At 44.5% G+C, this 288,358-nt stretch overlaps 4 protein-coding genes and 1 pseudogene across 11 annotated transcripts in view; 1 reads left to right on the top strand and 4 right to left on the bottom strand.

Annotated features, from left to right (window-relative positions):
- Nell1 (neural EGFL like 1) overlaps positions 1–61,460 on the bottom strand; it is a 951,197-nt gene extending 889,737 nt beyond the window's left edge. Inside the window, exons 1-2 of one of the 3 annotated variants that reach the window (XM_060367221.1) lie at positions 60,897–61,460; positions 51,663–51,791 (exon numbers count right to left, since the gene is read on the bottom strand). In XM_060367221.1, coding sequence (XP_060223204.1) covers positions 51,663–51,791; positions 60,897–60,951 — 184 coding nt within the window. In that variant the 5' untranslated portion in view covers positions 60,952–61,460. The remainder of the gene's footprint in view (positions 1–51,662; positions 51,792–60,896) is intronic. The other 2 variants (XM_060367220.1, XM_060367223.1) reach the window with 2 other exon arrangements.
- Positions 61,461–72,086: 10,626 nt separating this feature from the next.
- On the bottom strand, positions 72,087–121,090 carry Slc6a5 (solute carrier family 6 member 5). 2 transcript variants are annotated; one of them, XM_021642236.2, is made up of 16 exons: positions 120,813–121,090; positions 118,912–119,457; positions 116,377–116,515; positions 113,896–114,027; positions 113,468–113,641; positions 105,922–106,063; positions 103,227–103,359; positions 98,367–98,501; positions 96,392–96,495; positions 93,483–93,607; positions 89,585–89,697; positions 88,587–88,718; positions 86,823–86,922; positions 83,833–83,933; positions 79,342–79,509; positions 72,087–76,618 (listed from the first exon to the last, which is right to left on the bottom strand). In XM_021642236.2, exons 1-16 carry the CDS (start codon positions 120,813–120,815, stop codon positions 76,463–76,465), a joined length of 2,403 nt encoding a protein of 800 aa, XP_021497911.1. In that variant the 5' UTR covers positions 120,816–121,090; the 3' UTR covers positions 72,087–76,462. The 2 variants fall into 2 exon arrangements, with proteins under 2 accessions (XP_021497911.1, XP_060223201.1); XM_060367218.1 differs by lacking the exon at positions 120,813–121,090 and adding an exon at positions 120,420–120,659.
- A 49,884-nt stretch (positions 121,091–170,974) lies between these two features.
- On the bottom strand, positions 170,975–256,211 carry Prmt3 (protein arginine methyltransferase 3). The gene is made up of 16 exons (XM_021642238.2): positions 256,068–256,211; positions 255,855–255,981; positions 254,527–254,609; positions 253,575–253,624; positions 252,676–252,778; positions 248,677–248,836; positions 247,802–247,943; positions 243,964–244,029; positions 236,242–236,363; positions 228,236–228,335; positions 215,496–215,574; positions 207,231–207,418; positions 205,365–205,451; positions 182,832–182,882; positions 182,557–182,644; positions 170,975–171,844 (listed from the first exon to the last, which is right to left on the bottom strand). Exons 1-16 carry the CDS (start codon positions 256,090–256,092, stop codon positions 171,735–171,737), a joined length of 1,581 nt encoding a protein of 526 aa, XP_021497913.1. The 5' UTR covers positions 256,093–256,211; the 3' UTR covers positions 170,975–171,734.
- Positions 199,233–199,294, top strand: LOC132647575 (small nucleolar RNA SNORA17; annotated as a pseudogene).
- A 3,556-nt stretch (positions 256,212–259,767) lies between the features above and the next one.
- On the bottom strand, positions 259,768–272,583 carry Htatip2 (HIV-1 Tat interactive protein 2). 5 transcript variants are annotated; one of them, XM_021642225.2, is made up of 6 exons: positions 272,453–272,583; positions 271,806–272,056; positions 269,490–269,597; positions 262,913–263,050; positions 261,219–261,280; positions 259,768–260,461 (listed from the first exon to the last, which is right to left on the bottom strand). In XM_021642225.2, the coding sequence occupies exons 2-6, from the start codon at positions 271,998–272,000 to the stop codon at positions 260,236–260,238; spliced, it is 729 nt and encodes a 242-aa protein (XP_021497900.1). In that variant the 5' UTR covers positions 272,001–272,056; positions 272,453–272,583; the 3' UTR covers positions 259,768–260,235. The 5 variants fall into 5 exon arrangements, with proteins under 5 accessions (XP_021497900.1, XP_021497901.1, XP_021497899.1 ...); XM_021642226.2 differs by having other exon boundaries at positions 271,806–272,001; positions 272,453–272,563; XM_021642224.2 differs by lacking the exon at positions 272,453–272,583 and adding an exon at positions 272,283–272,446 and having other exon boundaries at positions 271,806–272,001.
- Between the last annotated feature and the right edge of the window lie 15,775 nt (positions 272,584–288,358).

The following is a 288,358-nucleotide window of genomic DNA, read 5'->3' as shown; positions in this document are numbered from 1 at the left end:
AGGTTCCATGGCTTTTCTCCTGCCCTCTAGAGAAAGGGAACAGGAATGGCTCAGGTGTGTCAGGCCAAAGTGCACATTTATGATTTGGGTAGGGTAAGTGTTTTTCAACCACTCTTGGTACACTGGAAAATAATCTGAATTGAATGACAAATCATAAAGAGTATCATTCTTCTGTAACTGTCAGCAGAGCTATATAATCCTGAACTTTCTAAGAAGTCAGAAAAGCAATCAAGTCCACAAGCTGGCGCCAAGGTTTCATGCTATGATGCACTGTCAAGTACAGATCTCTAAAGTAACAAATTTATACAGAGGAAATTACAGAAATTAGATTAGTTTGTAATTTTGAAAACCGAAATGTGTTGCAATTGTTTGTGCAATATCTGTTATGTTATTTTAATGTCAGTATAAGGCAGCCAATTATCCCTTCTTGGGGAGAGCTGTCTTCTAGTGTGACATTGTGGCCCTCTCTTATGAAACCGAGATCTCACCACAGTAAAATGTTGGTTAAATGAATAGATGGCAGCTATCATAATATGTGTGTACTTCTAGACAAAAAATAAAAAGTTAGAAATCATATATCATTCCTACTTTTTTCTATAAGTTAGCTAAACTGAACAATCCAAGATTCCAGAAGCAGTTTATCTAAAACTCTTATAAAAATGACTGCTATAGCTTTATCCAAGTTGCTGAGAAGAAATGCCAGCCTAAAATTGATTATTTACAAAACCAGAGAGCATGGCCTTGGGGGCCATCTTCCAGGTCAACATCAATTCATGAGTCAACACCCTTAAGGTATATTTGCTCAGCCCACTATAAATCCAATGAACTATACTATCAACAAATACTCAGTTAACCGACTTACCCACAGAGCACCCAAAGAGACTGCTAAAGGCCAGCCCCACTGAAATTGGCGTCTATTTCTTGCTATACACCAAAAGATAAACTGGCCAAGAAAGAAGCTAGAAGTACTTGTGTGGTTGTTTTTGAGTGTTTGGGGGTTTGTCTTGGCTTGTTCTTGTCTTGCTTTATATTTCTGATCAGTTCCAGGCAATCAGCATCACTCTTCAGACCACTGCTTAGTACTGACTTAAAGCTTGATAAGCACCTATTAATGGGCCAATGAGACACAGCTTCACATTTTTGTTCAAGGTTAGGGATTGAGCATATGGCCTCACACATGCAGGCCACATGCTCTACCACTGAGATCATCCTCAGCTTCAAAATTTTTATTTTATTTGTTGACAGAAAGAAGGGAGGCATCTTTTGACTGGAGTTTCTGAGAGAAAACAATAAAACTATACCAGGTTGTTCCCAGAAGCACCACTGCCCTAAGTATGAACAGCCCCAACACAGCACAGCAAGAGACATCTAAACTCACAAGCCTAAAATGATGGACAGTCAGAACAAATATGGCTAACGTAGGCCCATGGGGATCAATCATACCTGATTCCACCTTCCAAAGCCTAAGAAGCCATGACAGAAGATGAATTTGAGGACTTTCTTGGACCAGATCAAGAAGGGCTCTGTTTAACTATTTGCAGATGATTGATTTTAAAAAATTATCTAGAATTCCTTCCTTTGTAAGTTCATGGGGCACTGCTCTCCAGAATGTGGAAGTTTTCCATTAAAAAAAAAATGATGCTGTTGGGGGCCAGAGAGATGACTCAATGGCTAGAGGAATTTTGTAGCACCCAGGTTTGATTCCTGGCACCCACATGTTAGCTCACCACTGTGTTGTCACCCCACTCTCAGGGGAGCAAACAATTTCTCCTGGCCTCCACAGACACTGAGCACACATGCTGATGATGCACAGACAAACATGCAAACACAGAAAACTATTTTGTAAAAAAAATTAAAACTTCAGAAAAAAAATATTTTTTTTGGTTGGTTGGTTGGTTTGTGTTTGTGTTTGTTTGTTTGTTTGTTTGTTTTTTCTCAAGACAGGGCTTCTCTGTAGACCTGGCTGTCCTATACTCCTTCTGTATACCAAGGCTGGCCTTGAACTCACAGTGATCCACCTGCCTCTGCTTCCCTAATTATGAAGATTAAAGGCATGTACGACCACACCCAACAGAAAAAGTCAGTTTTAACCACCATCTTTATCAAAAAACGTTATGAACTTTTGCCTTTGAACACTTCCTGCTAGTGAGGAGGCTATTCTCAAAGCTCACTGAACCTAGGGGTACCCCTAGGCCTTCTCAATAGATGCAGAAAGAGTCCTCAATAAAATGATAATCTGTAATATTTTTAACATAACTCTGAGAAAATGTGGATCAGATGACAAGTTTTCACTCTAATAGAGCGAATCAATAAGAGAGCCCACCAGTAGCATCATAATGATGAAGCACTGGATGTTTTCCCATTAGAATTGGAGCAAGAATGCTCAGCCCTGCACTAGATGCCATAATCAGTGCAATAAATCAAGACAAGAAATAATGCAAACTATTGAAAAGACTGAGATCAGATGTCACCATTCTGAGATGACACACTTGCAGAAAAGGACACCTTACAGAAACTGTCCACAAAGAGCTCTCAGGCCAAATAAGCAGGTTTAACAAAGCTCACAAAACAAATGGTCAGTGTATACAAACCAGTTCTAACTGTACAAAATAGTAACAAATAATTAAAGATTAAAATTAATTGCCGTACCATTTTGTATGTAAGGATATATATGTATTATATATTATATATTATGTATGTGCATTTAGTATAAGGTTTTACATGAATGAATAAACTGGATAAAGAAGTGTGGCTCATTGGTAGGAAGATTTCCTAAACTACAAGAGGACTTGAGTTTTATCCCCAGGATTACAATGATGATGATGATGATGATGGTGAACCCAAGGAAAGATGTTCACCTATATGCTAACAACTACAAAACAATTACAAGAATTTTAAACTTAAATTGATGGAAACATATATACTGTTTATATCCTAGGACATGGAAAAATTATGTTTTTATATGTTCATGATCTCAGATTGACACGTCAATTTGACGGACTCAAAAATCAAAATTTCTTGCAGGATTTTTTCTAAACACATTCGCAATTAATTCTAAAATTACAATTAAAATGCAAAGTCTCCAGCATAAGCAAGCAGTCATAAACACCAAGAAGAGAGTTAGCTTTCTTCTACAGCCTGATTTTAAGACTATCCTAACACTGAAAAAACTGACAGTGAAGAGACTATGAATAAAGATACGGATCGCTGAGCAGAATAGAGAGCACAGGATAGACTCAGACATGACACACACAAATGAATGTTGACAAAAGCACCAGGTCAACGATATAAGACAAGGAAGATCTCTATTGCTTTTAATATTTGTTTACTTGGATCTCACGTGTGTGGGTTTTGCCTGCAAGTATTCATGTGCACTGTGTGCATGCAATACCTCCAGAGGCCAAAGAGAACATTACATTCCCCTAGAGCCTGACTTACAGATGACCGTGAGCTGCTCTGGGGTTCTGGGAACTTAACCCAAACCCTCTACAAGAGCAGTGAGTGCTCTTTTTTAATTTTTTTTATTTTAATTTTTATTAATTACACTTTATTCACTTTGTATCCCCCCGTAGCCTCCTCCTTTCTCCCCTCCCAATCTCACTCTACCACCCCTTCTCCACCCATGCCCTTCCCCAAACCCACTGATAGGGGAGGTCTTCCTCTCCTTCCTTCTGATCCTAATCTATCAGGTCTCATCAGGACTGGCTGCATTGTCTTCCTCTGTACCCTGGTAAGGCTGCTCCCCCTTTGGGGGAGGTGATCAAAGAGCAGGCCAATCAGTTCATGTCAGAGACAGTCCCTGTTCCTATTACTATGGAACCCACTTGGACAAAGAACTGCCATGGGCTACATCTGTGCAGGGGTTCTAGGTTATCTCCATCAATGTTCATTAGTTGGAGTATCAGTCTCAGAAAAGACCCCTGTGCCCAGACTTTTTGGATCTGTTGCTCTCCTTGTGGAGCTCCTGTCTTCTCCAGGTCTTACTATCTCCCACTTCTTTCATAAGATTCCCTGCACTCTGCCCAAAGGTTGGCCATAAGTCTCAGCATCTGCTTTGTTACCCTGTAGGGTAGACCCTTTCAGAGGCCCTCTGTGGCAGGCTCCTGTCCTGTTCCCTGTTTTCTCCTTCTTCTGATGTCCATCCTCTTTGCTTTTCTGAATAGGGATTAAGCATTTTAGCCAGAGTCCTCCTTGATTAGTTTCTTTAGGTGTAAAGATTTTAGTAGACTTATCCTGTATTATATGTCTAATATCCACTTATGAGTGAGTATATACCCTGTGTGTCTGTCTGCTTCTGGGATACCTCACTCAGGATGAGCTTTTCCAGTTCCCACGATTTACCTGCAAATTTCATTATTTTCTTGTTTTTTGTTGCTGATTAATATTCCATTGTGTATCCACCTTACACCCATCAGAATGGCCGAGATGAAAAACTCAAGTGACAACACATGCTGGAGAGGTTGTGGAGAAAGGGGAACCCTCCTCCACTGCTGGTGGGAATGTAAACTTGTACAACCACTCTGGAAACCAATCTGGTACTTTCTCAGACAATTAGAAATAGTGCTTCCTCAAAATCCAGCTATACCACTCATAAGCATATATCCAAAAGATGCTCAAGTACACAATAAGGACATTTGCTCAACCGTGTTTGTAGCAGCTTTATTTGTAATAGCCAGAAGCTGGAAACAGCCCAGATGCCCCTCAGTGGAGGAATGGATGCAGAAACTGTGGTACATCTACACAGTGAGTGCTCTTAGCCATCTCTCTAGCTGAAGATGTGTGCTTTTAAAACTCAGTTTCAACTTCAGTCTCATACCATGCAAGATAATTAATTCAAGATGCATCACAGAACAAACATAAAAGCTGGAAACATAAATTCCTAGTAGATAACATTTCTTCAAGTTTAGAATAAGCAATGATTTATTTTTAAATACAGAAAGCTAACTTACAAAAGAAAATAATATATTGGACTTCATCAACATTCAAATTTTCAGCTCACGAAAAGCACCAGCAACAATATGAATGGGTAAGTCAGAGACCGTGAGGAGCACATGAAATCAGTCTGTCTGACAAAATGAAGACAGAATGAAAAAAAAGCACCCCCACAATTGAGTGATTTAAAAGTAATAACATTAGGACCTGCAATGCAGCTCAGCAGGAAAAGGTACTTGCCACCAAACCCAATGACTAGAGCTTGATCCCCAATCCCCACATGGCAGAAGGTGCGAAGCGACTCCTAAAGTAGTTGTCTCACCTCACAGGCACACCATGACATACATGTGCCCACGCACACACACATGCACACAACATAAAATAAACAAAAATAATTTAAATGAAAAGAATGCAAATAAATAGTGTTTAACAGATACAGGAATAAAGGGAAACATACAAAAAGAGATGCAAAATACCAGCAGAGAAATGCTTCAGAAAACTCAGTGATTCAACCACTTTATTGAATGATGATCAAAGGTGAAAAGTATCAAGTGTTGGCAGGGATGGAAGACAGCTGGGACTCTAACATTTTGCAATAGGATGGTTATATCCACCTTCTGACCTGACAGTTTTACTTGTAAGTACTTACTGTCTGTGTTCACATGTGGGAAGACTACTTGGTAATAAAAATGGATCAACAGCAACAAAAAACATGAATAAATCTAAGAACATTGTACTAAACAAAATGGAACCAGATACAAAAGTACAGTGAACAGTACACTCTCCATCTGAAGTCCAAGCCATAAGAAGGTATGGAGAAAGGAGTGAGGGAAAGACTTCTTTTTGCTTTATACCCATCAATCCAGACAGATAACATCTTTTTACCTTATTGTGTTTTGATTAGCCTTAATTTTTTTCAGATTTATTTATTTTTATTTTATGTGTATGAGTGTTTTGTCTACATGTACAGCTGTGCATTATGCTTGTACAATGCCCACAGAGGTCAGAAGAAGGCATCAGATCTCCTGGAACTGGAGTTACAGACAGTTGTGGGCCACCACATGGGTACTGGACCAGCAAGACCAGCAAGTGCTTATAACCACTGAAACATCAATTTTCCAGCCCCTACTCCTTAATTTTAGAGAAAAAAAAGAATGAAACTAACATGGAACACTGAATTTCCTTTGCTTCTTTCCCAGAGATAATAGAAATGTCTTGCCCACCCCAGTATGAGCCGTGAGATAGTACTGGACTTCAGCTTCTCCTATGCCTTCACTCCCATAGCCAACAATACTGTATGAACTTCTCTTGGGAGAAAAACAAACATTCATCCGCCCCAGACATGGCACCAACAGCAGGCCAGCATACCAACTGTACTCCATGCTAGTTTATTTCACCAGTGAGTTTAATTAGAATGACTTATAGAAGCTTGGGCAGCTTAGGAGTGACTACACCATTGAAGAAAATTTCTTTCTCCCAGAAACTCTTAACTGTCTATATAATCTCAAGAAGAAGTAGAGCCCTATGAGGCTCCCTCCTCCATGACTGAATATTAATGGGCTCAACCTTGTATGAGTCTAATGCAAATCATAGTTTCTGAGAGTTCCAGGGGACAATTACACCATACTCAGAGGACAGTGTTCCACAACAATGAGTAGCTGTCACTTTCCAAAGTCAGATAGCCCTGGAATAGCCCATTAGTTGTGATTATTTCATCTGTCTCTCTCACCAGACTATAACTCTTGTGAGTGTAGAAACACCACATCTCTTGTTCCTCATTAAAACTGTATGACCTACCACAATCCCTGGAGCATAATAGCCCTTCAGTAAATATAAGTCAAGTAAAAGATGAATGCATAGAGAGAAGGAGAGGGGGCTTGGATGGATGGATGGATGGATGGATGGATGGATGGATGGATGGATGGATGGGTGGGTGGGTGGATGGATGGATGGATGGGTGGGTGGATGGATGGGGAACTGAACAGATGAGCCGTGAGTGGACAGATGGCAGGACTGTATTGTACTAAGTGGTTATTTAGTCCAATCATTTCAATGATGAGGGATCTCAAGAGAATAAAACCATATATTCAATGGCAGAACACAGAGTAGGATACCAGTTTCTCAGAACTTCATTCAATGCTAATTTCACTTTGATGCAACTATGGTAATTTTCTGAAAACAAGAAAACTGGTACCTGGTTTCCTTTGAAGGTCTCCTTGTTCATAGCAAAACATACACAATAGGAATGTCCCCCCTCTGCTTCTGCTACTGCACACTAGTGTTGACATGTAATATCTGGGAATATGGCTGCCATCATCTTGCATGTGTGATAATGGCCATAGAAGGTGCTAAGATGACAAAACACAAAGATGTGGAGGCTTGACTTTTGGTGACACCATTGAGCTGCTAAATGAACTAGCCTATAGGTTCCTTTTGAAATCTTTGTCACATAGGATAAAGGGTAAACCTTACCACTGATGCTATTGGAGCAGTCATTCTATAGGCAGAACACCCACAATTTACTCAAGAGACACAAGGGATTATAAGACATTTAAAGAGCAAGAAGAACAGCAATGTGCTGCAAAGAGCAACAAGGTGTTAAGACCCTGTGGGAGACACAGACAAGGACCACACCACAAAGACCAACTACGAATTGTGATTTTTATCCTCGGGGCAATAAGAAGCCACCTGGGAACACTCAGTCTTCTAATTTCACTAAAGATGGAATAGAAAAGTGAAATCTTTAATCACACAGTGAAGGTTCTGAGCTGAACTGCCTTGTTGAGGATTAATTGTGAGCACAAGTGCACCCCCCCTTTAGCTATGGCAAGAGTAAGAGAAACAACTGGAATTGGTGAACTAACTGATTAGAAGTACTGCAAGTATAAATTCTTATGTCTCCCCAGCCAGGCTTCCTCCATGCAGAGAGGCCAACACAGGCAAAGCTAAGGTCACAGGGCCCGCTGGCATAGATTCCCCCCACTCCCAATACAAGCAAATGGACCATACCAAGTGGCCATATTCCAGAGAGTCTGATGCTCACACCCAGGCTGGACTCTAACATCCACACCTATGTCCTCTCTATAGCCTCATATGACCTCAGGCATCATTCACTGTAAAAGCCTTCCAATGACCACCCACATTTTTTCTCTGGCCTCTGAAAGGAAAGATGTTGGACTGAATGGTTGTGCTCTTATTGTTCCAACACTGCCTGGTACTGCTGATCAGGACATGCTCTTGAAATCGCACTTGTGCTTAGTTCAAAAGATCTAGCACATCTTCTTCCTACTAATAAAACATGTCATCCAAAATACACCCAAGCATGTGTGGCCATGTATGTCAGCTCTGTGTACACAGATCTTCAAAGTAGGTACACTGTCCATAGACAACTTAATAACTTCTCGCTGCCTACTATATTCAATTACCTTCCTAGTCAGAACCACCCATCATCCTGAGGTAGTATTCAACTGTTCCAATTTTACTATAGGCATCAGGTGTTTTCAAAGAAGCAAGCCAGGCATGTAATTGTGAACAAGACATCTCTCAGCAGAAGGGAGCAGGCACACAGTCAGTTGGCTGCAGAGCAGTCTCTGGAGACTACTTCTGAAGGACAAGGCAAATGAGGGTTGGATTTTCCAGGCTGTAAAGGTATGATCAAGGTGTCAACTTTAGTCATGGGTACTGGCATTAAGTCTTCTCATAGTTCTTTTCAACCTCCAGAGTAGAAAGATCTAGAACCAGGAATGAGCTTCACAAGAGCTGTAAGTCTTGCCCAGCCTGGATTCATCTACAAAGCTGCCAAAGAGAAATATGTAGGGTAAAATCTGATGGGTGCGGGGGGGGGGGGGTACAGATGCATCTCGGGGAATAAATACTTAGCCATACAAGGACAAGGACCTGAGTTTAATCCTAGAAGTTGTGTTTTTAAAAGCAATGGGGACAGCAAGATACCTTAGCAGGAAAGTCACTTCCCTCCAAGCCTGTTAACTGAGTTCTATCACCAGAACCCATACGATGGGAATGGAAGCAAGAGTCAGCTCCTCCAAATTGTCCTCAGAACTCTACTTGCTCTACTTTGGCGTACATTGGTGCACATACACACGCATGTACATACACAGATAAATGTAATCTTTTTAAAGGTCCTGGTGGTGTACTCTTATAACGCCAGAGCTAGGGAAGCAGAGAGGGCTGGATTCCTGGGGCTTGCTGGCCACCCAGCTTTGCATACTTAATGAGTCGAGATGCTAACTGTAACATATGTTACTCATTTCTGCGCTTCAAAGAATCAATATGGACTAGAAATACTATATATGTCGATACTATATAGATAATATTTAAGCCATGAGAACAGAAGTGATCATCTGGAAAGGTAGATAAGCTATCTGACAGTGGTCCACACAACATTTGGAGTTCTGCAGCTAAGGACAAGCCAGAAAAGGGTAGAAAGATACATTCATCTGTGCCCAAAGGATGAAACAGTCAAAGATGGAATTAGAATCCCAGAAAGAAACCATGGCTCAGAAGTGAGTCACTGCTCATCACCCATGACTAATCACAAAAGAAAATCCAGGTAAGCCTTTGAGCGCTGACACCTCATGTTATGACAACTCATGTGTAAGAAGCCTGGCTAAGTTTAGCAGGTGAGTCATGGTTCACAAAGGTACCCGAGGCCTGACTCTGCATGAGGACATGCAGAACGCTAACAGCTACGGGGGAGAGGGGACTCTTCTTGGGCTGTGTAGCTGTCTATAAGCAGCCTGTGTTCCTGAAGGTAGCCCCTCACCCATGCTCCTCTCACAGCTGAGTGAAACCATTTTTTTTTTATTTTTTAAAATGTATTTATATTTTTATAAATTACAGCTTATTCACTTGTTATCGACACTATAGCCCCCTCCCTCATCCTCTCCCAGTCCCACCCTACCACACTCATCTCATCCCATGCCCCTTCCCAAGTCCACTGTTAAGGGAGGTCCTCCTCCTCTTCCCTCTGACCCTAGCCTATCAGATCTCATCAGAACTGACTGCATTGTCTTCCTCTGTGGCCTGGAAAGCGGATCCCCCAACAGGGGGAGGTGATCAAAGAGCCAGCCACTGAGTTCATGTCAGAGACAGTTCAATTCCCCTTAATAGGGAACCCACTTGGATATTGAGCTGCCATGGGCTACATCTGTGCAGGGGTTCTAGGAAGTCTATCATGAATAGACATGTGTTCACACTCCATAGCAAACATTACACAACATGGGGAAACTCAGGCCCTACAGAGTTAAGTCTGTCAGTGGTGGGGATGGAACTGAAGAAACAAGCAGAAGCCATTTCTTGAAAAGTTTATCCTGCCAAACTGCCACTTGGGGCACCCAAACCACTTCACAGTTTCTTTTCTTTCTCTACCTCCACTCTCCTTCAACCACCTCCTACAGTCGGCCATGTGGAAAGTGAAGAGGGCTTACTTCCTGTCTGTACCCAGGGAATGGCTGGGCTGTGGGAAGGACATCCATTAACAAATCCTACTACACTCAGTGGAGCAAGTGTCTCAGCACTTGTCTGTCCCAAGCTCAGTCGAGGGAATAGGGGATATGGCACGGCTGGCTTCTCCCACCACAGGAAGCATAAACACAGGCAGACAGGCAACCATTTGGTGACCATAGGCTTAAAGGGGCCAAAGCCTATAAAACACAGCAGGAAGCCTTGAGACAAGCATGCGTGTTCCATTTACACTGAGCGTTTGGTCACCTGACAATGTAACCTGTGTCCTGCTCATCCCAAATACAGTATGGAGAACACAGTGGCATTACTGGTCCAAAGGTTCAATTTCCCCCAAGGTCTTCTCTGTAGTGGTCACCACCTACATTAATGGGCACTAGAAAGAGCTCCTAGGACAAACAGTTTTACCAGGGCTCTGCTCACGGATGAACCTTGATCCCTCCTCTTTGCCAGGCAGCAAATACAACAGAACTGCCTACATAGACAGCTGTGCCAAGCAGTGCAATAGCCAGCACGGTGTGGCTGCTGAGCACTTGAAAAATGCTTAATGTTAGTGAGGGGTATTCTTTGTTTTAGGTATTTTCACTCTAATTTAAATGTAACTGGAGCATGTGGCTTGTGGTGAGTATACTGGTTAACATAGCTCAAAGGTACTGCCAGGGCCCTGCTGGCTTCCTGGCCTCACTTCACTGGGCAAAGGTGGCCCGCCCCACCCTCTGTGAGGCAGAGAGCAGTGATGAGCATGCGTACAGCATCACCCTATTTTCTTGTTTCACACTTTGTTCTCTCACTCCAACTTTCCTCTTTGCTGTTAGTTCACGACCTCACATTTTATTACACTGAAAATGGCCAAAGACTAGCCCATCTTTACAACGTGGGCCTTCCTTACCTTGTAGATCTGCATTCATTATCCTCCACTTCCCCTCTTGGCACCAAGGCTTTCTCATCCTTCTCTTCTTCATTCTCATCACTCGGAACCTCAGGAGCCAGTCTGCATGCCCTCCCCAGCACTCAGTTTGAGCTACACCATACCAGCCACCAACACTTTCATTCAGCTGATTTAGGGAAAAGCCTGCCAATCAGCTCTAGCAAGCCTCCAGGTGATGCTGCTGATTCTGGTGGATCAAGAACCATGTGGAGAGATGCTGCCTCAGATGAGCTCATAAGTCCCTTGAGTTCACACTGATGGTTCCAAGTGCCTGAGGAAACAGTGTTGAGTCCACTAGATCTCCAGTACCCTGCACCCAATCCATCACAAATCCTGTAGTCCAAGTGGGTTCCACAGTAATGGGAACAGGGACTGTCCCTGACATGAACTGATTGGCCTGCTCTTTAATCACCTCTCCCTGAAGGGGAAGCAGCTTTACCAGGCCACAGAAGGAGATAATGCAGCCACTCCTGATGAGGCCTAATAGACTAGCATCAGAAGGAAGGAAAAGAAGACCTCCCCTATCAGCGGACTTGGGGAGGGGCATTTGTGCAGAAGGGGGAGAAAGGGGGGATTGGGAGGGGAGGAGGAGGGAACCACAGGGGGGATACAAAGTGAATAAAGTGTAATTAATAAAGAATCTTTAAAAAAAAAACGTAAATAAAAGTTTGGCTGTGAGTCTCATCATCTGCTTCTATCCCCTGTTGGGTAGAGCCATTCAGAGGACCCTCTATAGTAGGCTCCAATCCTGTTCCTTCTCTTTCATCGCCTCCAGTGCCTATCCTGTTTGCCATTCCGAATGAGATTTAAGCATCTCCCTAGAGTCCTCCATGTTGTTTAGCTTCTTTAGGTCTGTAGCTGATGATACTTCATAAGCTATGGGCAGATGGCAGAGGAGGTGAACTCCCCCTCTCAGTGGACTAAAGGAAGTGGATAAGGAGAAAGAGAGAGGAAGGGTATGACTGGGAGCAGTTGTGGGAGGGGGCTTCAGTCAAGATATATAATGAATAAATTGTAATAAATATAAAAATTAATTAATTAAGAAGTAAATAAAAGAAATAAAAATCCTTGGTCACTTTGCCACTTTGGTGTGAGGGCCTCTGCATCACCAGAGGCTTGCACACATCCCCGCAGTTGCCATCTGAGCTCTGGATGATCTTACACAAAACAACCAGCCATGTTTCAAAATATAAATCACATGAGCTAGAGAGATGGCTCAGTGGCTAAGAGCGTTTCCTGCTCTTTCAGAAGACCCAGATTCAGTTCCCAGCACCCACATGAAGGATTACAATTGTCAGTTAACGCAAGTTCCAGGAGATTGGGCACTCTCTTCTGGTCTGTGCAAGCACTGCACTAGGTATGATTGTTGTGTACACACACATACATACATACATACATACAGCAAAACATTCATACATACTATATATACATACACACACACTATATATATATATATCATTATATTGTGTGTATGTGTGTAATTTATGTGTATGAGTGTTTTGACTGCATATATATGTGTATGAGAAAACTTTGGACAGAATCCTCTAATACACATATACATTATATATGTATATATATACATTATATATACATATATGTAATGTATATATACATTATATATACATATATGTAATGTATATATACATTATATATACATATATGTAATGTATATATACATTATATATACATATATAATGTATATGTGTATAATGATATATATGATGTATACATATAATCATATGTATATACTGTTGCCCTCTCCAAAATTCTCTAATCACTTCCCAGATATCAAAAATGAAGACTTAACTCCTTTGAATACTCTCAAGGTTCTGTTTACCTCTCAGACCCAAACTGCTACTCCCATCTTCATGCTCCCCACCTCAATACCCCTGACCTTTCACTCAGCCTTAACCTGCTGCACCCACTGCTGAGTGTCCTTTCCCTGTTTAGGACTATGGCTTCTTCTACATTCTCAATCTAAAGCACACACACAATCACCTCCACTTTGTTACTTCCCTTGATTTTTCTGCATAGGACTAACTAAGCCTTATTATATATTTATTGGTCTACTGGTCTACTGGGTAACTGACTATCTCATCTGAAATGCGAAGTTCATGAAGGTGAAGATTATCCTCTTTGGTGCAGTACTCTCAGGAGCTAGATCAATAACTAGCAAATAATAGATACTCAAAATTGTGCTGATTAACTAAGTAAATGGGTGGCCTATTCTCTAGCCACCTTTCTCCATTCAGAATCATCTTGTAATGTATCTGTTCGTGTATTACCTTTCTCTTCTACTCCTATACAAGCATAAGGAGAAAGCTTCCTTCTTCCTGTTGTAGCCCCCAAAAACAGATGGTGGCAGATACATCATGGTAAGCACTCAACAATAGAAGGGGAAAAATAAGCACCTAGCAGAGCCCACACATTCCCATCAGCGCCTCCCCCACCGAGGCTTGGGCTCTTCACCTTTTTGTCTGCTGTCCTCCTCCCCTCTGACTCTGGTTCCTGTGTCCGCCTGTGCTTTCCTCCCTGACCTGAGCTCCTAACTGGGTTCTCTGTAGGTGTGGTCCAACTGGAAGGTAGACTAGGCAACCAGGCTGGAGAACCTCACAGGATCCCACAGGCAGAAACTACCTTGATCTGGATGAGATTTCCATCACTTCCTCAGGGAAAATACGCCAGGCCAGGTGCCCATGGGCACTAAATTAAAACTAGCAGTTCCACGGTGTTAGAAGGAATATTCTCTTCCAACAGTAAATCCAGTGTCTGATGCCTCCAGAAGGAAGTGGAGCAAAAAGAAATGGTAAGGAGGAAGCCAACCCATTTTGATGCTAACTCTGCTGTGTCAGACACGTTGAGTTTCACAATTTCACTGACATATGACTTTCCTTTTTTAAAGGATTTTGCTTATTTTTATTTAATGCATATGCAATCTTTGTTTGCATATATGTATGTGTCCCATGTGTATCTCAGCCTCCTATAGAAGGGAGAAGAGTACACCAGATTCCCTTGAACTGACGTAAGATGCCATGTGGGTTCTGAGAGCCAAATCCAGGTCTCTGGAAGAACATCCAAAGTACAACTACTCTTAATTTACAGAAAAAGAAGCTGAGGCCTGGGACATTAAAATAACTTGAGTTTACCCAGCTGGGAAATAATAAACCTGAGATTCAGATCCAAAATAATGTCAAGTCTGCAAATGTGTAGACTGGTCTCTGGGTGACCAACTATACTCCAAAAAAATGTGCCCTGTGGAAAGAGTTAATGGGTAAAGCCATGAATAAATAATGTCCAGGTACATATTTTCTCTACAAGCCCCTAAGCCATTGTCCAAAGCTTCGCAGAGCCAGCCTGTCTGTCCTTCTAGACTCCACCTCCACCCATTGTCCAACAGGAGCTGTCCTCTATAGTGCTTCTCAACAGTACTCTTCCTTATAGCCTTTGCTACCCCACCACTGAGTCCAACCTGACCCTACTCACCCTCCCACATGATCTTCCCAGACCATGCCAGCCTTAAAAAAATGGCCAGATGTCAAGACTGAGCACCTGAAGTCAGTTGGGAACACCAAAAATGCCCACAAACTCACAATCTTTACACACACTTGACTTTCCTCCTCAGTTACTTTTCCCAGCAACAAAACTTTAATCAGACCTTTATAATATTGGATCAGAAATAGGAAAATATAAGTAAAGAAGAATGCAAATGAGGCCCACTGGACCCCTTTAGAGAAGAGCCACACTCATTCAAACCAGCCTGCACACGTCACCTAAGGCACAGCTCACACTGCTTCGAAGCCAGGTATGGCTTTTTTCACCCTGGAATTGCTCCCAAGTTAGTTGCAGAAACAACCATAGATAAGGATCATCAAAACGCAAGGTTGTAAATACTGAGAAATCTAATAAGGCTTCTGTCCCGACCCACACCTTCAGAGGTAAGAAATTCTGTCTTCAGGGACTGCATTATGTTGACTATGATACAATGAATTAAGCCCCACCATCCACTGAACTGATTAGAACCTCAAAGATTGTCAAGAGATTGGGATGTTGCAGGATCAGAGCCTAATTACAATTCCTCTCATGCTATCTTTAGCCCCATTCTTTGGCCACCTTTGTGTCTGATCTAACATCCTTATGAGTAATAGGGGAAAAAAAAAAAACCTTGAGGATGGACCACAGCTCCTACCAACCAAAAGGCTAAGAGTCACATCAGAAAGCCAATATCAGATTTCCCTGCTTCACTTTAACCTGCCTAGCCCTTGTTTCCACCAGTGTATTTGAAAAATACCTTAACTTATTACTTCCCTGGTTCTGTTACAATAAAAACTGCATCAAACTGTTGTCACATTAAAACATGAAATCTGACTTAAATATGTGTTCCTAGGCCATGGTCATTTACATGTGGCAACAGAATAAACTCTCTTTAAGCCTCTTTGAGGTCGGAGGTGTGGTTTTGCTTCAACAAGACACATGATGTTGAAAAGCAGAATCCACATTTCAGAACTGAGATGAAGTGATAGACATTTTGAAGGGCTAAAGTGAGGACCAAGAGAGGGACTTAAAGCAAGGGGACCTCAAAAACCCTCTTCCATTTATCCTGATCCACAGAGCACAGGAACCAAGCATGGGGAGGAAATGGCAAGCCTTTATCCAAGGCTCAGATAGCAGCAGGTACGCCTGTCATGAAGCAAACCACCCACTCTTCCAGAATACATCCCCTGCCACCAAAGACACAGAATCAGAGAAAACAAAAGGAGACTCCACAAGTCAGTACACATCCTAGAAAGAATGAGTCCCCGAAGAGGGTCCTGCAGTAGAGAGGCCCCCCTGGAGAATGTCTCTGGGGAGGCTGATTGGAAAGCCTGCCACTGCTTATGCACTGTGAGGATCTGATAAGACAGCTGGTGGGCGGAGCCGACCTGTGTGAGCAGGTACACGCCTACTCTCGCTAGGATCCGCAATAGTTGTAGCTGCAACTGCTCAACACTGGCGAATACTGGCCATGGTCCATGATGACCATGTAAAGCATTTATTGTTATATGTCTTTGACAGATGAGAAAATGTACAAAGGAGTAAATTTAACTTACCTTGTGAATGATGAGTGTAGAATTCAAAGCCAGCTCCTAATTTACTACACACATCCCTAACAGCACCACACCCAGACATACCACCCTCACCCCCAAGCCCACATTCACACTCGTAAAACCTATGCATGCACACTCACCCCCTGAAGACTATGTCACAGTGATTTCCCCTCTGCACACAAACCTGACCTAGCTCCAGTTTCCTAATGCCAGAAATTGCCTTGGGCCATAAGGTCCATTAGAGCCCTGCTTTCTCCCCTTCTCTCATTGAGCTGTAGCCCTCAGTCAAGCAAACACAACATAATGATTTCCCATGAGGTCTCAATTTGTGTAACAGAACCCTCACTAGGTCATCTTCAAAGTGCTTCAAGCCCATTAAAACCTTGCAGCTTGTCAAGGTGTGAAGACATTCACTGAGCAAGCAAAGCCCTGGGTGTCTTGAGAAGATGCAGGCTTCCTCTGGTGTCTGAAGAACTGCATTTCTCAAGGTGAGCAGCAAAGTTAAGTGGTGTTGGTGTCAAAGGCCCAGCTGAGACTGTGTCTGAGGATACCAGAGAGTCTACAACTAGACACACTGATTAACCCTCCGCTTACCTCTAAGCATAGGAGGAAACCGTATACTTAGAACCACAGAGGAAACATGGCAACAAAAGGAAGCCATCTGAGATTTAGATACCTGCCCCCTGTTTAAGACAGATCTAATGTGAATGCCCTAGAGACCTCATCCTCTTTCAGGAAGTCACTTGGAAGTCAAGAAGCTCTTTTTTTAAGTTTCTTAAACGATGTGAAGTCAGGGACAGCTGCCACCACCTGTCTCATCTTGCACATACAGGTACCCAGCAGAAAATACGCACCTAGGTCTCTCTGGCTTTCCCCTGAAGCACAGACTTTGTTCAAAGTAACAGTGACATCCCATTTCTTCACACAAATCAAAGCTAGAGAAATAAACCAGCCACTATGAGCCTTGGTTTGCCCTTCATAATGCAATAACACTGTCCCAGAGCAAGTTGGGTAAAGCCCAGAGTTTAAAACAAATAGGTTTGAGCTCAAGTATTGATCCTGCCACCTAACCTCTCTGTGTTAACTTTCCTATCTGAAAAACAAGAATGTGCTGAAGATTAAAGTTCTGAATGATTGCATATGTATTCTGCCCTGTATTCTCCTAGAGAGGAGATCAAACAGACACAAAAGCCTCTACTCAGAAAAGTATACATGTAAAATTTCCATGCAATTTCAGTATCCACAGGTTGACTAAAGCATTTCCATAGACTTCACACTAAAATCTCTGAGATGTCTTTAATTCCAGCACAATACTGATAGCTATTCATCTCAATGATGTAGTATTAACAGTCTCTTATGTGTTTACTTATTTCCCTCTACATGTTTATTTCGTAAAAGACAGAAATCACAAATTGAATCTGCCAGCAGTTCATCACAGTTTCTACCACAAGCCTCACTGATGATTTATCTATCAGTAAGGATGCTGCACCTAAGGGCTTCAGGGCTCAGAAAAGCCAGGTGCCCTCCATGGGAATCCATCTTCTCCTTCTATTTCAGAGTTTCTGCCAATACATTAGAGCTTAAACTAGAGATGAAACAGCTGCTATCCTTTACATTTGGCCTAGACAACTTCAGCCATTCCATCTGTTGGGCATCCTGAGTGCTTCTGGTTTCCCCTACCTGTTGGTTAGAGCTACAGACAAGCTTATCTTCCTAACCAAAGCAGCAGAAAAAGAGCAAAAGCTTAGTAAAGATACAATTCAGATTCTCCACCTACTGTTTGCAGAAAATGACCAGCCCAGCATGGCACCAGATGTAATGTAGCACAGAAATAGATGGATGGCTGGATGGCTGGATGGCTGGATGGGATGGATGGATGGATGGATGGATGGATGGATGGATGGGATGGATGGATGGATGGATGGATGGATGGATGGATGGATGGATGGAATGGATGGATGGATGGATGGCTGGATGGATGGATGGATGGATGGATGGATGGATGGATGGATGGATGGATGGGATGGATGGGATGGATGGATGGATGGATGGATGGATGGATGGATGGGATGGATGGATGGATGGGATGGATGGATGGATGGATGGATGGATGGGATGGATGGATGGATGGATGGATGGATGGGATGGATGGATGGATGGATGGATGGATGGATGGATGGAAACACATGGATAAATGGATGGATAGAGGGGAGGGAGGCTGGGCGGGTGGATGGGTTGGTTTCTTTTACCATGTACAGCATTGTCATCCATTCATCTCAATGATGTAGTGAATGGATGGATGAATAGGTAGACAAGTGAATTGATTGATTGATGAATGGGTAGATGGGTGGATAAACAAATGAATGAGTGAGTGGGTATGAGAATAAGTGTATAGTTAAGTGAGTGGATGGATGGATGAGTGGATAAATAAATGGATGGATGGATGGATGGATGGATGGATGGATGGATAAATAGGCAGGCATGAACTAGAATTGAGCTAATAACATGAGTTTAAAAATGTCAAAACTGAGACACACAGAGCCCTCCCAACTGTGACAAACACACCATAGGAGAAGAAAGACATCAAGGACCCATGTACTGCCATGCCATGTAGCATGGGCAGGAAAAGACACCCAGAGAACTGCCTACCGCTACATGGCTTGGGCAGGCCATCCACACACAGAGGCTTACCTGCCATCACACCATAAGGTGCAGGAGAGGAAAGGCAGCCATAGCTTTCGTAGACCTGCCTACCACAGAGGCGGCTGTAGACACCCAGAAGCCCGCTTGCTACCAAGCCACAAGGCATGGACAGAGGAGATCACCCAGAGGCCTACCAGCCACACAGCCTGCCTGTAGCAGGAGCCACTACAATGTGGTAGACAGATGGGAGAGAAAGAGAAGTGGAACAGTTGGAGCATTATGAAGAGAGATGGAACTGGAGGTACGAGGGTGGAAAGGAATAGCCTTGGGAGAACAGACCCAGAGCCTCAACTGGGCAGCACAGTGGGGTTGGCTCTGGTGGCATGGGTGTTAGTGAGACAGCCCTAGGAGCAGAGGAGCAAAAGAGCTGGCCCTGCCTCATGCCAATGATAGCATTGGGTGGCCTAGCCGAAACAGTGCTGAAGAGCTTGCCCTGGTGCTGTGGACAAGGGAGAGGCAGCTTATTGACCAGCTGCCACCCAGGCTCAGATCCAGTGCTCTGAGTTGGCCCATCCCAAAATCTGTATCATCTGGGAACTACTGGGGCTAGTGAAAAGTCCCCTCCTGCTGGTCCAAAGCTGTAGGATCTTCACAAGATAAGGCAACAACAGGGTAGCCAGGAAGAGTCCTGGTGAGACAATATTCATGATGTCACAGAAGCCAGAGACCTCGCACCAGACCAATGACTCATTGCAATGAACATCTGCAAGTGAAGATGTGTTGACAGAGGGATAGACTGTGGGACACACTGTGATGCGCTGCATCTTCCAGGATGAGAGGTTTTTAATGCTTTGTTTTGTTTACTCTCTCTCTCTCTCTCTCTCTCTCTCTCTCTCTCTGTGTGTGTGTGTGTGTGTGTGTGTGTGTGTGTGTGTTTATTTTGGGATGAGGTTGCAAGGGCAGAGGGTGGACACAAGGAGAAAGGGAGATGAGTGGGACTGGGGTGTGTGGTGTGAATCTCAAAGAATTAACAAAAAGTTAAAGGAAAATGAAATGTCAAAACTGGCTCCTCTATGAAATGCAGATCCTAATTCTGATTACGGAACTGACAAGGTTTATAATGTTAAATGAATTCCATGCTATTCTAAGCACTAGTTTTCTCATCTGTGAAGTGGAAAACTAAAGAGGTGGCCATGTCTTGCTTTCACAGAGGGTCCCAGAATCAGCTTACATGATCTGCAAGCTGAACAGCCTCCTTGCTGCTGCCAACATCACTATAGACTAGGGCTACTGTTATATACAATATCCTCCCCACTGAAACACTTCCATCCTACAGGAAGACTCCTTAGGACTCAGGAAGTGAACAACTCAAGTGTCAGAACATCATTTAAACATACATGGTTCTTCCCTCCCCAAGGCTGGGAGCAGAGAAGACTGACATGTCGAACTGCTTGAAGTCCTAGAAGTAGACATAATAATGAAAGGAAGATGTGGTTGGATGAGGAGGAAAATAAGACAGGGTGGAATGGTGATCTAGCCAGAATATATTATATATGCATATAAAATCAATCAAAGGACAAACTAATTTTATAAATTAAAAACTGAGCCAGGTGTGGAAGCACAAACCTTTAATGCCAATACTTGAAAGGTAGGGACAAGTAGATCTCCTTGAAGCCAGCCTGGTTTGCAAAGCAAATTCTAGGCCATCCGAGGCTACCTAGTGAGGCCCTGCCTCAAAAAAGTAACTAATAATTAATTAATTAGTTGATTGAGCCATCTGGGTTCAACCCATCGCTTCCACTAGCCACAAACTGGAAGTATTCCAGAAAAGAAGTTTTCATTTGCACTGAATACATACAGATATTTCTCATTATTATTCATGATTCTCTAACTCAGTGGTTCTCAACATGTGAGTAGCTACCCCTTTGAGGTGGAGTGACCCTTTCCCAGGGGTTGCACATCAGATAGCCTACATATCAGCGACTTACTAACGATTCATAAACAGTGGCAAAGTGAGAGCTGTGCAGAAACAGTGAAATAATTTTGTAGTTGGGTTCACTACCACATGAAGAGTATCAAAAGGCTGCAGCGTTAGGAAGGTTGAGAATCCCTCCTCTAAACAATATAACATAACATTTGTTTGCATAGACTTTTCATTATAAAGTAATATGAAATAGCAATCTGAGATATGAACAGGTTGTTAGATTATAAGCAGATTCTATGCCTTTTCACGTAAGGACCTAGCGTATCCAGGTTCTTGTATTTCGGGGAGAGGAATTCCAGAATCTAAAGCCTCCAACACTGGGGAGCACTGCGTAACTTTCGAAAAGTCACACAACACAACTGCATGAATGGATGAAACACTGAAAGAAATCCAGAGACAGAGATGATTGGACAGGTGAGGAACAGAGTCTCAGAGATGTCACATACTCTGACAAAAGTCACATAGCCAGGGGTAGAACTGCAGTATAAAACTATGGCTAAACAGCCTACTACATCAACTATGCCTCCTCTACAGACTCTGACAGCCCTAATATTACTATGTAAGGTCTCTGATAAAAAAATACATTCCTCTAGGTTCAATTCCAGTCAGATTCTAGTACCAAAACCATGATCTTTCTCTTCTTTTATCTCGGAAGAAAAAAAAAAAGAACTCTGTCACTCACTGTGCTGACAGACATGTGCAGACCCTCCCTGGAGGGAAGTGCAGTGTCTGTCTCCTTTAACCTAGGGCTTGGCCATATGGCTTCTTTAGACAATGAAATGGACAGAGAAATGACATGTATTACTTAGAAACAGTGGCTTTAAGAGCCGACATTGTTTAAAACTGAGGACACTTTTCATGTGTTCCCAGCCTCCTAACAGCAATCACACTGAGAGATCAGTGGTTCTGAACATATGGATTGTGAGCCCTTTGGGGGTCAAATGACCGCTTCACAGGGCTCACCTAAGACCATCAGAAAACATAGATATTTACATTATATTATGATTACAGCAGCAAAATTACAAACTAGCAATAAAAATAATTTTATGGTCGGGGGTCACCATAACATGAGGAACTATATTAAGGGGTCACAGCATTAGGAAGGTTGAGAACCACTGATCCAGAAAGAGGAAAATGTGAACAAAAAAGGTAGTGAATTCATGGTGAACACGTCATGGGCAAAAATAGGCTTTTGACACTGTGTGCCGCTGAGACTTAAGAACTGCTTACGCAGCCTCTGTGCTAACACAGAAACTGGCACAAGTGTGGTGTCACAGCATGTAACAAACTAAAGATATTCAGCCTCTGAGGGCAGGCAAGGAACAGAAAAGAAACTATCATTGAAAGCTGTATTGCTATTAATTCATATTTTATAAATGTAGAACACTTGGTAAAGCTGTCATCTGAAATAAATTGGAAGAGAAAAACATATCTGATAAACTTGGAAAACAGAAAGTCGGCAGTGATGATTACCATTAGCTGTATCTGACAAGGACAAGTATAAACAACACATAAAAAGATGTGCTGTTTGCTGAACTGTGCCTTCTCTTTCCCTACTTGTACTTTATGTTGAGGAATTAACCCCTTACTTCTTCAGAGTATTGGCTTATTGGGAAATAAGATCTTCACTGTATTAATGAAACTAAAATTAGGTCATTAAGGAAAGTTGTAACCCAATGTGACTAGTTTTCTAGTAAAAACCAAATTTGGTAGAGGAAATGTGGGCTGTCAGATCAGTGTGAGGGACAGACTAGTACAACAGACTATTTTCATAGTTTTCAGAAAGTTCAGGAAGATTGTGTTACAGCTCATAGGATGATAGGTGAGAAAACTAGAGCAAATGAAGGGACTTTGGTTTTGGCCTTGGGGTCCACTCTCCCTACACAGAGGGAGGAGGGATATTTAAAAACATGGAAGAGGACAGCTGTTTACATAGCAGTAAGAGAGAGCCACTTCCTTCCCTGCCCTTTGAAGGAATTTACCCTACGGACACTCTGATTTTAGACTTCTATTGTCTAGAACTGGAAATAATTTCTGTGGCTTAAGCCACCCAGTCTGCAGTGTTTTGTCATGGACTCCTTCATATACTGATGCAAGATGGGAGCAGAAGAGCATTGGCTTCCTTGTAAATGGAAATGAAAGAGAATAAAGAGCCGTGAAATTCCAGGACTTGCAGGGTTGAAAGAGACAAGTCTTTCTCATCTTCAACAATAAACGATAAAATTGAGATGGGCTCTGAACAAACCAATTAAAAGCCAGCCTCCAGGCGAGGATTAAGTCAAGAGGTCAGAAGACCTAACCATTGTTGAAACATCTGAGCACATTTGTAAAGCACATGTGAATCCTTTCAGCTGAAAACAAGAGAAAGAAAAAGAGGGTTCTGAGTCTTCGTGAACCCCCACAGATTCAAGGTAGTCCATACAAAATATGAGAATGGCTCTCGGCATAAAAACTGAATTTTCTTCAGTTCTTAAAGAGTTGAATTCTTTTAAATGATAAAAAAAATTTACTCTTTTTTTATTTTGAAAAAAAAAATAATCATAGTTATCTTTTATTGCAAATAAGCATGACTTAGAACAAAATGACTCCTGAGCTCTGCGGAAAGTGGAGGAAGGCCGGGGGAGTGAAGTCCAGGGTAAATGTGTATTGTAGAAATGGGCATGGCTGTGACAAAGACCGAAACCTCAGACCAGTGGGAAAGTGGCAAAGCTGCTCCCCACAGGGGCCAGGCTTTCCTCCAGGTCTGAGTGCAAGCGAGTGGCCAGTGTGTGAACAGCTAACCCTAACCCCCATCCCTGCTGTACATAATGTACATGCTGAGGTTCCAGAGTGCAAGGATAGAACGAATCCTCCTTTAGAGAACACACCTCCCACCTGACCCTTTTCTTTTATATATATACAATTTATTCATTTTGTATACCCACTGCACTTGTCTCCTCCTAGTCCCAGCAACCCTCCCTCTTCTCCCCCTATGCCCTTCCCCTAGTTCACTGAAGGGGTCCTCCTCCCCTTCTATCTGATCCTAGCCTATCAGGTCTCAACAGGGCTGGCTGCATCATCTTCCCCTGTGCCCTGGTAAGGCTGCACCCCCAGAGGGAGGTGATCAAAGAACCAGCCATTGAGTTCATGTCAGAGACAGCCCTTGCCCCCCCACCCCCGCGCCACTTACTAGAAACCCTCTTGGAAACTGAGCAGCCTATGGGCTTCTTCTGAGCAAGGCATCTAGGTTCTCTCCATGCATGGTCCTTGGTTGGAGTATCAGACTCTCAGGCCCCCCTGAGCCCAGGTTTTGGTGCTCTGTTGGTCTCCTGTGGAGTTCCTGTTCCCTCCAGGTCTTTCCATCTCCATCTTCTTCCATAAAGTTTCCTGCACTCTGCCCAAAGTTTGGCTATGAGTCTCAACATCTCCTTCAATACCCTAGTGGGTATCTTTGCATCTCCTGTTGGATGACCCCAGCTTTTCCTGTGTCTGTCCTTTCTTCATTTCTTTACCACTCTTATTCAGAGAGCTGTAAGACCCAAGTCTCACAGGTTGAGGAACAGTTCTAAGTAAAAAGTGGATTAACAGCTGGGCATGGCAGAGCATGCTTTTCAGTCCAGCGCTCAGTGGGCAGAGGCTGGTGGACCACTGTGACTTTGAGGCCAGCCTGGTTAACAAAGGAGTCCAAGACATCCAGGGCTGAAACACTGTCTCAAAAAAAAAAAATGGCCAAATGGATTAACAATATTTTCAGCTAGAACACAGTATTATGGGGAAAGGAAAATCTGTTTCTGGGAAGTGAAAGGATGTGTGCTCCCTAGTAGATCTTAGAGCAGTGGTTTCAACTTTACCAGTGCTGCCACCCTTTAATGCAGTTCCTCCTGTTGCGGTGACACCCAACCATAAAATTATTTTTATGGTTACATCATAACTATAATTTTGCTATTGTTATTAATCATGATGTAAATACCTGATATAAAGGATATCTGATATGCAACCCCAAAGGAGTCACAACCCACAGGTTAAGAAACTCTGTCTTAGATCCTGACTGACCCCAAAAGTCCTACATCAAAGGTTTGGACCCTAGTGTGGTGCTATTTAGAAAGGGTAGGTCCCTTAGGAGATATGGACTCACAGACTCATGGCAGGTCTTTAAATCACTGAGAAAGTATCCTTGAAGAACACTATGTACCTGAACACATCCTCTTCCCTTTCCCTCTCCCTCTATATACCCCTTCTCTGCTTCTGGGTCATATGTCTGCTGGCATACTCTCCCTTCATCATTGCCTGACTCATCACAGGCCCTGAATGGTAACTCCATCTGATCATGGACTGCAACTTCCAGTACTAAGCAGAAACAAACCTTTATATATCTGTTTTCTCAGGTACTTCCTAAAATAATCAAAAGCTGACTAGCCACTAAGGTAAGGTACTTTACAACATCTGTCCCATTGGATCTCTAAACTCCACCAGAACTAATAGATAACTTCAATCCTTCTTCCTTTCCAAAATAGAAAAGATAATTTTTCATGTTAGTTGATAGCTATCTGAGTACCCAAAGTAAGAAAAGTCAAGTACACCTCACACTAGCCCATCACTGGATCTCAGGTTTTGGTCCTGCCACCATGATTAATAAGGCTTTTGTATAGTGTCTCTAGACAGAAACAGAGAAAGAGTTAATTTTAGGTTGAAAAAAGAGAGAATAAATTCTTTGCATGGAAAAGAGAAGATAATAATAAGATGTGTCATTCATAAATCTTTCCTTCATCATCCTGGGGGAGACTGCCTCTTTGGCTGGCCACTGAACTTCCTTCGCATAAATGCAGTGTGCTTCTAGACAACGGTTTTGAGGTCCCTGATGCTTTGCCACAGTAACAAGCTACACAAAGGATATCCACCAGTTTGTTCCAGGACCTCAGATGCCTCATGAACATACAGAAGTCAGCTCTTGTTATTAGTCACAATAAAAGTCCACTCTATATTGAATGGCATAGTCACCATCCTCCTTCTCATTGAAGGATGCAAGTCAGTACTCCTTGAACCTCACAAATGTCCAGATCTTAATTATTCTCATGCCATTGGGGCTGAGTTCTAGAGTCACAAGAATCTAGACTGGTTAGAATGATCAATGAAAAAATGCTGGGGACAAAAATCCCATCTGAAGACTCATCATGCATTTTTGCCAGGAGGAAACGCTCATAGCTTATCTTGATTAAATGTTTGCTGGTTTCACATCATTACACAACAAATAAGGCCATGATAGATTTCATGGTTCACCAAGTTCCAGGCCATTTGTCTTCCCTTGAGGATAGATGATGATGCTACACTTGGCTATCAAGTGGAATATTTTATAATATGCAGAAAATTTCCCCCTCAAAATAGAACTCCGAATGTTATTCTCCCCAGCTGTTTACCAAGAAAGAGCCTCTCTTCCCTAGAAGAAAAGACTTCTTCCTGTCTGTTGATTGGGCTCACAAGTGGGGCTTTCCCAAGACTATAAAAATTCACATCAGATAATAGCAAGGATGGTCTTTGGTACAGAGACAAAGCATCCAAACGTAGGGACTAGAGAAGTACTGTATATCAAACCCAGGGCCTTGCGCATGAGAAGCAAGGCCTCTACCACTGAACTCTACCCCCACTGCTATCACCGGAATTCTTTGAAGTTTCCCAGTTGATGCAAATATACAGCCAGGGCTGAGGGCCACATAGCTGACAAGGAGTCCGGAGAGGGCATCAACTGATACTTCTTCAAAGCTTTATCCCCAGCAGTTAGAACTATAGATAACACATATCTGCTCAATAAAAGAATATAAGGAGAAAAATCTGTAAAATAAAAAAGTACCAAATAAATTATTCCTAACCCAAAACAGCCCATTATTTCTGCTTTGTAGGTCTCTCCTGTGTTCTATACAGGCCTCACCAGCACTTGAACATTTAATAATTTTATTTGGAATGGTACTGTCTAGTTCAGTAACTATATCCCCATGATGGGTACCTAAATTTAGCCTCAACATAATTAAGGTAGCATAAAGTTTAAAATTCAGCTCCTTTGTTTTACTGGCCATCTGAAAGGCTCAGTGACCACATGTAACTTGAGCCACAGGGCTAGAGAGTGAACAGCCCTCCTATCATCACAAAGTTCCAGTGCAATAACTGATTTTATTTTGAAAAGCAGCAAGTGACCTTGGTGATTTAATCCTACCCTCTCCCTTTATGGCTGGCAATGAAATTTAATGGTAATGAACATAAGGACATAAACATGGCTCAAAAACAACAGCATAATATTGAGAAGGGAGAAGGGGGAGCTCAGTGAAAGCAGAGAAACAAACAAAGCTCTGTAGGGCTTTGGTCCACCATGAGTTCAGCAGCAGCAGTGAGCTGACTGTGCAAACAGGAACCAGGGAACTCAAACAAGGAGAGGGTTGTCGGCCATGTCCTGGCCAGACCACAGTGGATATATCACATTCAGTTCATAACAGCAAAAACCATCAGGGACATAAACTACCATCCTCTAAGAGACAGTGATGGGGAGCAAAAGAGAAAACTCTTGGCAGGACCCACCTAAGTAACCAGGGGAAGGAAGGAGGAGACACAGAAAGCTGTCTCCTCAAAAGACTTGAGACTTCTTCACCAAGATCCCAAGTTGTGTCAATCTGACACAAAATATAGTCATTTGGGAAGAGAGACTCAGAATGGAGAAATGCCTCCATGAGATTGGCCTGTAGGCAAAGGTATAGGTATTAATGACTGATGTAGGAGGGTCCAACTCACTGTGCATGGTTCCATCTCTCGATAGTTGGTCCAGAATTATGTAAGAAAATTGGATGAGCAAGCCAGTATGGAACACTCCTCCATGGCCTCTGCCTCCAAGTTCCTGCCTTGAGTGCCTGTCCTGACTTCCCTTAATAATGGAGTCCTAACCTGAGAGTTGTAGGTAAAGTAAACCCTTTCCTCCTCATGCTTTTGGTCATGGTGTTTTATCACAGCAATAGAAATCTAACTAAGACACAGGAAATTGAAACTTTATTGATTATCTGAACAAATTTCCTTACCAATCAACTACATGGGCTAAGCAATGGTCTGGAAATAGATATATAGACTCTTTGTAATGGCTAATCTTGGTTGTCAACTTGACTGCATCTGGAATCAAGTAAACCCCAAGCTGCTAGATGTAGCCTGTGCAGGATTTTCTGTCTGGATCATGAGAGGTGCAAGACCCTCGATACATCTGGGCCATGTCTCCTGGTGATAGTCCACATAAAAGGACATGGGAGAACAAAACTTGCTTTGCTATCCCTCACTCTCTCTGAAAGTCCATCTATCCTGTTGCTGAGCATTCCTTTGTGGGTGTTAGAATCTACTTCTTTCAGATTCCAAATAGACTGAAGACTGGAAGCTCCCTAGGAATTCTGGGAGATTCCAGCACAAGATTGGGACTGCTGAGACATACAGTCTCATGAACTGAACAAATATGAGATCCCTGGGTTTGCTGTCAGGACACAGCCATCATTGGACTACTCAGGCCACAGGCCTTATAAGCCGCTCAAATAAATACCATATATATAATATTATATAAATCTTACCAACTGTTTCCTTATACAACCCTAAATAATACAGACTTATCCATGATTTCCTAGAAAAAAATGAAAGTAAAAACAGAGAAATTTGTAGTTTCAGCTCATGATGAGTTCTGGGACAAGGACTGGGAAGAGAGGATGGAGGCAAAACTGAAGGCAGGATGTAAAGTTAATTAATTAATTAACTAACTAATTAATTAAAATGTGTAAAAAGAATTCTGAGGGTCCAAACAAGTGACTTCCAACAAAGCAGAAGCCCCTCAAAGTTAAATTGTCCTGGAGGGCCTCTGTGAGGAAGTGACATTTGTGCCTACAGCAAAGTGTGAGAAGGAGACAAGAATAGAAAATGAAGAGACAAGATGAAGTGATGGCATGAGCTACGAAAAGTCTTTAAGTATCCAAGGACAAAAAACAGGGTCAGTGAAATTGGAGTTCTGGGTAGGAATAGAGGAGCAATGCATCCAATCACAATTAACCTTCAAGATCAACATGTTGGAGTCCCGCAAGGGCAGCCTTTGATCTCTCCATCTCTGGGGCTGATAAGGCATAGGACCTGTTTTCTCATGGGCTGTTGGGCAATTGAGGATTCCTTTAAAGAATGTTCTCTACAGTGAGATATGTTTCTTAAAATTATAATAAGCATCAGTATCCTTGGCCATTGGGACAATTCAAAGTAAAACATCTTCAAGATTCGACCTTACCCCAGTCAGAACACCAAACATCAATACAACAAACAACAAACACTGGTGAGAATGTGGAAAAGAAGAGTCTTTATTTGATGCTTGTGGGAGCACAATCTGGCATAGACTATGAAGATCAAAATGGAGGTTCTTCACACCACTAAAAATGGCACTACTGTACCAAGTATAAAATCCCTGGGCATGTGTATAAAGGAATCTGCGTCCTGCCACCAAAAGACCTGCCCATCCTGCCATTACTCTCTTCACAATAGCTACGAAATGGAACCAGCCTAAATGTCCAACAACAGATGAGGTGGATGAGTGGATTAAGAAAATATATTACATATACATGATGGAATTTTATTCACCCATGAAGAAAACTAAAATTATAACCTTTGCAGGAAAATGGATGGGTCAATAAGTCACTTTATTAAATGAAATATAGCAGATTCAGAAACACAAATACTTCATTTTCTCTCATATGCACATTCTAGATTTCAGCTTTTATGTGCGTGGAGAGGCGGTATATAGGTCATGGATCCAGAGACTATAAGAGAAGGGGAAAAGAGGTCTTAAGGGAGGGCTGGAGATGAGATCAAGAGGACAACAGAATTCAGGTGACATGACGGCAGGAGAGGGGCTGTTGGGATGAGGAACCCAACAGCAGGAAGGGAGGGGTTGTGCTGTGGAAGGGTGGAGGATCAACAAGAACCACCTTTTCTGAAAAGGTCATGAGAGCCTGGAAGGGAGGCCCAGGGAGTAAGAACTCCAGTGTTTGGAGACAGCATTTCTCTACTGTGTTGCCCTGGCTGCCCTGAGCAATGCAGAGGAGGCTGACCTTGAACTTGCAGAGATTCCCTGCTTCTGCCCCCTGAGTGTTGGAATTAAAGGTGTGTGCCACCAGGCAGCATGAGCACTTTTACTCTTGCAGAGGACTGGTGTTCATTTTCCATATGACAGGTCACAACCACCTGTAAGTCCAGTTCCAGGGGCTCTGATGCCCTCTTCTGGCTTGGAGAACACAGTTGCAGAGTGCACAGATATATACTCAGGTGTGCATACATAAATTTTTAAGGAAGAAAGGAAAGAAAGAAGAAAGGAGTGAGGGAGGGATGGAGGGAGGAAAATTAAGGAAGGAGAGAGAGAGGCACAGGAGGAGAGTGAGAAAGAGAGAGAAGATGAAAGAAGGAGCCATTATGAAACATAGTATTCTGTATAATAATTTTTAAAAACCAATTTAAAGTGAAAAAGGAAAAGAAAGTAAAAAACTATAAATGATGGGTATATCCAAAGATGCACATTGCAAAGCTGTCAGACATCTGATCCAAGCCAATTTTCCATCAATAAAAAGTGGGTAAATGCCTTGCAGTGCCATGCAGCAGTTCAATAAACCAGATCTGCCTGCTAGAAAGAGAGTGTGAGCTAGGTGAGTTTCAGAAGCACCGAACTATACTACCATTTACGGAATTCCATAGTCCATTCAGTGCAGCTACTGATATCCACTGAGGGTCCTTCTGCAGGAAACCTAGTAAAGTATAATGTTATGGGGGCCAGCCAGCTTCACCCACAGAGCAGCACTGTGAGGCAGGCGTCTTACTCACACGTGTGAAAATGAAAAAGCAAAATTAAAAAACTTTCCAGTACTCCACAGCTAGCAAGAGTCAGAGTAGGCACTGAAACCCAGCAACACAGCAATACGGGCTAGACAGTTTAGTTAGCCATGCTACATGTGTCCTCTCCTCAAACACAGACAAGTATACAAACGTGATAACAGATAGATGCACATGCGTACACAAAGTGAGCTTGGTGTTCAGGTGCATGGCCTGCGTGTGAGGAGGGGTGTGGGGTGTGCAGGCATGCTGGCCCATGCGGATCTCTGTAGATGCCCCAGGCTGACTTCAGTAAGCTTTCTTCAATTACCTGCCACCTTTCTCTCTTCTGTTTATTTTCTGGATGTGAGCTTGGGGGTTTGGGCGGGGGGGAGGGGGTAGAGGTGGCAGCAGACTAGGTCTCACTAGTTGTTTAGACTAGCTGGCCTCTGAGCCCCAAGAATCTCCTATCTCTGCGTCCCCAGTGCCTGGCGCTTACCCCCTGATGTATCTCCCCAGTCCCAAAGTGAGCTGTGAATACTCAGCAGCAGCGGTGCCCTCTAAGTAGGCTGAGGGAACTGAGAATCCTCGTGCAGACTCGATTACTACTGTCTGAAAGCCAAGCTCCTTGTGCCCAGGCTGGCCTCACCTTCAAGGTGTGACTGAGCAACTCCCAGGCCCCCACTCCTCCCAGATCCACCCTTCTTTCCTTCCCATGCAACTTTGTGTCTTTTTTTTTAACCCATAATATCCAATTTGTGCTGCTCTTGGATGCAGTTTCTACTGGAACATGGCCAAATACGGCCAGGTTTTGATACATGTTGGCAATCAAAGTCAAGCAAGAGCCAGTTGTTTAATATCATCCTACTCCTTTGCAAAATCATCCCCTGTGAAACTAAAAACTTTAAAGACTGACATCAGGAGAAGTTAAGTGACAGCCCCAGGAGTCAGCACTGAAAGGGTCCAGGCTTCAGCACAAAGCCTGCTGCACTGCTATTCCGCCCTATCACACTACTTGTTCAGTGGGCTGTGAGGATGGAGCCAGCCTTGTAATCACTACATCTTGGCTTTATTTCATGTATTGGCTTCAGCCAGGAAAAGTTGCATTTAAATAAAATATTTGCATATAAAATAATATTTTCTTACTGATTTACATTGTAATTCTAGAAATGTGTTTCCACAGAAAAGAATGCAGTCCCAATATGTTAGAAAGAAATCCCAATTAAGAATCAGATCATTGCCAGGCACGGTGGTGCATGCCTGTAAACCCAGCACTCAGGGAGGCAGAGGCAGGCCGATCTCTGTTTGAGGCCAGTCAGGTCTACAAAGTGAGTCTAGGACAGCCAAGGCTACACAGAAAAACCCTATCAAAAAACTAAAAATAAAAAATAAAAATAAAAAAAGAATCAACTCATTTAGAGCTTATGAGATAGCTCTTCAGTTAAGAGCCCTGGCCATATTGAAAAGGACTGGGTGTGATTCCCAGTACCCACATGGTGGGTCACAACCCTCTGTAACTCTAAATCTAAAGAATCCAACCCCCTTCTCTGGTCAGTCCATTGAACAAGCAGGTACACACATGCAGACAAACACTCATACATATAAAAGGGTTGGAGTTTTTGGAGGAAGAGGAAGAGGAGGAAGAGAAAGAAGAGCAGGAGAAAGAAGCAGAGGGAAAAGAGCAAGAAAGGAAGGAAGGAAGGAGGAAATTGCAAAGCTGAAGGGTGACTGTAATTAGAGCAGTGGCGCTCTTGGCGAGGACCTAAGTTCCCAGCACCAACATGCAGCTGCTCACAACCATGTGTAACTCCAGTTTCAGGAAGCCCCAACACTTCTAGCTCAACAGACACCTGCACTCATGCACAAATACCCACATACTGACACATGCACATACACATAATTAAAAAATAAAAAAGAATGATTTTAAAGTCCTTTAACTTATATGGAATCAAGGTTTTAAAAAAAAAAAAAAAAAGAAGGATTACAGCATCCATCAAAAAGCACTATGGCTACATTAGATCCAGCTCACAACACTCTCCCCCAGTTAAGTGGCCATATAGAATACATTTTTAACCTATGAAAATTAGGATTCCTGGTTAGCTCTGCCTTTCTTGTATCCACCCTTTAATCAGCCAAACCATTTGCCAAACCTTCATCGCCAAGCATTGCCAAGTAGGAAACACATGAAAATTCTATTAAGTAGAATTCACTAACTGACATGACCACCATCTGTCCTGGTTGACTTAAAGTACCTATCAGCTGGGATCTTGGCAGAAGTTCTTTGGAGTCTCGTCAGAAAAGCTGTATCTCCATCATGTTAAACATGTATTCATTTCCAGCCTCATGGCACACCAGAAAACAGCTATGAATGGAATGGTCGAGGGAACTTTCCTCTTCTCGTCTATACCATGCCTATCAGCTCCCTACTAAAATAATTATGCACCTACGTTCTAAAACTGCAAGCAAGCCCCCAATTAAATGTCTGCTTTTATAAGCGTTGCCTCAGCCATGGTTCCTCTTCACAGAAATATAACAGCAACTAAAACAGAACCTAATGGTTAAGATTATGAACAGTAATGTAGATTAGAAGCAATAGTTGAAATTATTTATTTAAAAAAATCTAGCCCAGTGCCAGGTATGGTGGTGCACAGCTTTAATCCTGGCACTAGGGGGGCAGAGGCAGGCAGATCTCTATAAGTTCTAGACCAATCTAGATCTTACAGATCTCTGTAAGTTACAGATCTCTGTAAGTTCTAGACCAATAGAGAGTTCCAGGCCAACTAGGACTATACAGTGAAAGCCTTCTCAAAAGAATAAAAAGCTTAGTCCAGATGACACAATCTGATTTTACAAAGAATTAAATAGATTGAGATTATTAAATTGAAACCAGAGAGATGGCTCAGCAGTTAAAAGCACTTTCTGCCCTTGCAGAAGACATGCGGGGTTCGATTCCCAGCCTACACATGATGGCTTACAATTGACCAAGACAGGGTCTGATGCCTTCTCAGACAATGTATGCAGGTATACAAATACATGAGCACATGTGAACACAAAAACATTTTTAATTAAAAAAAACATAACAGATCAGTATAAATATGTATTCCTTGAGATAAAACAAAGTATATTTTCCTGAATTTAAATACATGAACTTGAAGTTATCTAAAAGAAATATACTTTACAGCTACTTATTTGCGTCTTTTCTCTGACCCACTTTTTCATTTCTTGACTGTGTATATGCACAATAGTGTGGGATGTTGGGGGCGGGGAGCACGTATGTACATGGGCAGACCAGAAGTTGATGCCCGGCGTCTTCTCTGGTTGCCTTCTACTTTGTTTACTGGGACCAGGTCTCTCAGTGATCCTGGAGCTGATCAGTGTGGCTCACCTAGCTTACCAGGGATCATCTGTCTCTGCCTCCTGCGCGCCCGGATTACAGGCTGACCACCATGCTCACCCAGATTTTAGCAGTTCTCAGAAGGGGAATCCTAGTCCTCATGGCTCACAGGACGTTCTTGTCGCCTGAGTATCATCCCAGTTCCTTTTTTCTGGTTTATTCACTACAATATCCCTGTTTCAAAGAGTACTTAGCACATAGTAGACGTTTGCTGTGTATCTTCTTAGTGGGAAATTGTGTATTTTCTAGTAAATACTCCTGATGGTGAGACCAATTAATATTAATATTACTTTTCTCATCTAAACAGGTTGGTTATCTAAATCAGTCATTAAAGTGCCTTAACCATTACCCAATACCCCAAGAGGATGCAAATTTCATGTGGTCTTAACTGATGGTCCTACCTCACTTTGTTCGCTGGCACTTAGCGCCTTCAACCAAAGGCTCCCAAAAGATCCTATTTTGTTTGTTTATTTTATTTTTTGAGACAGTGTTTCTTTGGGTAGCCTCAGCTATACTGAACTTTCTTTGTAGACCAGGCTGATGGCAAACTCACAGAGATCTGCCCTCCACTGCTTCCCTTAGTGCTGGGATTATAAGCATGAAACACTGTGCCCACATTTTTAAAGGATTTTTAATCATTTTTCATTCACTCTCCCTGTCTCTGATTTCCTCGTGCTATTTGATGGGAAAAGAAGCATGATAGAGAGAACAAATTTTAATGTGGATGTGGGGACTGCCGATCTAAGGAACAAACACAGAGTTTATCTGCTCTGTTACATACATCTACTCACATGGCCATTTAGCTGTTTTCTAAAACAATACAATACAGGTGCTAATTTGGCCCAAAGATGGACTTGAAACCCTGCTCACAGCCTGTCTGACTTTTTATCTGGCAAAAGCAAAAACACCTATATTTGGGAGACACTCTGCATGTGAATTGAATCACTCCACTAATTGATTAAATGCAAAGTTATACTAAATCACTCCACTCAAAGTGAGGTTGGCTTGTAAATGTTCCCTGAGGTAATTAGTGACTAGGCATATTCAATCAACAGGAAAAAAAACAATTCAGACTTGGGCAACAGTGAATGTCGGGGAATCTGGAAGATCGACATTAAACAAACCCTTTGGGTAGCTCCATTTTCCACGGATTTTTCTAAGCATTAAGAGCTATGGTTCAGCCTTCAGCACCACTTTGTGAAAGCAATTGCTATGCAAGGAATTCTGCAAAGAGAAATTGGATGTTTGATTCTTGTCAGATACCACCTCCCTCTTCCTCTTCCTTGGGTCACCCAAGAAGAAGAAAATATTTCTTGAACATTCTCTAGATTTTATCCACTCACAACCACAAGCTGGTTTTATCCCCTGCCTTACAGCATCAGAGGTCATGTCATGTTTGTCTTTCTGCACTGTCATCTCTGCTCCTGTGTCTTTCGACAGGGCCAAGCTCAGAGCCTAGCATACAAAAAGGAGACAAATACGCACAAGCCCCCCTTGGAAGGAACCTGCATTGGTCTGTGTTCTATCTTATTTTACACAGCAAGTTGCATGGAAATCCTGTCTCTTCTTTCCTAAAATCCCTCCTGAAACAACTGCTAAGGTGTAATACTTTTGTAGCAGGGAGCACAATATCCTAAAGAATTTGCACTCATGCATCTTCTAATTCACTCCTGTCTGCAGTCATACCTGAATGTGCCGATATCATTTAGTGTAGCTTAATAAATTTAGCGCCAACAGGCACATCCTCTGAACTGTGTAGCAGTGAGACATTGCTTGGAAAGCCACTTCTCTCACATGTCCTCTTAGTCCTGCACAAAGCAAAGCAGGGGTACTCCAAAGTAAGTTGTGAAAATCTAAGCTAGAATAGTAATAAAAACTGCATGATACTGGCATAGAAATGGTCTGATTGATCAACAGAATCAAATCAAAGACCAAGAAATAAACCTACACATTTATGAACACCTGATATTTGACAAAAAAAAAAGTCAAAACCATACAGTGGAAAAAAGATAGCATCTTCAACAAGTGGCGCTGGTCTAACTGGATGTCCACATGTTAAAAAATGCAAATAGATCCAATTCCTAGTGGATCAAAGACCTCAACATAAAACCAGATACACTAAATCTATTAGAAGAGAAAGTAGGGATCAGCCTTGAACTCATTGGCACAGGAGACAACTTCCTGAGCAGACCACCAACAGATCAGGCTCTAAGATCAACAATCAATACAAGGAACCTCTTGAAAATGAAAAGCTTCTGTAAGGCAAAGGACACTGTCAACAGAATGAAATGACAGTCTACAGATTGAGAAAAGATCTTCACCAACCCTACATCTGACAAAGGGCTAGTATCCAAAATATACAAAGAAGTCAACACCAACAAACCAAGTAATCCAATTTAAAAATGGGGGTTAGAGCTAAGCAGAGAATTTTCAACAAAGAAGTCTCAAATGACTGAGAAACACTTCAAGAAATTCTCAATTTCATTAGGTTTTTTTTATTAATTACAGTTTATTTTCTTTGTATCCCCCCTGTAGCTCCCTACCTCCCTCCTCCCAATCTTACCCTCCCTCCCCCTTCTCCACCAATGCCCCTCCCCAAGTCCACTGATAGGGGAGATCTTCCTCTCCTTCCTTCTGATCTTAGTCTATCAGGTCTCATCAGGAGGGGCTGCATTGTCTTCCTCTGTGGCCCATTAAGGCTGCTCCCCCTTTGGGGGGAGGTGATCAAAGAGCAGGCCAATCAGATAGGACTGGCTTCTTTGTCATCCTCTGTGGACTGTTAAGGCTGCTCCCCCCTCAGGTGGAGGTGATCAAAGAGCCAGCTCATGAGTTCATGTCAGAGATGGTCCCTGGTCCTATTATTGGGGAACCCTCTTAGATACTGAGCTGCCTTGGGCTACTTCTGTACAGGGGTTTAAAGTTATCTCCGTGCATGGTCCTTGTTTGGAGTACTCAATTTCATTAGTCGTCAGGGAAATGCAAAGCAAAGAAACTTTGAGATTCCATCTTACACCCATAAGAATGGATAAGATAAAAACTCAAGCGACGGCACATGCTAGTGAGGATGTGGAGAAAGAGGAACACTCCTTTATTGCTGGTGGGAGTGCAAACTTGTACAACTATTTTGAAAGTGAATCTAGCACTTTCTCAGAAAATTTGGAATAGCTCTACCTCAAGACCCAGCTATACCACTCCCAGGAATATACCCAAAAAGATGTTCTACCATACAATAAGAACATCTGCTCAACTATGCTCATAGCAGCTTTATTCATAATAGATAGACTCTGAAAACAACTTAGATGTCCCTCAACTGAAGAATGGTTAAAGAAATTGTGGAACATTTACACAATGGAATGCTATTCAGCTATTAAAAGCAAGGAAATCATGAAATTTGTAGGCAAATGGATGGAACTAGAAAATATCACCCTGAGTGAGGTAACATAGACCCAGAAAAAACACACATGGTATGTACTCACTTATAAGTAGATTTTAGCCATGTAGTACAGGATAAACATACTACAATTCACAGACCCAAAGAAGATAAGCAACAAAAAGGACCCAAGGGAGGATGCTTAAATCTCACTCAGAAAGAGACATAAAAAAGATAACAGAAGTTGTTGAAGAGAGTGAACAAGGTAGGAGAGGGAACACAGAAAGAAATATGGATAGATATCAGACCTGGGGAGAGTGGGAGGTAGGCAGAGGGCCTGCAAAGAGAAGAGAAACCATGGGCAGGGGAATCTCTGCGACAAGCTAGAGATCTACAACAGGGTAGGCTTCTGGGAGGATAAGGGGGGTGACGCTAGCTAAGACTCTAGACTGAAGAAGCCACTACCCAAATATACAAGATTCCTGGTAGTGGGAGGGGAACACCAACCCACCCACAAAAACTTTGACCCAAAATTTACCCTGCCTACAAGGTGCAAGGATAAAGATAGAGCAGAAATTGAGAGAATGTCCAACCAATAACCTGGCCCAACCTGAGACCCACCACATGGGAGAGAGCCAGTCCCTGACACTATTAATGATATTCTGCTATGCTCATAGACAGGAGGCTAGCATAACTGTCTTCTGAGAGGCTCCACCCAGCAGCAGATCAAAACAGATGCTGTGACTCACAGCCAAACATGGGGTGGGGTGAAGTTCAGGGAGTCTCATGGAAAAGTGGAGGGGAGGATAGAAGGACCAGGACAGGACAGGAGCTCCACAAGAAGACAAACAAAACCAACTAACCAGGCTCAAAGCACTTGTGGAGACTGAAGTACCAACCAAAGACCATGCATGGACTGGACCGAGGCCCCCTACACAGTTACAGCCGATGAGCAGATTGGGCTTTATGCAGTTTCTCCAGTAAGGGTAGCAGGGGCTATATCTGACATGGACTCTTCACTGCCAGCTCTTGATCACTTCCCCCTGGCAGGGCTGCCTTGCCAGGCCACAGGGGAAGATGATGTGCTCAATCCTGATGTGACATGATGTGGTGGGATAGGTTGGGAGGATGCTCCCTTTTTCTGAGAAGTAAGGGGTAAGGGGAAGAGGGAGGTAGGATGGGACTGAGAAGAGAGGAGGGAAGGGACTACAATGGAGATGTAAAGTGAATAAGTCAATAAATAAATAAAAATTATATTTTTTAAATGCCACTAAGAAAAAAAAGAACAGAAAATCTAAGTTGGTAATCAGGACTTCCTTTAGCTTAGACATATGCTGGTATTACCCATTAGCACCCATTCTTCTCACAGTAGACCTAATAAAATATCTAATAATGTCTAATTTTAGTAGATCTAAAATATCTAATATTTTCAGATAAGAAAATAAAACTTTTGCTAATTTAGTTCATTGCACAAAGACAATGGCGATTAAGGGGCTCAGAAAGCAAATCTTATCAGGCTCCAAAGCAGCAATAGAAGGGCCAACAGCTCATGAGCTTTCTACTGAACTCTCTCAACACTACTAACAGGCTGGCACTGACACAAATGCCTTCTCTCCCTGAATTCACACTCACTCATAGCTGTGCCCAGGATGGTGAAAGGTGAGAAACAAAGGGCAGAGTGATGAGCTGTGTTTCGCACTCCAGTCTCTTTGAACTACTGTCCCACGGTGTTTAATTTGCACATGTTGTCTAAGTAGTCCTTCCCTTTCCAGTCATAGAAACTAAAGTGATGACTTTGAAAGAAGACACACTTGCTGGCACACTGAAGAACAGCCCCAGTAGCACAGCCCTAACCCAGTCAAGATGAAAATATCTTCTCTAATTTGCAAAACCCTCAACTATGTTTATATCACAGTAATCCAAACTAAGAATGAGAAACACTTCCTTTTTGATAAAAGCTTTCCCATGAGGAATAAATGATGTCTCCTGGACATGACGGGACCAATGAACTGCTGAGCTCACAGCGGCTGTGGTTGCCTGCACAAGACATGAACAAGATTAAGCCAGTCAGCATTCCAGCATGGAGGAGGAGCTCACAATCCCAACTCCCAATTGAGGAGCTACTGACCACTGATGGATTCTTGGGGAGGGAGAGTCAGTTTTCTTTAGGGGTGTGGTCCTGAGTGGGTGGACCATACTCTAGAAGAAGACACCACTCCTGTGAATGTATGAGCAGCACAAATCAGACACAATGGGTTATAAAAAAATTTTTTGAAAAAGACATGAAAATGGGAGGCAGGTAGGGGGTCTAAGTGGATCTGGAATGAATTAGGGTAAAAGGTGGGAGAATAAATATGATCAAAACATATTGCATACATGTATGAGATCCTCAAAAATTAATAAAATACATTGTAACAAAAAAAAAGAAGAACCACCATGAAGTACTTCTGGTAAGAGCAGCACCATCCTGATAGTTAAAGCAAAGATGAAGTTAGTTAAATGTGAAGGGCCAACCTTGTCCTCTGCCCCTTCACAATCTTGTTTTCCTACTTCCCTGATCTACATCTGCAGATTAAGATCTGACGTTAGTAATGAACAAGACTGATGATGCACACACATGGTATATACTCACTTATATAGACCTATAAGATATGATAAACATACTGAAATCTATACACCTAAAGAAGATAAACAAGAAAGAGGACCCAGAGTAAGATGATCAATCCTCACTTAGAAACAGAATGGACATTGGATGTAGGAGAAAACAAGCAACAGGACAGGAGCCTACCACAGAGGGCCTCTGAAAGACTCTACCTAGCAGTTTATCAAAGCAGATACTGAGACTCATAATGAAATCTTCAGCAGAGTGCAGAGAATCATATGAAAGAAGGGGGAGTTAGTAGGACCTGGAGAGGACAGGAACTACACAAGGATCAAATATATCTGGGCACAGGGGTCTTTTATGAGACTGTTTGTCCAACTAAGGACCAGGTGTGGATATAACCTAGAACCTCTGCTCAGATGTAGCCCATGATAGCTCAGTATACAAGTGGGTACTCTAGTAAGGGGAACAGGGACTATTTATGACATGAACTCAATGGTGGGTTCTTTGACCTCCCCCCCCCAAGGGAGGAGCAGCCCTTCTAGGCCACAGAGGAGGACTTTGCAGCCAGTCCTGAAGATACCTGAAAAACCAGGGTCAGATGAAAGGGGAGAAGATCCTCCCCTATCAGTGGACTTGGAAAGGGGCAGGGAAGAGATGAAGGAGGGAGGGTGGGATTAGGAGGGAATGAGGGAGTGGGATACAGCTAGGATAGAAAGTTAATAAACTGTAACTAATATTAAAAAACTTAAAAATAAAAATAAAAAAGATCATTTTTGAAAAAAAAGACACACAAACACACACACACATATAAGCATATATGCACACATACACATGTATACACACATATACACACACATGCATACACCCACATAAAATTCACAATCATGAACACACACACTAGATCTATCACCTTAAAAGATAAGGACCCAGTAACAAGAGCTCACTGTGTACCGAGTTCAGTTCCAGCACTTTGTAACTATTGATTTATTCCCACCTCACTGCAACTGAACATCATAGGAACAATTTTCACTCCTGCTTTATCAATGAGTACATGGAGAAGCTTAGAGGAAGAACATATAGGTGGCTTCCTAATTAGTATGGTGCACTGACCTTGAATGATAAGATCTTACAGTCTAGTGTGTTAACTGGGTGCTGATGAAATGGGAAACCCTAAGGAAAACTAGACACCTGCTTTGGCTGGTCATGTAAGCTCTAGTCACATGCGACTAAATAGATGAAATGGGGCTGGTGAGGATAAAAAGTGAATTTTGATTTATCATTTCAATTCATTTGAAGTTGAACATTGGTGAAATGGGAGGTTTGTGACATTGGATACCAATCAGTGAAAGGTGGTACAATCTTTGAGATAAAGAGGAGATGAGCTGATGACTGAGAAGGCACTCAGGCCTCGGGAAATGAATTGTTTTAATGTTCCTATTCCTATTGACTTTTTAATTTTTTAAATTTTTTATTTTTTTTAAATTTATTCATTGTACATCCTAATTGGTGTCCCCTCCCTCAACTCCTCCCAGTCCCACCCTCCCTCTCTCTTTCCCCCTATCGCCTTCCCCTAGTCCACTGATAGGGGAGTCCTCCTCCCCTGCCATCTGCCCCTAGCTTATCAAGTCTCATCAGGACTGCCTGGACCCTCTTTCTCTATGGCCTCCCTTAGGGAGAATGAAGGTCTCCCTTAAGGTCTGCAGCCAGCTGGGTACTAACAATGTGAGAATACTGCCCAAAGATAGAGCAGAGGAGCCAATACACAGGAACAGCGTGTGCTTCCAGCAGTCCAGGGAGGACCACTGCTCCTTGGGCTGTGGTGGAATATGCCAGAGGATTTGCCTCAGAAATGGGAAGAGGTCGATCCAGAATGAGCACCCCTCTGGGCCATTCTGAGCAGCCTCAAAAGTGGGATCCAAAAGTCTGTTTCCCAATAATTCAACTGCATTCAAGACCACAACTCAAGAAATGTATAAGAAAATAACAAAAACCAGTATCAAAAAGCAAACTTCACAGTGACTAACACTCAATCAAAAGTAGTTTAAGCATGCAAGGCACAAGCAATAAAGAGAAAACCCAGCCAGTCTAAACTGATCCAGGATCTAGGGATATTACTCAGTAAGCACAGTGTTTGCTCTGCAAGCTTGGGTACTGAAGATTGGACTACCAGCCCCAAGCTAAAGACTGGCATGGAAGTGTGTGCTGCTATACCTCCCTGGTCACTGGAGGGAGGGGCAAATAGACAGAGATGGGTGGAGCTCATGTGCTCACTGGACCTGTGCAGGCTCAAGAGAGACAAACCCCCAGCACAAAGAGGAGGGGGGCACAAAGTCCTACTCCACAGATGTTGGGGGGTCAGTTCAGCCCCTGGTTGCTTGACCACATGCCAATGGATGTATGGGCACACAGCCAGAAATATATGGGCAGCACAAGTCTTGCTTGATGGGGGGAAAAAAGAAGAAAAAGACACAAAGTTAGGTAAGTAGGCAAGTAGGGGTGGGCATGGGGGAAGGTGAAAGAAAAAGGCAGTAAAGATATCTGAAGACAAATGGTCATGTATTTTTAGATTTAATGAAAATCAATTTCATTACAATTAGATTTAATCAGATCAGTCCCATACAGAAGAAATATGGTAACAATACAGTGCTGTATATCGTAAACAAAATATTTAAAATCAGTAGTAAAGAGAGACCTTTAGGAAGCACTTGGAAGATAGGTACATTATCTCTAGGGAAAGCACTGTGACACAGCAGACTTTATGCTGGGAACAGCGTGAATAAGAATGAGAGAAAATCGCCTGTCAACCCAGTGGCTTATGCTCAGCAACAACGTATTTCAACACTGTGAGAAACATAAAGACTGTCTCAGATATATAAAATCCAGAGGAACCCAGCACCAGGAGCCCCACATTCTAAGAAATGTTAAAAGAAATACAAATTTACATAGGGATTTAAGATACAGAAAACAGTAACCACATGGACAAAAATAAAAAGAAGATAGATCTTTTTACTTAAATTGATTTAAATAATAATTGGCTAGTTAAATAAAAATAGTAAGAAAGTTAGTAAAAAAATAAAAATAAAAAAAGCCTGGAAAGTTGGTGCAGTGGTTAGAAGCCCTGGCTGCTCTTCCAAAGGACCAAGTTCAGGTCTGAACACCCATATGGCAGCTCATAACCATTTGTAACTCAAATTCTAGCTTATCTGATGCCCTCTTCTGGGTTCTGTGAGCTCAAAGCATGAACGTGGTCACATACCTGCAGGCAAAACACCCATACACACACACACATGCATGCATACACACACACACATGCATGCATACACACACACATTCACACATGCATATATATGTACACACACATGAATATACACCACACACACACAGTAAGAACAGATCCTAGCCTTGGATGAAGAGTGCTTGTCCAGCATATGTGAGGCCCTGGTCCTACTCAAGCACTCAAGCACTGCAAATGAAAGCAGTGCTAACAGGTGCAGCCTGCAGCCCAGCATGCAAATAAGAAGGGAAATATGCTGCAACGGCAATGCAAGGGTCAGAAAGACAGAAACGGACTATTGAAACATTCTTACATATAACATGACAAAGTGTCACTGGAAGGTAGATAGTGATAGCATAAAGACAGATTTTGAGTACCCCAGAGCAAACACTAAAGTCACAAAACAGAAGATTACAGGAGACCAGAAAAGAACATAAAATGGAATCATAAAAAAAGCTATCCACTTAATCCATAAGACAGAAAAGGAAAAGAGAGGTGAAAGAATAGAAGAAGGGAGAAGAAGGAAAGGAAAAGGAGGGGCAGAAGGGAAGAAGAGATGGGAAAAGAGAGGGAGGGAGGGAAGGGGAGGGGAAGGAAAGGTAAGGAGGGAAGGAGAAACGGACAGGTAGAAAACAAACAGAAAAAGACAAGTTTAAACAGCCGCATCAACAGTCACACTAAATATAGACTAAATGATGTAATGAAAACATTTAGGCTGTCCTGCTTATTTAAGAGAGGGAACAGGATGGGAGCCTACTACAGAGGATCCTCTGAAAGGCTCCACCCAACAGGGGATGGAAGCAGATGGTGAGACTCACAGCCAAACTTTGGGCAGAGTGCAGGGAAACTTATAGAAGAAGGGGGCATAAAAGGACATGGAGGGGACAGGAGCTCCACAAGGTGACCAACAGAGCCAAAAATACCTGGGCACAGGTGGTCCTGCAGAGACTGATGAATCAACCAAGGATCAAGTGTGGAGAGGACATGGACCCCTGCTCTGATGTAGCCCAAAGGCAGCTCAGTCTCCATGTGGGTCTCCGAATGAGGGGAGCAGGGATTGCCTCTGTCATGAACTTGGTTGCCTGTTCTTTGATCACTTGCCCCTGGCGATGTGACCTTGCCAGGCCACAGAAGAAGAGGATCCAGGCAGTCTTGATAAGACTTGATAACTAGGGGCAGATGCCAGGGGAGGATAACTCCTCCTTTCAGTGGACTAGGGGAAGGGGATGTGGGAAAGAGGGAGGGAGGGATGGAGGGAGGGACTGTGGGACGGGAGGAATTGAAGGAGGGGGCTGCAATCAGGATATGAATTAATAAATTGTGAAAACATAGGATAAAATAAAAGGTTAAAAGGAAGGCTGAATAGGTGTCTCAGCAACGAAGAGCACTGACTGCTGTCCCAGAGGCTGTGGGTCAGCTCCCAGCATTGCTGGGATGTCTCACAACCACCTGTAACTCCAGGGAATCCAACATTCCCTTCCGGTCTCCAGAGGCACCACAAGAAGGTGGCACACAGACGCACGTCGGTAAATATTCATACACATAAAATAAAAGTAAGTCTGTACAGAATAAATGAATCAATAAATAATGTGTCTTATTTCCTTTTCTATTACTATGAAGAAGACCGTGCCCAAAAGCGACTTGAGGAGAAAGGGGGTTTTATTTCATATTAAGCATGTAGTCTACCATCCAGAGAAGTCAGCATAGGAGGCAAGAGCTGATGCAGAGCTCATGCGGAAGTGCGGCTTACTGGTTTGTTCCCCGTGGCTTGCACTGCTTTCTTATACCACCCAGCACATAGGTGCCAGCACCCCTAGTGAGCTGGGCCACAAACACACGCGCACACGCACGCACACGCACACACACACACACACACACACACACACATCAACCGTTAATCAAGAAATGCACTTCAGACTGGCCCACAGGCAAATCTTATGGAGGCATTTCTCAACTGAGAGTCTCTCTTCCCAAATGACTCTAATTTGTGTCAAGCTGACAGGAAGCTAACCAACACATGATGAAAGGGCAAGCCCCAGCTATATGTGTACTCTTGGGAAAGCACCTTAAGACTAAACCTCAAAATACCTACAAGGAGTGGGAGAAATTCGGTCCAGAAATCTCCATAGCATAAGATTCTGTCTGTAGAAAGTTCTAGAGAGTATAAATTAATCTATAGTGATAGCAGAATAGCCGTTTTGGAGAGAGATGGGGAGAAATGGGGAGAGGATAAATAGTTGATGGCCAAAGTGGCAACTATATTCTTATCATAATTCTGAGATAGTTCCACAGGTATATTTGTATGTCAGAATCACACATCATACTGTTTGAACATGCACAGTGTATCATATGAATCATACCTCAGTAGAGATGATTAAGTTCTATCTGATATTTGAATGAAATAAGTTATTGAATCTGGTTTTGGCTTTAAGTTTTATAAAGTCTAATATATATTTATTACAGGTGAAATCTTAGCTTCCAAAGGTAGTGTTTTAATTTTGAAGACTTTGTTAACAAGTCTTGACTTTTTGTGTCAACCACATGTTGAAATGAGAATATTCCACAATGAAACACCAGCTTCCTTTTCCTTTTCAGCATGGCTCTCCTAAAGCATGACATGTGCTCATTGCACATTTCCACTGGACAGTTCTACAGCACAGAGCACATCAGTGTTCACATTGCTCTCCAGTAACGGGTAGTCAGAATAACATCCTTTGCAAAAAATGCCCACGCTTTAATCACTGCATAAACAAGTCATCTCACTTGGAAGAAGAAACTTTAAACATGTGATTACTTTATGGATCTTGAGATGAGGTCGTTGGTTGTTATAGGTAATTCACTTTAGTGAGTCCAGTGTGACCACAAAAGTCCTGACAGAGGAGAGAGGGGGACGGCACATCAGTACCGAAGAAGACAGTCTGATGAAAGAGGCAGTGGCAGAAGGCGATGTGACGGCAGATGCACACACTGGAGCAGTGCGCAGTGTCCAGGAGGCTGGTGGTTACTGAGTGGGAGGAAGGCTTAGTTATCCAAGAAGAGCATCCTTTTTCAGTCTCCCAGCACCAGCCCGTAGAGCTCACTTTTAAATTATGACCTCCAGAATTCTAAGATAATTACATTTTGAAGTAACTAAATTTGTGGTCATTTGCTATAACGACAGAAAATAAATAACATAGATTATGTGCGTCTGAAGTTGGGGTGCTGCTACAACCAATACCTAAGAATTTGGGAAAGGCTTTGACCTGGGTAACAGATACAGCCTGAAAAACAAAAAACAAAAAACAAAAAAAAAAAAAAAAAAAAAAAACCTGAAGGGTGTGGTGGGAAAATGCCTTCCACCAACTTGTAAGAAACTCTGACGAGTGGAGAACACAGAGAGAGCCTGGACTGCCTCAGAGGATATTTAATTGTTGTTAAGTATGTCCAACTGTGAATGCTCAAAGGCTTAGAAGAAAATGAGGAGCACATTGCAGACCAGAAAACAGGGAATCTTCAGATAGCGGCAGAAAGACAGGCTGAGGTTGGCCCTGCAGTGACCTGAAAAAGACACCTGCCAACGGTGACTGTGCGTGAGTAACTGAAGGGATTTCAGAGGTGGCCTAACTTCCTGCTGCTTGTGTAAAATGTCAGAAGCAAGAAGGAGATTAAGGCAAAAACTGCTAAGCAAAACGCAATGAAGACCTGATGATCCGAGGAAGTCTCAGACCGTCTCTGTCACAAAAGATAACAAAATGAGATTGACTTTGGGGGAAGCCCACTCTAAAGAGGAGGCCAAGTACTATGGAACCGTTTTTTGTAGTGTCTTAAAAGACCGGAAAAGTTCATTACCCAGACGTCTCTTTGAAGAGATCAAGTGTGATTCACAACTCACCTCAGCTATCCAGGTGATGGAAATAGAAGTAGAAAGATGTGTGGAAGAGTCTCCTGTCTTGAAGACAAAGGATTCAAGAATCCTGAGACTGTTAGACATAGTAAGAATCTACATTAACTAAAACAGCATGACATTTGACATAAAAGCAGACACATGGACCGATGAAACCCAGTAAAGCACTCAGAAATAAGCCCCGGTTTCTACAGCCAACTGATTCTCAAGGCAGGAAGAGCACACATTAGAGAAAGGAATATTTGTTCAGTACCAAAAAGACAAATACAGCAAGCTCAGCATTTTATGTAAAAACTAAGAAATTGATCCTACACAGTCGAGCACAATAGTGCATCCCCAGAGCCAAGAAAGGAGAGAAAGGGGATGAGGAAGAGCCTAAGAGTGAATGCAGAACGTTAGGCGGAGTGGCTTCTGACGTTCTGCACCAAGCAGAATAGCTAGGACTGACAGTAATTAAATACTTCAAAGTAACTAGTAGAAAAGATTTCTGAATGTTCCAAAACAGCAATAAACGACTGAGGTGACGCTATCCAACGAGCCTGACCCAATCTTCGCACACTGGCTACGAGACACTGAAATTTGGCTCTGCACCCCACTACTATGTACAACTACTGTACGGCAATCAAGAATAAAATACAGTTTTTAAATATTCCCCAAGCTGTGTGTGGTAGCACATTTCTGTGATCACAGCGCTCGGGACTGAGGCAGGAAGAGTTCAAAGTTCTAGGCCTGCCTCAACTACATAGTAGAACCTTGTTTCACAATTTAAAATAGGGAGTGGCTCAGTCAGTAAAGCATCTGCCAGGCAAGCATGAGGACCTGAGTTCAGATCCCCAGCATCACTGTAAAAAGCCAGGTGAGCCATGTGTTTCTGTAACCACAGAGCCAAAGGAAGGCAGGGCAAGGATGAGTAGATCTCTGAAGTTTATGGGTCAGCCAGTATAGCCAATCAGTGAGCTCTGGGCTCAGGGAGAAACTCAGTCTCAAAAAAGGAAAGAAGGAAAGAAAGAAGGAAAGAAAAGAAAGAAGGAAGGAAAGAAAGGCCACCAAGGTGGAGAGCCATAGAAAAGACACTGGACATTGGCCTCTGGCTTCCATGTGCATGTTCATATGAACACACTCATGCATATACTATATATACGCAAGCACTCTACCAATGAGCTAAATCCTCAACCCCTGTATACTATGTGCACATATAAACACACAGAGAAGATGAAGTTAAAGATAATGAAAATATTGCTGAGAACTTTATACTGGCAGAAACCCCACCATCTTGATCTAAAAAGAAAATAAGAGGACAAAATGAGTAAGAGCTCACAAGACCCCCAAACTCTACTGAGAGGGAACAGGCAGACAAACTCATTCTGCTGCAAAAACATATTCTCCTTCATGAAAAAGGAAAGCTAGCTCAAAGAGCTGTGCCAGAGACAGGTAGCCAAGGCTATTCCCAAGCTTTGAGACTCAGTGGCATTGGTGCTGCTGGGTTCCCAAATTATTGGGGTGAGTGGCACCCCCTTTCTTTTTTCCACTCCTTTCCATTTTAAGCAGGAGTGTCTGTAACTGCTATTCCATTTCTGCCTCCCTTATCTTTTGGAAACAGATTACTTTTTTTCCAGTTCCATGGACCTACAGCTGGAGAAAAATTCTGTCCCAAGTGTGTCTCATCACCCTGATTTAAATTAAAATCAAGTTTAAAATTCTTCAACAGGAAAGATTAAAGAGATTCGGAACTTTGAGCTGAAGCTTTAAGAATTAAGACTGTTGGAGGATAGGAATGAGATGGTTGTATTATGCATGTAGGACAGACATGAATCTTTGGGAGCAAAGTATGCCATTTGCAGAATAACGGTTCCCCAAAGAAGTCCATAATCATCAGAACCTGTGAATATGCCGCCTTCAGTAATAAAGAAGCCTTTGCAGCTATAATAAGACACTGGTGGGAGATAAGGGGGCATCCTGGGCTATCCAGGTAAGTATGGTATAATCAATCACAAGAGACCAGAATATAGGGAAATGCCTCATCCAGTGCCCAAAATTGAGTGTCTCTTCCACCAATAAAACTGAAAACCCCCAGCTGGAAGACATCCCATAAGCAAATGCCAACACAGAGAACAATCGTGTCTGAGAGAAAGACACTGCCCCCAGCCCAGGGTCTCAGTGGTGGAATAAATGAGCAGCAGACCAAGCAAAGCCTCTTCTAAGGCACACTGGAAAAAGGAATTTTAATCCATTTAATCACTACATACTACAAACAACAGAGAGCTCTAAGGACCTAGAGCTAGATAGGCAGGAGTGCTGCCCTCGTGAAGCTCACAGGGCGCCCAGGTTTCCTTAGCAGACAAAGAATGGTGGGGACTCTTGATTCCCACAAAACAAAGAGCAAAGGATGATCCGACCTTTGTTCTTTTGGCCACACCCGCTTAAATAGCTCACCAAATGTCTAATAATTAAGTAAAATTCACATACCTGTAGTTTTGCTACAAGTCATTATACAACATCTATAGGTTTGCTCTCTTGCTGCTTATCACTAACAATTGTTAGTCATCCACACTGTGAATATCTTAAATCACATCTGATAATATCATGGATTCTAAAGTAACCCTTTTGTTATTTGTTCCCTGTAGACTCTAGTTTTAAACCCATGCTCCCCATCTGGAGGTATAATTTAGGGAAGCTGTAAGAACTTTAGGAACTGGACCCTGGCTAGAAGAAGTTGTTCACTAGGTACCTTGGAGCATACTAACCCCCGCTCCTCCCTGGCTTGCTGCCTGCCATAGATTTCATTAGATTTGCTGGTTTTCTTGTGTTGTTGTCCTGAAGTATGTGATAACTTGGGAGTGTTCTGAGACTGAGAGGAGGTGCCTTGGAAAGACTCTTGATTTGAGAGTGAAATGTCCGCTGAGGACTGTGGTGGGGATCCATAGTGGAATGAAGTTGCAAAACTCAGCCAATGAAAATCTAACCAATGCCCTTTTCAAAGAAGGATGAGTTGAAAGAACCTCCACGGGTATCTTCACGGGCAGATACCAAGCCACAGTCCTCACATAGCTGATCTGTACTCCTGTGCTTTAACCTTTGCAGAGGTCCCCAGTGTTGTGAGAGTAAAGTACAACAGCTAGCAAGCACACAGCCTCACCCCTACCACAACGAGCCCTGCAGAAGCCACCAGAATACTCAGACCTCTGTGCCACCGTGAAATGTCGCCTCTGACTGTTAGTCCAAGGTAGTAGAAGTCAGTGCCCACTTCTCCAGCCACCCACCACCCTCCAGCTATTCTGTACATCTTTATGTTGGCTTCTGTCAAAGGCCTTTCTACATATAACTCCCTCTGTCCATAGTGGCCAGGCTTTCACCTCCTTCCAACTCAAGCTTTCCTTTCAGCTTTCTGACCTGCCATGATTTCCGGGTGATCTTTCTCTGGTGACTACTGTCTCCCACCCAAACTGAATCAGATTTGCCTCCATTACTCTTGATTGACAGTCTATGCATACCCTTTATGGCTCAGTATAGCCACTTTGGTTCAGCAACAACTTGTGACATTTGCTGTTTTCTACAATATATTTTAGGACATGGGCTGAATGCATCTTCCTTACTCTTGTTGTATGTACACAAGAGAATTCTAAAACAACGCCAGTGTTCACTAAACAAGAACTATATATCAGACATTGTTACAGAGGCCCCATTAGGGGATTGTGCTGGGACCTGTCATCTAAATGAGGGTACCAAGGCACAGAGAAGCTAACTCCCACAGGCAATCATGGTAAAGCCAGAAGGCAATTCCAGTCAGTGAGGCTCCAGAGCCCATGCTTTGAAGCACTGTTCTATCTTGGCTTCAGAAAGGCTTGTTAGATGGTGATTAGTCAGATATATAGTTGGCAGAGTGGAGGAAGTTGGGCCCAAATAGAATGTAGCCACGGCATGCTCTTCCCACATATAAGACAAAGGTGCAGGTACAAGAAAAGATAGAAACAACCATGAGATAGGAGATCTGTAAGCAAAGCTTGGCTGAGTTTTGCAACTTCATTCCACTATGGATCCCCACCACAGTCCTCAGCGGACATTTCACTCTCAAATCAAGAGTCTTTCCAAGGCACCTCCTCTCAGTCTCAGAACACTCCCAAGTTATCACATACTTCAGGACAACAACACAAGAAAACCAGCAAAGGTGATCCCAAAACACGGGAAGCTGAGCACACCCCAGGCAGACTCCTCCTCGCCCAGCCCCACCCCATGCAAAAAAAGAACATGCTTTTTACCTTGAAATAGAAATGCTTTGCTGGCATTATGTAGTCCGGCCACCTGTGTGACTCCCAGGGTGGTGTTCACAAGGTCAAGTTCTGTGATGATGTCCATCTGCAGGTCAGGGTCCATCCCAAAGCCCAACACTGGGAAGAAACACATCCGTGTTGGTCTAGCAGACAGAGTACAGGCAGCAATACATATATAGCAGATTATAGAGGAGAGGTTTGGTCAGGATTCAACCAAGGGAGTTAGAAGTGCTGGGGGATGCCTGGGGAAAAACAAGAGAGCAACTCTACCCTACACCCCTCCCAAAGCTCAGTTTCTTTGTACCCTCCCCCAACCCTCTCCACTATAGATGGTTAATCCTATGCCCAAACTCCCTGGAGTCAAATCTAATTTTCAGAATTCAGAATGTACCACAGCTTGAAAAGGAAATATGGCCTACATGGTGTGTTTTGTGTAACACCTCCGCAAAGCCTGGGTCAGTGGCCTATAATCAAATTCTACGGCATTTCTGGATTGAAAGAGTGTGATGTTTTCTCCTAATTGAAATAATGACTTAAATAGCCTAATATCCCTTCAGGTCACATTTTGTCACCAAATGAATTCAACTCAGGACAGTTTTGCTGTCGGATGAATTACAAAGAAAATTTGGGTCTCCAGACATTTTGGGTGTGAGGATGGGGGTAGTGTGTGCCAGACTGTGGTGCTGATCTACCTGCCTCAGACACAGAGGCAACAGCAAGCCCTGCACAGAGAGATCCCCGTCAACCAAGAACCACGGCCTGCAACGCACAGGAAGAGGAGAGGGGTGCTGCCCCTACTGGAGAATGGCGGTTGGAGAGGTTGATGTGCAGTTGTCCCTCCAAAGGACTCCTGAATAGAAACTTACATGCTAGACACCTCTCACTGGGACAGAAATGTGGCTGAATCCCCTTGTCTGGGAACGACAGATCCCTGACGGTGTCTCTTACCCAGAGAGTGTTTTGCGGAATGACTCATTCATGACTGCAAAGTGATTTCCAATTACATATATTAATAAGGCTACAGATCACTGTGAGGGACGTTGTTTGAAGCCATTCATGAAGGCTCTGCTTAGCTCCACTTAGCATCTCAATAGTAGGTTCTGATTGCGTGGCTGGAAATGTTTTAATCAGCAACAGCTGTCAGCTTCCCTCTGCCGGCAATGCAGTCACCCAGACGAGATTCAGAGAGCAAGCCCCCAATTTGTCCCACCAAGATTCAGTGAATATTCATCAGGACTTCCTAAGCTCCCACAGCCTCACCTGTCCCTCTCCCACCCCTCCTGCTTATACAGATAAGGGGAGGGAAATGCACCCTTCCCATCCTCTTTCCTGTTAGGAAACAAACCCTGCAGCCACATCAGAAGGCTGGTCAGAACGGGTGCTTTGGAGTTGAACCCAGTCATTGTCAAGGCAGAACCTCCATTAAATTGAAGGTGCATTTAACTGCCTTCTTGGCCTTTGTTTGTCAGGCTCCTTCTAACACACACACATACATATTCATCTTCTGAGCTGCGAGAGAGAATTTTCTCCTTGAAACGCAACCATTACAAGGCCCGATGACCCAAAGATAGCACCCACATCCATTGTTCTCATTCATTCATCAGCAGTTTGGGGCATAGGGTAGCATGCAGTACATACTTGGTACCATACATGTTGTGGGTACTGACATAAAGTTTTCGTTCCTGAGAGAAGCAAAGAGGATGCTTTGGTTGGCAATAAATACCATGAAGAAGATGGAAGAAAGTACTGGACTAGAAAACAAGTTAGCAGGGGCAAGGAGACCTGGCTAGGTTGTTTTGAGCTGCAGACCAAAATGAGCAGAGCCAGGCCCTGAGGAAAAGCATGCCCACGTGTGGAGAATCGTGAGTGCAAGCCAGGAATACCATGGAGTATTCTAGAAACAGAAGAGGGATGGGTAGGCTGGGCTGTAGCAGAGTGGGTACTGGGGGCTGGAGCAGGTACAGAAAGAGCTCAAATGCAGGTGTTCTCCTTGCCTTTCACTGATGAGGTGGAACAACCTTCACCATCCACCACTGAGGGGAGTCAAGGCAGAAACTCAGAGCAGAAACCACAGAGGCCCCTGCTTGCTGGCTTGCTCACTGGCGCTCATGCAAGCTCATGCATAGCTAGGTGTCTTAAATAGCCAAGACCTCCTGCCCAGGGTGGGCTGGGCCCTCTACAGCAATTAACAATCATGACAATCACTCTAAGAAAGACCCACAGACCAAGCTGATAAAGAAAATTCCTCAACGAGTCTCTCTCTTCAAGGTCTGTGAGCTGGCTCAGAGGATGAGGACACCTGCCTGACTAGCTAAGTCTGGTCCTCATGACCACATGGTGGAGAGAACCAGCTCCCACAAGTGGAGATCTGTAACGTCCTCTGACCTCCAAACTTGTGCCATGGCCACATCTCCCCACAACCTTGCCCCTACATACACAATAAGTAAATATGTCATTTAAAAAATAATTAAAGACTGTTTGAAGATGACTTTCAGTTGACAGTGCTAATAAGGGACTGCAAGGGCCAGGTTATAAAAAGCCTCAGGAGCTTGGTTTTTCTGTTTCTAATGGGTGGTCGTTGGGGCACTGTGTAGTTTGTGCCTAAGGAGAAGATGGGAGGGCTATGCTCAGATTTGCATTCCAAATATGGTTTATCTGCAAGCAAACCCAGTTCACAGTGCCTGCTTTCAGCAAAGCAAAACTGGGCAAGATTACCTTCTCTCTTCCCAAGTCCCAGCCCACCCATGAGCCTGCTGTTAGGACTCATGAGCTAGTATGCCAGCAGCTCCGTGATCACCTTGAACAGACAGGAAAGGAACTAATATTTCAATTTGATCTATAGTGTTCTGAACCTATGCAGCACAAATTAAATCAAAGGTGATCTCAAAGGACCTCCAAGCTGGTGTTTTTCTGGCCAGGAACTTGGTAGTGGCTGGTGCATGTTTTCTTAGCCAGACATGAAGGAAATGAAGCCTCCTTCAGGACCTGACAGTTGATAGGCTCTTAATTCAGAATGGGGTTATTTACCTGGTGTGGGACTACATAGTCCTCACTGTGGTAGCTATGACCTCAGAGCAATAAGAAAGACCATGAAAGGACAAGCAGGCAGGGGAGTCAACTGACTATGGTGATCCTAGTTAGGTTACTCTTGCTGTGATGAAATACCGTGACTAAAACCAACATGGGGAGGAAAGGGTTTGTTTAGCTTACACTTCACTGAAGCAAGTCAGGGGAGGAACCTGGATGCAGGAGCTGATACAGAGTCCGTTTTGAGATCCTACTTCCTGGCCTGCTCCACGTGGCTTGCTCAGCCTGATGTTCGCACCCACAGTGTGATTAACCCTCCCCCATCGATCACTAATTAAGAAAATGTCCTGCAGGCTGACCTGCTTACAGGCTGATCTTACGGAGGCATTTTCTCAACTGAGGGTCCCTCTTTTCAAACAACTACAGTTTGTGTCAAGCTGGCACAATGGTTGGCTGAACTATTGGTCTCAAATTTTTACCCAGCCCACATCCACCCTCTATGTTATGTGGCTTCACAGCTATTCCTGCTGGAGGAAATGAAGGCCACCTCTTCCCCTGTCCTGGACTCAGCTCTGTCTTGGCTACTGGTACATGGATGTCACTGCTTACAAAAGCAGTCATGAACGTGCCCACAAGGTAGGGCTTCTTCGTTAAGATGAGCTCATAGCCCTAGGAATGGACCTCTGGTCCACGGGGACAGTACAGACACACAGTGACGATAACGTGCCTAATGTGGTATTCGGCTGGACCCCGCCTGGAACACCAGACCAACCTACATGCATTCAAACACAATAAATATAGGTGGCTTGTTTCATGACTTGGGGTAGCCTGCTGTGCAACTGTATTGAGGCAACAAGTAATCAGTGCAGAAACTGAAGACCCACTAAGATGGTCAATTTAAAAATACACATCTCTCTGCCTCAGAAGTCTGCAATGCAATAAACCTAAAAGGGGCCCAAACACACCCTGTGGAACTGATAAAACACCATAATAATGTCTGCAAGGCCCCATCCGCAAATGAGAAAACAGTGTCCTCAGTCCAGAACATATTGTGGAAACATGCTGGGAAGTTCATTCCTGACAACCTCAATTTCCTCATCCATAGAAAGGACAATGCTGCCTCCCTGACACATGAGGTCTGGGTGGTGACCATACAGACCAGGTCAGTCTACATACAGTAGCTACTCAATCAGGGTTTGGTTCACATGCCTTTCATAAGACTAACTCTCCAGACCATGCCAACCTTGATCCTGTACTCTACAGAAAGAACTCCAGTGGCCCTCCTCCTAGCTGCAAATCATTTTGCTCTTTATATGATGACTCCCCATACAAACAGAAAAAAAAAGGAACCAATTAGGCTTCCAGATGTAGTTTTGTTCTCTCCCTTTAATTAGTCCCTTTCAGGATGATGCCCAATGATGATAGAATAACACATTGCACATGGCATAGGGAATCAGGAAACACATTAATAAAGAGCATTTACGTGGCCTCTCCTGAACCCTGCATCATGTGAGATGCTGGCTCACTAAACATGTTTTATTTCCAAGCTTCTGTCTCTTGTCTGTGATGCCAGCTCCTGTCATTTCCTAGGAAACTCTATTAAAGTTTTCTACTTTTGACATAACAGCTCTACAAATGGCTAAAAGTGGGCATTAGAATTAAGCACAATAAAAAGCTCCAGGGGAGGAGATATTTTCAGAACCTGGAAAGTAGCAGTCAATATGACAAAGGCACTTGAGGTCTGGATCTGATATTCAGAACTCACTTGAGCTGATACCTGCTACTGCCCACACCACTGCTGACTGGTCCTTAGCCCTGGCCAGGGAGAGATCTAGCCCAAAGCCCTTCAGTTTGCCTTTTATACCCAGGACCAAATCATCCAAGCACAGCTTCCTGCTCAGTCCCACTTCAAACCTAATCCCCTTCATGGTAGCAGCCGCTTTTCTGGCCCATGCAGGGCAAAGTGACACTAGAAAGAGACTCTATGACCTCCTTTAATAACAGGACTGTATGGCCACTTGATCTCTTTTTAATACCTTGAAAAGCAATGTTCTCAAAGAATATACTTTATGCTTCTACAAGTTGGCATATGCTTGATAGGGTTGGGGCAGGCAAGGCTCCTGATGAAGCACCTGGGAATTGTTTCAAATAGAAAAATCTCTTACCCATGGTCCTCCTACTTGCTTAGATTCTTTAGGTGTACAGATTTTAATATGTTTATTCTATCTTATATGTCTAATATCCACTTGTAAGTGAGTATATACCATGTGTGTCTTTCTGTTTCTGGGATACCTCACTCAGGATGATCTTTCTAGTTCACACCATTTGCCTGCAAATTCCATGATTTCTTTGTTTTTAATTACTGAGTATTATTCCATTGTGTAAATGTACCACAATTTTTGTATCCATTCCTCAAATGAGGGACATCTGGGTTATTTCCAGATTCTGGCTATTATGAATAAAGATGCTACAAACATGGTTGAGCAAATGTCCTTGTTGTATACTTGAACATATTTTGGATATATGCCTAGGAGTGGTATGGCTGGATCTTGAAGTAGCACTATTCCTAATTGTCTGAGAAAGCGCCAGATTGATTTCCAAAGGCAAATGGGATAAACATTGGAAGAGAGAGAAAACAGGGAACAGGACAGGAACCTACCACATAAGATCTCTGAAAGACTCTACCCAGCAGGGTATCAAAGCAGATGCTGAGACTCAGCCAAACTTTGGGCAGAATGCAGGGAATCTTATGAAAGAAGGGGGAGATAGAAAGACCTGGAGGGGACAGGAGCTCCACAAGAAGAGCAACAGAACCAGAAAAATCTGGGTACAGGGGTCTTTTCTGAGACTGATACTCCAACAAAGGACCATTCATGGATTAACCTAGAATCCCTCCACAGATGTAGGGATCCCATGGTAGCCCAGTCTCCAACCCATTTGGAGACTGAGCTGCCATGGGATCCCTAGTAATAGGAACAGGGACTGTCTCTGACATAAACTCAGTGGCTGGCTCTTTGATCACCTCCCCCTGATGGGAGAGCAGCCTTACCAGGCCACAGAGGAAGACAATGCAGCCAGTCCTGATGAGACCTGATAGACTAGGGTCAGATGGAAGGGGAGGAGGACCTCCCCTATCAGTGGACTAGGGAAGGGGCATGGGAGGAGAAGAGGGAGGGAAGGTGGAATTGGGAGGGGATAAGGGAGGGGGCTACAACTGGGATACAAAGTGAATAAATTGTAATAAATAAAAAAATCAATTAATTAAATTTAAAAAGAATAGGAAGTTCTCTTCTTTCCAGCAGGTGGCAGCAAGAGGCACTGAGTGGGCACCTGGGGGTATTGATGTTTTGGGTTCCCCCTTCATGCTCTACCCTAGTGATGCCCCACCAAAACAAAAAACAAAAACTGGAAAGCAAGGAAGGCTTAAGCACTGAGCTCATATGAGTAGCATTTCTAAGCTGCAGGAGAAAACTTGTAGATGCAGGGTGCTCTTACTGCTCTTATTCTGCCCGTCCATCTACTCCAATGTACCTGGGAATCACAGAACTGGAGAAGAGCACACACATTCCCCAGCCCCTTCTCCACTCTGTGCTCCAAAGGTTCTCTGGGCCAGAGTGGTATGAGCAGCTACCTCACAACACCTGCCATTAGATGGCTGCCTGTGAAGCTGCCTCTCCTCTGCAGTCCTGCATTAATTAAAATGTGTCTGATATCACCTATTCATTTCCATTAAAAGCCAGTGATATCTGAGCAGCCAAGTGGGCCACATGCTTATTTTATCTAGGACTGATAACATCCCAGACAACAGTTGTCTCACTTGACAAATAAACTCTCCAAGCAGCTGTTTGGGTCCTGATACAGTAATCACCCATCAGCCTTTGCAACCTAAAGATGGATGTGGGTGTAGGGATGGGGGCTTCCTGTGCAAAACTAAAGAGGCCACTTCAAGAAACCCACCACAGTGCCCCCTCTGACTACAAGAAACTGCAAACATACAAGGGATCATTTTTTCCATTTCCTTAATTTCTCCAACAACTTACGTAGGAAAAATATGTGGCCTCAGGCAATCAAGTAGTTATTACTAAGAAGCACAAGAGTTGGCCTGGAACCCTGTTTGGGGAGAGACTGGGGGGCTGTAACACCCTTAGGTCCTTCCTGTCTGCTCTGTGCTTCATTAGGCCTGGATTGCATTCTACCATATCCCTCCAAAGCCCTCAAGACACAACTCACCCGCCTCACTGCCTGGGCACAACCTCACAGGTGAACGAACAGCCACCTCTCTCTACCATGTAGCCAGATCTTCCCTCCCTCCCGTGTGTGTCCTGAACACCAGCTTCTCACAGCCCACCTCTCCCTGCACATCACACTGTGTAACAACCATGCTTTCCAGCTTCTACCAAGATTCTCAGCTGTAAGTTCCCCAGTCATCAAGAACAGGGTCCTCTCTCTTCCCTGTGCAGCACCTAATAAGCCACCCACTGTTGAATCAAACCACCTAGTTTTCTCAGACCTAAAGTGGCCTGGAGGTGGCAAGTACAGCGGAAGACCTCACATCAGGATCTCTGCAACTGAAGTATAATGGAAACTCAGCCTGGTACTGCGTGAGCACAGTTTTGGGCAACTTTTCAAACGATGTAGGCATTTGGGTCATAATATGGAATAATATGGACCGACCATCAGACTGCTCCTTCACCATCTCTTCTCCTGGCCTTCCCTTCCTCTATAGGATGTCCACAGCTCTACCCTCCTCCTCCTCCTCCCAGTGGCTAGCAGGCCTTACGCTCATCTTCCTGAGGCTAGTTCTAGTTGCAAGAAGCAGCTGTGGTAAGCCCCACTTAGCCTTGGGTCTGGCGGCTGCAGAGGGAGATCTGGAAAGATACTGAGGTTCTTTTCCCTAGAGAAATGTTTCCTTGTCGCTCTGGGATTAAGCAAAGGAAAGCCTTAGTCCACGTCAGTCCTGGGTAGTAAGGGAGGGCGTCCAGAAGCTCCTGGCCTCCTAACTGCCCAAGAAGGGCACATGGGGCGCAAGCAGAGGGAACTTTTTAAGTCAACTAAGTGAGGGGGGCGGTGGGAGGGGGATGTTTCTCAGTCCTCTCAAGGTAAACCAACTATCTGGGCTGGAAAGAAGCCTGAACCTCTAGAGGGGAAATGAAGGTAGTAAAGGGACGCGACACGGGGACAGGGAATGAAATGTGTCCATTCTAGGGATAGAAGTCTGTGGGCAATGAGTCTGGTGTCCTGCCAGCAAGAACTACGTCTCCCGCTCTGGGCTCTGTTGGTCCACTTCCTGCCCCACCTAACCCCGCCCCTGCCTCTTGACAGCTACCACAAGCTTGGTGAAGTAGGCTACACATCCTCAAACCCCAGGGGACTTGGGGTCTGGGAAGCCTGTGGGAGAGAAAAGAAGGAAGTGCGCTTTAGAGTCCTCTCAACTGCTCGCCCAGCAAGCATACCGTGGTGGGGACTTGGCCTTCGGGCCGGTTCCCTCGGCTCCCGGTCGCACCCCGCACGCAATCTCTCGTGATAGCGGGAGAAACCGGGTTTCCAGGGTTGAGAAAATCTTGGGTTGTCTCCACTACTCCAATTTTCCTCCTAATAATTGTTCGCCCAGTCCTTTGGACAGGGAGCGGGTAGAGGAGAACACTCCTGGAGTTCCCCTCTGGGAGACGTGGGGGTCCACGGAAGAGCTGGCCGGCGCCGCTTTCCGCCTGTCCCCACGCCTGCCCGCAGCCTTCTCCCGCGGCGTCTGGCTCCCGGGCCCTAGCCGCGCCTGCTCGCCGCACGCGCTCCCTCTGCGGGTGGAACCCCCACAGCTCAGGGGCAGCCCTGTCCACCGCACCCTGCAAGTTGAAGGATGTAAGGCTCGCTGGCCGCGCTGCAGCGGGTTCTGACTCCCCAGAACCCGGAAGGTGCTAGCACACGGGGGCGACCGCTCGGCCGCACCCCTCACACTGAACGCCCGCAGCCGCGTCCCCAGGGAAGAGGACGCTAGCGGAAGCATCTTTTCTAGCGCTCTTACCCCGAGCTGTGCGGGGCGATCGGAGACCCAAGCACGCTGCCGCCCTTCCCTGGCAGGTCAGAGCTGGGTTCCGGATCTCTCCATGCCAGAGTCACCTGAGGTTACAGCCGCCGAGAACAGCGCTACCGTCAGGACCACCTTCCCCCATATCCCTCCTAACGCCCAGCCTTGCTTACCTGCCCTGGCGGTGCACACACAGAACCACAAAACTAAAATCACGTCCATCGGCATCGCTCCGGAGGCTCCCCGCCAAGCAGGGCGCACCAGTGCCAGCAAGAACCAGTGCTTCAGAAAGCCTGGACTCTCTGGGCTCGGAGCCGCCAAACTTGCCGGCGGGCGGCAGGGGAGGAGGCTCGGCGGCGCCGGGTGCTGCGCTCGCTCGGGGATCGCGCCCAGGAAGGCAACCCCGGCCGCCCCGCCCCCGGCCCACCCCCACCGCGGGTGGCGGCGGCGCGGGGCTGGGGCCGGAACCCCGCCGCGAAGGAGCTCCCCTGAGCTCGGCCGGGAGCGCGGGGCTCCGCCACTCCCTCAGGTTGCCCTGGACGCCGGTGCAGATCCCGCTCGCCTCCTGGGCTCGGGAGCTGCGAGGATCCGGCTCCCAGCGCCACGCGGCTTCACGCCCCCGCCTCTGCCACTGCGCCGCGCTGCGGGCTGCCCAACTTGCCACAGTTCACCCGGCGGGTCCGAAGCCGCCCAGCCCACGTGCGTGGGTTTTGCCCCCAAGGGGAACCAGACCTAGGCGGTGTCACTGAGTGCTCCCAGCTCCTCGGAAAACAACTACTAGCGTTCGCTCCAGCAAGTGGGTGGGGAGGAGCAGGTGGGGAGTGAAGGCGGGGGGTGGGTCCTGAGTCCCCGATGGCTACCTGTACTTTATGTCTTTTATGTCTATCCCGGCCAGGGGCCCTGTGACTGAATGCTGGCTTTTAGGAGTGTTGGTGGAGGGTGCTGAGTCGGAAGGTACTGAACAAGTCCCTGAGTTTGGAGCATTCTATGGCTGGAATTTAAGAGTGTTTGCAAGCTTCGTTCTACAGGCCAAATGCTGCCACATAGGGGAAGTTCTAAACCATTTTTTTTGTGTTTCTTGTGTGACTTTCTGGATGGTTTTCTCCAAAACTGTCTCTCGGGATCTCTCCACCACCTTTCTTTGGCGACTCCGACCGGGAACACCATTCTATAGAGAGGAAAGCCGTGCTTTGCTGGCGACCAGTGGACAGGCAGAGGAGTCTCCTGTCTAGAGTACCCTCTGTTACTGGAACCGCCCTGGCAGGGTCCCTGTGCGCCCCAATCTATCTAGGGGTGATGCAGTCACAGAATCTGAATCAGAGCCTCTGGCTTACACATTGCTCTCGTGTGAGTGACTGGAGTTCCCTGAACCTCAGCTTGCCCTGCGCCTCCATCTGGGGTCCCAGCTTCCCCCAACACCCAGCACTACCCTGAGATACATAAATCTATACATCCTCCCTCCGGGAACTGGAAGAAAAAAAAAAAAAACGAATTTCTCCAAAGAGCCCTGCTTCGTCTCCAGGGTTTCTCTGTGGCATTTGCACACCCTCCGTTGCGGGGCGGGGCGGGGGTCGCCAGCTTAGCTTAGGAAGAGGAGCGGTCCTACCTGCACTTTCCCCTGACTTTGTCCTATTTTTCAGGACATGCTGTATAGACACCATTGTCTGCTTTCTCCACATACGACCTTCCCGGGCAGGTGAAGAAAGGAACCGTGAAAGTTAAGTTCGCTGGAGCGGTGCCCACTGCAATGCAGTTAACTAGACTGTTAGGGAGTGGATGATGTCAAGGATCAGCTTACCCACCAGCTGTGTGTGTGTGTGTGTGTGTGTGTGTGTGTGTGTGTGTGTGTGTGTGTGTGTGTGTGTCTGTGTGTCTGTGTGTCTGTGTGTGTCTGTGCGTGTGTCTATGTGTGCCCTTGGAGGTCAGAAGAGGATGCTTGATGCCCTGCTGCTGGAATTACAGGCTGTTGTGACCTGTGTGCTGGATCCTCCGGTCCTCTGAAAGAGCAACATGGACTTTTAACCACTGAGCCACATCTCCACACCCAACGTTTTTATTTGCTGTGTAGCTGAGGATAACCTTGAGCCTCGATCCTCCTGTCCCTTCACCTCCTCAGTGCTAGGATGTTAGGTCGGAGCCAGCACTCTTAGTTTATGTGGTGCTTCCTATGGACCCACAGCCGTGTAAATTCTGAGCAAGCACTCTACAAACTAAATTACCTCCTCAGACCTCTTACTCTCCAACTCTCTCAAATTCAACTTGGCGGGGGAGCGGACTCTTATTCCAGTGTCTTCATTACAGACTCGGGGCTTTCCCTTCTTCCTGGAGCATGTTGCACTTAATGCCAATGTTAAAACCACACACTCTGAGGAAAATAAGATTTCCCATGTTTGACGGGGCGTGCAGAGTAAGGACCCCATGCACCAAGCTGTACTGTGAACCATGCCTCCCTCCAACTCTCCTTCACTCATAAATGCACTTCCATCGCCGCTAAGTGCTTTGAACTGGTTTTCCCAAGACTCCTTTAATGATCTCACACATTCCAGAAGCCCTGAAAGGCACAGTGGTCCCAGCAAGGGGAAACTAAGGCATGGGTTATAGCATTTGAGCCTTAATCGTCCAGGCTGATCCTTGTGAGCTGATCCTGGGGGCTGAGGACTTCAGCGTGTTCCATTTAAAAAACTAAGTGAGGCGCATGTTCTGTCAGAGCTCTGCAGCTTCGAATCCATTAGTACTAACAAGAGTTAATCTCAACAAGCTCACAGATCTTCCCTAGATAACCAAGTGCCTCAGTCTCCTCAGGTAAGCGCACTCTTGACTGGAGTCCTGGGGTGTTTAGCCCTATTGGGCCATCAGAGAATCGCCTGGTGTGTTTTTCCCGTGTGGTGAAGGGTCCACACAGCTCTATCCAGGCCCAGTGGTGGGATGCCACGTGATGGTGCTCTGGGCGGCAACAAGGCTTACACCCTGAACCCAGGTCTAAATCTGCTGGAGATAAAATTCCACAATAAGTAGGTGCTTGGTGGCTGGAGACTGGACTTTCCCGTGATCGAACTTCTGTGAGTGAGCCCCACGCCTCTTCAAGTAACACTAAGAAATTCATTCATTTCACCAGTTTAGATTTAGAAACTCTCCTTGGTCTGTCTGCACCCTCCTCAGGGTGGGGTGGAAAGATGTTTCCTTCACATCTCCTCAGAAAAGTCGACCAACATCATGGCATATATTCCCATTTCTGTAAAATCTCCAGAAAAGCAGCTTTACAGAAGCAGGAAGTTGATGGGGAGTGAGGAGGAGGATCAGGGGAATGATGGCTGGAGGCTGGAGGACTTACTTTGGTGGTGATAACATGCTCTAAAGTTGATGGGGGTGTGACTCTCATAGACTTTACAGCATACTAAAAACCACTGAATTATATGCTTTGGCCAAATCAAATGGTATGTGAATTACCTCTTTAGCTGGTTCTGGAAATTCCTTTAATGATACCTGTAATATGACCAAGTAGAACTCTTGGTTTCTGGTCTCTACCTCTGCCCAAACTTGCTTCCTGCCAGCTTCTAAGGGAAAGCACTAGTCTTCACTACATGATGCAATCACATAACCAACAGTTACTCTCAACTACCCTCTTTTCTACATGCAAGCCATAACACCCTGCCAGAATCTATGAGAAAGGAGATATTCCTCTTCAGTGTTCCCAACCCCTCTGGTGCATCCTTATCTCTTTCTGGCTGTTCTTTCCATCTCCGTGCTTGCCCCTTACAAGTTAGTCACGCCCACAAACATCACAGTCTGCTTCCCAAACTGTGCTGTGAAGACACAGCATGCTTTGGTTGGAGGACAGAGGGAAGGTACCCTGTAGGCTATTGGAAGAGCATTGTCATCAACAGTCTTACACAACTGTGAACTCTCCATGCCAGACAAGAGGTGTGTGTTGGTACATAGTCACATGACTGCTAAGGGGGTAACCAACCATTTTTAAAAGGTAATTATCAAATCATAGTCCCTTGCTCCCAAATCCTGTTGTGTTTTATAACAATCCTACTATCTTTCAAAGCCCTCACTCAGCTTCCCACCTCGCTCTTCCCATAACCCCTCACCCAATCTATATGGGCTTTCTTGCTGTTCCTCCAACAGATGTGTATCTTTCCTGTGCTTGGTTTTCTTCCTACCATGAATGTTGCCTTCATAAACCTTGTGTAGTTCGTTTTGAATATGACTCTAGGATAGCTGCTGAAAAGCTGGCTCCCTGGGAAGATGCTACCGACAGCAGTAACTCATCAACCCCCCAGCACTCTCAGCTTCATCTTCTCTCCATGTGTGTGATTATCAGAAATACTATTATTTACACATTTGCTTTTGTGTTCTCTGTCTCTCCAGTGATAATACAAGTGCCCTGAGAATAGGTGGTTTGTCCATCTGGTTCAGTTTCTTTCTACCAGAGCAGTGCCTGGCACATTTTAAAGGTCTGATCATTGCTTATTTAATGAATGAAGCAACACATTTGCCACAAGAACCAGCATGGAGAACCTGGCTGATTTGATTGACAGTCATCAAAACAACAACCAAACTGCCTTGTCCCACTGGCCTCTAGCGATACTCCAAGCTGTCTTCCTTTGAGACAGTGGCTCCACAGAGTGAGGAGACGTAAGACGTCCTTGTTGGTATCCAAATTCAGTCCACAGATGGGGGAGATCCAAGAATGAGAAATTATGCACCTCTTTTGTTGCTTTCCGAGTTCCTCTTTGTTCGACAGCCTTAGAATGTCTTTACACTAGAAATAGGTAATAAATTTCCTCTAAAGAGATGGCTCAGTTGTGAAGTGCACATACTGCTCTGGCAAAGGACCTGAGTTCAAGTCCCAGGACCCATAGCAGATGGCTCACAGCTGCCTATAACTCCAGCTCCAGAAGCTCTGGCACTCTCTTCTGCCCTCCACAAGCACCCATCGACACAAACCCACACAGACACACATGCATTCACAGTCACATAATTAAACTTTTTAAATTTAAAAAATTAAATAATAATATAATTAATATTTAAAATTGGAGAAATATCCAAGGTTGGTATTATCACACACTGGATTGTGTCTCCCGCTTTTCCCTAAGATATGTTTACTTCTTAGCCCTTGGTGTCTGAGAATGTGATCTTATTTAGAAATGAAGTCTTTGTGCATGGGGTTAATTTACAGTGAGGTCATCAGAGGAAACCCAATCTAATATGACTGCCATGCCCCATGTTTCTGGAAAGCAGACAAGAGGAGTCAACAGGAAGCACAAGGGGAGATAGAATCCACTGCAGACTACAAAAAAACAGGGCTGCTGGGGGCAGGAAGGGGTGGGACAAGAGGAATTCAAAAAAAGCTTGACTTCATAGTCAAAGCTTCAGAGCTGGGAGTGACTAGATTCCTGTGATTCAAAGTTCTGGGATTTGAACTGTTCAGTTAGCATAGTCCTGGCAGTGGGGGGATAAAGTACCAGCTTGCTGGTGGAGCTAAGAAGGCTTAACAACTCTCCAGCTTCCTTCACAGGTATGGCACCAAGTGTCCTATGAAACCTGGAGGGCTGGTTAGAGAAGGTGTTTTCAGTTCTGGAAATGCATGTGGATTCAAAGAGGACTTGTGTGGATGTACCTTCCTCTGCGCCACTGTTTCTATGTGAATATTTAGGCTGGGGCAATGAAAAGTTTTACCTTTTCTCTACTGACTACAATCAACTTCAATCACATCCAAATTAGAGGGACCTTTCTTTGTTCTTCTGACTTAACTATTGTGCCCCATCTTAAACCTTCAAACACTTTCAAAATAGAGCCTGATATAGGTTCGTGGGGAAAATAGGTAGAAAAACCTACAGATAGACGTGTGAATAAAGACAAGTCATGATGTTTATAATGAAACTGTTCTAATCCATCACACTGACCCCCTCAGACGTAGGTCGGGTTTCTGAGGACACAATCAAGGTGCACACAGTTTTGGGTGTTGGCAAGTGATCAGTTAGCAGGTGTCATCCAGTCCAACAAATCAGAGACAAGCCATTCCTCAGCCAAGTGTTGGATCCATGATCCAGGGGGACCATGTTCAAAGTGCTTGCAATGGATAACTCATGCATTCCCCCAAAACTACCCAATTAGCAGATGAAATTATTATCCCTATTTTATAGACATAGAAGCAGCCATTTTCCAGATAAATCGCTGAGCTAAGCTTCAAGCTCAGGGAGGATGACTACACTGGCACGCATGGCACTATTAAACTCTACCAAGTGTCCTTGGATAAAGCTCATGAATTCAGTCTCCTTGTTGAGGTCTTTAGGGACCTCAAACAAGCCAAAACCACAACACTACTCCCTGTCTGAGATTTGAACCAATTGAGAAATAATAAAATTCAACAGGAGGGTAAAGCATCCCCTCATTAATACAAGGGGCAGTTCTGAGAGAGCACAGCCTTCTGTGAGAGCCTGGATGGACTGGCCATCTGCCCTCCCTCCAGGCTGGACCTTGCCACAGCCATCTGCCCACTGAGCTGGATGAGAACAGAAAACAAAGTGAACTCATCAAGAAAGAAAGGCCAAGGGTTTGCCTTCTTGCTCTGCATGGGATGGGAGAGTCGGAAGTGGGATTAAAGGCCAGCAGTGTTCAAGGAAAATCACTCACCATGGGAACCAAGAGTGTAGAAAAGAGGTGATCCAGGGGAGATGGCCCAGTGCCATTTAAACTGTATCCATAAAGGCTCTGCCTGTCATCCAGGGCCGTGCACAAAGCATTCACCCAGACCTTCTTTCCAGGGTCTTAAACAATTCTTTATCTGTGTTAGAAGCACATTTATCACTCTTCAGCAGAAAAACTAGGAGGAAATCATACTTTTCAACTCACACTGAGTTAGGAAAGATGCTGCCTCAGGTGTGGACTTGAAGCTGGGTGGAGCTCAGTGGCCGAGCTATTGTCCAGGATACGTGAGGCTCTGGGTTAGGCTCCAGCACCACAGATAAGATTAGGGTCAAATACAGCGCTCATTAATATGTCTGCCCACCAAAAGCAAGGGATAGCTACTGCAGTGGGGGAGCAGGGTATCAAACCATGGGATGGGCAGTGAGAGACATGTTTTTGATCAAGAAGATCAAAAACATGCAAAGCCCTGGCACAGCAGCTCATGGAGCTGGTTCTGCCATCTCCAATGCCTTAAGACTCTTACCTATAGTCAAAAGCCAAACAACATTTTAGTGTAGACAAAATGGCAATGAGCTCTGCCGCATTTACGGGTGGTTCTCTGATCCCTCTTCTTCACCTCAGTACATCCTATTTCTATATTCTGGCATCAGATAACAGGAAAACCTTCAGTAAATTAACCACTGTTCTTAAGAGAATACAGAGCGGGACAGTCCACAGCAAATTATGAAGCCCTCAGGGACCCAGGTCCTTTCAGATCTTTTCTCCATCATCTTTAACATGTAATTGTTGTCCCTGTTGCTCTGTTTGGTTTCCAGCACTCCACCTATAGAACCGGCATTTCAGAAAGCAGACTAGATGAGAAAGAGAGCATGCTTGCCTGCCGGCCACATGGATCGCTTCCCTTACCTTTTGACAGAATCTATTCTCGTACCTACTCCATGCACATCTGCTGCTTACTGCTGCATAATGGCCACAAAACACACTGCTGGCTTTTTTTTTTTTTTTTTACTTATAGTATTCAGAAAATTTAATACTGTTCAACTCCCCATACTGTTAGCAACATTAAGCATGAGTCTTGCATAGCTGCAGGTTGGCTAAGGTCCAGCTCCACCAGGCTGACCACTGAACGGCCATTCTGATGCACACTGCAGGAGATGGGCTGGCTTCCCCTCAGTGCAGGTCTGTGATGTTATCCCAATTGCTCTTCCTCTGTGGTGGCCGTGGTATAGGCAGGACATGTTCTTCTCAAAGTCCAGAGGAACTGGAAAGGAAACACCTGGGGCCTTAAAGTTCTAGACACAGACCTAGCACGCCATCTCCTCTGCCCACAGGCCACTGAGCAAAGCGTAAGTGCGTAGCTGAGGTCAACACCCAAGACACATAACACATGCATGATGAGGATGTCACAAGAATGTGATCTGGAGGAAGTAAAGAAAGAGAGCCAGGGTAATAACACACATGGCTAGAATCGAACAATCCTGAAGAAGAAAAGACAGGTATCCAGAAACAGTGCTCAGGCTCGTGGACAACTAGCTGAGTGAGTGTGGACAACTAGCTGAGTGAGCGTGTGACTTGTGCAACCACTGTGATTCTCACTCTTGTCTCAAGACACCATGTGGATTAAGAGTACAAGGAGCCAGGGAGAGAGGCCTTGGTCAGCAAGGTGGCCATGGCACTTTCCACTGTTGAGAAGATGAAGCAAAGACTTCATTAAATCCTTTAATATCATGTCTCTAAAACCCATAAGCCAAGAAAGAACAAATCGTTATCCAAGATGTCTCTGCCAGGAAACACCAACCCACGAGCCCACAGATTTCTGTACTCTGTGCTCTGCAGAGGGCTTTTGTGCTCCGTGTTGCACGGAAAGCACTGCACTATCAAGTCCTGACTTGCCTTTCAGCCTTAGTTCCCACTTTCTGCCAACATATATGACACTTTCAAGATTCATCCATCATTCATTCATGTGCGGGAGCTACACAGGTGTGTATTATATGTGCGTGCGTGTGTGTGTATGTGTGTGTGTGTGTGTGTGTGTGTGTGTGTGTGTGTGTCTGTAGAGGCCAGAGAACTACCTCAACTGTCCTTCCTTGAATCCTATCCATCCTGTTTTTTGACACAGGTAGTGTCACTGGCCTGAAGTTTGCTCAGTAGGCTAGGCCAGCTGGCCAGTTGGGGGCACTACTGCTTTCATCTTCCCAGTGCTGGGATTACAAGCAGGCACCACTATGCCCAGCTCTTCTCATATGAGTTCTGGGGAATCAAAGTCAGACTATCATGCTTTCATGGAAAGCATTGTCCTGAATGAGACATCCCCAAGCCCCACTATCCAGTCTTAAAATACTCAGCTGCACCTTGGTACTGTCATTGTGTTTGCTTTCATCTCCCTGTAAGCCCATCCCGGCACCCACTGACGCTTATATCTACCCCACATGCCACTGTCCCATTTCAAGAAGCCCTAACCAATCCTCTCAGCCAGAGGGAATGCCTCCTGCTGCTCTCTTTTAGTTTGGTCTTGTCCTAAATCCTTCTGAGACTCCCACTTCTCCTCAGTGTATGCTGCGGTTTGTGCTGGTTTGAGCCACCCTGGAGAGAGGCCTGGCTTTCCTTCTGGTCCTTTGTTCTTTGTAACTCTGAGTTCTGTTCCATATCCAGAGCCAATACTCAATATTTGCTTATTTGATTTTAAGATGCATTTTTTTTAGTATCTATGAAGTGCCAGAACCTGTTATGCACTAGAAACACATAAACAGCACACTGAGAACAGCAGGGAAATGAGTCAACAAATCAATGACAGGTGAAAATGTAACCTGGTGCCCCTGTCACCTTCTCTCCTAACTTACTAATATCCGTAGGAAAAGGTCTGGAAAAGAAGGAGATAGGTTAATGAGTTATAATATCAGAAGTCCTCGTAACATTACAAATCAGACTGCAAGCCACATCACACCTGGGCTGGGCTTTTCTGGTAGAAAGTGTGATCAGAGAAGTAAACCCAACTTTTGTAAAATTTGTCTGTTTCACGGGCATTTACAGGAGGATCTTTCTGTTGTGAAGAGCCCTACTGTGGACCTATAAAATGCAACCAATCCACACAAAAGCATCTCTTTGCAATCCCAGCTCCCGGTGAACAGAGCTTTGTGTCTCAAGGCCAGCCTCGGAATGAGTGAGCCGGGAGTCCTGCGCCACCGCGTCATTCTGTGGCTCTGGAGCAGACATGGAGGCAAAGTGGAGAAGTGTATTAAAAGAAAGAAGATTGAGACGAGTTCAAGAGGCAGTTGAGCTGGATGAGTACATAGTAACTTCGAACAAACATGAAGGCGGAAGACAGAGGGGGTGCAGCCGGCTCTCAGCACGCGTCACAGGAGCGCTTCCACCAGGGACTGGCTCTGCAGAGAGCCGGGCTCCCACACTCACCCTCAACCCTTTCAGGAAATGGTATTTCCAACCAAATTCCACCTTGCCTGTGTCTGCTTTGGAAGTCCCTCCACGGAACACCATTGCTTGGGTGGTGAGAATGAAAATGATGTAAACTTGGGTGTGGCTTATAGTTATGGAAATGAGGAAATGAACACAGGAGTCTATCATGTTGTTCTCTCTTGTCTTCTACCTACCTGGATTTTTTATTTTAATTAAAAGCTTAAAAAATAAGTAAAGCAATCTCAGGAAGAGGCCAGGTTATAGGCCCAGCACCAAGCTCTGATCCCTTGGCATTTTCTAGCAAAAGCACCCTGGATGAGAGGTAAGACACAGCTGTGCACTTTCTGACTGCAGTTCTGTGGCTAGTCCTGAACGTGTGTGAACTTCAAGACCACAGACTTCCTCCAGGTGTGTGACCCTCACAGCCTCAGCCCTCCCCCAGGTGTGTGACCCTCACAGCCTCAGCCCTCCCCCAGGTGTGTGACCCTCACAGCTATAGGCCTCTTCCAGGTGTGTGACCCTCACAGTCATAGGACTTTCCCAGGTGTGAATGTGAACCTCCATCACAAGCCTTTCCTAGGCCAAGACCTGATCACAGGGTGTACTCCATACTCAGTGTGTGGATCCCAGTATCTGCTTTGAGCACCGGTGTCTTCCCACCGAGATGAGCCCGGGCCGTCCTGCAGCCATCTAACACTGAAGCAGAAGATGGAGACAGGAAGTGAGCACCTTGCTCGCTAGAAGACAGCCTTGCTTCCAGGTTAATGCAATCAGATGGGACAGCATAGATCAGAACCTCCTCTGCATGGTTTTAGACATAAAGCCAGGGCTCCACATACTCAAATAGAGAGAGGGAGGACATTTGTTTGTTTGCCTAACATGGATGGGTTCTCACCAGGCTCGTTTGGACTGGAGCCTAGCATACCCCAAGAACTATCTAGATGCTGATGAAGTTAAATAAATTGAAAGCTGACAAAATAATACCTTTACTACATGCAAAGATTTATCTAGCTCAGTCTTTATTCAGATCTACTCCAGTTCTCTCCCCCCCACTTCCCTACAAGGGCTAATTAATAATACAGAGTACAATGGTGTGTTCTGATGGTAGCAATTTAATTGGTATTTGTTTCTGCACAACACAGTGATGCCTTATTTTCCCAGGAGAACCATTTTTCACAGCTGTGCCAGGCCTTGCACAATGAAACAGACCCACCATGGGCACACCTGAAGCCCATTTGTTACAGAAGAAGCCATGGCAGTCATGGGTTTGTGACAGACACAATGCAAGCAGCATGTTTTAAACACTGACATTTATTTGGGGGTTTGGGAGGACTCATACATTGTTAGGATAAACTCTAATTTATATCAGTATGTAATAAGCAAATATATAATACAATAAATTGCATTTGTACACATAAATACAAAATTTGAGGTAGGGCCTCAAGAGTAATGACTTCTTAAATGAATAATGCACAATATATAATAAGCACTCTATAAGATAGATAGATATATATGACACATCATTTTGTAACATAATATATTTTCTTCATGTACAGTCGATGGAAAAATATAAGGACCTGACTAGGAAACATCTTTATTCATGAACAATAGTGCCCACATGAGATGCTTGCATTTAGGACATTATCCAAGCACACATTTTAAGAATCAACCTATTCCTCGATAGGTCCATAATAAAGTGCAAAAGAACACGGACAAATGAGAGACACAGCAGTTCCCAGTTTACATGACTTCTAAACATCATCCCAATGGTCAAACCCACCTGTAAGGCAGCTGGGTACCTGGAGGTGTCATCCTCAGAAGCTAATCAAGCCTGAGCTTGCTTTTCAGGGGCAATGAACACCCATCTGAAATCCTTTCTCTGCAGGCAGTTTACGGCAACCTATGCCAAGACCATATTTCACAGAGGTCCTTCTAGACAAGCACAGCTAAACGAGAGAAAGACAAGAAGTCCCGCTCCAAAACTCCAGGCTATCTTTGCATAACACACATGGTGAGACAGAAAGAGCTGACTTGCTGGCCTTTGTCTCCATGCCTTGCATGTCAGCCTACTCTGCAGAACACCCTTACCCATGTCAATTCCCTGGAGAAGCAAGTCACAGACCCAAATCCCAACACCACTGGCAGGATGACCTTGCTGTCACACATCCAGCAACAGTTGCTGTGCTAGCCTCTGGGAAGAGGACAATGACCCATGGCCAAGGATATGAAAAGTTAAGAGATGTGTCGGTTTAAGGCATGGGAAGCCCATGCTGACAGAAAGGAACTGAGAAGCGTTGAGGCACATGTGGACAACAGAAGAGAAGCAAAACCCTGACCCCCTCAGTGCTGTGCCAGAGTAGAGACAATCTGAGTCTCATCCAACCAAAGTTCCATGTGTTCAACTCGTTCTAAAGTGCCGTTCCCTGAAGTACACATCAATTACAGCCCTCACACATTAAAATCACATCAAAAATTCCAAAGATGTCAAGGTTATTAGGATTTTGCGTTGACCACAGATATCATGCAATAAAGAAATAGACAAGGACAGATAAAACAACTATCACAAAAGACCAGAACTGAACACACTTGTTCACAACAAACATAGCCTGAAGGAGATTAGAAGTTTCTAGTGAGCAAGACAATTAGACAAAGGTTTGCATAAGAAACCACAACACCAATAGTTAATAAATACATGATGCTTTCTGTTTTAAGGATATTACAGGGTTACTATTTTTCACATATGGCTTGTTTTTCTCTGAATGGGTATATTGGTTTGTGATATGAAATCATCTCACAGATGGAAAACTCCCCACCACTCCACACAGAAAACTAAAATCTTTCCTAAGTAACATTGCTTCTCTTTCAGTGTCAAAGGAGAAATCTCAGGTGGCAGTTATGACAGCGCTTTCATTTCCTATTGATTCATTCATTTTTTTTTTCTTCAAATTGATTGTGCATTTTAGTAGCATGGAAACAATCCATCTAGTGGTATACATATCAGTTCTCAGCATCCCAACCAAACCCTCAGGAGGCGAACCACTGAGATACACAGTGAATGCAGGCAATTCAGACACCACTCCTGCCCGTCAAGGAGAGCCTTGAACTTGAACATGGCAATGAATGTAGACAAAACTAAACTTCAAAGGCAGCTGTTTCCAGGTAAGCCTGGACCCTTTTGTCTGCCTTTGTCCTTCTAAACAGTCTAACCAGGAAAGGAAAAGCAAAGCAACAACAACAAAATGGATGAGTTCTCAGGGGCAGACTCTAGGTCTTTCCTAAACATCCTCTTAGACACAGCTGCAGCTGCTCCGGTTACAAACCCACTAGCAGATGTGGTCTCCATCCTTACAGTTCACATCTGGCAGAGTCCATGGCCTCTCCACACCCTGCTTTTAATTACCGAGAAAAAAATTAGCAACAATTGGGTTGGCATCCAGCACCAATCTCAGTTCCAGCCCAGAGAAAAGAGGAGGCCAGAAGCCATTCATACCAACACCAACACAAATGTGTGCCGAGATGGGCTTTGTGCTCTTCTTCAACCTGCAAACTGGCAAGGCTCTGAGGAGTGTCCAGACTGACCTCATCATTCACACTCACACCCAAAGCCTTGGTGCCACCTCTCATGCTGATGCAAGAATGAGGCCTCTCTTCTGTGTGGCTTTCTTGGAGAAACAGATGATGACAGCAGAGAGTGGACATCTGAGCCCACAGCTCATCTTTCTAAAAGAGGGGAAGCCTGAGGCTCCATCTCTGTGATAGCCTAGCAAGACCTACCTTTGAGCAACTAGAAGGAAAGAGAATGTGGAAGAGAGAAAGCACATCCTGCTAGCAAAGACATGAAAGCCAGGGGTTCAAAACCCACCTTGTTCCCTTTCCTAACACCTGTCATGCCTGCTCTGGGAAACACAAGTTCCCATCATTGTTGGCAGGTGATACGAGCACTTACACAGGAAAGGGAGAGTTCAATACGATGACTTCAGACACTTTACACAAACGGAATCACCTTTTTAAAAAGATACATTAAAGTCTGCTATTGGAGCATCATCGCCATTGTGCAGGATGAAAATGTCATATCAATATACAAGATATGAACTGAAAACTTCGCTTGAGACCCTGTTATATGAAGACAGGCTAATACAAAAATGATTGAACCCCATCTCTGCTAAAGAAAGCAATTTTAGGTTGAGATATTAAGACTGTAAGGGGAAAAAATTAAAAAGCCCCAACTATGCTACTCTAAACTTGCCATCTCTGTGGTAATTCGTAAGATATTTATAAGGTCAGAAAACACCACTCCACGCAGCGTGTACACACTGCGTGAGCACACAGTGCCATTAAAGAGTTGTGTATATGCCTGTTCAAGAGACAGCAGACTATAGGGCGTGGCCTGGCCAGGCTCTGCAGATGGTGCTCTGAGCAGTGGCATTGAGCACAGTGGATAGGGAGTTCTGGAAACTGAACTGGCTAAGTGCAGTCTTACAAGCTATAGTGTTGACTGGCTTACTCCTAAACTAAGCTGTATTTATCAGAAAGTTCTGGAAATACAGTGACCTAAGATGCACAGCCACAGGGATGAGTAGTAACATAGTTGCTTTTTACCAACCTCTTCATTTCTCTGGTTTCCCTATGGCCACAATTGGCATTTACTGTTACTGAGAAAGGAGCAAAAATTGAGGAAGTATCTTTCAAGAGTTTGTGTCCCACATATATATAATATATAGACAGAACTGGGGTAAGTCTTGTTTCCAATAGGTTGAAAGACAACATATCTACAGCTTATAGAAAGTGATTTGGAGGCAAAGAGACAGGAGGCATGTCATGATCCTGAACCGTGGTGCTAAAGACATCATGGCAAATAGAACAGTGGTACAAAAGTTGACATGCAAAAGTCAAAGCATGGCTTTTTGTGCAGAGAGTAAAAGAAAACACCCAAAGAATTAACTCTCAAATGTCATTATTACAGAAGGAGGAAGAAAAAGAAAGGAAGAAGGAACAAAGGGAGGGAGAAAGACTGAGGTAAGAGAATGGAGTTCCTTCATTCAGATCCACAGCATAGAGAGATGAAGCATCTAAATGCCTGGTATATTTGGTCAAAATAAAAAAAAATGGATATGCGAACCAAACCACCCAGCGTGGTTTGGTAGGTGCCCAAATCTACCTACCAGCCCTGTCTGCCTCCAGAACAGTCTCCAGCTCTGCCATTCCCCTAAATGCACCTGACCTGAACTTTCAGCTTCTGAATGAGATCACTGCATTCCCCAGCTCAGCAATGAATACAAATCAACAGTCCTCAAAGTCTGCATTCTCCTCACGCCCTACTGCTCCCCGCAATCAGATCACACAATGAAATTTCTCGACTGCTAAAGCATGTACCTGCCAGCACGCTTCTGTCCAACCCACCCCTGCAGGATCAATGAAGCAGCCTGATGGGGGACCAATCCTTCCAGAGACTGATAGCACAGACACAGGCAGACAGCACCTCTAGTGGTCTGTGTGACTTTCACTACAGCATGCTACACTATGTCCTACTTTTTCTATGGAACACTCTCATGCACTTGTGAACCGAGGTGTGGGGAGAAAGAAGAAAACTGGGAATAAATCTGGGGAAAGTGTGAAGGCGGGCAGACAGGAAGACCAGGAATAATACAGGACCATCCACACTGCTGGACTAGCACTGGGTGCCCAGTTCCAAATCCTTCACTGGCAGCTTGAGTCCCAGGGACGAGGTCCCCAGGGGGTCGATCATATTCTTGTAGCGCTCCCCACGGTGCTGAGCTAAGAACGGGCCCCAGTCTGGCTGTGGTGAGCATACCAACTTCAGCCTCTGCAAAGAAGTCAAAGACATGTGTAGTTAAAATGAGAATGTACCTTTCTCCCCATGGCAACCCCAGCCATCTCCAAAAGGCAAGATACCACTGCTCCAGATTCCTCCCTGGACCCTGGAGCCCCACCACCACCACCAATGAGGGAGAAAGTCAGGAAGACTAGCCCTCATTTATTAACCAGGCCAAGGACAGAAAAGCAAGTGTCAGTTTGGTTTGCTTGAAATTACTTACATCACCCTGAAAGCAACTTCACGATTGTCCCATGTTTGCCTTGCACAAGATTAGTAGAGGACAAAGGGCCAAGATTTTAATTATACATCTCCCCACACCACCATGGAGAGACCTCACAAGCTTCTACCTCTGCTCCAGAAGAGCAAAAGCCATGGGCTCAATGATGTTTGTTGTGCAGTCTCAACGATGGGTTGCTACATCAAAATCATTGGATTTTGTATAGCGTGTTTCTTTAAAGTATACAAGCAGCCAAAAAAAAAAAAAAAAAAAAGCCAACCCCAAAGATACAGCACCAAGCATAAACAAAGATTTTAATTATCTGTTTAAAAAAATAAATATTTCTGACTCAGGTCAGCAATGCTGTTTCTTCCGGGTTAGCTTAAAAATAATGGAGGTGTCTCTAGTCCTTCAACTGAAATTTTTATAGAAAACAAGATCTGATAGAAACACGTTAAAAAAAATGGAAAGAAAACTTATTTCTGACTATATAAGAGGGGACAATTACCTGTTTATTACCTATTAAAGGGAAATCCAGTTCTTATGGCTGTTAGTTTAATGGCCCCTTAATCACCAGCTTGCAACCTTGGTGTCCCAAAGTAATCATAATAAATCTGCACAGCCAACCCATCAGTCTAGAGACTCTCAGGCTACAACAGCAGTAGCAGAAGTTACAACAGGCTCTGTTTGGGAAAAGAGATTTCTGGTCCTGTGCTGGGAAGGTGGCTATGAGGGCTAGCACCCTGAGGGTGGCTGGGGCCAGAGTTAATTTACACCACCGGATAATGAACGAAAATTTCTGGGAATGCAAACCAGAGCACAACTTCAGCACAAAGACTTATCTACATCTGGAGGTCAGTGAAAACAAACAAACAAACAAACAAAAACACCGGCTACTTGCTGACCCACAACCAAGTGGCCACACCCTCACCCCCACTGCACTTCTCCCCTCCAGCTTCTTCCTCCTGGCAGACCTCACACAACCTTTCTCCACCCCAGGGAACAGGTATTTCTTTGCCTTGCTCTAGGTGCCTCCCAAACTCGAGAATGCATCTGAACCACTGGAAGATGAGCAGGACAATTTCTGTTTCCCTGAGCTCCATGCCGTTGTGAAAACCTGACTGTCTGCATTTATGACAGACTCCAGGGAGCCTCTACATCAGACCTAGGCAGCATTGATAAGGTCAAAATACCTTCAGGAGGCAGGCAGAGTTTATTAATTCTCAGACCGCCTGAGAAAAAAAAAATTTTCATTTGTGATGGAGTCTCCTATAGCCCAGGCTAGCCTAAAGTTCACTACGGCGCTAAGGATGGCTTTAAATTCCTGATCCTCCCACTTCTACTTCCCAAATGCTACAATTACAGGTGTGCTTGAATAGTGACTTTCCATAAGTAACCAAAGCTCGTTCTTCAGTGGTGGCTGAAACAAATAGCAGTCCCATTCACTCTGGAAAAGGTAGGGGTTATTTTTGTGACAAGAGTGAAATGGGTTCACATAGGAATTGATTAATGTGTTAGTTATCTCGGCCAGCTACAGTCATCTAGAAAGGGGCAATGTCAACTGAGGAATTGCTTCCATCAGACTGGCCTGTAGGAAAGTCTGTGGGGCACTGTCTTGATTAATGACGGATGTGGGAGGGCCCAGCCTCCAGCCCTCTGGCTGTGCCACTCCTGGGCAGATGGTCTTGAGTTATATAAGAAAACAAACTGAGCAAGCCACAAAGAACAGGATGGTAAGCAGCACTCTTCCATGGCCTCTGCTTCAGTTCCTGTCTCTAAATTCCCCCCTTGAGTTCTTACCCTGACTTCCCTTGGTGATGGATTATGACCGGGGAATATTGAAACGAAATAAATCCTTTCCTCCTCCAAGCTGCCTTTGGTCATGGTTTTATTGCAGCAACAGAAAACTATTAGAGTTGGTAAGGACATGCAAGCCTGCCCTCACTTTAACCATGTCCTGGGATGCATATGACACTCTGAGAGTCACATATGACACTCTGAGAGTCCTAAACTTTAATTAGCATGGCTCATCAGGCATACTAAGCCCAGGAACAATAGGCAGCAGGGGTGACTTTAAGTTTAATGGCAACAAACATTTCAGAAGGAGGAGGCTTGGATAGAAAGGGACACCACAAAAAAAGCGAATCCTATGTGTGGTTAAAAGACAAACTCCAAGATGTAAATAGCAGCTGAGGAGGAGGGGACATGGAAGCTCTAGGAAAGAGGAGACATTTCAGATCATCCATCCCAGGGCTGCCAGCACAGTGAGGAATAGCACAATAATATCTCAACCTGACGATTGGCTGGGCTCCTGCATTACAGGAATAATACATAATAAAAATGGGTTTAATAGAATCAGCGCCAACCGTAATCATTTACTCACCCAGTATCCTTCTTGAATACATTTACCGAATGTTTTGTTTCTAATGCATAGAGCTTTTAGAAACTCTCCCTTGGGAGAGGCTAGCAGGGGGAAAGGGGCCATAAGAATTACCTCAATAAATCTGCCAGGAGCCAGATACATTTTTATCACAAACATAATCGGGATCCAGATAACAGAGCAAGCGAGCATCAGCCATCCGAGCACCATGGACCAGTTAGGGTAGCGGTAAGAGCCATAGGTCATGGGCTCCCACTGGTAGAAGCTGAAGCAAAGAATAAACTGGGAGAGAAGACAAAGGTACATTAGGGTGATGGTGTGAGTCACTCATTCATTCAACACGAACATGCGGAACCCCACCACATGCTCACGCTTTCATTTCGACTACCTCATCTTGTGTGTACCCTTGTCATTCTGAAAAGGGATTTTCCAGGTCAAGAAAGTAAATGCCCACGGCGATGAAGGTGGCAAACCTGCACTCAGCTATTGTTCCTGTGTTTGTCCTCCCATAGGAAGTCAGTGGGTGTGGGCATGTACAAGGAACCCCACCCTCTCCCCAAGAGAACACAGCACGGTAACTGACTGGGGCAGGTGGCAGCTGGGAATTCCTAAGAGACTGTGTGCACTATCACCGATAAGAAAGCTCTTGTTATAATGGGGGAAGGTGTGTTTAACTTATATTTCCAGTCTCTTTCATTGAATCCACTCGGCTTCCTCCTTGAACAAGGAACAGCCAACATGTTGAAGCTGCCTCTGAAGTTGGCTGTGTGAGACCCTAAGTGGTACCCAGAGGTGACTGATCTAGAGGTGCAGTCCTATAATAAGCCACTTTAGAAAGATGTGGGGGTGCAGCCCTCCCCACTGACTGAAGGTGAACAGCATCGACCCAGTGAGTCCGGAGACCTGGCTCTACTGCTCATGAGCTGTGGGACCTCTCAGACTTCTCAGCTACAAAATGGCCTTATTTCACACCATGTACATAGTGCTGGGTTTTCTGGGAACAGATGTCTGGCATTTACTTCAGACTACTTCCTCAGTTTTAAAAGGTCACAATTTGGGGTTTGCCCATTATCTACTATCACATCATGCTGTGACTGGCAACAGCTCTGAGATCCATCCAAAGGCTTGGCTTAAGGGGCACGAGCTAAAGATACAGGCCCCTGTATAGGGAGCCAGGCTCTGACTCTCCAGCTCAGCCTGTAGGGACCATTTCCCAAGAACATGTGTATTTTTTCCTGCCTGTGGCAGCATAAGCTTAGAATTATCCACGTAAGTCCTTTCCCCATCTCTATGTTTCTCTTCCTACATTAAGCTGTAGAATAACAATATGATTAGAGGAAATTGCATTAAAGAAAAGAGCAGGAAGGAGTGTTTTTGAAGAAGTATAAAACCCTGCGCAAACCCGAGACATCCGCACCACTCCTGCAGCCCCCAGGCTGCCGGGGCCAGGGTCTCTTTCAACACAACAATAATTCATATGTTGATCCAAAGCAATGTGAGCCTGAAGACAAGGCTCCCATGGAGAGTGAGGTCTATGTTAGTCCCCTTTCCAACTTTTGCTCCTGGAATCATAAGATTTATTAGCCAGTCTATTGGAAGTATGGTCCAATGTCATTACAGCATGCTGCTCTGTTTCATTTACTATATAAATAGCAATACATCTGCTTAAGTGTGTGCTTTCCTCAGTAACTTGATCAGACTATGCATATGATAATTGCATGAGGATATTTATGGCTCCATAAATCCATGATGGCACATAGTAAAATGGTGGGTTTTATTTCAGAGGCCCTAAAGTAATTTAAACCCATAATCTTACCCTAGACCAGGACCTCAAAGATAGCTATGGTACGAAGGTAAATGGCAAAATATAGGGAGGGCTGAGACCTTTGACACCCATTTTCACTCCTGCAAATATCATATCAAACCTTTAGGCACAAGCTGATTGCTTGCCATGAACTTCCCCCTGCCAAGTCAGCTTTGATGAACACCTGCTCTAGAGTGGGCTCAAGAGACAGTAATTGAGCCACCGAGTCATGCCCACCCTGCATTTGACTGACAGATACCAAATCAGACACAGAGACCCACTGGTTGGTGGTAATGGTGGAACTGATGGCATTCCTGGCTCCAAACACAGACACAGAGAATCTGCTCAAGACCATCCTAGGGCATCTCCATGGCTTCTGACATGAAATCTAGTCAACCACAGCAAACTGAGAACTTCTCCAAGAATGAAAATTAAAAAAAAATAAAATAAAAAAAAAAAACAAGTTCCTGTAATTCCTTCTCCCTGAGTCTGAAGACGGGACTATTTTAACCCAAACTGGCCATGCTGTACCCAGGGATGAGAACCTAGACTGTCAGAATGCAAAGGATGGGCTTGAAGGCCATCCCCACCTCAGAGGCAAAGTTTTGGCTCTGTGGCCTTGTGGCCTAGAGAAGGTTCTTACCCTCTATAAGCCTCAAAGCACACAACTGGAAGGTGGGGAAGCAGCACAACTGTGAACTTCCATGACACGGCTGGTGAAGGGTCTACCTCGGAACATACCTCCACACACGCAGCAGCAGCAGCAGGAGGAAGATGCCAGTGCCCTGTGTTACCTCAGAACATGGCAAAATTCTGACCCTCTTCAGGGGTGAAAGGGAACGGGGGGGGCAGAATTTAAAACAAATTCTAACATCAACTCAGCGATAATTAGCCTCGAGGAGTGGAAATAGGGGATGGTCAAAAGTCATTAGAGTCAGGATTTGCTAACACATCGGTCTTCAGGCAACAGGCAGCAGCATCTTCACACCCACAAGCTAAGTCTGGCTCCACACACACTTCATCTCTGAACATCTGTCTTTAATACTTTTCCGTTCTCATGCTCCAACTCCAGTGGGACTTTTCAGACCACGGACAGGTATAGATGTGAGTAAGCTGTCAGTGTCCACGCAGAAGACTACAGAATGGATTTTCTGTCTAAACCTCTAGCTCTTCAGAAAGATATGGTTTGACAGGGAATAAAAAAGGCAAGCAAATGAAGAAAACATGTATTTTCATTGCACCTGCTTTTATCCATTCTGCAACTTAAGCAAAGCTGGTGCCTGGTAGTGAAAAGCTGTCTCTTTGTCTGGTTTCTAGGGCCACCTACTGGGCTAAATGGAAACTACAGACAACTTCCTCTAGGCTTGCTTAAAAAGGACTCCCCTCCGGCCAGAGGGAGAAAAAGGTAAGCCTCAGAGGAGGGGAAAGACCAAATCTCTGATAATTAATTGGCTTGGGGAATAAAGCAAGGCCACACTGACAGTTTCTGTCACGATGACGAGGGTAACAGGTGTGAGCTGAAGTCCTTGTACAGACCATGGGCACGTGAACCGCTAAGTTCATTAGGAAGGGCAATGTCGGTTGATCTCAAAACAGGCATCCTCACACTTGAGGATGACAAATGACTCTCCAAAGCAATAGAATCAACAATAAAAGCCTTATTAAAGCTACATTAATTGTAGATATGTTGCGTAATGGTTAGGAGACAGAACATGTGGGTTTGAGCCCAGGTTGTTGCTAACTATTAAACGTTCAATGCTAGGTTAGTCTCAGCTCTAAGCTTCTGTTTCCTGTGATAATCAGCTTTAGTCGTCAATCTGACACATCCTAGAATTACCTGGAAAAGAGGCTCAGTGAAGGATTGCCTAGATCAGGCTGGTCCGTGGGCATGCCTGCGGGGTATTGTGGTGCTTGTGTGAATGGATGTGAGGAGATGCAGTCCACTGTGGAAACTTCATTCCCTAGGCAGAGGGATCTGTACTATAGAGATCTGGGCTGGAGAGACAGCTCACAGGGTTAAGAGCACTTGCTGCTCTTCTACAGAATTGGAGCTTGGTTCCCAGCTCACAGCCACCTTAACTGCAGCTCCAGGGTATCCAATGCCATCTTCTGGACTCTACAGGCACCCACACACACCTGCACATACACGCACACGGACATACGTACACACGTGTAAGGAAATAGCAGACTCAATCCTTTTCTGAAGAGTGAAACGCTGGCCTGGCACTGACTAAACGCTGCGTTCATCTCTCCCTGCTCTTCACTGTGGTTGTAGCTACCTCCTCTGAGCTCCTGCCACTGTGACTTCCCAGATAGGATGAACTACAACCTGGAACTATAAGCAGAAATAAATCCTTTTGTCCTTTGAGTTGTTTTGGTCAGCATATCTTACCATGGCAACTGAAAAAGAAATTAGGACCTTCCCCTTCTGCAATACAGAGACAATTATGGCAGCCTGGCAGGGCTACTGAGAGAGGAGGCTCTATACGTAAATCACCTAGAACAGAAACTGAGCCACAGTAGGTGTGTGGTCTACATGGCCGCTGTCTGCTGTCTGCTAGCACATAAGGCAGATAGATATAAAGGGCATGTTCTCCACAGAATCAATTCCAGCTCAGCCTCTGACCAGGTAGGTGCCTGGAGGGAAGTCGCTTGACCTTTCTGAATTTCCATTTACTCAGGTGGAAGGCAAGGCCAATACCCATCCCACCAGCTCCCCAGGGAGGTGCACATAAGTTCAAAGGTAAAACACTGGCGTGCATGCTAGGCAGTGTCTGTGAGAGAAAGCATTCAGCCCTTACGGTTAAAATGGTTGGTGTGACAAACGCCCAGCAGACTTTCCAGAAAATGTTGGGCTGGAATCCAATCATCATCTCAATGTCTTCACAGAACCTCTGCAAACCTGCAAAGAGACAGCAAAACCATGTGCGAGGTGCAGTGGGCGGGGCAGGAAGGGGAAGTCACCAGGCAGGGCCCCTTCCTTAAGAACCTTGGCTAAGGAAGAACCCAGCTGAGGTCAAAGTAACCCTCATTGCACAGGAAACCGTCAGGCAGGTGACTCCCTGCCAGGAACACTGGGCTAACTGAAGCTGAAATAAATACTAAACCTTCTCTGCTGTGAGGTTCAAAGCTGCCATGGCAACGTCCCAGACCTTAGTTCAGGTGTTGGCAGCGGCATGTGCATGCATATGGCTTGGTATCCTGCTGACAAGTCTGGCAGGGAAAAAGATTTTGGTAAACCAAGAAACCATACTACAGATGGCCCAGCACTTAGCAAGAGTCTCTGTGAGCTGGATTTGTGTCTTTCATCCTCCTCAGAGCACTTCCATTGCATCCGCTTAGTTCTGCCTGGTGTGTGTGTGTTGATGCATACAGGTGAAACCAATGTAAACTCCAAGTGCCCATCACACACTCAGCTGGAACTGAATGGCCGTGTCTTCCTGGCCTCTCAGAAACTTCACTAATGTAAAATGTAAGGAGGCGACCCTTCACCCAGCCCAGCACAGCCGCCTCCCGGCAACCTTAGTTTAGGAGGAGCTTGGAACACTGCTTTGGAGGAAAGGCACTGACATCAGAAGTGGAACCCCCTCAGAACTTTGGGTTCAAACAACAGCTCCCTGAGTGCAGGTTTCTGTATTGGAGGGGTTCCCGACTTCCTAGTGCCGCAACCGCTGTATAATACAGCTCCTCGTGTTGCGGTGACTCCCAACCATAACATTTTTTGTTGCTACTCCATAACTGTAATGTTTGCTAATGCTATGAATTGTAATGTAGATATCTGCGTTTTCTGAAGGTCTTGGGTGACTCCTGTGAAAAGGTTATTTGACCCCTCAAGGTCTCGAAACCCACAGGTTGATAACCACTGCTGTATTGGGAATGTCTAAAAACTCATCCAGGTATATTCAAGATGCGGTCCTCACAGAGAGGGGGAGCCCCGATATGCTGGTCACAGAACCACAAATTAGTATGACCATAAAAAAGTTAAATAGCAGTTAACGGAGGCCCAGGAAAATTAGCATAGCCCAAAGACTGAAGTGTTTCCAGTTTTCTTATATCTTCTCAACCAGATTTGCTTAAGGTTTGGGGGAGAAGACAATTAACTTCTAAAATTAGACATGTTAAAAAGTGTCTGGTTAATTGCTTTCAAGCCTGGATGAACAGGCCTGTTTTACAAGAAAGCACATTTGCAAATGTGCCTTTTGTGGCAATTAGCACCCAGGAAACAGGTAAAAGGAATATCCTTCACCCCGTAGGCCTGGTTGCAGATGGGCTGCAAAGAAAGCCCCTCCTCTTTCCAGGAACTAAATTCTCCCTACAGTGAGAAGATGATCTCTAGTCTTATAAAAATTTCTCTTCAACTTCCATCTGAAAGTAATTGTGGGCCTGGAGTGCTGGCTCTGTGCTTAAGAGCAGACAGCTTTTAGAGAGAAGCAGCGATTGACTCCCAGCACCCGCACCAGGTGGCTCATCTGTAACTCCAGATCCAGGGGACCCAGCGTCCTCTTCTGACCGCTATGGGCACTGCACTGGTGCTCACACCAGTCTCAGACCCACATATACACTATACTACACATGATTTGTTTGGATGGTTGGTTTCTATGGGTAGTCCTCCCGCTGCCCTGGAACTCACTTTGTAGACAAGGCTGGCCACCTGCCTCAGCCTCTCAAGTGCTGGAATTAAAGGTGTGTGCCACCACGCCTGGCAATTCTTTTTAATTAACGATTGTAGCCTCTTCCTGTTTTTAGGGCACCCACGTTTTACATGAAAGAATTCCATTTCCTACCCTGATTTTCTGCTCTATTTTTTTCTCTTTTATTTTAATGAGATTTCCAGGAAAGCCAGTAACTGCTGCATACCTCTCAGTACTCTAACAATCACTTGAGAACCGAGACACTTGTCCACAGGACACACAGAAGTTGGGAGTGTGTTGTCCTCGATTTGAAGGACAGAACTCTGCAGACACTTCTGGTCTCCTCGAATGATGGTCTGTATCCTCGATTTCAAGCAATTCGTGTCACTTACTTTTCTCTTATAACAAGTTACTATCTCTTTTGGGGATTGCAATACAATTAGATCATTGAACCTTGAACCTTGAAAGTTTTATCCCCCTGCTAAGAGGCCTCTTAATCCAGTGACCATTCTAAGATGTCTAGGCACAAAGGACTCACAGTTACCTGAGCCAAACTGGGCAGACTGACCAGGAGGCCTGTGATGTGACCTCCAGGACAAACACTTATGCACAAAGGGCAGACATGACATCTGGTGGCTGCCATCCTGTATCCTTGATGATAGCTCCAGTGGATGGGATGCATGTTGCTATGGTGATGGCAGAACAAGTAAACCATTAAGGAACTGAGAATTTGCAGGGAAAACCTGGGACTTGGACACTCTATGGCAAGTTCCGCATGGGCTTATTGTGGTTGGAAGGCTCTGCGATCCAGTGGCCTTTGGTACCCTGGGACTAGCAGGAGCCACCTTCAAGCACATGGGCACTGACATCACCAACACTAAGAATAACATTACATCAACAAAGGAGCCCTCCTTCTTTATCTGGTCACTGGACACAGGCATTAACCATACCCAAGGTCAAGTCCTGCGATTTTTCTGGCACACACTGCTAAGATTCGCCACCAGTCACCTTTGATTTCTCATTCAATTTCACCGAAGTGATCCTGAGGCAAGCTCAGAAAGAGAGGCATTGAAATCCTTTAAATATGGTGAACATACTTTCCAGGAAGGCCTACCGTACACTCTGGTTCTTTTTTGGCAATAGGCACAGCATTTCCTTACCATACACATAGGAGATGCCAACAAGCTCAAATATGGCAATGATGACAAGGGCATAGGAGGCAGCATAAGTGTCCACAAGCTGAAACATGTAGATTCCACCCTAGCAGGAGAGAAAAAAGCCACCATCAAATTAGGACCCCTTGGCCAGGCTCCTCTTCTCCCTCCAGAGGAGCAGCAGTTTCAGAATCCTCCCTGCCCCATAGCAGGAATGTACACCTGGACTAGTCATGTAAAATAGAGACTTGGCAGGACATCCCTCAATGGCCTGTGCAGTAATCAGTAAAGCAAGCACAAACAGCTGGCTTAATATCTTATTTTTTTCTAAGGCAAAGGTCAACGTCTAAGAAAGCTATGAGCAGCTGCCTGGCTACTTGTTTGCTGTAAGCTGTCAATGACCACTTCTACCCATGTAGATGCGCTTGACTGACCCTCAGGTGACCTTTAGCTATGGCTGTGAATTGACTTTAGAATCATTGAGCAGGAGCCTCACTGAGGAACTTTCCTGAAACCTTACTTTGCCTGGGAAGACCCACCCTTTCACATGCAGTGCCCAGATGTAAAAGGTCACAGAAGGAGGAAGAGTATTCGAGCTCTTGGCCTTCCCTCTCACCCCAGAGTAATGTACCTGTTGCCTCCAACTCCTTCGCTGATTTCATAAGCAGCCTTTCCGGACTCCCAGGGTGAACCCAGCTCTCCGGGAAGCTTCCAGGTCTTCAGCACCAGACTGAGACTGCTTGAGGCACCAAGCCTCATGGACCAAGCAACTACTGGATTCTCAGGCCCTCAAGTACGAGACCACTTGTGTGGACCACTCTGAACAGATGGCATAAGCTGATACCTCTCAGTTCTGTTTCTCTAGAGAACTCTAATACAATGGGCCTTCTTCACACATTCTGCGCTCTCTCTCTCTCTCTCTCTCTCTCTCTCTCTCTCTCTCTCTGCCTTGCTCTTTAAGTTTCCCTGTGACAGATGAGGCTTGGAGAGCATCTCATTCCTCCATCACTTTATAGATTCAAGAACGAAGGCCCAGAGGAGTGGGTTGTTCATAGTCACAGAGAGAACAAGTACTCTGTATGCCCGAAGTATCAACATGCAATTTGCTAACACTTTCAGGACTAGGAAAAAACTCAAGTGACATTAGTGCTTATATATAGCAATTAATATACTGGTGGATAAATCTAGATGTTCCCACTTCTGGTTTGGTTTTGTTTTTTTTTTTTTGTTTTTGTTTTTGTTTTTGAGACAGGGTTTCTCTGTATAGACTTGGCTATCCTGGACTTGTTCTGTAGACCAGGCTGCCCTCGAATTCACAGAGAACCCACATGCCTTTGCCTCCCTGAGTGCTGGGATTCCAAGCATGCGCTACCGCACCGGCTGGTTCTGTTACCATTAAGTAGGACACACCTGTCTTGTTGGCTCAAGAAGACTACATCTCAATTATGAAGATTCTAGGGGCGTTGCTAGAAGCCAAGATGACATATTTCCCTGTGTGGTCAGAATCATTATTGAATCCGCCATCAATGGAAATGGCAATGATTTGGCTCTGTGTGTGAAGTCTGAGAAATAAGAACACACCAATAGAAAGCCAGCACAGGACGACAGCCTATGGCTGCAGGCTCCCAACTGACTGAATACAGACAGCCATCGCACGTCTCCCACCAGACCCATGATCACCTGCGCACAATAGGCTCCTACCCTCAAGCGATCACTGGGCAGTCATCATGCATCCCCCACCACGTCTGGCCACACACAGAGGGCGCTCACCTGTGTGATCATCGGAAAGCCCATAATGAAGAAACAGATGCAGCAGCCCAGGGTGAACACAGGCTTGTGTGTGCGCAGGTACTTGGGGAACTCATCCGAGATGGAGGTCACGATGGTCTCAATGGTGGCAAACTGAAACAGTACCAGGAAAAAAGCATTCAAGCTCAGCTGTCCCCCCTCAAAACCACCCTCCAGAGTCCTTTGTGTGTGTCGCTAGAGAGGGCTGTGCTTGGGTTAGGGCTGGGTTTTATGGTGCCATTCCTTTGATGGGTCTAAATGACCTTACTGGATGCCAACACACAAAGTCAGGAGAACTCCAGCAATGCATGAGCTTCAGAAGCTTTACCTCCAGCCCCTGGAGGAAGGCACTACAATCATCCATCAGGACATTTTAGCTTCGTTTTGTATTCATGAGATGCAAATTCCTCTCCTCTAGTTCTCCACCATTTGATCTCCTACTTGAGGAAGAGCCCTCTTTGCACCCAGTGACTAAACTCTGAGCACCTGTCAGCATGATTTGTAGTAGGTTCAGCCTCGAAGCAATTTTCCTAAAATTGACTTCATATTATCATCCCTTATGCTGCCCTACAAAATTTGCTTTGGCAAAATGATGCCAAGGAGGGGATGGTGCAGGCTAAACTTGGCACAGAGATCAAAGAGAGGGAATGGAGGAGAGAGGAATGCTCCTCCACACCATCACATGATCACCAAACGTGTGAGGTTAAATTGGGTGTGGTGGTACACATGTGTAATTCAGGAGGCTGAGGAAATGGGCTAAGGAGTTCAAGGCTATCTTAGGCTACATATTAAGATCTTGTCTTAAACACACACACACAAAGTTACCATGACTCTAGACAAATGCCTCACCATCCTGACATTACTCAAGAAAAGCCTCAATAAACTGTGAGCCTAAGTCTTGCCTGCAGGCTGGACCTGGGATCATGGAAAGTGGAGTCTTTAAAGGGGGAGGGGCAGAGGTGGGAGGGACAGGAACTCACCATAGTGTCAAGTCCAAGAGTGAGAAGCATCAGGAAAAAGATGATGGCCCAGAATGGAGAGAGAGGCAGCCTGGTTAAGGCTTCTGGGTAAACCACAAATGCAATGCCTGGCCCTAGAAAAAAACAAGATAGATAGTGACAGAGAGGCCCAGCTCAAAGCCCCTCTCCCAGAGCCCACAAGCCTTCTCTCCACTGAGATCCTGAACTATTACATGTCTGAGATTCTTTCCACTGTCTGTTATTTGTGCCCATCTCTGCTAATTAGACCATGCTGCCTCCCATGCAAATATTAAGAAACTGCATCCTATTATTTGAACTGGAGGCAAAGATAATTGTTACCCTCTAGTAGAATTGCTGACAATTGAGCCCTGAGGGGTACCTGGCAGTGTCTGAAGACAGCTTTGTTTCTCACAACTGGGATGAAATGGGATAATTTGGAGATCAGTTTTTTCATCGTGACAGGATCTAAAGTCACCTAGGGACCAATCCTCTGAGCATGTCTGTGAGACAGTCTCTATGTTGGGCCAACTGGCATGAGTGCCACTATCCATGAGCTGGGGTCCCAGTCTAAATAAGGAGGAGAAAGTGAGATGAGCACAAGCCTCTCTCTCTCTCTCTCTCTCTCTCTCTCTCTCTCTCTCTCTCTCTCTCTCCCTCTTTCTCTCTCTCCTCTGCTTCTTGACTGCAGAGGCAAAGTGACCAGATGCAGCAAGTAGCTGTCATCATACCTTCCCCACCATGAGGAATGCATCCCCTCAAACCATGAACCAGAAAAACCCTCCCTCCTTTAAGTTGCATTTGTCAGGTATTATTTTGTCATAGTGAGGAGGAAGATAACTCATACAGAAAACTACTGAAATTAGAGAGCAGAGCCCTTGGACGATGGCTTTCTAAGAGTACCACAGGCTGTCGGAAAGGGGGTGGGGACTGAGCTTGAGTTTTCTTAGCACACAGGTGCCCAGTGTCCAGAAGAGGGCATCAGCTCCCCTGGGGCTGGGTTACAGGCAGTTGTGAGCTGCAGGACATAAGCACTGGGAATTGAACTCTGGTCCTCTGAAAGAACAACAAGTGTTCTTAACTGCTGAGCCATTTCTCCAGGCTGCATAACAGCACTTTCTTAAATTGGAATTTATTGGGTTGTTGGTTCCTAATGTTCCATTAGGCCTCCGGGCATTTAAAATATAAAATTGTGAAGGCCTAAGATATCCCGTGTCCTATACATTTATTGAACAGACTGAAGAGCCAGCTTTCTACAGGCTCCTAATGTGAACCATAAAAGAAAAGTCTATATTAAACTACAGTTGAAAATAGGTCTCCAACACAGCCCTAGAATGCCAGCCCGGGAAGCTGACACAAAAGCCCTGGGATGGTTGCCACCACATAACTTAACTGTGATGTTTGACCTCCATCTATCCTTTGGGTGTTACTGCTTTGAAGGGGGGTCAATAACCTTGGCTCTCCTCTGTGCCTACACAGAACCACAGGGAGCCACATTAAGGAGAGCTGCCAGACAAGCCCCCACCTTCTGGAGGGCCTGGGGCTCATGGTCACGCCTCATAGAGACACTGAAGGAACCTCCCTGAGGAAGAAGTAGTCACTGCAACCAATTAGCCTAACTAGGAAGCTGCCTCTTCTGAGTGACAATCCTAACACAGTGGCCAGTGTTTGGATCAGCAGCTGTCCTGCACGTGGATAGCTGATACTGCTCAGCAAGGCTGGAGTGAAGCTGACCCCACTCATCAGACCTGCACACATCCTCCTTGGGGTAAGGGGAGACACACTTAGGAAGAACAGATAAAAATGTGTGTGAGCTGCACCCCTAAAGGCTCAGCAACATGACTGCCTAAACACGAGCTGAACAAGGACAACAACAGACATTCCGAAGAAGACAGGGAAGAGCTCATGAGGCTCCAACCAGACTAAAAAAAGAAAAACTACAAGCAACCGAGGAATGCTGAGAGCAGGAGAAATAGTCTTCCCCAGGAAAGAGCACATCAACTGGTTATCCAATACCAATGGTCTTTCTTCCCTGGAAACATACATACAAGTAACATTATGCAGACCAAACAGGTTACCTATGTACATGTGTAAACATGAACATATCAGCAAGCAAAAGCAATTACTAAAAAGGGACCATAAATTTGAAAGAGAGCAAGGAGCGGTATATTGAAAAGAGGGGGGGGATTGTGTAATTATGTTATAATCTCAAAAATAAAAAGCAATTAAAAATATATAATAAAAAAATGTTTAAAAGATCATATGTGAGCCTCACTAGGGGTTTGGGACCAGGTCTCAGTACTCATTGATACCCTCCTGGGGAATGAGCCCCACCGTTCCCTGGCCTGAGTTAGGTGAGATCATCTTCCTGTGGAACGGACAAGCGAAGTGAGCAACTGCAGAAAAGGGAATTTGAGAGGGGCATGCTGGGATTTCTGCTGCTTTGCACATGGAAGATATACAAATTTCTATCTGGGTGTTAATGCTACCTCCCTCACCCTGCTGGGACAGGAGACAGCTCAGGGCAGCTAGCCTAAGTGGCCTGTGTGTCTCCAGTTGTCAGTTCATATACTGATTTTCAACAAGATAGTTTTTTGTTTTATTTTTTTAAGTGAAATGTCTCAGATAGTCTAGAAAGTAGGGCAGAAACTATTGGCCTCGATGACTCTGCTGCAAGAAATTGAGGTTACAGAACAGCTGGGGGTGGCTCTGTGCCTGAGGAAAAGAAGGCCTTCTCGGCATCTCCTGCCTCACATCAAGTTGGAGAATTCTCAATCAGGAGAAAGCACTGCACAGCTCACTGATACCATGTCACCCCTGGGGGCTCTCACTGTCTCTGGGGAAAGTTAATGACACCCCTGAGACATGCTGGAACCGTCACTCTTTGAGGCTCTGTGGGCACAAACGGAAGCAGTGATCTATACCTGGTGAGCAGGAAGAGACTGGGACAGCCCTCCCAAAAGGTGACCATGGCTCTCCTCTGTGTCTACTCAGAACCACAGGGAGCCACTGCAGGACAGCTGCCAGACAAGCCCCCCACCTTCTGGAGGGTCTGGGGCTCATGGTCATGCCTCATAGAGACACTGAAGTCTCTATGCTGGTCAGAATCTGACCAGAATCATCAGCAATCTCCGAAATGAAGGCCCCCAGTGGCCACAGACTTTCAATATCCTAATCCTCTGTAGAACCAGGTGGAGTAGAAATAAAGTTAATAAAAATCTTAAATGCTTCCTCTGCAAATGCCGCCCTGGAACTACAAGTTAAATGTGCTGAAATGAAAGCTCCTTACAAACTCAAAAGCACTATGCAAATGTTAGCATTGTTTGGGAGCAGTGTAAACATTCCAGCTCCCCCACCATCACCACCACCCAACTTTCCACTCACTCTGGAGAAGACTGCAGGTCTGCAATGCTATCTAAGCAGAGAGCCTTAAGAACAGACTTGACCTAACAATTAGGAAAGTGCTTCGTAAGGACAAGCGTCCCTGAAGTCTGAGCTCATTAAGCGTCAGCACTCAGTTTCTACAGCCCTGTGGTCTGCCGAGGACACCAGTGCAGCTGTGGGCTGCCTAATGAACTGCTTGTGTCTAACAGTTATCACAGACACAGCCCTAACCAACACAGGCTGGAGCAGGTTTAGAGAGCAAGGAACACAAAAGAAAAACAAAAAAATAAAAACAGAAGAAGAAGAAACAGACAAAAAACAACCCCTGGCTTATGAAGGCCAGCTCTAAGTCTGAAGAGCTTCCCACTGGAGCATGTCTTGGTCACTCTGTCAAGTGACCAGCACACACTTGAGCACCCCATTTCCATCCATCCCAGTTCCTGGCAAGCGTAAATCAGGAGTTCGTGAGGCGGGTCAGGAGCCTGTTCTGAACCAGGAGGTGACAGTTGCCCTGTACCTTGGTCAGCCACATTCTCAATGTTGACTTTGCGTTCGTTGGCCATGAAGCCGATGACAGAGAAGATGACGAACCCAGCAAAGATGCTAGTGGCACTGTTGGTGCAGGTTACAATTAACGTGTCCCTGGAAGGAAGAGATCAGAGTTTGACATTAGGTGAACTCTGTGAGTGCGAGAGGACAGAGAAGGACAAACGTGAGCCATGTGTACCCATGTGCATGTGTGTCCACCTATGGACACATAGTCTGCATACATATATACAGCCAAAGAAAGAAGCAAGCAGTTCTGAGCACAGATGCCCTTCTGTCAACCCAAAACACCCCAAAAGACTCAAATGCCACTTTTCTAAGCCAGTATAATTTCTAACTGTATTCTAAATACTCATCCTTGTTTCCACAGATAAATGTGTAGCCCTCACCTCTCCTCAAAGACTGTTCTGTTTTCAACAGAGGAGCCCACTGGAGAAAACCACAACTGGGCAAGATGCAGAGAACAATTGTGAAGTGTCGGTCTCCAGTTTCCCAGCTGATACATCTACAACATAATCTCTAGACCCAAGATTCAGAGACCATCACAGAAGAAGGAGAAAGACTGTCACAGCCAGAGAACCAGGATGTCTGCTATGAGATAATCTCCTCTAGCAATAAAAAGACACAAAGTGGAGGGAGGTTGGAAGGAGCAGGTGGGCTTGAGAGGAGGGGGGAAAAGGGATCAAAATACACTGTATAACATTCTCATAGAATTAAGAAAAATATTATACATTATATAACAGCTCCACCCAAGACCCCTGTGGGGAAGCTCTAGTTCCTTATGCTTGGAACAGGGGCATAGCTAAATCACAGTGGCTAAATGCTCATGTCGCCCTAAAATTAGTATGATGAAGCTCAGTCCTCAGTGTGGTCAGGTCACAAGGCAGGGCCTTGGAAGAATGGTTCACCCCATGAATAGGACGCCTTTGAGAGAGAGGCTGTGAGAGGTGTGCTGCCCTGATACCCGCTGGTGTGTGAAGCTCGGAGGGAGATTCTTCCAGCACCTTGGCCTTGGAGTCCCAATCTCTACAAATATGAGCAATAATTTCCCATTGTTTATAAATTAACGAGTATAAAGTATTTTTGTAATGATTGCTCGAAATGACTAGATCATGATAGGAGATAATCCAGCCGTCACAGTAAAAAAGGAGGTAACGGGATCTTGGAGATCTCTGAGACAGGAACCCAGTATGCAGTGGGACACTGAAATGACATCAGGATTATGAGGGCAGGCTGGGGTTAGGGGGTCACAGGGCTAAGAAGGGCACGAGAAACAATAGGAAAACAACAGAGACAGGCATCACTGACTCCATTCTAGAGCAGTGGTTCTCAATCTGTGGGTCATGACCCCTTTGACAAAAAAAACTGTATCTCCAAAAATATTTACATTATGATTCATAACAGTAGCAAAAGTACAGTTAATAAGTAGCAACTAAAGCAATTTTATGGTTGGGGGTCACCACAAGTGAGGAACTGTATTAAAGGATCACAGCAATAGGAAGGTTGAGAGCCGCTGCTCTAGAGCCTTCTGCTGGTGACATGGCCAGGGGTTCTCAGCCTGCCCCAGACTCAAATGTGAGGCCACAGACAGATGGAGCATTGGGCCTGCCTTGAAATCTTAGTCTTCCTCTTCCTCCTCCTCTCTCTCCTCCTTTCGCTCCTCCTCCTTTCTCTTTCTGTCTCTCTGTGTGTGTGTCCCTCTCTCTGTCTCTGTCTGTCTCTGTCTCTGTCTCTTTCTCTGTTGTGGCAACCACTTGCAATTTTGAGTGAAAGCATATTTCCCATGGTAGCTCCTGTGACCCAATTACTCATCCAAGCATGGCCCTATGATCACCACACCTGGCTGCTAGTAAGCTTTGTGCAGAACTTAAAATGACCCTGAGCAGCTCACCCCCCCCCTTCCACTCTGACTACAGTGGTAACAATGACTTCCCCTCTCTCTTTCAGGGGCTGTGACCACAGTACAAGGTGATGTCTGCAGCTCCCTCTGCCTGGTACAAAGCAAGTGTGAAGAAACATCTGCCCTACAAACCCCTGCGCTCCCTAAAGAGCAAACTGAATCAAGGGAGGGCTGTGGACTAGTTGGTAGTGGAAGAGCATTTGAGTCAACTTTCTCACTCTCTGTCCAGGTCCTTGCTGCAGTGCCGTGAAGCCCATGTCCTTTGAGGCACATGCAATGCTTTACCCTTGATGGAGTCCAGATCAGTTGGCCTCGGCAGCTGTTGAGCCGTGTGACCAAAACTGTTCAAATGCCTGAGTCTGGCACCTGTCCTTCAAGGCATTATGGGCTGAATTGTGCATCCTGATTCTTGCATCTTGATCTCCAATGATGACAGTGACTGCTGCTGCCTGCTGAATACCTACTATGTGAAAAATACCCCTCTGGTAACAGCATGCATCACTTCCCACCCACAAAACTACACTCTGTGCTCTATAGATGAGAAACCAGATGGCCAGAAGGGTCACATCCTGCCTGTACCTTGCATTAGTAGTACATGGCAAAGCTGTCCTCGGGTGCTTCCTAGCTCCATGCTGTCTGTTCCTCTCTATCAGGCAGTCTTTCCCATGAAACCCCTTGAAAAGCATTTATCAAGTGATCACCTTCCGACATACATGACTACTCCATGACTGTATACATGGACTTTCCCCAGGACACAGCCAGCCATAATGACCCTCTTCAGGGACACACTGATTCCTGTAGTTAAACTCTGAGCCCCCAATCAGGGCCATGGTCAGTGGGGTCTGCTGAGACAGAGTTACTGAGCAGCCTTTGCCAGCGGTTCCCCCTGAGCCCACGGTGAATCTATAGCACTGCACTGGGTGTGTGCTGAGGCTTCAGTTTGCTGGCCTGCACCCTCTGGATCACATGTCCCCATGTACCTGTAGCAGTTGTTATGGAATTTGTTGTAAGAAGAAAGAGTGATGAGTCCTCCCCAGGCCGCAGACAGGGAGAAGAAAATCTGAGTGGCAGCATCCTTCCACACCTGAAAAGGAGGAGGAGAGTCAGATCACCGAGGAGTGCAGCCTCCAGTGACATGCTTGACTCCATGGAATTGAAGTAAGGACCAGGACAGTCCCCGAGCAGGCTTTCTGAGCGGACAAAGCGACTAGTGCAGGGCAGATGTGGGCTCTGCCAGCCTCGAGCTTAATATCTACCGTTGCAATATTTTAAGTGCTACACATTTACTGTGTGTGTGTCTGTCAGAGTACAAGTTTTGGGAGTCTGTTCTCTCTTTCTGCCATCTTGGTCCAGGTCCAAATTACATGTCTCACCAGATTAATGCCAGACAGAAAACAACAGCCCTCTTACAAAGTACTCAACCCACCTACACACACTCACACACACACACACACACACACACACACACACACCAGTCTATGACAACAAAACATAGTCATTAACACAAAATAAAAACCCATTTTAACTGACAGTCCTATGTGCTATGACAACCACCACTCAAGGCCTGAAATTCCACAGTCCCTACTCTTTAGAAGAGTAGCAACAGAGCGAACAGACTCCATGAGGCCACCTCCCTCCTCAGCTTGGCTCTAGAGAGTGATCCATAAATCTCAGGTCACTCAGGCCTTTGTACACTGTGTGTATATGGTCTCTACAATGGACCTATCTTCATCAATTAATTATGTCTTAAAATTGTCCTTCGGGGGGCTGGTGAGAAAGTTTAGTGCTCAAAGTCAGCTTCCACAACAACTGAGGGCCAGAACAGAGCAGAAAGAGAGAATAGAGTCCCAAAACATGTGCTCTGACCTAGAGAGAGAGAGAGAGATTCAAACAAACAAATAAATAAATGCATAATAAATGTTTTAATGTGCTTAAAATAATGGAAAATTTCAAGTGTGAGGCCGCCTCTACCCAGCACCCATTCTTGTCCTCTCAGAAACAACCTTTGGTTGAAAATCAGTCCCATGTCCAGCTTCTCCATCAGGGAGGCTCGGTGGGGAGGGAGAGCAGAAGACCTGCGTGTCACTTAGTCTCCAGCCAATGCGATGAAAAGAAATTGCTATGTGGAACCTCTGCAGGCTCTCCTCTTTGAAAGAGAGGGACTCCCCTTCTCTGCCTCTCCTCTCACACCTGTGCTATCTGGAATGATGATGTGATGGCGGGCGCACCAGCAGTTCTAGGTCATCTACTCACTAAGAATGGTGACGAGGAAAGAACAGACCCTCGTGATATCACAGAAGACTGAGCTGGCCCTTGACCAGCTTCCTCAAGAGTGACATCAACTGTTAACTTATTTATGCTACCATTACCTGGAAACTTTGTGGTATGTGCAGTCAAGCTCAATCCTTGCCATGAAGTTTTTAATGTACTTTTGAAAAAGCAGAGTTTTCACAAAGGTGAGAAAATTCATCTACAGTTGCACAATTACCCCTCACAGGGAGGGGTGTGGGTGAGGGCGAATTTTTTAGAGTGTGATGTACATACACCTGACAAACAGAAAGTTCAAGTATGTGCTGGTCCCACATCCATGTGCAGAAAGTATTCAAGTGTGTCTGGGACCTTTAAAATCAAAGGCCTGCTCTGATTTTCCAGCCAGCAAAGCTCTGCTTCTACTCTATAATTAGTAACAAGTGGTGTGAGGTGGCCCCCACATCATTAAGGCCTGTACTGCCATTGCAGCTCAAAAGCCACTGCTCTAAAATCTGAAAGTCCTTAGCATCACCCTAGCACACTGAAGTCTCTCTCACAGACATGAAGAAGTAGGCATGGGGATCCCCAGTGGGGGGCAGGGAAGAGCGGCCCCCTCTGCTCCACACCCATAAGCGTGGCCCACCCTGAGGGCGCCTCCCCATCGCCCCCACTTCCAGTCCACTATAAATGGAGTAATAAGCCCACCGTGGCATCCGTGAGTTTCTCCCACTTGGGCGTGATGAAGTACCAGATGCCAGCTCCAGCTCCAGGCAGAGTGACCCCTCGAATGAGGAGGATGACCAGCACAACATAAGGGAACGTGGCTGTGAAGTACACCACCTGGAAGAGTGGAGGGATGGAGAGGATAGTGAGCAGGTGTCTCTGAGGACATCACTAAGGTGAGGTGAGGGGGACCTGCCATCCAGGCACATACGTCCAACACCGAGGTCTTCCCAAGCTCTGACAGCACTGAGATCAGATGGAAGAGAACAGAGGGCACTTCCTTTTCTGTCAGCCAAGCATTATGGTGAAGAAAGCATCAAGAGGGGCAACCCAAGGCTTTGGAGTGAGGAAGCCAGGACACAGGAGACTGGGAGAAGGTGTCACCCTGTCTAGCTACCAAGTGATCAAGATAAGCCACAGGTGGGGAGGGAGGCTTTGTGCTACAATCCCCAAAATTTCTACCTCATGTCTGCTGGAGGGCCCAAATTTCACCATTAGATAAATCCTTTTGGCTTAGACCTTCTATCCTGGCTTACACAGATACCCTGGGTAATACTCTCCCTGTGTGAAGAGATTGTGATTCTAAAATTAGACATGTTTCTACTCAAATGGTATCCAATCTCTGACAGTGAGGTGTGACCTTGGGCAGGCTCCTAAGGCCTCTGAACTTCAGTTGGTGTACCTGTAATGTGGTACAAAGCACTGTCCTAAAACAACACTGAGAAGCACACAAGCTGCTATATGGAAGCAGGCACAGGGCCTGACCCTGAGAGGGCCATTAAATACAGTTAAGTTTCACAGGCATCCATGCAGGGCTTGGCGTGAACTGGCTGCTATGACAGACACAGCTAGAGAGAGAGGATACGAAACGGAGAAGACCCTGTATCTGAATAGGGGCTGAAGAGACACGTGGAACTCAAGGGGAGTATCCAATGCCCAGCCTGGGAGGAAGGATGCATGGAAATGTCGCTCAAGCTGGTCTTAGAGTAGGAAGGCAAATGGGAAGGTGAAGGAGGAGAGAGGGTGGGTGGCCAAGGCAGAAACACAAAAGTGATGCTCTGACCACTCACTGCTAGCATGGAAGAAGGCCAAGGCCAAAGGTGAAAAGAGGGGTAACTAGAGGTGCCGGAGGAGGTCAAAGCATGGGAGGCCTGACATGCAAACAGTAGTTGTGACTTCTGGCAGAGAGGGAGGGACTGTGTCAAAGAACATCTGGAGGAAGCATTAACAGCTCTGAGGGATGTGTTGAATGAGGATAACTTAGGGGTACTTTCTTACCTGCCAATCAAGCCTCAGGGTGAAGGAAGGCTTGAGCTGGAGACTTGGTAGATGGGGGTGGGGCAGGTGGAGTGAACTGTGCCAGCTCAGCCTCATAGTCACAGGGGCTGGAGTTCAAATCCCAACTCCTCCACTTATGAGCTGAGTCAATTTGGGAAGTGGCTAGACCTGGCTGGACATGTGTCAGCCACTGCAGGCTCCTCACACAGTGCCAGAGGGGCATGATGGGTAATCAAAGAGGACCAGGACCAGGAGCTGCCTAGGACCACAAGGTGAACTGCCAATCACTGAAACATGCAGCCACTCAGAGCCAAGCTCTCACCTCCTAGCTGCAGACCCAGAGGAGCTGGCCATCTCTTCCCTCTGCTACTACGATGCTGACCGTAACACCTCTCCTCCAACCACAGAACATTAGTCACTTCTCCCTTCTGGTCCCAGAAATGAGGTAGTGACATCAGTCAGCCCTACAACTCTAAACTTGCTTCTCTCCTCTCCCTTAAAGTCTGAAGGAAAGGAAAGGCCCTACAGACAGACATTCCAAAACCCAAGGACATATGACACCTTGGTAGAAAAATCACTCTACCCCAGGCTGGTCAGACTAGCAGCCTTGCCATCAGCTGTGAGATGAGACCTGATGAGGAACTGTCACAAGGCAAGGCCTGGTCACAGCCAGGCTCATTTCTTTCCTCCACCAGGGAGGACACCTGACCCGGGTCTGCTGGGAAGGAAAGACTACAGGAGGACCACAGGGGAGAAGAGACTCCCTAGTCCACAGAGGCCGACAGGAAGGACCGTTAAGACCCCTACTTCTCACTTGGCATCAGGGTAGCCAGCTGATCCAGCTCTTCCTGTGTGACTGTTGTGACATGAGTCCTGTTCTGCAGAGAAAGATGCTGAGAACCAGGCTAAACATCTCATAGGGGATTAACTGTCTCACTCATGGACTTCCAGCTTGAACCAAGATCCAAACCTGAAGCCACTCCGAAATCACTATTTTCATTAGTGTCATTCTGTGAGCTGCCAGACCAGAAACAGGGGCTGAGTGCTGACAGTGGGAAAGTGAGATGAATAGGCTGCCACTTGCAGAGACCTCACCCTGTTCATGGTCCCAGTGTGTAGATGGCCCAGCCCCTTTGCTCTTGGTGAACTGAGAGGGTAACATTTGGCTTACAGCTTGGATGTGAGTGACGAGCAGGTGGAGGGTTTCTGCATGCTGCTTGCCTGGGTCAGGTGGCCTTCAGCATGTCCCTGTTTCATACCTACTGTCAGAACTAACGGTGAGCAGTAATGAATCACACTTGGCAGGAGGGACAATGACTGGCTGGCCTGGCCCTTGCAGGCACCCTCCTCCTCACAGCAGGGACCCCACACAGACAGCTAATTAGGTTAGCTTTACTTTGCTGTGAGTAGCCTCAGGGGCCAGGCTGTCTGCCTGTGACATTCAGGCCCTTCAGGCCGCCTGCTGATCACCTGTGGAGCTCTCCCAGGTCAAAGGCCATGTCTCCAAAAGCCAACTGTGTCCCCTCAGGTCCTGCACTACAGGAACTGAGCTCACATCACTGCAGGGAAAGAGACATCTCAGTTGGGGAATCTCCACTGTAAAGGAGCTGGCCACAAAGGGGCAACTCCATCCTGCATTCTCTCTGGCTCTCAGATAACTATCCTTGATTTATATCAGCACAACCCAGGGCAGGATAGAAAAGTGCAGTTCATTATTTCTGGTAGCAGCCCTCATTTGGAGAGGGAGAGAAGTCTTCACTGGTATTTGATTGGAAACTTCCTTAGTGAGACAGGGTTAGTGTGGCAGTTGTCAGTAACAAGCTTACATGCTCCAGACTGCTTTCAACTTCCTATTCCCTAAAGCCCACGAATCCAGCCCCAAAGATTAAATTCTAATCTTTTGAAAGAGCTGGCCACAATGCCACTCCAACAAAAACACAGATGAGCAGAGCTTAAACGAAGCTTAGAGGTCAGGTGTGATGGTGCATGCTCATAGGCAGCACTTAGGAGGTAGAGGTAGGCAGGTCTCTGTGAGTTCAAGGCTCGCCTGGTCTATACAGCAAATTCCAGGGCAGTCAGGACTGCACAGTGATGCCCTGACTCAGAAAACAAACAAGCAACCATACAGAATATTTATTTCAGTCCTGGAGTTTGCAAATGAGCACAATAAGGCCCTGATGCACCCTGGGGCTTTCCAAAGTCTCAATGATAAATAGAGCTGAGGCAGGCTAAGCAACCTGGCATCCTCACACTTCATGCAAATGGAGACTCACGGTTCTCCTTTCCTTACAGCGAAAGAAAAGGCCACGTAGATTCCAGGCTTTGCAGTGAGCTAGGCCCATGTTCATATGGCCCTGCTGCTGCTTTCAGGCTGCGTGACAGTGGCAGCCAAGCCAGACTGTAGATGGCAGTCAGCGGACCCCCACAGCAGGTGCTGGGAAACAACTGATGCACTGTTGCAGGTGGAACAATCAACAGTGGCCCAGGCAGAGCCCTCCACAAGATGTCTACTCTCTCTGCTTCCCCAGTGATCGGCGATGCTGAGATGCCAACAGGGATGACCACCAGGCACTTATAACGAAATGAAAGGAACTAGCATTCAGGAAGACCTGCCCTACACCAGGTATTTTATGTGCATTCTTACACTCTTCTGGTCACGTTACAGGGTGTGGGCTACCATCCCCAGGGTAGGGGGTTGGGGATTCAGAAACAGGTTCCCACGGTTGACTGGCTTGTCCATACTTGCACAGCTAGGAAGTGATTGCATCCTTTCCGCTGAACCATGGTCAGGGCACATCATCTCCATCTCTAGCCTATGGGACTGTGGCTGAGCAGATGCTTGGCCGGTTGTGCTAAGCATCCTTAGAAGATTGGAGCTGCCATTCATCTAAGGTCCAAGCCATGGGAGGCAAGGACATGAGGAAGCCACAGGCCACCCTGGACATGGCTGAGTGGCTCCTTCAGCATTTTGCATCTTCTTACAGCCACCCCCACCCCCCACCACAGTACTCATCCTGAGCCAGTGGGGTCCTTGGGCCTCAATGCCAGCTCTCATTTTACAAATAGGAAAAGTGGTCTTAGAGAATACATGGGCCCTGATAGCTCCTTCAGCAAGTGCTCAGACAGAACATGCTGGAACTAGAGGACTTTAAACACCTCCCAGACCGACAGTTTTCTCCTTCAAACTGAGAAAAAAACAGAAGTCCTCTGAAATACACAAAGGGGCAACACAAAGGGGAGTTTGCAAATGAGCACAATAAGGCCCTGATGCACCCTGGGGCTTTGAGATGAGAAAATTGGCTTTTTATTTGTTGGAGGAAATAAGTAAAAAAAAAAAAAAAAAAAAAAAAAAAAAAAAAAAAAAAAAAAAAAAAAGAAAAGTTAAGAGTAAATCAAAAGGTCTGCCAGGTTTCATGTCTCAAGCAGAGACGATCTTACACAACAAGCACCATGGGAAGGCCGCAGGGGATTGGAAGGTTTCGGAAAGAATGACTGTCTCAGAAGAGGCAAAAGAGGAGGAGGGGAAGGGGAGAAAAGATAGCTGAGATAAAGCCAAGTTCTTACTTTTCCTGATGTCTTAATTCCTTTTGCCAGCGAAGCATACACAATCACCCACGCCAAGAAGAGGCAGAAGGCCAAGGGCCACCTGATCTCGCCTGGATATTCAATCCCTGCAGAAATCTTCAGCACAAAGTACCTAAGGACCAGACAGAGATGGAAGAAGAGGAAAGGGAGGGAGGGGAAAAGAAGTGAAGATCTGCAAGCTTCAACCTCCCATTAGAGCATGAGAGCCATGTTTAAACCTAAACACACCCAGTGCCTCCCTCAATCTCTGAGCTCAGAACGCCATCACTTAGCTTGAGGGACTGGCGGCCTGGCTCTTACCCACAGCTGTTGTGAGCACTCGCTGTTCTCTTTAACTGTTAGCTGGGAGGTCATTTGTGACCAGCAGATGGATTCTGTGCTAGTCAGTTGGCACCATCATCTGGAGTTGCCATCCAAAAAGCACAACAGACAGGCTAGGCATGTGGCTCAGTTGGCAGAGTGCATGCCTAGCATGCACAAAGCCCTGGGTTTGGCCCTGCAGTCTCAGCACTCAGGAGGCAGAGGCAGGAGGATCAGAAATTTAAAGTCATTGTCAGCTAAACATTAAGTTCAAGCCCATCCTGGGCTACATGAGACCTTCTGTCAAAAAAACAAAAACAAACAAACAAACAAATAAATAAATAAATAAATAAATAAATGAAAGGCACACAATAGAAATTCTGCAGTGGGCTCTGGGGGAATGGCTCAATGTTTCAGAGTACTAACTCCATAGTCCTAAGGGCAAAGGTTCGAATCCCAGCACCCAGGTGAGGAGTACAGAGCCCACAGACATTCATAACTCCAGCTCTGAGGGATGTGATGACCCTCCTAGCCTCCACCCAGGTATCTATATCTACATGTGCACACACATATACACAATTAAATAAATCTTGTTTTTTTAAAAAAAGGAAGGAAGGAAGGGAAAGGAAGGAAGGAAGGAAGGAAGGAAGGAAGGAAGGAAGGGAAAGAAAGAAAGAAAGAAAGAAAGAAAGAAAGAAAGAAAGAAAGGAAGGAAGGAAGGAAGGAAGGAAGGAAGGAAGGAAGGAAGGAAGAAAGAAAGAAAGAAAGAAAGAAAGAAAGAAAGAAAGAAAGAAAGAAAGAAAGAAAGAAAGAAAAGGAGGGAGGGAGGGAGGGAGGGAAGGAGGGAGGGAGGGAGGGAGGAAGGAAGGAAGGAAGGAAGGAAGGAAGGGAGGAAGGAAAGAAGTGGGGAAGAAGGAAAGAGAACGTGTGAATTGTCAAGAATGGAGTCAGGCATTTCTGTACCCTACCACTCTTCGTTAGTGAGTATTCAGGCAGTCTTGTACTTTTCCACTTCAGAAAGTAGGAATGGCAGAAAGCAGTGACTCCAGGTTGTACTAGGCATGTTCCAAGGCTGACATTGGTTAAAAAGTATTCACTGCAGAGTGCTTGCCTGGTATACGTGCAAATCTGGTTTCTATCCCTAGCACTGCAGGAACAGGGCATGAAGGTGCAGGCACAGTCCCAGCACTCGGGAGATGGGTGTGGTGTGGGAGAGTTTAGATGGCTAGGTTATCTTTAGTGGACTACATACAGAGCTCAAGACTGGACCATGTGAGACTCCAAAAGCACTGGCTCATATCACCTCAAGACAGATCAGGAGAAGCTGAGAACCCAGACCTCCCTGAAGGCCCCCCTTCAGTTTGCCTTGGCCCACCATTCTCCACCTTCTTGTTACCACACTCACAGTCCTGCCCACACCAGTGTGCATATAAGCTTAGGAGCTAGGCTTGGCTAGAGGGCACTGTACTCCCCTCCATGAAGTGCCTTCACTCCCCGCCCCCACAAACATTTCAGCAATAACACCTCCCAGCTGAGGGTCTCTGAGCAACCCCAAACTCTGTTTTCAGCACTCAACAACACAGACAGAAAAAAAGGATGAAACTCAGCCAGGCGTGGGGCCTCATGTCTATGATCCCAGCCCCAGAAAGACTGAGGTAAGAAAATACTAGAGTTCAAAGTCAGCCTGGAGTACATGGTGAGTCCAAACCAGCCAGGGCGACAGAGGGAGTCCACTTCTGGAAAGCAGAGAAATTAAAAAAAAAAAAAAAAAAGTGAGAAAGGAAGGAAAGAAAGGATGGGGAAAGGAAGGAAGAAAGGAAGGAAGGAAGGAAGGAAGGAAGGAAGGAAGGAAGGAAGGAAGGAAAAGAGGAAGGGAAAAAGGGAGAGAGGGAAGAAAGGAAGAAAGGAGAGAGAGAAGAAGGAAAGGAAGGGTGGGAGGAGGGAGGAAGGAAGGGAGGGGTGGAAGGAGAGAGAAAGGAAAGGAGGGATGGATGAAGGAAGGAAGGAAGGCTGCTTCCTCATATAAACTAAATGCCTGAAACTGACTGTTTTCTTTTGGCTTCTCTTCCCTGGAGGTCAAGTGTGAGTGGACACAAATGACGTGGCTGCCAGATGTCTGCTTGGATCACATGAGTCAAGGTTAGAACCTTTTCCTCATCAGCAGGATGGATTGCCTGCCGCAACACCAAGCTTATCCTTACCTGCTGCCGTTTGGCCATCCCTCATGTACAGGCCCACAGGGCCCAGCAAATGGCTTTTGGAAGCCCAACCAGACACAGTCTTCCTCTCCGACATTGGCAAGGCGAGTACAGAGTAAGGCCACCCGCCCCTCCCACCTCACAGTTCTGGTCTGTAAATCATCCTCTGGGCTTACTTGAAGTACTCTTCGCTCCCACTGACGAACGTCTTATTGGCCTGGCTGGTGAAGTTAACCATTGTCAAGTTTGGATAGGCAGTCATGCAAAAAGTGGAGTTCTTGATCTGTATCTTGGGATGGTCAGTGACGACACAGGAATCTGTTCAGAAGAGGAGGGAAGAGAAACAATGAGGTATGTATGGAGGATAGACGGGAGTCTCTGCCTGCCCATCTGAGGTCGAAAGCCGAGCACTAAGCATTGGGGAGTAATGGGGGAATATCAGCAGAGCATATTTCTCACCCCACATCCCCCAGCCCCTCAATACCTTGTACTAATAACAAAAACCTACATTTACATGGCACTGGAAAGAAAAAAAAAAAATGGGACTGGTGGCTTTAAACCCAGTACTCAGAAGCAGAAGCAGGAGGATCTCTGTGAGTTCAGAGCCAGCCTGGTTTATGTAGTAAGTTCCAAGCCATCCAGGACAATACAGTAAGACCCTGTCTCAAAAATAATAATTAATATCTGATTTTTTAGTAAAGAAATGGGCATTAAAAAGGTCAGTAACTCTGCTGACGTCCCATAAGTAATGAGAAAGAGATCAAAATTCAGACCCAGATCTATAGGACACTACAGAAGACACTTGAATTAGAGAAATCAGTTTAAGCAGAGGTGAACTGGTAAGACACAGCTCCTTTAAGTCCTGTTGCTACAGAGGGCTTGCCAGAAAGTGCTCCCTCTGGCTGGGGCAGGAGCTCTAGCCTGTAATCCCAGCATGTGTCACACAGGCAAGAAGGATCAAATGGGCTAGGGCATAGCTCAGTTGGTAGATTGCGAAGCATGCAGGAAACCCCAGGTTCAAGTCCCAGCACCATCTAAAACCAGGTGTGGTGGCTCACATCAGCAGTCCCAACACTGGGGAGGCGGATACAGAGGAGTCAGGAGTTTAAAATCATACTCGGCTCGGCAGCACCTTCTAAGACACCCTAGACTAAATTCTGTGTCAAACAAATAACAACTTCTAAGCCCTGCTTTGAAGCCCCACGTCGTACGTACTACAGAAAATACACAGTAGGCGCTCTTAGTGCTCTTCCCACACTGTCTGCTATGTGGGTTAGCAGACATGGCGACCACAGTGTGTGCTAAAGAGCCTCCAACAAGGCTCCAGCACTGTGTTTCAGTGAATTCGATCATCATGGGACATAAAGTGATATCCAAAAGTATTTTTAATTGTATCTGAGAAGCTTGGCACTATCGATATCAAGTGCATAGAGACGCGGATGCTCTAACGCTACAACGTACAAGTCATCCCACAGGGGGAAAAAAATCTGGTCCAAAATGTCAGTAGTGTGGAGGCTGAGAAGGCCTGGGATAAGGAGAGAAAATCAACTAAGCAAGTGTTAGCATGTCAGGTGCCAGGCTGGGCTCAGCTCAGGAAGTCTCTCTTAGACCCAGCAAGCGCAGCTTATTTTACTTCACTCTCGATAGGAAGAAGCTAGGATCTTTCTGACCACTTCACAACGTGTTTCCAACAGCATTATAAATAGACATGCAGCTGGGGGTTAGTTCAGTGGTGAAGCACTAGCCTCGCGAGCCCTCGGCTCCAGGTTCTATTTCCAGCACCACAAAAAGGAATGCAGTAAATATAAATGGACAGATATTTGAACTAACCAGCCCACAGAGACTCCTGAAAGAATCAAGCATCAAGGAGTAATAAACTGGCTCTGTGCAGACTACGTCTGGTGGGTGTCTGAAATGCTCCATGTCCACAGCCCTAAACCTTACATCCCTCTCTCTGGAATCAGCTGCTACCCTGGAGCTGCATCCACTCTTTGGAATCCTCACTGTGATCTACCCCACTCGGGAGTACACAGCAGGGCTCATGACCGCAGATACTTAAGAGAGTTGAGGATGGAGGCCGAGGGAGAAAGCTCTACATGGGGAGTGACGGAGCAGGGAACCGGGCATTCTCAGCAATCCGCATTAACCTTAGATGTTGGGGAGCAGAGGCAGAAAGTGAACCTGTGAGCCACCCTCCCTGTCGAAGCTGTGGAGGATGAGCCACCGTGACGAAATGTGCGGTGAAGATGCAGTGTGTCCCGAGCAGTCAGGGTCCGGGCTTCCACCGTGCCGACAGCACCTCCAACTGCTCGAAATGGACGGACCTCTTTCACAGGGCTATTGCTGGGATCAAGTAAGTGAGATGAGGGCTTAAAAGCTCATTCTCTATAAACCCTGGCAGTAACGGAATCCCCACCACGACATTGCCCGTGGAGTGGATAGTGCTCAGCGTCACTTCCCGTGAGCACGCTGGCCTGAGTCGGTTACCTGCTGCTCCTCCCCACCCTGGAGTAGCTCAGTATCTGGGATCCTGGTGACCTTGCTCAGTTGGCAGCACAAAGCGCGGGCTCTGTCTTCAGCATGAAACCATGTGTGGTGGTGCACACCTGTAATCCCAGCGCTCGGCAGGCGGAGACAGGAAGACTGCCAGGAGTGTGACCCCAACCTTACCTCAAACAAGCAAGATTCAAAGGGTCGCAAACCCCTTCCCTTCAGACTGCTTCCTCAGACTAGGGTTTCTGTGCAGGAGTGCTACTGACTTTCCAGGCCAGATCATTCTTTTGTTGGTAGGAAGCTGTCCTGTGTGGTAATAGCCACCGGCCGCTGCTCACCAAATGGCAGTAGCACTTCCCTTCCCAGATGCAAAATCAAAACTGGCACTGCTAAATCTCGGGCTGAGAATCTGTCTCCTAGCGTTTGCCTTTTCAATATTAATATCAAGATTCTTCTTCCCCAGCAGCAACCTGAACCAGGAGATTAAAGTATTGTTCTAATCCTTTTGGCGTTAATAATCACAGGACTTAATTCCGACTTTTCCTGCTGAAAAGCAACCTATCCGCTAAGAGCGCAGGGTACCGCCCTCCTCCCCTTGTTTCCAAAATTGTCCTAAAAAAAAAAAAAAACAACTAGATAGGTGGATGTCCGGAGGATCGCCACAGCCCATAAGGTGAGGTTCCTGGTTCCCTCAGCAAGGCTGCTGAGCCTCCCGCAGCCTCGAGCTTCCTGCAACGTTCCTTCCCGCCACTAGGCGGCAGGAGCGTGCTTCCCAGCGTTCAGCGCTCAGTCCGCCGGAGAAGCAGTGACAGGCCACCTCATCAGAGCTCCTCGGCCCAGCAACCCCGAACAAAGAACAGCGATAATGATCGGCTAAATTGGAAAGCTGTTGGAATGGGATTCTCTTTACTCGGGCAATTATTAATAAATGAAAGCACAGGAAAGACCGGGGAGAAAAGGGATCATTTAATTAAAGTTCTAATGAAAATTAAGCCATTCCAGAAATAGAAATGTTGTTTATACTGTTCCCATTTGAACTGACCCAGCGAAGGCCCTGTTTGAACAAAACAGTGGCTGGACTCATTCCTCAGGGCATGGGCAAACCGTCCTCCATTGCGGCTCCTTGGCAGGCTGCGTCAGCCTGAGCACTGCCTCTGCTCCCAGCTGCACCGAGTGGCGCAGGGAGCTGAAACAGGAGGATTGCCCAAACTGCAGAGCAAGGCCGCCCTGTCTTAAAAAACGGGGAGGAAGGGGAAAGAAGATGAAACGACTGGTCATAAGCTACCTCGATTGGAGGCTGGTTTCGGGCTAGAGCGGGCACGGTGCTTGGCACATGGTGACGTCAGCCATCAAACAGCATGGGACAAACCTCACCCGCTGTGTGTGAAGGTCACAGTGTGAAGCCATTTATACACTCATCTTCTGGGTGGATGCCAGGCTGGCTTTGAAAAGGAGGGGTTACGGGGCTGAAGGGGTGCCTGGGAGGTCATCCGGGAAATACTGCTGGAAGGAAGGGACAAACAGGTCCATTTCCCAAAGAAGCCTAGCTTGGTGTGTCCATCTTAGAGATGGCATTGTAGAGAACGCTATTGTCTGGACTCCCAAGAGCTGGGCCAAGTAGGAGGGCTCTAAGGCCACTTGTGTCTCTGTAGTTCAGGCCATTGACACCTTTTCTAGGTCACCTCAAAAACCCCAACATAATTGACACCCTAGCAAGGAGAACCTAACCCCACACACGTGCACGTCATGCAGAGGCTGAAACTTGGGGCCTGGGGAAAACGGATACTTAGTTTTTGTTTAACAAAAAAAAAATTAGAACACTGGCTAAGAATGCAGTGGCCTCTGACTCACTCACGGGCTCCTGGGAATAATCAGGAAAAGCTGCCCGTTGTCTGTGTCTGGGCTGCTTTAATGGTGTGTAGCTGGTGAGTAGATGCCTACCCACGCCAAGCCTTCATCTCTCCTCCTTTCAGGTTTCCTTCAAGCCACGTGGAGAGAGACATGAAGCTAAACCAGGGAAGGCTCATGTCTGTCTCTTGAGGCATTGTTCATGTGCCTGCCCCAGGCTCTAACACCCAGGTAGCTTTGAAAAGAATAAATACCACACATAACAGACACAGTAAATGCATGTCTATGACAAAAAGTGGAGCAACGTGGCCTCAAAGTGCTAACATTCTTGTTCTTACATCCACATAAGGATTTGCTAATAAAGATAAAATCCCACTATAAACATACCATGCTTTTACATTTAATATGAGGTGGTGAGGGCTTTTCCATGCTTTTTTTAATATTTGTTTTTAATGATTATAAAATACCTTACCATATAGATGAGCCATAATTAATTGCTCATCTAATGCACTTTGTGGATCTTGCTCACATACTAAGACTCTACTGTTTTCCAACACTGGGAATATGGTTGCAGTTAACCATTTTGTGCAGTGCTTACCTGCCTCTAATTTCCCTTTGCACAGATGCCCAGATGTAGAATCATCACAATAATAGCTTAACTATTGTGCACATAATCTTTTTTTTTTTTATCAGACAGAATATCAACCATAGACATCACTTAGGAAACAACTGGGACTTGATAGAATAGAATACAAAAATCTGGGGTCATATGGCCCAAAGTCCAGACCTGGGGCTACCTTGAAAATGACAGTGTAGGCTTAAAAATCCACTTAGCCACCTGAAAAAATAATAATAATAATGTCATCACCTGACACCTGCAATTCCTAGGTTCTCTTCAGGAGGGATGGAAACACCGCTTATGATGCAGCCTTGCAGACTGGGAAGTATTTAGCACTGATATGAGTCCATGGCCTGGAAAGGCATGTATATTAGCCTCCAGTGCCCACATCAGAGCAGACACCTAATTCAGAGCTTATGCCCAACGTTCTTCGCCTTTAAAATGGAAATAATAAAGGAGTGCCTATGTAGGCTTGTTGTCCGTAATAGCATTGGCAAATCAATGAGAGCTGTGGTGGTGCCTGTTTCTGTACGTGCTAAGATGCTGCACTGATAATGGTGGACCTCACTGGGAGCAGCTTGTATACTTCTAAGTGACCCCCACCGGGGGGACAGCTGCGGGACACTGATCACTGTGTCACACAGTCCCGGAGGCAAGCTCCAGGAAGCATCCTGAATCAAAGCAACAGCTTGGTCCAGCCCTTACTCTTGGAATGGAACTTCCTTTCCAGTCATGGTCTGGCAAGGACAAGCAGGGCTCTGCGATGGGTTATGACCTGAGGCGTTTCTCCACTCTAGACAGCAGCTCCTGGAAAGTGTGCTTGGTCTAAACTTGGCAGTTATTTCCAAGAAGATATTTGGCAACTGATTGCTGGTTGTGATTCTGTGAAGAGCTATAAAGTCGGTCTCTCCAAGATCACAGATTTTTAGAGGTAACCACTGTATGGGGCAAAGAGGGCGGACCACTCCATTCCAAAACTGAGTGTGGCCCACATTGTCAAAAGCTGTTATGGGGGGGGATGATTCAATGATGGCTGACATGTCTGGGTTCAGCTCCCATCCCAACAGGAAAAAAAGCAAGTGAGCAACTTCTGGCATAATAGTTTCTACCTTGGCTTGAATCTGAGCAAAAAAAAATATTGTATATTATTTTGAGACCAGATCTCATGTTTGAATTGGCCTCAAACTTGCTTTGCAATCAAAGATGACTTTGAATTTCCAGTCCTCCTGCCTCCACATCCAGGGTGCTGGCATCATAGGCATGTGCTATCACGCCAAGTTTATGCCATGCTGGGGATCAAACTCAGGGTTCTATGCATGGTAGGCAAACTCTGTATCAACTGAGGTACGCTCTAAGTCCAGATCTGAGAAATTTTTGAAATACTGTTTCCTAGGGCCATTGCCACAGCCTGATCTTTAATTCATCAAGCCTGTTCTTTAAGTGGCATTGCTCATTCCCAGGTGATTCTGATATGCAACTACTAGGTTTAGATGCCGATAGTCTACCCGGAGGAAGCCAGCAACAGAACAGTAGTGATGAAGACACTGAGTCTTCCAGATACTGAGGGACACTATGCCTTAGTCACACCTCCAGAGAGTGAAATCTTGTACTTGGGAACCTGTGCAAGGCCCCATGCCCCTCTTCTGAACACCACCATGAGCTCAGAGTTTAGACTGAAGGGAAGCATCTCTACGGTTCCTCTGTTTTGCTATTATTCAAAATTTCTCCAGGTGGAGGCTGTGTGTGTGTGTGTGTGTGTGTGTGTGTGTGTGTGTGTTACGTTCATGGGTGTGTAAAAGCACTACAGTGTACACTGTATACTTAGATATGGGATGTTGAGACTACATGGCATGTGTTGATTTCAATGAGAGTTGTCCCCATAGATTCATGTATTTGAACACTTGGTCCCCAGTTAATGGTGCTCTTTGGGGAGGCTTAGGAGGCCTTGCTGGTAAGAAGTACATCACTGGGAGCAGGCTTGAGAGCTTATAGCCTCACCTCATGTAGTGGTGTGAATAAGAATGACCCATGTGGGCTCGTATATTTAAATGCTTAGTCACCAAGGAGTGGCACTACTGGAGAAGGATTAAGAGGTGTGGCCTTGTTGGAGTAGGTGTGGCCTCAGTGAAGGAACTGTGTCACTGGGGTGGGCTTTGAGGTTTCAAAAGCCCACACAAGGCCAATGTCTCTTTTTCTGCCTGCTGCCTACTGTGTGGTCCCAAGATATCGGCCCATATCTATACAGTTTACACTGTAGTACTTTGACACACACAGGCATGGAACACACACCACACCCAGCCTCCACATGGAGTAGTTTCAAATAAGAGCAAAAGAGAAAAACAATAGAGATGCCTTCCTTCAATGCAAACTCTGCATGTCTGCAGGCTCTGGATGTAAAATCCTCAGCTCCTTCTGGAGCACCAAGCCTGCCTGCATGCTGCCATGCTCCCCACCCTGATGAGAATGGACTAAGCCTCTGAAACGATAAGCCAGCTGCAACTAAACCCTTTCTTTGACAAGAGCTGGCGTGATCATGGTGTCTCTTCATAGCAGTAGAACACGGACTATGGCACCCCATTTCCAGTTTGTTCCGCTTCCTGATGTGATCCTTCAGTGTCCACACTCCTTCAACCCCTGCCTACCAACAGTCACCACACTGTCCCTCACAATGAACTATTCTAAAAGTCATCTGTGGCCATGGTGCTTTATCATAGCAACTATTGAGCAGGACACATATAGCGCTAAAGCATGTCCACACTTACCTAGCAAAAGTCTGGTTTTGTCTTTGCATTCTGGTGTGTTCCATGGGTTGTTGCAGGAGCCCCAGGGCAGCACAGATACAAAGGAGGCAAACAGGTAGAAGAGTGTGTAGCAAATGATCACGTTGTAGTAAATGGCTATGAGGACAGAGATGATGAGCATCGCAATGCCGCAGCCTGCAAAGGAAAGTGTCTGTGTTGGTGTCATTCCAAACCCTGTGCAAGACTCACCCCCACACAGACGCTCCACAGTGGAGGTGCACAGAGAGTGGAGTAGACTCTGTCTATCAGGAAAGTGAAGACAATCTGCCAACGACCCCCACAATGGCAGAAATGATCAAGGGGAGGGGAGAAAGAGTAGGCCTCCCTCCCTAAGACTGGAAGGTGGCAGGGAGGCAGAGCCAGGAGTTGGAATGGGGAACTGGACTCACCCTGCAGAGCTGGGATGGCCTTCCACACAGACACAGGGCCCTGGCTGGCAAACTGGCCCAGTGACACCTCTAGGAAGAAGATAGGCAAGCCAGCCAGCGCTAGCATCATCAGGTAGGGGATGAGGAAAGCACCTTGGAAAAAAAAAAGTGGGAGGAAAGAGTCAGGAGGCTAGGCAAGGCTCTGCCCCTAACCCTCTGGGCTGGTGCTGGGCTCCTTAAGCAAACTGAAGAAGCTTTTGATGTCCCACCTCAACAGAAGGCGCCTTCTTCCAAAACCAAACGTGGGACTACAGCACTTGCCTCAATTTTCCACCAAGCAGAAGTTGTATGCTAATAGTCTTGTGTTCTTTACAAGGCTTTGATTCCTACCTCCACCCCCAAAGTAAGTCCTTCCACATTGTCACAAATCCATGCCTTTCATTGGAGGCAGATTTGGTGAATTCCCATCAATACAGGCTCTCTAAGTATCTACACTCAGCTGTACTGGATTTGGGGGCCTCCAGTACAATAATCCAAAGAAAGCATCAACCTTCACCCCACCGAAGCTTGCCTGTGGGCAACTGGATGTCCTCTCTGCTCATCCAAGTCCCCACCCACACCATCACCCACAGGCAGCAGCATCTTCACACACTTCTCAACTTCCTTCTCTCACAACTTACTCCTCAGAGGTCAGCCCTCCTTCTGGGTTTGCCCCAAGCACCCTTCTCTTCAGAATGTTTATGTGGATGTTTTGTCTAGACTGTGAGCCTCCCAAAGCGTTTCTCTTTCAATTCTCTTCCTCAGAGGCCTGGGGAAGGCTGCAGAAGCTGGTAGTCTCTGCTGCCTTACTGGGTTCTGGGGCGTTCTTTCTTTGCAAGGATTCTCAGGTCTAGAGGGAATTACCAGGGAATACCCTCTCATGAGTCAAGGTCAATTTAAAGACTAGAGATAACAGAGTCCAGACGGCAGCGCTCGGCTGAAGAAACTACTTTCCTCCTCCTTCCCCTGACTTCTTCCGGGTTGGTCAGGCAGAAGGGCGTTTCCTGCCAGAGCCTCCAGCCGAGAAGGTCCCAACAGAAGCCAGGTACTATTGGGATGTAGGCTTGGGCTTCTTTTCTACTCTCTCTGGGTAGAAAAAAGGAAAGTTCACTGTGTGACCCTTCCTGTCTTGAGGAGGTGGAGCGGGCTGTGAGGCGTCTGGGCTGCACTGCAGACAAAGCCTCCACGTTACTTCACTGCCCCCTTAATTCCTCAGGGTCGGGTGAATCAAGGGCGAGCAACGCGGTTGGTCGAAAGCGCTCTGCCGGAATCCCTCCCCTCGCTCCATCCCCACACGAGGAAATCCCCTTCCCCGCCCTTGCAGCTTCACCACCAGCACCCCACCGCTGTGCCCCTGCAGTCGGGCCAGGGGACTCCCTGCTGGGGGGGGGGTGGAAACCCAGCGGGGGGGCTACATCCTATCAGTTTCGGGGCACCCCTGATTGCGAACACTCCGCGGTCTGCATTAGTACTTATCGACGTGTCTTAATCAGAACTGGAGGTTCTGGGCGTGGGGGAGGGCGTCTTCTATTTTAGACCATAACTGTCCCCTGCTGAAGCTCGAGTCCCACTCCAAGCACCAAATGCCCCCTGGAACGGACCGAAAACCTAAAATTGGGCCAGAGAGGACTGGGAGAGGGGAGCGTTTCTTGCTCCCTAGAGCAAGGTCCAGGAGAGGTGTGAATTCCTGAAAGGCTCTTGTCAGCTGTCCTGGACGATCAGCTGGACCCTCGCTTGGACCTCAGATGTCAAGCCAAGGAACCCTGACTACATTGGGTTCTACATTGGGTCCCTTTCTGGTGGGTACATCCTAGATCCAGTGAGTTCTATGGCATGCTCCTTGGCGCCCCCACTCTTCTTTCAAAGGCAGCGTCTTTCACACAGTGAGGGCACGGCGGGAAGGAGAGTCACCTTTGCTAAATGACTTAACTAAAATCAAAATATCTCCTGCCTCTTCCCAAAAAAGGCGGTGGTGGGGCAGGCTGCTCCTAAGAGAGCTCTGAGTAGGTAGGTACACCCCAAGCTCTCCACTGCTCGCTTGCACCCTCCTCAGCTGGAGCCTGTTCTTAAACAGTCTCTAGCCAAGGAATTCCCACTTACAACCTTAAACCAGACAGTTTGACCTTCAGGACTGCAGGGCATCGGATTCTAAAGTTCGGTCCTGCAAGCCTGTAATTGCTTCGTGACTCGAGTTGGAACACCCCTGCTTCTATAAGCGCATTGGCCGGAAAACCCAGTCCCCAGTCTGGGCCAATAGAGATCCCTCGTGAGTGAGGCTTATGCCTCAGCTGAGCCCATCTCCGCTCTTAAATCCAGAAGGTTCCATTTGCTTCTGCCGTCTAGCCTGCAGAGGACCAGGCTGTCCCAAGCTTCCCTCCCAACCTCTGCCTAAGGTCTTCGGATTTACCCCCAACCCTCCAGTGCCCGTCCCCTCCGCAGGCGGAAAGAGCTGAAAAGCCATACCTCCCCCGTTCTGGAAGGCCAGGTAGGGAAACCTCCAAACATTGCCCAGCCCCACTGCGTACCCCACCATGGACAGGATGAAGTCCAGTTTGCTGGACCAGTTCCCTCGGGCCTTATTCTCATCCCCTTGCTCGTCCTCCTGAGGGCGGAAAAGCACATTGTCGGATAGCAGACCCAGGTAGGCCCTCAGCAGGCCCCACTCCGCCCCCCCCCCACAGCTGAGGGTCCTTCCCCGCAAGCAGACCCCCAGTTTCCGACAGAGGATGCATCGGCAAGCAAGATCCCCAATCTGAAGAAAGAATGCATCTCCGAGCAGAGCCCTCACCCCGCACTGAGTCCTTCAGCAAGCAGGCCCCCAAACTTTATTCTAAAGATCCACTTTAATCAGACCTCTAACCCTGCTTCCCAAATCCTACAGTCAGGGCACACCAGCAAGCAGCCTCCCCCAAGCACACCAGTCCCTTCACACCCAACCTCTCACCAGGAGTTCGTTTGGCAAGCAGACCCCCAACATCATGCCTGGAGTTCCCAGCAAGCAGGTTCATAACCGAGTCCTCCCCCACCCCTCAAAAATACCCTCACTGCACATTCCTCCTCAGCCCTTTCTTCAAAATGTGTGCCAGAAAAAAATAATTGTAATGCTTAAAGCCAGCCAGAGCCCCTGCCTCACTTTCTCTGCTAAAGCTTACAGGCAAATCCTGCCCAGTCAGCTAATTTTAAAAGGTGCATCCTTCAACTCTGGAAAGAGGGAATGGGCAGGATGGAGAATTGGAGCTGACATGAGAGAAAGAATAGAGAAGACTGATGTGGTGAGAGACAGGGTAGCCAAAACCGTGACTTCTGTTCTACATCTTGCTGCTAAGCAGAGACAACTCCCTGAACGCTGCTTGGGCTCAGTCTGTGTCCACATCTTTAAAAGGAGTGGGGGTGGCTCTGATTAGCTGTCTCTGCGGCATCTGCCAACTTACATAGTCTGTGACTCTCTGGGCTTATGTCTCCATGGACTTGATTCTAGAAAGCCTCCACAAAATGAATGAGGAGGCCACCCTGTATGAACTCTGAAAGTGTTCTGACACCCAGACCATTGGTGTAACCTGCTTCCCAGTCACCCTTCACCTAGCAAGTTACAGCTTGGCATGCTTCCCAAGGTTCTCCAGGTCATGGAGGAGAAAGCAGTGGTGGTGAAGGGAGATGATGGCCTAAGGGCAGGGGAAGAAGGGCTGAGTGAGTGTCAGGAGGGGCTGAAACACTGGCACTCAGGCCCCTCAGGCTCTTTAAAGTCCCCTTGCTGTTCCTGAACACTATCTCCACCCCTAGCTCCACCCTCCAACACCAACACCACTGACAGGGTAAGGGAGTTCAGCTCTTTTTGTCGCAGTGCAGAGGTAAAGGGAGGTGTGCGAAAGAAACATTTTCCACACCACTGTTGGGTACATGCTGTTAAAAGCACCTAAAATACACAGAACAGTGTCCTAGGAAAAACTCCCAAAGCAAAGAAGCATGTAAATGCAAGGTTATTTCTAGTTACCCTGATGACTGAATGGCTGAATTTCTACTATGTAAATTCTGGGGTGAGGGTTGGGCTACAGATGATTAGGGACAGAAGGCTCTGTAATCCCTACATTGCACATGGTGATAATCTAGTCCACTCTCAGCCTGCGCTCTGGTCACAAACCTAGCCCTTGAGTCCAGGCTTGAAGGAGAGTCCCTGCAACAGCATGGGGAAAGAAGAAATCAGAGAAGGAAGAGAAATCACTGCGGTGAAATGGAAACAAACAAAAGCCAATAAGGAGGGAAGACTGCCTTGACCCCTGGTCCAGAGATTAGGATTCATTCTGTAGGTTTTGTCCTCTCTCTGGTTAAGGGGGTAAATACAGGAGATACCCAAATGGGAAGGGAGTGAACTGAATCTCATACAATTGAGAGGGCTTATGCAAGAAAAATTAAAAAAAAAAAAAAGATAGGTTTGGAAGGGCCTGGGTTAGGAGACTGATTTAATACACTTCAGCAGCTCATTAAAAGAGTCCTCGGGTAGTCAGGTTGACTCCCAGGGGAGAGCCCCTCAAACTACACTACATGCCCCTCCCATACCACCCAGGCTTGACACGGTGCTTCTTTTTAAATTGGAGTTTTTGGTTTTGAAGAAACGGAAGAAGGAAAAAAAAAAAACAGACATTGATAGAGTGGGCACTCGCATCTGTTGCAAGATGCAGAATCTAATTTACTTTTTTTTTTTTTTTTTTTAACGGATCTGCACCGATTCTGCCGCTGAGGCTGGGAAGGGCACGTCCGAACCTTGCTGGCACAGCCGCTGCACACTCGCACTCCCCAAACCTTAGCTGACGACCCGCCCCACCCCCGGCCCCGGCCCCAGCAGTGCGAGCTTCAGAAGCCCCAAAGCTGCCTCCAGCACCCACCGCCTGGCATTGCCAACCCGTTTCCCCATCAGCATACGTGCACCCGCCGGGGCCCAGCTCCCCTCGCGCGCTTGGAGAGCAGCAAGCAGCGCGGCCGCTCTTGCCGCGACCTGCTTACCGGTACGGCAGTGGTGGCCACGCTGCCCGGGAGCACGGACGCGATGCCATCCGTCCCCAACACCACGGTGCTCTGGCTCATGTTCACCCAGCCCACGGCTGGGGTATTGTTGTGCTCCAGGGTGCCCTTGCCCACACTCACGTTCGCGTCCTCCTCCGGGCCACGGAGAGCTGGGATCTTGCAATGCAGCGCGTTGCCCGGCCCAGCCGCCCCGGAAGGGGGGTTGGCCTGTGCGCTGTGCCCTTCGTTTAGGTCCCGGAGGGCCGCGGAGGTCGCCTGTGCCCGGGGGCTGCTGAGTTTACACAACCCTACCCCGGACTGCTGGGCGTCGCAGGCTTTACCATCCGCAGACTGGAAAGTTTGGGCGCCGGTGGAAGCCGACCTGGGCACACGTGGCGGCTGGGCGGCGGCGGCCGAGGGGGCCGCGGCAGGCAGCTCCCGCTCAGGGCTGGTCCTAGGTGCTAGAGGGCTATCCCGGTGGCCCGGCCCCGCTGCCTCCAGGCTGTCCGCTGGTTGTTTATTCATTTCCTTGGGAGGACTGCAATCCTGCAAACACAGCGTCAAGTTCGTGCAAAACAAAAACAACAACAACAACAACAAAAAAGTCACAGCAGCATTAAAGAATAAAATGTATGCATCTGCGTGTCCAGATGCGCGCTTTCCGGGTCCAGACACAAAACAGACTGGGGAGCAAATGGAACCGCTGTTTCTCGTCTCTCCAGTCCCGTCCGTCCGTATCGCGGGGACATGAAGGAGCTAATATTTTCTCCCCGGCGGAGGGTGAACTCCACAGAAGCACGGCTGGTTTTGGCAGGGGGAGACAGGCAGGCAGGATAGAAATAACCCTACAGCCAAAGCGCCCTGCCCTCTGTGGATTTCAAATCAGGGCTGTGGGTACCACAGCCCCATCACCATTGTGAAAAGATTCTTTAATTTTCCGCCCCATTTCCTTTGTCATTCAACAATGCACATAGCCTTTTTTTTTTTTTTTTCCTCTTTCCCATAGACAAGCTGTGATCACAAAACTGACGCTCTGGCATAGGCCAGGGCTGGGAGCCACATGGGTAAATTTAAACTCCTGCACTCCAAACTTACCTCAGTCGCCCAAGTAGCAAATACAAGCATAAAGGCTTTCCTTTTTTTTTTTTAATCAAATATTACCACCAACAAACAGCCTACCACAGAAACAATAAACAAGATGGAACACACAAAACAGTAACTGGCTTTGACCCTTACACACTCTGTTTGATTCCAGACCCCTACAATGTATATGGGTCTTTCCAAGTATTTTTATTTTGCTGTCCATTCCCGGGAATCTAATATCCTTCTCCTCCCTACTCTTGACCAAGGGCCAAAACTCACCAATAATTTGCATTAGTTTTCTTTCTATTGAATTTTAAACGTAAAGATTTACCAAGGTTTCCTTTGGCTTCCTCAAGGCTGGTGTTACTGTTCAGAGTTTCATGTTAGTATAAATAATTATTTCACCGTAAAAATAATCAAATTACCTTCTTTTCAATCGAAAGCTTCTGCTCTAGCCCGCTTCACAAACGCACAGACTGAGTTTAATTGAACCAAACCCAATACCTGGGCATTTTCAACAGCCCCCTAGGACCCCGAGCAGCTCGCGGATGCGCTAATCTTGACTTTCAGCACCACGGACAGTGCCTGGGATCCGATTAAAGGCAGGCAGCACCAGGAACCTTTTTTGCCCTCAGGCAAAGCTACCAAGTACACATACACACCCGGACTTAAGCCTTCGAAAATAGTTCTCTGCTTTCTCCTATTGCACAGGTATTTCCTAAAAGAAATACTTCCTAAAAGAAATGCCCCAAAACGAACCTGCCATCCTTATCCCCACATCCATCTTTCCTCTTAAGAGAATAAAAGAAAGCACTCACCATGTCTGATTCGAACAGATTGAATCGTAGAGTAAAACCCACCACTGGTCTAGGTTTGGCCCTGAAACAAGAGGCGCTTTCTATATCTCCCCGGGAAAGGCCGGGTTTGCGTCAGTGGGAAGCAAGGTGCCCTTCATTTGACATCTTCCTGATAATACACGTTTGATAAATCATTACCCCTTTGGATTCGGATTTTAAAGGGACAACAGCCTGGAGTACGCTGTCCTGTTGTCACTCGGGCAGGAGGGGGCTGCGTGCTTGTCGTGACTCATGTGGGTCTGATTACTAAACCAAAGCCAGTGGGAGGGAACAAGAAAAGTTTGCCACCTCCTAATTAAGGGAAACATGGGAGAGACACGTCCCACTGCACCCAAGACTCCAAGGCAAGGTGCAGCCACCAACCAAACACATTTGGCTGTAGTGAGGGCGGGAGGGGATCAAATCAGTTTCCCTCTCCCACCAAATTTACTTGCATTCTCCCTGAATCTCAGTCCAATTCCAAAATATCACACACACACACACATACACACACACACACACAATGGTGGGCCTGCCGCAGCGTCCAGCCAAATCTGCAACGCCTGTTCCAGGCTAGGGTCCTGCCTTTGGTGAGGGTGCGCCTGACTGGTCAGTGCGTGGAGTCTAGATTCCTGCATCCTAGCCTTTCCAGAAAGCCAGTCTGGGAAAGACCCTAGGTTTTTGTTAAACAATTAAATCTGGTTTTGGCTTCTCTGTTTTGTTTCCGCTAACACTGGGTACAGCTGCTGTTTCTTGTATTTTTTTTTTTTAGGCTCTTCTGGAAATTTTTTAAAATTTATTTTTAACATCGACTTAGTCCTCCAGCCACTTACAAACCCATCCTTTCTCCATAATCCTTTTAATAAAAAATCCTTTCAAGTCGGATCTGATTGGAGACTGCAGTTTTACCCCAACCTAGGATCCAGGCAACCCGGGGCAGGGCTGGCCCTCCGGGGAAGCTCAGATGGGAGTGCACCAGGCACTAGAGTGCCAGGTTATGTAGAGGTGGACAAGGACTTTACCTAGGGCACTAGGCGACAACTACAATCACAAAAGGGGGGAGTGCTTTGCGCTTTGCACTAGAAGGGGATTCGCAGCAATATGCCTTCCCTCTCTCTTGTTTTGACAGCCTATCTAGGGAACCGTGGCCTCGGGACTGTGAAGCTTGGAAAGCGCCGAGCGCGCAGCGCAGCCGGAGCCTACTGCCTCCGGGTCCAAGTCGTTGCACTCGACTGGGCAGGTCTCCCTGCGGAGCCTGGACAAAGCTGCTGCAGCCGCGAGGACGCAGGCTGTGGCAGCAGATTGCGGTGGGCGCCAGGGGCATTGCTGAGCCAGCTCTGTCTCCTCCCTCACCCTTCCAAGACTCCAAGCGCAGAAGAGGTCTCCGTGAGCCTGGCTCACAGGACAGCTCTCCCCGGACAGCCACGTGGATTCAGGGTCTGCACTAGGAGGGGGGCGCGGTGGGATGGGGTGAATAGGTGAAGAGGAGCCCTGTTCTTCCATCGTCTTTCGGGTTCGAGATAGCCTTTTCTTGAACTCTCACTTTTAGGCTACCTGCAAGGTTTCTATGAAATTATCGCATTTAAGTTTGCTAAGAGCCTTTCAGAAATTATTCCAATGTTAGCGCAGTGAAATCTAAAGTCAGAAGATAATTTGAACGCCAAAGAAATTCCTAACTCCTCCACCCACTCTAGGCAGCGGAGAAATGGGGAGTTTTTCGGAGGAGAAATAGGGGGCTGAGTGGGACCCTGCGGTGCTCTGGCTGAGGAAGGCTCTGGAAGCGGGCAGGAATGACAATCCCAGGAATATCCCCAGATAACAAGAAGGAGCAAGATCCTTGGCCTCAATGGAGTCCGTGGGACCTGTTTCCAGTTAGATTCAAGTCTGGCTCTGCGGTCCATGGGCCACTTTGACAGCAAATAGTCACGACTTCAAAGCTTCTGGCCAGTGCGCAAATTTGCATTCGAGCAGCCCCTGCCAAACGCTTGACGCCGAGTCAGCGGGGCGTGTGAACGCGCCTGGCCAAAGGGCAGCTGCGCAGAGGTGGCGGAGTCGTGCAGGACTTCTCCTCTCTACTCCCACCCCCACTTCGTTGCTGAGCCTGAGTGATGCTCAGTGCCCACTCAGTCCAGACCTGACGTATCTCCTGGCCAAGTGATAAGCATGGGGCTAATCAGGCCCTGCAGAGGCGGGTGACGCTGGCGCCCGCTAAGGCTCAGGCTCCACAGAGGCCCATCCTCCATCCTCCAGAAAGGAGGGACTGCAGATAGAATGGAGAGAGGGTTCAGAAACTAGACACCGAGGAGTCACTCTGATAGGATAGTGACCAGCCAAAAGAGCGACCCCCTCCCTCCCCTCAATGAAGCTCGGAGCAGGCCCTGAGGTGCATCACCTGGAGTTCAGTTGTGTGTCAGCTCTTGCAAGGTTCAAAGGAGGGGGCTGCAGAATTTAATTAATTAATTAATTAATTAATAAGCAGAAATGGGCGGGTGAAAAGTCTGTCACCCACCGCACTTAAGCCTCCACCCCCGGCCTCTTCTGCCGCCTGTTCAGAGTGATAATCTGGGCCGGCGAGCATCACAGCCAAGGAGGCTGTAAATCCGCATCCATCAGTGCGGAGCCATTCGGTCAGAATTAGCCAGTCGCTATGGCCTTAATTACTTTGTCAAAGATGAAAAATAGTAATTGATTTTGTCCTCTATCACTTGCCCCTCTCCCCTCCTTCCTTGCAGATAAGCAAATAAATAGCTATTTGCGAAGACCGTGTCCACCACCCGGCTGGGGCAGCCTAGTGGAAAAAGAACTGTCTGGCTATAGCAATGAAGCTGGTGTTTGCGCCAGGACTCAAAAGGCAGCTGGAACTCGGGCAGAGAGCACCCAGAGGATATCCATACTAAGCCAAGTTGCTGCCCTCCTTCTCTCTGGAAGGAAGTGAGGAGGGGAAGAAAAGGGTGTTTTACAGCAAGCTCCACTGTTCGCCCAGTGCTAGCAGCTACAGCCTTCTCTGGCCATCAGCGTCAGCGTTTGGTGCAAGGAAGAACCTGCAGTGTGATTCATCCGAAAGGCCAGGGAACTTACCTAGGGTCTGTAGGCAGAGCCGGCATCAGAGCAGAATTCTCTGAGGATCCCAGACCATACAGAAGAAAGAAGCGTGGTGTGAACTGTCTTTGTTTAGTCGAGGTTTATACGTGTGTGTCAACACCTACAACCTCTCCAGATGATGCGTGTGAGGGCACTGTGTGCATTTCAGGTGTCATTGCTTGACAGTCAGGAAGCCATGCAGTATTTTGTCTGCCTGGGTCTTGCTGCCTATTGTCATTGTACTGCTGTATCCTGTTAAGAATCTAAGTTCTGCAGACAAATTGCACTACCTCCTGGTTCTGTGACCTTGAAGAATATTGTCCATTCGTTAAATAAAGACAAGAGTTAAGCAGGGTGGAGAGGGGCTTGAGGATAAATGAGAATGTGCACAAGAAGTGAATGGATTGCAGCTACCTGGCATGCTGAGGATTGGCTATTGCTATTATTCTGTCTAGATGGATGGTACGAAAAAAAAAAGCAGATCGCTGTGCTGGTTCAGAAAGTACAATGTGGATAAATAGATACAAAGAACAGAAAACTTTCCAGAAAGATAGCTACTGTGAACTCATTTTCTCCTTGGCTAACAAAACAATCAAGTGTTTACCATTATTTTTATTCTTATTATTAGAAAAAGTGCCCAAACATTGAAGCTGCTGTGAGTGTGTTCAGAGGCACCTTTGTTTCTATGAAGGGAAAGCGCAGCACACATGGCAGAAGCTTGGAGCTTAGTACTCAGCTTCACATCACAGTCCAGTCCTCATTTAGATCCCTGGTGCCAAAGGACACAGACAGATCAAGGCAGGTCTCCTTCTCCAGACCATCCCAGCAGAGTCTACCACGAGGACTCTGTGTACTGCAGGTTCCAGCTCCAGAGACTCCTTCGGGGTACTAGCTCCCAAGTCTGCAATAATGTCACTGCAGCAGCATGCAGGCCAGTAGGTGCTGGCCACAGAAGCAGGGAAGTTTAGAACACATTGTAAAGAAGCTTCAAGGACATCTGAGGTCCCTCACTCTACTTTCTCAGCTTGGTTGGGAGTGGGCATGGGGACCAAGGGTCACTTGTAACAATGGAAACAAAGTCACCCTTTGGAAAATATACTCTATCACCCTTTCAGGAGCAAAAGCAGGCTTATCAATATAGTCCAATGCAGCTAAAAAGTTTTATTATGGCACAGTTGACAAAGTGAAAGACTTAGGGAGGGAATAAAAACATATGCACATCAGATAATTAGTGTTCAGTGTTTTGTAGCTGCTAAAAATGGATTAGAGTGAGATGGAGATCGGAGATTCATAGAATCTTGAGATAAGCCAGACATGGAGAATGTATATAAAATGATCCTGTTTGGGGGGAACTGGGGATGTAGCTCAGTTTGTAAATTACTTGCTCACCATGCCCAAAGGTGAGTTCAATCCCCTTCACAAATAAAATAAAAACCAAGGCATGGTGGTGCACACCTGTAATGTCAGCATTTGTGAAGTAAAGGCAAGAAATTCAAGGTCGTTCTTAGCTACACAGTGAGTTTGAGCCCTGCCAGGATATATGTGACTCCGTCTCAAAGTATATAATAATCGTGTGTGTGTGTGTGTGTGTGTGTGTGTGTAAAACACAAATGACAGTTAAAGTATTATGTGTGTGGAAGGACACATATTAGGAGACGATTAGGAATTTAGCTGTTTAATGCTGTGAGCATTGCGATGCAGTGAGCAGAGTAGTGGGGGACAATGAAGAGCAGTCAAGTAAAAAGAACAAAAGGGTACAGAGGCTAACCTCTAAAGTGGAACTACAGATACCACTGATGTGTAAATTATGTCAAACTGCTGTATACACATCTTAAAAAGAATAAATATAACAAGAACACTCACCAAGGAGGCCTTTCATCCACGTGTGTTGCTCAGTATTCGTAGCCCCAGTCTTTCTCTGAGGAGCAGAGCACAGAACTAGGGAAGCCGGGTAACTAAAGATACTAAATGCCCTTGGGGATTTAACTCAGTGGTAGAGTGCTTGCCTAGCAAGGGCAAGGCCCTGGGTTCAGTCCTCAGCTCTGGAAAAGAAAAAAGAAAAAGAAAATAGAGAAAGAGAGAGATACTAAGTGCCAGTATTCATATAACAGTCTTTTTTTTTTTTTTTTCCTGAAGCAAGATCTGATGCTTAGGCTGGCCTTGAACCCACTACAAAGCCAAGAATGACCTTGAACTTCTGATCTTCCTGCCTCTACAAGTGAGTGCTAGAAGTACAGGTGTGCCTCATCACAGCCTATTCATGAGGTGCTGGAACTTGGTACTTCATGCTATGCCAAGCACTGACCGAGCTACCTCCCCAGCCCTAATCCTAGAACTAGAGGCCTGTCCCATCTCCCTGCTCTGCTGGAATGGAAGTGAGGTCTAACTAAGAGCTTCAGAATACACAGATCTGGAAAATACCCTGCTATCATATTCTTTCTATCCCATCTCTAATGGTCAGTAAACAAGAAAATAATTGGAGTTACACCAAACTGAAAATTTCTAATTTTTATCTTTCCCACACATCAATGCCTTTTTGGTAAACACCGTACATTCCACTCTTTGTTCTTTCTTGTTCTCAGTAACTGCTTTACTCACTGTGTACGTTTGCTAACTATTTAGTAATTTTCCAGTTAGGAGTCATTTGTGATTATCCAGCTGCTCAGATTCCCAAAACTGAAAGCAGGAGCTCTAGCCTCCCAAGAGGGGTTGGGTCTTAGTCATACTCAGTGTTGAAGGAGACAATTTTTGAATGCATTGGACACAAGTTAATTGACATTGTTGTCTGTCATGCTGGTAAACAAGATTATCTTTACCCTCACTGGTCTCTTGCTGTCCTAGCTGAATGGATGGGAGGATTTGAATTCACTGGTAAGACAATCTCCACAACAGAGCAGAACAAATGCTGGGAAGCTTCACCGGACAGGAAGTTTGTGGAGCTAAGCATGCCTATGCAAGGATCCACTAAAGTACAGGGAGGACCACATGGTGGTCCCAGACCCTGACGTAGGCGCAATGGAAACAACTGCCAGGCAACCAGAGTGATGCTTCAGAATCTTCTGATTTTGTCACTGTTTGTACCTTTGCAAATTTTGTCGAAGGAACAGTGGACATTATTGCCAAATGTATGTCTAATGGTTCTATCAAGCTGTAACACACAACAGGAAGAGACACAATCAAACAATGGCCTTGAAGAATCTGACCCTTCTTTGACAAGTTAGTTAATCATGGTGGGGTAATCAAGCCTCATAATGTCACTATTAGGGCTTGGAAATGACCCTGAATATTCTTGACCAGTCTCTTGGGATTTGCATTCCACTCTAGTCTAGACCTATTTCCGTGTAGTGAGCTCAGAGCTTTACAGTTAGGTGTGAGTGCTAAGTGTGAACCAAGCTCAGACTCTTTAGCTGTTTGTCCGTGGAGGTTCTGCAGCCTTGTTGTCTAGTTTTTCCTTTCAGCAAGACAGGTTAACTGTGGAGGGTGAATCTGATGAGTGTGTTGCAGGCTTCCGCAGAGAGACAGCTTCCTCGCCATGCTACCCCAGAAGTCACTATTACCTTACATCTATACCTGCACAATTTCTTTACGTGAGCCCCAGCATGTCTGGATCTGTCACCCAAGTCCTTATTCTGCTCCTCTTTCCTAACAGGATGTCAGTTTTGTGTTTTGTTTTGTTTCCCCTGAAAATGCCAGATCTGGCTGTTATTCTAACGGAAAGTGAAGAAGCTTCTGGGGACCTTCTCCCTAAGGCTCGTTGCTCTTCCTCCTCCCAAGCTTTTCATAAGCAGAGTTTGCACACACTCCAAGCCTTTCTAGCATCCTCCACATCATAAATGTTCATCCCTCGAGTATCTTTTCCCATTTACATGTAAATTAATTAAAATGAAATTAAATGTAAAATTTCACTCTTCAAGCACAGTAAATAAATTCCTTGTGTCCAACAGCTATTCGTATTGGGTAGCGCAGTGTGACGCTGTCATTGCGGGGGGTTTCTGTGGTGAAATAGTGGTCCAAACTGCAAGCCCTTCAAATGCAGAAGGTGTGACTTTAAAAACGTGTATTTATTCTTTCACAGTGCTCACACATACACAGAAACTACACACTCACAATGTGCTCTGATCATATTGTCCCTTGGTCCTCTCTTGTCTCCTCCTTATTGAAGCCCTTCTTCCAACAAGCCTCCCTCCCACTTTCCTGTCTTGCTGTGTGTGTACATGTCCTGCTGTATTTCATTAGGGTTCTTACATGAGCATGGAGCAGCGGCAGTACGTACTTCCTTGAGGGCCACTGAGGAATATGGCTCCCCACCCCCCAGAAACCACTAACCCACCATGCTGTAAGATCTATGTATATCTTTGCTTGTGTTTCTGCTTCAGATTTTTGGGAGGGGCTCCTAAACATGGAAGCGTACACAGCTAGGAATCCAGACTTGATAGTTCGTCTGTGATGTCTGTCCGCAGATAACATGGAGTTATATGTGAAGGTGCACCCACACTCTGTGCAGAGGGGGGCAGCACTCTGTGGCCTCTTCCCAGCCCTCTGCCCAGGGCTGCCCAGCAATCAGTGATCACCTTTGGCTGATGAAAAAGCCGTGGTTTGTTTCTGTAAAAAATAAACCAAATTTCTCTTCCATATAAAGAAATTTTTAAATAAAAAAATATTTGTTGGCAAATACAAATATTTGTAATTGTCAGTACACACAATATCCACATTTTACAGCTATTAGGACCAAACAAATGAGCCCATCTGTTTACACAGGCTCTAATTACACAGTTTTGAGAAATGATGCAAATGTCGTCAGAACGAGCAGGATCCGTGAGCGCTTCCTCTGCAGGGAAAATGCCTGGGTTAGGGCTCCCTCTGCTCTCTGCAAATTGTCTGCATGATGACGTGCTTTTCCAGGTCATTAACCTGGGCACAGCTCAGGGTGGGGGGCAAATGAAGAGCTCCATGCAAACCATCCTAGGGTCTGGGTGATTGGTAGAGGCAACAAAGAAAAGAGCCTCTGTCACTGACCCCTCAGGGAGCATTTGGGGAACGGCAGCGTCTGTGATGGGCATGGTTCAATGCTCCTGTTGTTCCTTGAAGGCCTGCTTTCACTGATACTGAGGAGAAAACGTGGACTGTGCCCCATGTGGGCTGTTCAACCTGATGCCAGAAAAGATACTTAGGATGCCGTGTGTTAGACCATGCTTCCAAGGAGTGCGCCTACAACGTGTTACTAGAATGCTCTCTTACCTGAGAGTATATTGTTCTTTCTCCCCCCCCCCCACAGGGTCTTATTATGTAGCCCAAGCTGGCCTTGAACTCATAGGAAACCACCTGTCTCTGCCTCCCTAGTTCTGGAATTAAAGATTTGTGTCACCACACCCAGCTTTATCATTTTTTAATTTAATTTAATTTTCACTATGCATATGGATGTTTTGCCTTGATGAATGTCCATGCACTGTGTATGTGTCTGGTACCCACAGAGGCCAAAAGAGAGAATTGCATTCCCTGGAACCAGAGAACTGGAGTTACCATGTTCCAGCCGCCATGGCTGGAAATTGACCCTGAGTCCTCTGGAAAAGCAGCCAGTGCTCTAAGTCACTAAGCCATCTCTCTAGCTCCTATGCTCTTTGTCTTATAGTAGAGAAGGAAAAGAAAAAAAGAAAATGGACTTTACCTCATCCGGACTTTTGTGATTACAAGGAACAGAAAGCTAACTTAAAGATGACTGACTTTCAGGGAGCCAGGGGATGGACAGACCACGGCTGAAACGTCAAAGCAGAGGTCCGGCTGTGTGCAACGCCATCTTCTCCCTGGGTCTTGGGTCTTTGGCAGTCTTTCTGTCTCACGCTTTCAGACTCGGGTGTTCTAGAAATCAGACCACTCCAAGGTGTGGGCTCCCACTCTCATAGGTGAATATACTAATAAAAATTGTGTGTGGGGGTGTCTTTGTTAGCTGGCATCTTTGTTATAGTGGCTTAGATTCTACTGACACATATAGTGGACTTGCCTTGCAAAATCCCACCAAGTCTGCCAGTGTGGAACAAGCAAGCATTTGCCAAGTTGAAATAGTGTCTGTGAAACGGAAGTGCCCTTTGCCATCTTGCTTGATTGACAGACCTTCCAGCCATTCTTCTTGAAAGCCAGTTTTATCAACCAAACCTGCCAAGGTCGCCACTGTGAGGTGAGCAGCGTCTGTCCCCAGTGAAGGCCGAGTGTGAGTTACCACCACTGTTTGGCTCATAGATGTGCAACAGAGCACTACTCACTATTGTGTCCTCAGTGGGGACTGGCTGCTGGGCTCCAGACACCATGTTCAGCGTCTTTGATCCACAGTGGGTGCTATTTTTCAGACCACAAGACAGTGTTAGAAAGGTACAGTGAGTTGCCTGGGACTACACAGATACAAGAGACTCAGACAATGTGTGTCATTGCACAGCCTGAACTGCTCTCATTGGATGTCCCACCATCAAGCGCACTGTCTGCTCACCATTCAGAGCTGAGGGCCCAGGAGCATGGGAGCCTGTCCCCTAAGCCATCCACTGGCACCTGCCACTTTCTGAGCTCTAACTCTTCAAGGAGCTTTGTATGAGCAAGTATGTCCATCACACACAGCTGTGTGCACCAAATACTATTGCAACCTGACAGAATAGGGGTTGAATTGTGTTTCTTGAAAATAGACTGTAGTCAAAACTTCAGGTCCTCAGCATGTGGCTCTGTGGGGGAAATGAGGTCATTAAGGAGGCAATCAAGTTAAAATGAGGTCATTAAGGTCAATCCTAATTCAATGCAATTAGTGTCCTTATAAAAGGGAAATTGAATCCACTCACAGAGACAGTCACATATACTTGGAAGATGATGTGAAGAGACAGAGGGAAGACAGCCATTGATAAGCCAGGAAGATGGGTTTAGAACACATCCTTCCTAAGGATTCCTAAGACAAAATCAACACTGCAAGAGCTTGAACGTTTAACCTGCAGAATGATGGTCCAGCAGTTATCAGCTCATGTGCTTTGTTATTCCAGACACCCCCCCCCACACACACACACACAAATATGCACAGAACATCTCAGTGAGGGTTTCCTGGCTCAATGGTGGGAAAGTCATGTGACAATACAGCATGGAGGAAAGGCCTGCCTGTCTCTCTCTCTGTCTCTCTCTGCCATGGATTTTGAGGACCTGTCTTCCCTGGGCTTTGGGATTCCTGTTCTCAGTCCTCCAGGTTTGTTTGGAGCAATCTCTGCTTTTCCTGGGATCTGCCTTGCAGACAGCAGCTGGTAGGAATTCTCCATAAGCACAAGTCGAGCTGATAGTAAATATCTTTCTACACATTTGCAAACACTCTACTCGCTCTTTTTCTCTGTAGAATACTAACACCCACCCCAGCAATGATTCTACCTTGTCCTTAATATCCCAAATAAAACCTTGATCCTGAGGTAAAACTTAAAGCTTCTTTAGATTTTGAACCCAGATAGACAGTGAGAAATCTGATAGTCTTCTTCATTCCTGTCACCCTATCTCCTCTTATTAAGTGTACGGTCAGGGGCATACCTGCTTAATAAGACTTTAGAACTTTAGAACTTATTATGCCAGGTGGGGACCAAACAGAAGCTCTCAGAGAGACCTGGTGTAATTTCCCTCCAGCCTTGCAAGCCGTGGGCAAAGGCTGGTGGAAGAGTGGTGCTGTTTCAATTCAGCTAGCCGGTGTTAGCCCGCCTTTTATCATGAAAATGACACTTCGGCGTACTTTTTTCTCAATTATTGAGTTTTCACCTGAAAAAATGAGAGTTCATTTAATTATCTCCCCTAACAAATAGACCCCTCCTTGGTTCCATCAGTTAGCAATAGCATGTGGTACTTATACAAATAGGGTATTCTGGAAGGCAGGCACAGCTTTATGAACAAAGATACATCATCTACAGTAAACTAACTTAGAAATTAAATAGGGAAATCTAGTAATTCAAACTTGGGGAGCTCCAAAATGGAGGGTGATAATGTTGTTTTCAAGGACAAAGGGGAACTATTTAAGGTCCTACATTAAATAATGAAGCCGGTAGAATTGTTCTCAACTGTGTAGCATGAAGAACATGCTTAGTATCAGGGCTGGAAGGAGGGACATGGGAGTGACAGCAGATGCTTGTTAAGGTAAGAGATGCACTCAGCCTCATGTTTCCTCATGATTTCTGTTCTTCTGGAACCAGGCTTGGCCATGTGACTTGCTTTGGCAATAAGGCGTAACTGGACATGACATCTTTGTTTATTGTTGTTGCTTGTTTGTTTGGTTTTTGTTTATCTTAAGATAGAATGAGATAGACTCTCACTATGTAAACCATCTAGCCTGGAACTCACTTTGTAGAACAGCCTAGCCTCAAGCTCACAGAGAAATTTGCTTGTATCTGCTACCTAGGTGCTGGGATTAACAGAATGCCCCACAAGTGACAGGTTTCTTACCCCAACTTAAACACAGTTCAAGGAACTATATGAAATTGTATGAGGGCTGATGTGGTGCTGGCTCACACAAGAGATTGCAGCATTCAAGAGGTTGAGAGGAAAGGGTGGTGATTTTGAGGCCAATCTAAGGTACATAGGGAGAGTCTGTCTCCAGACAACAGAAAGCATTGTATGGCTCGCATCCCTCTTTACCATCAAGAGACCAGTGTGTCCCAGATAGAGGCCACTTTTTCATCCCATATTGCCAAGCAGAGAGCACACAGAGTAGAACCATGTTCCATTAAGCAAGCAGTTTGTCTTTGTTGTTCTCATTGGCTGGGACTGGAGGATACTTCCTGAAACAGGAGCTAGAAAAGTTAAATGATGCCCAGACACCCACACATGAAGTGCACAAGGAAATCAGAGTAGACCATATAAATAAAACAGTGAACAAAGTGAATAAAAATAAGACAAACACAGCCGACAAATACTTCCAGGATATCCTTCTAGCTGTGAAAAAGAAACTACAAACTGAAACATTGACGGCATCCAGATGAGTAAAAGACATGTGAGCTGTATCCCCAAACACTGGCTGAAAACACTTCTGTGATCAGTGTGTCTCACCTGCCCTTCCCACCTCTGTGTCAGGACGGAGCATGTGCTGGCTGAACTCTACCAGCTCTCCATGTGGCTCCTCCAAAACCAACTTCCCCAAACCATTGAAAACTGAAAGCTGGTGAAGATGTAATTGAATGAGGGGACTTTGTTCCAGGCCCAGCAAGCAGCAGAACTTGGCAGCTTCAGTCACATGGCTCTAGCTTTAGAGTCAACAATAGAAGAAAAGGGTTATGGAATCCCTCTCTGGGACGAAGGAAAGTCACTGAGGCCAGGTGTAGGGCAGGGGTGCCCCTGCATGGACACCTGGAAAGGCCATTGTGTGAAGCTGTGAAGATGAAGCCTGTATGGCCTTGAGGACCCCTAGATGCTAGAGCTGCCAGAGCCATGGGTTACCTGCAGAGGAACGCTGCTAACAGGGAGAGGACCGGACCCAGCCCAAGAGAAAGAAGTGTGTGGTGGTCAACAAAGCTGAAAGGAGTTTGAGATCTGAAGAGTTGACATCAGAAATGGCCATGGAGAGTTTGAGTTTGCCCAGCTGGGCTTTGATCTAGTATTTCTTCACCAGCTTTTTTTTTTTTTTTTTTTTGAATGGCAATGTATATCTTATGATCTTATGCCATTATATGTTCAAAGTATATGATTTTTTAAATTTTGATTTTAAAGTTAGGAGATTGCATGAATCTCAGAAGAGACTTTGAACTTTGGACTTTTAAATACTGTTGAGACTGTGATAGACTATGGGGACTTTTGAAGTTGGATTAAATGCAATTATCATAATTTTACGGCTATAAGCCCATAGAAAATAAGATAATCACAAAAGTGTCTTGGACCATTTTTTGTCACCAGTAATACAAGACCACAGACCAGGTAAGCCCTCAGGAAACAAGGTTTAACTTGGATTGTGGCTTGTAAGGTCCAAGGTCAATGTGCTGCATCTAGCCATTGACTTCTTTTGGGACAAATGTCATATGGCAAGAAACAGGAAGCAGCCATGTGTCTGAGTCCTCTGCTATGTCTCCCTCTTTTTATGAAGTTTCTTCTTATATGGATCCCATATAGAAGATCCTTATGGTCTGACTGGGTTCATGTCACCCCTCAAAAGACAGTAGCTGTATTGTCTCCACTCTTGTTGAGAGTTCACAACAATGCTTGGACTCCATCAGGTGTTTTTTTTTGGGGGGGGAGACAAAAACCCTGTATAAAGTATGAATCTCCTTCATGGGGCAACTAAGAAGGAAGTAGTGTGCCTGGCACAGACCTCACTGAACATGAGCTGAAATGTCCTGAAGCTTACTGCTGTAATTGTTGCTATTATTTCTCTTGGTTGTAAGGCAATCTCTGTACCTAACACTCACAAAGGTATAGTAAAGCCAGAACAAATGCTGCAGCCACTTTTTAAAAAAGTGTGTGTGTGCTCTTATATGTGTGCTCTTATATGTGCTCTTATATGTGTGTGCTCTTATATGTGCTCTTATATTTGCGTATACATAAGGAAATCAGGGGACAACCTTGTCATTTCTAGGGCACCATGTTTTCTTTGTCTTGATTCAAGGTTTCTCACAGTAGTTCATCAAGTACTAGGTTGGCCAACCTTTAAGTCCCATCTTTGCCTCCTGAACATGGGGATTATAAACTCATGCTGCCATGTGTGAATTTTTCTTTTGTTCTGTTCTGTTCTGAGATAGGTTTTTACTGTGTAGCCTTGGTTGGCCTGGAACACACTATGTGGACCAGGCTGGCCTCAAACTCACAGATCCACCTGCTTCTGCCTCACTGCTGAAGTGCTGGAATGAAAGGCATGCAGCCCCACATATAGCACATCTGGCCTTTTTACGTCCGTTCTAGGGATCAGACTTGGGTCCTCAGGTTTGCAAGATAAGTATTTTAATGACCAACCCACCCCCTCAGCCCTCTTTAAAAATGTATCTTAAAGAAAAATCATTAAATTAATGGAAATCAGCCCTGTAATATCCAAGATCAAACGCCTGTGACCCTCCAATTCTGTCTGAAAGTTAACAAGAGGGATTGTTATATTCAATTTTCATCCTTTAAAACTCACTGAAATGAACACATTCTTCTTCATATCTTTGTCTTTCCTTTCTGTGTGATAAAGGGAAACACACACACACACACACACACACACACACACCTTAAGGGAAGAAGTTACTAGATTTGTAAACTAGTTTTCCAATTACTAAGCGTCTGCAGAGAGAGACACCATAATTGCTCAAGGTGAAGGCAAAGAAAGAGATAAGAAAGTAAATTATCCAGAGGATCGATGGCAGAAGACTAAAAATGCAGGCGCATTCTCTCCATCCCCACCTGTCAGGCATGACGAAATGAAACTGCACAACTCACCGGAAAATACTTACAGGTAATCATTCTTGGGCAGGCTTCTCTCCCCACCTCCATGTCCACAGATGTTACAAAGTATAAATGTGTCATGAGGTTCCAAACAAGTGAAGGATGAGGACCAAGTGGTAGGCATTCTGCTGACTGAAGGGCGAGAAAAAGCCTGGTACAAAGTGATGCAATATGGGAGATACTGGAGGAGGAGGGACCCTGATCCCAGCCTGCGATACTCTGACTCATTGTTCTCTCACTTGTCCTGTCTTGATCACAGACTCCACAAGGCCAGATTTGGACAAGGCTGAGGTCAATGGACTGTTGGCATGGACTTGACATCGAATATCTCATAGCTAGTCTGGTGATTTTTTTTTTCTTGATCAAATGATGGTTTCTGGCCTTGGAATTTATGAGCACATATGCTTGCTTTGTCCTTAGAGTGAGCAGCGGAGTTTTTTCTACAGCAGCCCTTAGAACTCATCTAGTTGTAGGTTTTTAACTCTCTTCACTGTGAATGAAATCCGTTCCAGTTGGGATACTGTTTGCCTTTGCATATATGCCCCACACTGTTGATAAAGTGTTTATTTATTCAACAAGCATTTGCTGGGCAGTATCTGAACCAGGTATTCCAGGGGACACAGCAATAACCTAGATAAATGCGGTGCTGCCTTCATTAAGTTTATGATCTACCAGAGAGAACTATTGTGCTAAGACTTTAATGGAGCTAGAGTAAGCAGCAGACAGTAATTGAGTGATTGTCAGGAGTCAAGTACAAAATACACTAATACGCATTAACTCCTTTAGGTAGAAAAGGTTGGTTCAAAAATGAGGAAGAGACTTGGTGCACCAGTGAGATCAGTTCCCTCGTAAGCAACAGGACCTAAGTTCAAACCAGTACACACACACACACACACACACACACACACACACCTGCATGTGGCTCTGAGTGGCTCTGTGACTGCTGTGGGGGCAGGAGTGAGAATGGCTAGGTTTGCTAGTGATTCAAAGAGAAGCTGTCTTAAAGGGGAGTTGATAGAGGGGGATGCCTTGTCTTCTTCCGGCTTCTGCATGCATGTGCCCCACCCACTACAGGCACATGCACACACACACACACACACACACATACACACACAGATTGTAGGTAATATAGTAGAGCTGGCCTATGAACTGACATGGTTTCCTCTTAGCTCCTGTGCTGTGAATGATGGAGCTCTGGGCATACAGGGCTTTAATCTGGTCTGTATACTTAAGAAAGGAACTCTGCTGAACCCTGAAAGACAGGCAGGGTTTAACCTGGCAGGGATAGCTGTGCCCAGCTGCACAGAGAAGCCTGCCATGCAGTGGCCAGAGTTATTGCAATTGGTTTCTAGCAGTGGTCCTAGGTAGAATCTCGGAAATCAGGGCTCTGGGCAGCAGCCTTTCCTTTTTTTTTTTTGACTTCTTTACACAACCAATTCCTGCAGATGAAAGCAAGGGGAACCAGGGGGGAAAGGTACATATGTATATGTACACACATTTTCCTCTTAGGAGGAGGGTGAGGCAACTCACTGGGTTTCCCTTTACAAACTACTAGCCTCCACCGGGCTATATGTCCACCTCCAGGCTAGGCCTTGTGCCTTCCTTCCTTGAGACCAGGATGTCTCCAGGAAGGGATAAAAAAAAAAAAAGAGTGGATTTTTGAGTGGATGTCAGTCAATGACATCTACCAGACCAGACTGAAGTTCTACCTAATCTCACATGTAAGAAGTTGTCAACCCTGCTCTTTAATTACCTCCCCCCTGAGGGAAGCAGCATTACCAGGCCACAGAAGAAGACAAGGCAGCCACTCCTGATGAGACCTAATTGACAGGATCAGAAGGAAGGAAAAGAAGTCCTCCCCATCAGTGGACTTGGGGAGGGGCATGCATGCAGAGGGTGGAGGAAGGGAGGGATTGGGACGGGAGGAGGGAGGGAACCACAGGGGGGATACAAAGTGAATAAAGTGTAATTAATAAAGAAAAAAAAGAAGAAGAAGTTGGCAACCAACTAGAACATAACAAAATAAAGAGGCCAGAAGAATCCCAGTACGGGGGACAAGCTTGAGAGATGGTGAAAGCTAAGACTGGCTGTCTATGAACAGAGCATGGGGGCCCTGCATATTGCCCTAAGGCCTTTACACAGACCCTGAAGGTGACTGTGGCTGAGAGGGGCTTTATCCAAGGGGACCTAGGTCAAAGATCTGTGGTGACTGGTTAGAAAAGTCGTTCTGACTGCTCTGTTAAGACTATTAGAGGACAAAAACATGAGAGGTGGCATTTAACTGGGATGGTGCTGTAGGGGGAAAGGGAGGGACGATGGTTTCTGAATCACCCTCAGAGGGTGGGGACGGAGAGAACGGGACGGCCATGTAGGAGGTCATACCTCAATGATGGAGTCAGAAGCAAGGGCCCAGACAACATGAAGAAAAGTATTGATAAATAGCATCTACGTTTCCACTCGTGAAAGCATCAGCACACCTGCCGAGCCAGGTGTGGCACCTCAGGCCTATAAGCTGGCACCCACTCACAAGCCGGATGGGAGGAAGACGTGAGTTCAAAGCCAGAAGTTCAGGCTCAGGATGCTGAACTGGCAAAAATAACAACAGCAGCAAAACATAAAAAATAAAGGAAAGAAAGAGAGGAAAGAACATGAAACCTACTTTTTAAATTTGAATTTTATTTATGCCTGATGTATATATGTATGTATATGTATGCATATGTGTATACATACACACACCTCAACCCAGAATGAGTTCACACCCCCAATAAGCCTGTCATAAATTGAAAATATTGGAAGTCAAGTGCATTTACCATAGGTCGGTGATCAAATACAGCAGCTTAGAATATAGCTAATTCTAAGACCGTGCAGTCTGTTGTTTATCTCCCAGTCACACGGCTAATCGGGAGCTGCAGCTTGAAGCCTCCTGGTACCAGAAGAGAAGTGTGCTCCTTGACACTTGCCCTGGAAGAAAACAGAACTCTAAAGCTTGTAGTATGTTAATACAGAGCGCATGGTACTTCCCCCTCCACTGTACACTGAATCCGTCAGTGTGTGTGTGTGTGTGTGTGTGTGTGTGTGTGTGTGTGTGTGTGTGTGTGCAGTTAGAGACTGAAGCCATCATCTTGTGCCTAACAGATCAAGCTCTCCCCTACAGAGCTACACCCCCAGCTCTGGTCCAATTCACCCATAGCAGACCGCCAACCTTGCCATGAACCAAAGCAAAGCATTGTACAATTCTTCACTAAATATGTAAATATTCTTTCAATACACTTAAAAATACTGTCTTGTCTTGCAACTGTCAGCTCTCTCCTCTTCTGTGCACAGGCTGCTCTCTGGGCTTGGGGATGTTTAGCTATTTCTCTACAACAGATCAGCCTAAGATTGAGTGGTTAGAATCAAGTGTCAGGTATTTAACTCACAGTTCTTCAGTCTGGCCAGCAGCTCTGAGCTCGGTTAAGCGGCGCTCCTGGTTTGGGCTAGATTTCCACAGCCATCTTCAGTAAACTGCAACTTAGTTATGTGGCTCTGACCCTTGAGAGAAAAGGGACAGCCAGCTATACGCTCTTAACCACTATTTCTCTTGTTTTTGCACCTTCCTCTGGGTCATACCAGATCTTAACCAGCCTACGAGGAAGGGATTCAAATGCAGATGCCATGCTTTTAAAATAAAGCATTCTTTATTTCCTGTGTGTGTACATGCACACAAATGCATAGGGGAGACAGGTACAGTCCAGCCGTGATGAAAAGAGGGCAGCTTGTGGGAGCCGGTTCTCTTCTTCTGCCGCACGGGCCCTAAGGACTGAACTCAGCTCATCAGGCTTGACAGCAGGTGCCTTTACCTGTTGATCCATCTTGGGGACCCAGATTTCTTCTCCTTGTGGAATAATTAAAGAGTCACTCTGCAAAGAACACAAGTACAAGATGGTTGTCAGCTTCATGTAGTCTTCCAGGTTGTAAATGACTTGTTCCTGGCATTCCCCTTCACCATGAGCCTTACAGTGTGTAACGTGTGTGTGTAGGTGTGTGTGTGTGTGTGTGTAGGTGTGTGTGTGTGTGTGTAGGTGTGTGTGTGTGTGTGTAGGTGTGTAGGTATGTGTGTGTAGGTGTGTGTGTGTATAGGTGTGTGTGTGTGTGTAGGTGTGTGTGTGTAGGTGTGTAGATATGTGTGTGTAGGTGTGTGTGTGTATAGGTGTGTGTGTGTGTGTAGGTGTGTGTGTGTGTAGGTGTGTAGGTATGTGTGTGTAGGTGTGTGTGTGTATAGGTGTGTGTGTGTGTAGGTGTGTGTGTGTAGGTGTGTGTGTGTAGGTGTGTAGGTGTATAGGTGTGTGTGTGTGTGTAGGTGTGTGTGTGTGTAGGTGTGTAGGTATGTGTGTGTAGGTGTGTGTGTGTATAGGTGTGTGTGTGTAGGTGTGTGTGTGTGTAGGTGTGTGTGTGTGTAGGTGTGTGTGTGTAGGTGTGTAGGTGTGTGTGTATAGGTGTGTGTGTGTGTGTGTAGGTGTGTGTGTGTAGGTGTGTGTGTGTATAGGTGTGTGTGTGTGTGTGTAGGTGTGTAGGTATGTGTGTATAGGTGTGTGTGTGTGTGTAGGTGTGTGTGTGTAGGTGTGTGTGTGTAGGTGTGTAGGTGTGTGTGTGTGTAGGTGTGTAGGTATGTGTGTATAGGTGTGTGTGTGTGTAGGTGTGTAGGTATGTGTGTAGGTGTGTGTGTGTGTGTAGGTGTGTGTGTGTAGGTGTGTAGGTATGTGTGTATAGGTGTGTGTGTGTGTGTAGGTGTGTGTGTGTAGGTGTGTAGGTATGTGTGTATAGGTGTGTGTGTGTGTGTAGGTGTGTGTGTGTAGGTGTGTAGGTGTGTGTGTATAGGTGTGTGTGTGTGTGTAGGTGTGTGTGTGTAGGTGTGTAGGTATGTGTCTATAGGTGTGTGTGTGTGTAGGTGTGTGTGTGTAGGTGTGTAGGTATGTGTGTATAGGTGTGTGTGTGTGTGTAGGTGTGTGTGTGTAGGTGTGTGTGTGTAGGTGTGTAGGTATGTGTGTATAGGTGTGTGTGTGTGTAGGTGTGTGTGTGTAGGTGTGTAGGTATGTGTGTATAGGTGTGTGTGTGTGTAGGTGTGTGTGTGTGTAGGTGTGTAGGTGTGTGTGTGTGTGTAGGTGTGTAGGTATGTGTGTGTAGGTGTGTGTGTGTATAGGTGTGTGTGTGTGTAGGTGTGTGTGTGTGTAGGTGTGTGTGTGTATAGGTGTGTGTAGGTGTGTGTGTGTGTGTGTAGGTATGTGTGTGTAGGTGTGTGTGTGTGTAGGTGTGTGTGTGTGTGTGTAGGTGTGTGTGTGTATAGGTGTGTGTAGGTGTGTGTGTGTGTGTGTGTAGGTATGTGTGTGTAGGTGTGTGTGTATAGGTGTGTGTAGGTGTGTGTGTGTGTGTGTGTAGGTATGTGTGTGTAGGTGTGTGTGTGTATAGGTGTGTGTGTGTGTAGGTGTGTGTGTGTAGGTGTGTGTGTGTATAGGTGTGTGTAGGTGTGTGTGTGTGTAGGTGTGTGTGTGTATAGGTGTGTGTGTGTGTGTAGGTGTGTGTAGGTGTGTAGGTGTGTAGGTATGTGTGTGTAGGTGTGTGTGTAGGTGTGTAGGTGTGTGTGTGTAGGTGTGTGTGTGTGTAGGTGTGTGTGTGTAGGTGTGTAGGTGTGTGTGTGTAGGTGTGTGTGTGTGTAGGTGTGTGTGTGTAGGTGTGTGTAGGTGTGTAGGTGTGTAGGTGTGTGTGTGTAGGTGTGTGTGTGTAGGTGTGTGTGTGTAGGTGTGTAGGTGTGTGTGTATAGGTGTGTGTGTGTGTAGGTGTGTGTGTGTAGGTGTGTGTAGGTGTGTAGGTGTGTGTGTGTAGGTGTGTGTGTGTAGGTGTGTGTGTGTAGGTGTGTGTAGGTGTGTAGGTGTGTAGGTGTGTGTGTGTAGGTGTGTGTGTGTGTAGGTGTGTGTGTGTAGGTGTGTAGGTGTGTGTGTATAGGTGTGTGTGTGTGTAGGTGTGTGTGTGTAGGTGTGTGTAGGTGTGTAGGTGTGTAGGTGTGTGTGTGTAGGTGTGTGTGTGTATAGGTGTGTGTGTGTGTGTGTGTAGGTGTGTAGGTATGTGTGTGTGTGTAGGTGTGTGTGTGTAGGTGTGTGTGTGTAGGTGTGTGTGTGTAGGTGTGTAGGTGTGTGTGTGTAGGTGTGTGTGTGTATAGGTGTGTGTGCATGCAAGCACTATGACATTGGTATGCAGGTCAGAGGATAACTCCATGAGTTCGTTTCTTCCACCTTTAAGTGGATTTGGAGGACTTAACTCAGGTCACTGGGCTTTCAAAGCAAATGCCTTTATCTGCTGAGCCATCTTTCCAGCCATGCAACAGTTGTTATTGTCATTATTATTTTAACAGATCAGAATTGAGGGTGGATTTAGTTCTCGTCCTGGCCTGTCTTTTTTTTTTCTCTCTCTCTCTCTTCTTTGCTTATCCTTCCTTCCTTTTCCTTCTCCTTCCAGTTCTCTTCCTATTTTATTTTCCTCTTTCTCCCTGGCAGGGGTCTCAAGTAGTCCAAGATAGCCAAAAATTCAGTAAGTAGCCAACGATGACCTTGAACTTCTGATCCTTTCCCCTTCTTGTTCTAACTCCTGGGATTGTGGGCGTGTGCTACCACACCCACTGTTGTTTAACTGGTACCAGGGGAGTGAAGCTAGGGCTTCAAGCCAAGGCAAACACTTGACCAACTGAGCTGCATGCCAGCTCTGATTCTGGTATTCCAATTCTTTTTTATGTGTGTTTTGCCTATATGCCAATTTCAGAATTCGTACAAGACCTATCATGGTCAGTAATGGTAGCACAAGACTATGGTCCAGAGCTTGGGAGGCTGAGACAGAAGGATCACCAGTTCAAGACCAGCCTTCTGTATATACTTTGTCGCAAACAAATTGAGAAAAGTCACAGAGGAGACTTGATTGGATATAGGTTGAGAAAAGTAGACGATGCCTGAGAATTTCATCTTTATATTGATTTTTTGACCCGGTGATTGTTAATAGATAGGGCCACAAACAGAAAGGGACCACAAAGAATGTATATCTTAATTGGAAGGAGAGCAAGCACATGCCTCTGAAGGGCTGTGTTGGCTCTGTTTCTCTCTTCAGAATATACACAGCAAAGCTCTGTTGAGCACAGTGCTGTGGTCGGCTTGTATTAGGAAGATTGGTTAGTGCTACTTACAGGACACTTACCAGGGTAAATGGTGGCTCTGGCTGGGTTCCTGGGAGGTGCTGGGGAGCAGAACCCTCTGAGACTCAATATGTTTAACGGCTGTGAGTGGTTAAGACTGCAGACACTGCGGGGGAAGTATTCCCAGAAGGCAGTTTGTGCTCTGCATTAGGGAAATTAAGCACCGAGAATGTGTTCCATTTAGATCCATCTGGTCTATGCTGCTCCTTCTCCTTCTTTCCCTCCAGAAGAGGCTACTGTTCAAACAAAGGCACTTGACGGTCACTTCAAGTTACCAGGAAACAAGGCGTTTGCCACCTGGGCATCGGAGAATGATGAAAATGGCAGCAAAGCTGCCTCCTTCCAGCTGGTGAGGGTCTCTGCCCAAAGCAGAGGTCATCATCGAGTGTGCTGGCTACCCAGGACACAGCAGGAAAGACAGGGAGACTGAGCTCAGAGCAGGATGTCTAGAAGAATGGTCCTTGTTAGGAAACTGCCTCTGATGCCATCTCTCTAGTCCTAGGAAGCCATGCCACTGGGTCACAATAAGAAAACCAAACCACATTCTGGGTGTTCCAAGACACCTTGACTTCAAATACTCAGTGTTGAATGCCGGACTGTGAATCCATTAACCACTTTGTAACTAAAATATATCAGGGACCAGCCAGATGGTTCACCAGGTTAAGTCATTTGTCACCAAGCCTGAAGTCCTAAGTCAGATCCCCAAGATCCACATGGTAGAGAGAGAGAACTGCAGCTGCCACTGACCCCTGTAAGTACTCACACACATCAATACATGAGTTCATTAAAATTTTTAAGAAATCCACCCACACTGCAGAGGAATATATATAATTAAAACAAGGTAGATCATTATTGTTGACTTCAGTATCATTCATTTATATCTGACTTTTTGAGATAGGGTCTCTTGTAGCCCAGGCTGGCTTTTAATTACTATGTACCCAAAGACGGCTTTGAACTACTGCTCCCTCCACATCTCTTGTGGAAGTAAAGGCTGGAACTGTAGCCTAAACAGTAAATGTTTGATAGCCCTGATATCCCACCTTTGAAACTGAGACTCACTGCAGCACACATTCCCATTACCTCAACTTCCTAACAGTGGCTTTCAGTACCAACAATCTCTGTCCTCTCCACCAGCAGCCTTTCCCAGAACTCTGAATGACACTGAGTTCAAGCTCAGGGTTAGAATGATGAAGTCCAGAAAAAAAAAATCAAGACTAGAAAGTCCTTTCTGAGCCATGACTTAGGACATCTGCTCCGTGCTTCGCTGGGCAGCTCTCAGCCCCTGGGTGGCCTGGGTCCCCTCAATGTGATGTTAGACTGCAGGAAAGAGCTCAGAATGGAAGAGGTCACTTCCGGTGGGTGATCTGAACTCTACATGGTTGTTTCTATTATTACAGGGACTCAAGATTGCTGCTGGGATTTAGTGGGTCGGGATTGTGGCAGTTGCTGTATTTCATTTTATTTTGTTTATTTGTGTTTGTTTTTATTTTTCAAGACAGGGTTTCTCTGTGTAGCTGTCTTGGACTCGCTTTGTAGAGCAGGCTGGTCTTGAACTTACAGATATCCTCCTGCCTCTGCCTCCCGAAGTGCTAGGATTACAGGTGTGTGCCACCGCACCCAGCATGGTTAGCTGTCTTTAGGGCACAGGACATCCCTAATTAAAGAACCAGCCACACTGTGCAACTTTCACATGGCCTCGTAGACACTTAAAAGAGGGGAAAAGCTTGTTCCTAATTTCTTGACTCTGGAAACTAACTCTGTTTTTAAGGACCGCATCCCCCTCCCAGCCCCCTTTACCCGTTTCTTTTCCTTTGGCCAGACTCATGTAGCCTGTGTAGCTGAGGGGTTCCAGGCATGCGTCATCATGTCCGGCTGAGGTACTTCACCTCTTTCCCGTTCTTGATCTTGAATCATCCTCTCCCAGGAAGTTATTGGCTTTTCTCCAGTGAAGGCCAACTGCAGGCTGGCCCTCTCTGGGTCTCTTCCGGTTAATCTTAGCAGGGCTGTGATTGCAATTACTTTGCATTTCCTTGTCTTTTTGGTGCCCAGGGAAGAGGATATCAGAATTTTTTAATTTTATTTCTACCATGTGCCAGTTATTCAGCCTTAGCAGGTACAATTTCATGAATCACCCTCAGCCCCAGGCTGCTTGGCAATGGTTACTCAGTCCTTTCTCAGTGATGACACATCTGAGACACAGCACCATTAAGATGACTGTGCAAATGCCACTGGCTTGTTCAGGCAGAAGTGACCACCAAGTTAACATGTGTCTCATCCCCAACACAAAGGCTTGTCAACCCTGCTAAGTGTCTAACTAATTCTGAGGCTTTGGTAACTGTGGTAGGCAACTGTCACTCAGGGTGGTTCCCCGACACTCCTGTTAGTCTAGGAAGTACCTTTTTGCTTTTTGCCATCAACTGTTCCTCCCACTCCAACCCCTAGCAATGACTAATTCTCTCTCCTACAATCGAGCCAAAGTCTTGTTCGTGTTCCTCAAGCACTGACACTGACCTATCCTCAACTTAATCTCTCTCTAGATTTGTCTTTAATAAAATATTGTTAATGTATATGGGTGTTTTGCCAGCATCTACGTCTGTGCACTGTATGTGAGTTATGCACACGGTGGCCAGAAGGGGGCATGGGGTCCCCTGGAAATGGAGTTACAGATGATTGAGCTTCCATGTGCGTGCTGGGAATGGAACCTGGGTCCTGTGCATGAGCATCTGGTGCTCTCAACTGCTGATCCATCATTCTGGTCTCTAGATTTGTCTGTCACGGAAGTTTTACTTAAACAGAATGACATAATCACTTCTTTCACTTAACACACTGAGTTTTAGGCCAACTCCTCACATACTGCTATTATTTCTTACTTTCCATTGTTTCATAGTTTTCCACAGTAGGGTGATGCATTTTGTTTTCCTGTTTAGCAGCTGGACAGTTTCCAGTTGGGAAGCTGGTGCTGCAGTAAGTGTTCCAACAGTCCTGGTGTGAACTTTAACAGCTGTAATTTCTCTTGAGCACATCCTTGGGGTGGAATTGCTGGGTTGTTTTGTTTTGTCCTTTTCCTCCTCCTCCTTCTCCTCCTCCTCCTCTTTCTCTTTCTCCTCCTCTTCTTCCTCTTCATCTTTTTTTTTCTCTTCCTCCTCTTTCTAATGAAGAGGTTTTACTCTTGGAGTTCACCCTTGGTGAAGCTGCAAAGCTACCGGTACCTGAGAAACCGGTGTGGCATCCTGGTATCCCTGTGCTCTAAGAGCTATCGGAACCACAACCATAGACAGAGCCCTGTATGTGATATGTGCATCATTCCATGTTTAGAAATATCATACATATGACTCCCTGTCTAAGAACATGTGATTCTGAGAACATGTGTAAGCACCCTCCAAACATGCCCGCCCATTGAAATATGTCTTTAAAATGAATGACCTTCTTTTTATGTCTCATAATAAAGATATCATGATGCTATTCAAAACTGAATACAAAGGTGACTTCTGTTTACAAATTTCCTGATGGTAGAAACTGGAGCTGGAGAAGCAGCTTAGCAGTAGGGCTCTTGCTGATCTTGCAAAGGTGTGGTTCACACCACCTATGTCAGGCGGCCCACGAGTGCTGTGACTCACTCCGAGGGATCCAAGGCTCGCTCTCTTCTGGCTGCATCGGGAGCCTGCACGCTTGAGAGGCATAAACATGCACACAGGCACAAACATACACATGGTGAACAAATCAAGTTTTACAAAAAGAGAAGGAAGCGATGTCTTGCTGCACATTGGAAAGGACTTTGACTTTAGGCCCTGAAACCTGGAGTTTTAAAGCCTTGTGCTCAGAGAGCTTTACTTAAAAGCACTAGGGAATCCAGATGTGAAGCCACAGCACATAGGATGATGGTCTTGTGACAGTTGCTTTGGTTGCCAGACTGTGGCTCGAGCTAGAGAGACAGAAGATGGGGTAGGTGAGCAAACCCCAGAGAGCCATCATGAGAACATATGGGAAGAGCCTCCAAATCGATCATGCAGCCTGAGTGTAGATCATTACTGGCTCGCAGATGGACCAGTAGGGTGGGCCTTGATAGACTCGTGTAGTCCAGACCTACAATATCCAAATGCAGAAGAGAAGTGCCAGGAAACCAAAGCAGCCATTTAGTCATGGCTGGGGGAGCCTGGAGGCCTGACTCTGAGATGCCTCCTCACTTAGACTTCCTGTAGTCTTCAGAAAGCAGAAGGGGGCAGCAATCCACCTCTCACCTGCCTTGTCCGAGCCATCACCTGCAGCCCAGCCTCCCTTCTCTGATGAGTGAGAGGCAGCACTGAGCTGCTGATGGGCAGGCATGCTGGAGTCCTCACTGCTGTATCCACTCGAGGTGGTCACGTCCCCCTGTGGAGACTAGCCAGGAAGTGAGCTCTCCATTATGATTCATACATGTGTTCTTTATCTTTCCTGAAGGGACTGGGGACAGCTGTTTGCCTCTTGCCTGGCTCTACACAAATGTCTTACTGTCAGGCTGCTTGGTCCACCAAGGAATAAAAACACATTCCTCAGAGCAGCATATGGAATTCTGGAAGGTCCAGCCATGCAGGATGGTCATGGTATGACCCCTAGACCCTCTGTCCACTGCCTGGAAATTTACACATGAGTAGTGAACACTTAGGCCACACTTGACATCTTTGTGGAGCCCCCACCAGATAGGGGAGTGGATGCTGGAAGGGCAGGGATCAATGCTGAGACAAAGGTTTTGCCAGTACAGAAATGACTATCAGACCACTCTGGTGTCTGAATTTGTTCTCCCTCTGGCTTTGTTTCATTTTTTTTCTCAGACCAAATTCATGCAACTTAAGCTATATACAAAACAAATGTCCTTCAGGAAGGCCATTGGCACCTGAGCAAGATGGCAGCCTTATCTCCCCCAGGCTGTACCAGGGTAAGGGAGCCAAGCAGTGCTTCAGCTGAGAGGGGGACAGGAGTGTGAACCCACAGGAAAAAGACAAGATAGAAGGAAAGACCAAACAACAGAGAGCGAGAGAGAAGACACAGGGAAGAGGAGAGAAAGGGGAGGAGAGGAAGGAATGCACAGTGAGAAAAGATATAGAAAACAACAGCACAGGGGAAGTAGGCCGAGAAGCAGGAGGCAAGGCTTAGGGTATTTCTGATGAAAGTTCACTTTTCTTCTTCCTTTTCATTATTTAAGTCAGGGTATCAGGGAGCCCTATATTGACCTAGAACTCATTGGTAACCTTGAACTTCTGTTCTTCCTGGCTCTACCCTCTCAAGGGCTGGATTAGTTTATGTGGTACTAGGGATCAAACCAAGGCCTTTGTATATGCTACTCTACCTATTGAGATTAATTCCTATCTGAAAGTGCCTTCGCTTGGTCAAGGCTCATCTTCTAAATGTTGGTCAAGGCTCATCTTCTGAATGCCAGGGTTGGCTCTGGACCATTGTGGGCCTGGGAGGCTCTTCTTCACTCTTTCACAGAAGCTTCTGGGAAGCAAATGCCCATGTTGGGCCACTGTCTTCTTGCTGGTCAAGGGGTTGCCAGGCCTCATCTGGAAAGGCCTGCAGATCCAGATCCAGGCTAGCTTCGGGCTTGGCTATCTTCTAAGGGGCTTTTGTACCCACATGGGGAACCGCGGGTCTGTACCAAAGCCTGATTGCCTGCAAGAAGCCCAGGGTTCTGCTCACAGGGTTCCTTTGGTAAGCTGAGCGTTCACCCAGACCCAAGTCCCCTGGGAAACTGGACAGCTCTTCCTCAGGGCTAGGCACTGACCTGAGGTGCCCTCCTGGTAAGTTCTAAGCCTAGACAGAGGTCCTCTGTTTTCTGAGCACATGTTTGGGCTTATCAACCTCCACTGGGCTCAGGCTTGCCCCTGTGCCCCCACTTAAGAGTAGCAGCTGGGCTGCGAAGGCCGTGAGGGCAGGATGGGCGAGGTCTGCAGAGGCGTTGCAGTGTGGCTTTGACATCAGGAGCAGCCTACAGACATTTGTCATCTCCCCTGCCTGCACATTCTGATTCATATTCTTGTTTATGATGGAGGAATCACCGGCCGTGGAACAATTACTGTGTTGCAAACAAAGCAGTATGTCCGAAGAAAACAAAGCAAGCTGGAAAACAAGCATCAAGCCTTAGGCATTTGGCTAATGGGCTTCTTGCAGCAAATATCTCAGGTGTAGAACCATTCAGAGCTCCAGCAACCTGCTGGGAGAATGCTGGATTGCAGACAGTTACAAACCGAGAAAAAGCCCAGTTGGCCTGGCTTAGATAAGAGAAACACATCTCACCCCTGGAAGCCAGGAACATGTGCCTTGCAAGTAAATAGCAGTGAATGCCTGCCTGGGCGTCAGGAAAAGCTGAATTCAGGGCTTTGAAAAAAAAAAAAAAAAAAAAAAAAAAAAAGAAGAGATCACAGCTCTCTCTTAAAAAACAGAACAAGAACTGCTGTGGTTCTTGCTACCACTGTATTTGCTCGCAGCCGACTGAGCATACCCTGCTTGCATCTAGGGAGATGTGTGGCCAAGCCTGCTAAGCAGGCTGCCTGCAGCTGCCACGGCCCCAACACCTCCTGTGCCTATAACCCTCTGAGTCTCAGTTTCTCCCTTGAAGCCTCCTAGGTCCGCAATGAGGATTCAACGAGATTCACAGAAAGTGCATAGAACAGGGTCCCATCAAGTCGCAGAGGTTACAAAGCACTTTGTACACGGGAGCTGATCTGTGAATCAAATGACTTTTCTAATAGACTGGTGAGACTTCATTATTGTTGAAAAAGACAACTTAGAACAAATTTAGTTTAAAGGTCCTAAGTGGCCTCTGGGTGTAGTTTAGCACGGCCACAGGGCAGGAAGCAGGGTGGTGGCAGTTAGTTTCATTGAAGGGTTAAAGGGGAAGGGGAAGTGAGGAGGGGGTATCACACCAATCCAAACTTCCTTTTATCTTTTATTACTTATTGATTTTCTTCTAGTTTAGAATACAAGGAAATATATTTCATCCTGGCAGGTTCATACATGCCCTAGCAACACATGGGAGTCTCCAGTTTCCCCACAGCCTCCATGCTTGTTACAGGCATTCTGGGATAGGGAGGGGCTACCTTGGAGGCTTGACCCTGCCCCTGTGCTGGTTCATGATACCTAAGATCATCTTAGATATGTACAAATCTTCTTCAGAGAAATGATTTATCTAATCTTTTGTCCATGTTTAGACTTGGGTTATTTGTTTGTTTTAAAGTGTCAGTATTATTTATTCAAGTTCAAATCCCTTATAATCTGTCTGGATTTGTAATTATTTCCTACCATTTTGGAGGCTGTCTTTTAGCTAGTTTTTCTGAGGCAAGTTTTCATATATCCCAGATTGGATATGAACTCACTGTGTTCGTCAAGAATGACCTTGAACGCCTGATCCTTCTGTCTCTCTCATCCAAGTACTGGGATTATTGAAATACATTGCCATGCCTTTTATTTATTTCAGTTTTTTTTTTCCTTGACACATGGAGTCTCACTATATGGGCCAGGTTGGACTTGCCAAAATTCTCTGGCCTCAGCCTCCTCAATGCTGGAACCAGAGGCCTGTGCCTCCATGGCCAGATGACATTTAACTCACTTTTAAAGCTGTATTTAGTAGATGGATTCTTTTATCTTATGCGTAAGTGTCTCGCCTGCATGTACGTATGTGCAGAGATCAGAAGAAGGCATTACATCCCCTGGAACTGGAGTTCCGCCAGTTGTGCACCACCACAGAATCAAGGTAGGACTCGAGCCACGGTCCTCTGTAGGAACAAGTGTAATGTCTGAGCCAGCTCTGCAGCCCCCCTTTACCTTTCTTGATGGGGCCCTTTGGAGCAGCAACTTTAAATTCTGGTAAAGTTCAATGTTTCCATCTTTTCTTTTATTATTTGCGTATTTGTTTTTATGTCAAAGAACACATTGCTTAATTCATGATTAGGAAAAAAACGTGTTTCAAATTTCATCTGAATGTTCTAGAGTCATATTTAATTCAGACTATTTCATAAAACAGCAAGAATATAAAAACCTAGTGAAGATATGAACTGAACTATACCATATCACTAATGAATAACAGATAAATGATTTCTAAAAACAAACTTCACTTTGCATAACCTAAAATCAGTATTATTTCATAACCGAAGTAGGTCTCAAGACATGTTTCTTTTTTTTAAATCAAAACAAAACAAAAGCAAATGGAGTCCAGCGGCTTAGGAGATGGCTTAGCAGAAAAGAGTTTTTGTTATTCTTAGTAATAGGAACAGGGATTATCTCTGATATGAACTCAGTTCCTGGCTCTTTGATCACCTCCCCCTGATGGGGGAGTAACCTTACCAGGCCACAGAGGAAGAAAATGCAGCCAGTCCCCATGAGACCTGATAGGCTAGGGTCAGATGGAAGGGGAGGAGAACCTCTCCTACATTGGACTTAGAGAGGGGCATTGGAGGAGATGAGGGAGGGAGGGTGGGATTGGGAGGGAATGAGAGAGGGGGCTACAGCTGGGATACAAAGTAAATAAACTGTAATTAATATAAAAAAATAAAAGTTTAAAAAAAAAGTTTTTGTTGTACAAATGAGGACCTGAGTTTTAATTCCAGCATGTGGAACTTCAGTACTAAATGATCAAAGACAGGTGGATCATTTGCTAACTAGCTAGCCTAGCAAACACTCCAGCATATCGAAAGACCCTGCCTCAGAAAATAAGGTGTTATCACTTGCTCTAGGCTCAAGGAACACTGGAGAGGAGAGTGGGAATTATATAAGAGAAGATAAAGTGAAGGTCTGGGAAATGCCATTGTCTAGACTCATACAACTACAGGAATCATCAATGCACAGTTCTGGTAGTTATAGAGCCCACATAGGACTGGTCCAGCCAACAATCAATCAAGGAAGGGGCGGGCTCTCAGGCCTTACTCTCTATATCTCACATACTGGCTATTGGTAGATTCTGAGAAAGGGCGAATCAGTCTCTTTAGCTGTGCACCCTCTGCTGAGCTCCCCACCCTGACTGACAGCTCCAAATTCACAGTCACACAGACAGCCCTGGTTAATGTTGGTGGGCCACAAGAGAAGAGAGAATAGATAGGAGAGATTTGTGGGGAGATGGGAAGGCGGACAAGGGTCGAGGCGAGGTGGAGGTGAAAGCAAATGGTGGTGTGATTGTCTAAAAACAAATCCAATTTACAGGAAAGGAAAACAGTGAACTCCAGCTCTCTGATGTGGTGCAGAGGCCTCCCGGGCACAGCACAGGTGTGTAAAAAGAACCACTAGTCTCTCTTTCCATTGGTGCTAGGATTCAAGCTCATCTCTTTAGTCCCCGGCTCTTCATGGGTGTGTGCGCGCGCACACACATTTGGAGTCTAAGCACTCCGTTAGAATTAGAGCACCTAATTTATATTTACCCTGAAATAGAATCAACTTTAATTTGCGTCCAGTAATAAGCACAGTTCCCATTTCCCAAGGGATCAGTCTGGCAGCTTTCATAAGGATTCCCTTCCCCACTCTCACAGGCACTTTAAGAGCCACACTGCCATCATCGTCATTTGAAAAGTGAGGAAACTGGTGTTTAGTCAGCTTCTTAAGTAACACCTGAAATCCCAGAGAATCAGAGGCAGTGCTGCACTTTAAAAGCAGGGCTCTCTCATTCTCCTTGTAGGGTCTCCTATTAGAAAAAGTAATGATTGTCATGGAAATCCTAATAAAGGGTTTCTGGCATAAGAAGAACCAGCCCATGACATGAACTGGACTCTGCTGCCTTGTCCACTCCTTGTCACATGGGTTGGTGATATCCCTTGGGGGGCTGTGCTGATCTGTGGTAGTTGGTATCCAGACAGCAGGAAGCATCTGGGTAGTGATGGAAGCCCCGCTCTTCAAATCCAATTTTCCACTTGGTTTGGCTGGGCGAGGGGGATGTCATCTTCTGTGGCAGAAGTCAGTCCTGGAAGGTGTCTGCCTCTATTTACATGATCCATCAGAACGCCTGATGAGGGACATCCGTGTCCAATGACACCAGCCTGGTACCTCAGCCTGGGATGGGGAAGTGACCTCGTACTTGAATCCGGCACTTGACACATACATGTCCAGTTCGACCAGGTGCATTTCCACGTGGGAATCCCAGTAGGAAGCTAAAGAACACAGGTGTCGTCCCCAAGCGGGAAATTAAAGAGAAGCTGAGCTCACTTTACTCCCATTTAATTCACTGCGGCTGACATTGCCATGGTTTTGTTAATCATCTCACTAGCAGTGATGTAACCGGGGACTAGGTAACTGAAGTCAATGGAAAGCTGCTTAGGCGCTGTGGTTAGCTAGTCCTTTCATCATTAAAGGATGGTGCTGGTGCTCTCTGCACACAGGGAGCTAGGGCTGCTGTGAAATGCTGAAGATATTATGAACTCCCTGCAGCTTAATGAGCTCCTCACTTGGCTGAAGCAGCGTTTCTGCAGTCTTCATCTCTCTGCTGCATGAAAGCACATGCCTGCCCAGGCGAGCACCCTTCTCAGTCACAAGGGCCCAGGCAGCAAACCGTTGTCTGAGCAGCTGAGTAAACTGTCAGGGCTTTGTGCACAGAGGCATGACCATTTGGTAGTTGAGCTCTTGGGATCTCTGTCTCCTCATGAGGTGCTGGATGGTGGAAGATAAGGTGGAAACAGACTGCCAAGTTGACAGGATCAAGACTCACCTAAGATATGGGCGTGTCTGTGGGGGATTTTCTAGGTGGGGCTGAGGCGGGATGACCCACCCTGATTACGTGCAGCACCGTTCCATGGGGTGAAGTCCTGGACTAAAACGGGGATGCTGAGGGGCAGCCTTCACTCCTCTGCTTCCTGACTGTGGACAAGTGACCAGCTGCCTCGTGTTCTTGCCACCATGACTTTTCCACCATGATGGACTCTCAAACGCTTCCTTACCTTCCTTTGGTCAGGCATTTCCTCATAGTGATGAGAAGTGAGGCAAAAAGGCTTACGTGCAGGACATTTCTTAGCCTGCAGTTGGTGTCCAGTGACTGCTGCTTCCTGGGCCTCATCTCCGTTAGTGAGCCTCACAGGTCACGATGTTTCTCCACAGTGCACCAAAATGGCTTGTAGCTAATGCAATGTCTTTATCTGTGGGATTTTAACTGAAGCCTGACTTAGGGTCTGGCTCAGCATGGTCTTCTTGGAGTCTTCATCAATATTGGATATAGAGGAGGGCACACAGGGAAGAGATGAGGTACTATGATGCCCAGCAGTGATCTCCCAGCTGCAGTGAATCTACCTGCTGTGAGTTTGCTGTAATCCCCCAGGTGAGGAAACCGAGGCCCAGAGAAGACAGAGAAGTGGCATAGCCTAAGTTTGGACCCAGGCACACTGGCCCAGATGTATGCTCTTGATCTCACACCCTGCATTTTCTCCCACAATCCCTCTCCCTAGACATACTTTTCCCTTGTGGTTGTCCACCTGCTCTGGACCACAAATTCAAAGGAATCAGCACTTTTTTTTTTTTTTTGACAGGGTTTTTCTGTGTAGCTTTGGCTGTCCTGGAGCTCACTCCATAGACCAGGCCGGCTTCAAACTCACAGAATCTACCTGCTTCTGCCTCCCAAGTGCTGGATTACAGGGGTGCACCACCACCACCCAGTTTATCTATTATTTATGCATATTCTGTATACACGTGTGCCTGCCTGCCAGAAGAGGGCATCAGATCTCATTCTAGATGGTTGTGAGCCACCATGTGATTGCTGGGAATTGAACTTGGGACCTTTGGAAGAGCAGTCAGGGCTCTTAACCTCTGAGCCATTTCACCAGCTCTAATCAGCACCTTCTTACAGTGGCCTTCCCAGACACCCAACCTAGATCAAGCCTCTGTCATTGACGCTCAGCATCTGGAAGCTTATCTTCGATCCTGGCAGCCATGTCCTTGCTCGCCTCAGGGCATATTTCATTCTGGACCCTCCTCAGCATCCAACATGAGGCCTAGTTAGCCCACAGAAGCTGTTCAAAAACTCTTGCTTAATGAACTGCGTCCCCACCGGAGGCTAGTGGCTCAAGTTGGGTGTCGTTCTTGCATGTGAAGTTTGTGTACATGTGGCTGAGCACTTACATCTCGGCATTGACCTAAGGTGCTACGCCTGAAGTACAAAATTACATTTTGATTATGCTTTTCCTTGTTTCCTACGATGCAGATGCTGTCCCGAGGACTATGAGGTGAGGTCACAGCAAACAGAGCGACAGAGTACGCACGGATGACTAACACAGTAAGCTTGCCATCTGGCTCTCATTGAGAGGAACACGCTCTGTAGTGCTAACATCGTCTCCATTCTGCTCACTGTCATCTGTAGCTGAACATAACACATGCACAGGTCTGTGTGCACACAGACACACCTGAAAGGGGCAACAGCTCAGGGCTGTCGGATCTGCCCTTCATCCTTCTTGGGGACCATGAACTACTTTTAACAAATGCGATCCGATTGAAAGAAAAGTCTCTCTGCACTCTGCCTGGCAGTTTCCCTTCAGCTCACATCTTAGCTGCCTGTTACTCTGCGAGGCCACTCAGCTGATTCTGGTGTGCTTCCACGGAGGTGTAAGCTTGTATCTGCACCAATACAGCACCTGGTCCTGCTCTGTTGGGAAGAGGGTAAGGAACTAGCTCCATGCTTTGGAGAAAATCAAGCCAGTTAATGTCTCCAGGGAGGAGATGCCTGGAGTACATATGTGTGTCCTTCACGTATTCCCTGGACACTGATGAAAAGCTACCACCCACCCGATGCTCTAGAGCAGCAGTTCTCAACCTGTGGGGTCACCTTTGGGGGTCAAACGACTTTTCACTGGGGTCAGCTAAGACCGTTGGAAAACACAGATATTTACATCACAATTCAGAACAACTGCAACATTACAGTTATGAAGTAGCAACAAAAATAATTTTATGGTTGGGGCTCACCACAACATGAGGAAGGGCGTTAAAACATTGAGCATTAGGAAGGTTGAGAACCGCTGAGCTAGAGGAAGACATAGCAGCGAACCAGATTGTTTTCATGAAGTGTCTGTTCAAGTGGGACAATGTCCAACCAGAACTTATTTACATTTTCATAATGATAGGAACTTATGGGGCATGCTGGGATGTTCTATTAAGTGTAATGAGCATATCACTTCAACTTGCCTACTTATAACTTACTGTTTGTGGTAGACATGTAAAATCCTATCTTCTAGCTATTTTGAGCACAAACTTCAGTATTCTGTGCGAACAGTCCTGCTCTCTGTGAAATGTCCAGACCTTGTTACTCTTGCCACTTGGGACCCATGCTGGGTTTCTCCCTGTGCTGGTCAGTGTTCTGTTAACTAGACACAACCTAGAGCCACATGGGAAGAGAGACCCTCCATTGGAAAAGGCCTCCTTTAAACTGGCCTGCAGGCAAGCCTGTGTTGGGGCTTAATTAGTGATTGAATTGGGAGGGCCCAGGCCACTGTGGGTGGTACTGCCCTGGGCAGGTGGGCCTAGGTGCACAAGAAAGCTGACTGACTGAGCAAGCCATGGGGAGCAAGCCAGAGCGCAGTGTTCCTCTATGGTCTCTGCTTTTGGTCTCCACTGAGTTCCTACCCTCACTTTCCTCAATGAAAGATACCTGTAAGGCAAATGGCCCTTTCCCGCCCAGGAAATGCTTTTAGTCAGAGCATTTTATCAGAGCAACAGAAAAGTGAACTAGTGTACCCCACTGTTGCCCACCCCTTCGTCGCCTCTGGTGGCCCCTCTCTCTCCACTTCCATTCCTGGCTCAGATCCTCTTCTGCGAGAGATCAGCCTGTGTCTGAGGGTGCCATTCCCAGCCCAAGCCAGGTGGATATGAGTCCATCCAGCAGTGACGGTTCCACTTCAGGGAAGATCTCAATGTCTCAGTCCTTCACTTACTCCCTCGAGAGACATCTTCTAACTGCCTAAACAGGCCAGGCTATGAGTTGGGAATTTAAAGACAAGCCAGGCAGCTTGTTTTCAACATTCAACTGGTCTCATGGGATTATCAGCACTGAATGGTTACAGCACAGGAGGGAAGGAGTTCCTGCCCTACACGGGCACCTTCAGACTATCAAAGGGCTCCAACCTGCCTGGGAGGCCTCAAGGGCTGTAGAACTAAGCTCTAAAGAACAAACTAAAACTGCCAGCTCAGGCCACTGGAAATTATTCTTTCTGAAGCAGACATAAGTTTCTGTAGCATGCATGGGACGTTTTATCATCCCTACATACCAATGGACTCAGCTACTGGAGTCTGAAATGGATTCAAATGTGTGTGGCACTTGAATTACATTGGTCATCATCCTAAAGAAAAGTGCAATTTGGCTGCCACCAAGATGTCTCCTCAATTCTTTGTCCCCTGCCTTGGTTCCACAGTCTGAGCTCTCAGGAGTTGGTGGAACAGTTTAATGGGGAGCTGTGTGAGTCCTTGGGAGCATGAACAACCTGCTTCAAGGAAACAAAAGGCAGGAGTGGGGACAATTCTCTTTATGTCATAATGTGGCTCTTTGGGTGCTCTAGGATTTCACAGAAGATGGTGCTTGGGGGTGTGGCCTCTCTGGCAGCATCTGGAATGGCTTCTCAGACAGTGGCACCCAAAGGCTAACAAGTAGAAAAGGCTAATGTGGCTAGTGAAAGGGCTGGAGGATCCCAAGAAACACAGGGGAAGCTAATTGTCAAATTCCCATTGGCCAACCACGGTCCCCAGCGTGTCAACTGCTCCATACCTCCAAAAAGTTCTTCCGGGACTAAAAATGGATGGTGAAAAGCTAGCTGTCCATGATGGACTTGTTGTCGCTCAGTGTGTTGATTTGTGTGGTAGGCAGGAGCACTTGGATGGGGCATGGAGACAAGAGGCACTCAAAGAAGGTACCTACAAGTCTACGTTATCATCACTCACAGGCAATCTGAGAAAGAGGAGAGGGCCTCTGCCTATAAACAAACCTTGTTAGTCTATTAGACAGTAATACATACATACACACACACACAAAATAAGAAATAGGTAGAGCTATGAACTGACAGAAAACTCTGTAAGGCACATCCAGGAGTGGAAAATGACAAGTGGTGCAATGACAGAGTACAATGCCATCCCAGAGAACAATAATCAGTTGTCATGGAAACCTCAGTAGAAGACAACCTGAAACCATCGACACTGAATTAACAATGTAGGGCCAGGGGCTGCTATTGAAGAGCCTCGGTCTTACTGGTACAGTTTTAATTTGTGAGAAGGGCAAGATACTTACGTATTGCTTCGGTGAGCTTAGAAAAACAACAAAAATGTTTTTGGAAGAGGCAGAGGTAGGACGGTTATAGCAAGTTAAAGTCCAGTCTGGATTATATAGAAGGTTCTAGACTGGCCAGAACTATAATTTGGGCATGTCTCAAAAGACTGAGTAAATAGGACGGGCAAGCTGGCTGAGTGAATAAAAGCGATTGCTGCCCAAACCTGGAGATGTGAGTTCAATCCCCAGTACCCATACAATGACAGGAGACCAGAAAAGACTCTGTGCAGTTGTGCTCTGAGCTCTACACATGTGATGCAGCACATGTGCTCCCTACATTATGAGCGTATACGTGCACACACACAATAAGAAACTAAAATTTAAAGCCCAGGAAATAAAAAGCAATCTAAAATCAATTATTGATTCATTTTAATTGTTTTGCTTGCATGTTTGTGTGTGTACCTTGTGGATGCTTAGTGCCCTCAGGGGTTAGAAGAGAGAATCAGATCCCTGGAACCGGAGTTATGGATTGTTGTGAACCACCATGTGGATGCTGGGAACTGAACCAGTTCTACCAGAGCAACCAAGTGCTCTTAACTGCTGCACCATCTCTCCACAACCTGAAAGGCTTATATTTTATTTTAAATGTATGAAATGTACTAGCAAGTGATACCTGGGAGCTTCCACTTTTCCCAGCCCACAAGGAGCAAAATTCCTATGGCAGAAAGTACAGGAGCATCCTGGTCGAGTGTCCCAACAAGCTCTGCTCCCTGCAGTCTAGGGGGCTGGACGCTCAGCCTGACTCTGTTCACATTGCTGCCACTGCTCTGACACTGGCTTGCTTGAACAGAGCTAAGTACAGGACCAGGCCTAAACTACAGTGAGAGTTTCTGTTTTTGCCTCTTTATTTCTTGAATGAAGATATGAAGGCTGAAGTCTCAGCATTAACACTGAACCTGGCGTAAAGCATTTCACACAAAGCCTGTAAGGGTGTGTGTGTGTTCCTGTGAGCAGCCTAGAAAACACCTGCCAGAAGCTGGCTTTTGTGCCTCTGGCTTGTCAACACATTTCTGATGAATTCCTAGAGAAGTGGTCTTCATCACACTCATCAGTATTTTTCCTGGTTTGGAAGCCTGGTGACCTTCTGAACTTGTCATATTTATTCCTCTCTAGGCACCAGCCTGCCACTGTTCTATAGAGTGTTCCTTGGGTGTGCCTCACCTGTTGACCCCTTACTGCTCTCAAAAGGGTGGGCTAAGTAGGAGTGTGATTTAAGATTACAGACTCTCCTCAACTTCCCCAACAAAAACCCAGGTTTCAGCTCTTAGTACAGATTAGCATTTAATTTTCAAGTGATCTTATGTGCATTAAATGCTAGCAATCCCTGACTGATGACTCCAGGTACTGAAGGGACAGTGAGGCAGGTGCTTATTTGCTTTTATGGCAGACAAAGCCAGGTTAGAAATATCTAGCAGCTGGAACACAATGACTCAGCTACCAGGGCTGATCAAGCACGTGGCTTCTGTTTCTGGCTGACTCTGCAGTCTATCCCTTGTGCTATGATGCTCTCTGCTTGACCTTCATCTACAGTCCCTCCGGTACGAGTTCAGATGCTACAATCCCAAATCTGCTGCTTCCTGTCAGAAGTTTCCCAGAAGTCTCTGCTCAAAGCCATGCAATGGGAATAGATGTGCACACCAGCAAGAGGATGCTCTCTGGAGTCAGTCATGTCACAGCAAAGTGTCCCCACTGAATCTCAGGGGTTTCCTCTCCTTCAAAATGAGGCCAGTTAAAATAATGATATTGTATATTTGCTGGGAGGACCCAGAGTGAGCAGTGTCCTCAGCAAGCACTCATCCCTGCTCCATCACTGTCTGCCTCTTTATGCCTTCTTCCTGACTGCCTGTCCTCTGGGAACCTCTACTCCAGCTCTTTATTCCAGACAGGCTGTTCTGCTTTCTTTGTACACAGGAATGAAACAGACCCGTGCTCTTTGAAAGCTGAAACAAAACAATACCTAAGACTATAGCACAAAGAACCCAATACTTCTCTCTCTGGTTCTCATTTTGCAGAAGTACCCACAGCAGTTTCCCTCCATTTGTCTGCGTGCTCATGTCACTGTGTGTAGTTCTACCTAGACAGCTTGTGTTCTGAAGTCATTTTGACCGTTTAAACAGTTTCTTAGTATGCTATAATGCATTTTCAACTGGAGGATTGTATCATTAGCCACTGCTGCATGACCAAGTGACCCCAAACTCAGTTACTTAACTGTCCAAACATCTGAGAAAACTCAGACTGTGCATATACTATCTGTATTGTGCCTGCAAGTTGGCTACGGTTTGGCTGAGCTAGGATAGCCCCATCTGGATATGTGCTCAACTTACAGCTTCTCAGCAATAGTGTGGCAAGCCTGAGTCTTGCCTGGGTAGATCATCCTTCCTGGGGCCTAGAAAGCACAGGGACATGCCATTCTCACAGGAAATACAGTAGGTTTGCAAAAGCAGTTAAGGTTTCTTATGGTCTGTGCCATGTCTGCCTAACACCATTTGTATCATGTGACATCCTGGGATGTCATCCTGGGAGGATTGTGAACATGTTCACCACAGAGAGAGGGCACTGCAGACAGAGCAGAATAACCAAGCCTGGCTGAGTGGGCTCACTGGGCTTACGCACTGGAGCATGGAAAACTCAGGACAACTGTACCACCAGTCTACTTCAGCACCGGTGGTGGCACATGAAGCCTGTGCCAGTGGGATCCCCACCTGCAGTGAACCTCTGGCCACCTAAATACTCTAGTAGTGCCATGAGCACAGACATCTGTGAAGAAGACAAATGGGAAGTGGTGGCTGGAGTTTCAGGTGAGAGTCTGACAACTTTTTTTTTTAAAGAATTTATTTATATTTTATGTACACTGTTGTTTTGCCTTCATGTATGTCTGTGTGAGGATGTCAGATCCCTTAGAACAGCAGTTACAGATAGTTGTGAGCTGCCATGTGGGTGCTGGGAGTTGAACCCAGGTCCTCTGGAAGAACAGCCAGTGTTTTTAACCACTGAGCCATCTCTCTAGCCCCAGGTCTGACAATTCTTGCTCAACCTTGACAAAGGAATGATAGTTGTATACTGGCCAGACTTCCAATAACTACCAGGCAAAGGATATCACATGCCAAGTCCAAGGTCAAGGGATACAGATGTCTTCTTTGCTTATAAGAAACAAAGATGAGTAGAGTGGGATGAGGTGCTAAGACCAAGCCATGAGGTGAGTAACCCTGGGGCCCCAGCTACTTTAGAGGGTGAGATGGAGGATACTGTAGCTGAGGAGTTTGAAATGAGCTCAAGCAACATTGAAAAATTCCATCGCAAACACTGAGACAAACGGCTCATTCTACCACATGGATAATTAGTAGAGATTTTATTTAAAAACTTTTATTATTGGGGTTAATGTTGATTCTACTTCTGGTTCCCATTCCACTATTTCATTATCATCAGCTGTTAGGCGCTCTTTGGGCACACACCTTGGATAACTTGACTGATCACCTTCTCAGAGGTATTTCTCAAGTCAGCCATCCATGCCCAAAAGCATATGCCTTTCAAACAGTGACACACCCTGTCTAGCACTGCTCCAAGAAGGCAGAGCTATGCAAGACCAAGCTGAGTTGATTCATCACACTTCTGCCAACATTAGATTTTATGACTTAAAACCTTCTTTGCTCATCCCGACAGGCTAAACATGCTTTATTTATTAAATGTCTTGATTGTCTAACGAACAACTTAGTTTCATTATATTTTTGAGACAGTGTCTCTTATAGTCCAGCCCAAGATCAAAATAGTTTATTTCCTTTTGTACTTCTGATTTCTTTCTTCATTCTTTACCTTCTATATCACCTTTGTTTTTCCTAATAGAATCTGTCATGAAGGTAGGATGCAGCTGGTTTCTCATCCCCAGCTCCTCTGGAATTCTACATGCCACTGCCTCACCTCCTCTGCTAGGTCAGCAAGAAGCAAAGCATTAAGGGTTTCGTGCCCGTCACTGGACTAGGGAGAGCCAGGGCTCCAAGGTGGTTGGGACAGGTCATAACCCAGGCCAGTCTTCTGTGAAGGGTGATGAATCCTGCTCCTGAGGATGCTGACGCAGAGAGAAGAGGCTGGCCTCAAAAGCTCTGTCATTCCTGATGCCACAAGGAAGTCCTCTATAGCCGTGGGACAGATAAATGTGTTCTATTTAAGGAACTTTAATTTAAATGCACAAACGTCAGAAGCCAGTTTCTCTGCTAGCAGATTCTGGAAAGAAAATGGCAAATTTTCAACCTTTCTAGTGTGGTTGGAAATTCTTTAGCTGGGGGTTGGGGGGCATCAGGAGCTCTTTGTATCCTGTCACTTTCTTGGTGCAGTGTGACAGGAGACAGAGTTGGGGAGTCATGCTGAAGGCTGACAGTGGGGAAACAGCAATGGTCACTGTGTTCGCAGCACTTTCCTGATGCCCTGCAGTGCACTTCACACACACAGGCTCATCTTACATGGGCACACTCTTCCTATTTCTGTCTCAGAGAAAACTGAGGCAGAAAGAAGCCACCAGTGGGAAAATTTGCAGCCAGGATGGGACTGACTGAGCCGGTCCAGCTCTGGAGCAGGTGATTTTAATGACCTCACTGGTCTTTCTACAAATGCAGTCCTTCCCTGGCTGGATCATAGGGAATACAGAAGCTGCAAGATGCTGGATGCTATCACATGATAGCTGGAACAAGGTATGAGAGGAACATATCTTTACTCAGCACTTCTCAGGAAGGGTCTGAATGCTGGGTCTGAAAGAAACAATTTAGAAGCTGAGTTTAACAGCACACCTGTAATCTCAGAACAAAAACAACCTCCCAACCCCCCAGCACACAAAATCTTAGCCAGGTTGGGTGGCACACACCAGTATTCCCAACACTCAAGAGGATAAGGCAGGATCGCCACAAGTTCAAGGTTAGTATGGTCAGTAAAATGAGTTCCAGACCAGCCATGGCTATCAAGTGAGAGCCTGCCTTGAAAAACCAGCAGCAGTGACCACCTAGGATGTACTGTTACAGGCAGTGGCCAGCCAGTGCTCAGACACACAGGGCTGCAGCAGAGACACGGCCCCAGGCCCAGAGCTGTTTTGACTGATCCTCCACAGGTAACTCAGCCAGAAAGGGGCCACTTCCCTGGCCACCCGGAGGCTGAAGAAATCTCGGGAACAAAGCCACACTTGACAATGCTCTCTGCCAGCAGCTCTTGTCTGGCATACAAATCTTTGAAAAAGGCCGCACACTAGAACAGCTGGAGGCTGCACTTCCCTGCCATCATGCTTGCCTCAACAAGGTCAACAGCCAAAGCTGGGACCCTAGCAGACCAGAGCTGCATGTGTCCAATCAGGCTCCCCTCGTCGAGCAGTGCAGCTCCACTATCAGGTCAGTCAGGTCTAGCTAGCTATGGTTAAGTTTCAAATGCTTTGCTTTTATTATCTCTGCAGAACACAGGCTGGTTCTAATACCCCAAAACACAAAACAAAAACTGATCATCATACCCAGACATGGGGTAATCCTGCACTCCGGAGGCTGAGGCAACTGCTGTGTCACACAACTGCTGTGAGTGTGACACTAGCCTGAGCTACACAGTGAGTCCCAGGTCAACCTGGTTTACAGACTGAAACCTTATCTCACAAAGACACCTGTGCCTCAATACTCTTCAACCTCATTCTCTCCCAGAACCAACTTTACTTGTCAAATAACTTAATCTTTCTGTGTTCATTTCTTACCCCTAAATAGTCTCCGTCTCTCACACACCATTTTAAAGGTGACCTATGATTATTTTTCTTATGACAGAAAAGAACCGAATTTACTTACTCTATCCTGTCCTTCCTAGTATACATTACTATCCTTATTCCCATAACTGATTATTATTTTATGGTACTGGGGGGTTAAACCAAGGGCCTTGAACTTGCTAGGCCTTAACTGTTGGTTAAAACATTTTATATACGCATCTAGAATGGTGACTTATAATCCTAGCACTTGGGGAGGCTAAGGCAGGAAGATCGTTCCAAGTTCAAGTCCAGCCTGGGCTACAGAGTGAGACCCTGTCTCAAACAACTAAAATAAAAAGCAAAACAAAACAAAGCAATCAGAAGGCTGGATCAGAGGGCTGGTTTGAGTTGAGGCCAGCCTGGGCTACATAGCAAGCCCCTGCTTCAATCAATAAAACAGAAAGCAAAGCAAATACAGATAAAATTAAAATTAAATCAATCCTTCAGTTCTTAAGCATCAGATTGTCTCAGGGTCTCACTTCATAAGAAGCAGTTTGGGATTTCCCACTTTCTCTCAGAATGTTCTCACCCTTTCCACTTTTCTAAGCTGAATGGACTTCCAGGCAGTGAGAATGGCCCAGTCCTGCCTGCATTTCCCAGGCTAAGTGGCTACTGTGATCCTCCTGGCTCAGCATATTCCAGATGCCATCAAAATCTAACAAAATGGCAGCAGCATTTTGAATCACCTCAGCCGTACCTTTGTCTATTTAAGGAAAAGGCAGGACCATTAAGCCACAGCCTGCAGAACTGCAGCGGAGCCCACAAGCAAAGGTTTGTGGGAAAAATCCTATTAGGAATCCCAGCAGGGCTACGTGGAGATGCATGCTAATGAAGACCTCAGTTTAACACCCTCCCCAGCCCACAGGAGCCGTTTGTTCTTTTGAAAACCTTAACAGAGCCAGAAGTTAGCCACTGCAATTCCTATTACCTGCTCAGAACTGAACAAAAGTATTTCTAATTATTAGAATTGTCTACAAGGCTTATGGAGATTTTGCGGAGTCATTCATGACTTCACCCTTTTATTTACCTACTAACTCATAAGTGAACACACTCATATTATTTGGAGACATGGTCTTGCTATCGGGCACAGGCTGTCCCCAAATTCTCCATTAGTCCTGTTCAGCCTCCTGAGTACTTGGATTACAGGCACGAGTCACTACATTCAGCTTCAACATTTCAGTTAGAAATAATGAGATCTCTTAAGGAAAGCTTTGTATCTGGGCAACTATACGACAGAATCTGATGTTGCCAGTTCTAAATCTACACTTTGAAAGAACTAGCCAGTTCCATATTATATATGTATGAACAGACTATAGGACCCTCCAGCTAGACGTACAATCTCAGGCCCTTGTGGTGTGAGGCTTTGTTGGTTATTTTCTGATAGGAAAAATTGTGCTTACTAATTAAAATAATAAGCACATAGACAGTAACAGAAATAAATTATAAAAACAGCTTTATTTTTCAAACCCAACATCTAGTATGAGCAGCAGTGTCTCTTTGTTACAAATCTCACAGAACACAGCTCAAGCCACCTAGCAGTATCCTGCATCGGTCAGTTAAGGGCAAACCATTCTGGTTGAAGTCTGTGAAAAATGGCCTCATCAAAACCTAACTAGTTTCTTATAGGTCAGTTGCAATGTGGAATTTTAAACTGCATCAACGAATGTTTGGTGTATGACATGAAACCTCCAGGGTTTATTGTGCCCTTTGAATGGACATTTGTAACATTTCCCTGTGTGTGCCTGTGTGTGCGTGTGTGTGTGTGTGTGTGAGAGAGAGAGAGAGAGAGAGAGAGAGAGAGAGAGAAAGAGAGAGAGTGTGTGTTGTTTACTGAGCTATGTAGACCTTCCACTCTTCCAGTGCTGGTATATTTTATTATCCAGTATGAAAACATGTCAGTATTACTGCTAATCTCAAAATGGTCAATCCTCCATCTTCCTGGGGTTTTTATCCTATTGGAGAAAGAAAGTAAAAGACAGACTGGTAAGATAACATGAGAAAGCTAATAGAGCCTTGGGAAGAAGAGAGGATGGGCCTGAAAATGAGTGGCACCTCAACCTTCAAGAGGCCACCAGGGAAAACCTGAGTGCTGCCTAACAGTGTCTTCTGACACCACAGCCACTGCACTCGAGCTCACCACAGCTGTGGTTATCTGCACAAAAATAAAAATAAAAATAAAAATAAAAATAAAATAGTTGGGAAGCCTAGGGCTTGCAGGATAAATACCTGTTTTCAAAAAATTCCCATTTTAGCTTCTTGAGTCTTACCATTCATTAGGAAGAAACCCTTCATCCTGATTTACTTGTCATGGTTTGTGAGTCATTCTCTCAAATAAAAATAATGATGCATTTAAAAAGACAGATGGATTTACAATGCTTTGGCATAGCTGCTTCCCTGGAGATAGAGACTATACTGTAGTATGTGGCAGAGGCACTGTGCTAATATCATGCAGTGTGTGTGTGTTGTTTTGGAGACAGGGTCTTAACTGGGTAGTGCTGGTTGGTTTGGAACTCTGTAATAAGCTGACCTTGAACTTACTGAGAGCCACAGGCCTCTGCCTCCCAAGTGCTAGGATTATAGACATGTGCCATCATGCCCAGCTTAGAATATATATTGAAACCATGTAGCAACTGTCCTCTGACTGCCATGTTTGCCATGTGTGTGCTGTGGCAGATGACTCCCCCCATCACCACACAAAATAAAATACATGCAACAAAAATATGCTAATACTAATTAAAGAGACCACACAATGTGGTTAAATAGCCTTTCTCTGGAAGCCTGTGACTTCCCTCACAGTTGCTTTGTACCACCAATGTAGCTGCAGTGTAAGAGGCAAGCTATCCTCTCATTCTGTCAGCAATAGCTTTGCGTTCCTGCATGACCTGCAAGGTTTGGGGGGTATCATGTGGGGAAGGATGGGAAGTATTATCTGGAGTATGTTTAATATACTTGGAGAATTAATATCTTTCTGGGTTTGTTCTTGGACCTCCACATTCCAGCTGATGGGTGACTATGGGTTCACTTCTACTATCGACACTATGCAAGACTACTTCAAAAGCTACTATTTTGGAGTTCTGCCCTCATGAACTCTCTCAGCTTCAGTGTCACCTGCACAGCCTGGCCTATTAACAGACCATCGTGGGGCTCCCCTTCCCCAGGATATTCAGGTAGTTATTGGTTACTGAGGGAAGACTTTGTTAGGTGGAGCTCCCACTTGTGCGTGGCCCACGCCCCTGTAGGTAGCTACAGTTAAACTCACTGGTTCACCAATCTTGATGTGGCGGACTTTTGTTCTGGTCTGCTGTTGAAGTCCGAGATGGTGAGTACATGTTTCTCTGCTGTCCCGCGAAAAGTTCATATAATAGCTTCTCAGCTTCTAAAAAACTGGATCAAATACTGGAACAAAAACTGAATGAAAATACTGATACTCCAACCAAGGGCCATTGATGGAGATAACCTAGAACCCCTGCACAAATGTAGCCCATGGTAGCTCAGTCTCCAAGTGGATTCCCTAGTAATGGGAACGGGGGTTGTCTCTGACATGAACTCAGCGGCTGGCTCTTTGATCACCTCACCCTGAGAGGGGAGCAGCCTTACCAGGCCACAGAGGAAGAGAATGAAGCCAGTCCTGATGAGACCTGATAGACTAGGGTCAGAGGAAAGGGGAGGAGGACCTCCCCTATCAGTGGACTGGGAGAGGGGCATGGAAGGAGATGCAGGAGGGAGGGTGGGATTGGGAAGGGATGAGAGCGGGGGCTACAGCTAGGATACAAAGTGAATAAACTGTAATTAATAAAAAATAAATTATAAAAAATTCTCACAATGCAAATACTAAGACAAGTAATTGTTTTCTTTTTTAAAAGGCATAGACAGACTTTTAAAAACTTGAGCTAGAGCTGGAAGGTTGGTCCAGCAGTTAAGAGCACTGATGGCTCTTCCAGAGGACCCAGGTTCCATTCCCAGTACAAACAAAGTGACTTACAACCAACCATAACTCCATTTTTAGGGGATCCTGATGCTCTACTTCTGTCCCCTTAGGTAGTAGGCATGCAAGAGGCACACAGACATTCATTCAGGAAAAAAACCCATATACATACAATGAATAAATAAAAATCTTAAGTGAATAAATAATTTGTACTTATTCCAAGTTACCTTGTGGTTTAATATTTCCATGAGGTTCCCATGTTGCCATGGACACCTAATTTTTACTGAATGCATATTCCATGCAGAGAATACACTGTAACTTAGTTGCCTTCTTCTCTGATAACTTTCAATAAGCACATCAATTCAGTGACAGAACATTTTTTATTATTCAGCTACAATCTGGACCTAGAAGAATATGAATTACTTCCTATCAGACAAGATGCTCAGACAGTATATGAAAGATGTATTAGGAAGGTCAAATGAATTGTGAAGATATTTTGAAACTGCTTATTTATCATTCTGCTTGGAAAGTTTCACTTTGAAGCAAGGAGACACTCAAAACGATGAGGTTAAAAACGAGACACGCCTTCAAGCCAACAAGGGCCCTGCTGACACGTGGGCAAGGATGCACCAAATATCCTGCCTCAATGTCTGAGACATCAGTAAACAGTGGAGCAGGGTGGCCAGAGTCCCCAAATGGCAACACTACTGACATATGTTCCCTGAGCCTCTCTCGGAGATCTGGAGGTCAGGGAGACTCTTGAAAATTGCTTAAGAACCCTGAAGTCATTTGTTCGCTGAGTCAGTTTGTAGGCTGAGTCAGTTTGTAGTTCATGGTAGAGTTATAACACCCCACTCCCACTCCAGCTTTTAATACTTCTGCTGACACACTTCTGTTTGGTTTGTTGAGATGGTTTTGCTATGTGCAGTAACTTTTCTCATTGTTCTGATCAAAATTATGGAAGGATGGATTGTGTTTTTTTCTTTGTTTGTTTTTCTCTTTTGACACACTCTCTGTAGCCCTGGCTGTCTTGGAACTTGCTAAGGAAAACAGCCTGGCGTGCAGTTCATAGAGAACTGCTTGCACCTGCCTCCCACCCCAGTGCTGCAATTAAAGGCATGCACCACCAAACTTAGCCTGGAAACTGTTCTTTGGTTCATGGTTTCAATGGTTTGGCAAATAGTCGTTTGTGCCAGGGAGCTTCTGCAAGATCCCATGGCAGGAGCTTCTCGACAAGAGCTCTGCAAGGACGTCTTCAGAAACTTGCTTACATATCCTGCCCCAACTGAGGTTTCTATGTGCCAGAACAGCACTACCAGCTGGGAGCAGCCACTCCCCCGCCCCCCCCCCCCACGCCAGCCTTGGGGGATCTGTCAAGGTTTAACATTACATGGCCCAGCTGGCCTTAAACTTGCAATCCTCCTGCCTTGGCTTTTGAGCACTGGGATCACAGCTGTGTTACTATGCTTGGCTCTGTCTGCCCCGCCTCTGGCAATCCTCTTGCAGCTTTCTAAACTAAAAGGATAATCAGCTACAAAGTTTCAGTTTCCCAAATTTCCTTTAAACAGGGCAGTAGACACTGAAACACGGTTAAAGTAGACAAATTTAAAAGTTACCTTCCATTTAGCCCTCCATCTGCACAGATGGACCTCCAGTTGCTTCAATGGCTCCATGTTTTCGATTTGAAAAGCAAAGTCCTTGTAACCTCTGTCCTGCTGTGCCTATCTTCTCTGCCGTGACCAGTCATGAGTCCTAGGAGGGAGCTGTTCTCTCATGGCTGCCACTAAAAATACATTTATTCCTTTCCTAAGTAGCTTTTCTACACAGATTATAAACCTTACCACAATTTACTTCACCCAGATTTTACCTCAGTCTCAACTGAGGAAACCCTGAACAGAATCATTGAGTTAACCTGTTATTCTCACAAAGCTGGAAAGCCCACAACAAAATACACAGCAGGCTGGGAGCTGAGAACCTTCTGTAGATGGGGGCTGGGAAGTACTACTGCTGTGTCTCAATTACCCAATTCTGACATGGGTGCAAAACCAATGGTAGGAAATTCAAATAAGGAAGGTATCAGTCATAAGGGCAGTGAGCCAACACAGGCTGCACTGAGTATGCGCTGGGCAATCCTTGACCTTGCCTCTCATCTCAAACTGGTCTCCCTACAAGAAGACAGCAAGTACAGATGAAATCTGCAAGCTACAGTTTCAGTCTTTGCAATTGACTTAGGCCTGGGCTCCATGATAGTGTTGGAAGGCTCCCATGTCTTGCTATTTCTCTGGCTAAAAGTTCTTAGCAGTTCTGTTACACCCCTTCCAGCAGAAAGAGGGGCTAAAGAGCCCTAAGACACAACTTTACTTGAGATCCTGGTTCTCCTACCACAGAGGACAGGTACAAGTGGGGCACATAAGTTAATTCCAAGAAAGTTAAAAGAAAACAAACAGGCTACTTAGGAGGTGAATGTAAGAGAATCAAAAGTTCAATGTCATCCTCGGCTATAGAGCCAAAAAGTAGGTCTCGTCTACAAGAAACAAAGCAAACAAACAAAACAAAACAAAACAAAAAAACCCACCACCAAAACCCCAGAACACTACCCCCCCTCAACACGTACCCCCAAAAGCCAAGGGACTAAACTGAGTCAAATTTCCAAGAAGCCAGATATTTGGAAACGAGAGGTGGCTGGCCTACCGCAGACACCCAGTGTTTGCAAAAAGAGACAAAAATCCCACTGTTTCAAAACCAGCTTGTCTAAGGAAAGTGGTGAACTCTCTAATTCTGCCTCCAATGAAATCCCTTTCCCCCTCCCTATCCTTTGCCACAAAAACCCCAGCTTGAAGCCAGTCTTAGTATATACCCAGGCTGGCCTCAAACTCACAGAGATCCACCTGCCTCTGCCTCCTGAGTGCTGGGATGTAAAGGCATGGGCCACCATGCTTAGCAAGAGGAATAATTTTTGAGAAATACTTTTTAAAATAGTATAGAATGTTTATTTACTGAAAGAAAAAAAGAAAAACAGGGAAAGAAGGCTGGGGCATAGCTCAGTGGTACTTCCCTATTATGTGTGAGGCCCTGGGTTAAATTCCGAAACTGCAAAACAAAATACAAAATTTGACGGGTTTCTCCCCAGCACTGCAAGTCCAGTTCTTTCATGTTGTAAGCTTACCCTTGGGCTGGGTAGGAGCCAGCCTGCTGAGTCTGGTCATTCATCTGTGCTCCTGGGAAGAGCTCCCTCAACGAACAATGATGACAATACTGTCACCTCCACTCACTGGGGCACTGACTTGAACATCTGAGTTGTATTAACAAAGCATCTCCATGAAAGGAAGTCAGGCTAAGGAAAGAGACTATACTGGGATCTGCAGCTGGATAGGAACTGACCTACTTCAGAGCTAGCCTGAGCTCCCTGGGCAAAGAACATGCCAGGCTGGCCTGCTGAAGCCACTGTTTTCTTGAAATCAACTTCTTTCCTGACTTGTTAAATGTTTACACCTTCACAACAGGACTCAGTGTGATGAAAAGCTTTCAATTTTTTCAATAGTTATATATTTTATTGAATATTTTTCATTCTTTCAACCCGAATAGCATGATTTTATAGTATTAGCAGATGCATATGTGACCTTGGCACAGAGACCTGGCCTAAAGAGGCAGCATTTTAGAGAGGCATACATCTACCCCATCCTGAGGAGAGTCAATCACACCTAGGCTAAACACGGAAGGTGGACGTCCCCGCAATGCTACTCTGTGGCCAGAGAACACTGAGGAGGTAGAGCTGAGAGCTGCAGGTGGGTGGGAAGGACCGCAGTTAGCCTCTGCAAACAGCGTCTGCAGGAACCGCCGCTTTGTCCTGTCCACTGGCTCCCTAGTCTTGAGATATCCTGATAGTACAGCAAAGAATGTAACTAAAAACTGTTCCTCCGGAAAGGAAATCTACAATAGAACACTGCTTTGTGCTGCTGTTATTAAAAACAAAATTTATAGTAAGAAACTTACAAAAAAAAAAGACTATTACTGTTCCAAAAGTAAGCCAATTAAAAGGACTCTCACTTTAGTAGAAGAGAGACTGAGCTAATCTGGCCAAGAGGCTTCTGTGACTAGGATCCCCAGGAGCAGAAGCAGGAGGAGGGCGCAATCCTCCATGAGCTTTCCCAGGAGCTGCAGGGCCAGGACCAGCTGTGCCACAGCCCTGTGGAGTCTGCCCCTCCCACTGAGCCCTCTACCCCACTTTAAAGACGGAGAGTTGGATGTGCTTCAGGCTTTGTGGCAGCTGCAGACTATGATGGTCACTGGAGACTGTAAGTCTGAGTTAAAGTGTTCAAGGTCAGGGTCACAATGAGGGACCGAGGATCCTTCTTATTCTTGTGAACTGTGATCTTTCCTTTCAAGGCTTCACCTACAAAGAAAGGCATAGCATGTGGTGAAAACAGGCTAGTGGGAACACAAAGCACCCAGTGGTTCTCTTTTAATGTGATCATGGAGGCACAAGACATGGCTGCTGGCTTTCAGTGTCCTGCCACTATGAACAGGAAGAACCTCCAGAGGTGTGTGTGGGTGCAACCATGAACACAGACCAGCCAGGCTTTCCTGAAGCCTCAAAGGACTATCTGCATGCCTTTTTGCTCAAAACCTCATTTAACTTTCCACATCTTTGCAGAGTTACTCAAAGCAACAAAGACAGACTGACAGTGGTACACTCAGCATCCCTGCCTAAATAAGATCATACCACAGCCCCAGGCACAGCTTCACAATGTGGATGGACACAAGATGTAGGGAAGAATGACTCTGTGTGTGTACGTGCGAGCGAGCACGTGAGCTTGTGTGACTCTCTGAACAATGAACATATACCACATTTAAAAACAAAAGCCCTGCACTAATCTACTCCCCAACTCTAACATAGGACTAAGATAAACAGAACAGTTCTTGGGATATGATGGTTTTATTGCTCATATACCCCCTGTGTCTTTGCAGTTAGGCAAGACTCATAATAGACCAATGAAAGAAACAGTGTGGCTGGACACAATCCACTCAGCAAAACCTGAAAGTAAATTCTATGTTGATGTGTAAACTAATGTGTGCCTGTGGCTCTGATGCTATATGTACTCCTCTATGTTGTGGTCATTATTATTTAAGACAGGGTCTCACTCTGTAACCCAAGGCTGACTCATAACTCACTATACAGCCAAGGCTGGCCCTGGAGCTGTGAGCCAACACACCAACCCTTTTCTCTATATCATAAGAAAATGAAATAAAACTATCTCAGGTTGGCATGCGCATGAACAGCAGATGTAGCCCTGACTCATGGTTCCTAGTCAGATGGCCCCAGGCGCCCCCATACTCAGGTTCGTCACTGGCACACGGCTGATGGGAATGTCCATCTACCCTGCCCTTTGCATTAAGCTATCAGAAGGTGGTCACAGGGTCTTTTTCCTCAATGGCTACAAAACAGCTGTGAAGTAAGCACACGGTCCAACTGCCCATCCTTTTCAGATGATATTCAGAGAGCTCAGTCCTGTCCACAGGCCACACTCTAGTCACTGGGAGAATTTTTTTTTAAATGCTAAGACCAATCCTTATCATGTGCTAGGCCAGCGCTTCACCATTGAGCTGTCTCCCCAGCCAAGAACCAGGACTTAATGAGATCGTTTGATTCTCAAGTCTCTGCACCTCTGCTGTATAGCAATGTCTCCCATCTACTTGAAACAGCTGTTATGACCAAATACACTAATATGAACGTGAAATGCTCTCAGCTTCACTACCTGTTCATATCTTTCTGTACTGGCATTAGTATCTAAATTATACAACTGTATAATTATAATAAATTATACTTATCTGTTATGGCATTAATCTAGAGAAGAAATAAAGGCATTACTATCTTCACTAGATCTAAGAGAATTTGCAGTTTAAAATGTATAATAATGTTGGTTGTTCTTATCAACAATTTTATATGCACCTCTTTAAGATGTACTTGTGTGGAAACCAGCGGTCAATGGTGGGTACCTTCAACTGCTCCCCATTTAAATTTTTGTAATTTATTTTTTATTAGTTCCTTAGAAGTTTCATATAATATGTTTTGATCATATTCACTCCTATGCCCCCAACTCCTCCCAGATCCATTCTCCTTCCCTTCCCATCCAACTGTATGCCCTTTTGTTGTTACTGTTATTTTTAAGACACACTACTGAATTCATTATGTAGACCAGGCTGACTTTGAACTCACAGAGATCCACCTGTTTAGCCTCCTGAGTGCTGGGATTAAAGGGTGTTCAACAATGCCCAGATTCTCTTTTTAAAATATGCATTCAAGTCCAGTTTGTGCTGCTCCTATTTCATTAGATGTGTGTGGCCCTATATGGAGTATGGCCTACTTACCAGGGGCTACAAAGAAAATTGTCCCTCTCCCAGAAGCTATTAGTTGCCAGGTCCGCTTTATTTTGTTTTTGTTTTCTGAGAAAGGGTCTCACTTTGTAGCCTTGGGTGGCCCTGAAGTCATAGAAGTCCACCTGCTTCTTGCTCCCCCCCTCAACCTCAATGCTGGGATTAAAACTATGCGTCATCACTCCTGATTATTTCTTTGAGAAAGGGAGTCTCTCACTGTACCTGAAGCAAACCAACTGGGCTACACTAATGGGCGAGTGTCACAGATCAAGCTGTCTCTGCCTGGTCAGCCACAGGACTATGGGCATATGCTATCACACCTAGCCTTTTACATGGGTGTTGCAGATTTGAACTCTGGTCCTCATGCCCACAGGGCAGGCACTCTACCAACTGAGCCATCTTTTTTTGTAGTTTTAAACTTTTATTTTATACCAATAAACTTGATCTGATTTCTCATTTATTGATTCTGAAACTAGGAAAGAGTTGCCGCTGCATGGTAAATTAATAGACTTGTTTTGGTACATGATAGAGAGAAAATGGAACTTATGCCATGTATCTATAACCATGAGACACTGCTACATCAAAGTTAATGAGGAGACATGCACAAGGGATGGACTAAGCACTGTGTGGGCCGCATTCCAACAGATCTATGGACTCAGCACACATGTCAATGCCCCAGTGGGCTTACGAGCAGATTTAGATGCCTTTAAAATTTATATGTACACGGAATGTGAGCAAGTAAGAGGACTCAAGACCTTATAAAGATGGTGTCCTCCTGACTTAAGGACAGACACATAGATCAACAGAACAAAGTGTGCACTCAGAAAGAGACCCATATGCATATGGCCCATTAATTCTTGACAAAGGAGCCAAGGTAATTAAATGGGAAAAGGACAGTTCTGTCAAGAAATGAAGATGGAACAACTGAAAAGATGAATTACTAACTCTTAAAGTGAACACAAAATAGATTATAGACCTAAATGTAGAGAGCAAGAGTGAATGTTCCAGAAAAAAAAACACAAAACACAACACACATTCTTTTCGGAATCAGCAGGTCGGCACACAAAGCACATGTTATCAATGGCTGACATGCTAAAACTCATTAAAAATTTCTATTCTTTGGAGAAATGTGGTAGGAATTTGGATGGAGGTATAAGCAATCTGATAAAGAACTTTCCATTTTCACAAACAATTCTTACAATTAAGTGACAACAAATAACCCATCTAAAAATTGAAGAAAAGGGCAGGATGTGGTAGCACCTGTTTGTTGCCCAGAACTCAAGGGCAAAGGCAGAGGCAGGAGGATGGCAAGTTCAAAGCCAGTCTGGTTCAGCCAGCCAGAATACATAGTGAGACTGTCTAAAAAAAAAAAAAACAAATCCTGGGCAGAGTGCAGGGAATCTTATGAAAGAAGGGGGAGATAGAAAGACCTGGAGGGGACAGGAGCTCCACAGGGAAAGCAACATAACCAAAAAATCTGGGCACAGGGGACTTTTCTGAGACTGATGCTCCAACCAAGGACCACGCATGGAGATAACTTAGAATCCCTGCACAGATGTAGCCTGTGGCAGCTTAGTTTCCAAATGGGCTCCCTAATAAGGGGAGCAGGGACAGGCTGTCTCTGATATGAACTCAGGGGCTGGCTCTTTGATCACCTCCTCCTGAGGGGGGAGCAGCCTTACGAGGCCACAGAGGAAGAGAATGCAGCCAGTCCTGATGAGACCTGATAGACTAAGGTCAGAGGGAAGGGGAAGAGGATGTCCCATATCAGTAGACTTGGGGAGGGACATCGTGGATGATGAGGGAGGGAGGGTGGGTTGGGAGGGGATGAGGAAGAGGGCTACAGCTAGGATGTAAAGTGAATAAACTATAATTAATAAAAAAATAAATTTAAAAAAGGTTTAAAGAGTCAAAAACAAACAAACATACCCCAAATCCTCGCAAAAGATACAAATCTTAACAACAACAACAAAAAAATACCACTAGTAATCAGACAAATGCAAATTACATATACAAATACAAAGCTGGGCAGTGACCGGCCCAGAATCTCAGCACCTCAGGAGGCTAAGGCAGGAGATACTGGACCATAGAGTGAGGCTGTCTCAAAGACATAAAGACAACAAAGAAAGTAAAGATAAAATTATGCACCCAATAGAATTGTTAAAATAACTGACCTTATTTGAAACAATCAGTGGCAAGAACTCACAACACTGGTAGGAACATTAAACATGAACTACCTTAAACATGAAGCAGACATTGTTGCTATTCTCATGTTGGAAGAGAAAACAAAAGATCTCTCTTCCACAGTAGTAATTTCAAAGATTAGGGTGCAATACACACTTACTGAAGTTAATTAGATAGTGTGAAGGGTCACAGTGGCAAACACATAATTCATACTGCTGAGCCCCTTCAACTGTCCATGCCTAACTAAAGTGCCAAAGCAGTGGCTGGCACAGTAGGCTAGATAAGAGTAATTAGTCAGTGTCAGACAGATGTAAATAGCCGATGCTGGTACCCACAGCAAGCTCCTGGTGTACAGAGAGAATCAGCCTGAGCAAGCTTAGTGTGTGGAAAGAAACATCCTGATCACAATCATATTTTCAAATCTCAACATAAGACAGACTAGGATTTTTGACACAGAATTGCTGTGTAATATGGAACAAAACTGTGTACTATTTTCAGAGGCAAAGAAACATCACACATTGAAAGGAAGTCTTCTGCAACTAAACCCTCCATCTTCGAAGCAGTCCTCCCACCAAGCTAGAGGAACCCCAAATTCTGAAGTGAGCAGTTTATTTGCAATTATCTTTAGAACTAGTTTGTAAATAAACAAAAACCTAGTGGATTTTGTTCCTTAACCAAATGGATTCTGGCTGAATTCTCTCTCTCTCTCTCTGGCTAATTTTTTTTTCTCTCTCTGTTTTTCGAGACAGGGTTTCTTTGTGTAGTCCTGGCAGTCCTGGACTCCCTTTGTAGACCAGGCTGGCCTAGAACTCACACAGATTCTCCTGCCTCTGCCTCCCCAAGTGCTACGATTACAGGTGAGAGCCACCACACTCAGCTCTGCCTGAATTTTTATTTCATACATACTTAATTAGAAAACTCCTATCTTTCTTTTCTTTGTTTTTTTTTTTTTTTTTTTTTTTGTTTTGTTTTTTTTTTGTTGTTGTTGTTGTTTTTCTCTCTTCCTTTCTTTCTTCTTTTAAAAATGGATATAGGGTCTCACTGTATACCCCTGACTGGCCTGGACCTCTCTATGTAGACCAGACTGCCTTTGAACTCAAGGATCCACGTGGTCCAGCCTTCCAAGCGTAGACCACTGGGTCCAGCCATCTTGTTGTTTTCTAAGGATTCAGTCAACTCTTACAGGGTTTATGAAACATCATCGGCCATTGCTGAAGATATAAGCATGGACACACAAACACACAGACATAGAAACGGTCTAGGCAGAATATCTGCATGACCATGCTTAATATGTTCCTTGAGGATATGGTGGTGCACACCTGTAATTCCAGCACTAGAGAGCAGCATAGGAGGCCATTAATTGCGGACACCAGTAAGAGTCAAAAGTGAGCAGAGATGAAGTGGAACTCACACAGAGAAGCCACAACAGCTGCATCTGCAGAAAATGTGTCTTAAATAAATCCAAGGAAATGCTTAAGAAAATTGGACAAGGAGCTACGAAGTGAGCACTCTAACTGCTGCAGACATGCAGCTTAGTAGTAGAACATTTGCTAAGGCATCTGTGAAGCTCTGGGTTTGATCCCCAAGTACAAGACCCTGAAATCAGAAAGTGTAGCTGGTTCATGAGTTAGTCTAAGGACTCCAAAGGGTGGAGCTGGGAAGGATGAAAGAAGAGATTTCTATATAAATTGTCTTGGGGAGAAGTCTGAATTTTATCCAGACAAAACTGTCCAATGAGGAGTTAAATTTTTTGATGGCAGAGCCTTGCCAACATTCCCTTTCATAAGACTGCCACCCTACAAATCTCGAAAGGCGATCTGTTGACCATGCGCTTTACAATTTAAAACCCTCACATTTAAATTTTTAGGGTTGGCAATGGTACAGTGGCATTGCTACCAAGCCTGAGGACTTGACTTCAATCCTGGGACCCACACTGTGGACTGAAGGAACCAGCTCCCCCTAAGCCCCTCTGACTGCCACATGAGCACTGTGCCATGTGTGCACCCAGATAAATAAATAAAACATAATAAATGTTTTTGTCAAAAACATTGCACCCACAGTCCACTAAGCACTTGCGTTAGTCTTTGTTTAAGGTGCAGAGAATGCATTAACCATACGGTGCATCTCTCCATTCATTTAGAATTTAACTTCTCTCAATAATGGTCTGTAGTTCTTTTTTGTTTGTTTGTTTGTTTCTTTTTGTTTTGTTTTTTTAAGACAGGGTTTCTCTGGGTAGCCTTGACTGCCCTGGAACTTGCTCTATAGACCAGACTGGCCACTAACTCACAGAGGGCCACCTGCCTCTGCCTGGGATTAAAGTGCCAGGATTAAAGGCGTGTGCCTCCTTGCCTAGGATGTTCTGTAGTTCTAAATGTACAGGTCTCAAACATTTTTTTTCCTTTTTAAAACTACATTTATTATTAATTAATTAATTTATTTAATGTGTGCACGTGTATGATAATGCTGTATAAATAATAAATAAACAAATCTTTAAAAAAAAGGAACTGTAGGTTGATCCTCTCTTTCTACCATGTGGGTCTCAAGGATTGAACTTAAGATCGTCAAGCATGGCAACAAGTACCTGTACCCACTGAGCCATCTTGTCAGCCTTCTGATGTGGATCTGAGGCTTTTCTTTCTTTGTCCTCTGTGTATGTATGTGTGTATATATATTTTTTGATCTGGCTTATGAAGGATTCTTTTTTAATCTGTTGATTAGCAACTTGTTTTGTTACTTGTTTTATGTCCATATTTATCTTAGTTGAGTTTCAATAACTTTCTTCAGTCTGTGGGTTCTAGTTATTATCAAGTGTAGAAGATTTGGCCATTATACCATAAGTATTTTCTGCCCTATGCCTCTTCTCCCTGCTTCTCTCAGGGACAACTATTGTTCACTGAGGAGAAGGAACTCAGAATTCCCTGTACAGTGAGAAACTCAATGTTTGCTTGTTAAATCTCCCCCTCATTTTGACATTTATCAATCATCTATACCTATCAGCCTATCAATCAAGCATCTATATTAGTCTATTATCTAGTTATCTATCATCTATCTATCTATCTATCTATCTATCTATCTATCTACCTACCTACCTACCTACCTACCTACCTACCTACCTATCTATCTGAGAGAGGCTTTTTTCAAGGCAGAGTTTCATATAGCTCAGGCTGGCTTTAAACTCACTATGAAGCAGAGGATGACCCTAAATACCCATACCTCTCCTTCAGGCATTTGCCAATACCCTGCTCATTTTCAAAGTACTTTCATCAACTATCAAGTTTAATGACCTGTCCTGATAAACCCCACAACCTTCCACTAAGACACCTCCATTTCTACCTCCACAGTGACATTCATGTATATTATCTTCTTACAGAAAACAGACTTATTTCAATGTGCTTCTCTGCTAATTCTGTCATTTCTGGGTCTTTATGAGCTCATATTTCTCTGCATTTGGTGTCTGAACAAAAGCCACCTATGGAGGACTCACAGAGTGTCAGGTTTCATCATTTCCCTTGTGGTCACTGTGCTTCCTGCAGTTCAGTCCATCTGAGGCTCACTTCAAAGCTTTCCTGGGTACATGCAGGTAACTCTTATGTTTGGGTTAACAGATTCCCACCACAAAGGGATAGTCTTTCTTGAGTCCGTACTGAATACTGTTCATGAAGGCAGCACTTACTGGGCAGTGGTGGCACATCCCTTTAATCCCAGCACTTGGGAGGCAGAGGCAGGCAGATCTCTGAGTTTGAGGCCAGCTTGGTCTACAAAGCAAGTTCCAAGACAGCCAGGACTATACAGAGAAACCCCATCTCAGAAATAAAGTCAGCCTTCTGACTGATAGAGACCTACAACCTCTGAGAACTAATGGAGTTGTGGTGAACTACAGTATTCAGGTCTGTCCGTCTGTCTGCTCTTTTTTATCCATCATACTATGTAATCTTCCATCAGCCTTCTATGCAGAATTAGACTGCTTGTCCTCTTTAGTCATCTGCCTTACAAGTAACTTCTAGCCTCTATTCATTACCACAGCAGGGGATAAAAAAGTGTTAAGTGGGGATATAAGGCAACCTTAGCATCACACATCTTCATAACACTAGGAAAAGCCCATGGGCCAGTCATCTTAGGGATTACTAGAAAAGTAGGGAAATTTTTTCAAATTTTTGCCAGTTATCAAGTATTTCATTGCAGTTAGAAGATAGAATTTGGAGGAGTAAGCTTAAAGGTTATCTGCCCCCCCCCCCAAAGTCTAGAATATATGATGGGGGCAGGCCTAATCTTAAAGTCCTAGTATTAGGATGGCAACCTGGCTACAAGAAATACCTTCAAGTTTCCATGCAAGTCCAACATGAGCTACAAAATTGAAAGCTAAGCTTCACATGTTAAGTCAGTTGTGCTATGCTGCAGCTTTTTTCAGAGACAATGATGCTGTCAATGTCTCATTCCTGTAGACATCACTGAAACATGAAGTGAGAGCATGGTGCAGTTCTCCCCTAACAGCCTCATCTGTACCTCCAGTTTATGCAGCAACAGTGAAAGTGAAGCCATCTCAGAGTGTCAGAAGTGGAAGGATACAGAGCTTAGCATATTGGCATATGCAGTCCCTGCTCAGCTCCATCAGATCCTAACACTGGCACACAAATTCTGTAATTTTAAAAGAAGCTTTAACATTGAATTGCTATGCAGCCTGCTAATCCAAAGTCTGAACTACTTTCCCAAGCCACTTCTCATCTACCACAACAGAACTCATGCTCTTGCTGCTGGACACCGTCAAGCCTGTGTGGCCCTCCTTTCCTGGTATGTTCTTAACAGTCTCTCAACACACGCTCACAGAAATCTCTGCAGTGGTTTGCAGAAGTGAAAACAAGCTGAATGATGGCAGAGAAAAGTTAAGTAAATGTAGCAGCTACATGGAAGAAAAGCTAGAGCAGCCAGCATGTAGAAAGCTGAGACAAAAGGATTGCTCTGAGCTTGAGGCCAACCTGGATTGCTGAGTGAGACCTTGTCTCAAAATCAGTAACAAATGTGTGTCAAATAAATAACATATGCAAACACATTCAAAAATGAGAAAAAAATGAGAAAAACTGAGGCTGTAAAAGATTCCTCCAATACCACACTTATGAAGCTTAAAGGTGTAACTATTTCCATTCATGTATGTAGAGAGTTATGAAACTATAACACTTAGGAGTGATAGCCACAGCTTCAGCACAGACACTTCCTTTCCTCTACTGGAATTCTCTGTACAAAGTTGTCCTGAGAACAGTAACCACTGAGTGAGTCTCATACATTATTGCTGATAATGGTTTAGTCAATTCAGAAATAAAACATTTTCCATTAGTCATATCTACATTATCGTTTACTAGTTATATACTAAAGAGACATTTTCTGGAGGCTAGAGAGATGGCTCAGCAGTTAAGAACACTTGCTGTGGAGATAACCTAGGACCCCTGCACAGAAGTAGCCCATGGCAGCTCAGTGTCCAAGAAGGTTCCCCAATAATAGAAACAGGGACTGTCTCTGACATGAACTCATGGGCTGGCTCTTTGATCACCTCCGCCTGAGCGGGGAGCAGCCTTACCAGTCCACAGAGGAAGACAAGGAAGCCAGTCCTGATGAGACCTGATAGACTAGGGACAGATGGAAGGAGAGGACTTCCCCTATCAGTGGACTGGGCTAGGGGGATAGGAAAAGAAGAGGGAGGGAGGGTGGCATTGGGAGAGGATGAGGGAGGGGGCTACAGCTAGGATACAAAGTGAATAAACTATAATTAATAAAAATAAATTTAAAAATTAAAATAAAAAAAGGAACACTGCTGTTCTCAAAGTAGACCTGGGTCTCAGCACCCACATGGTGGCTCACAACCATCTGTAACTCCAGTTCCAGTATTCCAATGGCCTCGTCTTATCTCCACAGCATATATGTGTATACAGCACATATACATACATGCAAACAAAATATCAAACACACATAAAATAATAAATTATAAATTTTTTTCTGAATTATTTTGTGGCAGTTTTGAGGTGCATAGTATTATTTATTTTAGAAGGTAAAAATCAGACTTAGGGTTGACCATGTTACTTAGTGGTTGAATGCTTGTCTAGCATGTGTGAAGATTAGGGATTAAATAGGTATAATAGGTTTAATCTTTAGTACCCAAAAGCAGCATAACAAAAAAACTAAACAACAAACTTGTAAGACTCGAAAGACTTAAAACTGGAAACTTTTCTTAACATGGATTTTTAAACTATTTGTGTGTGTGTATGTGCGGGTGTGTGTGTGTCTGTGGAAGTGAGAGGAGAATGTTGGATCCCTAGGTTAGAGGCGGTTGTGCGCCACCAGATATGGGTTCTAGAATATGAAATTGGGTCCACTGGAAGAGCAGTATGTGCCACTGAGCTATCTTTCTAGTCCCTAAAATATGTTTGGAATTGAATACTACAATACTTTAAACACACGTAGGCAGGTAGCATCTGCTCTGTTCTCCTAAATAAACTGACATGGGAGTGACCACCATTCGCCCCAGAATAGAGGCAATGTTTTGCCTTGCTTTCTCACCTGCTTTAACTGGAAATGGCTTTTCCAACAGAAACACTGTCTGCTTCCAGTGTGTTTTGGTGCTCTGGGGGCCGGTAGAGAACACGACCTGCATTGGGAAAGTTCAGAAGTATCTGATGAAGTACATGATTTTTAATATCATGGTACATTAATCTACTACATCAAATACAAGCAGCAATTGCTTACGACAGCAAAACGCTTCTGCTCAAACACCTTGGGGCACAAATCAAACACAGTACTCTGCATAATCCTTATGAATAACTCATGATACTTACCCTGTTGTGGCAATTCTTCTCAAAACATATATCAAAGTAGCCAGCAAGTGCCTATGATTTAAAAAAATGCAATATTATTGATCATTAAACTAATTAACATGATGTAATCATTAACCATTCAGCCTTTTAAGACTTGACAAATTGGAAATTATCTCAAAGACTAGACATGTCACACACTTACTCATCACTATTTTCTCAGGAAAAGATGTTCTAAGTAAAATGAAGAATATAATTGGCTTTTCCCCATAGAACAGTATAGTAATAAGGTAATAAGGCTAATCAAACAATCAATAAGTGATTTCTCAGAGAAATGCTCAAGCCAGACTGCCCAAGGTGAGAGGCTAGTAACAGAGGCCTGTCCAGGCTGGATTAGCAGACTCAGCTGGAATGCTGGCAGACAGTGAGGGCGGCCATCCTGTGCCCTCAGCTCTCCTCAGACTTCAGACAGCTGTAGTGAGGGCAGGCTGGGAAAGGCCAAAAGCACTAGTGCATGCCAGAGTGTGACTCACAAAACCTGGATCTTCAAACCATGGCTCCCCTTTGATTTGAGATACAACAGAAGCACTCTTTTATGCAATGCATTGGATTTCTTCTCATCTGCTTCACCTACCTTTAAAGCAAATTATAATAATTTTGTGATGGGATTAGTAGATGCAGTTTTAAAATGTTAACCAATTTTTCTAAAAGTATGAGTATAAGTCATAGTACTCACATAAAACCGTGTTTATGAAAATATTCATACATATATGAGGAAAAACATTAAAATTAACTCTAAAGGTTACTGGTACAGGAAAGTCTCCAGAAAAAAAATTAACACATTCATATATATATATATTTTTTCACCTTTGAAAATTGATGTATTTTTACTTTATATGCATGTGTGATTGCACGTATATACAGGCACCATAATGGCAATGATTCACATGAGATAATTACTGACAAACCATGTTGCTTAAGTCAATTGAAAGTGTTCAGTCTTTTTTTATTGGTGGTCAGACCAAGGTGCACTTGAGCCTCTAAAAAGTCCCTTGGTGGCCAAACTCAGGGACACAAGCATTTCTAAAGACAAAAACCACCCAGACATTGAATCAAAGTTCAATGAGGATCAGAGTCACTGAAAAGTTCATTCCTGGCAGAGGATAGTAGTTATTTTAGGTGTATCTTGCCAATTACTTTTGTTAATATATTTGGACCATAGTAAATACCATGGAAGTCTCAAATGTGCTGCCAAAGTGGCTGTGACTGTGGGGGCAGAAGGTAGAGTGCTAAAAACTGTCTAAGCAAACAAGGTGGAGTCAGACCAGGATGGCCTTACCCCAGTCATTTCAATGTGGGCCTGGCGTCTGTGGCAATTAGAAGAGGGCACAGACACCTCCCCCACATCTGAAATTACAGGGGCTTGTGAGCTGTTGAATGTGGGTGCTGGGAACCAAGCCTGGGTCCTTGGTGAGACTAGCACATACTGTTAACCACCAAGATATCTCTGTAGCCCAATTCCACCTCTGTTTAAAACTTAAATACTACCATTTTTTTTTCCTTCATAATGGATTAGGTGGACTTAATCTGTTTTTAAAACTGGCATTAAATTAAGCTTACAAAGTGCTAAAAACTAGGCATTGATTATTGAAAATTCCCCATCAGGCCAATTTGTGTGCTCTGCTGCTTTTGCAAAGGACGTGGAATTTTATTGATCCTGGAGGGCTAATTCACACTGAGTCCAAAGCAAATCCAATACTTAACCTTGAAGTTCATTATATTTTAGACACCAAGAGGAAATGGGAAAATGCTGTTGATATTTTTGCCAAACAGAATCACAAAGCAGAGGTTTTCAGACATGGACTATCCCAGAGAGCCACAAGGCTACAATGAGCTTCTCAAATCCTTATGGCACCTTCACAGACTAGCTCTGTTGTCATGAGTGCATTCCTGGGTGCTTCCCATGCTCTCACCATTGTATTGCTGGTGACTAGTCCACAGCATATAATACAGATTTGTTGGGTGGTGATGAGCAGTCACAACTTGAGTCCATGTTTTTAGGTACGTTTTGAGTCCTTCAACTCTTAAATGCAGCAAGCCGCATGTAGTTTTAGGATAACTGATTAAATCACTGCTCTTTGTAATATTAATGATTCACCAAAAGAAATGAATATAAAAAAATAAAAAAAGACTAGAGATTAAAAACAGATAAAAAAATCCAAATTATTTATTACCATGTTTTTTGTTTGCTTGCTTATTTGCTGTTTGTTTTTAACGTTGGCTTATTTAGAAAAGATGGAAAATACAATACAAGGTACAATCTTCCTCTGGAAAGGGAGAGAGGAGCAGGGATGGAGTCAAGTACTGATGGCTACAGATTTAACCAACCATGCCCACACAATTGGATCTTCATTAAAAATCATGAAGAAGGAGGCTGGTAGATGCATCCATGTTCCAGGAGAGTGGCTCACACTACCTGTGTGAGAAAGGCAGCTCTGGGCCTGGGGCCGGAACCTTCCAGACCTTTCTACCAGCTCTTCCTTTGTCTATTATGAGACTAGAAAAAGCAAACTGCTTGAGACTGAGGAGGGTAGAGCTCTTCAGCCCTTCTCGAAAGAAGCACAGGTGATGTGGGAATCCACTACTGGTGAATGATCTCTTAAATGTAGGGGTTATTCAGGCTGAGACCTCAACATGTGGAATCTGCACTAAGCCAAGTAGCTCAGAAATGAAGTACAGGACATGCAGGTGGAGTCTAGGAATGGGAAGGTTGGTGGAAAACTCAGACGTTTGGTGTTCAGTGTGTGGGCAGAGAAGTGGTTTTCCTTAGGTGACCACTGACTGGGGAAAGAGTCACAACAGACTACCAGGTGGCAGACACACACCATGTCTGCGTGTGTGTCCGCAATGCTCACCAGGGGTAATAGGTAACAACTTTGAATTATTCATGTTTGCTGTATTTTTCTATAGTGATATTTCCAACAGAAACAACAGCTTATGGGAAATTGGTAACTGGGAACATTACTTCTTTTGCTTGTAATATTACCTAGACCTACACTTCAACTACACCCTTGTCTCAGCTCCCCTCAAAGGCTGGGCCAATGACTGTTTCTTACAGAATAAGAACTGACTGACCTGAAAGGAGTCACCTCTCCCTTGACTAACACCACCATAGTAACAGCACTTTCCAATGAAGAGAGGGCAGAAAGAGGCAAGAGAAAGTATAGTTGAAAAAGACTTTTCTCAAATCTGAGATACAATTGAAAAAAAAAATCACAAAGGAAACCATTTCTCTAACTCTGCTTTTAATAAAAGCAGACTGTCAATTGATCACCTGGCAGGACAGCTGGCAACGATGACAGAATGCTGCTCTGAAGAGAGATCTGAAAATACAAAGGCACCTTAGAACTGTCTTCTGGCTCCAAACAACCGTCTATGAACTTTCGCTAAAAATCAAAGATGAAGGTAAATCTGCCCAACCCCCAATACAAACAGTGAAAGAAATACAGATGAGTTGGGGGGGGGGCTACTATTTATGCTGTTTTGGTGATCAGTACTGGAAGCTTCCTGACTACTCCTGGAAAGTGCACCCATCTCTGCTTCCTCAGTCGGACTTGGAGATGGAGACCACAGAGACATGAGGGGATTTAGGAGAAGATGAACAGTGCCAGGAGAAAGCCTGCTCTTTAATGAGTTCTCCCAGGACTGAAAATACAGAACACTGGCTCTGGAAAGCCAAAGGGGCGGTTTATGGGCTTCTGTTTGAGACAGGATCTCATTATGTAGCTTAGGCTAGCCCTGAACACAACGTTCCTCCTGACTCAGCCCAAGAGCTGGGGCTGTATTTTGTTGTTAGATACAGCAAGATCTATAATGTCCTTAGTCTCCCTTCTTATTGGCTAGTTAGTAATCTGTCATCATGTTTTATTTATTTCTCTATTCATTTTAATTTCAGTTACTCAAGGTCAACTGTAGTCTAAAAAATAGTACATAAAACATCCTAGAAATAATCACAAATTTAAATTAACTTTACTATAGAATTACAATTGTCCTGTTTTATTGCTGTTGCTCTTTCATTGTGCTTTGGATGCACATTACTTTTCTGGAGACATGCATGTACATGAAGGACAGTACATGGGATACGTTGGTTTGGGTACTGTCCACGGTTCCAGGTACTCGGAGGGACTACTACATAAGTGACTCTACAGATGGAAAGAAAGGACTCAACCTGAAATGCAGTTGTAGAAGCTGAACTATGACTGGAGCTTGTATTTCTGCAGAGCCATTTAGGCAGAGTGCTGCTTTCAATCAACTGTCAGGGTTTGAGAACAAAACCGCTCTGCCCAGAAATTGCTTTCCAATTACAGTTTCACCATCCTGTTGCCATCACCATGGCAGGCTGTCTTAGGTCCTCTGAATCTAATTTCTTTCTTTCTCTCTTTTTTTCCAGATAGGGTTTCTCTGTAAAGCCATGGCTCTCCTGGAACTCACTCCGTAAACAGGCTGGTCTCAAACTTAAAGAGATCCTCCTGCCTCTGCCTAGCAGGTACTGAGATTAAAGGCACACACCAGTACACCTAACTCCAAGTACACCTAGCTCAATGACCTATATTCTCCCCTTGAAAGTCACTCAAACACAAGAATCAACCACCACCACAGAGAACTGGAAACAGTGCCTTCTAGGTAAAGCAGTAAATGACAGGACCTGAGCTTGGTGAGCACTTAGGGAGATCAGGCAGCTTAGAAGGCAGGTACAAAGCACATTTCTCTTAGGTGTCTTATTGGCAGCACGGGGGACTGCTTGGGAGAAAAAGGCTTGAAAATCAAGGTAGCTGTGTTGTGGTATATTAATATTTACTTTAATTGATATATCTTTTAGTTAAGCAGCGATTATTCCTAAACAGCTGTATAACCAAATCACCACAGAGATAAGGATTTATTTCATTAACCTAGAGCACAAAGCTGGGCAATAGTTACTCCATCCTAAATCTCCAAACCCGCATAGTTTCTGATTCAGATTTCACCCATTATACTTGCTTTTAGTCTTAGGTCTGGTTCATTTCTCCATGTCGTTCTAACACCTCTTCTCCAGATTCTCCTCCTCTCCTCTCCTGCCTTCTTCCTCTTCCTCCCACTCCAGACCAGGATGTCCCACCCTATATTCTCCCTTGCTCAGCATTGTGGCTGGTTGTTTTAATTGACAATATAGGGAACAAATGGTGGCATATTTACACAAACTTGAGAAAGGTGATGCTTAGAAAAAGCATCACAATGCAATGTCCAGATTGAAACCAGATAGTGGGAGAGAGAAATCAGAATTTGAATGAACAAGGGTAAATTGTTTACATTCCAAAAGAACATTATACCAACATAGCTGGCTAATCTGCAAAGCTGTATCAGTCAGAGAAACTTTAGCTAAGGAGGGAGAATGGGCAGCCAGCAATAATCACTATAGTAAAAAGTGAGATGGAAATGATGACACAAGACAGTATGCAAAGAGAGGCTGGCTAGTCATTTCTAGGCCAGGTGACCACTCTTGACATTGCCAAGACTCTTGATTCTGACACTGGAGGTACTGGGGAAGTAAAGTCAGTGTGTGGCCTTACTGTGCAGAACATTCCCGAGCATCAGAACAACGTTTCAGAGGGTGCAGTGACAAACAGAATCATTTAAAAGAATATCTGTTTTAAGCCACATTTTTGCTTATTTACTTTGCAGAAAAGTAAACAGTTAATTTTACACTCATACATTTGAGGAATAATAACTTAGAATTAAACAAATGACTTTTTCATGTGTGTCAGTGTGGTGGGTCTTTTTACAAAGGGGACATCCGTGTGTGTGCATAGAAGATGGCAGCCAATGAAATGAAATCAGTCTAGACTGTACGAGGAAGAAGGAAATTAAAAATCATCATGATCACTATCACCTGCAGGGGGTAATTCATCATTTCTGTTCCTCTTCGGTATCATGTTCCACCAGTGTGTGGTTACAGCAGATACAATTAGGCAGCTGGCCACAGACGTGGGGGATAATGTGCTTTTGATGGAGTTTATTCAAGCATAGAGAAACAGAGCTTGTAATCCGTGCGGCAGGATCTCTGCAGCAAAAGCACAATTCATCTGCTGTGGAGTATTTCTTTCAGAATCTCAAACACTAAATTTAAATGCCAACAGATGAAGGGTCTGAAGCAAGCAGCAGATAAAACAGGGGGAGGTGTTAGAGCTTATATCATAATACACAAACACATGAAAATACAAACGGGCGACATGGCGGCTGAGCAGACACCGGTGCCGTGATGACTGGCACAGAAATCAGCAAATGTGAGAGCTACAGCTCCCTCCCAAAGCTAACTATGCCTTAAGTTATAGACTCTTTCTTCTTCAATTAATTTCTGGTTTATCCCAAGAGTGAATTTGTATCTCTGTTTGCTGTTGTGGTCCCTCTAGGGGACAATGTATGCTAAGTGCTGCGCAACTCCCAAGGGGCAATACCAGACCGAGCGGTTTGTTTTGAAATGGACTGAACATGGGAGACAGGAAAGCACACAAAATGCCTAAAAATACTTCTTTCTGCAAAAACTCACTACAATACTAACTTATCCCCAGATAACAGCCTTTTCAGGTTTAGATCATGTTTTCCTGATTTGCAATTGCTAATCAACATGATTTTAGGAGCAAATTAAATCATCTCTTCAGTGGCTAAAGAAGAATTTGCCTTTGGGGGAAAAAATCTTGCTATGTTACCTAAAGTGGGCTCAGGCACTCCTGCTTTAGCCTCCTGAGTAGCAAGGTCTAACGTCATGTACCATTGCCTAAACACAAATATCTGTAATCAGTTATCTTAACATATGTAATTGTACATTACTTCTGGACTATAAACAAATTATTGTTTTACATAGATATGATTTTTACTATTTGGTTCTTTGGAAACAGAATCTCATATATCCCAGGCTTGTCTCAATCCCACTATACTCCTGATCCTTCCACCTCCATCTCACAAATTCTGGGATTACAGGCTTATGTCACCATGCTTGGCTAAACAGTCTCTTTCTGCAATATGTGGATGCAGAAAATGCACTTGAGTCCATAATGCAGGGAGCTTTCAAACCAGCTAAATTGTGAAATTCATATTCAAATTAAGAAACAGAAAACAGCCAGGTGTGGTGGTACATACCTTTAATCCTAGCACCTGGGAGACAGAGGCATGTGGGTCTCTGTAAGTCAGAGGCCAGACTGTTCCCCAAAGTGAGTCCCAGATCAGTCATATCTACAAATGAGACTGTCTCAAAAACAAAATGTCACCATCCTAGCAGATGCTCTTGCACATGGAGCTCTAAGCATCTTTGTGCCAAAAGACACTACTGCTGTGCTTTCCAAGGGTGCAGGCTAACGTCTCTAGCATACATGTCAACAGAAATAGGATCATAAATCATTTGGCCCTCTGCGTCTGGCTCGTTTTCCCTGAGCTTGTTTATACTGCTATTATAAGATGCACGAGAACATGCTTCTCAGAATGGTTTCTATGCTGTCCTCTCTTTCTGTTACCCTAAGTTGACGGAAACCTTAGAAGAAATGACTTCAAATGGGGAACTAGTGTAAAGAATTTTCCCAGCCTGTGCCAGCAGACCCTTTGAATGCTGTGAGGTTTCTCAGCAACACAGTAGGATTCTTAGGCGAACCACATACTGGGCTGCTGGGCACACACTGGGTGGACATCCCGGATGCTTTCTTCACCCTCATTGGCTGCACCCATAGCCTCCATAGATCACTTTACCACTAGAATATGCTTCAGCAGAGGCTTCCTAGGACAGATGCTCTCTCTTTTGAATTTATTTTTGGTTTTCTGAAAATATTTTTTTCAATTTTATTTTGTTGGTTTTTTTGATTTGGGTTTGAGAAAGGGTCTTTCTAGATCTTGGGCTGGCCATGAATTCAGTATATAGGCCAGGTTGTGAAATATGCCATTGCATATACTACTTCAGTTTAACTCTTAAAAGAGTTTGTTGGGGTGAAGTTTAGGATTAGTTTATTTTCTTTTAGTATTATACAACAGTAGGAAATTTTTTAGAGTACCTTTTATCTTCCTCCTACCTCTCCTTTTATTTTATTTTATTTTATTTTATTTTGATAACCTAGGCTTTGTAGCCCTGGTGACCTGGAACTCACAATCCGCTTGCTTTAGCCTCTGAAGTGCTAGGATTTCCTTTCTGGGTCCTCACATTGCCACTGAGATGTCTACTTGCTGGCTTTAGGAACAGTACCCATGTCCCATCAGGCCCCATTGACTGTTTTTAAAATTCTCTTTGGGTTGTGGCTATCTTTGAGAATGGGTCTAGGGTTTCTTCTTCCCTTTTAGCTGCAACAGAATTCAAATAGCATGAAAGCTACCCACTGAAATAAGTGTAGACTCATGTTCTTTAATGCAGTCAGAGTCTGTAGAATTCATATCTCTCTACACCAGCCCACACCTATGTCTGCCTGCTCTGAATCACCCACATGAAAGGACTCACACAATATACCACGCTGCAGCTGTCTTCCTTCTCTAAGCACAATGCCTGTAGGTTTTATCTATACTTTATCATTTCCACATTCTTTAAGACAGAGTCCCTGTAGCCCAAGATAGCCTTGAACTCACTATGTAGCCAAGGATCCTCTGAAATTAGAGGTGTGCACTATCCCTGGCTTTCTCCATCCTGGCTCTCCTGGATGTCACTCATTCTTCCTGCATTTTAGTTACTGATATAGTAACTGCTGTAAATGATACCATGAACTGTGAGCCACACTAAACACTTCTTTCCTTGGGTGTGTGTCAGGGTTATTTCATCATAGCAATTGGAATGGTAGCAAGGACATTCCTCATCCTTGTCCTTGTGTGTCCTGAGTTATTTTCTTTTGGTGTGAAGCCCAGCTTACAGATCCTTTTAACAGTGCCATATGATGATCTGCTGCTAACTTGTATTTTACCGAGCTTTAGAATGCCAAGTTCTTTTTCACATTGGGTACCTTATTTTTTAAAAGTTTCAAGTTCTTTCCTCCTCAACATGCCAAGTTTAGCTAATCTAATGTCTAATTGGACTAATACCTGTGGCAGCTAGGGCTGACTTTATCTCTCCTATTTCACCTGGCTCTTGGCCCATGTTGTCTTCTATCTTGGTCTTAGATTATGTTCTATACACTGAACTTTAAAAAATTTGTCAGTAGAGAAATAATTTTAGGTGTCTAACAGTAATCTTCTGGAAAGATTTGGAAATTTATTACATATATTCCCTGGGGAACTAGCAACTCAATCTCATCGTAAAGCACTACTGGGCATCCAGATCCCCTGGTCACTCAGGGGCCATGAGGCTGGCTGCATTCCTGGCAGTTCTCTAGTCTCTGCTCTCTCCTGTTTCTGATGTCAGCCTCTTAGGATCCCCCACAGCAAATCCTCAGGAAGACAAGTACCCCTTCTATTTGCTAAGACAGGAAGCTACCAAATGGGCAACATGAAGCTGCTCAGCTGCTTCCTGAGTGACAGTGCTTGCAGGGCAGAATCAGCCCCAAGTGTAACAAGTGTAACGTCTCTGGGTCTTCCTTCTTCCCTCTCTCCATCATCCTTGTTTTCTTCCCTGCCTCTTTGTGACAGGGTCCCATATACCCAAGGCTGGCCTCAGATTCACTATGTATTTAAGGGTGACTTTGGTTTCCGATTCTTCTGTCTCCACTTCCCAAGTGGTTTGTGCAGTCCTAAGAATGAAATCCTGGTCTCGCTGTATGCTGGGCAGGCACTCTACCAACTGACCCATATCCCTAGTTCCTCTTTGGTTTTCCTTCTTGTGAGTCTTTGATAGATTAGTGAAACAATAACACACATTTATGTATATATATATATCTTTTCTAGCAGACAAAATATTAGACCTCCTCCTTTTGTGTTGTTTTCAGACTGAGGGTCTTCTGTTTATAATCCGCTCAAGAGGCAGATTCGTCATTGTATTACTTTTTCCTATTTAAGGCCTTCTCCCTACATCACCATCTCTACACTAACTTCTCACCAGTTACTGTCTCTGCTTGACAGCCTTCTCTTACCACGATGTAGACCATGATCCACCACTGACTGACCCTGATCCCTGCACAAACACTCACCATGCTCAGAGTCTGCTAGTTCAGCTGAGAGACAGCAGAGACCCCTCCTTCTGTGCTCAGCTGTACCCTGAGCTGCCTAAGCTTCAGCACTGAGAAATGCTGAATAACTGTGTGCAGTTATGATGTACCACAGCGTGGCATGCTCAGGGGTGATGGCAGTTTTACTTTGGCTCATTAACTGTGGCCTAGCTGTCACTGATAAACTGAGGCTCGGGTCCTCCCAATACTTGGGAAGAAGAAACCAGGCTTTGTTTTAATATAACTTTATATCTTTAAATTTAAAACCAATATTAATGAAAATTAATTCATAGAAATACTCCCTGACATCTAGACCAAAGAACAATAGCACACAGTTACCACAGGAAACATCATACATGCAGTATTACTAAGGTCTTGCATAAGGACAATGAGCATGGATGTGCCAGTCATGAGTGGCATTCCTTATGAGCCCATTATCAATTTCCATTCTAGAACATGGTGCTTGTGACCTCTCCTGAGGGGACAGAGGCTACATTTTCCTTTGTGGCACAAGAAGCAATAAACAGTGTCAGTATTCAGCACATGCTTGTTTGAAAGAATACTGCCCAGAAACAATACTCTGCCTGTTTTTGCCTTTAGTCTCACCGCTCACTGCTTCTCTAGGTTTCTATCTACTGCTCCCTCCTACATCATCAGTTTCTCATGACTGTTATATTTTCTGTGTTGCTCTTCAATGTTGTCCAAACACTATCCACATGATGGACCCACAATTCAGTTATAGCTCCTCAAATGGCAGAAAATATGATGTGTGGTAGGAAACATTCTGTTTCCAACGTTATGACTGACAAAGCAGAAGAATGAGATTAAAACCAACGCAAGCCAAGTATCTCAGCTCCTGCCTGTGGTCCCTGTCTGGGAGGCTGAGGCAAGCGGATTTCATGAAGCCAGCTTGCAGGCCAGCCAGAATGTACAGCCAGACTCTGGACCAGCACCATTATCATCTCCAGCACCCCAGAGCATTACAGAAAGGAAGTGGATGTGACTGTTGCAGATGCTTACAAACAGAAAAAGGGTGGCGCTGACATACTCTCTCTCCTCTCTTTCTCTTTCTCTTTCTCTCTGTAGACCAGGCTGGCCTTGAACTCACAGAGATGCATCTGCCTCTGCCTCAAGTGAGTGCTACGATTAAAGGTGTGTGCCACCATTCTGGATTTATAATTTTCTTTACATACCTTTGCTTATGAAGACTCCTGTTATACTAAGGGCAAATTATTTACAACTATTTAATCCAGATGGAGTGAATGTTATCTCTGAGGCCACAAAGGCCTAAATCCCTATAAGCAAATCAATGTGTTAAAAATGAAATAAACATCAACAATTCTTTCTTTGTAAACAGAATATAAGCTGCATGAAAAAGCACAGAATGACCTCAGCACTCAAAGGGTTGAGGCAAGCAGATCGTCTTTTTTAACGATCCTGGGGCTAGTTTAAGCAACACAGCAAGATCCTGTCTGAAGAACAGCAGGGAAATGTAAGGCAACAACTGGATCACAAATTGAGCATTGTCATATGCCAGGCACTGTAAAACATGTGTGCATTTGTTATATCAAACAGTGCCTCAAAAGGGGTTTAGTGGCATCGCCTCCACTTCTGAAATGAAAAGTTCTGAGAAAACAGGCATGAAGTGAGCAAAAGCTGAAGGTCTGCTGAGTACCACAATATCACTGTAACACCCCTGAAAACAGAAGGATGGACTGACTCACTTCTGTAAACATAAACTACACTGCAATTTATCTGGTTTATGCAACAGAAACTTAGTTTTCAATTCTTGCTTCTTCTTTCAGTTCTTGCCTCATCTTTCCATGAAGACTGGTGCTCCTATCAACACCCACATTCACATGAGATGTCTGGAAACATCAGGCATGTTACAGCATTGTCAGATTTAAGGGTCGATATTCACAATGGTTCGTGTCAAAATTTGAATGGTAAGATTATTTTCTCATAGGCCATTACTCCAGACATAAGTGCCTCTCTCAAAGAGGAAAACACCTGGTTAGACTCACTTATCACAACCCAACAACGGCCATAGGTGGCCTGCGGAACAGGGCAGAGCAGTGAGTGGCCTTCTGACAGCATCAAGACAGAGCCTGCTAGTATTGGCAGCTAGTATTGGCAAATACCCCAACCTTACACTGTACTCGAGCCTGTGTGACTATCTGACATTGCTGAGTTGCAGCACGACCCTGCCCCACCTGGACAACCCCACCCCATCCCATCTGAGGTCCAAGTAGCCCAGCCCAGCTCTTGACGTAGTCTGTCTCAGAACAAATGACGCTGCGATACCTCTAACAGTATAGCTCTGTCTGAGGGCTCTAGAGCCAGGAGCATTAGTTTTTTAGTCTGCAAACTTGACTTTAAGAAGAAATCTACCACGATTCCATTGACAAGTCCCTTTCTGCTTTAGAGCTACCAGGTTTGTGGACCTTTGAATTCTTTGATGATATGTAGGCAGTGATTTAAATGTTGGGCTATTCCTCCCAACATTCTAGTCAAAAACCACACATCGTAGAGTTAACAGGATGTAGGAAATACAGCTAACCTTTCAACAATTAAAATTTATTCCTCATAGTGTTTCCAGGAGAAAAATGGAAAAGCACAGATGAACTGAATGGCTTTAACGGTGGAACTGAAGATGAAGTGAGAGGCTTGAAGAATGCACAGTGCTGGGTGCTGGAGTGTTGGGGTCACAGGTGAGTACCACTCTCCTGGCTCCTTCTGAAGACCATAAGCAAGCACAGTTTAATAAGATGCTCTAATAGAGAATAGGATAAGGAATGCCTTTTGGTTCTGGAGCTTTATACCACCTTCCTTTCAACCCTATTATTGATTTCATTCTCTTGGTTTCATCTTTAGTTAGTTTCTGGATGTGTTCATTTTCCCACCACCTCCTTTTTAAATTGTTCATGTCAATCAAGGTCATTTCTTGTCTTTAATAATGGGCTACCCACTGGCTGCCTACATCCACTCTAGTCCCTTTAGCTCCATATTCCAGCAAAGCTCTTTCCTAGTGCTACTCTGACCCTTGGCTGACAGAGAATCACTTCCCATTGTGATAAGAGGAAAGCACAATGTAGATGATTGAGAAGGCCCTCCACCCCTGTATGTGGTCTACATGTTCTAGCCACACTAGACTTCTTCCCTTCTTTCCTAAAAATTAACACATTACCTGCACACATTAATGGGGTAAAGCAGAGGCTATTCCATATATATGTACAGCATACAGTGACCAAATACATCCACTCCCTGACAGGAAACTTCTCTCCCATTCTCCTTCCACTGTGTCCCTTGGTGTTAAAAATCATGGTAATTTAGCCTGAAATTTACATAATGAAACTTCCTTGATGTTCCCTCTGTTCTGAAGGGAACTTTACGCTCATGAGACTCATGCATATTACAACCACACCTATTTGTTTCATTGCTATGTTCTCATCACATTGATTTACCATAAAGTCTGTTAAGTACTTGCATTGTCTGCAGTCTGAGGCAACATGAAGACTCCAATAAGTATTCTTACGCATGCAAAGAATGCACTTCTGCTGTGACCTACGAAACCTTTATGGCCATAGAGGTTGATGAGTTTACAGAAATAAACCTTTCTGGGCTGGTGAGATAACTCAGTAGGTAAAGGTGCCTTTGGTGAAGCCTGATGACCAGAGTCCAATCTCCAGAAACCTCGGGTGGAAGGAGAGAGCTGACTTTTACAGTTGCTCTGTGACCTCTTGTAAATCTAGATATATATAGTAAAAAACAAATAGCTTTTTCCCTTGTCTTTGTTTTGTCATCAGTGTTTCTCAGAATGCTGACACGCACAGCGCATTTGAGAACACACTCTGCCATGAAAACTTTTAAACACAAATACTACTATAGAACCTTCTAGCACCCAACACCGACTAGTATTTGGCATATTACTTCTATACATTCTTGTCTGTTTATGTGAATCAAGTGCCTCACAGCATGCCTCTCTAAACAGGACATATTAGCTAATGACAGTGCCCTTATCTATCACATTCTACCAAGTTCTAAGCAATTCTATGGTACTACCTAATACCCAAGGCATAAATTCAATACCTGACTCTTGCAGTAATGGCTGTGAACACAGAACGACCTGTTCAGCTCACTACATACCCTGATGCTTGCAGCTCTCAGGACAGGTCAGTACCTCGGCATGATGCTTGGGAACAGATGAAGGGGCACAGGAGGAGAAGAGACAAGGATCAGGCTCTCGTCCAGATGGACGGCACGGTCATCCTGATGAGGAGACCTAACACAAGCTGCAGTGGAGTCTGTGAGTGCCACTCTGCCCACCAACATAAACTTCCCTTACGGCAGCCTATTCCAACATCTGCCAGCTGTCTCACTGAAATCTATGACACAAGTTCAAAACAAATCTGACCATTTCTAAGCAGCACAGATGTGTTTTAATAATTAGTTTGTTTTGCTGATTAGCTTTGCAAGGTCAAAGCTAGGTCAACCAATACCATGGAGTGCCAAGTGCTGATTTACTACCAGGGAATGTTTGAAATTAGCTGGTTGCCACCATCAGATTTGCCAAAAGCCCCAAAAGAAGATTTGAAGAACAATTGCAAAGAAATAGAATCCTTCCTTAAGCCATTAGAAAAATGTAAAGCTTGATTAAAAAATAAAACAAAATAAAGAAGTCTAACTACGGAATCACTGAGGTTTGATTGTAAACATTTTGAAGTTTATTCTCGTAGCAGTGCAATTTAACTTAAAAGGCTAAACAGCCTAAAGGCCTGTCTTGACTCAGCACCAAGGTCAAAACTTGTGCTCTTAAGACAGCTTCCAGACACTTACCAGGCACATCATGGAGAAGACAGAACTAAACCAAGAGGTAACATGTTTTTAGCTTCTGCTTATTCTGCTTCATGTTATTTCATTTACTTTTAACTTTTTGCTTGTTTCTGTTTTCATTTTTTTGAGACAGGATTTCTCTTGTGTAACCTTGGCTGTCCTTGAACTCACAGAGATGTGCCTGCCTCTGCCTCCCAGAGTGCTGGGATTACAGGCGAGTGCTACCACACCAAGCTCTACTTTTAACTTTTAAATTGAAACCACAGATGTGGGGGCCCATATGTCTGGCAAACACTTCCTGAAGAGAGCTGTGAAGACCTTTCATTCTGCCTAGCCACTCCCATCAATCAGCTTTCATTAAGATCACAGCCCAGGAGAGTACAGTGTAACATTCCTCCAGGCAGTCTCCTTCACCTGCTGGGCCCAAGACCCAGAGGCCACAGCCCTGTGAACCCCTCAGCACTGCTATGAGAAGGAAAAGAACAAGCCTTTTATGGTGGAAAGGAGAGGCTGATACCAGTAATGATAACCTTGAACTTTAACTCTGGATCTTTGAGTAAGACACCAAGGAACAGGAACATTTTGTTAGGACATTTAATGAACACAAAGCACATTTTTAAAGGGCTGCCTCTTCAGAAAATGAATTTTCCTGGCATATTATATATGTATGAAATAAACAAATGGGAAAACCAGGAAGGAACCTTGGCTGCTAAGTCTAAACTATTTCCAGAGAGGGATGTTTCTATATCACACAGAAACAGATATCAGCTTTTGGAGCTGGGAACAAATACTGGAGACCCTGGGAGACACCAGCCCAAGCCTGGGTCTCTTTCGAAATCTGGATATGCCAAAGGCAGAGCCTTAGGTCTCTGTAAACAGTCCTCACTGTCACCATCAGGTACAGGATGAAGTTGTGTGGTTCCTAGCAGTACTCAGACCCCAGGCCTATACCATGTCAGCACAATTCACCGCCATCAACGAAAAGCACTCTATTCTCCATGTCCCAGAAGCTCTTCTAAGATAGATGTTACAGACCTTTGGGTCTTTTAGACCTTATTTATGAGTAATAGGCTTATTAACTAGTTCATTGAAAGCCTTCTCCAGAACAGAGGGCTGCTGGCATGGTCACACACTCCTATTCTCCCAGTACTTAAGGTGATTCAAGACATCTGCAAGTTCAGCTTAGCTCAGGCTCTTAGTAAGACCTTGACTCAATAAAAGAGGACTGAGTGAGAGTGAGAAACAGAAAACTCAGTGCTCAGTCTTCAAGCAGCAACTTGAAGCTCACCATTTACCCTGCCTACCAACTCTTCAACAGTCCAATCCTGATAGGGAATTCTCTCTCAATCTCCTGTCAGGGCAGTAGTCTACTTACACAGCAAACTGTGAACCTGGCTTTATTCTATTATATAATAACTACCATAATTTTTTTTCACTTAATTTTTTTTTTTTTGAGAGGCTATGTCTACACTCAGTGTTTTGACCTGTGAACATCTGAATGATTAGTAGCCTAACATTCCCTGACAATGGCAAGCATCAGACTATCACCTGGACTGGTTCCCAGGGCAGGAACAAGCAGGGAAAGAAGAGCCCCACCTGGGACTGTGGGCCCCAGGCAGTCCTATGGTACACAGACTGGGATGGGGGTAAACCATGCCTGAGATGACCCCTTCCCCGGTGCCATAATGCATGAGAGGATCATAGCACTTCTGAGTCCACTCCTGAGACAACCCCAGATACTCAGAAACTCTGGGTACCACTAAGAGGAGCAAGTAAGTGAATAAACAGAAGGATGTGGACACAATAGAGAAAGATCTAGAGACTCGTGGGTAGTGAGGAACAGTCTGATGTGAGTATCTGGTAGTGCCACCTGGGACCATGGTAGGGTCCTGGCCTGTGCTGCCACCATAGGCCATATCCGTGTACATGGCCTTGTAACAGCAGACGTCTATTACCAACAAAGGCTAGGTGAACGTTCCTGGTCTGGGCTATGGTCCAGGGACATGTTGATGTGTGACGGTTGGACAGAGCTGGCCCCTCCCCTCACCTGAGCATCATGGGAGAGCTGGCCCAAGAGTGAGAGCAGAAGAGCTGACTCCATCCCTAGCTAGCGGCAGTACTCAATCTCCCCTTTTCCCTCACCACCTATAGCAGGTGAAAGACCTGGCACTGGAGTCACAAGAGCAGAAAAAGCTGGCCCTGCCCCTCACCAGCTACAGCATTCAGAAGAGTGGGCCCTGCATCTTGCCTAGCAGCAGAGTAGAGCTTACCCTGGTGGCGGGAGTGCAGGTGAGCCAGCCCTGAGGGATGAGGTAGGGAGAGCTGGCCCCACCACATATATGCTATATGGTGACATGAGCCCCCACCTGACCCTTGCCACCTACAAAAGGCAGAAGAGATGACCTCAAAGTCACCAGAGTGGGAGAGCTGGTTCCATTCATCATCTACTCCACAGTTCAGGAGAGTGAGCCCTGCACCTCATCTGGGCAGCAGAGCAGAGCTGGTCCAGAATGTAGAGGTTGCTGGTGAGCAAGCACCAAGGGCATGATGTGGGAGAGCTGGCCCTGCCTCTTATTCCCTAGCATCAGCTGGGTAGACATCCTCTCTTCTACTTTTGCCCTCAACACTTGTGGTCAGTAGGAGAGCTGGCCCCAACAGAATAATGAGAGCAAGAGAGATGGCTCTGTCCTTCCCTGCTGCAGCACTCAGGAGAGCAGGTGCTGAACCTCACCTGGGCAGCACAGTAGAGTTGACACTGGTGATAGGGGTGTGGGTGAGCCGGACTCAAGGGTATGAGTCCAAGGGGTGTGAGGGGAAAGCTGGCCCTGCTACTTGTCTGTCATGTGGCAGTGTAGGTTGAGAAAAAGATGCCCTCTTCCACCCTCACCCCTTCCCACGTACTGCATGCAGGAGAGCTGGCCCTGGGGTCATGAACATGGGAGAACTAGCCATGTCCTTCACTGGCTGCAACATTTGGGAGAACGGGCTCAGCATCTCACCTGGGCAGCAGGGTAGAGCTGGCCCTGGTTGCGAGCACTGTTGGTGAGCTGGCCCCAAGGGGTTAAGAGCAAGAGAGCCAGAGGGCTGAACAGCTCAGATACCTCTCAGGCTAGATCCAGGGCTTTGAATTGGCCCACTCCAAAATCTACCCCATCTATAAACTACTGGAGCACATGAAGGGGCTAGTCCTACAGATTCAAAACTACAGGATCTCCATGACACAGGGCAACAACAGGATATCCAAGAGAAGTCCCTGTGAAGTTCCAGTATTGATAGAGTAGCAGAAGCCAGAGGCCTTATATCAGGCCGAGTCCCTGCAAAGAACATTTGCAATCAAAGAAGCATGGAAAAAAGGGTATACTGTGGAACTACAGCTTCCATAACAAGATTTTTTTCTTTGTTTTTGGGTTGGTTGCAAGGGTGGAGGGCAGGTATGAGGGGAGGGATGAGTGCATGACATGAAATTTACCAAGAACCAATGTTAAAATGTTAAAAAATTGTTTTTACGTATGAGTATGTGTCTCTGTGTGGGTATTTGCATTTGTGTGGGTATGTTAGATATGAGTGGGTGCCCAAAGATGCCAGAAGAAGTTGTTGGATCTCCTGAAGCTGGAGTTTTAGGTAGTTGTGAACTATCACCTAAAGTGCTGAGAGCAGAACTCAGGTCCTCTGCAAGAGTAGTAAGTACTCTTAACTGATAAGCCACTTTTCTAGTCAGTTAACAATTGCATAAAGTATGAAATTAAATTGGAAAATTCATAATTAGAAGAAAAGCAAAAGAAACACAGTTAGGGTTGGCTCCAAGAGGTAGCAAATATGGACCTCAAAAATGATTGTAAATGTAGTTAAAGAGGGGTAGAGAGATGGCTCAGTGATTAGGAGCACTTCATTACTCTTCCAGAGGATGTGAGTTCAAGTCCCAACAGCTACATAGTGGCTGACAACCATCTGTAATGGGATCTGATATCCTCTTATGGTGTGCATGAAGACAGAGCACTCGTATATACACATATATCTATATATGTATATATATATATATAGATATATATCTATATATATTTGTGTAATATATATATATATATGTATATATATATATATATGTATATATATATATATTACACAAATAAATATTTTTAGGAGCAGAGATTGAGGGAATGGCTCAACTTGAGACCCACCCTATGGGAGAGAGCCAACCCTGACACTATTAATGATACTCTGCTATGCTTCCAGACAGGAGCCTAGCATAACTGTCCTAAGAGGCTCCACACAGCACCAAATTGAAACAGATGCTGAGACCCACAGCCAAACATTGGGCAGAGCTGAGGGAGTCTTGTGGAAAAGTTGGGAGAAGACTAGAGGGACATGGAGGGGACAAGAACTTCACAAGAAGACCAACAGAGTCAACTAACCTAGGCCCATGGGAGCTCAAAGAGACTGAAGCATCAACCAAAGAACATGCATGGACTGGACCTAGGTCCCCTACACGTATGTAGCAGATAGGCAGTTTGGTCTTCATGAGGGTCCCCCTGCAACTGGAGCAGGGGCTGTCTGACATAGACTCTGTTGCCTGCTTTTGGCTCACTTTCCCTAGCTGGGCTGCCTTGTCTGGTCCCAGTGAAAGAAGATGTGCTTAGTCCTAATGTGGCTTGATGTGATGGGGTGGGTTGGGGGTGTTCTCCTTTTCCGAGGTGAAAGGAAGGAGGGAAAGGGAGAAGAGAGTGGGAGAATGGGACCAGGAGGAAAGGAGTGTGGTGGCTGTAATCAAGATGTAAAGTGAATAAATAAATTAATGAGAAAAAATAAATCTCTTTAAAAAGTGATTAAAGAGAGAAAAAAAAAAATAAAAGTAGTACTTAAAAAAAAAGTGGTTTTTGTTTGAAACAGATCTCATACCAAACTAGGCTGGTTTCAACCTAACTGTTGTAATACTCATGCCTCAATCTCTTAAATGCTGGGATTAGAGGCACATGCCACCATGCCCAGCTGAGATGTTTTCTACAGTGGTGCATTATAAACACACCTGGCACAGTATGAAATCATATAGTTACACAAATGACATTACAGATAAACTAGAAAACACAAATGGGGCTGAGGAGAGACCCTAGCATCATGAAGACACCTGCATATGGCTGTGAGGCACTGGGCGTGAGGCCTTCAACCCAGCTTAGAAGTTGAGTTTCTGCTTTAGCGAGAGACTTTTTCTCAAGGCCACAGGGAGGTAGAGGAAGACAGTCAATGTTCTTCTCTGACACACACACACACACACACACACACACAGACACCCCTTATCATATATAGAGAATAAAAAACAAACATACAAACAACAAAAAACTAGAATGCACAAGATGAAGCTATTTATTTTAGCTTTATAGTCAACAAACTCTAATAAATTAAAATTGCTTTGAAAAGTCTATGCTATATGTGCATGTGTGGGCAAAGAAAAGGTGTCCATTTGTGGAAACTTCTAACCACCTTGAGCAGCTCTACAGAAGTCCTATCAGCCCACAGCACACGTGCTGTGGAAATTAAATCCAAAGGGTGTTCTTGTTATTTTGAAAAATCCAATTTTCTCTAGTTTTTTTAATTAGGCCACAAATTTGGAATCTCATTAGGCAAAAAACGGTTGTGCATATATTTAAACAAGCTTAATTCTTTATACACTGTCCATCTTGTCACTGTGTATTCTAGTTTCATAACAAGAGGCATTTAGCTATTCTTAAGCTTATACTTCCCAATTCAAATCCATAGACTTTGTTCCCTCTACTTAAAAGTTATAAGAAACACATTTCTGATCTTACCCCCAGGCTGCTCCTTAGCCCTCCACCTCACTATCACTAGCTCTACTGGTCCCCAGCTCTGCCCATCACAGGTCTGTCTGTCACAGACTTACTGGCTCAGTCCTTCACTGGCTTGCCCATCAGTGGCTCTGCCCATCATCTGCACTGCCTATCACTAGTTTTGCCCAAATAGAAGAGGAGAGAGTCTAATCAGACACCTATCATCTAAACTATGTCTGTGCTGGGTTATTCTTCATGAACACAGGAACTGATCTTTCTACTCAGGAGCAGCCTCAGGGACCTGTTTTGTACAATAGCTCCAGATTGTAGCTCACCAACAGGGTGAGAACACTTCAGATGACAACACTTATTAGGAGCATTAGGAGTAAGTATCCTACTCATGTGAAGCTCCTGGTCACGTGAGCACGATACCAAGGACAGGTTTGTTGGAAATGCTTAACCAAGTGTCTCAGGCCTCTCCAAGAAACGGGATTTTAAAACTCAAACATTTATTTTTTTTTAAAGGACTTTTCTTTTTATTATGTGTATGCAGGTCAGGGGACAACTTGTGGAATCAATTCTCACATTCTCATCTTTCACTTTTATGTACGTCCTGAGGATTGAACTCTTTACCAGATGAGCCATTTCTCCAGCCCAGGGTTCACTTTGTATTTTCTGCAAGGGAGAGAGCATGGTCTATTTCCTCAGCTAAATCTAGCTCTGTCTCTATTTGGCCCACACATAGATTCTCCCCTCAACAGCCACTAGACTACTGGCTCACCACGTCTAGAATGCAACACATTCGACACCTGTTTCAGATGCATGCATAGTCTGGCTGCCTGTATACCTATACTGTCTTATTTGTTAGGGCTTCCTCATGTTCTCTGGTGACTTGGACAATCCCACTAACAAGGCTTTTTAGGGGTCAGGGAAAAGGTACAACACTTTGTACATGTAAAACATGACAGCATTTCTATGCCTCATCATATGCAACATCTTAGACTAAGCCAACTGAAATGATTATGACAACTGAGTGACAGAATGTTCAATGCATATGTACTCAAGAACTGTTGCATTCCTGTCATCATAGGAAGATGTGTTTTATCATAAAATTATGTGACAAAAATTTCTTAGAAGTATTAACATTCAATACTACAGAGGTGTATCTGCCTCTAAGTTGAAACTTCTTACAGTTTCCTGACAGCGTGGGCTTAATATGGCTTGCACTCCTGCACACAAGCTATCCATACAGAGACAGAACTAGGCTACACAGTGAGACTCCACCTCAACAACCCAAGTCAAATGTGTACTTGGATCTGCCTACCATTTCAAAGGCCATATCTTTTCTCCTGTGCCAGGGTGAGTCCTTAAACACATCTAAATTAGGTGTGGGGACCTACTGGGAGGCATAGGATAAGAACTTTTGTTTTTGCAGTTAAAGTCAAATGTTCTCCATTGAATATGAACAAAAAGGGAAAGAAAAAAGGAAAAAGCAACAACAATAACAACAAGATTGCCCACTGCTGTCTACTAATTAAACTAACTGTAGGAGACAAGGTCGTAGAGCTTCAGCTGTCCTTCAACTCCTGAGCGCTGAGATTTCAGGCGCTCATCACCACAGCCAGCTGCAGTGACTTCTCAAGTCTACTCATCTATTAAGCAGATCTGCGCAGTGATAGCAAAAGCAAAGACAGACTGTCAATGGCAATAGTCGTTTTCATTTATCACAAGCCTGGTAATTAATTCATTACTCTGCCAATCAACTGCACTGCCAGTGAGATCTGCGAAAGTGGAAAGGGGCAGCTTACCGTGCACATGGCTGTCTTTGTGGTTCTCAGGGTAAAATCTGAAGAAAACTCCAAGTCTGAGATAGATGTAGTGTGGCAATCTATATGCTTCCCAACAGAAAAGAGAGAAAAAAAAAGATCAGTAAACAGGAAGAGCACAGCCTGACTAATGCAAAACAGCTGTAAACCAGTGTTTCCTAACTTCTAATTACACACCACTCTGAGGATTCTTTCCAAGCCAAAGGAGTATTAATAGAGGTTTCTTTAAATCAAGTTGGTATCTTCTACTTTGACTTCCTGTAAGCAACAGTACCTATAAACGCATGCTATGATCTGTGTCCTCGTTTTGCTGACACACTAAAGACTTTCACATTTAGAACCTACTGTTCCAAGCTTGATCCAAGATCATCTTGCATACCACCACTGCACACCACCCACACATGCTAAGTTTCAGGTTATGACATTTACCTTCTTAGAGGAAATGGTAACTTGAAAACACATGCTGGTGAAGGGAAATACTGCTGGAAAACTTCATTTTTTTAATGTATTTAAAGGTGTTTGTTAGACAGTAGGAAAAGCCACAATAATTCAAACCAAACAGCAGAACTAAGGATTCATCTTGGAAATAAACAGTCCATTTCTCTTTGCCTATCGCCCTCGCTCAAGTTCTCCAACTCAGTTTGGGAAGGGGTGACAAGTGATAGAGTTTAAAGCCACGGCCTGAGACATTACCTTCTTTAAGATACTTGAAGAAACATTTTAAAGAAAGTTACAGTGTGGGGGCTTTTAAGTGCTGAATCACAGACTAGCTACTTCAACTATGCACAGTAGTTTAAGGATCAAGCAAAGGGCATCAAAAGAGAGCTCAGCACTCCATCCCCCTGCTCTCCTCCTGCTCTGCAGTAGAGCCGAGGTGGCAGTCACTGTTCCCCTCTGCTCTGATTGAAAAAGCTCTATACACCTCTCCCTATCAGGGTACCAGGGCACCAGAACATGGAACAGGCCCACAGTGGCCATCAGTGCACCGGGGCACCGAGCAGCCCCACAGTTAATCAGGTTTGCTTGTTGAGGAATCTCCTTTGTGCAGAGAATGATGTATTAAAAAAGGAAGTAGACACTGCCCTAAACCCATTGCTGAAATCTTCACACTCTCCAAGCTATGGTGAGCCCATGTTAACTCAACAGTCACAGTAAATCCATAGGCTAATATGTACAAAAGAACTAAATGAGGATATTTCAGCACAGCTGCCATGTAGTTTCATGTGAGTTCATTGTAATTAATCTAACGAGGCTGGAAGAAATCTGAGTAAGAAGTTAAACTATGGCACATACGTGAGAATAATGATACAGGAGAAGCCAGCGTGAAGCCAGGCTGCAGTGAGGCAGATGCCAGCAGTGCAGATGCAGGCCTCCAGCCTTCAGGAGGCCAGACTATGTAGAAGCGATTTAACCAGCCCCAAAACTTGCATCTGAAGGCTAACAAATGGAATAAAGAGAAGTGATTCTCAGCAATGTTTGAGCCTGATTTAGACTAAATTAAATTCAGAGGTGACCCACATGGAAAGGCAATAAGCAGACATTCTCTGCTATGGCTCCACATCCTTGTATCCAGGTGACTATGGACTGAAAGTATTACATTTTTCACCTGAACTGAGCATGTGCATGCCTAGCTTCTCAAATGCCCTAAACAATACAGTGTACTACTAGAACAGCACTCACTTTGCAGTAAGTATAAGTGAAGTAACTGACAATTTAGAGTGTATGGCAGGATGCATGCAGGCCACATGCAGACACTTCCTCATTTTGCATTAAGGGTTTTCTGCACATCTATGGATTGTGGCATGTGGAGGGAGTCCACAGACACAGAGGGAATGCCCACATACCTACCTTGATACCACAAGGGTCGGAAATAAGAGTCTTATGATCTACAACTTCCACAACAGCTTCTGGAATAACTGCTTTTTTCATGCAAGACATGTTGAAGCCATAGACGTCATCCCAGAAGGCAATTCTATCTGCATGCTTGCTCATGTCACTCACAGCCACAAGGCTGATAGTGCAAATGTCAGGGTAGACTAGAATAAAGAAAATGTCATATATGTAGCAACTTCTCTTCTCTGAAAGGATGGCTTTAAATGGCTAAATGTAAATATCAAACCTATATGCATGGACAACTGGCAGGGAGAGATCAATGAAAACAGAGATAGAACAACTGAATTACCCAGGTGCCTATAATCATGGTAAAGTTAGCATCCCAATAATGGGCTTCTATTAAAATCACTAAAACAACCTTAAACAAGCATACTAATACTAAAACTTAAAATATGACAACTTAAAAACAGCCTTCTAAACTGCTATTTCCCATATTCCTCTATATTACACAGAAAGAGACAAACTATCTGGTAAAGTATATTAACACCACAGGAGGGAACATCACATCGGAGTTTTATGGGCAGGCAAAGGGGCCGCTCAAACTACGTTCTTAGTTAATATAAAGTGATCATTAAATATGCAATCTAAATTAAAGAATGTGGAAACAAACTCCTACCCTCAAGAAACTTGATGTATCTATTTATTTTGAGATGGGATCTCATGTAGCCCAGACTTGCCTCAAAAGAGAAAACATAAGGCATTGTGGCTCACCAGCAAGATCAACAAATTCAGACGAGGCTACAGCTGGGAAGGCAGGCTACCTTGTAAGAATGGAAACCAGCTTAAGAGTGGGGAGAGAAAGGGTGCTCCAGCAGAGTGAGGGTGTGTATCAGTCACCATTAAGGGTTGGCACTTGCATTCTAACTAGAGAGGCAGAGACACAGGCTCAAAAGGGCTTCTGTAAACCACTATAGTGAACTGAACTTTACTTTAAGAATGATAACTCAGTGAAAATTTTACCTAGGGCAGCACTGTGGTCAGTTTTTGGTTTTATAAATAACCATTTGAAGTACAATGTGAAGAATGACTGGGAGGAAAACAGGCAAGTTCAGAAAACTGTAATGATTCGGGTAGTGAAAACCAGGCGGGGGTATGGCATAAAGAGGAAAATGGAACTGAAGGACAGTTGGGAGGTGGCACTCAGGAATGACTGGCTGAGATGAGGAGGAATCGGGAACAGTGCAGCTAAACAGACCAGCGACTGTAAAAGTGCATCGATATGAGCAATCCTAGGAGGAATGGGTGTATTGCTTTGGGCACCAATAAAACGCTAATGAGGAGAAGAAACATAAGATGTGGAATTATCTGAGTCTAAGATAGAAAACTGAAAACCACGGGTGCACATATAGAAACATACAACAGATGCCTATAAGGCTCAGCACCAGATGTGTCACTGGCACCAGAATTTATGGCGAAGAAAAGTAGCAAAGGGACCTGACTGAGGAGAAGAGGAGGAAGAGAGCCAAGAGGGCACTGAAGGGGCAGTGGGGAATGGTTTAGAAGAACTAGAAAAATGCTGTGGGATTATAAAGGTCTTTATAACAAAACACAGCACACAGCTTCTCTTTCTAGTGACTAATATGGAAATTAACTTTTCCTGTGAATAGCTCAAGCATAAACTTTTAGGGAATTTGTGAATGAAAAAAAAAAAAAAAAACCCTTTGGTTCCATGTTCCTGTATCACTAGCTAATCTTCAAATTTAAAGACTGCCCTTTACCCTACCCTTGGAAACTATATTATTCAAGGATAATAACTCTAAGTTATCTTTAAAATAAAGGCTGGCATAAGATCAGCATCAAAGCAGGACACAGGCCCTAATGCTGCCTAACAGTTCAGCTTCTGCAGTCATTCCACAGGGGCCATGTACAAGGCTGTGCTGGCTACACAGGGCCCGGGGCCCAGGGCCCAGGGCCATCTTCTCCTCTTCCTTTAGCATGACAAGCTCTCTGGATGGCTCCACTGTGAGAAATGTCAATTCCTCGAAGAAACTACTTTGCTCCTGGGATGCTGAGTAACAACAGGCCTACCATGGGCACTCCAATTAGTTCTGAGCCACATCCTTAACATGTGAAACCATGAAGACAAAAACAGATCTTGAGGCAGCACTGGGTACCTAGCTAGCTTCTTAGACCCTTTATGGGCATTTGTACCAGTTGCATCTTTCTTCATTATAGCCCAAGGAACACACTAAGGCACAGTCGGGTTAGCAAGCATCTTTTGTAAAGTCACCATTTTAGGTTTTGTTGCTGTTGAAATCACCGCTTTCTGTAGTTACTGTGAAAGCAGAACGGCTGTGTTCGATGAAGCCCTGTCCATAAGACAGGCAGTGTGGGTCAGACCCAGATATGCTGCCAGAGAAAAGAGGGAAGACAATTGAGCAGGGTTGCTGACTGTTACTGTCAGGAGTGCCACTGCTCCTCCAGTTGATGGGAACTAAACATGCTACAGCATTACACATAATGTGCAGAGTCACACAATTTAATACACTCATAAGGCTCAGATGCCTCAGAGCATCAAGCCATTCTGCTGCCTGGGTTTGTAAACTCACTGTAAGACCACTGCACCAGCATGCTTACCCATCATTCAAAGCTGCAGCACTATGGCGCCAGAGCTAGATAGAGGGTAGGATGTAGCCTGTCACATTGAAAATTCAACATAGACTTCTACCCAAAAGCAGCCAATCTGCCACTCCCTCAAGCTGTATGGTGTGCTAAGGACACCATGGAGAACAAAGATGGCACCTTCATAAGGAAAACTGTAATGAAGTGCAAACTATGATCGAAGGGGAAAAAAAATCAAGAGCAGAATGTTTTTCCTTTTCTAAGTGTTGAGGTACAATTTTCAAGCTAATTATATTTCAAAGGTATAAAAATCCTTGTTTTTTTATTTTTGAATTTAGAAATGATTTTTTTTATCTCTCAGAAAGACATGAATATTCATGAAGATTTGTAAACAGTGTAAACGATAGAGGTAAAGGGGTTCAGTATAACTTTTCACAGCTGCCCAAATCTTGGGCTACCTGCCAGAACCCCACTAACCCTTTACCTTCACATTCTCACACATTTGTCACTTGATTTTTTTTTTTGTCAGATAGAAGCTATAATTGAATAATTATGCCTGTTTGTAGGTGAAATTGGCCAAGTGCTGATTGGATAAAAGCAGCCAGTTACCAGACCATTTATAAATCCATGGCTTTGACATCTGTGTCCTTCTCGATTCACTGCCCAGAAATCATCTGTCACTGGAATGGCTCACGGTGAGCAGACCAAGATGGGAACTCCTTTATCCCTAGGGAAGGCCTCACAAACTTCTGGGCCCTAAAGGATGAGACTAAGGAGTACAAGACTACAGTTCCCACAAATATGAACACACAGGAGTCAAATCACTGTAAACACTTGCCAATTTATAGAGCAAGAATAACTTAGAATATTAAATATTTATTCGGGAACTAGACCTATTCCTCCATATTACCTTATAAACAGTGATAAGCTCCACTGGTTTAGGTAGACTTAATATGTAGTTGAAAAAAATATGTGCTGAAAAGTAAACAATATAATCAGGGCATTTCTAGAAAAAACAACTGACCAAAATAACAAATGTGATGAAAAGTTGTGAAGATCTAGTAGACAGTACAGGAAACTTTCAGCCTTAGAAACCAGCCTCCATGGCTTCCTGTGTGATGTCCTCTATGCATAAGTATGACATTCAATGTGCTGGATGAAGGTGCCATGTTCAAACCCATTTCACCACTGTGAAAGGCACAGCCAATGCTGCTTTTGTTTCCAGGAAGAACACAGGAGGAGACTTAATACATATTGAAAAAATGCCTTGTACCAAGAACCTCCTCTAGACTTTGAGATTTTCTATAGCTGGCCCATAATCTTCACTGTACTAAGAAGGAGACTGTAGGTAGACAGTAAGTAACACTAAGTGGAACAGTCCTCATTAGCTAAGAAGAGAGCCAGCCAGGCAGTCACCCAAGTCTTGAGGTCTGTCCACAGACATCATGGACTTCTACTGCATGCCAGTCTACTGCCTCGCTTTTCAAAGGGGTGAGCTTTGCCCTTATAAAGCAAATGAGCACTTGCTGGAAGGGAAAGGAGAAAGAGCAAACACACTGTAACTATTAATAAAACTACGTAAGCAAAGCAGAAATGTGTAGGCTCGCTCACTTTGCTGAGTGACAGACCACAGGACAGAAATAGCAGGTGAAAAGGAAACTGTACAGTGGCTGGGAGAACAGGAGGCACAGAAAAAATGACGCTCCTGACATAGCCTCTGATGTGGCTGTGCTCCTGTGCTCTTCTCTGCTGCCCCTCAGAAGGCACATGATGTGCCCCAGGTGCCTACACATGTACTGTGTCAGCCACATGTAGCAGCCTCCACTCTGAAGCCCATGGGTACTGTCCAGCACTGTTTCTGGCTGTATCACCTCCCAATTTTCATACTTTGTAAGATCCCTGCCGTTCAATACATCCTTTTTTCCACTGCAACAAAATTTCAGTTTTTTGCAGCAAATCCTTTCACCTCGTTGCTGTAAAGGGAAGCAATGAAAATAAATTCTTAAGAGCAGGACTCTGTAACAGGATGGAGTTGGGTGGGGAGGCATGAAGACTGAAGTGACCACCTCCTAGCCAAGCAGGACTAGTGAAAGGAGAATAACAACCCACCGACAAAACCTGCAATCCAAGAATTACCCTGCCTACAACTGCAAGGATAACAAGGGAACAAAGACTAAGGAAAAGTCCAACCAATAATTAGCCCAACCTGAGATCCATCCTACAGTAGAGAGCCAGCCCCTGACTCTAATAATGATACTTTACTATGTTTACAGATAGGAGCTTAACTTGACTGTCATCTGGGAGGCTCCAGCCAGCAGCAGATAGAGACAGATGCTGGGACTTGCAGCCAAATATGGGATGGAGCTCTGAGGGTCCTGTGGAAGTGTTGGGGGAAAGATGGGAGGACTTGGGGAAGGATAGAAACCTCACAAGAAGACCAACAGAGACAATTAACCCAGTTGTTTCTGGGAGGAAGTGGGTACTGGGAGTAGAGGAGGAAGGGGCACACTTGGGATGTAAAATAAATAAAAAAAAGAAGAAAAAATAGACTTAAAAAAAAAAGAGCAGAACTCTGCCTCTGGACTGTGTTCAAAGGCCTCTTCCAATGAAGCCTGAGCATCCATATTTTAACAAAAAGCCCTTGTGATTGTCAGTCCCCGTAAGGGAATCAGAAGCAGGGAGCTCGAGCAGGCTGCTAACCCTACTACTCAGAACTAGATAAAAGCTGGAAAGAGCCCAAAATGCAGTGAGGTTCTTAGAAAGGGGACCTGCTTCCATAGTCCAAAACAGTGTAATGACAAGTAGGAAAAAAATTCCTTCCTGTAATGAGGAAGACGCTGCCATCAACAGCTTCTCAACCTCTTCTGTTAAAAATTATTTTAGAAATGGTTGTTGATTTTGAGCAAATTCCAGAAGAATTACTTCTACATGCTATTAACAGACTACAATTTCAATCCCTTCTGCTCTGGAGCTTGTCAGCTTTGATTTCCCACAGTAGGTGGCTGCGCTTCCATACTAAAACTGACTTGTTCTGCCTTGTTGTAATTAGTAGGTATTTTACGGAGGATCTTTCAAAGCAGGTTAAGATCTCATTCTTAGTCAAGCTCTAATTAGTCATTTAGTAATTTGTATTTGAAAGGACATTCCATTTCTTGTTTTTATCAAAGGGTTATAGGTACGAAAAGAAAGCATAGGTACAGAAGGGTTAACTCTTTGCAAATGACTGATTATTTACACAGGAAATCCTTTTAGAAATAATTACCAGCTTCAACAAAATCATAGGACATAAGATTTTTGGGGGTTTATTTTTAAATAAAATTACCTTTTAATTTGCTATTAAAAAATAATTTCCAGCGTTGTAAAGGTGCTAGTTATATCTGTGGCTATAACCAGATTTTCTACTCTCTTTAACTCCTCTCCCACACAGGAACCAGAAATGTCTGGACTTCAGGATGCACTTTTACTTTAGTAAAAGTGCTCTTTCCCCCTGTACCCATCACCCCAGGGCCTTGCTACTTTGGTGGTTTCTTGTCATTTCTGTTTACTTTTCAACATAAGTTTCATAATCACCTTAAGTTAAAGAAAAACCTATTGGTACAGACAACAGTACAAGTTTATAAATTCTACCGTATAATTTTTAACATCGCCAAAAGGGAAAATAAACATATTCTCATCTACCTTTAATAATTGTTAATAGTTTTGGATTTTACCATCTTTTACAGTAAGTTTGGATGAGCTGACATCTTTTGGCATTAATTTTCTTTACTCAAGAACTTAGTACTTCTTTACACTGATTTAAATCTTCTTTGTGGAGAGAGGCGGAGAGAGATAAGCTCAAATTTACATCCTGGACCATTATGTTCATGTGGGCCTACAATACCGACGCCCCCTTCTGTAATACAATTATTCTTTCTAGAATTTCTGCATTACTGATTGCTTGGTAAGGATTCCCTTCAGAAAAACAAAGTGAAACTTTACAATACACATGAGCATCCGATGGCAGCATTCATTCATTTCACATTGCTCATCTATTATTTCTTTTTTCTCCTAATTATATTAACAAATAGCATTCCATAGCACTGCTCAGCCAGCTAAATGCTGATTCTTCTGACTACACCCTCAGATGATCCTAATGTTAATCAGTTATATAAAAATATAGACTAAGCTAGAATCATTAACCTCTCTTTTATCCCTCCAGCTGCCACAGTCCCATGGCTGTGGGGGCCTAATGAATCTCACTGAGCACTCGATTTAAATGCATTAGCTGCTGTCAGTTCTTCAGTGAGATCAATGGACACCACTGGGGAGGTATGGGGGGGGGGGGCGTTCCCTAGAATCCCACAGCAAGAGTCAGATGTTTTGAATGCATTTTAATAGGAAAACAAGGGTTAGTGAAAAGAACATGAATACTGATTAGGTTAGGCAGATATGAGTTTAAAACCAAAAAAGAAAAATAAAGGCAGGCTAGGCTGCTTAATGGCACCATCTTCCTAGATACCTTTTGAGACTGTGCTCCAAATCTCAAAGGGCTGTGGTGAGGATTATGTATAACATAACCAAGGATGATGGTTATAGCCACTAGAGAATCATCAAGTGATATTATTTCCTTCAGACACAAAAAGATACCACAATAACCACAGACATGCAGTTGTTTCAGGGTAAATCATCTAAAATTCTATCCATGTTCACAGCAGAGATCAAGAACTAATTCACAGTGGATGCTGAGAACATACAGTAAGTGCACCTTGAGGAAAGAGGAGCACACAGCGAGCACTGCTGGAGTGTTCCACCGTCTGGAGGCCCTGTCCTACAGGACTTTAAGAGTACTGACAAGTACTAAGAGCAGCAGCCTTGAAAAGGGCCAGCGCTGTCCGCTCTAACTGGTCCCTGCAACCATCTCCTTGGGGCAGCATTTGTCTGCTGACTCTGGAGCTCTGGGTGCAGAGAGGGACAAGGAAAAGCACGGAGGAACAGGGAAAAGCAGGTAGAAGGGAGACACTAGGATTCCATGCACAAATACTCCACTCTATGTTCAAGAAGCCATGAATTTCCTCAAAATAAACATAATCCCTGTTCTTAAGGACAACAGCCATCTAAGCACAAGACCCACAAGTACACATCACTCCCAACCAGAACAAGACATGGAAAAACCCTGGCCATGGAACAAAAAGCTCCAAGTTGATCGGCATCTGCTTATATAGATTTACAGGTGGGAGGTGCTTAAAACCTTTCTAGACACTGAACTAAGTTAGTGGGGTAAGAAAAATTTGCCATTAAAGCAAATAGTCTCCAACTCATTATGAAACACGCTACTGGCCTTTGGCTAAGATTAAGTGAGGAAAACAGGGACTAAATGATACAAAGATTAAAAAATAAAGATGCTTCTGATAAATTTTAATTTGAATATTAAAATCGTCCCAAACATAGGCCTTATGTTTTTAAACAAACAAACAAACAAACAAACAAAAACCTTCTAGTAAAAGATATCCTAAGAAACCCTGGCCTTGTAGTCCCCACACCTACTGACCAAGGCTCGCTCTGTGGAAACATCTTTCATCTCTACTGAAACTCTCAGGCATGCCCAGTGTGCTTGAAATTCAAAGGTTCATTTGGTTGTACCATGCTGAAATCAGATTAAAACTGAAATGTCGTACTTACCTGATCCTCCTTTTGCTAAGTATTTGCTCTTCGCATAAAGGACAGAATCCAACATTGACTCAAAAAGAAGAAAATAGCCCTGCACAGAGAGAAGATGAACATCAGCAACGGGCACTGCCACAGAGTCCCAGTCAGAGCAGCCAGACTTCAAGGAGGACCTTCTCCTCGTTGGCCACTTTCTCACAAATCTGCCAGTTGCTGTATACATAGAAAGTTCTACACAGTAAGCACGAGAAGGCCAGGCTTGGGTATGAAGTGGAGCCATCTAGTCCAAGTACAGGCGGAATTGCACCTACACTTTTCAGTCGACTACTTCTTCCCTGATAAAAGAGAAACTTCAGGGAAAAACTTTTAATCAGCCCTGCAGCTCCCTGAAATGTTGCAGGATTAACTGGGAGCAGTGGTCCTGACAGACTTTGTCTCCTGTGGTGACCTGTCATACTGGACACTCTCAGTCTCACAGTGGAGGTGAGGATGGAAACACTAGTGGCAGCCACTGGGCAGAGCCACAAAATGTTGTCACCTATCCTGGCATGCACACGATACCCCACCACAAGTGCCACCTGACTAATGACTGAGGCAGAGAGTCCTGAAGTAAGTGCTACCTCCCAAAGCATTCCCTGTCTAGAGAGCTTTCCTTGGCCAGCACTACCTGGACTTTGTGGATGGGCTGAGAGGAGGCCTGAGATTGGGAAAGAGAAAGGGGAAGAGTAGATAGTAGTATTGTATTCACATACAAAACGGCAAAGAATTTTTTTTTCTTTAAAAATCAAAGAGCAGGAGAAACATTCATTCATCAGAGAGGTTCCCAGGGCATATGGCATGCTACTGTTCTTAACAGAACAGGCAGGCTGTCATTCTCTGAGCAAGAAAGTGCCACACTTCTCCACTGCAGCCTCTCTGCTACTTGCCACACACCAGCATCTTCAAGAAACAGGGTTGTATGAAATTCAGTTCAAGGAGCAGGATCCTAGTGCAACCAGATTTCAGGGAACAATGGTGAACCCTTCCCAGGGAAAGGGTAAGGAGTACATGGAGAAAGAAGTCACTCTTGGGGTCATAAACACGCCATATTCTATTAGTATACTACACAGTACTGTTGTCAGACAGCCACACCCACTTCAGATACTCTTTCCCCTCCAGGGCCACATCCCTCAGCATCAGGAGGAGTGCAGCTGCACCTCACATCAGCCCTCTAAAGGAAGTTGTTTCTCATCTGCTCCCTTCTGTGTACACATTATTTTCTAGTGGGATAAACACAGTATTCTTTAACCACATGAACAGAACAAAGGCAGCAAACCCAGAATCATCCCCACAGGAGAGTAACACAGACTGAACTCAGGAAGCATGGGTCTGATAACTGCCTCTGCCTTGGGTCAACCTCTTCCCAATAAACTAATGCACTGATGAGAAAAAATCCAGGCAGCTACGCTGAGTTGCAGATGTCCTCACAACACTGAAACTAAGGCTTAGATGGAAACTTCTGGACAAATCTGTCAGCCATAAGCTAAATCCTAAACACTAGCACTTATGTTCAGGGAACAGGAGATGTATGGTATTACACCAATGAATAAACTTACAAGTTCATATAGATGGATACACAGGAATGATTATAAAAGGACCTCTTTGCACTGGAAAAGTGAATCATAACTTGTGCCAAGGAATTGTAAGAGTGGGACATCTGTTTACCCAATGGATAGAAAGATCACCTATGTATGGACTTGGGTGGTGCACACCTTTAATCCCAGCACTTGGAAGGCAGAGGCAGGGATCTCTGAGTTCAAAGCCAGCCTGGCCTATAGAGTGAGTTCCAGGACAGCCCAGGCTACACAGAGAAACCATGTCTTGATAAACCAAAAGCAAAAATTAAAAATAAAAAATCAGAAAGAAAGGAAGGAAAAAAAGGAAAAAAGGATGGAAGGAAGGAAGGAAGGAAGGAAGGAAGGAAAGAAGGAAGGAAGGAAGGACAAAAGAAAGAAAGAAGAGAAAAAAAAATAATTGGAGGCCTGGAGAGATGGCTCAATGGTTAAGAGCAGTGGCTCCTCTTCCAGAGGACTGAGCTCTATTCCCAGCACCCACATGGTGGCTCACAACCATCTGTAACCCAGTTTCAGGGAACCTAATGCCCTCTTCTGGCACCTGGCACACATGTAGTGCACAGATAGACATGCAGACAAAACACACCCTAACCCTAACCCAAAGCCTGATTTATGTCTACTACTCACAACAGGCTGGGCTCCCCCAAATCAACCATCTATTAAGAAAATGCCTCACAGGCTTGCCCATAGGCCAATCTGGTGGGATCATTTTTCTCAATCTAGGTGCCCTCTTTAAAAAGGACTCTGTGTCAAAAAAAAAAAAAAAATTAGCTAATACACCATAATACATTTTTCTTGAATTATACATTTACTCTATCTAGACAAAAAAAAAAAAACCCTCTCAAAATGTCTTCACAATTCATAACTAAGAAATACAATTTTAAGCACAATAAAAATGGCTTTTTTTCAAACTGTGAGAACCTGTTCCAATTCCAACTCTGAGGATCTCCCCTAAGGTAACCAAGGGATGCAATTACCCACATACAAACACCCTCCATGAATGCCATATCTCTGCTCTTCAGTTTCTACCCAGTTGTTACTGGTCAGAGACTCCCAAAAGCAAAGAAGCCAGCACTTGCATTGCTTCATATACAGGAAGAGGCATACCTGGCATCCATGGAAATCAACATGCCTGACAGAGTCAATGGTGATGGCTTCTGCATGGACAGAAGCAGGTGGCTACAATAAGTCAGTTCTTCCCATCTCTACCTCCTTTTCCTCTCTTCATGGCTCTCTTTGATAAGGTTTTCCATTCTAATACAAGATTCTGCACCCATATAAGCTTCTATTATATCAAAGTCAAAGAGCAGGGGAATTGGCTGGATGTGATGGCATGCACTTTTAATCCCAGCACCCAGGAGGATCTCTGTGAGTTTGAGGCCATCTGGATTTACACAGTGAGCCACAGGACAGCAAGGACAAGCACTACATAAAAAAGCATCACCACCACCACCACACACACCCCACGCACAAAACAGCCAACCAACCATACAAATAAAAACAAATAAATAGGAGAGCCAGCTAGTCATTGGGAAAATATCCCCTTAAACAACAGATCATACTTGTCATAGCTGGGAGCTTTGTCACACTACTGAAGACTCAGAGTTTGACAGTTTCACTGGGTCATTGGTTCTCCCAGTATTCAGGTAATTGCTCAATTGTTAATCTATTAAAAAAGATTTTTCTGATGTTACTACGTATGTACACTTCTTTGTCTTCATCGGCATCTATTTCCTTAACTATTTCTTGTCAGTCAATCATAAATGACCCTACTATGTGGGCTCCAAGACATGCAAGCACGCGCAGCACACCACATGGTCCACACTGTCTTGAGCAGCAGTCTGGATGAGGAACAGCATGGACTGCACATGCATCCACACTGATTAAATGACAGAAACTTACTTTTAAAATGCTCTGGTACAAAATAAAATTAGTTACCTAAAGTGACAGTTTCTTTTCTAAAACCAAAACTGCTGAGTACTAGTAATGGTGCTGACTATGCTTTAGAGAGAATATCTCAATTACCTCATAGAATACACTGTCTCTGCCATCACCTAAAGAAGAAATAAAGGCTTAGAAATGGTAACAGCTTGAGACCTACAGTAATCCGGTCACACAGACAGTGACTAAACTAAAGCAGAATGTGAACCTGGTCTGATGATGGAAGCAAAGGTCTGAATTTCTATTTTGTTTGCCTACCTGGAGGATTGCATATTTGTATTGAGATGACAGGGTACTGCAGGAAGCAGTTATTCTAAAACGAAAAAACTTCCCAGAGAACATATTAAATGGAATCGGAATTTTAATACTTCAGAGTGGTATCTTAGTGAGCAACTGAAACACTGGGGTAGAAGATTACATGACATGCAAATTATATGTAGAACTAATACATGGATGGTACTGAGAAAATTAATTAATATTGCTCATTAAAGGTGAATAGGTGAAGATGGTGTGTGAACTGTTAACAGCTACTGTCCTTCCTTCCTCCTAACTTTCCAGTTTCCTGAACTTCATTCACTTAAAGGCTTCCACTCGACTAAACAGCCTTTAGCTTCCCAGGAACTGTCCTTGGTCGTGAACCAAGCCGTTCATTACTGATACCAGAAAGCTTTGCTCCCGACACCCTACTCATCTGCAGTGCAATTCCGAGTACAATTTCACAGGCTGCTGCCTCACCTGTAGGGCACCATCTGGAAGGATTATACCTGATATTACCTCCTATGATGCTCATGGGGCATTCTTCTTTCAAGACTGACTTTTACTTTATAACATGAAATACTGCTTTTGCCCTTCAAAACTTAAGAACCACAAAAGAACACATGGACTTAAACCAGGGATGCAGACTCAAAACAGGAACCTGACTCCTAACATGCTCATGATATCTTGCTGGTACAGGTTCAATGATGATTAAATAAAAGCAGATACTTTCAGTACAAGCCTCTTTCCTAATTTCAAATAACCAAATGACTGAAACAGCCCTAGGCAAAACCAAGTTAAGAGATGGAAAGACCACTGAATTTGACATCAAATCCCAGACCCCATCAAAAGGCACAGAAAGAGACACAGAATAAATCTACTCAAATGGAGGGAGTGTGATCTAGTGTAGCCACAGGGGAAATTATGGAGGCTAGAGAGATGGCGGAGTGGTTAACGTCACTGGTTCCTTATGCAGAAGACCTGGGTTCAATCCCCAGCACCCACATGGAGGGTCACATGCCCCTGTAACCTCAGTCTCAGAAGATATGATGCCTTTTCTGGCCTCCACGGGCACCAGACATGTACATGTTGCGCATATGTACATTCAGGCAAGAGACCCATTTGCACAAAATAAAAACATTTTTAATTAAAAACAACTAAACCATACCCACGATATGATCCACCCGCGCCACTGCTGGGCAAACACCAGGATTTTGAACATAAAGTTGACAAATCATAAGCCGGGGTATATTGCATGTTAGGGACCATCTGTGTTTGCTACACAAGAAATCCACTTAAACACAGAAGCACAGGTTAAAGGAAGGACTGTGGTTGTGGTTCAGAGGTAAAGGACTTGCCTAGTATGCACCAGACCCTGGTTTCAATTGCCAGTACCACAAGAACAAAAGCAAAATAAAATGGGAAATGGCAGAAATATATATGACATTCTAATATAAACACTGAAAACGACCAGAAAGACTAAAGCACCAAAACTATGATCAGAAACAAAGAGTGCTTCGTCATGGAAAGAAGCCAACCTTTATCAGAGCACACAAGCATCCTGATGAATGAGCATCTGATAACTGCATAATGCTGGAAACAAAACCTACAGACACAAAACAGAATAAGAATCCTCGGCAGTTGACTTGAATATAAACTTAAAAGGCTGAATGTTAACAGCAATCACTGTTATAGTGACACTCACTATACTCCATTTAAAACCTAGTGAACACATGCACCCTAAACCAGAGAGGGACAGTTCTCACAGCAGATACATGGTCATGAAACAGGTGTGAACAAGTCTGAAGGAATGAAAGTCGAGTCTGTAAACAAAGGAGATGAAAATCAACAGCAGGTGCCCATAGGCTTTATAGACTTTCCTGACACTTGAAATTCACCAACTCTTCTGCAGAAGCCATGGATCACAGTAGAAGTCGTGATCACAGCAGAAGACACTATTACAGAAGCACAATCACAGCAGAAGCCACAGTCACAGCAGAAGCCACTATTACAAAAGCCACAGTCACAGCAGAGGCCACAATCACAGTGGAAGTCACAATCACAGCAGAACTCACAATCACAGCAAATGTCAAAGGGGAACAGTTTGAAAGGCCTGAGTTAAGGCTGTAGCTACAGCAGTCGGTAGTATGAAGCATGTAGGCTTAAAGGAGATGTATAGAAAAACAGGACTAGAACAGTGTGCAGAGTGCATCTGCACTGCAGTGAACACAAGCATAGGTCTGAAACACAGTACCCTGCACTTTATTCTGCCTCACAGCAGTTGCTAAAGGAATGAACATGCCATGGGCTGGAGACACACACACTTCACAAGGGCAGCACAAAGTCTGCTGGAAGACTGGGATAGGTCCTGAGTGATAGGGGAAAGATGAAGGACAGCATTTTTATATTAGTGCTAATCAAAAGATGGTAAAATTGTACACATTTGTCAGAGGAGCTATGGTTTCCTATTACTTTATCCTATTACTGCCTTCTATGTAAGGTAGAATGAATGTAGCTACTCCTGCTAGGTACCGAGTACATATTGGCCACTGTCTTGCAATACTAAGGCCTTTCCACCCACTCCTGACCACGTAGTGCTTACTCTCTAATGCAATGGGCTTCTGGAAAGCAAGATGCTTTTACTCTACTTGCTCCTCTCAGCCTGGAAAACTCTAAAGTTTAAAACCAGGCATGGAGATAACCTAGAACCCCTGCACAGATGTAACCCATGGCAGTTTAGTGTCCAAGTGGGTTCCACAGTAATGGGAAGAGGGACTGCCTCTGACATAATCTGATTGGCCTGCTCTTTGATCACCTCCCCCTGAGGGGGGGGGCAGCCTTACCAGGCCACAGAAGATAACAATGCAGCCACTCCTGATGTAATCTGATCAGACTATGATCAGAAGGAAGGAGAGGAGGACCTCCTCTATCAGTGGACTTGGGGAGGGGCATGCGTGAAGAAGGGGGAGGGAGGATGGGGTCAGGAGGGGAGGAGGGAGGGGCTTATGGGGGGATACAAAGTGAATAAAGTGTAATTAATAAAATAAAATAAAAAAACCTTTCTCCCACTAGATGGCACTCTGACCTGATCAATACAAGACCCTTCCTTTGCACCGTTAGTGTTTTAAGAAACTAAAAACAAGTTTACATTCCCACCAGCAATAGAAGAGGATTCCCCTTTCTCCACATCCTCTACAGCATGTATTGTCACTTGAATTTTTGATCTTAGCCATTCTGATGGGTGTAAAGTGAAATCTCAGGGTCGTTTTGATTTGCATTTCCCTGATGACTAAGGATGCTGAGCATTTCTTTAAGTGTTTCTCTGTCATTCTATATTCCTCTACAAAGAATTCTCTGTTTAGCTCTGTACCCCATTTTTTAACTGGATTACTTGATTTGTTGCTTTTTAACTTCTTGAGTTCTTTATGTATTTTGGATATTAGCCCTCTGTCAGATACAGGGTTGATGAAGATCCTTTCCCTGTCTGTAGGCTGTCATTTTGATCTGATGACACTGTCCTTTGCTTTACAGAAGCTTTTCAGTTCCATGAGTTCCCATTTATTGATTGTTGATCTTAGAGGACAGGAGCTCCACAAGGAGAGCAACAAAACCAAAAAATCTGGGTAAAGGGGTCTTTTCTGAGACTGATACTCCAAACAAGGACCATGCGTGGATAACCTAGAACCCCTGCACACATGTAGCCCATGACAGCTCAGTCTCCAAATGGGTTCCCTAGTAACAGAAACAGGGACTGTCTCTGACATGAACTCAGTGGCTGGCTCTTTGATCACCTCCCCCTGATGGGGGAGCAGCCCTACAGAGGAAAACAATGTAGCCAGTCCTGATGAGACCTGATAGACTAGGGTCAGAGGGAAGGGGAGGAGGACTTCCTCTATCAGTGGACTTGGGGAGGGGCATGGGAGATGAGGGAGGGAGGGTGGGATTGGGAGGGGATGAGGAAGGGGGCTATAGCTGGGATACAAAGTGAATAAACTGTAATTAATAAAAAACAAATTAATTAAAAATGTAAAAATGTAAACAAATTAAAAAGAAACTAAAAACAAGTGCAGTGGCATCTCAAGAGCTCAGAATACACACACTCTTATTCCAGACTCAGCTCTCATGGCTGAAGGATGTAATGTAAATCTAACGCAAGAGTACCCACATCAAACCAGGAGGATATTAATTATAACCTGGTAGTCTACACTTATGAGAACGACCAAAGTATTAGCTGGTAGCTTTAATAAAGACAATAGTACAATAGTGTGCTATGATCTCAGTGTGTCTCCCCAAATCCATATATTAGAACTGAACCAACAATGTACTGGTATGAAGTAAAATAAGAAAGGCAAACATATTTTTCTCCTATATGCAGACTTTGTATTTAAAAAATTCATACATAAAACAAGAAAATAGACAGGGGTTCTATAAAGGAGGAAGAAGCCTAAAGAAAGGAGAATAAGAGGGGAAAAGAATAAGAATCACGTTTTCTCTCACGTGAAGTCAGCTTGATTTATACACACTTTATATATACGAATGACATGTAGCAGAGGGGAGCCACACAGAAGAAACAAGCAGGAAAGGGGGCGGCAGGTCAGTGGGGAGTTACCAGCGACACACAATGACATGCATCTGTGAAAATGTTATAATAAAGCCCTTTATCTTGTATGCTAACTAAAAATTAATCGACTGCAATCCCAGCACTCAGAGGCTGAAGCAAGAATACAGTGAGTTTGTGAATCCAGGGCCCTCCAGGACCCTCATCATCACCAGTGTGAGGTCAGTCTAGAAGACCGTCTAAAAAGAACAAAACTGGAGATTTTTCAAAGTAATTGAGCCATGAGGAAGAAGCCTATCACACTTGAGGTGGTGAACTTGCCTCCTCTGTCCTTGTCTATGTGAAGACAGTGTCCACTGCCTAGAACACACAGCAATAAGGCATTATCCTGGCAGCAGCCAGCAGACCCTGACCAGATAGAGAACCTGCCAGAACCTTGACTTTGGAATTGTAGCTGGAAAACTGTGAATATTTGGAAATGTATTGTCTATATCTGTCAATTACACAACCTCAATTACTTTGCCACAGTACCATAAACACACTAGAATGACTCTGTAATACACACACACACACACACACACAGGATTTCAAGGCTATAGAAAATGTTAACCAGCAGTATGACTGTAGTTAAAAAAACAAGACCTTAATCTTCAAAATACAACAAATATATACTAAGAAAGAACCATCTTTTAGATGCATCAATAAGCTTCTACCCTAATGGCATTTGCTAAAGCTGGTAAAGAAGCATGGGGTGCAGCTCAGGTGAGGACTGCAAGAAACTTCCCCAAACAACAAGGACAGTCAAACATGCAGTGCATTCAGTAGCCCACCCAAACAGCATGGTATAGATGGTCCAACACTTCCTCCTCACTCCACCCACTTTGAAGGACTTTGAAGCACAAATCAGCCTCAGGGAAATGCAAAGCCCTAATTTAATGCTTGATGTGTCTGGAAGAACTGAGCCAAAGCCAGTAATCTAAAATCCTGCCAAAGTCAATAAGGTAAATTCCTTGTGTACTTCCCGTGTTTCAAGTTGACAAGGGGCTTTGTTCCGCTGTATGAGTGAAAGTTCCCAAGAAACTGGACCTACAAAGGCTGACTGACTGAACTCCAAAGATATGGGAATATAGAATGCTGCAGGTCCAGAGCCAAGTTATCTTAGGCCAGTATCAGGCTCTTAACAGCCATTTATTTCCTACCTCATGTGATCCAACATTCTGAGAATGTTAATCTTAGGTAAATCATTCAAATTAATGGATGGAATCAAAATTTAAAAGACCTTTCTTTAAGAAAGAAAAGGGAGATGAGCCTTGAGTGCCCCATTTGGAAAGACACCACCCACACACTGTTACTTGGAGAGAAGCATGATTCACTAAGAAGATGGTTAGTCAGACAAGTCTGCAGAGCAAACCTATGCAGAAGTAGGAGAAAAAAAAAAAACAAGCAAGGCATATCAAATACACAGTACTCCATGGCAGTTCCTTCCCATCAATCTACACAATAAATGAGAGGATTAGATGCAAAAAAGAGGGAGATTTCTACCTGGTAAAGAGTTCAACTTATGGAACACACGAACTCACAAAACAAAATGGAATTCAAAGACCAAAGGTAAAAACAAGATGAGATGTGAAAAGACTTGAACACCATAGAAGTGAACCAAGAAAAGAATTAGCAATCACTGTATAAGATAAAAGCAGCAACAATCAGGAAGGACTTGGAGGAACACCTAACCTAGAGCAAGGACAAAAGACAAAAAAAAAAAAAACCCTACGAGGATACCAGACCCTCAATACGTGGGGTCCCGAAGCAGAGGCTGTGGCAGAGGTGATGCATCAAAGACATGTCCTAAGATGAAGAATCAGACAACTGCAGCCCAAAAGGACATGGCCTCCAGGGACACTGGACACAGGCTCTCCACATTCAAATACATATCTAAGGTCTACTTTTGAGCCATTCAGACATGAAAACAGAGTATCTGCAGGAGAAAGAAATCTGGCTGGAACCAGTTCTCTCCAAGACATTGAAAAGGTTCTGTGGCAAACAGCCTGACTCAAGAAACTGCTTAATAGCTAAGCAAGAAGCAGACATTCACAGCCATCAAATCAGGGATACAGGACTCAAGCACATGAAAAAGAACTTGGAGTGTAGCCATGCTTAAGGGATGAATGAAAAGTGAAGCATGACAGGCCATGGTCAAAAATCAGTTGGCCCTGACATTCTGATACACAGATTTGCTCTTAAATAGAGAATAGTGGTTAAGAACTAAACACTAAAATCCCATCAAAATATCTACAAGATGGCATATCAGCCATGAAGATAGGAAACACTGTGCAGGTACCAGCATCCTCATCATCCAGAATGTCAAGGTCACAGCTGTTCTCCAGAACTGAACAGGTCAGCAAGAATAGACAGAGCCAGGATGACTCAAATGTCGTATCTGAAAGGAGGGAGAACAGGATGAATACTGGCACAGTCTCTACAGGGCTTGCTGTCCAGTAGAGCTATCTGGGCGGTTAGCAGCCATTCCATGGCTCACAGTCTAGTGACTCATTCACTTGCTGTGTTACTGTCTGAAACCGAACAGCTGTTTCCTGAGCTGTCAGGTGCGCCAGAGCCATCTCGAGACATTTGCAAGCAGCAGCTCATCTGATCCTCACAGAGGCCCACACAGTGAGTATTACTGTTTCGTCATTTCACAGAGCAGGACACCGAGGCACCAAGAGGTTCCATCATGTGTCCCAGAGGTGAGGAAGAGGCTGAGAGCTCAGACAACGTCATCAACCTGCCATACACCATCTGCCTCTGCACTTACACAGAAAATCACAAACACCACTATGTCAGGGCCAGTGAATCTCTGTCAGGACAAGTTCTCCTTCAAGGAGAGCCCATCATCATGTATTTATACTGAGACTTGTGATAGACTCTGCCAGTACTGAGTGAATTGTGGTTCATTCTCTAGAGGAAAAAGGTTTACTAACAGACTATAACAACATAAGCTGTGACAGCCCTGACAGCTATGTCAGAAGGCTCAACTAAAGTGCAAAAGCTAACCAGGTGGTCAGCCCTAAAAGCATACACACAAGTACATGGACAAAGCATATACACTCACACAGGCACACACAAATGGGATGGGTTGGAGAGGTAAGGGAAGGAGAAAATGATTTAATTATATTATAATTGCAATAAAAGCTTATAAAAACAGACTAAAATAATAATGGAGAGAAGGGTATACAGAAACAGAGTGCCTTTGTCTTTAAGGAGCAGATGGCAAAGAAGAGGCACTTAGCAGATAGCCAAGATAAAACACTTCTACAAATGAACCCACAGAGAAGTAAGAAATGTGAAGAAAAACAGCAGCAGATAATAGGTCTGATCTGTTCTCATCTTGAGCCACCTGTTATGTGGCTACGTGAGATTACTTAAGAAAACACTGTGGTAAGCAAAGTGGCATGCACTGAACACTCACAATTTTATATTACTTAAAAATGTCACAATAATAATGAATATATGAGTTTCTAACCCTTAAAGCAGAGGAGATCAGAGAAGAGCACCCACCCTCATAGTGCCTGTCACAAGGGCTTCACTAGCAGGCCAGCTGAAAATGAAACTCAACACCCAACAGCATAACTGAGAACAGAGTGCTGCAGGGCCTGCCTCCTGGAATGACACACCAGGCCACAATCGTATGTTCTAAGGATCAGTAGCTACAATACCCTGAAAACCTACCTGCGATAGAGAAGAAAATGGGATATAAGCTCTAAGGCTATGTTGTCCATACCCAGGTGACACTCTAAACTAGAAACTGACTATTAAATCCCAGTATTTCAAAAGCTCCCAAAAAACTACTATTTTGCTGGACTGTCACTATGTTCATTAAAAAAATATAGAAAAAAATTATTGCTTAAACTGTTTTAAGATTGTTTTGATAAACTTATTACATGATAATATAGTTTATCAAACAGAATTTTTAAAAGACCTTCAACTTTCCACACCGGCGGAACTGTCATTTTTCAGATTGCAGCAAGTTGCAGCAGTAATTCCTATCCATTGGTAATTACCATCATCTAACTATTTACTTAAATATTCAACCTTGACTGAAGAGTTTAACACAATCTATACAGCTACGTGACACAAGTCAATGACATCCAGTGTATGAAAGACCACTGATTGCATAGCGTGGTGGGCCACAGAGAATACAGTGAGCAGGATGGAGACACTTGAATGGCACAGCCCCAGCGCATCCTTGTTACTCCTCGGAGTTGTTCCTACAAACCTAGACAACAAAAGAATATGTCTGCTCCAACTGCACAGACCAAAAGTCAGCACTATCTAACACCACCTACCACCAAAAGTTGCCGCCATAGTAATTTTTTTTTTTTTTTACTTACCATCCACTCTGATATAATAACATCCACCTTTTCTACAGGAAGACTCACTTCTTCAATCTTTCCTTTAATTAGTATAATGGTATCTTCAAGTTTATTTAGTCTGAAAGTTATAATGAATTTGATTAGCCTGTTAAATGTTCACAAAATGCATAAAGGAATATCACCATATTTTACTTCACTCACATATAAGACATTTGCCAACTAGATTAGTGTAGCTACTCCAACACTTGTCCACTCCCAAACTCCATGCATCCCAGTGAACTTCTGCAGTTACAAGAGCCATTCTGAAGCCATGGAGCTTCACTTAGGATTTTACACATTTACTATCAATTAAATTTTATATACTTACACCACAGAAAGAAAAAAGACTATGATGGAATTGATACTACGGAGAAATTTTTGTTCAACATTCTTTTCTATGACTCATATCTTCCTGTCTGCATTCTCTTTTCTCATCCCAAATATTAGGCTCTCTTTGTCTCCTTTCTAAATCATTTACTATATACCTACACTTACACCTGTTTACATATATACACTGTATGTTATAGGCTAGAATCTGCATGAGAAAAAGCAGGGTTTTTTTTTTCTGAATTTGTGTCACTAAGCTTAGTATTACATTTTTCATTTTCCTATAAATTTCATTTTTCTTTATAGCTGAATAATATTTCATTTTGCACATATACCACATTTCATTCTCCATTCATCTGTTGATGGGTATCTAGGCTGGTTCCATTTCCTTGCAGACAGATGACCAGAGCAGTAATAAACATGGATGTACAAATATTTCTGTGGTAGATAAGTGACCGGGATTGAATGGCTGGGTCATATAGTAGTTCTAGCTTTAGTTTTTCTTTTCTTTTCTTTCGTTCTTTGTTTTGTTTTGTTTTTGAGACACAGTTTCTCTGTGTAGCCTTGGCTGTCTTGTAGACCAAGATGGCCTTGAACTCACAGAGATACACCTGCTCCGCCTACCATAGCTTTAGGTTTCTAAGGCCCCTCCAAACTGATTTTCTTAATGGCTATCCTAATTTGCACTCTAACCAGCAATGAGTAAGAGCTTATCTTTCCCCACATCTTCTCCAATATTTATTCACAGATTTCTTGATGACAGTCTGACTAGGGTAAGGTGATATAGAAAAGTAGTTTTAATTTGCATTTCTTTGATGCCTGGGAATATTGAACAGTTTTAAAAGTAATCATTGGCCAGTTGTCTTTCTTCTTATGAGAACTGTTTTATTAGCCCATTAATTGGCTGCAAGTTTTACTGCTTTGGTATTTAGTTTCTGCATTTCTTTGTAAATCCTAGGCATTATCCCCTATCTGAAATAGCTAGCAAAGCTTGTCTCCCATTCCCAGTTGTGGGCTCTGCTGATAGTTTCCTTTGCTTTGCAAGAACTTCTTAATTTCATATACTACCATCTGCTGACATCAGGGACTAGCTCCCATGCCACTGAAATTTCTACTCAGAAAGTTCTTGCTGACCCTATGTTCTAGTTTGTTAAGCAGACTCCGAAAGTTAGTAATGACATAATATTTTTTTCCAGAATGTTCATGCTGTTTGTTGAACAAGGCACTTGCTTAGTCCCTTTGCCTGGATATTATAAGTGTAGGTTGGTTTGACCAGTGCTACAAAACATCTATTATTAACAAGGCAACAACAGTGAATTAACAACAAATACTTCAGCCTGAAAAGAAATCTGCATTTAGGAATAACACACCTTTATGTACTTATTGTATCTTTAAAAACAAAGAGCAAGAGCAGAAACAAAGCAACATCGACAACAAAGGCAGGATTTCCCAGAATTAGTGAATGACAGCAGAAAGGGAACTGGAAGCCACAGCCCACAACACCAGGACCTTCCAGCTCTTGTCTACTACCTACTCTCACTGAACTGGCTAACCTTCCTGGGCTAGTGTAATCACGATGAAAGATGACACTAGCATCTGCACAGGCTTCTGGGTGACCACACATTTGTAAACACCATAGACACATCTCAAACTTGGCAGCGAAGAGCAAAGTGATGCAGAGAGGCTGAGGATCTATCCCAATCATAAATTGTTTTTAAACCAGGCATGGTTGTACATTTGTTATCACAGCACTCAAGAGGCTGAGACAGGAGGACTGCCACAAGTTCAAGATTGGCTTGGGCTACAAAACACCAAACAAACGAACTTAACCAATCATATTTGTAACTTTGCCCAGAGATACTCATTCTATTGTATGCTTGATGACTAGCATGTAATTTTCAACCCCTCTTCTCTGCATCTTAAGATGACAGAGTTAAAATGACCATCGCACAAAGTAAGCCACAGATTAAGTTGCTATCTAATTAAACTAAATACTCAATCAGAGAACATACATTTTAATTACATGGGAGTTTTTTCCCGTGTAAAAATGATGCCCTGACATCATCAAAGCATTATTGATACACTAAAGCATTCATTTAAAAGCACATTTTGTGTAAACACTTAAACTTGGGTGACCATAATCAACAATACATGAAAGACTGATTGTTCATTCTCAGAAAATCCTATGCTCATTCTGTCTGTCTGTCATCTCCACCTTTCCCCCTCTCTGAGACAGGGCCTTGAACTCCTGGTAGTTTTCTTTCTCCCATCACTCACATGATTTTTAGCCTGCAGCTTCAAATGAAGGGAATCATACAGATGCTTTCCTGCCTGGATTCTTTCAATAAGCAGGCCTACTGGTATGTGGAGGTTGGGGGGGAGATAAGAGGACTTCCCACCTATAAGGTTCTCTGGAGGCTACAGTGACATTCAATCTGTAATGCCATGGCTTAAAAAAAAAAAAATCTATGGGAGGAAAGAAAGGACAGACAAAGCAATAACTAGCTCACCCAGAGGAGCTATTTAGATAGTTTTAGAAAAAAAACAGCAACCAAAAAAAAGGGGGGGGGAAGCAAGGGGTATTATGTGAGCCCCTACAAAGACTTACTAACAGACCCTGCAGATATTTCAAATGAGAACTGTTACATATGACTGATGCCAAAGCAGCCTAGCATAACCACTTTGGAAGACAGCCAAGGAAGTCAGCAGCAGGACCTATCCTGATGACTCTCGTTCTGCTTGTAGGTTTATATTCTACAGACATGTGTGAGGTACATTTGTAAGATATCTGTAGCTGAGCAGTCATGCAGTCTGTCTGATTGGGGCAGGGCAGAGGATGAGGCAGATTCAGAGGAACAAATGATAGTTAGGCTCTCATCCTGGCTAATGGTTACTACGTTTATTTTCCTCTGTGATTATGAACACTTATGTATTTTATTGCTCACTTAGCTTCGGTACTTGTTTATATCTGTGTGGTATTTCATACAAAAACAAAAAAAGGAAAAATTGCTCAGTTTTGAGTTTCTCAGGGGAATTACTATAGCTGCTTGCTATTTGCTGAAATACTAAGGCTCTAGAGGCTGTAACACTTCATGGTTCTTAAAGGAGCAAGACTCCACCCACCCACACACACAAATACATCTTGGAATGGCTGTGTGGAGACAAGGCCTGCCTTGTGAACAGCTGTCTATTGGGCCATTTATGATCTTGCTTCTAGCATCTGCAACCGCCTGCTCAGATATGGAAGTAGAAAGAACGTGATTCAAGGATATACGAAAGAGACAAGTCCATTGTTCTCAGGAATATGGATTTAGATTCCTCCACAGTTTTCAGCACCAGCCAACTTCCCATTCAGGAAAGACCTACAGACTGAACTTAGACATCTAAGGCACCCCAGTCTGACTATGAGCCTAAAAGCATTGTAAATCAATCAATCTCTAGCAATATCTGCTGTATAGCTAGCAAAGCTTCAATTTGTGGAAATATTTCCCTGTAATACAAAGCCCTTTATGAGCTCTCTCAACTAACCCAATAAGCACCGAATTGGTTGGTTTCAGTGTGAAAACCATAGTACAGCAAAACCCTCTCCTCTTATTTCCTGTCCTCAGAGAAGCAGCCTCATTATCATTAAGATACTGGAGGAGGGGTGTCACAAGAGTTGACAAAAGCCAGTACCCTTAGGAAGAAGGTCAGAGGGAAAGGAGGATGTGAGCAGCACAGGGTGCCACGGGATCTCCATGGTGGAGCTGGCTCTGAAAGAGGCCCCAAGTTCATTCAATTTCCAGTGTGTGGGGGAGAAAAGTTAGTAGAATACGGTATGAAAGAGGTGGGGATCATACTGGGAGCTGAAAGGTGAGGCTAATGGAGTCAGATTTCCTTAAAGGCAATGAAGAGCTATTTATGTATCTTTAGAATAAGCAGAGTATGATTAAGTTTGAAATCTACTTTGGTCCAGTGATATAGATACACAGTCACAGTTGACATTTTAAAAAACACAGGAAAGTACACAAGTAGAGAGCATCATGGCACATCACAACCAAGAGATTGACATTTAAAGATGAGGACAGGTGCTCGTCAAATTCACAGAAAAGAACACAGGTATGTCAACAAAAGCTGAAGTGACAAGAGGTGAGAATACTCTAATAGCTACAGCACTGTTGAGCTTTTAATTCAGTGGGCCCAAACCACATATTTCTTCATCTTTTGTTGCCCACTGAAATGATAGTAAATTAAAACTGTAATAATAAAAGCATATGTATTATAAGAGGATATCAGAACAAAGACTTTGGTAATCTGGCAGGAAAGAAAAAAAAATGAATTAGATCGGCCAATCCAAGCAGGGCCCAGCACTCACGTGCCCAGCAGACTGAGTAAAGCCATGTTTGCAGCATAAACCACAGAGGGCACAGAGATGCGCCATGTGAATGTACCACAGGGACTGAAACACAACTACAACTACAAGAATGGTGCCCTGACCAGGATCCCTTCTCCATCCCAGACCCCAAACCCATCCCAGTTTCCCTAACCACAGACACATAATCCACTAAAAACAATACTACCTTGTAGATAAAAGAGGGGTGGGGATACACAGCTTAGAGGTGGGCCCAGGACAAGACTCTGCATAAGCCTCCCACTCCAGGGCATCCATCTGCATGTAGCTGTGGAATTACATGATAATAATACAGCAACTCATCATCTACAGCAGTAAAAACAGTGGCGAAAAGAATCATCAGATTTAGGCTGATTAGGGATCTCCAGGCCCTAGCAGGGCGATTTAACTGTCTTTGAACAGATATTGAAAATTCATTAATCTACTCAGTCACCAGACAGGTGTTCACAGGAGCTCCTCATGTCCCTGCTGAACCTGGAGGAGCTGGCATTTCAGGAAGCACATGTCAGTTCTATTCAAAGCCTTTGCTAAGTGTACACAATCGATCTGCTTTACAGGTGTTTGGGATGAAAAGATGAGAGAGCTCTTGTCTTAGCCTAGAGGACACTTATATGAACAGGACAGCAAGTCAAAATCAGCCCTTGGTTTTTCTTTTTATTCTGTTTGTGGTGCTGGCGTCAAACGCAGGCTTCATACATGCCAGGCCAGTGCTTGACTGCTGAGCCATATTGCCTCACTAGGTTTTTCTTACCTTGTTTAATACGTTAGATGGAAGCAGAGTGAAAGACTGTGCCTTCCACTTCACACCGGGCTGAACCGTGTATTCACAAAGTGGCACATTGTGAAAGTGACATAGATCAGCTTTCTCATGAAAACTCTACAGCTGCATCAAAATCTGAATGATGAGCTAGTCATTACTGAGTCAGGCAGAACCAGAATACGTCCAGCAGAGATCTGAGAGTGAATGAAGTATTTAACTGTGTAGCAGCTTTGCTACCCTCAGGTAAGTTTATATTTCTGAAAGGATTACTCTGTGCACAGTTAAAAACATAACAGCAAGAAAAATTCCTTTCCCTTGCAATTTTACTTGTCATCACTAACATGTCTGAAATTGTAAGTACATTTTTCGTATCAGCAACCTCAGAATAGCCAGTTGAACTATTTTAAATTCTGACATAATTTAAATTAAATAACAGCAGGTGTGAGCACTGACTACTCTTCCAGAGGACCTGGGTTCAAGTCCCAGCATACACATGGTGGCTCACAACTGTCCCTAACTACAGCTCCAGAGGTGTCAATGCTCTGTTCTGGCTTCTATAGGCACCAGGCATGCACATAGTACAAATACATACATACAGGCAAAATACTCATACACCTAATTCGATACTACGATGGAGCAGCTGAGAGTGGCCATTGTCACAGTAAATTCTACCAGAGTGGATGCAGGACTAGCCACAGGATTATCAACATGGATTGCTGCAGCCATGAATCATCTGAAGGAATGGGCGGGCATGGGAGCGTTAGCAGGCCTTCTGGTGTTGGTCTCCTTGGTTTGCCTGTGGTATATATGCAAGATTAGAGTCTCACAACAGCGTAATGCAGCCATGACCATTCAGGCCTTTACAGCCATTGAAGCAGGACAGTCTCCCCAAGCATGGAAGCTAAAATGTTATGCTCCGGATGCGAGGCTAAGCACTGCACTCAGGGTCAGCCGCTTTCGACCCAGAGAAGAGCATGTCTGATTGCATGCGGGTTGATGCCCCAGGTCCCGCCTCTGAGAAAAAGGTATCGGACAGGTCTGATGCTCTTTGGGTGGATGACACCTAAATGAACATCAGTACAAAGTCCCAATTTATTTCTAATATCAGAGATCAGACCTCTACTCTTGCCTGATGCGTCTAAAACAAAAAGGGGGAACTGTAGAGAGCTGCGTAATGCTGCGCCTTAAAGATGGAGCTGGTTTCCACCTTCCACCTTCCCGATGGTGAGTGCTCTCTGTCACAAACAACTCCACATTTGGCTAAGGCTGAGGATCTGGCTTGCTTCCATGTATGTGGACCTATCTGCATTGCCCACATGGCACGCTGGGGTTGGCTACCCAGAGGCTATTTAAACTGTGGGCTGGCTTTCCCCAGGGTCAGATGATTGTTCAAGGTTCCTGAATAAACTGCATTGAAAAAAAAATATATTTTTTTTTCTAACCTTTAACACTATGTCCTTGAGCTCTGAAGTTCAGATACAATGAATGTGAACATGAGCACTTGCAAGCATGCTTCTAAAACTTTTAGGAACTAGAACAAACTATCCTGTTCTATAATTTCAACAGTACACAAAATTCAACTGAAAGCACAGCTAGTCCAGTTCTGCAGAATCAAGCTAACGGGTAGCTCACCTGCTGAGCCACTGCTCCTGCCCTCACTTGTAAATATATGCTCAGGTTTCAGTTCCCTGAGGAGCTCTGTTCCGCAGGAGAGCTTAATTCAGCTCGTGGTTTCAGAGGTCAACTTCAAGGTCAGCTGGGTCTGTGTTTCTGTGCTGGACTTGAGGTAGAATACCGTTGCAGAAGGGTGTAGAAGAAACTTACTGATGGTGTGGGCCAGGGTTCAGGGATAAGGTCTCTTCTTCAAGGAGCACAGTCTTTCACACTGGAACTCCTGGCAAAAGTGCCTCTCCATAATCTTACTACCAACAATGAACTTTTAATTTTTCTAAACAGTTTTTATTGGGACTGTGGCTTTCAAGTTTGTTTGCACAAGTGATTGAGATGACTGCTACAGAACCCCTAGAATGACAATGAAGTCCTTAACTGTGCATCATGGGAAACAAAAACCTTTATAAAACTACACATAACCACAACTTCAGCTTGCTTCTAACCATTCCAGAATGGAATGGAAGAAGAAGGCTGGTGTCAGAAAATAAAAACTCTGACTTCAGTCTTTAATCTAACTGCTTTTTTTCTAAGAAAAGTATCACTGACAGATTTGCTCAGTGGAGTCTTGTGTTAATACCATTCTATAATGGTATCTGAATTTATATTATAATCAGGAAGTTATGGATCAAAACAGCATAAAAACAATTCCATGACAACTGTGGGGATGACTCACAGAATGACTAGCTCAACGCAACTTAAGATTTTATTAGGCTAGTAGATTTTTACAAAAAGACAAATATCTTGACTATCTTTTACTAAATAGTTACTAGAAATTTGGAAATGTGTAAATTTTCAAGTTCAAATTAATTATAAATTAAGCCTTAAATGTAAACCTACCTTATGATATCCATAGCCTGATACAGGATTTCAGACTGGTCAACTGCAATCACTTTCTTGGCCCCGGCTTTGGCAGCGAACATGGAGAGAATTCCAGTTCCACACCCAACATCCAGAACAACCTGGAAGATAAAATAGCTACTACTGAAAAGTCCTCTGTTTCATATTGCACTTACATGGGAGTATCTGGGATAGGATTATCTTCTGATAAAAAGTTTAACTTTATTAATCAAATATGGTAACTTCTATGTGCAGAAACAACATACTATGGATTACTTTAAACAATGTTACAGTACACCATGGTCTTCTGCAGTTAGGCCAACAATACTAAATTAAGAGATACTTTGTACAAATCAAGTAAATCCATGGCCAGCATAAAGAAACTTTTGCCCTGCTTACTGCTAGAGTCTGACCAAGGCTCAACAGTTAAGAATTTGAGCAGAAACATGCCTTTCATATTTGAGCAAAAAGAATTCAAGTAGATCCAATGCAATTTAAAAACAGTTACAAAGGCAGAAGGGAACATGGCATGTGAGGAGAGATGACCAGAGGAAAGGGGTGGGACATGAATGGGGAGTGGAATCTACCCAACATACTTCACTTGAAATTATCATGGTGGCATCAATTTGTCCGAAATATGTACCAGTCCAGAGCCCATCTACCTTGAGCACCAGGTATGATCTTGGTGAGGGTTCACCAAGCAAGCCAAGACCCTTTTTTTGTAGATTTTGAGACAGGATATCACTATTGCTCAGCCTGGCCTTGAACTTGCAATTCTCCAGCCTCAGTCTCATAAGTGCTGATATTATAAGAATATACAACCATGCCTAGCTCTCCAAGTCTTTGTCTTAATAGTTAACACAACCTTTTTGGAGAATGAACAACAAATAAATTTATAAATATATAAAATAATGCCAAACCATGATGTGATAAAAAAAAAATGGAATAAATATTAGAGCAGGTGAAAAGAAATATACTCCCTTTAAATTTTAAATAGATTGGAGAATATCTCTGATCCATATGTGTGAGACTTAACAGGAGTATGCTATGCAAAGATCTAGATACATAACCAAGGTGACCCTCACAGGGTCAGTCCACTCAGGAAGAGCCAGCATTAACTCGCAATCTCCTCTGAGTAAGACTGCAGAACACACACTCAGAATGTGTGCTGATAGGACAGGCACAATCAGCATCCTCTGTATTTATGTGTGAACTATAGAACAGTATCGTTTCCCTTCTTTCTGCTCCAATTCTTCCTTCTTTCCAATGTATCCATATTATATCAGAGTTCTGGGGTCTGGGGATGTAGTTCAGTGGGAGAATGTACACATAACATAGCCCTGGGTCCAATCTCTTGCCAACAGAAACAAGACAAATTCTTTTAAAAGTTAAAGAATTAGATATAACATGACTCTGCTGTTGTGGGAGAACTTTTCCTGAGAGACAGAAAGATGATATCTAACCCCTCCTTGAGGACACCAATGACAAATCATAGTTCAAAAGCCCACCTTGGAGCCAATGAATGGGGCTTACTTATAGAGCAGGGGTGGATGAGGACTTCCCCACAGCTACACAGCACGAGCCTCCTTCACTTAACCTTCCTTCCTCCACATACTCTAGAACCTGCCCAGACCATGAAACCAATGTGATCAGAGCAGTAATACCACACAAACGGCAAGAAGATACATGAAGGGAAGGCTGGAATCTCAGGGAAAGCCCAAAGACCTTCCCCACTCCTTCCTCCTATAAGGCAACATCAGCAGCCTCTAAGAATTTTCTTTTAATATGCAATTATAATGTTGTCACAAACAAAATAATTTTGTCAAGTTTCAAATAAAATGTAATAAGCCAAAACAGAGAAACAGTAAAACATGTAGTATAAACATAGAGTTGTGGCTACACAAACGGCAAAAGCTCCCAAAGAAGTTCATTATTGTGGTGGGGCCTAAACCCTTACCATCTCCCAAAACACATTACAATACAATTTATAAAATAAAAATAAAAGGCTGGAATGGACCTGAGAAGCTTGACTGCTTTGGCAAGGGTGTCTGAGGAAGCCGACGACAAGATGGCACCAATACCATCTGGGTAAGACCCATTATGACCCAGAGTCCACTGTCAAGAACTCATCTTTTTCTTTCTGCCAGAGAAGGGATCAAACCCAGAGCAGATGAACACTCATTGCTGAGTTACATCCTAACCTTGGGTTTCCTGAGACAGAGTCTTGCTAGGTAGCTCAGGTTGACATGAGATATTTTATGAAAGTCAGCCTGGCACGGAACTTGAAAACTCCTGCCACAAAACCGGGTAGAGTGGCACAGGCCTTTAACTGTAGCACTTGGAAGGCAAAGGCAGGTTGATCTCTGAGTTTGAGGCCAGCCTGGTCTACAGAGCAAGTTCCAGGACAGCCAGGGCTACACAAAGAAACCCTGTCTTGACAACACTACCACCACCACCACCACCCCAAAAAAAAAGAAAAGAAAGAAAGAAAAGAGGAAGAGGAGGAAAAAGAGAAAACTGACTTAGCCTACTGAGTGCTAGGATTATAGGCACACCTGCCACCGAACTCAGCATGCATTAAAATTAAATTGTATTCTCTCAAAGATACATAGTATATGAATATTTCTAAAATATTAAAACAATGTATAGATGTTCTTATACTTAAACAATTAAAATTTATCAAGGAAAGACGCTTAACACACTGCCAGTCATTAGGGAAATGCACAACTGGACTATAGAACCTTTCAGATCCATTAGGATGGCTACAGGACAGAAAATAAACAATGGAGTTAGCAAAGACCAGAAGTGGAGCCCTTGTTACATAGCTGGGTATGGAAGAGAGAAAACCCATTTGAAAAAACTATGTAACAGTTTTTCAAGTACTAAACAAGGAATAGCCACAAGATCTGGGCACATTTCCAAACAAAGAGAGCAGTTTCTTAAAGGGCATCTCAACATCCATGTTAAAAGCAAGAGTATCCCCAATGGATAAGTGTGGAAGTTACCTGACCATCCACAGACTGATGAATGGTAAATGTATGACTATAATCACTTAGCCAGTCTTTAAAAGAAAGGGAATTCTGAGACATGCTCCAATGTGAAGTCTTTGGAACCATTGTGTTGTGTGAGAAGAGACGGACAACATATGATTCTACTTATACAAAGTGCTTAGAATAGTCAAAGCAATAACGAAAAATAGTGACCTATAGGAGCTAAAGGGAGGAGGAGTAGGGAGTCACCAATGGGTAGTTTCAGCACTGTAAGATGAATACAACTCTGAAGATGGATGGTATGATGGACCACAGTATTTTGACTGTACTGAATATCACTCAACTGTATACTTAAAACGGTTAAGACAGCAAATTTTGTCATTTATTATTTAATGCCACTGGAAAATAGGAGAAGAAATGTAAATAAGGAATAATTTCTATAAAAAATGCACAAAAAGACTTAAGATATACATAGCATAGTTTAATTAAGAATGTGTTTGTACCCTCCTTGCACCGTCTGGTTGCCCTCCCCTTCCCTTGATCTTGGCCACTCATGGAAGAAGGACCAGTAAAGGACCTTCAATTAAAAGACAATAAAAACACTAATTAGAAAGAAAGAAAAAAAAAAAAAGAATGTTTTTGCAGGCTGAAGAGATACGGGTCAGTGGTTAAGAGTCATGACAATGGAGTTCAGATCCCTGCAAGCCCAGTATTGCAGGTATGCCTATAACCACAGCTCTGAGTGAGAACAAGATTTCTGGGGCTTCATGACTTCCATCCTAACCAATAAAATGTGAATTCCAGGTTCAAAGAAAGACTCTGCCTCAGGGGGACGGGAGTGGGGAGTACTGATACAGGAAGATACTTGATGCTCTCTTCTGGCCTTCGCGCCTGTACAGACAAGGACACATACACATACATACACACACACACACACACACACACACACACACTATTTAATCTTCATTTTTCAAATTAGGAAAGTAAACTCCAAAAGAGAGAAAATAACAGGTACAGGACCCCACAGCTATTGAATCATATAACTGGCTTCTAACACAGGTCAATCTGCTTCCACAGGCTAATTATACTCTCCACTGAACTTTAGTAGTTAATTACATCTAGGTGATAACTGAGTGATCAGGCAGGCAAAATTTGACAGACTCAGAAAAAATGGTAGGAATAACAAAATAAATCAATGATCTTTGATGAAATGATAAAGGAACCAGATTTCCTCTTTAAAAAAAAAAAATAAAGTGAACAAACAAACCTCAACTGTAGATAGAAGCCAGTAGCATAAAGGTGGCACCTGACTGGGAATTTCTTCAATGGACTCCAAACAAATTAATTATGAGCATGTGAGAGGATGATTAAATGTCACCCAAAGTTAAATTAATTGAACTACCATATGGCCTCCACAGGAATTTTGAGAATTGAAACAATATAAGAAAAGGAGATTGGGAGGGAGGAGAAAGAAAGAAAAAGACCACTTTTAATTACAGCCACCTTAAAAACAAAAACAAAACTGTGTATTCATGTGTTTATGAAGATGCATGTGCCACAGCATGTGTGTAGAGGTCACAGGCCAATCTCAGGTGTCAGTCCTCGCCTTTGCCTTATTTGGAACAACATCTCTATCTACTACTATCTACTATTGGTAGGCTGTCCAGAGCTTCTGGGAGTCTCCAGGCTTCATGTGGGTTCTGAGATCCAAACTCACTCACTCGGTCCTCATGGCTGCATGTATAACCACTAGGTCACTCCCCTATCCCATAACAATACTATGAAAAACACATCTCTATTATGCATTGTAAAGTATGATATGGAAGCTGGTATTGTAGCATGAGGTCTACTTAACACAAAAGATAAAACATAGTAATAAAACACAGAAGAAACATACATTTCACAGACCCTCAAAACAATGACATTAAATAGTTACATGACCATTTCACATAGAAAAAACATATTATGTATGTGTGTGGATAGGCATACTATAACTAACAAGTCCCACTCTAAATAACCTCTCCACCACTGACACACTGCTGCTCAGTGTGGAGAACAAGGCTTGAGAGCACTAGACTAGAACACAAAGCCTGGGTTTTTCACTTCTGTTTTGAAGACATCAATTAACCTCCCTGTGTTGAAGCAGACAGATATCCTCTCGCTCCGTGTGTTCCACGATGACCTATGTATTATCAAATGCACTTAAAAGCACAGTACTGCATCTCTACAGCCACTGTCAGACAGAAGCTGTAGACTATCTAATAATCTGAACCACTAAAAAACCATGCCCTTACACGTGCTTTAAGATTAAACATTTTATTAAAGTGACCTTTGAGAAACCACAAATGCCAAGCAAAGTTCATCACACTGGTAAAGTTAATGGCTACTGCCCCATGCAAAGCAGCAAGGAGGTGCTCACACTAGCTTGGGCAGGCTCTCTTAGTGACAGGAGTAGAATGCCACAAATTGAGTCCACAAAGTTTGCAATGTTTTGTTGATAATGCAAACATACAATGTTTGACTCTGTGTGTGTATGTGTGTACGTATGTACATATGTGCATTTACGTTTATGATGCCCTCACTTTCACTCTTCATCACTTGAACCCAGAGCCTGATGAATCAGCTTTTGTAGCTAGCCAGCTTGCAATAGGGAAACCCATCTGTGCCTCTGGACCTGGATCACATGTAATCACCACAGCACTTGGTGTTTACATGGAGGCTACGAATGTGAACTCCAGTCCTCCTGTTTTTGTGGTAAGTGCTTTATCATGGAGCCATCTCCCCAGCCCATACACACACAAAAACACAGTACTGCAACAAAGAAATCAGAAGCAAAAGTTGCTGTGAACAGGTCCATGACCTTAGTAAGAACCATTCCCAGTCACAAATTCTTATTTCAAAAGTCTACAGATCCTCTGGTAACTAGTACTTGAACCCTTCCAGTATTTCTTAGTCTAGAATCTAGAGTATAGCCCAGTCTAGAGTGCAAAGAAATAAAACCTCTAATTCACTGCTTCAATTCCTATGGCATTCATGTCACAAAGGTAAGAGAAGACTCCTCTAAGACAGTAGCAATGTCAATCAGGAAGGATTAGAACACTCAGTCTGCAGGTGAGGCACACAGCAATTCCCCACGTACCCAGATCCCACACCTGGCTCCTGAAAGGCCAGACTGACAAGGACCTCTTCATTGCTACACAGCTTATTACGTTAAGAAGAAAGTAAACATAAATAAATAACCTGCTAATAACTGAGTTAAAAACTATAAAGTGACATTTTCATGGGCACATCACATCTGTAGGTACCTTCATGCACAAGGTGCACATACAGACAAATAGGTACACATGTACACACAAAAAAGTAAATCTTAAAAAAACTGAAAGAAAATAGAAAGCCATTCCAGATATGCCCCAGTGTGAAACAGAAGTGGCTCTCACTACAATGGTCTCCACTCTTTGCTCCTCCAAGAGAGAAAGCCCAGGAAATAACTTACAGGAGCTTGAAGACATAGTGAGAACTAGAAACACCTCTATGCTCTCAATGTAGAGTCTTCAAGGAAGAATGACGGAGGAAAAATTCCAGGCAAAGATATTCAGAAGGCAAAATCCATAGCTCCTGCTTAAATTAGTGGGGTAATTCTAATAAAGACAAACAGAAGCATGATGCTTTGAGCAAACACACCAGTGTGCAAAGGGAGGGAAAGGCCAGAGGGGAAAGAAGACAATGTGAGAACTTAGGAGGAAGGACTACTCCACAAACACTAGACTCCATATTAGCCATGCATACACAGAGACACATGAGGAAAGAGGCACACTCAGATGCACAAGAGCTCATGTGTGCACACACAGAGAGAAAGACAGATACACACAAACACACACACAGACTACACACACAAAGCTTATGAACCATCTTTTAAATAATCAACATAACTGTCAAGACGGCTTAGCAGGTAAAGGTGCCCACCACCAAGCTTGAGACTGACTGCTGGGAACCACACAGTAGAAGGAGAAAACTGACTCTGGCAACTTGTCCCTGAACTCTGTCTGTTCTTTCATGCCATGTACATGCCAGTGTGTAGACACCACCCACAAACAGGACCAGTCAGATGGCTCTGTAGATAAGGGCACTTGCTGCCAAGCCTGCCAACCTGGAATCCATATGGTGGAAGGACAAAACCATCCTCCAACCACCACATGTACTCTGTGGTAGGCATATGCCCATCCCACCATACATAACACACATATTGAAAAAATAAAAAATAAATAAATAAAACATAATAAAAACTTAAATAAATTAGACAGTATTAAAATAAAAAATAAGATGGTCCATAAAAACATAAATTCACAAAGGACTAAATTGTACAGAAAAAAATTCTAGCTTTTACAGTATTCCACTCCAGTCAACATTATAAATTTTTTGCTATTCTACACATTGGATAATAATTAAAAGCATGCTTTGCCATGGGGTTTATCAATACATTCCAAACACACAATCACCATAAATCAAAAACTACAGTTTAGACTAATTAGACAGGTGAAATTTAGCTAGGCTCCATTCCTGTAATGAATGACTTTCAGCTTTATAAAAAGATGCCCTGAATGGCAGCCCCATTAGATCTGGGTTATCAGCCTCAGCACCACGCAGCAGTTCATCAAAGGCTCCTGGGAAGCCAAGCCTGAGTCAATTGTCCAGGAACGACATAGGATGGCTGACTCAAGGACCACTCACTCACCTTATCTTTGAAGATGTGTGGATTTTGATATATGAAATCTCTGTAGCTTTCTGTGCGTACTTTGTCCTAGGATAGAGAGAGCAAGATACCATGTATACAGTCTGAGCAAATAAACGAATTCTTCTGTGAACCTATGCCTATTGTATCACACATTGTTAGCCTCCACAGCAACATTCTGCCTAGAAAACAGAGCTATTTCATTTTTTTCTTCTTTTTAAAGAAAACAATAAAGAACAAAAATAGCAACAACACATAAAAACTGTTATTTAAAAAGTATCAGTGAAAGATCAAATGTAGCCATTAGTTTGAAATGTGCACACCTTTCTCTTTCCACATGTGGTCACTGTCAGACTCAAGAGATGACAAATGCTAAGTAAAGGTGTCCTTTAAGCAAAGCCTGGCTCCCTGAGGTGATGGGGAAAAAAAAAAAAGGAACATACAGGGATCATGAATCTACACCAAGGAAATTTTTCTAAGAAAGCCACAAAAGCATCTGGTTTATAGGACTATTTTGTTTCTAGAAATGTCTGTAGTAGGAAATGATGCCTCAAAGGCTGTAGGTCTAGAAGAAAATCATGTGAGCCTTCTGGCACACATCACCAGATTCCATACTCTGGAGTCTCTCATGAACTGTGACCAGGCAGGCCTGCAACATCCTCACATTCCTGCTAGCTAGCGACCAAGCTGCACCCCTAAGTCAGACACGGACAGTCTACAGATGAGGTGGGGGAGGACTCTGCACCCAGTAAAAAAAACTGAATATGGTAAAAACAGCTGCCACCAAGTGGAAATTCTAGTTTACAATTAGTTTTATTTTTAGTTTTCATAAAAAATGAAAACAGTCAACCCTCAGTTACCTGTGGGCCCCGTTTTTATGGATTCAGGCAAATAAGGACTGAAAGCACCTCAGACAAATAACCACATCTGTCCTAAGCCTGTGCAACCTTGTATCCTTCCCTGATTAATATATACCACAGTGACCCATCTTCTAATTGCACCACAAAACAAACAGGAAACTTCTATCAAAAAGGACAATTCTTCCAAAATCCCTCCAACAAAGCCTCCTCCTCAAAAATTCATCCCCATCCCCCACTTTTGTTTGCAGGTGAGGGGGTTAGGGGTCCACTAAGTCCAATTAGTGCTAGGTGTGGGGCAAGTTAGGGGGGAAGGAGTGGATAGGATTTTCATTGGATACACATGAAATTATCAAGAATAAAGAAAAATTATACATAAAATGCCCCTTTAAATGAACACCATTTTGTACATTTTTTACTGAAAAAACAATTCAGAGTGGGTGTCAGTCATAGGTACAGCAGCATGGAAGGTTCTCACCCATCAACCTGTATCCCCACACTCCAACTTGATCAAAAGCATCCAACTACTGTCTGCACACACTACTATGGCTGAGTGATGCTTCTCCCAGGAGCCTCTCTCATCATCGGCATTGTTCGTAAGCTCATCACACACAGAGCCCTGTATCTAGCAGACTCTTTTTTGAATAACTGACACTTTGCCAGAAAAACCCGTAATCATGAGTAGGAAAGCTACTAAAAAACTCTCCTTAAAATCTGTTTCCAAGCCAGGGTGGCAATGCAGCCTGTGATCCTGTAATCCAGGATAGTAAGGGCTGGAAGGTCAGGATTCAAGGTCCTCTTTTGCTACATAGAGTTTGAGGCCAGCATAAGCTATAGGAGACCCTGCCTCAAAATAAACAAACAAAACAACAAAGAAAATCCTCAAAACAAAAGTACTAAAGATTTACTCTAACAAAAAAGACTAACATGAGAATACAGAATAAAACTTGGAAGAAATCTTTCCCATCAAGCAGACACAAAGTTAAATAAGAGCTCTGACACCCTGGAGCCATGTGTGGGGGCAACAGAAGGATCTCAGCTCTATCCCTCAAAACCAAACCACTGCAGACAAGTCTCAGGCAGAGAAGCTACACACTACAGTTTTATGTCACACAAAGCACCTCAAGGTGCCTAGGAAGGGGAACAAAAGCTCCAGTCAGCTACAGGTCCAAGGGAACAACATAAGCCCCCACACCTCATGCTATAAAACAGCACGGTAACCAGCACTACTGCACACCTAGAGAGCAGCTGCCACAGCAAACACAGGCAGATGCTATGCAGCTCACATCTGCATTACAGCCAACAACCCCTTCTTCAAAGGCCCAAAGTAGCAGGTGTTATCTAAAGTCCATTTAACCCACACCCTTTGTCAACTGTGTCTTTAAATTTTAAACAACTTCATTCATCCAATCCATAGAAATAAGATTATAATTATAATTAAAATGTTTACAACTAAACAAGAAAGTCACTAATCAGTCTATAAAAGCCTTACACTTGGGGTTTCCCAGCCTCAAATTACTCGTCAGAATTATGTAGGCTTTCTGTCACAAGATACCACTGAACAGTTTATTTGTGCTGAGAGCTGTTCTAGTAAAAACAGGAAACACAGCCTGAACCAAGGCAGGCTCTCTCCTAACTCAGTTAATATCAAACCAATCAACATCTCCAAGAGCAATTCTGTGCCACAAGAAGGGAAACTGAGGCAGAGACCATTAATAACAGTGCCTGAGTGATTCTCTGAAGGGAAAGACAACCCTGGAACCCTTGAGCTGGAGTCTCCATGTACGTACAGGGGCCTTACATTGGTCACACATCACAGTCTCTAGTTGCTGACATACAAGCACAAGAGTCCTTTTATGCAAACCAGCCTTCCCTGATCACTGCTGTGAAAACACTTCCACCCACAGGGACTTTCATGACCATGACCTGTCTGAGAAAGGCTACACAAGAGCTACACCAAATACTCAAAAGAGCAGGTAGCATTGACAGAGATTTCAAACAATCAACAGAGCTTAGATGAGCTCCTTTACAGAGAACAACCCACCACAAACACAAAGCATGCCATTTCTTCTACACAAATTCACTCACTTGTACAATATGTAGTGTCTGCAATGCTCAATGTTATGCCACCGTCACCCAGGTGACAGCAACTGTGATACAGCATAAATAATGGCATGACACTGCTTTAAGGTTCTTGGGCTGCCTTTAAATAAAATAATCTTTGGAGGGAGAATTTAGAAAAGGATTTTTATTGATCAATTCTAAGAAAAGAGAAGACAACATCTAAAGTTTCTAGAGATAAACATTTAAAATTTTTAGTAAATTTTGCAATCCAATATTTATTTTATTTTATGCTAGTCAAGTATAGTCAGTTTTGCTGAATTAAAATTCCTACTATTGTAATCTGTAATGTGATAAAATGTACAGTCAGTAGGTAAAGTTTATTTCTATCTTCTATGGGTATTACCACTTTGACTATTAAAACTGAACAGATACAAATATCAGGTCTGACCACATTAGGAAACATTACTATATTATCAGCAATTCTGTGGGTTATAAGTTATGCCATGAATAGTATGAGAACTATTTTAAATTAATCTTTACAAGATAACTACATGCCCAAACCAAGTCAACATTGCTATTTTAAAAACTAAAAAAGTTTCTCTTCCATGTTTAAAAAAAAAAGAATAATTTAATTCTTATTTAACACAGCAGATGTTCCTGGGAAGATCAGAACCATCAAGCAACTGTTTTTTCCAATGTTCAATTTCTAGTAAAAAGTGGCTTCATTAGAAAGATGAAAACTGACTTAAATAGGATTTTCAGGGACTTGACACCTCTGTAATCTTTTCATCTGAGGAGCAGTTTTCTAAGTGTGTTCACACACACACCCATTTGCACACGTGCTTCTTGACTATTAAGAAAAAACCTATTCTGTAAGGTTCTCCCGTTGGCAGATTTGATGCATATGTGCTCTGTCCAACCTTTAGCATTTCTTCATGAATCCCATAATGCCCGTAGGAGCTGAAGTAGACGCCGTCCTCATCTTCCTGCAGGTCTGCAATGGCAGTGGTAGAGGAGCAAGTTCTGACATCTACGTTCATCACAAAGTCCTGAGCAAATTGTCTGTAATCAATTTGAAATACACCCTTGAGACAGGTTTACTGGACCATGAGAAAAGGCAAGGCTAGAGAATGAGGGAGGGGAGGAGGAAGGGGGCAGTGTGCACAGCATCTTAAATCCTTTTCTACCTGCAGCACCCAACAGCGCCCCCTGCTGGATATGAAGCAATACAATGCTTTATTCAAATGTATTTTTTCTACTGCTCTATGGATGCCCATGTGAAGGCCTGTGCCCACCTCCACACTAACATCTAGACTGACAAGTTCCCCAGGAGATGAAGGGCTCCTGGAGAACACTAACTCAGTGAGGAAAAACTGCCCCTATCTATCTGGTTCTTTGATTAAATTCTACACTATTGTCACATTTTGGCTATTTTAAAAACAACATTTCAACCTTGTATTTTCCCAAAACCTAAAAAAATAATAATCCTCCCATGTCTGAAAAAAGTAGGTTAGTTAAAACGCTGAAACCAACTAGAAACAAGAAAATTAAAAGGCAGGAAATATTAAAAACAGAAATATTAAAGAGGACCTGAGAACAGCCACATGCGCAGAACAATTATGAAGTAAATACAAGTCTGTAAAAATGCAACTGACATAGAGTAACCCTTAAATGCTGTGTGTCTTTGGTACTCTTAAAGAAAGTATCAACACTGGCGTCTAGCCCCCAGGTATTCTGCCCAGGAACTGCCCTACAAGCTCCACCTGGAGCGGGGTCTGGCTGGGCAAGCACTCACTTCATCTTCTGCAGGTCCTCACGCGCTCGAGCCAGGGCTGCCTCGGCAGACAGCGCCCGCGCCTCCATGTGCTTCAACTTCTCAACAACAGATGTATTGTCTCTGAGTCCGTTGGGGTATGAGAAGGGAGTAGACACCGGCTCATAAAGATCTTCTACGTCTAAAGGGTAAAGGGCCACCATTATCAGGTCACCTCATAGCAGCACATTGGGGACAAACAAGTTGGAAATAAACAGGCCTAAGTGTCTACGATGGTCAAGCGAGAAAAAAATTATTAAAAGCACTTTTCATAGGCTTGCTATCCAAGTTCCTTGATCTGATCTCATGGAGTATGATAGTCTGCTTTTCATTAGCTAGCTAAACCGAACGTAGGCATGCATGAATACCCTGAACCAAACACAAGGAAACTAGTGTTTAGTATTAAGCTTTCACTCTCAATCTCAAAACAGCTCACTCTCAAATCAACCTGAGATGCAAAGAGTTATTCCTATTTCAGACACTGGGGAAAATAAATTTCAAAAAAGCTAAGTAACCAAATCAAAGTCATATAGTTATGTACTGGTGCAGTGAAAGCTCAACAGCTGCCTAACCAGTCCAGGCTCTTGACCCTAACAAAGCACCTCTCAGCCTGTTTCCTTAGCCCCAGAATAGCAGGCAGCTTGTGCAGACACTCACTGGTAATCCTGCTGGGTGCAACAAGAATGAGCCTGGAGGGCAGTGTGCCAAGGAAAACAGGCCAACACTAATGGGCAAATGCAAACTCTAAGAGTCCTTATGGGGTCACAAGGTGCAGAAGAACCAGCAGCCAGGCCATCAACTACACAGCTGAACTCGGGTGGGGGCCATGATGATGTCTGTGGCTCATGGCACCACCAAGGGCCATGAAGATGTCCATGGTCTGTGCTGCAGCCTGAAGCCACATCCGTTGGCTATGCTGCTGTCAGGAAGAAGAAGCCATATTGATGTGAGGGGCCTGCCCTGCCAGCTGAGGCCATGAGGTGATGTTCAGGCCTGTACTGCCACTGAGGCCACATGTCTATGGTTCTACTGTGGTTGGGGACTGTGTTGAAGTCTGTGACCCATGTTACCACCAAAGGCCATGAGGATGTCTAGGGTCCGTGCTGCAGCCTGGAGCCACGTCCATGTGTACAGGACATGCAGCCACTGGAGGCCACACTTATGTGAGTGGTCTGCACTACACCTGAGGCCATGGTGATAGAAACCATGTGGAGGCCCATGATCCATGTTCCTGCTGACTGTGCAGAGCAAGGCTATTTTTGCTGTGACATGGATAACTATAGATCCACAGCTGATAGAAAGGAAGGCTTCTGTGATGACCCCTATCCTCCAAACCCCCCATTTAAAAATAAAAATAATAATAATGCCACCAAAAAGAACTCTTAAAAAGTGTGATGAGGACAGTGAAGAGTAGCTTTTCATAATTGGCAGCTTCTGGTGAGGTGTGGGAGGGAAGGACTCAGTTCTACTGAAGGGGAAGGCCACTTAGAGTTTGACCATGCTCCAATGAGTAAATAGATAATACAAAGTGGACTTGTGGTTTTTTGTTGTTACTGTTTTCTATTTTCATTTTTTACTTCTTTTGGGAGGGAAAGTCATAAATCAGGGGTTGACATGGAAGGACTGGGAAGGGATTATGATTGGGGTACATGATGTGAAACTCCCAGAGAATCAATTAAGACGTTATGTGGGAAAAACAAAACAACAACAACAAAGACCTTACAGAAGCACAGGGAATTATGTTGCCATAGCCTAGGGCTGCAAGCTTTCCCTTCAGACACAGACACTGAGAACACCTTACCCACCATGTGACTACAGCCGATGCCCAGTGTACATGGGACAACACAGCAGAGCTTAAGTGTGTTCAGCACACAAAAGAATGGTTACGTGTTGCATGCCAATCTGCTTGAATGCAACAGCCATTTCAGAGTGTTTACGTTCACATGATCACAACCCTGCACACCTAAAGGTTACGCTTAACCAAACTTTCATCAAATAAGGCAGACAAGTCATTCCTTAAAGATGAAGTACAGATAAGGACTTCTATATATCCAAAGCCTTCCCATCCCAGGCAAGCCACTAATATTTTATTATGATACTATGATGCAGCCAAAATCTTAGGTTAAATTTTTTTTTTCGATTTAATCTTCATTTTGTCATTAACAAGTGTAGAAATAACCCTGCAAACAGAGATGGAATCAGTGAGTCTTAAGAAATCCCAGGATCATGGGGAGACTTCATTACCTTACAATCTACCTAAGCGACAAACACTGCTGACACTGTTGCCGCCTCTGTGCAGCAGGGGGACAGCACCCCACCCCACTCAGGTTCTGCTATGATACTTATGAAGACATTTCAACAGCTAACCAGTACGCACTGCTTCTCCAGGGGACTAGAGCCATGCTGAACCTGATACACACAGTGCAGCGTGGCTGACCTCCATTTACACACCGAGAACAGTCATCTCATGAGTCTGAACACTCGGTCCCCAGGTGCTGCACTGTTCAGAAAGCGGTAGAACCTGTAGGAAGCAGAAGCCACTACAGAAAGTGAGCTGCTGAGAAAGGACGATAAGCTTTTAAGTTTTATTTATTCACTTGTATTTGTGTGTATGTGTCACCTCGTCTGTAGGTGCCCCCATACATGCAGGTGCCCACAGAGGCCAGAAGAGGGCATCATATCCCTCAGAACTGGAGTTTCAATTGGTGTGCGCTGCCACGCGGGTGCTGGGAACAGAAAGGGCAGTGTGCGTTAACCGTGTTACCTGTCCAGCCCCACTTCCTGGCCACTCTGGACTTTCTGATGTGGACCCAGTGTGACCAGCTGCTTCTGCAGTGCCTTCCTGGCCAGTGTGGAGTGTTTCCTCTCAAATGGTCAACCAGACTAAGCCTTTCCGCCCTTCAATTGCATCTTTTGGGCATCTGGTTATAGCAACCACAAAACTAATACAAATCCTTACTTTGTATTTTGTTTCCAAATTCAAGCAATTTGGCAAGCTTGGTTTTATTTCTGCTATAATAAAAATTGGTCATAATTTAACATTAATATGCATCACTTTTCAGTGATGTTAATCATATAGACTGAAAGGGATGGAAAGCAATAAGCAGCAGCAGCCCCTGGAGAGTATGAAGCTGGGTTCTGGCAGTCACCCTACAATTCATAGGATGCCTGTTCTGAGAGGGACACACTGCTCCAAGTGCGACTGTCCACAATTTACTTTTCTTCTAAGGGGGCATTTACCTTCTTTCCACAGTTTGAAATAAACTACAATGTTGTAATAAACTACTCTGTGTATGTCTGTTTGGAATGAAAACATCAATCTATAACCCAATGATGGGCAGTAAGAATGCAGTTTTGCTGAATCTGGGAGTACTGCAGCATCAAACCTAGAATTAGTTTATGGCATGCAAGCTCTCAGCAGCTCAGCTACATCCCCAGACCTGTGGATTCATTCTTTCTGTGAAAACTGACAGCCTGCTGAGGTCTTTAGAAATGAAGCCCTTATCCATGGAGGATGGATCTACACAGTGGATGTCTGAAACTGAACCCTCAATGAACCATGTCTTCCTTATCATACTGCATATCCACCATAAAGTTTAATCAATAGATTAGATACAGAGACTAAAAGCAATTAACAAGAAATATTTACAAGATGCTATAGGAGCACTGTGATACTGTAACAGTCAATTCATACCTGCAACAAAAGGATGGGTATCACGCACAGTACACATACACTGGATAAAACCAGAAAGCACATGGCAGGAAGAGACTGCACGATGCTTCTATGCCTCTCAGAACAGCAGCCAACTTAAATTAAAACTTACAAGCTGGTTATTTTTACAGTCATCCACTGTTTAATTGACCAGGTAAAAATACAGAAAACAAAGTCCTTGCTTGGGAAGGACTATGGTCCATTTTTACAGAGCACTTTGGTGTAACAAATGGCCTGAGGCTAAAGTAGACAAAAAAGTTTCTTCTTACCAAACTGAAGTAAAAGGTCATCTTCCAACACAGGCTTCAGGTACTCATCTTTCTCCCAAGGTACAGGATTGTAAATGGAATTCATATATTCAACTGTAGGATTCTGGGCATGAAGATAAAGAATATTGGATTCACTGCATGTAATGACAAAGCTCCCTAAAAATGAGTGGGGATCTTAAGCAAAACCCCTCAAGTCTGCACAAGACTGGTGTGCCTGTGTTTACCTGCCATCTTACATGATTACCATGCATTCTTATACTATCTGACACACGGAAAGCAACACCAGCCCAAGCATCCATTTAAATAGGACAAAGAACAAAATGTTTGAAAAAGATTAAACAACGTAGATTGGAGAGATGGCTGAGTACTTAAGAGCACTGGCTGTTCTTACAGGAGCTGGGTTCAACTCCCAGCACGCACATGGTGGCACACAGCCATATGTAACACAAGGTCTGAGCACCCAACACCCCTCTCTGGCTTCTGCATGCACCAGGCATGCAGTCAAAACATTCATACATATAAAATAAAATAAAAGTTTTAATAAAAGAAAAAAACTGTGAATAAAAAAAAACCTGAAAAGCATGTTTAAAGTACCTGGAATCAGACTAGAAATGATCTTATTTTACAGAAATACTAATTTTCACTTTATCTGACAACTGCTTTTTGCACAGTACTGATTCAAGTCAGTTAAATATGACAGGAGTAAGCAGAGGAAACCTCCACCAGGAGCTTCACCAGCCCTCTTTCTTCATGTCCACAATTCCCACAATATGAAAAAGGCCAAATGTGAAAAAAAAAAAACAAAAAAAACCACTCATATTCAATTAAATAATCAGCACAGTGGCAGTCTCTATGAACTTCATAAATTTCTACATAAAACTATTAGGTTTCCAACTTACCTTAAGTCTAATAAAATTTATTAGCTTAATGTATCCATAAAATTCAAGTCCTAAATAGAAGAAAAGACAGTTCACTAATTTTAGTACAGTGTATTTGTTTTAACTGGCCTGTAAACACACTTTCAATGAGATATTTCTGAGCTCTATTCTTATCACTTCTATTTGAAACTTTGTATTAAGAATTAGAAACTGAGATGGTGGTAGTGGTGCAAGCCTTTAATCACAGCACTGGGAGGTGTGTGGATCTTTGTGAGTTCAAGGCCAGCCTGGTCTACAGAGTGACTTCCAGGACAGCCAACACTGTTACACAAAGAAACCCTGACTCAAAAACCAAAAACCAACCAACCAAACAACAAAGAATTTGAAACTGTAATTTTGATACTTTTAAATATTTTATCTGAGAACCAACCATAGGTAACAAATTTTGAAGTGCTTTTTTCCCCCCAATTCATTAAAAAAAATTATTATTATTATGTATGATGCTGGGGGTATAATATGTATGTGGGGAGGGTGTGATGTGCATGTGAGGATACGTGCTACAGTGCACATGTGAAGGTCAAGGACCAGCTCTGTAGACTGGCTGCCTTCTTCCACCTTTGCATGAGCTCTGGGTGAGCTCTCAGCTTGTCAGACTTGTATAGCAAAATGGGAAAGAGCATGAGGATGTGGTTTTGAATCCTCGGCACCACTTAAAACACCAGCAGACATGGTGGCCTCATAAAGTCAATGCTTGGGAGGCAGAAATCATTCAAGCAAGCTGGCTAGCCCACCTGAGTTGGGGGTGGGGAGAGTGAGAGACCCTGCCTCAATACATTAGGTGGAGTGCAACTGTGGAAAACACCTGACATCTACTTTGGGGAAACACGCACAAAGAAAATGAAGGGTCTAGAAAACTCTAACATTTGAACCTAAACTTCACAAGCAAAACTGTCTTTACTCAAGAGATACTCACCATGTTTGTGGACCATACTATCAATATTAAATTGATGCTCCAACTTACAGTGTGCAAACGTTTCCTCAGCAGACCCAAACAACCTAAAGAGACAAGCAATAGCTTCGTGGGACAATCTTCAGGGAGGTCAAAATACTGAAGACCCCCAAATTTACCCAAAGGCTTCTGGGTAACAAAGCTCTCTCTCACATATTCTTTCAACTCACAAAATTTCCCTACTTGAGCCTCTTTTCTCTCTGTGAACCAGCACAGCAAATAATGCTTTTAGACACAGAGCACGCAATGGTACAGCTGGCACACTGCCAACGTGCCAAAATTCAAGTAACCTTGGTTGTCCCATAGCACCTGCATTATAATGTGAAGAATAACACTTCTCTTTGTATGCAACCTCCAACATTGAAGGGCATGAAATACACAGCAGAGACTCTGCCCTCCTCTTCTGCATCCCTAGTGCAGAGGCAACTCTCAGCAAATGTTTGCCAAGTTAGGTCACTTGGATCTTCCCTGTCACAGGGCACTGCACCCCAGATGCACAATAAACATGTGTGTGCAGTCACTCCTCCTCTCCAGCGAGGTGCCAGCTAGAAAAGCTGATAATGCCACCTCAGCACCCTGCACCAATACTGGGGGCTCCGCAGTGCTGCTCACTGTCAATCACCCCCTTTTCAAGCCCACATACCCCAAGCCAGTTTCTTGAAACCAAGACGCAGGATTTTACTGAAAAGATGGCATGTTCTAGGAAGATAAACCACAGCTTTGTGACCTTGAATAATAAGTCAGTGGTTCGGCAGCTTCATTTCCCCAAGTACCATGGGCAAAAATCCCTCCCTCAATCATGGAGTCGAGCTAGGACTGTTTAAGTTTAAATAGCTCAATGAAATGCTGCATGAGAAGACATGGTCATTTTATAGGATGGTAGAAATGGAAGCACCCTTCCTGTCTATGCGCTCCCAAAATCTGTTACCCAAGTAACGGGATTAAAACCACCCAGACAGTGTCTGCAAGGAAACAGAGGGTTCCATCGCTGATTTAGGAGCAAGGTGTGGAGTTCAGAGTCAGGTAACTCAGGATGGCTTGGGATTCGTAGCCATTCTCCTGCCTCAGCCATCAGAGTGATAGTATGCCAGGCCTGGCCTAGTATCTGTGTGTGCTGGTATTGAAGCGGGGTCAGGAGTGTTTGACTGGGCATCAGAGACAAACTCAAAGAAGCTCCCGGCTCCGCCCCCCCCCCGATCACGTGAGCGGGCTCTGTCAATCAGCCGTCACGCGGGACCAGGCCTCCGGCCCGCCACGTGCTCGCTCACGCTGCTTCTCACGCGGCCACGAACCTGTCACAGAACAGGCAGGGCGTGTGCTGCCGGCCGTGCGCGGGCTCAGCGTCCTCGTCCTCCCAGCCGGCGTCGTCTCCGCTGTCCGACAGCTCCAGGGGCTCGGGGCCCAGCTCGGCGCCTTGGCCTGCGGGGGCACACTGTCAGCACCCGGACCCGCGAACGCCCACTCTTGCCCTTGCCACTGCCCCGCCGCCCACACGAGGGACCCACCGTTCCCGGCCGCCAGCGAACACATGGCCGCCGACCAAGCGCGCGGCCGCACAGCGCGGCGCCGGAGCTGGGAACGAGCGCGAGCGCGCGGTAGACCCGAGGCAACCTACACGCCGGCCGTTCCCGGGCCGGAGAGCGCTTCCGGGTCACGTGGGTCTAGTGGGCGGGGCGAGAGGCCCAGCACCGTTCCCTACGCCCTTTGCAGCGAGCACGCCTGCGCCACGGAGGCAGAGGCGTGCTTGGCTGGGCACGACCTGCCGCAGCGCCCTCTGGCGGCAGAGGTGCCCAGTGCAGGCTAGGCTTGGAGGCTCAGGGGAGGTAAGGGAGCCCCATTAATCTGTGGGCTGACAGGGGGTGTGCATTGAACTCCACCCTTTATTGGGAGTGGTAAAGTGAGAACACGGGCTTTACAAACACCCTGAGTTTGAATCCTGTTTCACTAGCTAGACTTCTAAAATCACGAGCAGGTAACCAGCCTTCTCTCCGCCTCAGATTTCCTGACTGGTAAACAGGATCATGACTGCAAAAGCCCAAGGGCTATGGTAAGAACTCAGTGAGTTCACGTGTGTGAAAAGCTTACGCATTAACTCGATCCCATATCATGGAAACAGGTGGACTGTTTGCTAGGTGCCCACAAATGATGCGGTCTGTCCTGGGGATTGGGGTGCCGAGAATACTAGGGTTCCCACTCTCAGGCTTCTACTTTTCTAATATTTCTAGTATCTAACCATAGAATTCCCTCAGGCAGGTGGGCAGCAGTAATTCTGGATCGGTAGTGCCTCCAAGCTGCAGTGTGAGGCTGGACTATGCGTGGGGCATGTTTGACGACCTGCGGAATGCCTGACGTTGGCTCGCTAAACTCCCCATCATGCACACCCTCAAGCCTGTGTACTGGATCCCTGAAGCTCTTTGCTGGACTTCCTCATTTTCCCCTTCACCAGCAGGACTTCGCTCACATCACCATTTTTTTTAATACTTTTATTTTTTTAAGTGTTGGGGTTGTTTGTTTTTAAGATTTATCATGTATACAGTATTTCTGCCTGCATGTGTGCCTACAGGCCAAAAGAGGACACCAGAGCTCATTATGGTGTCTCAGATGGTTATGAGATACCATGTGTTTGCAGGGAATTGAACTCAGGACCTTTGGAAGAACAGTCAATGCTTTTAACCTTTTGAACATACAGTGTATTTTGAAAATACAGTGTATTTTGATCAGATTCCTCCCATTCCATCCCTTAACTCCTCTCAGATCCATGTACCCCAATGTCCCTACCCCTCACCTTTGTATACTTTAAAAAAAAAATTACATGGATTCCAGTTTCTGGATCCATATACTCTGGCTGTGGGGACACCCACTGGAGTGTGGTCAGCCTACCAGAGGCCACATCCTTAAAGAAAACTCCGACCCTCTCCCAGAAGCATCAACTGTTCATAGCTCCTCAGTTAGGAGTGGGAGCTTATGAATACCCAGCCCCTCCATGTTAGAATGTTGACTTGGCTTGGCTGTGTGCAGACCACAACCACCGAGTCTGAGTGTAGAGGTCCTGGCATGTCCAGAAAAAAGTCTCTCTCCAATCCTCCCCAACCTCTTCCTACCCACTTCCAAGTCACACCCCCATTTCTAAAAGCAGGTTGTTATTCAGGCACAGCCTATGTCTCTCTCACTGCTACTATCATCGAGTATCTCCATCTCCTCTCCCTCCCCTTCCTCTACTCTTTTCCTTTCTCACATACCAGTCTTGCCCGCAGAAGAGGACAGAACCCTTCTGAAGCTACCTGATATTCTAGACATCTGCAGAAACCTGCTGACCCCCTTGGCTAGTAGAATGCTCACTAATTTACCTGATAAGCACCTGCTGAACAAATTAATGTACAGCCTTTCTTGTGTGAACTGCCCTCTCCAGTGCATTTTAGTCTGTTGAAGGAAACTGCTGAATCATAGTGATGCCCAGATGTTGACAGTGACAGTGATGCCAGTCTGGAGAGTGAGCAGGCCACCAGAACCTTCTGTGAGGCTGACATCTTACCATGGTGCAGGGAGTGGGATATTTTTCTCTCCCAAACATGAAGACAGACCGTCCTAACATCACTCAACTCTGTCACTGAGATCCGAGTGTGGACTCATTCTCTCCACTCACTCTCTCTTGAATGTTTGATGTGCAAAAATGATTTAGAGAGTAAATTAAAACCAGAGAGTGATTTAAAACCAGCCACTGAGTCTGGCTGCCTTCAGAGCCCACAAGGCTCAGCATATTCTTATGGAGACCCCCAAAGGCTGCTTTATTTCTCGGAGTCCAAGACTATTACAATGGAAACACGCCAAGCTCCCCCAAGCCCAACTGTGAGGGAACCCCACTGACAGGAAGAAAACTTCTGCTTTTGAAACATGGTCTTACTATTATTTATTAAAAAGCAATGAGGCTGGTATCAACCGATATTCTCTGCAAGAAGTTTATTAGGAGGGTAAGGAGGGAGTGTGAAGCAGGACATGGTGGGAAGAGAGAAAGAAAAGGGAAGGGAAGGGGGGCACCGGGAGAGGGAGAGAGAGAGAGAGAGAGAGAGAGAGAGAGAGAGAGAGAGAGAGTCAGAGAGAGAAGAAGAGAAAGTAAGAGCAAGTAAGAGAGAGTGTAAGAAAGAAAGTGTGTAAGAGAGAAACCACATGTCGGGGTTAGCCCTTTAAGCGGCAAGGTAACCATGCCTTCCAGGTGTGGCCACCTACCTGTTTAACCTGTATCACCTCAGGCTGGGAACATAGCTTGTTTGAAGACTGCTTAACTAGCTTAACTAGCATGCATGAAGCCTTAAGTTCACTACAAAAACCAGGCATGATTGGGCATATCTGTTATCCCAACACTTGACAGGTAGAGGCAGAAGAATCAGAAGTTCAAGGTCATCCTGGACTACTTACTGAATTTGAGGCCAGCCTGGGTTACCCAAGACCGTGTGACAAAAAAAAAAAAAAAAAAAAAAAAAAGAAAGAAAGAAAAGTACACCATACCGCATCTTTCACAGTGTAGTGTCAGGAAATTTTAGATTAACCACTGTTTGCAGTTAATTGCAAGGATCCTATACCAATGGAGACACCCAAGAATTAAAGTTTTATGCACTCACAATGCACTAAATTACCTGGAAAACTCTAGAAATAGATAGAGATGATGTTCTTTTAGAGTGGTTAAAGAAACCAGCTGCAGAGGGCTGGGTAGATAGCTCAGTGATTAAGAACATTTGCTCTCTTCCAAAAGACCTAATTTCAATTCCTAGCACACACATAGGTAGATCTGTAACTCTAGGTCCAGGGAATCTGATGCCCTCTCTGGCCACACACACACACACACACACACACACACACACTAACTACAAGCAATGGGATCAGGCTGAGTGTCATTAATGCTGACTGCCATTTCTTAGCTTTAGGTTTTCAGCTCTAGACCCTTGAGCAAGGCACTTAACAACAGTGTGCCTCAGATTCCCCATCTGCAGTATGAGGATAAAAATAGAAATTTAAATGAAAAGAAAGATATGAAGACAGCAGTATGGCTTTATAGGGTTTCTGGAAAATTACTAGAGTGCCAAGAGCATACAACCTAAAATTATGCAGACACCTGAAGTATTAGGTACGGGCTGTGATGCCATTCCTTGGGGGCCTTCACTGCACCTTTCCACTAATACCAACACGATTTTCAACAATTGAAAGAGTACCCAGGGTTTGCCCATTTACTTTTATTCCTCAGTGAATTACAGAATTTGTTCTATAGTTTCTGCATTGACATGCTGTCAAGGCAGAATGTTCACTCAGCTACATGCAGCTCAGCAGCACCATGACTCACCTGTAGTGTTAGGGCCCCTCTGCACAGGCATCTCTGTGGGAGTGCTTGAAAGCTGGTCTCACACCCAGAGGCACCGGGACCTCCAGTGGACACAGAAAAACCACAGATCCCTGTCTGCAACCCACAAGGTCCAGGTTTATAATTTAAACCCATCCTCCCAAAGCTCCATGCCTGACTTACATTAACAACCAAACCAGGCTCTCAACAGCTGGTGCAAAAACCTGCCATTTCCTGAGCTGCCTGGCTGAGGAGAGGAACACCACAAGAGACCACACAGACACTTTTTTATAGACTGATTTGGTGACAGGCACTGAGGTTTTCAAGAATGTCCTCTGGCATGGTCACAGCTTGGGCACATCACCGTCCTTCCCTAGCTGGAAGATGGCCTTATTTTCCAGGAGTTCTGTTTGTCCACTGCTGGGACTCACCAGGTTGTTCAGCATCGCCCTAACCACAGTCACCACAGGCACGGAGTACCCACTGGCCCAAGAGTCTGGCAGGGAGCTGAAGAATTTCCTAACCAGCCATTCTGCTGGACGAGACTCTTGCCTGTCACACAGCAGGACTCTAGGAGACAGAGAAAGGTAGAGGAAGATAAAGCAATGCATTCAGACCTAATAGGATACTTCAGATTGAGTCCTGTTCCCAAAACCGTCAGCTAAGGTCCTCACCCCCAAGGGAACTGTATTTGCAGATGGTCCTGATGGAGGTATTTAGAGTTGAGAGGTATTGAGGATGGGACAGGACTGCTGTCCTTACAAGAAGAAAGGACACCAGATATCTTTCTGCACATGCACAAGCAAGATCATGTGAGATTACATCAAGAAGGTGGCATTGCCAACAAGGAGGAGGGGCATCTCAGCAGACACTGACCCCAGGGACACTTTCATCTCAGCTGTCCAACCTCCAGTCATCAAGAAAATCAGTTGGCTCAGGTGGTGGTTGTAAAATTTGGTGTGGCGCATAAAGGGGGGTTTTAAAAAGCAAAAGAGGGGCTGTAGAGATGGCTCATTGGTTTAGAACATTTGATGCTCTTGCAAAAGACCTAGGTTCAGTTCTCACAGACATCCATGCAGACAAACACTGATACACATAAAAATATAAAGACAAAAGAGCGTAAGTGAATAAAACTTAATATGTAAGAAAAATGCATGTAGCAAGTACTTCCAGGAAGTTGTAGATGATTCTGAAGCATCCCCAAGCTAATCTCTTTTCAAAGCTGAAGGGTGGATCCTTCAGAGAAGCAATTCACTACTGGCCAGCCCTATTCTCAGATGCCTGAACTATAGGCCTCTCTACTTATTCCCAGCAGCATAAAACTTACCCCGGCCGAAACACAGAGAAGCGATCAAACTTTAATTCTTCAACTTTGGCTTCTACTTCTCCCTGTTTAGATTCAGAAAAATTAAAAATAGAAATAAAATCGGTGTTTGACCGAGACCAATGCACTCAAATAAAGCCTGAGAGGGAGTCATTCAGGCTTGAAGATAATCTGCTTTCCCAGCTCTCAAGTCTCACAGTTCCAACCTGAGTCTAGAGTCTGGACAGGAAGGAAGAGTCCATTTAACCCTGTCACAATGAGAGTGGTCAAGGTACACAGAATAAGTGCTAGTGCTCAACCACAAATGGGACATCAACATCATCCTCAAACCCCCAGGGCAGGAGAAGAAAGATTGTAAGAGCCCGAGGTTAGGGTGGACCTGAGCAAAACGCTGTCCTCTGGACACGACAGGACTGCTGCACTCATAAACTCAGCAGCTGCGGTTGCCCACACAAGATCAAGCCAGCCAACACTCTAGCATGGAGGTGGGTGAGGCTTACAAATTCCCTCTGTTAACTTAGGAGCTGTGGACAGGTGATGGCTTCTAGGAAAGAGACAGTGAGTATTCTTTAAGGGGGTGGCCCCTGGTAGGTTGGCCATGCTCTAGGGACACTCACCTCAGTTATTAATGTCAAAACAAACCCAGAGAGGGTACATAAAGCATCAATTGAACCTTTTCATTTCCTTCTCAGGGCTCCCGGACACGGCCACCTTTTTAGTATACAGGAACTTGTAATGGGTCAGAAAAACATGGCCGTCAGGAGAGGAGCCTCCCCCCAGTGGATCATAGATGACCCTTTGTGTCAATCACTTTTGAGCATCAGCAACTCCCATCCAGATCTCAAAAAAAAAGTGAAATTATAAATAGAAGATACTTTAAATTATTAAGCCATGCATTTTTACATCAGGCATGTAATCAGAGAGGCCAGGGGAGCTATAATGTGAAATTTATTTTTTTTTCAAGGTCCACTCAGTAAAGACACCAAGGAAATGAAGGGAGTAGACAACAGAACCAATAAAATATGGAACCAATAATTCAGGATGTCCTGCCTGGGGAAAAAAATGTAGTGAAGGCAATGAGGATCCCTGAGGGATATCTACAACTAGAGTCCAGAACTGATGACTGGCATTCATAGAGCTTCCACTAGACAGCCAGGGGAGGACTCTTAACCCCATGACCCGATGACAGCCCCCTCTGCTGGAGGTATTAAGCAAAAGGCAGTGCTTCTCTCACACTGAGAAGTCTGTGGCATGGTAATCTCTACGCACTGTTCATATACTGAAGGCAGAGGACCATGTCCAGCTGCACACAGCACAAAACCAGGTCTGCTCTCCTGCCCTGGCAGTAACCCTACTTCAACCCAGGAAATAGAAGCTAGTTAAAATCAGCAGTAATCATGTACTGTACTGGCAAGAAGCTTAAATATTCTGTCCTCTTGGCCACAAAGAAAGTGGAGGGGAAGTCTTTGTAGCTGGGAGGCCATGCAGCCAAGGCTAGGCTCCCTCTACTCTTCCCACCTTACTGAATAATTCATGGAGAAACCATGCCAGCCTTCTAACTATGTTTCTCCCAAAACAGTCCCTTCAGCTTTGAAAAATACATAATATAATTTGTTTAATGTTTTCTTTAAAGATTATACTGGTTACTTAATATTGTCAATTACCCTCCATATATGAAAGACAGAACACTCACAAACCTTTACTTGTAAATATAAGAAACTGCTGGATTTATCAGCCCCCTTGGAAGACAGCAGGTTGAAATGTTTGCACCCTCCTGCTTTTGCCAGCTCTGCAGACTTTAGCACATAATCTCGGTCAACACGGACAAATCCTTCCTGGGGGCAAAAGAACATAAGTTATTTCCTAATGTTACATGTTCATATTAAAGATGAATCTTCGGGATTGGGTGGCAGGCTGGAAGGCCTAGGGGAATTGAGAATCTAAATAAAATGTATCAAAGCCATACTCAAAAGCTAGGCTTAGATCCTGGGAAAGGCTCCAAAGGCAGCAAAGATGAACTCCACTATACCACAAGGATGGCAATGAAACCTAGATGGCAAACAAACCCTCAACGAGCTGAGGAAACAGCAAAGTTGCAATGGAAAGTTTGCTCTTGGTCATATGTTCCTCCTCTTTCCTGATTATGTATCTATCTATCTATCTATCTATCTATCTATCTATCTATCTATCTATCTATCTATCGATTGATTGTGATGCTCATCACTGAACTCAGCACAAGCAAACACTCTGCCTTGGAGCTACAACCCCAGCCTATTTCTTTTAAAAACTTTACAACTCTTCTTTCTTTTTTTCTTTCCCTGTATGATCTCTACCATGCTGGGGTCTCCAAAGTACCACAAAACAACACCTAGGCACTGTGAGAATGGAAAACTTGATGTCCATTGTGGAGGAATTTAAATTCAGAACATGGCTTCTCTGCAAGAGATCACATCCAAAAACATTCTAGGTCTATGTGATGCATCCGGAATACAGACTTACCTTTAATCCCAGGAGGCAGGGCAAACAGATCTCTGAGTTCAAGGCCAGTCTGGTATAGAGCAAGTTTCAGATAGAGAAAAGCTTAGGTCCAGGCATGGCGGTATAAGCCTTTAATCCCAGCACTCAGAGACAAAGGCCTGGAGATCTCTGAGTTCTGTTCAGGCAGTTTGGTTGAGAGAGTGAATTGAGAGGCAGCATGGTGGAGTTAAGTTTGTGGCAATTCAGTTCCTGGAATTCAGAGGCAGTTTTTACCAGAATTTTACAGAGAGCGATTGAAGAGAGAACAAGCTAGACTCAGATGAAGACAGAATGAGCCAGAGAATGAGACGGAGCCAGAAGACTAGAAGAGATTACTAGAGTTAGTTTGAGGCCAAGCAGAACAATTCAGTCAGAACCTGAGAGAAGCCAGATTGAATCAGTCACCTTTGGAGAGGAGTTTGACACAGAAGAGCTGAAGTGAACCAGCCATCCAGAGTTCAGAAAGAGCTAGAAAGGTTGAGCTCATTCAGCAGTAAGTCTCAGAGGCTGAAAACATTTTAGGACTAGATAAGATTGTATGAAGGCTAGGCCTAGGTTGCCAGATGGAGGCAATAAGCCTTGGAGACAACAATTAAATCAGGCAAATAAAAGTTACTCTAATAGTCTAGTTTACATGGAGCCCTTACAAAATACTTTGGATATTTTATGGCAAGGCATTTTCAAATGTTTACAAACTGTTAACTATATAATTAAGAAATGATGGAAAGGGACCCATCAAGATGGCTCAGTGGGTAAAGGTACTTGCCCCCTTGAACCTGTGTTCAATCCCCAAACCCATGGAAAGGTGGAAGGAAAGAACCAACTCTACAGAATTGTCCTCTGGCCTCCATGAAGTGTGCTTGGCTTGCTCACTACCACATACACAAACACACAATTTTTAAATGTTTGGAGAGGGCTGCCGTGAGTCTGAAAACAGCCTGCACTACAAAAACCTACAAAGTTGGAGACTCCCCTGTGTCCCCTCTCTGCCCTGGGTTCAGTCCAGTGAGGACAGGGCTGAATTTTCATTCTTAATTCACCACATCACAGGGTCAGTGATGTGAATCCAGAATGTAAAATATATTCATGCAAAAAATCTGAATTAAAAGGTAAATCCAGTTAGGATTTAAAAACAAAACAGAACTATAGGGTGATGGGGGAAAGAAAGAAAGTTAACCCAGAGCCTCACTGAAAGATGCACGTTTCCCTCCCCAAAGTGAACTCAGCCCCTTTGCAAAAGCACTTAACCACTGAGCCATCTCTCCAGCCCCAGAACTCATCTCTTTACAAAGGAATTGTCACTTATCATCTTTGGTGGCTTAACTGTAACACTCAGACCTGAACAACTCACTTGCCAGCCTGACCTACATGCTGACTCACAATTCATGTCTCTGCTTTTTAAAATTAGTGCAGAAACAGCCAGGTGGGGTGGTGTATGCCTGTAGTCACAGCACTTCGAAAGCAGAGGCAAGAAGATCACGGCAAAATTTGAGGTTCCCGATCAGCCAGGGCCACATAGCAAGACCATGTCCCCAAATACAATAAATACATGAAAGAAAAAAAAAGTGAAGCAAACCAAATGTTAACACTTAGAAAGGGAAAAGAATGTTGATTTTCTTGATTTCTCTAAATGGAGATTTGAGATATGCTGAGTTTCGACAGAGAAAACACAAAAGTGCAGAGAAAGTTCCTCAGTGGATTTCTCTCATATTTATTTCTTCCCCTTACTCTAGTTAAAAGCAATTTTAATAACTGGTTTTATTATTCACAATGCATACTTGGCTAGTAACATTTGTGTTAGCACAATGCTTGGATTATTATAGCTGTCTGTGTTCCAACACTTTTTTTTTTCCAGCAGTTTCTTTAAAATAGGAGAGGCTCAGCCAATCACAAGCCTCCAGACCGACGCTATCTCTCTCACTTAATCCAGGGCCAGGAGAGGGATAATTTGATTAAACTGAGACCCTAATTTATTTGGCTTTAGTTCTGGATCAACCTCTCCTTAATAGAGTGCTGTCACCCCCAATTGTTTGATGGAAATTAAAGTGACATAAATACCATGGGACTCTTTCAAGCTGATTAGTCAGCAAAGGCATATCAATACCACCCCAGCCATCAGGCTCTGGCGTCCTTCCTTTCACCAGCCTGGCTAGCAACTGACAACAGCCCCTTGAAGGACCAGCACCCACGCCAATGTGTGGACCCCCACCCTCAGCCCATCATCCCCACTCAATGGGCTCTGATGACAAGGTGCCCACACCTTTCTCCAGGGCTGTTCTCTGGACAAAGCTAAATATTGTTTTATTAGCAATCAATGGCTGTTAATCCCAACCGACTTCACAAATCCTCTGAGCTCTCAAGCTCATTATAAACACACTTTTCTAAGCGCACTAAATTTTAAATTTCACTTCCTTCACTCTGGCAGCATGGCCTTTTAGCTGCTGAATGAGACACTAAAGCGAAAAGGTCAATGGCTTCCAAGGACTCAGAAAACAAGCTGAATCGAGGTCCCTGGGGCTCACTGGAGACACCAATTTGTGCTAAATTTGGAGGATGGGGGTGGCATAAGGAAGATTCTATTTATACATGGAAGGACCTGGCTTTAATCTTACTCCAGTGCTTGCTCTCTACTACTGAACTTAAAAACAGCAGAAAAACAAACTTCAAAAGCTAGCCTGAATCCTAGAGACAGTTTTTCTGAAAAATTGTACCTCACTGCCGAACCACAGCTACTCAGAGGACCTGAGCACTGAAACAGAAACCTGCACTTCTCCCAGTTTCTCTACAAAACTCAGATTGTTGAGGTAAAAGCAGGGTGTATACCTGTAACAAACAGCTCCTGAAGGACATGAGGCCTGCCAGCAGCTTTGCAGTGTCCATCTGATAAACCACCTGAATTCTCCATAGAGGACGAAGATCCCAGCAGGGATGAGCCCAGAAAGCCACGAGCCCCTCTGAATCTCCTAACCGCCTAGGAGCTATCACTCTTAAACTAAGTTACTGAAACCTCCACACAGCATATTACACTGAATCAAAATTAGTTGTTTTTGTTTGGTTGTTTTTAAGGTCTCTGTTCTTGGCTTTGAAGACAGGGTCTCATATGCTCCAGGCTGGTCTCACATTTACTATGTTGCCTTAGTCTCCTTGGTCCTGCTTCCACCTCAAATGCTGGGAATACAGGCACAAAGCACCACACCAGGCCTTAAAAGATCCAGTGATCCCAGTGCTACACCTAGAACCTACAGAAAAAAGCCAGATGACATGGTATGCAGCCTATTACTTAGGCAAGATGGGGGCAGAGATGAGCCTGGAAGCTTGGAGGCCAGCTAGCCTGAAACATGGTAGACAAGGTGGGAGAGACTCCCAAAAGTTGTCCTTTGACCTCCATGTGCACCCTAATACATGAACCCGAGCATACATACACATCCACCCATACACACACACAGGCACACTCACTGACACAGACACACCTTTCTGGAGGCAGCAACAGCTTACTTCCTGCCAGTACCCTCTTGGTCCTTTAACACTAACTCGTTTCTGAGACTATTTACCTATTTACCTTTGCCCTTCTATATTCATTAATTACCTTCATCTTTTCAAACTGATTTTAAAGACAAACAAAAGGTACTGAGTGGCCTACGAGGCCATTCTGATTAGAGGGAAAAAAACAAAACAAAACAAAACTATTTTCTTCTGGTTAAACTAGCTCCCACTGTGACATTTAGCATTTCTCCCAACACCCTATGATATTTGCCTCATTCTATGCTTAACGCAGCAGTTCACTCTGCTGAGTCATCGCCAAACCCTGGCGGGAGCCTGAAGCTAAAAGCTGCAGTGTGCAGGACACAGACAGTTTTCAGTGCTTCTGGAGGACAGGCTGATGACTGACCCAGGACACAAAGGACTGCACTAGCTGAGCAGCAACATGACCCCTTCTAGGGGAAGAAATGCAGTTCTTGAGAAAGAAAACTTCTCTGTAATCCAGTTCTAGCCCGAGCTTCCAGGCTGGAAGTGCAAAACTGAACAGGACACGAATGTCCACCTCAACTGGAAGCATTTATAGGGTTACCTTCTGTATCACCTAGGAAGCTAGGAGAGTCACAACCGAGCTCCTGCCCTACTGGTAGAAGCCCACTGTTCAGAACCACAACAATCTACTGGTTTATAAAAACTATAATAAATGGGACTGGAGAGACAGCTCAGAGATAAAGGCCAAGTACTGTGTTTTCAGAGTTTAATTCCCAGCACCCACACCAGGAGGTTCACAACTGCCTCTAAATCCAGTTCCAGGAAGATCCATACTTCTGACCTCCATGATCACCTGTAAAACACACAACACACACACACACACACACACACACACACACACTTTAAAAGATAAAAATAAAATCTTAAAAACAACAACAACAAAACCTAGTCTAAGTCACTGTAGAGGTTAATAACTTAACCTGACCTGGAAGCAAACCTCTGGCGTGTCTGTAGGGCTTTTCTAGACTGGGTTAATTGAGGTGAAAAGCCCACCCTAAACATGAGTGGCACCATTCCATGGGCTAGGGACCTAAAGCACACAGGAGGAAGAAAAGGCCCTAGCATCATCTTTCTGTCTCCTGACTGACGACATAAGATGGCTACTGCCTCACAGCCCTGTCAGCATGGACTGAGGCCTCAAACTGTGAGCCAGAATAAAGTTCACCTTCCTTCAGTTTCTTCATCACTGTACTCTGTCACAGTGATGAAAAAACAGCTAACACGATCAGCTTAACAGAATCAATGTCCTACATATTTAATAGATATGTGGACTCCAGCAAGCAAATCCTGCCAGAGGAATATACCAGACTTCAAGATCTAAACTGAGTAACACGTATAGACGTTTGCCCAGGATCTATATTATAAACCATGACTTTTAACTATGCAGTAAACTATAGCTTCTAGATAGGGGCTGACTCAATTTAGTGCACCATTAAAAAGAAAATAAAATGTGTATTAAGGCAGTTGTGCGTCAGTGAGGGCTGAGTCATCCCTGGGTTGAATCACTGCTGACGGCTAAGTCATCAGCAGGGCTGACTGAATCGTGCCTCTGGGTTTTGATGAGCTAGATCCCAAATTTAAAGAATGGCTTTGAAAGAAAGTTGTAGTAAATGAGTGAGAGAAAATGCCTCAAGCCTAAAACATTTACTGTGAAAAGAAATATTAAGCTTACCGCCTACAGCATGAGCCAACTACTTTTGCCCACAGACTGCTGGCTGCTAACCTTAATCAGGAGGTGCTGTGATGATTATAGTGTCTGCCATAGGCTTGATCATGTACATATTTGTGATATATCCTGCATTCAGGCCTTAACTCAGAGGCTATTATGAAGCGATGATGACCGTCTCTGCCATTTCCTGTGTATAGTACAGATGGGACAGCAGATGGAATCTTAAGCACAGTTTATATTTAGGTACTGCAGTATGCCCCAAGAAAAAGAGTAAGCAAGAAAGAAATCCACAAGGCTGCAGAGATGGCTCAGCAGGTAGGATCTCAAAGTGCTTCTGCACAGGACCTTAACTTAGTGCCCAGTATCCATGTCAGGTAGTTCACAAATACCTGGATAATACTGACAGCCTCTTCTGGACTCTACAAACACCTGCATTCTCATGAGGACATAACCCTACACACATACACATAAAAGAAATATAGGACATCTGTGGAAGAAAGGAAGAGATCCTTAATAGGTTTGGCCAGTAAAAAGGAGAAAAGGGTATATATCCTGCTCACCGCTCCAGCTTTTTTTCTGGTGGTGCCCAGGCAACAGAATCCAACATCATGACCTTGAAAGGCAGAGGCATACTCGTCCAGCTTTTCAAAGTCCACAACTTCTTGATTCTAGACAAGGAAGGACATACACTTAAAAAAGACTCCTTGAGATGTCAAGAATACATGACAAATGACTGTCAAATGGTCTAAGCTCATACCATCAAATTTGCCAAATTCCCCTTTTCCTACCAAAAAACAATTAATTTGGAGTTGAGTGTAGAACTCAGTGGCCAAGTGCTTACAGGTACATGTCAGGTCCTGGGCTATGTACAAAGAAATTAAAACAATTTAATCTGAACTGAAAACCAATGATGCACAAGTGTGTCCACAGAACATGAAACTGCAGTAGGCAAGTCAGATTTCAAATATCAAGGTCATCTGTGCCTTACCTTTGGGAAAAGAAAAAATTCAATCTGCACTTTACCAGGAAGAAAACCATATTGGTAGGATGTGGAAACAGAATTGAAATTAGAATCTCAAAGAAGATCCACGTTCAAACCTTAGGCCTGGTACTTATAGATACACAATTGTGGCCAAGTTTCTATTTTCTTTTTAATTTTTTAAAATTCATTTCGTGTGCATGGATACTTTGCCTTCATACATGCTTATGCACCATGTACATATAGTGTCAGAGGTACCCAGAAGAGGGCACTGGATTCCCTGGAACTGGAACTAACAGAAGGTTGTGAGCCACTATATAGGTGGTGGAAATCTAACCCAGGTCCTCTGGAAGTGCTCTTAACTTCGGAACCATTCTCCAAACCTGTGGCTAACTGTTGATCATAGGTATGCCTCAGTTATGTTCAGCTTACATGTCTGGCTGAGAATGTGTCCTTCATTCATTAGAATCATCCAGAAGGAACCTCAGACAGAGGCATATTCTTAGGACTCTTTCCAACACTTGTGAGTCAGCCTCTAGAGTTGTATAGCTCCCCCCCACCTCCTTCCTCAGTCTCTGTCTCTCTTCCCTTCCCTCCCTCTGCTCCTCCCTTCCTCCCTCTTTTCTTCCCTCCTTCTCTCTCTTCCTTTTTCTTTTTCAAGGCCAGGCTGGCCTCAAACTTCCAGGCTGACCTTGAGCTTCTGATCCTCCTGCCTCTACCTGTCAAATGATAACATTACAGGTATGCCCCACCATATCCAATCAGACAGTGCTAGAGACTGAATAGGGGCCTTGCTCATCTCTACCAATTGAGAGAGCTGCACCCCTTATTCCATTTTGTTTTCCTCTATGGTATTTCTAATTGACATGGAAATTGGCACATGCTAAGCATACTAAGAGAGGTGGCACTTGCCTGTAATCCCAGCATTGACAGAAACAGAGGCATGAGAACTGAGCGCAAGGCCAGCCTACATTAGCTAGAGAAACACTCTCAAACCTAAGCAGCCTGCATCTGAAAGTGTAGGATTGCAATCAAGCTTGCCATCACCCAGGAGTTCAAATAATATCTTGGAGCCGTCACTACTAGTTCCTTCAGAAGGATTTTCCTGGCATAATATATACTATACTAAAGAAAAAAATAAAGTAAAATAAAATAAAGTCTGGAAGACGTGCCACCAAGACTCTACTCTCAAAGAAAATTGCAATCTTAGGCTCCACTTGCCAGTAATCTCCCCAAGGTTCAGATAACTAGACCATGGAGTCCACCCAGCACCCACCTGAGCCCAAGCAGAGATGTCTATTTTAATCAGCAAGTCCTGATGGGACCCATGGGAGACTGCATTAAACAGCTGCATTCTACACTGTTTAATTTGCTGCAGTTGATAGGTAACTCTTGTTTACTGGAGAACAAAATGTCCACGAAGCTCAGACTTAAAGATACTTGGGTATTATTACCAGATGGAAGTCTGGTATTACCATTTGCTATAACTTACAAGGAAGACAATATGCATTTACAGACACAGCCTGGGGGGAGTCAAGTGGGCGGATTCCTACTTGGGAGAAATTCAACCCGTCTTTGTCACACTTGTGAAACACACAGGTAGGCAAATGAGCAAGCAGTACACTCTAGGAATTACAAAGAGCGTCTTTCTCTGACCACCATTCCCTTTTCCAGTCTGGGTTCCAGACGCCAGAACGGCATTGCAGGACGCTGTAGGATTAAAAAACAGGCCTACAAGCCAGGCAAGACCCAAGGCTTGCTGGAAGGGCTCTTCTAGATTAATCATGCCCGATTTTGATTTCTCTGTCTCCACCACTACCTATCCGGCAACGGACACCTTCCCCTCATCAAAATGACTGAGGCTACATCCTTTTTTAGCCCCAGCTCAAATACCCACCACATTTTTATAAGCTTCCTCCTCGAATGTGAGCTTTCTCCGGCCAATGAGGGTTACTTTGGAAAACAGGTTCTGTCCCAGAATTTCTTTTAAAAGTACTCTGCCGGTTTCCCCGCTGGCGCCCAAAATAAAGACAGATTTATTCTGCATCTTGAAGTCTTCCCGAAGCTTCGGCAGGGCCTCCTTGTCCGCCATGCTGGGGAAACAACACCACGGGTACTGTCTCAGAGTGCTAGGGGACAATCTTTTCCCTAGGGAACAAGGGTTGTTATTTATTGAGCAGAAGAGACTCACTCTACACAGTCCTAGCCCTGGGGAAGTGCTGAGTCACAGCGGGGCTCCGGACGAAGGCCAGTCCAGGTAGGTGCCCAGCTGGACGTGCCCATGCCTCTACACTACTGAGCCTCTTACCCCAGGGTAACCAGGCCCGCCAGGCAGGGCTGCGGGGACCGGCTCAATCCCGCAACCCGGGGTTACCTGGGGCCAGCCCCGGGCCCCTCGTCCCCACGCTGCAGCAGGAGCATTGAGGCCACCAGCACGGCTGCCACTGCGCCCAGCGCCGTGGGGCCGACCATCACTCGGCCGGCTAACCCGCCGTCGCTCCTCCCGGCCAGGATCCCCCAAAAGCCCAGCCACACACAGCCTACCCGCCGCGTCGTCTTCCGGGTGACTGCGTGCTCTTGGCCCCGCCCCACCGAGTGCCGGAGCTGAGCGCGGACCCGCCCCTGCTCGGGAACAGCTTCAGCTTCTACTGCCCGCCAAGCTGCAGCGGGGTTCGGGGCTGTATTCACCCCACCCCAGGCCTTCTTCCTCTGTAACCCTCCCTGAGCCTAACCACCTGGGGCCAGAGCCTTCAGGTTTCAGCTAAAAGGCATCCCAGGCTTGACCCTTGGTCTCCGAGGTGTGATTTCCACCAAATATTGGAAGGCATCATCTTACCCCACATTAAAAATGCTAGATCATGCGTGTTATTAATCCCAGCACTCAGGAGGCAGAGGCAGGTGGAGTTCGAGGCCAGCCTGGTCTACAAAGCCAGACAGCCAAGGATACACAGAGAAACCCTGTCTCTTAAAACAAAACAAAACGAAAAGCTAGAGTAGTTAAGAGCACTGGCTGCTCTTCCAGAGGACCTAAATTCAATTCCCAACACCCACATGGCAATTTACAGCCTTCTGTAATTCATTTTTTAAATATGTGCCCCTTCTCAGACTGGGGATATAGCATATAGCTCAGTTAGAACAGGGTCCTGGGTTCCATCCCCAGCACTGGGTAAATTGGACATGGTGGTATGGGCATGTTATACCAGAAGGTAGAAGAAGGATAGATACAGTGAGTTCTAACGTCTAGGACAGCCTGGAATGTATGAGCTCCTGTCTCAAGAGCTGAGGAGGACATGTTGGGAAGAAGGTCTCAACAGACTTGGGAGAGATGATGCCGGGATGAGTAAAATCAAAGTACATAAACATGAAACTGTCAGTAAAGTAAAACATTAAAAAAATAAATAAATAAAGCCTGGCCCCATATAAACCACTGTGAAAAAGAAAGGTATTTCTTGCTTCTTTAAGGACATATCTGTTGTGGGGTCTGCTTAAATACAACATGACTCAAACAGCAGGTCAATGCAGATGACAAAAATTTATTGTAATCAAACCTCTAGAGGTTGATCAAGGCCACAGAACAGATGCAGGAGCTGAAGTGCCACCTTGAGCAACATTGTACAGCGTATTTAAAGGATGAAGCCATAAAGTGAGGGAGAGTGGAGTGGGCTGTATCATTGTTTAATCATATTTTGGTATAATGGGTTGAGAAAGGGAGTTTTCATCAACCAGGATAGGAGTTGGTTCCTGGGCCTGGGAACATGAACTTAGTTTGACCTGCCAGCAAGACAGAGAAGTTGTCCCTGAAATGTCTGGACTCAGACAACTGTTCCCTTACAACAGAAGCTTTTCTGCTATTGGGAAGTATCAGCTGCCCTAGGCCCTTGAAGTTAGTTTCTCCCTGTGATTAATGGAGTCTGAAGACAAAATGGTAGAACTCAGAATAAGTTTCTTCTGCTCTTTCCCAGCACTACCTTCTTCCTTCATGTCAGAAGTCAGGCTGGCTCCTTTAACTAATTTTCAGGTTGATCTCCCTGCCTAGATCCTGGCTCCCTTCTGGATGGTTGGGCCAGGAAGAGTTTCCAACCTCATCCTGTGGTTTGATTTTCAATCCAGGACATTATCAATGGTTAGAATACAGCTATCCACACTGGGCCTGACCAGTGTGGATTTTGGAAGCATAGAGATTAGAATGATTGACGCGGAGATGTTTTTTAAATTACATTTATTTATCTATCTATTTATTTGTGGTTTTGTGTGTGTGTGTGTGTGTGTGTGTGTGTGTGTACAGGTATCATGGTGGGTGTATGAAGGTCAGAGGGCACCTTGCAGGATTCAGTTCTCTGCTTCCACAATGTGGGTTTGGGTGATCTAACTCAGGTCCTCGGGCTTGGCAGAAGCATATGTACCCACTGAGCCACCTCCCAAACCCAAGAATGTGGTGGCTGAGCAAAAGACAGATTGGGCTGTGCGCATGATGTCCCATCACTCAATCTAGACATTAACTGAGATGTGCCTTCCTCCCACTTTCTGGTTAAGGCAAAGACATGGAGTGTTTAGGATAATGAATGGCCTTCTCTGAGATCCGGCCCTGGTTTGCCTGCCCTAACTGCTGCCTGTTTGCAGAGGCTGATCTGAGGACTTCTTGTTATTCTGCCTATAAATTCCTTATGTGCTTCATGGCCACTTCTTTCATTAAATATATATATATGTGTGTGTGTGTATGTATGTATGTATAGCCCAGCATGGTGATATAGGCCTTTAGTTGCAGCACTCATGAGGCAGAAGCAGGAGATATATCCTTTTCCCAGTCATTCCAGCCAGATGGACTCTGGTTTAAAACCAAGGCAACAAACAGGGAGCCAGTTGTCCTTCCCCACTGGGCTATCACAGTGCTAGGGTGTCAGAGTGTATAGGTTCAGCCATGTGCCTTACCAGAGACTGTCATATAAAAAGGCACCCTCACATCTTGTCGTCTCACATGGTCTTAGGCCCCATGTATTAAATCCCTTGTAGAGTTTATTGGCTGTAATAAGGTCATTCTCTCCTTTCAAAATTGTGATATAATAGACATAAAAAAAATGCTTGGGTCCTCCAAAATTTACCCTGCCTGCCTCCAAGATGGACAAGAAATAAGGACATAGCAGAGTTTGTGGAAATGGCCAACAAATGACTGGCCCAACTTGAGACCCACCCTATGGTAGAGAGACAACCCTTGTCACTGTTTATGATGCTCTGCTTTTCTTGCAGACAGGAGCCAAGCTAATTGTCCTCTGAGAGCCTCCACCCAGCAGTAGATCAAAACAGAGACCCACAACCAGACATTAGATGGAGTTCTGGGAATCTCATGGAAGAGCTGGGGGGAGGATAGAGAGACCCGACCCGAGGTTGGACAAGAACACTACAAGAAGACCAACAGAGTCAACTAACACAGGCCCATGAGGGCTCACAGAGACAAACCACCAACCTAAGTGCATGCATGGTTAGACCTAGGCCCCTTACACTTATGTAGCTGGTGGACAGCTCAGCCTTCGGGTGGGTCCCTTAGCAACTAGATTGGGAGCTATCCCTGACACGGACTCTGTTGCCTGCTGTTAGATCATTTTCCTCTAGCTGGGCTGCCTTGTCTGGCCTCAGTGGAAGAGGATGAGCTTAGTCTTGATTAAGTGCTAGACAAGATGGCATGTGGGGGAGGGCAATGGCTCCCTTCTCTGAGAAGAAGGGGATGGGGGAAAAGTGGGAGTGTGGGACTGGGAAGAGAGCTACAATCAGGACATAAAGTAAATTAATTAATTAATTAAAGAGAAACAATGCTCGGGTCCTAAGGGTTCAGGTTATGATTCTAGAACATTGTGTACCATGGCTATGTACACAGCCCAATAAAAGGTCTAGAACACTGTTACTCCCAAGCATGCTTTTGTTCTTCTAGTTTAGAGACCCTTCCCCACTGGGAACTCAAAGCTTTCCAATTTGATTAGTTTCTTACTTGAGAATCACAGGGCATGTACTCTTGTATCTCAGGGTTTAAGGGTTTGCTTTGTTTGTTTCAACCGAGATTGTATGTTTAATATTCATTGCTGTTGATAGGGCTGGGCAATAAATTCTTAACATACTTCATGGGCCATTTCCTTCATTAAAAAATAAGTAAATACATATAGCCCAGCATGGTGATGCAGATCTTTAGTCCAGCATTCATGAGGCAAAGGCAGAAGATGTATGTGAGTTAGAGGCCAGCCTGGTCTATGTAGTAAGCTCCAGAACATCCAGACTATGTATAGAAACTGGGTCTCAAAAACAAACAGCAACGAAAATAAACAGAGGCTGTCCAGAGGGCTCCACATGCAAAGACACAAGCCCCTCTTAGTGAGAGGAAGCACTGACTGCTGCAAGCTGTCCTCTGGCCTTCATGTCTTGCCATTGCACCCACCCTCCCAATAAATAATTAAATGTAATAAAATTACTTTGAGCCTTAGACCAATGTTTGTCTAACTTATGAGTTCATTTCTGAGGCTCTGGAGCTGTGACATATGGGTCAGTAAGCCCATATGTCTGACTGAGTAGCTGTCAGCTACTCTTTCTGAGTAGCTGTTCAATAGAGCGTTCTCTCAGAACATGATGCCATCTTGAATTTTTCCCTTATAGCCATGGCAACTGGAACACAGCAATGCAGTGGTAGCCAGGTCTAGGGTAAAGATAACATTTATGGGACTATTAATACTCCCTAACATGTTTTAAACATCATAAGACCCTTCCTTCCCTCACTGACCCCGCCTGCAACAGATCTTAAGAGATTCTAGACTACATGCAGAGTAAGAGGCTATTTTCAGGACAGACTCCACAGTGTAACTTCATGAGGTCACCACCCATGACGAGGGTGTGTCTCTGTGGTGATGCAGCCATTTGAGGGTCACCCACACTCCTGCAAGTAACTCTTCACCCCCACACACCCAATAAACTCATTAATTAGTCTTACTGTAAAAGTAACTTTTATTCTCCTGATGTACTTGTCCCAGAGGCTCACTGCTGCATTCTGCTCACCCTTTCTTGTTCTTTCTGAACTCTGGCTGGCTGGTTCAATTCTGCTGTTCTGGCTCAAACTCTTCTCCAAACTCACTGATTCAATCTGGTTTCTCTCAGCTTCTGATTTGCTCTGCTTCTGAATTCCAGAAACTAACCTGCATGAACTTAACTGAACTCAACGCTACCGTATTGTCTTCTCTTCTCTATTCTAACTCTCTCCTGTACTCTACTGTCTTAACTATACTGCTTTTTTTTTTTTTTTTTTTTTTTTTTTTTTTTGGCTGTCCTGAACTTGTTTTGTAGTCCAGGCTTGCCTTGAACTCTCAAAGATCTGCCTGCCTCTGCTTCCCAAATGCTATTATTAAAGACACTTGCCACCATGCCCTGCTAACTGTACAGCCCTTAAGTAGCTTCTCTTTCCTGTCCTCACAAGAGTCAGTTCTGTCAAATCTTTCTCTGATTCATCACTTCGTCTGCCTCTCAATTAGACATCATTTTCAAACATGGCTTCTTCCTTCTACCAACTAACCTTACCTACATTGTTTGGGATTAAAGGTGTCTAAGATTGTGTCTATATTCCAGGCACTGTGATTAAAGGTGTGTGGTGTGTCTGCATTCCAGCCGGATCACACAGAAGGTGTGTGATTCCAGTAGACTAGCCTAACCCACATCCTGCTTGTAAACATATTAGGTTTGCTTCCAGTTTGTTTTGTTGTTGTTGTTTTCTGTTATAAACAAGGTTTTGAACAGTTTTGCTGCAGTCTCTCTGTGGATGTGTTTTCATCACTCTCTCAGAGTGGGTGCACCATTTCAGGCTTCACTCACTTGGTATCATCATCAGTCTTTAGAGATCAAACAACCCCTTATTGCCCCTTTAGCCAGAGTTCTACACTGTAGCACACAGAGGTGCCCATTTTGAGTCTACATTTCCCCATATCACTTTTAGGCTGACCTTGTGACTTAGATCTCACTCACGAGATGGCCCTTAGCCTTTCTAAGGTTGGTTTCCCCATCTGTAGAGCTGAATGATGACAATGACCTAAGCCATAAAGCAGAGCTTCTATAAAGCACCCACTGTCCTCCTCATCAGAAGCAGAGAATGACCATTAGCAGTGATCTTACTGCACTTGGATGCTGAAGCACAGAGCAGGGGCTTCTGTCCGGCCTACTTCAGGGCATCTCTTTAGGAAAATAATGATGATTGAAAGGTTAGAAAACAAAGCTGCCAGGGTTTGCCCTTGACTGACTCGCTCAGGATCAGTGAGGGTTTGTTGCTTCCAAAGTGTTTGTGTTTCTCTGTGTATATGCCATGTGTGTTTGGATGCCTGAAAGGAGCCAAAAGAAGGTGCACCTCAGATTCTACGAAGCTGGAGTCACAGGCAGGTGTGAGCTGTCTGACGTGCTCTGAGTAGACAGCATCATGCATTCTTAACCACTGAGCCATCTCTCCAGCCCAGGACCACCAGCTGCTTTTAAAGCTGATGAGGGGAGTTTGCTACTCAGCTAAAGGAGAACATCACAGGAGCTGGAGAGATGGCTCAGAGGTTTAAGAGCACTGGCTGTTCTTCCAAAAGGTCCTGAGTTCAATTCCCAGCAACCACATGGTGGCTCACAACCATCTATTGTGAGGTCTGGTGCCCTTTTCTGGTGCACAGGCACACTGCGGGCAGATTGCTGTATAAATAATAAACAAATCTTAAAAAAGAAAGAGAGACCATCACAGTGGGAGAGGATGTCACTATGGGAGGGGGTGTCATTAGGACTCATTTCCTCATAGTAGCCTGAAAGAGATATGCTTACTTACGAAAAGCACATGGTGGAGGAAAGGAAACTGGGCATCAAGTCTTCCACTTAAAAAAAAAAACTGTTTAGTACTTTCTATATTATTGATTTAACACTTGCAGCATTCTTTGAAGAGGGTTAAGAGGACAGAGAAAGGGAGGGGGAGAGTGAGAGAGAATATGCAGCTATTTTTAGAAACACAGTGGACAAAAATTCATATTACAAGTTGTAGCGGCAGGGAGGAGCAGAAGGAAATTCAGACAGATGAGGAGACGAGCAGGGAAAATGGCTGCAGAAGCCAACACAGTTTGGACTCGACCCTGAGTAGCGGGCATTCAGGCAGAAAAGCCAATTCCCCAGGGTTCGAACTATTCGCATGCTCCCAAGCACCTGTAAGCAGGAAATAGCTGCTTCAGCTACTGTGGAGTAATTGCAGATATCAAGCACCAGAGGGCGTCAGAGAAGGTCGAAATGCTTGATCACTCACTGGGCTAGCCAGGTGGTGGGAAATGCCTTCTAATCTTTATAAGGAAGCTTGCAATTGGTTCTCTGGGTTGTTAATGTTACGGAACAATTATGAGTGTGAGTTTACTGTCTAGTAAACTTAGTGTGAGCGGAGTAGTTCATAAGTAAATAAGCAATGTTGAAGAACTCAGAAAGCAAAGGGATGGCCTGCAAAGCATGCTTGTTGCTTCCTGTGTGCTGGGTGGTATGTTAAATGCCAAGGAGAGAAAGATGCGGGCGGGAGGGTGGGGGAGGAGGATCACATTTTCTGGTGAACCCAATCATAAACTTTATGCTGCTTTGCTTATTTATTTATTTATTTATTTATTTATTTATTTATTATTGTTTTTTAAGACAAGGTTTCTCCTTGCAGCCCAGGCTGTCCAGGTTGGCCTTGAACTCATGGAGATCCACCTGCCTCTGCTTCCTGAGTGCTGGGATTAAAGGCATGCACCACCACACCCTATATTTGAAATTCTTATACCCTCCACCTAGTAGACTCTTTATGGGAAGCGTGTGATGGTTGAGTCAGATCAGCACTGAAGGTTTAGGCTGGAACCCTATTTGGTTTGGGTTATGCACCCTACACCCTTCTTGTAATAATGCATTGATCGGATATTCCTTCACCCATAGGGTCTGTGTACACCCCCATCAAAACAAGTCACCTAGCAACCACAGGACTCCCTGAAACCCCCACCTCCATATGGGGGTGCTTTTTCTCACCTCTGAAAAACATAAATATTTACCCCCAGTACCAAGATTTAAACAGTTTCTGTTCAAATGTATTCCCAGTGCAACCTATAAAAAGTTTCAGTCTGGCATAAGCTGGTTCCAGATGTATGCAAAAGAAGGTGAGTGTGTCCTTCAGTCACTTTTTAGGGAGAATATTTACCATCTTGTGCCTATGTGTAATTGGGCATGCATATGATTAAAATCACGTGCATTAGGATGAACAAGCACAGTAGAGAAATGATTATATAACCTACCCATCAATCAAAAGAGAGAGCCCAAACCAGGAACCTTATTGACCAGTTACCTCCTTTTCTTGAGCACCCCCCACCAGAAGCCAAAGCAATAGTTGGCAGCGCTGAGTATCTTCACACACGTGGCCGGCCCTTTGTTAGTTTTGATAGCGTACTCCTTTCTGATCTTTACCCCACATCAAATTATCTTGATACTTTCGCAAGCCTCTGTGAGCCCTTCTTTTCAAGTCTTTGGATACGAAGCCAAGAACCTGCCAACACCCGGGCCAGACCTCTACCCCAGGTTACATTCAAGCACAGAGGCTTTGAGAGAAGATAGCTGGACTCCAATTTCACCTGTGCTACTTTCTGCCACCTTATGTCCTGGGTTCCTCGTCTGTGAATGGTATAGGACTTCCCTCACTTGTGCTGTTGAAAGTAAATGGATAATCCATGAAGAGTGCTTGAAATTATGTCATGGCTAAGAGTCCAGGCTCTGTTATTCCTCAATACTGCCTAGGCTCAGGAAGCCAGCTGCAGAGACTCACTACAGAGCCATACCTATTTCACCCACACATTTTACAGCCAAGAAGACAAAATTCTGCCACCTGCTGGCTATGTTAGCATAGTGACTGTCTTTAAACTTTGAAAGCCTATAAAGAGGAATTAACCCACCGCAAAGCTGTGGCAAGAATTAAATGAGGTAATGTACATGAGGCTCTCTGTGACACACACACCTCAGTGCTCACCCCTTCAAGCTGTGGGATGGCTTAGTTGCTTTTCCATTAGTTGCTTTTGCATTGTGGTCGTCATAAACCCTGGCAAAAGCACCCTGCGCCTGGTGGCTAAGGGTTTCAGCCCAGAAGACCCGGAAGGTATGAAGGTGCAGCTCTAATGACGCTGACTGGAGTGTGCAGCAAATGCTGTTCACATCACAGAGAACCAGGGAGCAGGGACTTAGGCCAAAGCCATAGTCTGGCCTACAACTTTCAAAGGTCAGGCCCTAGTGACCTCATCTAGCCAGATTGGACCCACCTCCTCAAAATCCCATAGCTTCAAACCACCTGCTGGGGAACCGGTGCTCAAAGCATGAGTAAAAGACCAGCTTAGTACGTGTGAGGCCCTGTGCTCCATGCTCAGAACTGCAAAAACAAACAAGTCAGAAATAAGTAATAATTCACTGGTTTTGATAAGGACAATCGCTGGAGGCCCTGCTTTTGGACATGGCTCTTCTTGATAACCTCTTCTCCTCTCAACTAACATCGATTAGTGATGCTAACCGATTGAGTAATTATAAAAGCGTATTGCCAAGACACAGCCAGCTTCTCAGCTTGATAAATAGCGCCATTTCCCGTTCAAACGTCTGAGCTCTTAGAAACCTGCTGCTTTGGAGTCTTTTTTTTTTTTAATCACTTTTATGCGGTTTACTATTGAAGAGAGCAACGAAGAGGAGAGAAATCTCAGCACGCAAAGGAGGAAGCAATCGGAATTCCAGCGAGGACAGAAGAACTATTATCAGTCAATAGCCTTTTAAAACCTCCATTTAAATTTAAAACTAGCCAGCTAGCGGGACCGTTGAAGCAGAAGGGGATAGCTCGGGTGGGAGGAAGACGGGATTTTAATGACATCGTGCTGCTATAAACTCTTCCCAACACTAGAGGGCAGTGCAGTGCTAATATTTCAGCAACCGGGCTGGAGTGACTCTCAATGTAAGCAAAAGTTTCAGCTTATCCTGTAAGTTTCAGCTTATCCTATTTACGAGGTCGTTAAGGAAATGCCAGTGGGGCCTTTGGTGCTTTTATTGTGAAAACATTAGATATTCACAGAAGTAACCAGAATCCGACGTTAAAATTCCACCCCTATCACCTCCTACCCTTCACGGCTGGGCACAGTGGCACACACTTGTAATCCCAGCAGAGACAGGCGGATCTCTGTGAGTTCGAAGCCAGCCCCTGGTCTACATAGTGAGTCCAAGACATCCAAGGCTACCCAGAGAAACCTTGTCTCAAAACCAAACCAAAACAAAAAGACTTCAGGCTTCTTGGTGTAAGTCTCCCCCTAACTTGTGTGAAGTATTTTTGAACCGGCTTTGTCCCTGCCTGCTTCGGTTGCCACCCCTGCAGGGTCTGAAAGGTTGTTTTTGATTTTGGTTTTTCATAAATATTAGTCAGTTTACTAGAACTCCTCATTATGACCTAGGAGCCAATTTATAAACAAACGATTGCCATTGTCTCAAAGGCTGCGACTGTCTTAAAACTCCTACTTTGTGGCGTTGTTTGAATCGGTAACCAAAGAAGAACCACTGGATGTACTTGGACACAGCCATGAAGGATCTATCAGTCTAACAATTTCCCCTCACTCTCATGCCTATTTGTTGTAAGTAATATATTATAGAAAATATATTACTTATAACAAATTAAATATATGTACTGATTTAAATATACTATTACTGTGTTCATGACATGTGTGCATCTGCTTGGGAAACACACAGAAAATAAAATGATTTTAAATCATTCTAGATGTGTGTATTTTATATGTAAGTGCCTTGCCTCAGTGGGTGGGCTGGCGGGTAGGCTATGCCCCATGTGGTGCTGTGCCCTCAGAGGCTAGCAGAGGGCAGCAGATCCTGTGGAACTAGAGTTAGAGACGGTTGTGAGCCAATGGGTGGGAACTGGGACTCAACTCAGATCCTTTGGAAAAGCAGCCAGTGCTTTTAACAACAGTGTCATCTCTCTACAGCCCACAACTTTTCATATTTCTAAGAACGCATCACCTATTTTTATCCTTCCTTCCTTCCTTCCTTCCTTCCTTCCTTCCTTTCTTTCTTTCTTTCTTTCTTTCTTTCCTTTTTATTTCTTTTTTTCTTCTCACTTTGTGCCTGATGGGCCTAGAACTTGCTGTGTAGACTTGTGGTGGCAATCCTCCTGCTTCAGCCTCCCAAATTGTTGGCATCGTGTTGTTGACGGAGCACTTTAGAATTAATTATTTGAGCATTTGGGTTGCAGATCTTGGTTTTACACCTTGTTGCTCTCAAACTAAAGGGTATAAGCTTTGCGGGCAAAAAGAACCTTGCTCAAGTCCTACTCAGCTGTGCCCTGCTTGGTTATCTGTCAATTTGGGTCCTGAGTTCATTCTTTGCAAATTCTTGAAATATGGACTTACAGGAGAATTAAATAAGACAGTGTATGGCAGGCTTTGGGGACAGAATAACTGCAATATAATAAAAAAAAACTACTATTATCACCCAAATTAATTTTTATAATACTCGGCATTTCTGAGCAAGACAACACACGGTCTAATGAGGAGTGCAGGCATCTGACTTCATCCTCATCACCAGAAGAACGTGTTTTAGCTCAGCCTTGCTGCATTTTCTCTGATGCTGAAAAACTTACCATTTCTACAGACATCATTGTAGCTGACTTGAATACAGAAATTAGAGTTATACAAGTAAACAAATAAATGTAACAAAAAACGAAGACAGAAATGAGAGTGCCTGCAGAGTCGCAGAGGATGAGGATGTCCTCCTATGTGCTGAGTTGTTAAGAAGAGGGTTATGAGTAGAACCCCCCAAGATAAGAAGTCACAGCCCAGTTTTCCTTCCTGTGCCCTAGTGCCCCACCCAGGAACAGAGGGAACAATAACGATGCTTGTCATAGTTTCCCCATCAAGACTGCCAAGCCGTGGCTGTGGAGAGAACTCCCTTGTACATCCAACAGGCCACCAGATGTCAATCACAGTAAAGCCTAGGGTGGTGGGTAGAACACTGAGCAAGGAATGGATGCCGAACACTTACAAAGGCAGAGCCTGAGGCTGGAGGCCTGCAAGCTCCCTGATGGACCGAGGATCCTGGTGTGAGAATCTAGTGTGTTAGAGCAGTCAATGTGCAGAGGCTTCAAAGAGTTCTGCCTCTCCGGTGGCCTGGACTGATTCAGTGTGAAATGAGGGTTCATTTCAGGATGGAAAGTAAAGACACTTAAGCCCATTCTCAAGTTGTAGGAACAGAAAGAGGAGGATAAAAGGACTGGTAGGATCTCAAGTTGACTTTGTAAATGTGAAACGATCTGTTTATAAATTTATTTTTGTTGAGACAGCGTGTCATGTAGCCTAGGCTATCTTTGAACTCTTGAACCCCTTCCTTCTTCCACTGTCTAGCTGCTGGAGTCACAGGCCAGGCATATACCATCAGCATTTACCATCATTGTTTGGTCAAAGGACACCTGAATATGTTAAAAGTCTCATTTTTAATTGAATTATAGAATTCTGACTCATCATTTTTGGTAGAAGATAACTAAATTTAAAATTAGCACAGATTCATTTTGCCACACTAGTTACATATAATTAAGAAAAAGCACCCAAAGCCCTTTTTGAAGGCAATGTAATTTGGCAACTTTTGTTATGCTAATACAACAAATAACACCCACTTGGAGTGGATTTGCCACTTCCCAGAGTAACTTGGAAAACGCCTACTTCAATTGGCTTCCCTCACAGCAAAATAACTTATTTTCTAATGTGCTACAAAAATAGGTATCAATATTAGAATATTAAACATATTATATATATATATATATATTTTTTTTTTTTTTTTACAGTGAAATACATGATGGAAGTGGAGGAGAGGTAAGGGTCAACCATAAATGACTATGGAAGAGAAGAAAATGTGCCATTTGTGGAAAAACTTAATTAGGACCTAGTTCTCGCTCCCTGCCCCTCTTGCACGTGTGTGTGTGTGTGTGTGTGTGTGTGTGTGTGTGTGTGTGTGATGTACAAATGAGTGGGCACCATGGGATACATGCAAAGGACAGACAACACTTTCAACAATCAATTCTCTCTCTCTCTCAATCTCTCTCTCCTTTCTGCCGCTGTCCTCATACTCCAGGCTAGCCGGCCCATGAGCTTTTGGGTGATCCCCTGTGTCCCCCTCTTTTCTTGATATTTTCTTGCTTTGATCACAAAGGTGTGCTAGCATATCTGGCTTTTCCTGAAGGTTCCAGGTAGCAGAACTCAGGTTATCAGCTTGCATAGCCAGGTGCTTTGCCCCAGCCCAGGTTCTATTTTTTTTTTTTTTTCTAAGAAACCTGAAGTCAAAACTAGTCTAATCCAAAGAAAAGAAAAAAGATCATCTCTACAACCACAGTCAGTTGCCACATTAATGCCTTCAGGTGCAGACCATATTTCCAAGTTCAAAATTGTATGGCACATTCCCAAGAGATCACACCCAACCCACAGTACCAGCACGAGTGCACACTCTCTTTCTTGGACCAAGGTGGATGGTCAGGGAGCATGAGTCCTTCTGTGGTCACCATTGGAATGGTGACCACAGAAACGATGCTAATTGTCACACGGATGTTTCCAGTTGGGCAAGTCGGTTTTTTTTTATTTATTTAACTTTTATTAATTACACTTTATTCATTTTGTATCCCCCCATAAGCCCCTCCCTCCTCCCCTCCCGGTCCCACCCTTACCCCCTTTCTGCATGCATGCCCCTCCCCAAGTCCACCGATAGGGGAGGTCCTTCTCTCCTTCTTTATGATCTTAGTCTATCAGTTCTCCTCAGAAGTGGCTGCATTGTCAGGGTTCTAGGTTATCTCCATGGGCAAGTCCTTTTGACAATGTATTCAAAGCCCCTGAATTATCATCTGTCTTTGAATAACAGGCTCCAGACTCCACAAGCTAAGAGTTAGATGAGGCTTTAACTGTAGCATTGCCTCTAGTGATGCTTCTGACCCTGGGGATGCTCCTGCAGATGGAAATGCTGTTCCTGTGTTGCTAGCTGATCCCACGAGCTAATACAGAATTCTTAGTCCTTTCTGGGAACCAGCGGTGAACCTGACACTTTTATGTAGCCCTCACCAATGTCTAAACGTATGAATTGCGCTGTTGTAGAAAGGCTCTGTACCTAGAACCAACCTCATGGCCTTCCACTTCCCAGTTGATCTTGGGTAAGTCCTTTTTCCTTTCTGAGGTGTTTGTAGCTCCTCTTTTGCAACTTGCAGCTAATAATTCTTACAACTCTCAGGAAATAAGACTCAAATGAGAAAGATATTCTATAACAAACAATAATTCTAAACTTGGGGGTTTCATCCTAAGCCTCGTGGTATCAAGGTACACAGAAACTGAGAGACTGGGGCTGGAGCAGTGCACGTGGTAGGATGCTCAAGGCCCCGGGCTTGATCCCAGTTCTGAAAGAAAGCTTAGCATTTGTGTAAATAATTATTCTATGGGAAAGTCAGCAACAATTAATTTTCAGCCTGGAGCAGACAACTATTAACTGAGGGGTCAGAACTTCCCTATCTGGAGGCTCTGAAACTTCAACATCTATCTAGGGCTCTAAATTTATTTTAAGCACTTTGTGAACTGAGACACAAACTGTCTGGAAAATGATTGGTGCTACATTACTACGAGCTGGGAACCCACCTGTGGGGAAGCCTGTGCCTACACTGCCTATAAGATCTACAGTGATCAAATTCTTCCTGATACCCACAAGCCCCAGCCTTGAAGGATAAATCCAGCTTCCAAGGGCCTTGACTCTACAGGTTCTCACCCTCTGACCATCAGCACCCACAAGGTCAATGAGCCATAGGAACAAGCAGAAGTGTGGGGCAATTATCTGGTGTTGACACACTGTGCTTTCCTAAGTTACTCCGTATATCACAAACTGAATCTGTAACATTGCTTTTATGCCAGCTGGCAGACAAGCAGGGACAAGGAAGGAGTGATGATAAATACATCCTCGGAGTGGAGCAGAGAAGAGATACGTGGAGAAAAGAAGGTGTTAGATCCCCAGAGCTGGGGGTGAAAGGCAGTAGTGATGTGGCCACCATGAGTGCTGAGAAACAAACGTGGGTCCTCTGCAAGAACAGCAAATGCTCATAACCGCTGAGTCCCCAAAGTAGGGAATTTTAACCATCTCATGGTTAGGTCAGTGCAAGCAGTCTTATTGAAAAGTGAAAATTTCTGAACTTCAAACAACAATCTCTGAAGGTAAGAGGAATCACTGTATAAACCTGCCATTTGTCTTAATTTAAAAACTTAATATCCAGAGGGCTGGAGAGATGGCTCAAAAGTTGAGAGCACTGACAGCTCTTCCAGAGGTCCTGGGTTCAATTCCTAGCAACCACGTGGCTCATAACCACCTGTGATGGAATCTGATTCCCTCTTCTGGTGTGCATGAAGACAGAGCACTCATATAGGAGATAAGTAAATAAATCTAAAAAAAAAAAAAAAACATTATCCAGTGTCTGTGTGTGTGTTCTCACTGTATTAAAAAAAGTCCAAGTAATATTCATTTATTCATATGAAAATAATTTCCTGGGCACAGACTGGGTGTTGGGAACTATTAGAACCCAGAGTTGAGCTTCCAGACTGAAAGTCACGTGTTGGCCGTGTGCTGGGAAGTACGTCCAGGGATATTTGTAGGCCTGTTACAGGCAGTGATGTACACTGAAAAAGCAGGTGTTACAGCATTGGGGAGACGGCTCAGTGGGTGAAATACCTGCCACACAAGCATGAGGAGCAGAGTTTTGGGTCCCCATCACCCATGTAAGAAGTTGTCTGTGGCAGAGCTTGCTTATAACCCCAGGACAGTTACAGGCATCCTGGAAGCTCCGTGGCCAGCAAGTTAGCAAAAACAGTGAACTCCTAGGGTCAGTAAGAGTCTTTCAATAAATTAAGGTGAAGAGCAATAGAGGAGGATGTTCAGTCTTGATGTCTAACTTACACACACACACACACACACACATACACACTCACACACACACACACACACGGCCATGAGTACTCACATTTATGCACAGACACACAATGGATATTATAGAAATTTTTGACCCAGGCTTTATTCTTGCCTTTACCAAACAAAATCATGTAGATAACACATGCATTTGTAGTCTGAAATTATTTGATCAGTATTGCACTGGGAAAATGCTGGCTCTATGGACTATGAATAAAATCCCTGGAGAAACTAGATACACAGAGCAACTCTCAGAGGCTTCTGGAAGGTATGGTGGGGAAAATACCCTGTGCTTGAGGGATAAGTAAGCAGTAGGTTTCCTGGGTTACTTTCCCACATCCATGTATCCTGGCCCTGGCTGTAGGGCACCCTGAAAGGTAGAATTACAAGAGAGTACACAGATGATCCACCCTTTCTATCCAGATGACCTGACCAGGGAGTCATCAGGCAGGAGTCTTCACA

Source organism: Meriones unguiculatus, chromosome 14, assembly GCF_030254825.1.
Source record: "Meriones unguiculatus strain TT.TT164.6M chromosome 14, Bangor_MerUng_6.1, whole genome shotgun sequence".
Lineage (NCBI taxonomy): Eukaryota > Metazoa > Chordata > Mammalia > Rodentia > Muridae > Meriones > Meriones unguiculatus.
The sequence above is the reverse complement of the archived record's forward strand: the minus strand, read 5'-3'. Positions and strand labels throughout refer to the sequence as shown.

Excerpts from the sequence above, each read along its gene's own strand:
- Htatip2 (XM_021642224.2), bottom strand. The coding sequence starts at position 272,380 with ATGGTCGGCCCCACGGCGCTGGGCGCAGTGGCAGCCGTGCTGGTGGCC. Across the intron at positions 261,281-262,912 it reads TCTTATATTTACAAGTAAAG|GGAGAAGTAGAAGCCAAAGT; the intron begins GTTTGTGAGTGT and ends GAATCTAAACAG. Across the intron at positions 260,462-261,218 it reads TTCTCTGTGTTTCGGCCGGG|AGTCCTGCTGTGTGACAGGC; the intron begins GTAAGTTTTATG and ends TCTGTCTCCTAG.
- Slc6a5 (XM_021642236.2), bottom strand. Across the intron at positions 96,496-98,366 it reads AGAAACTCACGGATGCCACG|GTGTGGAAGGATGCTGCCAC; the intron begins GTGGGCTTATTA and ends CCTCCTTTTCAG. Across the intron at positions 88,719-89,584 it reads CTCTTGGACTTGACACTATG|TTTGCCACCATTGAGACCAT; the intron begins GTGAGTTCCTGT and ends GTACTGTTTCAG.
- Prmt3 (XM_021642238.2), bottom strand. The coding sequence starts at position 256,092 with ATGTGTTCGCTGGCGGCCGGGAACG. Across the intron at positions 252,779-253,574 it reads TAAATTTTATTAGACTTAAG|AATCCTACAGTTGAATATAT; the intron begins GTAAGTTGGAAA and ends CTTCATGCCCAG. Across the intron at positions 247,944-248,676 it reads GAGGACCTGCAGAAGATGAA|ACAATTTGCTCAGGACTTTG; the intron begins GTGAGTGCTTGC and ends AATTGATTACAG.